Source organism: Ranitomeya variabilis, chromosome 6 (assembly GCF_051348905.1).
Source record: "Ranitomeya variabilis isolate aRanVar5 chromosome 6, aRanVar5.hap1, whole genome shotgun sequence".
Taxonomy (NCBI): domain Eukaryota; kingdom Metazoa; phylum Chordata; class Amphibia; order Anura; family Dendrobatidae; genus Ranitomeya; species Ranitomeya variabilis.
In genome coordinates, this window is record NC_135237.1 from 59,397,133 (window position 1) to 59,685,490 (window position 288,358).

Sequence of the window (288,358 nt, forward strand, 5' to 3'; positions counted from 1 at the left end):
TGGTATTCTGAAGATATGTCAGTACTATACCCCATAATAATAATCTACTCACACGTCTGAATGTTTTGTGCTGGTCTCTAGAGAGCAATCTGGAGATGGCTCATAATCTTCATTGCTCATCATCCTGGTATTGGTTGCATACAGCTAAAATACACAGAGTCAAATTAAATATATATATATATATATATATATATATATATATATATATATATATATATATATATATATATAGTATTTTAATACTATTTTTAGTTATAGGCTTGTGGATTTACTGATCATTTACTTACCTTAGAAAGTCTTTGAGAAGATGATACATATTTTAGGCTTTCTGGCCAATCATTAACTTCACTTGTGTCACCCTCATCAGAATCCGTATGTCTGGGTCTGCTAATGCCAGCTACAAAGTACAAGTATTATCAGAGATTATAAATATAATGACAGACAGTCACCATATTATTACTAATAATGATGGAAACATATTGTCACATAAAATGAAAGACAAGACAAACGGCAGCTTTAACCAGATGATGTCTCATTCCACTTACTGTGAAAGTAGCAGGTGTCCTCCTCTGACTTAAGTTTTGGCCTAAACCGTGGCTTCAGATTTTGAAGGTTCTCAAAATCTAACTTACTCAGGAATGGATGACTCTTGATTTCATTTGCTCCTCCTGGAAATGGAAGACAAGAAAAAAGTGATCCAGACAATGTTATGAAGACTGTACTTTTTATGTTATTCTAAACTGAAGACATAGCAGAGCCAAAATATACTGTAAAGTCATGGCATAAAGAATGGGGAATGGACAAGAAGGTAAAGCAGAGACCTAAGTGCTGATCCTCATGGAAATTACCTATTTGTCAGGTCACAGAGGAGTTATAAGTCATCAATAATATTACTATATACATTACCTGTCCCGAGTCTATGTGTTGAATTTTTTCTGAGGAGCTGAGTTATGATGTTTTTAGCATCGGGATGAAGACCAAACTTTGGAAATTTCAAAGTGATGTCATCTGTTATGAAAAAAGTAAATATTACAGAAAAGAAAGTCTCTACATTTACTATCATTTAAAAAAAATATCAAAAAACAACAAGTAATTAAACCAAAGCATGAACCTAACAACTGAACCAAATTACTATGGCATCACACAGCATTCAGATTATTTTACTTACCCGTGATGATACTGTTGAAAATTTCATTTTTGCATCTTCCATTAAATGGCACATGGCCGGTAAGAAATTTATATAAGATGATCCCTATTGACCACCAGTCAATAGGCCTTCCGTAGCCCTTCTGTATGATGACTTCTGGGGCTACATAATGCAAGGTGCCAGCCACCTGGAAACCAACAGAACAATGAGAAGATGATCAAAGAAAACAGCTGTGACAAATAATGCCAGTGGAAAAGTTTTCTATGTGAGAAAATATCAGAGAAGCAGAAATAGATCAGATCTGTAAAGAATAAGTTTTTTATGTAAAGCTAACCTCATTATCAAGGAACTCTCTGGTTATGTCGATAGTTGGAGCCTTGTAAATGTCTGATGTTGGTCTCATGAGTCCGAGTTTTGAAAACCCAAAATCGGTGACTTTGATATGTCCAGTTGATGATATCATGAGGCTGTGAAAGAAAATATATTGTCAACCCTAAGTAATAACCTATAGACTGTATACCAAACTATAACTCTTTCCCTTTATTATACTGCTGCATTCACTTACTTTTCAGGCTTCAGGTCTCGGTGAACCACACCATAGCTGTGCAGATATTCCACAGCAAGAACTGTTTCTGCAATGTACATGCGGGCCATGGCGAGGGGTAAACGGCCATAAAACTTTATGAGCCTACCACAGTCTCCTCCTAGATCAGAAAGCAAATATGACATGTGAAGGTTTGCTACAATGTAAATTGCACATGATGAGTGTGAATGAGAAATAAGACATTGGGGCAGGGAGTCAATCATAGAGATACACTGTGTGATGTAGAGCATATACTGTATACTGCAGAGTAGTCCTATACAAAAAGAGAGCTCAGATCTGCCCCTGCTGGTAACCTCTTACATTGCACTGTCAATCTCTGACAGTGACATTTACAGCAGGTGACCTGGAGGCGAGGTGCTCTATGCTCTCATCACCCCCATTTCATGTCAGTGGCTTGCTATGGCTGCTGAGTGTCTGCGGAAGACTACTATCCTTGCCATTATGGTACTTCTGTGGTCAGTGTGTAGCTTGGCTTCATAGGGGACTAAGCTGTTCACCATATTCTACAATACCCATATTGCAGTGCATAGTAAATAAGATTATATAATCGCAAGTTCAGGTCCCTTATGGAGACTAAAAAATAAAATAATAATAAAAATATTTGGGGAAAGAAAATTAAATAAAAAAATCACTTTTTCTCCATTCAAAATAAATAATAAAAAAAACAAATAAACTCAGATGGAATTGCAGTGATTTTGTTGCCCCAACATCAGAAAAAAGTGCAATAAGAAGTAATGAAAACTATCATCTGTCAGAAAGATGTAATCCTCCTAAACTGCTCTTATGAGCATCTAGATTAATTAAATATAAATACACTGCTCAAAAAAATAAAGGAAACACTAACATCCCACATCCTAGATATCACTGAATGAAATATTCCAGTTGTAAATCTTTTTTCATTACATAGTGGAATGTGTTGAGAACAATAAAACCTAAAAATGATCAACGTAAATCACAACTAATATCCCACGGAGGTCTGGAGTTGGAATGATGCTCAAAATCAAAGTGGAAAATGAACTTACAGGCTGATCCAATTTCAGTGGAAATGCCTCAAGACAAGGAAATGATGTTCAGTAGTGTGTGTGGCCTCCACGTGCCTGTATGAACTCCCTACAATGCCTGGACATGCTCCTAATGAGGCGGCGGATGGTCTCTGAGGGTTCTCCTCTCAGACCTGGACTAAAGCATCCACCAACTCCTGGACAGTCTGTGGTGCCACGTGACGTTGGTGGATGTGTGAGACATGATGTCCCAGATGTGTTCAATCGGATTCAGGTATGGGAAATGGGCGGCCAGTCCATAGCTTCAATGCCTTCATCTTGCAGGTACTGCTGACACACTCCAGCCACATGAGGTCTGGCATTGTCCTGCATTAGGAAGAACCCAGGGCCAACCACACCAGCATATAGTCTCACAAGGGGTCTGAGGATGTCATCTCGGTACCTAATGGCAGTCAGGCTACCTCTGGCGAGCACATGGAGGGCTGTGCGGCCCACCAGAGAAATACCACCCCACACCATCACTGACCCACTGCCAAACCGGTCATGCTGAAGGATGTTGCAGGCAGCAGATCGCTCTCCACGGCGTCTCCTGTTATGATCCTGGTGGTAGGATCTCAGACTGACCTGACAAATATACCTTGAATATATAGGACAAGTTCTGGGGATGTGGAAGCTATACTGACCGCAATCCTGATCCTATCCAAACACACTAAAGGCAGCTGTGGAACGTTACCTGAAAACCTAGACGTCTCGTCACAGCCTGAGAAACTGACTACCCCTAGAGAGAAAGCAAAGACCTCACTTGCCTCAGAGAAATATCCCAAAGTTTTAGATAGCCCCCCACAAATAATAACGGTGAGTTAAGGGGAAAACACAAACGTAGAGATGAAACAGGTTTAGCAAATGAGGCCCGCTAATACTAGATAGGCAGAAAATAGATAGGTGTCTGTGCGTTCAGTACAAAAACTATCAAAAGTAAACCACGCAGAGAATACAAGAACCCCCACACCGACTCACGATGTGAGGGGCGCACTCTGCACCCCAGAACTAACCAGCAAGCAAAAAATCACATAAAAGCAAGCTGGGCTGAACTCATAATATAATGAGAAATGTTTTCAAGGAAATAATGAGAAACTGAACAAGCAAACTTAGCTTCTCATAGCAGGAGACTGGTCACAAGGAATATTCAGGAGAGCACAGGATCAGGACTGAATACACCGACAGCAGGCGACAAGTAAAGGTCCAGGTGAGTTAAATAGGCCCAGCCTAGCAGGAGATGAAACAGCTGAGCCCAGCCAAGACCAGCCATATCGCTAAAGGCCACCAGAGGGAGCCCAAGAACAAACTCACACAGTACCACTCATGACCACAGGAGGGAGCCCGAGAACGGAATTCACAACAGTCTCCAGACTCTGTCACGTCTGTCTCATGTGCTTAGTGTGAACCTGCTTTCATCTGTGAAAAGCACAGGGCGTCAATGGTGAATTTGCCAATCCTGGTGTTCTGTGGCAAATGTCAAGCGTCCTGCACGGTGTTGGGCTGTGAGCACCACCCCCATCTGTGGACGCCGGGCACTAAGACCATCCTCATGGAGTCAGTTTCTAACTGTTTGTGCAGACACATGCACATTTGTGGCCTGCTGGAGGTCATTTTGCAGGGCTCTGGCAGTGCTCCTCCTGTTCCTCCTTGCACAAAGGCAAAGGTAGCAGTCCTGCTGCTGGGTTGTTGCCCTCCTATGGCCCCCTCCATGTCTCCTGGTGTACCGGCCTGTCTCCTGGTAGTGCCTCCAGCCTCTGAACACTACGCTGACAGACACAGCAAACTTTCTTGCCACAGCTTGCATTGATATGCCTTCCTGGATGAGCTGCACTACCTGAGCCACTTGTGTGGGTTGTAGAGTCCGTCTCATGCTACCACTAGTGTGAAAGCACAACCAACATTCAAAAGTGACCAAAACATCAGCCAGATAGCATTGGTACTGAGATGTGGTCTGTGGTCCCCACCTGCAGAACCGGTCCTTTATTGAGTGTGTCTTGATAATTGTCAATAATTTCCATCTGTTGTCTATTCCATTTGCACAACAGCATGTGAAATTGATTGTCAAACAGTGTTGGTTCCTAAGTGGACAGTTTGATTTCACAGAAGTTTGATTTACTTGGAGTTACTGTATATTCTGTTGTTTAAATGTTCCCTTTATTTTTTTGAGCAGTGTACGTTGGTACCTTTATATATTTAAGCAGATATAGGCTGGATATAGATACAATAGATAGGTCTTACCTGCTTCAAAGTCCATGACCATACACAGATGTTGTTTTGTTGGGAAGGAACAAAACGTGGAGACAACAAAGGGACAATCAGAGAATATTGCGATATCCCTTTCCAGATAGGCCCTTTTAAGAAAGAATGGATGTTCCAGGTCACTCCTGGCTTGTTTCTTTATGGCGAATACCTTGTTTGTGTCTTTATGACGCACTAAGTGGACGGCCCTGTAGAGGAGAAAAATCCATAGTTTATACAGAATTCTTACTAACAGTCTGTCTATATGTCAAAAGATCTTCTGTACTAATAGTTAATAGTGATGAGCGAACATACTCGTTACTCGAGATTTTCGAGCATGCTCAGGTGTTCTCCGAGTATTTTGGCATGCTCAGAGATTTACTTTGTGTCACCGCAGCTGCATGATTTGCAGCTGCTAGACAGCCTGAATACATATGGGGAATGCCTGTTTGTTAGGAAATCCCCACTTGTATTCAGACTAGCAGCCGCAAATCATGCAGCTGCGGTGACACAAACTAAATCTCTGAGCACACCAAAATATTCAGAGAACACCCGAGCATGCTCGGAAATCTCGAGTAACGAGCATACTCACTCATCACTAATAGTTAATACTAGATGTATGGCCGTCACTAGAAATCAATGTCTGCAAATACACAAAATAACTCTACATAACTGATCACTCATGGGAGGTTTTCATTCATATCACATCATAACTAAGCTGAATCGTGACAAATACCGTATATACTCGAGTATAAGCCAAGCCGAGTATAAGCCGAAGCACCTACTTTTGCCACGGAAAACTGGGTAAGTTTATTGTCTCGAGTGTAAGCCGGGTAAGCATTGTCCCCTCATCCCTGTCCTGCTATGCATGGCTCCCTGTCCTGTCCTGGTATGTGGCTCCCCAATCCTGTGCTGGTATATGTGACGCCCCCTGTCCTGGTATGTAGCTCCCCTCGTCCTGTCCTCGTATGTGGCTTCCCTTGTCCTGTCCTGCTATGCGTGGCTCCCCCTATTATGGGGCTCCCCTCGTCCTATCTTGGTATGCGGCTTCCCTTGTCCTGTCCTGGTATGTGGCTCCCCCTGTCCTGTCCTGGTATGTGGCTCCCCCTGTCCTGTCCTGGTATGTGTGGCTCCCCCTGTTGTATGCATGGCTCCCCCGGTTCCGCATGGCTCAGTTCCCCTTGTCTCCCATGGCTCGGCTCCCCTGTCCCATGGTTGTATGCATGGCTCATATCCCCCCGTCCTACTCACCCTCCTTGCGCCTGCATCTCCATTGTCCTGGCACCGGCAACTCTCCTCTCTTGTGCTGAGCGGTCACGTGGTACTGCTCATTAAGGTAATGAATATGCGCTCCGCCTATGTGAGTGGAGGCGTGTACATATTCATTACCTTAATGAGTGGTTCCACACGACCGCTCAGCACAGGAGAGGAGAGCCACCGGGACAACGGAGATGCAGGGACAGAGAGGCAGCGACGGAGGGTGAGAATGATGTCTTCTGTTAACCGGCGGCTGCAGCTTCGGCTGTCACTGTGCCACAGCCGCCAGCTCCTGCTGCTACGCCGCTCCCCCTCCACCGCCAGTGTTCGGTACAATTGACTCGTGTATAAGCCGAGAGGGGCGTTTTCAGCACAAAAAAATGAGCTGAAAATCTCAGCTTATACATAAGTATACATGGTAGATGTGGACTAGTGACTAGATGTACTACCCTCATCCACAAAGCACTCCATGGCTCAGCACCACCCTACATCTCCTCTCTGGTCTCAGTCTACCAACCTACCCGTGCCCTCCGCTCTGCTAATGACCTCAGGTTAGCATCCTCAATAATCAGAACCTCCCACTCCCGTCTCCAAGACTTTACACGTGCGGCGCCGATTCTTTGGAATGCACTACCTAGGTTAATACAATTAATCCCCAATCCCCACAGTTTTAAGCGTGCCCTAAAAACTCATTTGTTCAGATTGGCCTACCGCCTCAACGCATTAACCTAATTATCCCTGTGTGGCCTATTAATAAAAAAACAACAACTGTCATGTTCTCAATGGCAAGAGAACATAGCATCAGCATATATAGGAACTAGCTCTTGGAAGATGGGAACTGAGCTGACCATGAACTAAACCTAACGCACAACTAGCAGTGGCCGGGTAGCATGCCTACGTTGATTCTAGATGCCCAGCACCAGCCGGAGGACTAAATAATGCTAGCAGAGGAAAATATTAGTCCTAGCTCACCTCTAGAGAAATACCCCGAAAGGAGACAGAGGCCCCCCACATGTATTGGCGGTGAATTAAGATGAAATAACAAACGTAGTATGAAAATAGGTTTAGCAAATTTGAGGTCCACTTACTACATAGCAGAAGACAGAAAGGACACTTTCATGGTCAGCTGAAAACCCTATCAAAACACCATCCAGGAATTACTTTAAAACTCTGGCATTAACTCATAACACCAGAGTGGCAATTCCTGTTCACAAGAGCTTTCCAGACACAGTAACGAAACTACAGCTGTGAACTGGAACAAAAATGCAAAAACAAACATGGACAAGAGTCCAACTTATCTAGTAGTTGTCTAGGAGCAGGAACAAGCACAGAGAGGCTTCTGATAACATTGTTGACCGGCAAGAAACTAACAGAGCAGCAAGGTTATATAGCGACTCCCACATCTTGATGGGAACAGGTGAACAGAGAAGATGAAAACACCAGTTCAATTCCACCAGTAGCCACCGGGGGAGCCCAGAATCCAAATTCACAACAGTACCCCCCCCTCAAGGAGGGGGCACCGAACCCTCACCAGAACCACCAGGGCGATCAGGATGGGCCCTATGAAAGGCACGAACCAGGTCAGAGGCATGAACATCAGATGCATTCACCCAAGAATTATCCTCCTGGCCGTATCCCTTCCACTTGACCAGATACTGGAGTCTCCGTCTGGAAACACGAGAGTCTAAGATTTTCTCCACAACGTACTCCAACTCACCCTCAACCAACACCGGAGCAGGAGGCTCAACGGAAGGCACAACCGGTACCTCATACCTGCGCAATAATGACCGATGAAAAACGTTATGAATAGAGAAGGATGCAGGGAGGTCCAAACGGAAGGAAACAGGGTTAAGAATCTCCAATATCTTATACGGGCCGATGAACCGAGGCTTAAACTTAGGAGAAGAGACCCTCATAGGGACAAAACGAGAAGACAACCACACCAAATCCCCAACACAAAGCCGAGGACCAACACGACGGTGGCGGTTGGCAAAAAGCTGAGTCTTCTCCTGGGACAACCTCAAATTGTCCACCACCTGCCCCCAGATCTGATGCAATCTCTCCACCACAGCATCCACTCCAGGACAATCCGAAGATTCCACCTGACCAGAGGAAAATCGAGGATGAAACCCCGAATTACAGAAAAACGGGGACACCAAAGTGGCAGAGCTGGCCCGATTATTGAGAGCGAACTCTGCCAATGGCAAAAAAGCAACCCAATCATCCTGGTCAGCAGACACAAAACACCTCAGATATGTCTCCAGGGTCTGATTAGTCCGCTCGGTCTGGCCATTCGTCTGAGGATGGAAAGCGGACGAAAAAGATAAATCTATGCCCATCCTAGCACAGAATGCCCGCCAAAATCTAGACACGAATTGGGTCCCTCTGTCAGAAATGATATTCTCAGGAATACCATGCAAACGAACAACATTTTGAAAAAACAGAGGAACCAACTCGGAAGAAGAAGGCAACTTGGGCAGAGGAACCAAATGGACCATCTTAGAGAAACGGTCACACACCACCCAGATGACAGACATCTTCTGAGAAACAGGCAGATCTGAAATAAAATCCATCGAGATGTGCGTCCAAGGCCTCTTAGGAATGGGCAAGGGCAACAATAATCCACTAGCCCGAGAGCAACAAGGCTTGGCCCGAGCACAAACGTCACAAGACTGCACAAAGCCTCGCACATCTCGTGACAGGGAAGGCCACCAGAAGGACCTTGCCACCAAATCCCTGGTACCAAAAATGCCAGGATGACCTGCCAACGCAGAAGAATGAACCTCAGAGATGACTCTACTGGTCCAATCATCAGGAACAAACAGTTTATCAGGTGGGCAACGATCCGGTCTATCCGCCTGAAACTCCTGCAAGGCCCGCCGCAGGTCTGGAGAAACGGCTGACAATACCACTCCATCCTTAAGGATACCTGTGGGCTCAGAGTTACCAGGCGAGTCAGGCTCAAAACTCCTAGAAAGGGCATCCGCCTTAACATTCTTAGAACCCGGTAGGTATGACACCACAAAATTAAACCGAGAGAAAAATAATGACCAGCGCGCCTGTCTAGGATTCAGGCGCCTGGCGGTCTCAAGATAAATCAAGTTTTTGTGGTCAGTCAATACCACCACCTGATGTCTGGCCCCCTCAAGCCAATGGCGCCACTCCTCAAAAGCCCACTTCATGGCCAAAAGCTCCCGATTCCCAACATCATAATTCCGCTCAGCGGGCAAAAATTTACGGGAAAAGAAGGCACAAGGCCTCATCACGGAGCAGTCAGAACTTTTCTGCGACAACACTGCCCCAGCTCCGATCTCAGAAGCGTCGACCTCAACCTGAAAAGGTAGAGCAACATCAGGCTGACGCAACACAGGGGCAGAGGAAAAACGGCGCTTAAGCTCCCGAAAGGCCTCCACAGCATCAGGGGACCAATCAGCAACATCAGCACCCTTCTTAGTCAAATCGGTCAATGGCTTAGCAATATCCGAAAAACCAGCAATAAATCGACGATAAAAGTTAGCAAAGCCCAAAAATTTCTGAAGACTCTTAAGAGAAGAGGGCTGCGTCCAATCACAAATAGCTTGAACCTTGACAGGATCCATTTCAATGGAAGAGGGAGAAAAAATATATCCCAAAAAGGAAATCCTCTGTACCCCAAAAACACACTTAGAACCCTTCACACACAAAGAATTAGACCGCAAAACCTGGAAAACCCTCCTGACTTGCTGGACATGAGAGTCCCAGTCATCCGAAAAAATCAGAATATCATCCAGATACACAATCATAAATTTATCCAAATAATCGCGAAAAATATCATGCATAAAGGACTGGAAAACTGACGGAGCATTTGAAAGACCAAAAGGCATCACTAAATACTCAAAGTGGCCCTCGGGCGTATTAAATGCGGTTTTCCACTCATCCCCCTGCCTGATTCGCACCAAATTATACGCCCCACGAAGGTCAATCTTAGAGAACCACTTGGCCCCCTTTATGCGAGCAAACAAATCAGTCAGCAACGGCAATGGGTATTGATATTTTACAGTGATTTTATTCAAAAGCCGATAATCGATACATGGTCTCAAAGAGCCGTCTTTTTTTGACACAAAGAAAAAACCGGCTCCTAAGGGAGATGACGATGGACGAATATGTCCCTTTTCCAAGGACTCCTTTATATATTCTCGCATAGCAGCATGTTCAGGCACAGACAGATTAAATAAACGACCCTTTGGGTATTTACTACCCGGGATTAAATCTATGGCACAATCGCACTCTCGGTGCGGAGGTAATGAACCAAGCTTGGATTCTTCAAAGACGTCACGATAGTCAGACAGGAACTCAGGAATTTCAGAGGGAATAGATGATGAAATGGAAACCACAGGTACATCCCCATGAGCCCCCTTACATCCCCAGCTCAACACAGACATAGCTCTCCAGTCGAGGACTGGGTTGTGAGATTGCAGCCAAGGCAATCCTAGCACCAAATCATCATGTAGATTATACAGCACCAGAAAGCGAATAATCTCCTGGTGATCCGGATTAATACGCATAGTTACTTGTGTCCAGTATTGTGGTTTATTATTAGCCAATGGGGTGGAGTCAATCCCCTTCAGAGGAATAAGAGTCTCCAAAGGCTCTAAATCATACCCACAGCGTTTGGCAAAGGACCAATCCATAAGACTCAAAGCGGCGCCAGAGTCGACATAGGCGTCCGTGGTAATAGATGACAAAGAGCAAATCAAGGTCACAGATAGAATAAACTTAGACGGTAAGGTGCAAATGGAAACAGATTTATCAAGCTTTTTAGTGCGCTTAGAGCATGCTGATATAACATGAGTAGAATCACCACAATAGAAACACAACCCATTTTTCCGTCTAAAATTCTGCCGCTCGCTTCGGGACAGAATTCTATCACACTGCATACTCTCTGGCGACTTCTCAGTGGACACCGCCAGATGGTGCACTGGTTTGCGCTCCCGCAAACGCCTATCGATCTGAATAGCCATTGTCATGGACTCATTCAGACCCGCAGGCACAGGGAACCCCACCATAACATCCTTAATGGCATCAGAGAGACCCTCTCTGAAAGTCGCCGCCAGGGCGCACTCATTCCACTGAGTAAGCACAGACCATTTACGGAATCTTTGACAGTAAATTTCCGCTTCATCTTGCCCCTGAGATAGGGACATCAAAGTTTTTTCTGCCTGAAGCTCCAAATGAGGTTCGTCATAAAGCAACCCCAAGGCCAGAAAAAACGCATCCACATTGAGCAACGCAGGATCCCCTGGTGTCAATGAAAAAGCCCAGTCTTGAGGGTCGCCCCGGAGCAAGGAAATCACAATCCTGACCTGCTGTGCAGGGTCTCCGGCAGAGCGAAATTTCAGGGACAAAAATAATTTGCAATTATTTCGAAAATTCTGAAACCCAGATCTATTCCCCGAGAAAAATTCCGGCAAAGGAATTCTCGGCTCAGATACAGGTGCATTACAAACAAAGTCTTGCAAATTTTGTACCTTCGTGGCGAGATTATTCAAACCTGCAGTTACACTCTGAAGATCCATTACAAACAGGTGGACACAGAGCCATTCAAGGGTTAAGAGGAGGTAAGAAGCAGCTAGACAGCAATTAAGGGCTAGGCAGCAAAACTCTGAGGGGAAAAAAAAAAAAAAATTCCCTTAAACACTTCTTTTTCTCCTGCTTCAGCCCAAACAATTAACACTTTGTGGGCCGGTCAAACTGTCATGTTCTCAATGGCAAGAGAACATAGCATCAGCATATATAGGAACTAGCTCTTGGAAGATGGGAACTGAGCTGACCATGAACTAAACCTAACGCACAACTAGCAGTGGCCGGGTAGCATGCCTACGTTGATTCTAGATGCCCAGCACCAGCCGGAGGACTAAATAATGCTAGCAGAGGAAAATATTAGTCCTAGCTCACCTCTAGAGAAATACCCCGAAAGGAGACAGAGGCCCCCCACATGTATTGGCGGTGAATTAAGATGAAATAACAAACGTAGTATGAAAATAGGTTTAGCAAATTTGAGGTCCACTTACTACATAGCAGAAGACAGAAAGGACACTTTCATGGTCAGCTGAAAACCCTATCAAAACACCATCCAGGAATTACTTTAAAACTCTGGCATTAACTCATAACACCAGAGTGGCAATTCCTGTTCACAAGAGCTTTCCAGACACAGTAACGAAACTACAGCTGTGAACTGGAACAAAAATGCAAAAACAAACATGGACAAGAGTCCAACTTATCTAGTAGTTGTCTAGGAGCAGGAACAAGCACAGAGAGGCTTCTGATAACATTGTTGACCGGCAAGAAACTAACAGAGCAGCAAGGTTATATAGCGACTCCCACATCTTGATGGGAACAGGTGAACAGAGAAGATGAAAACACCAGTTCAATTCCACCAGTAGCCACCGGGGGAGCCCAGAATCCAAATTCACAACAAACAACATATTCACGTTCCTCCATCATGTTCTCATACACTTTATGCAGTTAATAGCCTCTGTGTCTGTACTGCTACATACTTAGGCAGTTAACTGGTTCATGCAGCTTTACATGAACACCCGAGCCTTACACTATGGCTGGTCCAAATAACTAAAGCAATTGTTACCATCCACCTCTCGTGTCTCCCCTTTTCCTCATAGATTGTAAGCTTGCGAGCAGGGCCCTCATTCCTACTGGTATCTGTTTTGAACTGTGATTTCTGTTATGCTGTAATGTCTATTGTCTGTATAAGTCCCCTCTATAAGTTGTAAAGCGCTGCGGAATATGTTGGCGCTATATAAATAAAATTATTATTATTATTATTATTATTATTAGATGTAGATTAGATCTAGTGCAAAGTGGTATCAATAACAGCAGCAGCTCGCCACACAAAAAAACAAGTCCTTACAAAGCTCTATCAGATGAAAAAATAATGTTACAGATCTTGGAAAACAGTAACATTTAGACGTGTACTCATATACAGGGATTTCCCTAAGGCAGAACATATAGACAGAGGCATCATCATATGGAGTTTGGGAAAAATGTAGATTATACTTAAAGCTCACCCATAAGATCCACTGCTGATCTCTTTGATCTGGGTATAGTCGCTCTTACTTGGTTTTCTCATAGGGGTCATTGATCTGATCACGGCCTAGAAGAATAAGAAATGACAATAAGACATAAAAGTTGCAGGAAAATAAAAGCTGCAGATGCAGGAACTTCTCTACATTATGTCCCCGCTGATTACACTGCAGCAGATGTAGAGGACATGATACAAGCAGGACGCTCCTCAGACACTATTATATTATAGGGATATCCTCCATACACATATATCATGGTACTGGAGGGGATGGTAGGGGACATCACACAGAGGAGACAGGAATAATAATAATACAGTAGGTCCAATCTACATTAAGAATAGAGTTAACCCGCTGTCTTATGGGGTGTAACATGTGATGTGTAATTCATACCCCGCGGTCTGATGATATACAGATGTTTTCTCTGATACTTACACTGGCAGATTCGGGGATCTCTGGTATCTCAGGTATTCCACCGTCAGCAGTTGCCGGCTCAGTTGTCTCTAATATATTGATAAAATAATGAGACATCATGTATTAGATGATATCAATACTTAATATATAACACATTGATATAAGGAAGGAAAGACAAGTAAATGGTATAATACTAATTATATGGATATTCTGCACATACTGTATATAATTATGGCACATTCATAGATAGATATACTCTACCATAAACTCTACCATAAATGTGTGATTGTTCGGGATTTGACAAGGACTTCAATGGGGACCCTGTGAGGTTCTTTGTGCATTTGGGGGCTGAGAAGATCCCAGAAGATAGAACCAGAGGGGTTTTCAGAATTGCATGAGCCCTCTCCATTATAGTCTATAGGAGGTCCAGGAGCCGTCTCCGGCCTCATACAGAGGGTGAAGAGTAAATTGATATATTCTCTGGTGTCTCCATAATATTAATATGTGTGTAGGAATAGGAGATGATCAGCTTACCTTCAATCAGATCACTTTTTAGCCCTGGCTCACTGGTATTGGGGTCAGCGATATTTCGGTGTTGCCCCTCTTTGGAGTCACCGTCCAGTGTTTCCTGATGGATATAATACGTACAATTAATATAACTTTCACAAATACTAAATTACAGTACACAAAAGAAAGGACTAAACCTGGATTTACATAATTGCAGAATTGCGTGGACTATATACAGCCGCTCCGTCCAGTAAATCCACATTAATGTATAAGGGAGTTGTATGTACAACAGTTCTCCAATAACATCTATCACCAGAACTGCAGCATTTACAAGAAGGAAGATAAAGCGAGACAGATGTGATATGAAAGGTCCGCACCACTGAGTACAGCACAGACAGAGGATGGAGCAGAGACCGGCGGCCATAAAATATCCTGTACCTGCCTGGAGCGGACAGGGAGGCTTCTAAAATGAGAAATGTGACATTCTGCTATATGACTAGTAATCTGGGGAAGATCAGACAAGAAAGACATGAGATATAAAAGATGACGGATTCTTACCAGATGCTTCAGTGAGCGGGCTATATACTCTAGTACATCCAGGAACTTTTGGGCCAGTTGTTTAAAAAAGGCCAGATCTCCACTCTGGGATCTTTCTTCAGCCTATGAAAATGGAAATAAAAAAAAAAAGAAAATCATGAGAGAAAGTAGAGAATATAGGACGCTATTTATGTCACCATTTTACTCCTGCAATCTACAGCTGCAATTAATACATATATGGATATTTCGTATAAGCGATAAATTATATTGCTCTTGGCCAAAATACACATTTCATGTAAATAAACTTGTATTTTATGAATATTATTCATTATTATTTTATATGCTTTGCCCAGTTTGTCTGTTACTTACCTGTTGTACTAATGTCCTGATGTTCATCTGTAAATGCTCAAGATATTCTGAGCTTATACGACCTCGTTGGTATTTGGTCCGGCAGTCGCTCACTAGCTTCATAACCAGCCGGTAAGTGAAGCTGAGGACGCCATCGGGTAGTGGTAGCACAATGTCGAGGGCATAGGTGGTAAGAATCCCCTGGAATAGTGCCAACACTTCACGTTTATCTGAAGAAATTCCAGACATTTCTAACAAATCCAAGCGCAGTCAGTATATCACCAGCTTCGCAGCCAATCACTGACAACACTGACACCTGGGCAGTAAGCACTTGGGTAAGTAGTGGTGGTGCATTGTGATGTCATAATGGAATCTTGTGGTGGAATATTAACATGTCATCAGTGATGTCATCATAGAATCTGGTGATGCAATCTTAAAGGGGCATCTCACCATAAAAGGAGGTTGCCTAGCAATAATTAACGTGGCAACACCATAGGCTGAGCATCAGTTTCGAACTCAAGTATGGAGGGAAGATCCATGGGTTTGATCAGTGAGGCCGGCTTTTACATCTGTCTTTTCCCCTATAAAATATGTTAAACAGAGTTTGGGCGCTAAATATTCTTCACTTGTGTAAACATTTACCATATATACTGGAATATAAGCCGACCCGAGTATAAGCCGAGACCCCTAATTTTGGCACAAAAAAACTGGGAAAACTTAATGACTCGAGTATAAGCCTAGGGTGGGAAATGCAGCAGCTACTGGTAAATTTCAAAAATAAAAATAGATACCAATAAAAGTAAAGTTAATTGAGACATCAGTAGGTTAAGTGTTTTTGAATATCCATATTGAATCAGGAGCCCCATATAATGCTCCATACAGTTCATGATGGGCCCCATAAGATGCTCCATACAAAATACGCCCCATATAATGCTGCACAAAGGTTAATAATGGCCCCATAAGATGCTCCATAGATTATGCCCCATACAATGCTGCATAAAGGTTGATTATGCCCCATAAGTGCTCCATAGATTATGCCCCATAAGATGCTCCATAGATTATGCCCCATAAGTGCTCCATAGATTATGCCCCATTTGCTGCGATTAAAATAAAAAAAATCACATACTCACCTCTTGTAGCTCAGGCCCCCAGCACTTGTGATATTCACCTTCCTCGTTCCACCTCTGCGTGCCGCTCTGTCTTCCGGCTCTGACTGTTCAGGCAGAGGGCGCACACTAAACACGTCATCGCGCCCTCTGACCTGAAAAGGCAGAGGACGTTTTAGACGGAGTGGTGCCCAGTGGTGGAACGGGGTCAGGTGAATATCGGAATGCTCACCCTCCCCCGTTATAATCACCTGCTCCCGGCGCGGTCCCTGGCAGCGTCTCACTGTCAGATGGTCTCTGGGAGCCGGCAGCTTCTTCCTGTGTTCAGCGGTCACGTACCGCTCATTAAAGTAATGAATATGCGTCCATATTCATTACTTGAATGAGAGGGACCACGTGACCGCTGAACACAGGAAGAACTGCCCGGAGACCATCGGACATGCAGGGACCGCGCTGCCGCTCCTCTCCCCCGCCAACCCCCCTGCCGACAGTGACTCGAGTATAAGTCGAGAAGGGCACTTTCAGACTAAAAAAAATGGGATGAATAGCTCAGCTTATACTCGAGTATATACGGTACTTTTTCTGGATATTGTGACTTGGGATGGACTGGGACTAAAATCGTTTCAAGCCCATGCTGTCGCCTCCCCCTTCCCTAGATTGAGGTCTCTAATACTAATTTTATCCTACCTGAAGGAAATCAATAATTTATTATAATCTATATTTCCAATAATACTGCTACATAAGATGGCTTACATGTTAAATACTTGTTTCACCAGCTGTATGTTGTAATAAAACTTTTGGTTTGGCGTTCCAGTGATTTCTATGTATGCTCCTGCTCAGGGGCATTACTATCAGAAGGCAGACTGCAAAATCAGTACCATTACAGGGAGAGAACAGGAGACATATTATTATAAGCAATCACAGGGGTAAGAAGGTCCTGGGTCCATATTATTATTATAAAGGGTGAAGGAGAATTATTATAAGGAGGCATGGGGGGCATTATTTCGATATGCTGCTGTACTCAGATATAAGGAAGCATACGGGGGCATTAGTACTCCAGGTCTGTACAGCGCGAACATTATTACTGTTTAGGGGCATGGAGGAGGCACTGTTATTGTGGGGGACACAAAAAAAGGCTAGGATTACCATACACGACACAGAGGGGCAATATTACTGTCTAGATTACTTATTATTGCACTACATGGCCTCCAAAATTTGGAAAAGAACTGAGTCAGAAACTGTATTTTCCTGCATACCACATAAATGCACAATGTGTTTGATGAATAAGTTACTTAAAGGGAATCTGTCAGTGGAATCAACCCTCCTTGGTCATCTATATGGGCATCTGGGTCATAAAAAGTTGAATAAAATTATATCTGTGATCCGATGTGTTATTCCAGAGTAATCTACATTTTTCATATATGTAAATGAGCTGTTAAGATCTATGGGCTGGACATATTTTCGCATACAAACCTGAATTAACACTTTGGTTGATATACTCGGATGACTGTGTGCCATCAGTGAGCCATCAGTGTGTCAACGGTGAGCCATCCATGTGCCATCGGTGTGCCATATGTGTGCCATCCATGTGCCATATGTGTGCCATCCGTGTGCCATCAGTGTGCCATATGTGGGTTATCAGTATGCCATATGTGTGCCATCAGTGTGCCATCAGAGTGCTACCCATTTTTTTCCAGGATGGTAAAAGAAAAATCAGTTCCAAAGCTTCTCCTATACTTTGCAATGTTAAACACATACAGCACACAGATGAGGCATCTATGTCATCCCTGTGCTGTACATATTTTACACAGACCCATATAGTTGTATTGTCATTTGTGCCGCTGGCAGAAAATGGACATAATAATAATAACCTTTATTTTTATATAGTGCTAACATTTTCCGCAGCGCTTTACAGGATGCACACATTATCATCGTTGTCCCCGATGGGGCTCACAATCTAAATTCCCTATCAATATGTCTTTGGAATGTGGGAGGAAACCAGAGAACCCAGAGGAAACCCATGCAAACTCCTTGTAGATGTTGTTCTTCGTGGGATTTGAACCGAGGGCTCCAGCGCTGCAAGGCTGCTGTGCTAACCACTGAGCCACCATGCTGCTATGTCTCTGTGTGGTTTGCATAGACGCACGGTCCATACAAACATGGACATTTGTGCAGCACCCTCGATTATAATGGGTACATGTGGCATCTGTGAAAAAAAAGTATTCCACACGTACTGCAAACACAGACATGTGAAGGGGGCCTGAGGGAGTATGGCATATTTAGCACTAATGAGAGGGCACACAACACTGACTGTATGATTGGGAAAACTGTGGATGGCATCGGGGAGCAGATTGGGACTGGCACCGTATAGGTCGTTGAGTCAGTTGTGTCACTGCTCTTTATTATATTGGTGCTTGGCTGCTTCCGTGTCACCCATAGACTAACGGAGAGTGATTGTATATGTGGGTCACTCATTGCAGCAAACTGATAAATGATAAAGCAGAACAATGGACATAACGTGCTGCCACAGAATGGAGTAAACGGCCATAATTGTGCTAAGTTCATGATTTAGAAAATGTATAAAAAAATCCATTGGGAATAGCAGCCTCTGTGAAAAGTCTGAGAAAACATAAAAAAGTAAATAATCGTCTCCAGGATTCTGTACTACATAACAGTATAACAAATGTAATAAAGGTAAGTGCAATACTGAACATTTAGTACAGGTAGAAGGCAGACAGAGAGAATTACAGTGCAGGTAATACAGGTAGAGCTCAGTACAGTACATATAGTACAGGTAGAAAACAGCACATTACATTTAGTATAGATATAGGACAGTACAGTACATATAGTGCAGGTAGAGAGCAGTGCGGCACACATAGTACAGATCGCATACAGTACAGCACATGCAGTACATGTAAACAGCAGCATGTGCACTATATATGGAGAACTGCACAATACATGTAGTGACGTACATATAGAACAGATACAGAGCAATACAGTGCATGAAGTACCAGTAAAGAGCATAAAAATTAAAAGCTAAAGCCACAAAAAGAGGAATTAAAAATCCTCCAAAAATTCAAGAATTAACAGCAAAAAATGGCAGCATTTTTTACCTGTCCAGGTCTCAGAAGAATGCAGCAAAACTAAACCGTAAAGATGGAGGCAACACAGGTGCAAAAAACTGATGACTGATGAGACAACCACTCACAGCCTACCAATTCATGGAGGGGTGATTGCTTTATATTAAATTGCCCAAAGTAGCTTGTATAGGGCACTGGTCACACACACGTAATGCACAGTGTCTGCCTTACAGCCTATTAGTGACTCCCATACTATTACATTAGAAGAGCTGCCCAGCCTTAGTGAACCCCATGAGGACAGACACCCTAGCTTACAAGGCCAACAATGATGGGCCCAGCTGCACCCTGAAAAATAAAGTGCAAAACGTGTGTTGCCATCATCCTTACCATATGGGTTTGATGCATCTTGATAGTACATTAGTTCTGAGACCTGGGCAGGTAAATGCTGCTGCCCTTATTTGCTGTGTCAGTTCAGTAAAGAGCATGCAATAAAAGGCAGGTATAAAACTGCACAGTACATATAGTACAGTTAGAGAGCAATACAGCAAATGGTGGACATACAGTATAAAAGAGAGTACAGCAAATGGTGGACATGTAAAGGGCAGAACAGTACATATAGTACAGTTAGAGAGCAATACAGCAAATGTGGACATGTAGAGGGCAGTACAGTACATCTAGTACAGTTAGAGAGCAATACAGCAAATGTAGTCCTTGTAGAGGGCAGTACAGTACATATAGTACAGGTAGAGAGCAATACAGCAAATGGTGACATGTAGAGGGCAGTACAGTACATGTAGTACAGTTAGAGAGCAATACAGCAAATGGTGGACATGTAGAGGGCAGTACAGAACATATAGTACAGATAGAGAGCAATACAGCAAATGGTGGACATGTAAAAGACAGTACAGTACATATAGTACAGTTAGAGAGCAATACAGCAAATGGTGGCCTTGTAGAGGGCAGTACAGAACATATAGTACAGATAGAGAGCAATACAGCAAATGGTGGCCTTGTAGAGGGCAGTACAGTACATATAGTACAGTTAGAGAGCAATACAGCAAATGGTGGACATGTAGAGGGCAGTACAGAACATATAGTACAGATAGAGAGCAATACAGCAAATGGTGGCCTTGTAGAGGGCAGTACAGTACATATAGTACAGTTAGAGAGCAATACAGCAAATGGTGGACATGTAGAGGGCAGTACAGTACATATAGTACAGGTAGAGAGCAATACAGCAAATGGTGACATGTAGAGGGCAGTACAGTACATGTAGTACAGTTAGAGAGCAATACAGCAAATGGTGGACATGTAGAGGGCAGTACAGAACATATAGTACAGATAGAGAGCAATACAGCAAATGGTGGCCTTGTAGAGGGCAGTACAGTACATATAGTACAGTTAGAGAGCAATACAGCAAATGGTGGACATGTAGAGGGCAGTACAGTACATATAGTACAGGTAGAGAGCAATACAGCAAATGGTGGACATGTAGAGGGCAGTACAGAACATATAGTACAGTTAGAGAGCAATACAGCAAATGGTGGACATACAGTATAAAAGAGAGTACAGCAAATGGTGGACATGTAGAGGGCAGAACAGTACAAATAGTACAGGTAGAGAGCAATACAGCAAATGGTGGACATGTAGAGGGCAGTACAGTACATGTAGTATAGGTAGAAATAGGCACATTAAAGGGGTTGTCCTCTCAAAACAGGTAAGTCTGCAGTCATTCTGTGTGACTGCAGACTTATTATGAATCCCCCGGCGCACACTGTGCAGCGGTTTAGCCTCGCTCTCCATACACTTGTACTGCACTTATTGCAACTCGATTCCAGTCATCGGTCCGGGTCAGGGGCTGTGCAAAGTGAACGTTCTGTAATCACTCCGCCTGCTCTTTGATAGAGTTAAGTGAATTTGATCGGGTCAGGGCTTATTCGGCAAGCTATAGCACTTACCGAATGAGCTGCAGGGGGAACCCGGATACCTGGATCGCTCCTGATAATCAGCTGTCCGGCTCCGCAGCCGCATGTTTCGCTGCTGTGTGACAATCCCAGTGTGGTGCCCCAGGGTCCTGATCGTCACAGTAGCATTGCTTTCCTCACAGCAGGACAGCTGAACTGCAAGTTACATGTCCGCCTTAATACCCAGGAGGCACGGTGACACCTATAGAGCCTGGGGCGTGCTAGAGTCCCTGTAAAAAGGCTCAAGTCACCAGTCATATGGGTTATGTCCTATCCTATATGGGGGACAGAGAGAAGAACTGTGAGGACCTTTTGTGAAGCCATAGGCAGTAAGGGACTACAACACCACAGCGCTAAGGAAAGGCTTTTAACTCCACCTGGTAAAGGCGACTCTGGATTCGCTTCCAAACCGGCCGGACCCTGCCTGTCTTGTGATCTGGTACCCTGGACTGTGGCTGCATGAAGTCTTCAGTAAACCAGGTAAAGAGACTGCAAACCTGTGTCCTCCCTCGTTCTTTACTGCGCCATTCACCATCTTCCATCTACACACCGGAAGCCCTGGGGATACACTTCACTTGTGGGAAGTTATACCATCTAGCTGCCATAACATCACCCCAGAGGACCCCTTAAAGCAGCGTCGGTCCCCACTGACCGAATACCACAGGTGGTGTCACGAACATAAACTCTATTCACCAAATTCCTTTAAAGACTTTCCCCTTTTACATGGGTGCCCAGGGCCACAGACCGGGTTGCCACCGTGACATCCCCCTGTGAACACCGGACCCGGTACCGGGTACCCCATGGCCCTGGCAGGCGACTCATCTTGGCGTCATGAACAGGATGGACTGACCCAGCAAATCAGGTCATGTGTGCCTTAGAGACTGTGCCTAACTGTGATTTATTCAGAATCTGCATCGTGAAGTACCGCCAAAATTGCCGGCATTACTGCCACCACGAGAAGCGCTGGAAAAGACAAGTGCGCCATCGTGGGCAGTGTAAAGCTGCAGTAGCTTCGTACGCAGTGAAGAATCAGTGACCCACAAATTCAAACACAAAATTCTCTTTTATTGTGTTACTTCACACAGTCAATATAGTAAACGGCTTCTTCATACAGTCCATTAATAATGCATGGCTATATGACGCAGTCAATACACAGGCCGAACTTCCCTCTGTCCAGTTTCCCTGGGTGACCGCACGCCGGTAACAAGTCTCTGTACTCACTCAGCACACTGCACTCTTTATCCTCTGGAGTGCAGCCGGGTACACATAAATGCATATAACTTCAGTGATCAGTTTACCCCAGTTCAATGCAATACATTTCACATGGCTTTAGATTTGCGGTCCCTAAACAGGCCAGACTCCCCTTGTCCAGTTTCCCTAGGCGACCGCACGCCATCTCAGTGTCTATACGTCTCCATACACACAGCCTCATATGTTGCAGACACTACTCACGCCAGCCCTCCTCTGACTAGTTCTCGTGGGTGTCCTGCATCGCTGTATCACAGTCTCTTCAGACTCTTTACTCACACAGTCGTACACAGTTCAGGATATCCTCCGGATAGCAGCCGGGCACCATATCCACCTGTTTGCAATCATTGCACATGCTAGTCCTCTTTCGGGCACAGGACATCCACCTCCGGGCACAGAACATCCACCTCCAGGCACAGGACTGTCCACATCCGACTCCTACGGGCACAGGACATCCACCTCCAGGCACAGGACTGTCCACATCTGAGACCAGTACCATGGACGACTTGCATCTCTGTGTACGCTGCAGGTGCCAGGCTATTCAGCTGACCTGGGTGCTGGCTCTGCTGGCCTCAATGCATTCTGCAGACCAGCACACACCAGACTGACACTGACGTGCACCTCGCACACTTGGCCTCACCTGGCCAGACACCTGACACGGCCTGCATGGCCTGACACACCCATACCCCTTACTGCAGGGCTTTTGAACACACACAAACCTGTGGCCTTCAGCCACCTGGAAAACCTGGGCAGGAAATCCGTGACTCTCATGCACACCTATGGACCTCATCCGTCTGCATGCACCTTCTGGGGAGAACAAACAGCGCCCCCTAGCTGTATCAGAGGCCACAGCCTCACAGTGGGGACTAGTGGCATGGTGCAAAATTAATGGCCGCCCACTCCAAGTACTACTGTACCATGCGAACATGTCCATCAGCAACAGAGATCTGCCTCCTAATCCTAAATGGCGTAAGAAAGAGGAAGAAGAAGTTCCATCCCCCGAAGGAAAGAGCAGGAAAGAGACCCGGACGCAATGCGGAGGATGCCATGGCCAGCAGCCTGGAACCAGAGCGTGGGGTGGAAGCGGAGGACTCCCCCAGCCACGTGGAAGAAAGCCATGGCGAGCCAGGACCTGCCGTACCTGATCTCCTGCAGACCGGAGTGGAGGATTTAATCGACCAGCTCCTGCGGATGCAGCTGGACACCGGGAGCTGCAAGAAACTGATCCCGTCCAACAGCCCCAACACCAACGGAGGAGACAGGCACCGGAGACCGGCAGGTAGAAACTACAACCCTGCCCCAGTAGCCGAGGGATTTTTAGTGGGCCCAGTCGCTGCACCGCCCCGCCATGGATCCACGCGACTCCAGATTCTGGGTTAATGGGACCAGGCTACTGGGATGGAAAACTTTATAAAGACCCCGATCCAACCCACCAGCTTGTCTGGTTAGATCTACGCAGAACAAAGTGTACCGCTGGGTGAATCCTGGGATCGACCTTATGGGGTTCCCCGGGGCGGAGAAGCAGGAAGGGGAGACCTTCGAGGTTCTGAGCTGGGAGGAATAGAAGCAGCAACTCGCCTGCAAATGGGAGGCTAAGGAGGAGGAGTACCAGCCCCGGTGCAAAGCCTTTAATCAGAGGGAGTTATGTGCCAAGGCCAAGGCCCGCAAGGAACGCCAGACAAACCAGGCCCTGCTGAAGCAGGGCACAGTCGCAGCCTTCAGATTGAAGAAGGGCTGGGGATTCATAGAGGAGCCAGAGTTATATGCAGAGATCCTAGTGAACAGGAGGGACGTGGAGTCCCACCTCTGCAAGGACACCTGGATAGGGATCTTTACCCCGGTGACCATGTGACTTACACCAGGCATCTTGGTGAAAAAGGGTGGTACGCCTTGAATGTGCACAAACACAGAGACACTTTTCCAATGCTAGATAAAACAAAGGCACCAGCAGCGCCACTTAGCGTCAAAATAGCTACCACCACCACCACTCCCACTGTAACCCCAGCTTGCACCACCACCAAGACGACAGTGTGCACCATCACCACTACTGAGACAGCAGTAGCCACCATGCCAACCATTACGTGCACTCAGACCACGCAGACTCCCATTGCAGGACATGACCTGACAGTGCATGAGTACAAAACCCATGACGTCTAATTGTTGCCAGGAGTAATTTTGGCTTAAGACCTTCCCAGGCCAGGAAGTATCCAGCGTCAAGTATTGCCTTGGAGACAACCAAAGAAAAATTTGGAGGAAAACCTGACTGTAAATAGTTAAAGTTCAAAATTTTGTTTTACCTGGCCAAGGTTTTGCACTAAAAAGTTCCTTTGCACTAAAGAGTTTATTTGCACAAAAGTTTAACTGTTTCCAGAACTGTGAATCATGAACTGAGCATGGTCAAAAACTTTCCACTGTATATAGTTGGCACCTATTCAGGTGCTTCCTACTGGTTTTACAAAGAAGCTTTTAAGAGACTGTTTCTAATATTGCTGTGAAAGTTGCTTTGTTTTACAGAGACCTGAAGAAAAACCCGTTTGGTGCAGCAGGATTCCGGGTCTGGATACACGCCTTGTAGCCCGCCTAAGCCTACGTTGGGAGTTTATGATGGGTCCCTCGCATCGTTGCAGCTGTTATAAAGTATTAATTGACTTGAGTATTAAATTGCACCTTTAAATGCATTACCTCAGTACTGAAAGACGTTAGATTTGATTTTGCACTTTTGACCAGTTAAACGTGTTGCACTGTTAAAGTAATATCTGAAGTTAGTTAGAACTGTACTTTATATGCCAGATAGTTAATATATTAGTGAGTTAATATAATGAATAAAAATGAAAACTGAATCCAGATGGTGTTATGTGCAGAAAGTATTGAAGATGTCTAATGTTGCACTTTTGAATTAAACGGACCTGATGCAGCATACCTGTAGGGGTGGTCGCCGTTTGTAGGGAAAGTTCTGCACTTTGAAGACAATAAAAATAACGTTTGTTTTGCACTTTGAAGCCTTAAAGTAGCATACCCATAAGGGTAGTTGCCATTGATAGAATAAGTTCTACTTTTAAAAGTATGCGTACTATGTAAATATGTTCCAGTAACGTTCAAGCATCCATACCTCCCATAATGGGAAGCTCCAGTTTACATTATCTTGTTTTACATGTTTACAGCATTCCAAAAATGTATATGTCTTTTTGCTAATTTGCATTGTTGTTCTTCTTTTCCCAGTCCAGGAGTACTGGATTTAACTGGGGGGGGGGGGAGTGTGGCGCCCAGGGTCCTGGTCCTTACAGTAGCATTGCTTTCCTCACGGGGAGAATGATGTTACGTTTGGAAGCGATGAAGGATAACTCTCATCAGGTAATCACAATGCACACAACATGTTCACAATCCATGCCACAAGGGGGAGCTTTTGATCCTATTTACTAGGTGACTCCCCTGCAGAGGCATATATATTGTGGTTTTGGAGGGAAAGTGAAGGAGAAAGTGCCAGGAACCAGACTGGAGCAGTCTGAGGCAGGAAGAAGGTCTGAAGGGGCCGTGTGGTCTGAAGTATCACAGCTCCTGGAGAGAGACATACAGAAAGCCAAACATTGTTCAGTGAGCGTGCAGGAGAGCGAAGCACAGGACAGTAACATCAGGGGAGACCAGCTAAGAGCAGGCTGCCTCCCTCTGAGGCAGATAACTGGTAGCCGGACCACTGAGGTTGTAAGGACTCTACGACTTACATCAGAGACCGGCAGGACAGCTGAACTGCAAGTTACATGTCCGCCTTAATACCCAGGAGTCACGGTGACACATATAGAGCCCGGGGCGTGCTAGAGTCTCTGTAAAAAGGCTCAAGTTGCCAGTCATACGGGTTATGTCCTATCCTATATGGGGGACAGAGAGAAGAACTGTGAGGACCTTATGTGAAGCCATAGGCTGTAAGGGACTACAACACCACCACGCTAGAGGAAGGCTTTTAACTCCACCTGGTAAAGGGGACTCTGGATTCGCTTCCAACCTGGCCGGACCCTGCCTGCCTTGTGATCTGGTGCCCTGGACTGTGGCTGCATGAAGTCTTCAGTAAACCAGGTAAAGAGACTGCAAACCTGTGTCCTCGTTCTTTACTGCGCCATTCACCATCTTCCATCTACACACCGGGAGCCCTGGGGATACACTTCACCTGTGGGAAGTTATACCATCTAGCTGCCATAACATCACCCCAGAGGACCCCTTAAAGCAACGTCGGTCCACACTGACCGAATACCACAGGTGGCGTCACGAACATAAACTGTATTCACCAAATCCCTTTAAAGACTTTCCCCTTTTACATGGGCACCCAGGGCCATGGACCGGGTCGCCACCGTGACATCCCCCTGTGAACACCGGACCCGGTACCAGGTACCCCACGGCCCTGGCGGACGACTCACCAGCACATGCATGGAGGGCCTGTTTGTTGGGCTCTCCTTGCACGCATTGTGACAGTGACACGGCCGCAAAACATGCGGCTGCGGAGCCGGACAGCTGATTATCAGGAGCGATCCAATTATCCGGGTTTCCCCTGCAGCTCAATCGGTAAGATCAATAGCTTGCCGAATAAGCCCTGACCCGATCAAATTCTCTCAACTCTACTCTTTGACTGACATCCTTCCCTTTAGTGTGTGTGCTGAGTTGGCTGTCAGTCAATGAAGTGGTTATACGCTCACTGGCTTTTTAGCGCTGACTGTTCACGACCTGAAGACTGGAAGTGAGCAGCTGAAGGGAAAATAAAACGTAATTTTCTCCCGTTACTTAAGGCTATTTTAAAGGGAACCTGTCACCCCCCCCCCCAGGCGTTTGTAACTAAAAGAGCCACCTTGTGCAACACTAATTTGGGGACCACTATGCTTTAAATGGTGTTCAAGGGTGAGTATGACAAGCCTTCTATGCTAGGGTCTGATCAGAAGGGTGCAAATATATTTTCAGATAGTGTGTAGTAACTGATGGACCACTGAATTTTTCAGACTTTGTAATACCATCTTTTATAGACAGAAACATCAATTGCAGAAAGTTATGTTTACACAAAGCCGACGAGCTGCCGACATTTCTGGGACTGTCCCTTTTATCTGAATCCACGTGAAATCCAAATAGGCTTGTTTGCTCCTCTCCATTAATAAGCTTGAAGATGGAGGAGCACAGGTGATTGGGAAAGGAGGGGAAGATAATTAAACCCAATTCATAAGCCAGATTAGAACCAGCAGGTGCGCGGGAAATACATTATTAGTCAATGTAATAACGGCGTGTAAATAGAACTCAGTGTGGAGCGTCTTTTATTCTCTGTTGCTGAACAGCTCATAGTAATGTAAATAGCGAAAAGAAAGCTGAAATGTCTGAGAGGTGAATGACAAGAGCACTTATTCTGCATTCAGTAGCAATTTGCTCCTTTAGCTTTCCTTAGCGAGTGAAATAAGCCTCATGAATCAAAATTGTTATCTTGCATAGCTGTACTCAGCTAGATTCAATGTTTTATTTTCCAGCACAGTTTAAAGGGATCGGTCATATTGGACAACCCCTTTTCCATGCCCCTAATGCGTCTAGGAAAATAAGATGCATACTTACTATACTTTAACATAAAAACCCCTTCAAAAGACAAGGAGGCGCTCCCTCTGTCTGCAGAAAGACAGATTCAATCTTCAAAGGGGAAAAGGTTTCTTTATCGTGAAAAATATTTATCTGTGGAATAGTCTGCGTCAGGAGCTAGTCACTGCAGGAATTGTCCGTCAATGTGTTTTGTTTTAAAAAAAGGCTTATATACTTTTAAGAAGAAATTAACATAATTGTGCAAATAATTAAAGTTGTTTTCTGATTGTTTTATCCGGTTGATCAACAATAGGGATCAGGGAGGAAAGATTAGCTCTTTTTGTACAGACTGAATCATGCATTGTGGTTGTGCAGGTGCTCTTTCCTTTGTCCTTCCCCATCCTTCGGTTGGACTTGATAGACTTGTGTCTTTTTCAACTCTATTAACCATATAACTACAGTATGTAACTTCCTAAATTGGTGCCAGTCCTCACTCCAAAATCTGTATCCCCTGAAGATCTTGTGATATTATGTAATATGAGCGTTGCAAGACATCAGCAGCTGCTAATAGGCTGCAACACTTATGTGACAAAAACAATGTCACAAAATTTGGCAAGATACAAAGCTCATGGAGAGGAGCCAATTCAAGATGTAAGCATGCTTTTTATACATACAGAGGGTGAAATAAATATTGAACACGCCACCAATTTTTAAAGTAAATATATTTCTAAAGGTGCTATTGACATGAAATTCTCACCAGATGTCGGTAACAACCCATCCAATTGATACCGAAAAAAAAGTGAGACCATAGATGTCCATAAATTAAGTTATGTGTAATAATGAGAAATGACACAGGGAAACAGTATTGAGGACACTTATTGAAATTTATTTAATACTTCCTACAAAAGCCTTTGTTAGTGATGACAGCTTCAAGGCATCTAATGTATGGAGAAACTAGTCGCATGCATTGCTCAGGTGTGATTTTGGCCCATTCTTCCACAAAACACTGTTCAAATCCTGAAGGTCCCATGTGTCATGATCCAGGCCAGATTTTAGTCTGTCTCTCCTTTCCCGGTCTGGTCTTGTCAGGGGTTAATTCCCCCTGCCTCATTCCTGTGTCCAGTCTGCTATACCTCTGTGCTGCAACCTGTGTGCAGTGCCAGTTATACTGCTTACCTTCGGGGTATTTAGCTGGCTCTGGTGAGTTCTTGTTCTGTCTTGCTGCATTCGTCTGACCCAACCCATGTTTGCTGACCTTTGGACCGTGTTCAGACTACCTGATTGTTATTGACCCTTTGTATCTGATATTCCATTGCTCACCTGTGGACCATGTTCAGACTACCCATTTTGTGATTGCTCCTCTGCTTATCCGCTGTTTCTCTGCCATTCTGACCCTAGCATGTGACCTGACTTGTGACTTTGGATTTCCCCTTGGTACTGGGCTACTCTCTGGTATCGACTTGGCTCTCTGACTATTCCGCTACCACCTAGTGGTTGCTTCGCTGTATTACTACTGGTTTGCCTCATTGCAGGATTCAGCTGATTCTCCACTCTGTTGCCATCTAGTGGAGTTTGTGTTACCCTGCAGTAACCCTCAGTAGTGCAGCGTGACACCATGGGCTCCTTCTATGAACTCTGAGCTTTAGTTCCTTCTATTAATTTTCTATTGAACTCAGGTCAGGTGATTGGCTGGGCCACTGTAGCAACTTTATTTTCTTTCTCTGAAACCAATTGAGAGTTTCCTTGGCTGTGTGTTTGGGACCATTGTCTTGCTGAAATGTCCACCCTTGTTTCATCTTCATCATCCTGGTACCTCCCAATCCAGCAAGATTGTCCAGGAATTAGGGAGCAGTCCCGCTGCCCTGAGAGGGTGGAGTTGTGTCTGCATCCTCAGGACACATATATAGCTAAATATACTGACTGAGTGATGGAGCAGGGAGCCGACAGATCTTTCCTCCACTATTTAGTCTTTGTAAAGCCCCCTGCCAGGACCTTTGGATCAGATGACATTCTCGAATCACATGACTAGACAGAGGCGTAGAACAGAAGCAGTGGACTAGAGAAGGATGTAGCAGGGTTGTGTGTATGTAGATGTAGCTGAGCAGTGTGTGTATGTATGTTGCTGATCTGTGAGTGTAGATGTAGCTGAGTGGTATTTGTGTGTAGATGTAGCTGAGCTGTGTGTAGCTGAGCAGTGTGTATATGTAGATGTTTCTGAGCTGTGTGTGTAGATGTAGCTGAGTAGTATTTGTGTGTAGATGTAGCTGAGCTGTGTGTAGCTGAGCAGTGTGTATATGTAGATGTTTCTGAGCTGTGTGTGTAGATGTAGTTGAGCTGTGTAACTGTAACTAAGCTGAGTTTTAAGATGTAGCTGTGCTGTGTGTTAATGTATCAGACCAGTGTGGGGGTACATAATACTTTGTAGGCTGGGTTTGTGGGGGCATGAGACTGTGTGGTGTGGAGTCCAATGTAGGGCCATTACACTGTGTGTGAGAGGCACCATGAGGGGGGGGGCATGAAATGGACTGTGTTGGAACACTAATGGGCTTCACTATTTCTGTGTGGTCTGTGTCACTGTGCTAGAGGCACTGGCGTTTTGGTCCATATTTCTTATCACTCAAAGTTGGGGAGTATGAGAACTTATAAATTAGTAAGTGACACAAAATCATGCCCCCAATACATCTTTTAAACTACAGATAAAATGGATAACTCCTTTAAATAGAAAAAAGGGGACGTAATAATATAATCTCTGAGTGAGGCAGCAGTTTTATATTATGCAGTGACTGATTACATATGATTTTCTGCTCTAGCGGCAATTAATTGAAGTAGCAGGAGACCAAGGGAGAAATAACAGGGTTAACATTCCTACTCAAATGAGGCCAGTTTTGAAATCTGCCATCTGTTATTATGAGATGAAACGGCGTCATTTTTGCTGGTGGGTCGGCTCGGCACTGCAATGTTATTGCTGCACTGTTCAAATATGACCATTATGGCAATGGAACGACACTTCAGAAGCGCACATCACAGCAGCTGATTCAGCTTTTAGAGCTCAGCTAAATTATATGGGAACAGCAGCAGCCATTGTTAAAAAAAGGGACGTTTGGAAACCAGTTTGTGACCTTTCTTTAGGTCTTTCTAAATAAAGGTATAAAATAACCATTCCTTCTGTGTTATCCTGTGTTTTTACTACACACTGCCACATATATTGTATGTTCTTGCCAAATACATTTGTAATCTGTTATACGAAACATTAAAGCCTAAGGGCTTGAAAGATACCTCAAAATTTGGTATTTGCAAAATGCACTATCTGTCAGGAATTTTTTTCCAATTTTGCAGCTGTTTTTACCCATTACAATAATGCATAATCGGCATCATAAATAATCTTCTACTGCAGATTTCATGCCAATCCTGTAGTAGAGCACAACTGTTATATATGGATATCGAGTAATTTCCAATGTAAATCTTCAAATTTAGAACCGATTGCAGGTGGACACATTCACGTTTCTGAGAATCATGGTCTAAGCATGGACCACAATGTCCGCACCATCTGTGGGTTTCCTGCCCTGAAGTCAACAGCCTCATAAAACATGTGAAACCAGCCTTACATGCCATTGGAGGCATATGGAGGAGGTACAGTAGGGGACTTATACACTTCTATGGGTCTCCATCAATATTCCATTCCTGCCTTTCTGACCAGTCTCCTGTGCTGCTCGTTCCACCGTCTGCTTTCAAAATATGCTTTTATCTAAAATGCCGAGTCACTACATGGGAGAAACCTTACAGCCGGTGTCAGATGATCCAAGAAGCTGTTTGATTGGTCCTTGGATTCGAGTTCCGCTCTTGTCGTCAGTGTGTTTTATAATGACTTGGAAGAAACATTGGTGATGAGAAGCTTCCACAATTTATTAGCTATACAGAATAAATGAGTCATAAATAAAATTAAAAAAAACAAAAAAAACAAGAGGTAAATACTTTGCTTTATTGTTTTTGTATCAATTTGAGTGTGTATTTTTTTGCCATTTATATTTATAATTATTTTCACAATTAGTTGGTTGCCATTAGCAGTCTGCCCTACCCAACTCTAAAAGAACAAGTTGTCCGATACCACGTTTCCTGCTCAATTTGTGAGGGGATTTACTCAGATTGCAATGGCTCACAGTTCCTGATCTGAGGAATTATACTGCTCATCCACTGTAAATGACCTAATGAGTAAGTAATACAGTGCGTTACTAAAACCCCTCCGGGTCCCAATGCGAATGGATACTACATTGTAGGACTCAGAACTTTCTGCTCCATTTGAGTCCTTTCTTCCTGGATTTTTGGTGAATGTCCATAAGGAAGCAGCTAAAATAGAGCAGAAAGTGCTAAGTATGAAGCCGCATTCAGATGACCGTGAACCATGGTACAAATACAGACCATGATTTTCAGACTTACTGGTGTGAACTGAGCAGCTCCATAGGCTAAAGAACGTATAGGTTACCTCTCATCTGGGTCACCTCTTGTGTTTGAAGGAGCAGAGTGAGAGAATCACTGACCCTAGTGTGCTTCATAATTCTAAAGCCTCATTCTTATGTTCAGTTAGTTTTATTTTTCATGGATAGAACACATACCCATTATAATCTATGGGTATGTTCCCACATTACCGGTCAAAGTGTTGGACACTAAAAGACTCATGGAAACTATATGCATGCATATATTATCATCTAATTGCAAAAGTGCTAATTATAAATAGCATGGCATAGGACTTAGTACATAATGGGATAAATCGCTGCTATCATATCAAGAACAAAGAAAATTTAAAAACGATCCAACATCTCAGGTATTATTATAACATGCTAAATTTTATTTAACCAGATCAGATACAAGTAGAGAAGAGAATGAATAAAAATAAGTTCGCGTGCAGAAAATTGGGCGCACAAACAGAAATCACACATTAATGCACACATGCAGAAAATTGGGCGCACAAGCAGAAATCACACATTAATGCACGCATGCAGAAAATTGGGGACAGAAACAGAGATCACACATTAATGTTATCGATAATAATGCAGACACAATCTATATGATAATAGAAACACTGCCATTGTATAGTTCGGCCGAAACGTACGATGGGGTGGGCGCGCAGACATCCAGGGATTTGCATGTCTCATCTGACTATATTGATCAAGGTAAATGTGCAATTTCTTATTGTATCACCCATATTTGGGTGCTTTTCTTTACAATATATAGAATCTACCTAGGCATTATGGGCTGTTGCAATAACTATACAATGGCAGTGTTTCTATTATCACACAGGAAAGATATATATCTTGGTACAGTGTTAGCCAGTAGATAAAAAAATATTTAGAATTGAAAGTCCTCAGTGGTTGATACCTTTTAGTGGCTAACTGAAAAGATGGTAACAAATTGCAAGCTTTCGAGACTAAACAGGTCTCTTCATCAGGCAAAGTCTTTGCCTGATGAAGAGACCTGTGTAGTCTCGAAAGCTTGCAATTTGTTACCATCTTTTCAGTTAGCCATTAAAACGTATCAACCACTGAGGACTCTCAATTCCAAATATTTTTCTATTATCACATAAATTGTGTCTCCATTAATATAGATTACAATAATGTGCGATCTCTGTTTGTGCGCCCAATTTCCTGCATGCGTGCATGTTTTGTTCCTTCTCTCCTTGTATCTGATCTGGTAATAAAATTTTGCATATTATAGTAATACCTGGGATGTTGGATTGTTTTTTCTTTTTCTTTGTTCTTTAAGTGTTGGACACACCTGTTCATGCAATGGTTTCCTTGTTTTTATTGGAAGTACACATTGTAGATTCAAACTGACCACAGCAAATGCACAAAAGAGAAACCAAGAGTAGAGAAACACATGTGAAAAAAAGCAGAATATGTTAAAGGGGTTATCTGGGACTTTGATTATTTTTCACTACTGTGTTAAAAAATTACAGGCAGGTAGCTGTTAATTACCTGCACATATCTGCCTGGTGCCAATGCCTACTGTTTCAGAGCAGTCATGGACAGCCCCTGCCAGTGATTCTGTGGCATCAATTGACCTCACATCAACACAGCTCTTCTGCCCTGTTGACGGTCATGTTGATTGACAGCCGGTTCCCTGCAGTTAGGCGGTCATTTAACATGACATCGGCAGTAAAGCCATGTTGATAGCAGGGCGGAAAAGAAGAAGCTTATCTTTTGGCGTGATGTCACCAGAAGCCGCAGAATCACCAGTAAGAGCAGTCCATTATCAACTATCTGCCTGTAAGTTCTTAGACCCATAGGTAAAAATAATCAAAGTCACAGAAAACCCCTTTAGGCTAAGTGCACACATTGCAATTCCGCAACTCCTGCCGTGGGTATATTGCATGCGGAATTGGCATGCGTATTCCCGCTAAACACTAGAGTTTTTAGCTTGCAGAATGCTAGCGTTTTCCAAGCGATCTGTAGCATCGCTTGGAAAACTGATTGACAGGTTAGTCACACTTGTCAAACATAGTGTTTCAGAAGTGTGACCAACTTTTTACTATTGATGCTGCCTATGCAGCATCAATAGTAAAAAGATAGAATGTTAAAAATAATTAAAAAATTAAAACATTATGATATTCTCACCTTCCAGCGTCCCTCGCAGTCTTCCCGCTCCTCGCGATGCTCCGGTCACAATAATGCATTGCGGCAATGACCCCAGATGACGTAGCATCTCGCGAGACCCACGTCATCACAGGTCATTGCCGCGAGGCATTATTGGGAATGGAAGCATCGCGAGAAGCGGGAAGACTGCCGGGGACGCCGTAAGGTGAGTATATCACGATTTTTTATTTAAATTTTTTTTTTTTACCAATTATATGGTTCCCAGGGCCTGGAGGAGAGTCTCCTCTCCTCCACCCTGGGTACCAACCGCACATGATCCGCTTACTTCCCGCATGGTGGGCATAGCCACATGTGGAAACTAAGCGGATCAATGTATTCCTATGTGTGCGGAATTCCCGCGATTCCGCACAAAGAATGAACATGCTGCTTTTGTTTCCGGAATGCGATTCCGCCGCAGAAAAAAAACGCAACATGTGCACAAAAATTGCAGAATGCATTCTAATAATAGGATGCTTAATGTATGCATTTTTTTTTACGGTTTTATTGCGTTTTTATAGCGAAAAATCCTGAACGTGTGCACACAGCCTTAAACTTTACATTCCTCAAAGTACCCCTTTTCTACTCTGATGAGAGATTTACACCCCCTTAGCATTTTCTCATGCAGTTTCACCAGGTCATCACCTGGAATGGCTATCCAACAGTCCAGAAAGGGTTGCCAAAGGTGCTGAGCGCTTGTTGGTTGCTTTGCCTTGACATGAAAGTGTCAGTTTTTGATCCAATTTGCAAATCAAATTCGCTTATTCAAGTCAAAGGGTCGGTGAAAAAAACAAACTCCACATGACTGCTGCCTGTGTGTCATCCGAGTACTGTCTGATTTTTTACATTTTAAAGAAAAATGGATTCAATGGTGATAACAAAAGTGGAAAAAAATTGGATAAATCGGATCATAAAAACATTGGTGAAAATTGACCATTTCAACTTGTATGCAGGACAAAAAGGAATGCCTGAATGAGTCCTAAGAAATACGGTACAAACATTTTACTAACTGAAAAATCAACCCACAACTTCAGTTTAAAGGTTTGCTTGCTTTTTCCATGATGGACATTTATGATCTTCTTCAGGATGATCCTATACAGGGCAGGGATGGAGGAGGTGTCTCTACTATAATCTCCTGCTGACCGCTACAAAGCGGGTCTCATTCTAGTATTCTCAGTCACATCTCCAACTAAAATGAAATGGGACAAATGACAATAGGTGAAACTATGAGCAACAGATTACAAGATTAAAGACATTTATGTGATAACAGCTCATAAGTATTTTGCTCTGGGCTAAAGTGAAGAGACAGGAAGTCTTTGGTACAGAACATGAAGTCCTAGCGGCATGTCGAGACGCCTGACAAATATGATGTTACAACATACTGAGGGCCATGAATAACGTACATTTTTAGGAGCCATTAACTCTCTGCTATTGATAAAATGCTGCTCCAATGCCTTTTTCTTCCCCTTGGGCTTTCTAATTGCAAAGTCGGCAATTCCTTCAGTTTTGCAAACAGATCAGTTAAAAAAAAAAATTGTCTGAAAAATATAGAGAAAATAGGCAGAACTGTCAGGACAAAGCTGAAGTATTTCAAGTTATGTCAATGGTCATAACTCCAAATATAAACATCTACTGCCACCTAGTGAGAGACCGCAAAATACGTTTAATCAGCTGATAGAAAACTGCCATGGAAGTTAGAATATTTATCCGGAATTCTACGTTTTATGCCAGAAATATCTCAGTCTATAATACCGCCATGGATAGAACATCAGATTTTGCTAACATCCTAAGCAGCAGAGATAATGTGACCAATATTACTAGTAATAATAATTATCCAGAAGTATATAACACCACCATAGTCATTAATTTCAGAGCGGACATGCACAAATAATAGCAGACATTACAGAGCAACACATTACTTAATAATTCAAAGAAGAGGAGTGAAGGCCTTGCTCGCAAGAGCTTGCAATCTGTGAGGAAATAGGGAGGATACAAAAGGTAAAAAGTGCTTGTATTGTAAGGTCTAGCCATCATTATAATAAATAAGGTTATATATACAAAGCTTTATAATCCAATCTCAGCAAGTGTCTGTATATGTCCAGGCATTAAGTGTTACCGAGTGCATGGAGTGTGGGTGAAACTATTTAAAGAAGGAACCAAGCTGGAAAAAAATGTAAAAGGGGGTAACAAACAAGACTAAAATTAGTAATGTAAAAGGTCTGCCTATGAATATGGTTTTTTAGGTCACACTCAGAACTGTTACATTGGGAAATAACTTGATTGACTGGGGTAGTTCATTCCAGTGAACTGGTGCAGCACAAGAAATGTCTTGCAGACGCGAATGCAAAGTTTTCAAACACAGGATGTTAGTTTTAGGTCATTAGTGGAAAGAAGACATGAATAAGGCAGTAGACAACGATGAGGAAGGAGATGTAAGGTGATGCTGCTGAGTGTTATGTGGGTAAAAGTAATAAGGTTATGTTGTATTTTGTACAGCAGGCATCTCAAACATGTGGCTTGGGAGCCCCATGAGGCTCCTTGGCCCAAAATGTGTGGCTCGCAGCTGTCAACCAACCCAGTGCATTAGCATCTGGACTAGCATCTAACTATGGACTTTTCTGAATTGCCCAAAACAGAAGCGAAGCTATAGATGTGCATATACTTACATGGGGCAAGGAGGAGAGAAATAAATATAATGAGTTGGAGATATGATACTGTTAGAGGGTTGATTGAAGTCGATGCAATAGTGTGGTGAGAGTGCTTGATATGAGAATACTAAACATAGTGTAAAGTTGGAACCCTTGGACGTAATTTTTCTGCCTATATGGGCACATGGTCTCAGTGTGCTTTCTGTGGAGAAGCTTTCTCTGTCATTATTCCAATAATGGTGGACTCAGAGTGTCACTATTGTAGGGGGAGGAGGGGTTTGGACTGGATATGTCTCATGACCATTTCTCAGAGATGAATGCGGCTTTAAAAGTAAGAAAAGCTGGGGACTGCTCCTGTAGAGGAAGGACAAACAGTGCAGTGACTGGCACAGAGCAGAGGTATCAGTGTAGCTGCTGGATAGAAATATGAGCCTGGCTACAATTTCAGAATAGAGAAGGAATAGTTTGTAGAGAAGGGATAGTTTAGTGAGGATAAGACCTATTAATAGTAAGTTACAATAAGTTTTTGCTATTTCCACTATAAGTAAACGTCGGATTCTGGAGATACAATATTTTTGTGGCGCAGGTGACACAAGCATACAAGTGATTGTCTATAGAGAGTGAATGACAGGTCTGAGTCAATTATAACTTGCAGTCATCAGGCCAGTTGTCTACAAGTTAAGGTAGTATTACACACTAAATTTACATAGGTTAGAAGAGGGAGGAAACACAAGGGGCACAATTCATAATTGCCTTTGCACCTATTTTGTTGCCTAGTTTTACTATTGTAAAGAGGTTATCCACTAACTAGACAACCATTTTTAAATGGAGTTTCCCTTATAAAATAAAAAGAAAAGATACTCACCTTCCACATGGCACTATTCTAATAATTTTGGCATTGGGTCTGCTGTGTGGTGGTTGTGGCGGCTACTAAAGCAGTGGTGATATCTCAATAACCCACTCGAAACAGGACATCATCAGGGGATGCCAGTGACCAGGGGCGTTGCTAGGGTCCTAACACATCAGGGGCCATCTCCTCATCCAATCCTCCTCCTACTACTTAAAAGATTATATATACATATAGAATTATTGCACACCAATGATAATTCTAAAACCCACTATACCCAGACCAATATTTTCAAAATTACTACTATACAAGAACAAAATAATACTGCTACACAATATCCACTATCATTACCACTACACAGTGAATACATAATTTTATAATTTAACAATTATCTTAATATAACAAAACACAATGTACAAGAACCACTAAGACCACATTACAGCTTCCACTACATAATAACTGAAATATATCCAGTTGTTATGCAAAAACAAATCTAGGTTTTACAGCACTCAGGGCAAAAACTTGGTTTGGTGCCCCCTCCTATTCATAGCTTAAGCGGTTTGAGTAGTTGCCATGTGGCCGCTCATATGTGATTTGGATTGTTACATGTGTAGAGGTTCAGAACCAATAACCATACAGGCATACAGCATCAGAACTGTCATCAGTACAATATACACCACCAGAACCAACCACCTATAGTACAGACATATATCACCAGTAACAACAGTACAAGAAGACATCACCAGACCCATCAGCAGTACAGAAATACATCACCAGAACCACCAACAGTACAGAAATACATTACCAGAAATATCGTAAGTACATTAGTACATCACCAAAACCACCAATAGTACAGAAATGCATCACCAAAATAATAATAATCTTTATTTTTATATAGCGCTAACATATTCCGCAGTGTGTTAGGGGACGAGTTCCTGCCTCTGCACAGGGGGAATCTCGAGCCATCTCTGCTGCAGTCTCCCATTGTTTTCCTGCCACAGTGGAGCCTGCTCAACGGAGGCATCGGTCCCAGCGTCTTGCTCAGTCTGACTCTGTGCAGAGGGTTACTGCTGCCTTTCCAGCTTCTGCCATTGTGGCCAGTACTGGGCAGAGGCGAGCAGACGTTTTTGGGACTAAGTCCCACTTTTCCCCTTCTGAGCATGCCCAGGGCAAGATCTCCCATTGGAGATCGAGGGTCACATGCTCAGATACTGCAGCAGATCCCATTGGTCATCTAGGAAGGTCCTGAAGGTGCTCAAACATCTGTGGCAGCCTCCCATTGGTCCTTCTGGGAAGGTCCTGTACTTGCTGCAGCTATAAAAGGTGCGCATGACCGCACGGCCATGAGCTAGTATCAATTCATGTGATGAGTTTTGTGCTAATGTTGTCACTCTTGTGTGTATTCAGGGACCCGGCTGAAATAAGCCACTAGAATACTGGCTCCTCCGGTGAGGAGATTGTATGTATGTCTCTTTGACTGCGTAACCACAAGCTGCTATCTGCTCGGCAGTTACTGTGTACACCTGTGAGCTAAACAGGACAGTGCATTTTTTATAGCGACTCTGTGAAGTAACAGAGTTTGCTTCTACCGCCATATTGTGCCGTCATTTACCAGCAGCAGGTGTTGTGAATTCTGCTCTTGGGCTCCCTCCGGTGGTTATAAGTGCTATAACTGGAGAAATAAGAGTTATACTAGGTATAAATAAAGTAGAAAAAGTTCAAATTTATTGGAAATTCACATAACATAGACTAGACATTTTACATAAAATAAAGTGGTACATGTGCAGAAACAAAACACTGGGGTAACCATAGCCCTCCAACAGCCCTAGTCCCTTGAAGCCTATCAATCCATATATAAAGTGCATGTGCATAGTACTAAGGCACAGGGGGATAAGTGTACTGCCAGGTGAAGACCCTATCTAACACCGCAATGGGGAAATAATCGCTACATAAGAATTTGGCAGACACTTACCGCTGACAGAGGTTGGAGGGTCCTAGGACGGGTGTGAAGAAAAGAGCCCCCGACGTGCGTTTCGTGTCCCTAATCGATCGCTTTATCAAGGGAGTGGTTATTAGTGGTAGCGCTGCTGTCTTTGGATCGCAGCATCCATCAGGTGTGTCCATTTATTGCAATTCTGACTGGGCTATTTAGTCTTGCTTCACCCTTTAGTCAGTGCCAGTTGTCCATTGTTCCTGGAGGATTCACATCCCTGTCTGGTCTCTCCTGCTTTGCTGTTCATTTCAACAAAGATAAGTTCTGGCTTTGTTTTTTGCAGTCCACATGTTGTGGGCCTTATAGTTCAGTGCATTTCATGTTTTGTCTTGTCCAGCTTGGTCTGTATAAGGATTTGTTCAGCCAAGCTGGTATCTCTGGAGATGCAGATATACCCTCCATATCTTTAGTTAGATGTGGAGATTTTGTATTTTCTGTGGTGGATATTTTCTAGTGTTTTAATACTGACCGCATAGTACTCTGTCCTATCCTTTCTATTTAGCTAGAGCAGCCTCCTTTGCTAAATCCTGATTTCAGTCTGCGTATGTTTTTTCCCTCTCCTCTCACAGTCAATATTTGTGGGGGGCTGTCTATCCTTTGGGGATTTTCTCTGAGGCAAGATAGTTTTTCTGTTTCTATCTCTAGGGGTATTTAGTCTTCCGGCTGTGTTGAGGTGTCTAGGGAGTGTTAGGTACATCCCACGGCTACTTCAAATTGTGGTGTTAAGTTCAGGGTCTGCGGTCAGTACAGGTACCACCTTCTCCAGAGTACGTCTCATGCTGCTCCTAGGCCACCAGATCATAACAGTACAACTGGCCAACAAAGAGTTAAACGCATCTCAGAAGGGAAGGAAAGTGCTGGGCCATTTTTTTTTCTGTAGTCTGTTGTGTCTTTCCTTCCCTCTTTTCCTCTGGGTGGCTCAAGAGTTTGGCGCTGGCATGGATGTTCAGGGATTGGCTTCTCGTGTGAATCAACTTGCTGCTAGAGTTCAGGGTATTTCCGATTATATCGTTCAGACTCCGGTTTTAGAGCCTAGAATTCCAACTCCTGATTTGTTTTTTGGGGACAGGTCCAAATTTTTGAGCTTTAAAAATAACTGTAAACTGTTTTTTGCTCTGAAACCCCGTTCCTCTGGTGATCCCATTCAGCAGGTTAAAATTGTCATCTCTCGTGGTGATCCCCAGGATTGGGCATTTTCCCTGGAATCTGGGAATAAGGCTTTGCTTAATGTAGACACCTTTTTTCAGGTGCTAGGGTTATTGTATGATGAACCTAATTCAGTGGATCATGCTGAGAAGACCTTGTTGGCCCTGTGTCAGGGTTAAGAAGTGGCAGAATCGTATTGCCAGAAATTTAGAAAATGGTCTGTGCTGACTAAATGGAATGAGGATGCCTTGGCGGCAATTTTCAGAAAGGGTCTTTCTGATTCCGTTAAACATGTTATGGTGGGGTTCCCCACACCTGCTGGTCTGAGTGATTCTATGTCTCTGGCTATTCAGATTGATCGGCGCTTGCGCGAGCGCAGCGTTGTGCACACTATGGCGTTGTCCTCCGAGCGGAGTCCTGAGCCTATGCAGTGTGATAGGATTTTGACTAGAGCTGAACGACAAGGATTCAGACGTCAGAATGGGTTGTGTTTTTACTGCGGCGATTCTGCTCATGTTATTTCTGATTGCCCTAAGCGTACAAAGAGAATCGCTAGTTCCGTTACCATCAGTACTGTACAACCTAAATTTCTGTTATCTGTGACCCTGATCTGCTCATTATCGTCATTTTCTGTCATGGAATTTGTGGATTCAGGTGCCGCTTTGAACTTAATGGACTTAGAATTTGCCAGACGTTGTGGTTTCCCCTTGCAACCTTTGCAGAACCCTATTCCTTTGAGGGGCATTGATGCTACGCCGTTGGCTAAAAATAAGCCTCAGTTTTGGACACAGGTGACCATGTGCATGGCGCCAGCCCATCAGGAAGATTGTCATTTTCTGGTGTTGCATAATTTGCATTATGTTATTGTGCTGGGTTTCCCATGGTTACAGGTACATAATCCGGTGTTAGATTGGAAATCTATGTCTGTGACTAGTTGGGGTTGTCAGGGGGTTCATGGTGACGTTCCTTTGATGTCAATTTCCTCTTCCCCCTCTTCTGAAATTCCTGAGTTTTTGTCAGATTTCCAGGATGTATTCGATGAGCCAAAATCCAGTTCCCTTCCACCGCATAGGGACTGTGATTGTGCTATTGACCTGATTCCAGGCTCTAAGTTCCCTAAGGGCCGACTTTTCAATCTGTCTGTGCCAGAACATGCCGCCATGCGGAGTTATGTTAAGGAGTCTTTGGAGAAGGGGCATATTCGGCCATCTTCTTCACCATTGGGAGCAGGGTTTTTTTTTGTTGCCAAGAAGGATGGCTCCTTGAGACCCTGTATTGATTATCGCCTCTTGAAAAAGATCACGGTCAAATTCCAATACCCTTTGCCTTTGCTTTCTGATTTGTTTGTTAGGATTAAGGGGGTTAGTTGGTTTACTAAGATTGACCTTTGAGGGGCATATAATCTTGTTCGTATTAAGCAGGGTGACGAATGGAAAACTGCGTTTAATACGCTCGAAGGCCATTTTGAATACCTTGTGATGCCATTCGGGCTCTCTAATGCTCCATCTGTGTTTCAGTCCTTCATGCATGATATCTTTCAGAATTATCTTGATAAATTCATGATTGTATATTTGGATGATATTTAGATTTTTTCCGATGATTGGGAGTCTCATGTGAAACAGGTCAGGATGGTATTTCAGATCCTTCGTGATAATGCTTTATTTGTTAAGGGGTCTAAGTGCCTCTTTGGAGTGCAGAAGGTTTCTTTTTTGGGCTTCATTTTTTCTCCTTCATCTAGAGAAATGGATCCGGTTAAGGTTCAGGCCATTCATGATTGGATTCAGCCCACATCCGTGAAGAGCCTTCAGAAATGTTTGGGCTTTGCTAATTTTTATCGCCGTTTCATTGCTAACTTCTCCAGTGTGGTTAAACCCCTGACCGATTTGACGAAGAAAGGCGCTGATGTGACGAATTGGTCCTCTGCGGCTGTTTCTGCCTTTCAGGAGCTTAAACGCCGATTTACTTCTGCACCTGTGTTGCGTCAGCCGGATGTTTCTCTTCCATTTCAGGTTGAGGTTGACGCTTCTGAGATTGGGGCAGGGGCCGTTTTGTCTCAGAGGAATTCTGATGGTTCCTTGATGAAACCGTGTACCTTCTTTTTTCGAAAGTTTTCGCCTGCGGAACGCAATTATGATGTCGGCAATCGAGAGTTGTTGGCTATGAAGTGGGCATTTGAGGAGTGGCAACATTGGCTTGAGGGGGCCAAGCACCGTATTGTGGTCTTGACCGATCATAAGAATCTGATTTACCTCGAGTCTGCCAAACGGCTGAATCCTAGACAGGCTCGATGGTCCCTGTTTTTCTCCCGTTTTGATTTTGTGGTCTCGTATCTTCCGGGTTCTAAGAATGTTAAGGCTGATGCCCTCTCTAGGAGCTTTTTGCCTGATTCTCCTGGGGTCCTTGAGCCGGTCAGCATTCTGAAGGAAGGGGTGATTCTTTCTGCCATCTCCCCTGATTTGCGACGGGTTCTTCAGGAATTTCAGGCTGATAAACCTGACCGCTGTCCAGAGGGGAAACTGTTTGTTCCTGATAGATGGACTAGTAAAGTGATTTCTGAGGTTCATTGTTCTGTGTTGGCTGGCCATCCTGGGATTTTTGGTACCAGAGATTTGGATGGTAGGTCCTTTTGGTGGCCTTCTTTGTCACGGGAAGTGCGTTCTTTTGTGCAGTCCTGTGGGACTTGTGCGCGGGCCAAGCCTTGCTGTTCCCGCGCTAGTGGGTTGCTTTTGCCTTTGTCGGTCCCTGAGAGGCCTTGGACGCATATTTCTATGGATTTTATTTCAGATCTCCCGGTTTCTCAGAGGATGTCGGTTATCTGGGTGGTTTGTGACCGGTTTTCTAAGATGGTTCATTTGGTACCTTTGCCAAAATTGCCTTTCTCTTCTCATTTGGTTCCATTGTTTTTTCAGCATGTGGTTTGTTTGCATGGCATTCTGGAGAATATTGTGTCCGATAGAGGTTCCCAGTTTGTTTCTAGGTTTTGGCGGGCCCTTTGTGCTAGGCTGGGCATTGATTTGTCTTTTTCTTCCGCATTTCATCCTCAGACAAATGGCCAAACCGAGCGAACTAATCAGACTTTGGAAACTTATTTGAGATGCTTTGTGTCTGCTGATCAGGATGATTGGGTGGCTTTCTTGCCATTGGCCGAGTTTGCCCTTATTAATCGGGCTAGTTCTGCCACCTTGGTTTCGCCCTTCTTTTGTAATTCTGGTTTTCATCCTCGTTTTTCTTCAGGGCAGGTTGAGCCTTCTGATTGTCCTGGGGTGGATTCTGTGGTTGACAGGTTGCAGCAAATTTGGGCTCATGTGGTGGACAATTTGGTGTTGTCTCAGGAGGAGGCTCAGCGTTTTGCTAACCGTCGTCGGTGTGTTGGTTCCCGGCTTCGGGTTGGGGATTTGGTCTGGTTGTCTTCCCGTCATGTTCCTATGAAGGTTTCTTCCCCTATGTTCAAGCCTCGGTTTATTGGTTCTTATAGGATTTCTGAGATTATCAATCCAGTGTCTTTTCGTTTGGCCCTTCCAGCCTCTTTTTCCATCCATAATGTTTTTCATAGATCTTTGTTGCGGAAATATGTGGTGCCCGTTGTTCCCTCTGTTGATACTCCTGCCCCGGTGTTGATTGATGGGGAGTTGGAGTATGTGGTTGAGAAGATTTTGGATTCTCATTTTTCGAGGCGGAAGCTTCAGTATCTTGTCAAATGGAAGGGTATCGGCCAGGAGGATAATTCTTGGGTTGTTGCCTCCGATGTTCATGCTGACGATTTGGTTCGTGCCTTTCATTTGGCTCGTCCTGATCGGCCTGGGGGTTCTGGTGAGGGTTCGGTGACCCCTCCTCAAGGAGGGGTACTGTTGTGAATTCTACTCTTGGGCTCCCTCCGGTGGTTATAAGTGGTAGCGCTGCTGTCATTGGATCGCAGCATCCATCAGGTGTGTCCACTTATTGCAATTCTGACTGGGCTATTTAGTCTTGCTTGACCCTTTAGTCAGTGCCAGTTGTCCATTGTTCCTGGAGGAATCACATCCCTGTCTGATCTCTCCTGCTTTGCTGTTCATTTCAACAAAGATAAGTTCTGGCTTTGTTTTTTGCAGTCCACATTTTGTGGGCCTTATAGTTCAGTGCATTTCATGTTTTGTCTTGTCCAGCTTGGTCTGTATAAGGATTTGTTCAGCCAAGCTGGTATCTCTGGAGATGCAGATATACCCTCCATATCTTTAGTTAGATGTGGAGATTTTGTATTTTCTGTGGTGGATATTTTCTAGTGTTTTAATACTGACAGCATAGTACTCTGTCCTATCCTTTCTATTTAGCTAGAGCGGCCTCCTTTGCTAAATCCTGATTTCAGTCTGCGTATGTTTTTTCCCTCTCCTCTCACAGTCAATATTTGTGGGGGGCTCTCTATCCTTTGGGGATTTTCTCTGAGGCGATAGAAACGGAAAAACTATCTCTAGGGGTATTTAGTCCTCCGGCTGTGTCGAGGTGTCTAGGGAGTGTTAGGTACATCCCACGGCTACTTCAAGTTGCGGTGTTAAGTTCAGGGTCTGCGGTCAGTACAGGTACCACCTTCTCCAGAGTATGTCTCATGCTGCTCCTAGGCCACCAGATCATAACAAGCAGGTTCTTTCCTGCACGGTGGACCCCGGGCTGCGAACGCACCAAATATCTCTCTATTTACTCGGTGCGTTCCGCCAGCCCTAACAGTATACTAGCGCCAGGGTCTGGCTAGTAAATGGCGGATGATCAGCTTCTACAGCGGTACATCCACCAGGAGGGTAGGTTGGTGGCTCTTGAACGCACAACCTCAGCTGTGGATGTTACCTCAGTCGCTGTCCAAACTGCAAGTGTAGCTGCAGCCAGTTTGTCCTCTGCCACCCCTGCTCCGACTTTGTCCCGACTCCCGCTTCCGGAAAAGTTTGCTGGTGACAGTAAGGTATGTCGAGGATTCGTGAGTCAGTGCTCCATACATCTTGAGCTCCTGGCTGCGCGTTTCCCTACGGAACGGGCAAAAGTGGGATTTATTTTATCCCTTTTGTTGGGCAGGGCGTTAGAGTGAGCAACGCCGCTGTGGGAGCGTGATGATCGTGTGGTGCAGAGTGCTCCTCTCTTCCTGGACGCTCTGAAACAGATCTTTTTAAGACCTCGTGTTACCCATGATACCGCACTCCAATTGTTGGCAATAACACAGGGTTCGTCCATGGTCAGCCAGTTCGCCATCCAATTCTAGACTCTGGTCTCAGAGCTGGAGTGGCTGGATAAAGTCCTAATTCCGGTGTTCTGGAAGGGACTGGCAGACCATGTGAAGGACGCCTTGGCAACCAGGGAGATTCCCGCCACACTGGAGGAGCTCATTTCTATATCTACCCGCATCGACCCCCGTTTTAACGAGCGGAGGTTAGAGCGGACCCAGTATAGGCAGAGGATTCTGTTGGCTCCTACCTTCACCAGTCCTCTAGAATCTCCTGTTCAGGCGTCTGATACCCATGAGGCCATGGAGGTTTCTGGAGCGGGACCTGTTATGATCCTAGTGGTAGAGGATCGCAGAAGTTCCAGCTAAGTCCGCAAACACAAAAACCAGCTCATAGGGAGGTGGTAACTTGGCTGACCGTATACCTGATCCTAGCACAACAACTAGAAGTAGCCGGGGAACGTACCTACGTTGATTCTAGACGTCTCGCACCAGCCGGAGAACTAACTAACCCTTTCAGAGAAAATAAGACCTCATTTGCCTCAAGAGAAAGGACCCCAAAGTTATAATACAAGCCCCCAACAAATAATAACGGTGAGGTAAGAAGAAAAGACAAACGTAAGTATGAACTAGATTTAGCAAAGAGAGGCCCACTAATTAATAGCAGAAAATAGGAAGAGGACTTATGTGGTCAGCAAAAACCCTACAAAAATATCCACGCTGAATATCCAAGAACCCCCGCACCGACTAACGGTGTGGGGGGAGAATATCAGCCCCCTAGAGCTTCCAGCAAAAATCAGGAATCACATTATGAACAGGCTGGAACAAAATAGAAGCAATGCGAATAAGCAAAAATAAGAAAGCAGGACTTAGCTTATCTTGCACAAAACAGGAGACCAGGAGTCTGGAGCAAACAGACATAGACTGACTACATCGAGTCCAGGCACTAGACTGAGTTTCCAGGAAGTCTAAATAGGAACACCCAAGGCCTAACGAACCAGGTGGGTACCAACCTGGAGAAAGATGATCCAAGTGTAATACCGCTAGTGACCACAAGAGGGAGCCAAGAAATATAGTTCACAACAGTACCCCCCCTTTAAGGAGGGGTCACCGAACCCTCACCAAGACCACAAGGGCGATCAGGATGAGCAGCGTGAAAGGCACGAACCAAATCGGCCGCATGAACATCAGAGGCGACCACCCAGGAATTATCCTCCTGACCATAGCCCTTCCATTTGACCAAATACTGAAGCCTCCGTCTAGAGAGACGAGAATCCAAGATCTTCTCCACCACGTACTCCAACTCGCCCTCAACCAACACCGGAGCCGGAGGGTCAACAGCAGGAACCACAGGCACAACGTACCGCCGCAACAAAGACCTATGGAACACACTGTGAATGGCAAATGACACCGGAAGATCCAAACGAAAAGACACCGGATTAAGGACTTCCAAAAATATATAAGGACCAATAAAGCGAGGCTTAAACTTAGGAGAGGAAACCTTCAGAGGGACATACCGAGAAGACAACCAAACCAAATCCCCAACACGAAGTCGGGGACCCACACCGCGGCGGCGGTTGGCAAAACGCTGAGCCTTCTCCTGTGACAACTTCAAGTTGTCCACCACATGATTCCAAATCCGCTGCAACCTATCCACCACGGAATCCACCCCAGGACAGTCAGAAGGTTCAACATGACCCGAGGAAAAACGAGGATGAAAACCAGAGTTGCAGAAAAATGGCGAAACCAAAGTAGCGGAACTAGCCCGATTATTGAGGGCAAACTCAGCCAATGGCAAGAAGGTCACCCAATCATCCTGATCCGCAGAAACAAAACATCTCAAATAAGCCTCCAACGTCTGATTAGTTCGCTCCGTTTGGCCATTAGTCTGAGGATGGAAGGCAGATGAAAACGACAAATCAATGCCCATCTTAGCACAAAAAGATCGCCAGAATCTGGACACAAACTGGGATCCTCTGTCAGACACGATATTCTCAGGAATGCCATGCAAACGAACCACATTCCGAAAGAACAAAGGAAACAGATCAGAAGAGGAAGGCAACTTAGGCAAGGGCACCAGATGGACCATCTTGGAAAAGCGATCACACACCACCCAGATGACAGACATACCTTGAGACACCGGAAGATCTGAAATGAAATCCATGGAAATGTGTGTCCAGGGCCTCTTCGGGATGGGCAAGGGCAAAAGCAACCTGCTGGCACGAGAACAGCAAGGCTTAGCCCGAGCACAAATCCCACAGGACTGCACAAAAGAACGCACATCCCGTGACAAGGAAGGCCACCAAAAGGACCTAGCTACCAAATCTCTGGTACCAAAAATCCCAGGATGCCCTGCCAACACTGAGGAGTGAACCTCGGAGATAACTCTGCTGGTCCATTTATCAGGAACAAACAGTCTATCAGGTGGGCAAGGATCAGGTCTACCAGCCTGAAATCTCTGCAACACACGTCGCAAATCAGGAGAAATGGCCGACAAGATCACTCCCTCTTTAAGAATACCAGCCGGCTCTGAGACTCCCGGAGAGTCAGGCACAAAACTCCTAGAAAGAGCATCAGCCTTAACATTCTTCGTACCAGGCAGGTACGAGACCACAAAGTCAAAACGGGAGAAAAATAACGACCAACGAGCCTGTCTAGGATTCAGGCGCTTAGCAGACTCGAGATACATCAAATTTTTGTGATCCGTCAAGACCACCACACGATGCTTAGCTCCCTCGAGCCAATGACGCCACTCCTCAAATGCCCACTTCATGGCCAACAACTCCCGATTACCAACAACATAGTTCCGCTCCGCAGGCGAAAATTTCCTAGAAAAAAAAGCACAAGGTCTCATCACAGAGCAACCAGAGCCTTTCTGCGACAAAACAGCCCCTGCACCGATCTCAGAAGCGTCCACTTCAACCTGAAAGGGAAGTGAGACATCAGGCTGGCACAAAACAGGCGCCGAAGTAAACCGGCGCTTCAGCTCCCGGAAAGCCTCCACGGCTGCCGGAGCCCAATTTGCCACATCAGAACCTTTCTTGGTCATATCCGTCAAAGGTTTAACAACGCTAGAGAAATTAGCAATAAAACGACGGTAGAAGTTAGCAAAACCCAAGAACTTCTGAAGACTCTTAACAGACGTGGGTTGAGTCCAATCATGAATAGCTCGGACCTTGACTGGGTCCATCTCTACTGTAGAAGGGGAGAAAATGAAACCCAGAAAGGAAACCTTCTGCACTCCAAAGAAACACTTTGAGCCCTTCACAAACAAAGCATTATCACGCAAAACCTGAAACACCATCCTGACCTGCTTTACATGAGAATCCCAATCATCAGAAAAAAACAGAATATCATCCAGATAAACAATCATAAATTTATCCAGATACCTCTGGAAGATGTCATGCATAAAGGACTGAAACACTGAAGGAGCATTCGAGAGCCCAAAAGGCATCACCAAGTACTCAAAATGACCTTCGGGCGTATTAAACGCAGTTTTCCATTCATCTCCCTGCTTAATGCGCACAAGGTTGTACGCACCACGAAGATCTATCTTGGTGAACCACTTGGCACCCTTAATCCGAGCAAACAAGTCCGACAATAGTGGCAAAGGGTACTGAAATTTGACCGTGATTTTATTCAGAAGCCGATAGTCTATACAAGGTCTCAAAGACCCGTCTTTCTTGGCTACAAAAAAGAATCCCGCACCAAGAGGGGAAGAGGATGGACGAATATGTCCCTTCTCCAAAGACTCCTTTATATAAGAACGCATTGCGGCATGCTCAGGTACAGATAGATTAAATAATCGTCCCTTAGGAAACTTACTACCAGGAATCAAATCTATAGCGCAGTCACAGTCCCTATGAGGAGGAAGGGTACTGGACCTGGACTCACTGAATACATCCTGATAGTCCAACAAATACTCCGGAACTTCAGAAGGAGTAGAAGAAGCAATAGACACCGACGGGGAATCGCAATGAATTCCCTGACAACCCCAATTTGACACAGACATTGCCTTCCAATCCAAAACTGGATTATGGGTCTGCAACCATGGCAGACCCAAAACGACCAAATCATGCATTTTATGCAAAACAAGAAAACGAATCACCTCCCGATGTTCAGGAGTCATGCACATGGTCACTTGTGTCCAATACTGCGGTTTATTCTCCGCCACGCAAGAAAGAGATAACAATTTTAACTTGCTGAGCTGAGTCTCCAGACGAACGCGGTCAGCAAAAACCCTACAAAAATATCCACGCTGAATATCCAAGAACCCCCGCACCGACAAACGGTGTGGGGGGAGAATATCAGCCCCCTAGAGCTTCCAGCAAAAATCAGGAATCACATTATGAACAGGCTGGAACAAAATAGAAGCAATGCGAATAAGCAAAAATAAGAAAGCAGGACTTAGCTTATCTTGCACAAAACAGGAGACCAGGAGTCAGGAGCAAACAGACATAGACTGACTACATCGATTCCAGGCACTAGACTGAGTTTCCAGGAAGTCTAAATAGGAACACCCAAGGCCCAACGAACCAGGTGGGTACCAACCTGGAGAAAGATGATCCAAGTGTAATACCGCTAGTGACCACAAGAGGGAGCCAAGAAATATAGTTCACAACAGGGACCTAAGTCTCGGACCACTTGAGTTCCCGTGGTTTGTAAAAATTGCCAACAACTTGGACATTATGCCAATAAATATCCACGGCGGTCAGGAAAACGATCGTGTCTAGTGACCATTGGAGGAGGTTCACTAGACACAGGGTCATTTTCCTCCAAGTTGTACTTTAAAGGGACAATCACGTTAGGCTCATCCACTCTGACAGTCGAGCTTTATGTGGACTCTGGAGCAGAGGGGAATTTCATGTCCTCTGCTTTTGCTCTGCGCCATGCAATACCTCTGGTGATGCTCGCCAAACCGGTGACTGTTAGAGTAGTGAATGGGTCGACACTTCCCTCACAAATCACACACCAGACTGTCCCTTTCACTTTATCTATGTCCCCTTCCCACCAGGAGATAACTACCCTTCTTGTTCTTCCCGAGGGAATGGACGAGATTCTGCTGGGAACACCCTGGCTCCATTTCCACTCCCCACATATTGAGTGGACCTCTGGGAGGATATTGGGTTGGAGTGATTCATGTAAGGGCAGATGTGTGAGGGAGTGCATTCAGGTTTCCACTACTGAGATACCCGCAGATCTCTCTTTCCTTCCCAAGTGCTATTGGTCCTATGCAGACGTCTTTTCCAAAAAGGCTGCGGAGACCCTTCGGCCTCACCGCCCCTATGACTATCCTATTGACCTCTTGCCTGGTGCTGAGCCTCCCTGGGGTCGAGTCTATCCGTTATCTCTCCCGGAGATGGAGGCAATGTCACAGTACATCCAGGAAAATCCGGCAAGAGGATTCATTAGGAAGTCAGTGTCACCTGCAGGGGTTGGGTTCTTCTTTGTGCAGAAGAAGAACGGGAAACTACATCCATGCATAGATTACAGGGGTCTTAACGCCATCACCGTTAAGAATAAGTATCCAAGAATAAGTATCCTTTGCCCCTGATATCTGAGCTCTTTGATAGGTTTCGGGGAGCAAGGGTATTTACAAAATTAGATCTGCGGGGTGCTTACAACCTGATTCGCATCCATGAGGGGGATGAATGGAAGATGGCTTTTAACACCAGGGATGGGCACTATGAATATCTGGTGATGCCCTTCAGGCTCTGTAATGCCCCAGCCATTTTCCAAGACTTTGTGAACGACATCTTCCGGGATATGCTCTCCACCTCGGTCGTAGTCTATCTGGATGATATTCTCATCTTCTCTCCAGATATTGACTCCCACCGGAGAGATGTTGGCAGAGTCTTCGACCTCTTACAGGCAAATTCCCTCTATGCAAAGTTGGAGAAGTGTATGTTTGAGCAGGAGTCTTTACCTTTCCTGGGCTATATCATCTCCGCCTAGGGATTGGCTATGGATCCTGCCAAACTGCAGGCTTTGATGGACTGGCAAGAACCCCATTCTCTTAAAGCGGTGTAGCGCTTTATGGGGTTCATAAATTACTATCGTCAGTTCATTCCCCACTTCTCAACTTTGGTAGCTCCCTTGGTAGCCCTCACCAAGAAGGGAGCAAATCCCAAACTGTGGTCTGAAGAGGTCTCCAAGGCTTTTTCTTCTATTAAGTCTCATTTTGCTAGCGCTCCCATCCTACATCGTCCAGATGTTGATAAGCTGCTTATAATGGAGGTGGATGCCTCATCTGTTGGTGCTGGAGCAGTCCTCTTCCAAAAGGATGCTCAAGGTCGGAAGCATCCTTGCTTCTTCTCCAAGACCTTCACACCAGCGGAGAGGAATTATTCCATCGGGGACAGGGAGTTGCTAGCAATGAATTTAGCCTTCTCAGAGTGGAGACTTCTTTTGGAGGGGGCTCGCTTTCCCTTCCAAGTCTTCACGGACCACAAAAATTTGGTTTATTTACAAACAGCCCAGCGGCTAAATTCTCGTCAGGCCAGATGGTCCTTGTTCTTCTCTCGGTTCCACTTCACCCTCCATTATCTCGCTGGGGAGAAGAACATTCGTGCTGACGCCCTCTCTCGCTCTGTTGTGTCTTCTGAGGAGGAGGAAGGGGAGCCTCAGCTTATTGTCCCTTCAGAGAGCCTGAGAACCGTAGGTCCGGTTTCGCTAGAGTCAGAGCCTCTGGGCAAGACCTTTGTACCTATTAATTTGTGACCGGAGGTTCTCTCTTGGGCTCATTCGTCCAAGGTGGTTGGACATTTTGGGATAGAGAGGACATCTGAGCTGCTGGCGAGGACGTACTGGTGGCCGCATATGGTCCGTGACGTCGGAGATTATATTCGGGCGTGTGTCTCCTGTGCCAAAAATAAGTCTCCTTGACAACGGCCAGCTGGGTTACTTTATCCCTTGCCGGTGGCAGACAGGCCCTGGGAGATGGTCGGGATGAACTTTGTGGTGGGCTTGCCCAAGTCTCGTGGCTGTACCATCATTTGGGTTATCACCGATCATTATTCTAAAATGGTGCACTTGGTGCCGCTTCTGTTGTGAACTGTGTTTCTGGGCTCCCTCTGGTGGTCACTAACGGTATTGTGTTAGGCATGTCTTGTTGCAGGCCTGAGCTCCAGCTGTGTCGTTAAGCAGCGGGTGTTCCCTATTTAAGTCTCCTCTGGACTCAGTCTCTTGCCTGGCATCGTTGTATCCAGACCTATATGGTCTCCTCCGGATTCCTTTCAGTCTGCCTCATGCAAGAAAAGCTAAGTCTGTTTTGTACAATTTGGATCTTTTGTATTATTCAGTGTTTTTGTCCAGCTTGCTTTACATTTGATTTTCTGACTCGCTGGAAGCTCTAGGGGGCTGATATTCTCCCTCCACACCGTCAGTCGGTGTGGGGGTTCTTGAATGTTCAGCGTGGATGTTTTTGTAGGGTTTTCTGCTAACCGCATAGTCCACTATCTATTTTCTGCTACTTAGACTATTGGGCCTCACTTTGCTGAATCTAGTTCATCTCTACGTTTGTGCCTTCCTCTTGCCTCACCGTTATTATTTGTTGGGGGCTTTCTATATCTTTGGGGTTCAATTTCTCTAGAGGCAAGTGAGGTCTTATTTTTTCTCTCTAGGGGTAGTCAGTTCTCCGGCTGGCTCGAGACGTCTAGAACCAACGTAGGCACGTTCACCGGCTACTTTTAGTTGTTTGTGTCAGGATCAGGTATGCGGTTAGCCCAGTTTCCACCTCCCTAGAGCAGTATTTATATTTTTGCTATCTTGCCGGAATATCAGAGATCCTCTGCCATTGGGATCATAACACGCTTCCATGGCTACCTTCTGCACGGGCCTTGGCAGCGTTGTTTATAAAACACATCTTCCACCTACACGGTATGCCGGACAAAATTGTCAGTGACCGGGATTCTCAGTTTGCGTCTCGGTTCTGGAGAGAGCTTTGTCGTCTTCTCAGCATTGAGTTGAAGAAGATGCAGTTTTTACAGCCATCATCAGACTGCAGACCATACAGGAACACTGTACTGATGAATTAAGCATAACCCAGCACTCAACTTTGCGGTGAAATACTGAAAGAATTTATTGATCCCAATGTGTAATAAAGACGTTTCAGCCCCAACACGGGGCCTTCATCAGTAACTGAAAAAATGCCTACAGACATATACAATGTAACAAATCTTCATGAATGGAGTAAAAAAATCAAACAAAAGCATAAGGAAAAAAAACAAAAGTATATACAAGAGAATACCGCAGATTATATTCATAGTGGCTAAATGACAGATATGGGCAAATAAACTGTGGGGAGAGCTGTCACTTATCGAGGCATAATACAATATATTTGAATACCACCATTACTATTTCTATCCCTCACAGGCTTACATAGCCGTCTTCTTTACCACACATCCCTCTGTACGGTATGTTTCTATTAAGAACTAATAATATTGTAATATACATTACTTATTTTGTATTTATTTTTTGGTACTTTTTTCCTTCCCTTTCTATTCTTTTCATTATTATGTTTTTTTTCCACACTGTGTTGGTTTAAATTATTTTTCATATGTGCTGTATAATTGCACCTGTGTATTTAACACTGATGTTTAGTCATTTTCAAGTAAGCTTGATAAAGAACAACGGTGTCAGAAACGCGTCGCTTGCTATTGATCCTGTCCATTATATTTGTTTAAATTTTTTTTTTTACAGAATAAAGATTATTTGGAAAATTTTACTAGTAGCTGGAACATTTTCTCTTTTCTCACAGTCTTAATCAGGGGCTTGCTGTAGTACGATGCACCAAATGTAAACAGGCATCTTGTCAGTGGTGCGCCCCTCGCCAAACGTTCATCCAGTCAACGTCTGGAGTAGCATTTCTGGTGTAAGAAAAGCCAGGATTTCCACTGAATGTGAGAAGCCGGCATAGCCAAGCTCCGTTCTCCCCGGCATTTCCTCGGCTCTGTATCTTGCCATTAAAAGGCCAAAGTCGCAAAAGTTGTGCAAAACTCTGCTTTCCGCAACTTTTCAAAACTTTTAAGCCAGTTTCCTGGAGAACAAGCATTGATCAATTAGCCCCAAAGGTTTTATGTTTTATCCACGAGTCTACACATAAAATACACAATGTACACAGGGTTTCTATGATGGATTCACATGTCACAGGTATAAAAATTTCATTTGAGACAGTCACAGAAATCCACCCAGAATTACAGTGGAGAAGAGTCTGTGACATTTCAGGTGCGATTGATGGGACACATCCCCCTCATCACTGCACATCCCCCTCATCACTGCACATCCCCCTCATCACTACACATCCCCCCATCAGTACACATCCCCCCCATCACTGCACATCCCCCTCATCACTACACATCTCCCTCATCACTGCACATCCCCCTCATCACTGCACATCCCCCTCATCACTACACATCCCCCTTATCACTACACATCCCCCATCAGTACATATCCCCTCATCACTGCACATCACCCATCACTGCACATCCCCCCCATCACTACACATCCCCCTCATTACTACACATCCCCCTCATCACTGACATCCCCCTCATCACTACACATCCCCCTCATCACTGCACATCTCCCTCATCACTGCACATCCCCCATCACTAAACATCCCCCTCATCACTGCACATCCCCCATCACTAAACATCCCCCTCATGTCTCCTCCCTCACAGACTCCTCCCCATGTCTCCCCGTCACAGGCTCCTCCCCATGTCTCTTCCCTCACAGGCTCCTCCCCATGTCTCCTCCCTCACAGGCTCCTCCCCATGTCTCCTCCCTCACAGGCTCCTCCCCATGTCTCCCCCTCACAGATTCCTCCCCATGTCTCCTTCCTCACAGACTCCTCCCCATGTCTCCTCCCTCACAGGCTCCTCTCCATGTCTCCCTCCTCACAGACTCCTCCCCATGTCTCACCCTCACAGACTCCTCCCCATGTCTCTTCCCTCACAGGCTCCTCCCCATGTCTCCTCCCTCACAGGCTCCTCCCCATGTCTCCTCCCTCACAGGCTCCTCCCCATGTCTCCACCTCACAGACTCCTCCCCATGTCTCCTCCCTCACAGACTCCTCCCCATGTCTCCCCCTCACAAACTCCTCCCCATGTCTCCCCCTCACAGGCTCCTCTCCATGTCTCCCTCCTCACAGACTCCTCCCCATGTCTCCCCCTCACAGACGCCTCCCCATGTCTCCTCCCTCACAGGCTCCTCCCTATGTCTCCCTCCTCACAGACTCCTCCCCATGTCTTTTTCCTCACAGACTCCTCCCCATGTCTACCACCTCACAGGCTCCTCCCCTTGTCTACCGCCTCACAGACTCCTCCCCATGTCTCCTCCCTCACAGACTCCTCCCCATGTCTCCCCCCTCACAGGCTCCTCCCCATGTCTCCTCCCTCACAGGCTCCTCCCCATGTCTACCGCCTCACAGACTCCTCCCCATGTCTCCTCCCTCACAGGCTCCTCCCCATGTCTCTTCCCTCACAGGCTCCTCCCCATGTCTCCTCCCTCACAGGCTCCTCCCCATGTCTCCCCCCTCACAGACTCCTCCCCATGTCTCCTCCCTCACAGGCTCCTCCCCATGTCTCCTCCTCACAGACTCCTCCCCATGTCTCTTCCCTCACAGGCTCCTCCCCATGTCTCTTCCCTCACAGGCTCCTCCCCATGTCTCTTCCCTCACAGGCTCCTCCCCATGTCTCTTCCCTCACAGACTCCTCCCCATGTCTCCTCCTCACAGACTCCTCCCCATGTCTCCTCCTCACAGACTCCTCCCCATGTCTCTTCCCTCACAGGCTCCTCCCCATGTCTCTTCCCTCACAGGCTCCTCCCCATGTCTCCTCCCTCACAGGCTCCTCCCCATTGTTCCCTCCCCCAAGCCCCCCCCCCCTCAGGCTTTTTGTCAGATTTCCCCATCCCCCAGTCTCCGGCTCTCGCACCGTGTGGTTCTCTCGGCTCCGCCCCCCGCACTTCGTTCTCTGCCGGAACCTCTTGCTGTCTCTCAGTACATGATCTATTCTGTATCAGCTATAAGCCCCGCCTCTTCCTGCCGGTGTCATGTGACCTGCTGTAACCCGCTCCGACCTCTCCAGCTATAGTGAGCTGCCGGCCGGGTACGGAGAAGACATGAGGCAGTGCAGAGCCGGGCGGCTGCTGAGCCGGTACGTGTGTGCTACGCCGTGTGTACGGGGTTATATGTGTGTGCGGCGCTGTGTGTACAGTGTGTGTCTGTCTGTCTTTTCGGCGTGACTGTTACTGCTGTCATGTCTGGGGAGTGCAGTCTTTGTGAGGTGACCCGTGTTTGACCGGCAGTGTGACCGTAAGTGCAGTCACGTCCTTCTGCCTGTCAGTGGCTTGAGTTGCTGGGACTTATGGTTCACTAGTGTCAGCTCTGCGCAGGGTTTGTGCTGTCCTCTGTAGCCCTTCAGACCTGAGAGGTGTTTTCAATGTTTGTTTTTAATCTTTTAATTTTCCCTGCACAATTTTTCAAAAAAATAATGACACCGGTGTGTACAAAGCCTAAAGATAACAGGAAACACATTTTCTGTTGATTGGTGACGATTGATGACTCTGATGTCGTCCTTGTGATCACATTTTTCAGCTGCCATCTAATTGGCACATAACCTGTACAGCGGGTGTAGGTCTGTCCCCTCCGGGGAGGCCGGGGAGTGGGGGTCCTGTCACCGAGAAATAACCACTGCTCCAAAGTGGCTTTAGGAGGAGCCTTTTCTTCCTTGTACAATTACTGAGGCGACCGGACGGCTTCTCTCACCGTGGCTGCTTGGGATTGTTCACATGTTGTTTTGCTTGTGAATAATCCCAATGGCCGCTTTTGACCCCGTGCTCCCAGTCTGGTGTGGCCGCGGCTCTCCTGTCTCAATCGTGGATATAAAGCGTGGGACCAAGTCCTTACACCTGGTGGGATTCGCTGGTGGACAGCGTTTTTTCTCCTACGCCTCATTGGGGGACACAGGACCATGGGGTGTATGCTGCTGCCACTAGGAGGACACTAAGTAGACAGAAAGATTAACTCCTCCTCTGCAGTATACACCCCTTCACTGGATACAATTTCAACCAGTTCTTGCTTAGTGTCTTAGGAGGCACTTGGGTCTTTTTTCCCAGACCCCAATTTTATTTAAATTTTAAATTTTTTATTTAACGGAGTGAAGGGGGCGACGGGTCCTTTTTTTCATAAGGTCCGCTCTCCCCCGAATCAACAACAGGCGAGCACGGCGAGTATACCTCCCCGTTCCTCTCCTGCGACGTATGGCGCACAAAAGGGTTGCGCCAGGGCAACGGTTCCTCTCGGTTCCGATTTCCCCCAACCCCCTCCAGGACCCTGCATTACAGCAATGTAATTCTGGAGAAGAATGCAGTCCGGAGGGGATGTTGTGCCGCAGCCCCCATCTGCTGCAGCAGCGTGATACATTCAGGGGCCTCTCCATCCCCATCCAGGGTGCATGGATCGAGTTCACTTCCTCACAGAAGCAACAGACCTGTGAGAACCGGGACATGGCGGCTGTAAGTACTTTCAGGGGACTCCCCCCTGCTCCCCCTTAGCGGCAGCGATGCGGTCCGGGTCCCCAGGGAGAGGCACCGCCGACCGGGGGTCGGTGGTGCTCGGCGGCGCTCCGTCGCGGCCGCCGCCGCTCATCGTCGGCAGGGCCCAGAAATTTAGTCCCCGGCTTCTTCAGCCGGAGTAGGCCGCGGTGGAAGAATCTCCTCCCCTGGCCGTAGCTCCGCCCCCCTACATCAGCGCTTCTCGTCTGGGACGAGAGGCGCCCTCCAAATCTCGGGGGCCATATTTCTTCTCTCCCTGCACGGAGCCCACGCTATCTACAGACGCTCTGAGGAGAAGAGAACGCCTTATCTCTCTGGGGACACAGATAGGACCGTGGGTAAGCTGCTTCAAAAAAGCTTAACCCTTTCTCTGCATAACTGCCCGCTCTGTCCCTAAGGCACTATGTCTCAATCCAAGGAGACAAAAAAGGGTAACAAGAAGCACACAGTATTTTTTACTGTATGTGCCACTTGCAATGCGGCCCTGCCCCGAGCCCACACTAGCCCTTTGTGTGCAGATTGCGTTTCGCCCTCTGTGCAGCCGCCCCCTGCCGACGCCGGTACCGTCGCCGATGCCGCAGCCGTCGACCCGGTAGAGCCTAGTCCCCCTGAGTGGGCAACCTCTCTGTCACGATCTGTGGCTTCCCTAGCCAGGGCAATTGACTCCCTCCGGGGCCCCCCTCCAGGTCGGACCACGGAGGATTCAGACGACGATATGGATTCGTCTACCAGCAGGGGGCGTACCCGGTCACTTTCCACCCGGGGCTCTAGAAAACGTGTTCACGTTTCATCCCCTGACCATCAGCTAGCGGGCCCTTCAGTACCCGCAAGCTCTGCTTCCCGGTCCCCTTCTCCTAAATCGGATGGCTCTGAATATGAGTCCGACATTTCCTACGTTCAGGACCCCCCCTCCTCCCAGGAGTCTCTCGACTCTCTCATTGAGGCGCTAAACCAGACCCTGAAGGTGACCGAGGACTCCGCATCGGAACCCGAACACGCGGTGTCTTTCAAAAAAACTAAACGGGTTAAAAATGTTTTTGTCACTCACCCCCACTTCAAGGAGGTTGTACAAAAACATAGGGATCGCCCAGATAAACGCTTCATAGGACAAAAATTCATAGAGGCCAAATACCCTTTTTCTCGGGAATTAGTCAAAGACTGGCTACAGTCTCCTTCGGTGGACCCGGCTGTGTCACACCTCGCGTCCAAGACCATCCTGTCTCTTTCGGACGGTTCCTCCGTTAAGAATCCCTCCGATCGTCAGATTGATTATCTGGCTCGTTCCGCCTTCGAGGCCACAGGAGCGTCTCTCTTCCCATCCTTCGCCGCCTCCTGGGTGGCTAAGGCTATGGTCTCTTGGACTGAGACTCTTTCCTCTAATATCCAAGCCAGTGATTTACCTCCAGAAGCCAGCATTCTGGTTAACCAGATAGTGCAGGCTGGAGACTTCATAGTCAACGCCTCTATGGACGCAGCTAATTGCGCTGCACAGGCAGCCGCCAATGCAATCTCCATCAGGAAAGCCCTGTGGCTCAGGGATTGGCGTGCAGATTCGGCTTCTAAACGTTCTCTAACTGCCCTGCCTTACCAGGCTGGTCGGTTATTTGGAGAAAAATTGGACCAAATGATCTCGGATGCTACCGGAGGGAAAAGTAAATTTCTCCCCCAGCAAAAGCCTACCCGGCCCTTTCGATACCAGCAGCAACCTCCATTTCGGCCTTTTCGGCCCAATACCAACTGGTCTTCCTCATCTTCTACCCCCGCATCAGGACGAGGTTCACGCGGTGGCCGAGGCACCCAGGTCTCTTACAGACCTAATCGTAACTGGAGACCCAGGCCTAAACCTCCCGGATCTAAGGGATCCGCATCCCAGGGATCCTCCGCCCAATGACTCCTTGCATCATCCGGTGGACTCCGACAAAGTAGGCGGACGTCTACTCTTGTTCCATCAAACCTGGCTTTCAGTCGTTTCCGACGAGTGGGTCAGAGAACTGGTGTCCACCGGATACAAAATAGAATTTCCCCCCCCCCCCCACACGCTTCTTCCAATCTTGCCCTCAAAGGTCAAAGGCCACAGCGTTTCTCCAGGCAATACGGGCACTACAAAGGGACGGAGTCATCATTCCGGTCCCCCTAGAACAAAGATTCAAGGGTTTCTATTCGAATCTGTTCGTGGTCCCAAAGAAGGACGGATCTCTTCGTCCGATCCTAGACCTGAAGCTACTAAACAGATTCATAAAAATCAGACACTTCAGGATGGAATCCCTCCGTTCTGTGGTCGTGTCTATGGAAAAGGGAGAATTCCTGGCATCCATAGACATCAAGGATGCCTACCTGCACATACCGATTTTCCCTCCGCATCAGCAGTTCCTTCGCTTCGCCTTTTGCGGGGAACACTTCCAATTTGTGGCCTTGCCCTTCGGTCTCGCCACCGCTCCCAGAGTTTTCACGAGGGTCATGGCGGCTGCCATGGCCATTCTTCATTCCAGGGGAGTGGTGGTAATTCCGTACTTGGACGACCTACTGATAAAGGGTCCTTCCTACCCAGCGTGCGAAGAGTCCGTCGTTCTCACGGTGGATACTCTTTCTCGTCTGGGATGGAAGATAAACTTCAAAAAATCTTCTCCAATTCCGGCTCAACAGATTTCCTTCCTGGGGATGATACTGGACACTTCCCGCGGTCTGGTCATACTCCCTCAAGACAAGGTTTTGGCCTTGCAGCAGGGAGCCCAGCGTCTTTCTCGTCCAGTATCCCACTCCATTCGCGCCAGCATGCGAGTTCTCGGGCAGATGGTAGCGGCCATGGAAGCGGTCCCTTTTGCGCAGTTTCACCTCCGTTCCCTGCAGCATGCACTATTGTCGGCTTGGGACGGCAATCCGTCCTCCCTCGACCGCCGATTCATCCTGTCCCCTCGGGTCAGGAAGACCCTCAAATGGTGGACGCTGAAGTCCTCCCTAACTCAGGGAAGGTCCTTTCTCCCAGTACGGTGGCTGGTGGTGACCACCGATGCCAGTCTCATGGGCTGGGGAGCGGTCTTCAACCATCACACAGCCCAGGGGCGGTGGTCCGCTCAAGAGTCTCGCCTTGCCATCAATATCCTCGAGATTCGAGCTATCAGGCTAGCATTGTACCAGTTTCACCGACTTCTGGCAGGTCATCCAGTCAGAATCCAGTCCGACAACGCCACGGCCGTGGCATATATCAACCGTCAGGGCGGAACCCGCAGCAGAACGGCCATGCTCGAGGTGTCTCACATCCTCCATTGGGCGGAGTCGAACCATTCGCCCATTTCGGCGATCCACATTCCAGGTGTGGAAAATTGGGCGGCGGACTTCCTCAGCCGCCAGGGCATCGCCTCCGGAGAGTGGTCCCTCCACCCGGAGGTCTTCCAGCAGATTTGCCATCGCTGGGGGACCCTGGATGTGGATCTCATGGCTTCCAGGATGAACAACAAGGTTCCTCAGTTCCTTGCTCGGTCCCTCGACCCACGGGCCCTCGGAGTAGACGCTCTGGTCCTGCCTTGGCGCCAATTCCGCCTCCCGTACATTTTTCCTCCTCTTCCCCTACTACCGAGGGTCATCAAAAAGATCAGGGCAGAGGGGGTACCAGTGATTCTCGTCGCGCCAGACTGGCCGCGTCGGGCATGGTACGCCGAAATGGTTCAGCTGGTAACCGACGTCCCCTGGCGTCTCCCGGATCGCGCGGATCTTCTTTCACAGGGCCCAATTTACCACCAGAACTCAAGGGCCCTGTCTTTGACGGCTTGGCTGTTGAGTCCTGGATTCTAGGCCAAGCGGGTTTCTCTCCCAGGGTGTCCTCCACCATGATCAGAGCTAGGAAACCTGTTTCCATGCGTAGTTACCACCGTACCTGGCGAATTTTTTTCTCATGGTGCGAGGCACAGGGACGGTCTCCTCTAGTATTTTCTATTCCTTCCATACTGGAGTTTCTTCAGTCCGGACTAGAGTCGGGACTTGCCCTTAGCTCCCTAAAGGGTCAGGTTTCGGCATTGTCAGTTCTTTTCCAGCGGAAGATTGCCAATAGGTTGCCGGTGAAAACTTTTTTCCAGGGAGTCTCCCGTGTGGCCCCTCCCTACAAGTCACCCTTGGATCCGTGGGATCTCAACTTAGTTCTCGGAGCTCTTCAGGAGGCTCCCTTCGAACCGCTGCAGGACGTTTCCTTAACCTTCCTTTCTTGGAAGGTAGTCTTCCTGGTAGCCGTCACGTCCATCAGACGGGTCTCGGAGTTGGCTGCGCTCTCCTGCCGCCCTCCCTTTCTAATTTTTCATCCGGACAAGGCGGTATTGAGGACCTCTCCCACCTTTTTGCCCAAGGTCGTCTCCTCTTTCCACCTCAATGAGGAGATTGTCCTACCTTCGTTCTGCCCGACACCTGTCCATCGCATCGAAAAGGCTCTACACACTCTTGATGTGGTGAGGGCTCTTCGTCGGTACGTCTCGAGGACAGCTTCTTTTCGCACGTCAGACGTCCTGTTCGTACTTCCAGAGGGGCCCAGGAGGGGTTCTCCTGCTTCAAAAGCCACTCTGGCAAAATGGATTCGGTCAGCCATTCAAGAATCCTATCGTGTCAAAGGTGTGCCTATCCCAGCTGGGATCAAGGCTCATTCCACTCGGTCGGTGGGCGCCTCGTGGGCCATTCGGCATCAGGCGTCGGCACAGCAGGTCTGCAAGGCTGCGACGTGGTCCAGTTTGCACACTTTTACCAAGCATTACCACATTCATTCTATCTCTTCTGCAGACGCCGCCCTTGGCAGGCGCATTCTGCGAGCGGCAGTTCCTTAAGCCGTAAGCCAGTGGTACATGGGGTATTAGCATATTGCTCCCCACCCAGGGACTGCTTTTGTACGTCCCATGGTCCTGTGTCCCCCAATGAGGCGTAGGAGAAAAGGAGATTTTTGTTTACTTACCGTAAAATCTTTTTCTCCGAGCCACTCATTGGGGGACACAGCACCCACCCTGTTAGCCTGTTTTGGCTTGTTGTTACTTCTTTGGTTTTGACATAGTTGTCTTTGTTCAGGCTCCTACTGCTTTACTACCGAACTGGTTGAAATTGTATCCAGTGAAGGGGTGTATACTGCAGAGGAGGAGTTAATCTTTCTGTCTACTTAGTGTCCTCCTAGTGGCAGCAAGCATACACCCCATGGTCCTGTGTCCCCCAATGAGTGGCTCGGAGAAAAAGATTTTACGGTAAGTAAACAAAAATCTGCTTTTTTTATACACTGCTCAAAAAAATAAAGGGAACACAAAAATCCCACATCCTAAATATCTCTGAATGAAATATTCCACTTGCAAATTTTTATTCATTACAGTGCAATGTGTTGAGAACAATAAAACATAACAGTGATCAATGTAAATCACAACTAATATCCCATGGAGGTCTGGAGTTGGAATGATGCTCAAAATCAAAGTGGAAAATCAAATTGCAGGCTGATCCAACTTCAGTGGAAATGCCTCAAGACAAGGAAATGATGCTCAGTAGTGTGTGTGTCCTCCACGTGCCTGTATGACCTCCCTACTGTACAAAACCTGGGCATGCTCCTGATGAGGTGGCGAATGGTCTCCTGAGGGATCTCCTCCCAGACCTGGGCTAAAGCATCTGCCAACTCCTGGACAGTCTGTTGTTAACGTGACGATGGTGCAAGACATGATGTCCCAGATGTGCTCAGTCGGATTCAGGTCTGGGGAATGGGTGAGCCAGTCTATAGCTTCAATGCCTTCATCTTGCAGGAACTGCTGACACACTCCAGCCACATGAGGTCTGGCATTGTCCTACATTAGGAGGAACCCAGGGCCAACAGCACCAGCATATGGTCTCACTAGAGGTCTGAGGATCTCATCTCGGTACCTAATGGCAGTCAGGCTACCTCTGGCGAGCACATGGAGGGCTGTGTGACCCTCCAAAGAAATGCCACCCCACACCATTACTGACCCACTGCCAAACCAGTCATGCTGAAGGATATTACAGGCAGCAGATCGCTCTCCACGGCGTCTCCAGACTCTGTCACATGTGCTCAGTGTGAACCTGCGTTCATCTGCAAAGAGCACAGGGCGCCAGTGGCAAATTTGCCAATCCTGGTCTTCTGTGGCAAATGCCAAGCGTCCTGCATGGTGTTGGGCTGTGAGCACAACCCCCATCTGTGGACATTGGGCACTCAGACCATCCTCATGGAGTCGGTTTCTAACCGTTTGTGCAGACACATGCACATTTGTGGCCCGCTGGAGGTCATTTTGCAGGGCTCTGGCAGTGCTCCTCCTGTTCCTCCTTGCACAAAGGCTGAGGTAGTGGTCCTGCTGATGGGTTGTTGCCCTCCTATGGCCCCCTCTGCCTATCCTGGTGTACTGGCCTGTCTCCTGGTAGCACCTCCAGGTCTGGACACTATGGTGACGGACACAGCAAACCACCTTGTCACAGCTCGCATTGATGAGCCATCCTGGATGAGCTGCACTACCTGAGCCACTTGTGTGGATTGTAGAGTCCGTCTCATGCTACCACGAGTGTGAAAGCACAACCAACATTCAAAAGTGACCAAAACATCATCCAGAAAGCATTGGTACTGAGATGTGGTCTGTGGTCCCCACCTGCAGAACCGCTCCTTTTATTGAGGGGGTCTTGATAATTGCCAATAATGTCCATCTGTTGTCTATTCCATTTGCACAACAGCATGCAAAATTGATTGTCAATCAGTGTTGCTTCCTAAGTGGACACTTTGATTTCACAGAAGTTTGATTTACTTGGAGTTATATTCTCTTGTTTGTATTCCCTTTTTTTTTTTTTGAGCAGTGTATTATTAAAGGGGTATCCTAGGATTGCAATAGGCCATGAGTTGTGTTTTTATACTGCAAACATCGGTTAGAGGGGCTATTTGGTGCCATCCAGCTGGAGGGTCAACTCTCTAGTTTCCTGCTCTTCTTCAGGTCCCTTCCAGTCTTCGTGAATTAAATAACTGCCCTCCAAAGCAATGATTGTACTGTAGAGACAGCGAGGCTGAGGCCAGTGACTAGCGGCTGCAGTCATGTGAATGTACAACACATCACATGGCTGTATACCTGTTGATAGGAGATATATATATGTTTACGTTTCAAAACCGGCGCCTGCGCTGTGTACTACTGTGCTGCGCAGACGCAGTAAGCTCTGGCCGTCTGACGTCCCAGCCAGGCTTGCACACTGCGCCTGCGCAGGGATTGCGGCCAGCCACCTTTGGAATCTAAGCCCCGCACTGTGTTATGCATTATGCACCGTGCGGGGCTGGGATTCCAAAGGTGGGTGGCCGCACTGCCCGCACAGGCGCAGTCTGCAAGCCTGGCTGGGACATCAGACGGCCAGAGCTTACTGCGTCTGCGCAGCACAGTTGTACACAGCGCAGGCGCCGGTTTTGAAACGTAAACAGCGCTGAGGGGGCGGCGCCGAAAGCGCAGGAAGATTGGAGTGATGGCAGAGGAGCTGGTCAAGCTGGGGAGTGAGGACCCGCCTCCCTGGCTAGAGACAGGAATTGTGGCTAAGTATAAAAACTCTTTATTTGGGGTATATTTGAACCTAAAACTAAAAGAGCCACCTTGTTAGAATGCAGCATTACTGCTGCACAAGGTGGCTCTTTTAGTTTATAACGGCTGGAGGGGGTGACAGTGGCCCTTTAAGTTAACAAATGTTGAGGGTTGTTTTTTAGGGGGACATTCATGGTGGGAGAGTGTCTTCCTCCCCATATCTCCACATACAGAGCCGGCACCACTGGGTGCTGACAGGACCTTGGTGAGGTCACGGTCTTGTGATCAATCACGTGGTTGAGGAGTCACAAGGTCTGGGCTTAAATGGCTTAGAACTTTCAGTGTTCAGTGTGTGCACCTGCAGAAGGAGCTGCAGGAAAGTGCTGCATGGACTTGTGAACCTCAACGCTGCTAACAGTAGGACTGTTTGTTCTACCACTATTTTGGTTTTGTTTTCCTGTTTTGCCCAGAGGGCTGTATTTTCTTTACTGCACCTTGTGTTTTATGCTGCCTACAATAAACCAAAGGAAGTTCTTAAAGCCGCAGTGTACCCGTGTCAACCTCCGTGTGCAGCCGAGAGAGCCCCTCTACCACAAGATTTAGCAACTATTCTTCCCATACATACATACTCGGTGGGGAAAATGAAAAAATAAAGGATTGGAGATATTGAAATTCAACATGTCAGAACGATTTTGCCAGTTGTGAAATGTGTGAGACCTAGTGATGTGTATCTCACGGCTGTACCGTCAATGACATCTCCGAGCTAAAAGCGCCAAGACCTGGCCACATGATGCCTTGCTCTGTGTACCAGTCATAAATAGACATAGGCAAATCGTGTTTTCAGAGCAGAAGAGGACTTGAAGTCTAGTGCCACATATTGGAAGTAGCAACCCGAGAAATCAGAATGCATCCTTTAACATCCTTTAACAAGGTTTCCCACATGACTTAGGATAAAAACCTGAGGTGTAATGTTTCATTTCTCCTTATGGAAACAGACATGCCTGACAATTTGCATATTTAATTTCTCAGAGGAGCATTGCATGGCATATAAGTCTCCTTACCCTGGCATGCACTCTGTCCATAAGGCGAAACGTTGCTCTCTTAGACTCCAATCATAGAGAGACACAAACAGCAGATACTAATATATTTTTTTTTCGTTTTCTCTTATCTTTTTCCTTAGTGCACTTTTCAAGAATCCATGGAGATGGCAAACAACCTCAGCGAGCGAACGAGCGTTACAGTATAAGCCAGGCGACCGTATCCATGGATTCACAGTGAAGGAGGTATGGCGTCGTCATGCTGTAAAAAATGTTTGACGGAAAGACAGAGACCCCCTGATGGGGAATAGCTAATGTATCCCAATGCATTCTGCTTAAATAATGTAATCAGAAAGGACTGGTATTATACATAGTGTAAATCTATGGAAAGCTCCTGTGTATTTAATACAATATGTATATTTTTTTATTTGACTACAGGTCACTCCTGTCCCTGACATGTTTTTAACTGCAGTAACGCTGAACCATGAGGGCACCGGGGCCAAATATTTGCATCTTGCAAGAGAAGACACCAATAACTTATTCAGGTAATGCTGCGTCCCACTGTTGATACTTCATGTGCATAAAGCACATTTATGTCCATATTATGTTGAGTGCAATGTTCCCCAAGCAGAAGATCAGCTCTTTTGCCTGCTGAGCAGTGCACTGCAGAGCGGCTTTTTTTTAGTAGGCAGTGGGGGGAGGACTGCCACCGATCTTGTGCACTTATGTACTACCTATCATTTAAAAAAAAGAAAAATGATGGCTATTCTTTAAAGAGAATTGTCACTCAGCACATGACGTGGTGTGTGACTAAAATGGGTTAATTTATCTCTTCTCGCTCAATCTTGCATTCAACCTCTGTTGTAGCTTCAAATTGAGGATAAATCGCACCCCAACACAGTCCACACACCCCGGATACACAACACATTGCCACCACTTGTTAATCACGTGGTGACACTTCCCCGAAATATTTACTGCTGTCCTACAGTGACAAGGCCACATATTCTTTGAGAGGCTATGGATTCCTTAGAGCTGGGATGGGCAGTTAATTTTCCTGAAGGTCCACATGAGACCATGACTGTTGTGGAGGGACGAACCATAATGCTGCTCAATATTAAAATTAATTATTATTCCATATTAATGTTGTATCACTTTCTTGTATTGAGTATGCTGAATTATAGTGAGCCCAGACACAGCCTCCCCGATGTTCAGTATGAGCCCACACATGGCCTCCCCGATATTCAGTATGAGCCCACACATGGCCTCCCCGATATTCAGTATGAGCCCACACACATGGCCTCCCCGATATACAGTATGAGCCCACAAACATGGCCTCCCCGATGTTCAGTATGAGCCCACACATGGCCTCCCCGATATTCAGTATGAGCCCACACATGGCCTCCCCGATATTCAGTATGAGCCCACACATGGCCTCCCCGATATTCAGTATGAGCCCACAAACATGGCCTCCCCGATATACAGTATGAGCCCACACATGGCCTCAGTCCCAGTGAAGTCAATGGGATTTAAAGAAACCTCGTGCCCACTGTGCTTTCTTTTTTATGTAGCATAAACTTGCATGCAATGCAGCTATAAAATATATATATATATATATATATATATATATATATATATATATATATATATATATATATATATATATATATATATATATATATACATACATACAGTGGGGCAAAAAAGTATTTAGTCAGTCAGCAATAGTGCAAGTTCCACCACTTAAAAAGATGAGAGGCGTCTGTAATTTACATCATAGGTAGACCCCAACTATGGGAGACAAACTGAGAAAAAAAAATCCAGAAAATCACATTGTCTGTTTTTTTATCATTTTATTTGCATATTATGGTGGAAAATAAGTATTTGGTCAGAAACAAACAATCAAGATTTCTGGCTCTCACAGACCTGTAACTTCTTCTTTAAGAGTCTCTTCTTTCCTCCACTCATTACCTGTAGTAATGGCACCTGTTTAAACTTGTTATCAGTATAAAAAGACACCTGTGCAGACCCTCAAACAGTCTGACTCCAAACTCCACTATGGTGAAGACCAAAGAGCTGTCAAAGGACACCAGAAACAAAATTGTAGCCTTGCACCAGGCTGGGAAGACTGAATCTGCAATAGCCAACCAGCTTGGAGTGAAGAAATCAACAGTGGGAGCAATAATTAGAAAATGGAAGACATTCAAGACCACTGATAATCTCCCTCGATCTGGGGCTCCACGCAAAATCCCACCCCGTGGGGTCAGAATGATCACAAGAACGGTGAGCAAAAATCCCAGAACCACGCGGGGGGACCTAGTGAATGAACTGCAGAGAGCTGGGACCAATGTAACAAGGCCTACCATAAGTAACACACTACGCCACCATGGACTCAGATCCTGCATTGCCAGACGTGTCCCACTGCTTAAGCCAGTACATGTCCGGGCCCGCCTGAAGTTTGCTAGAGAGCATTTGGATGATCCAGAGGAGTTTTGGGAGAATGTCCTATGGTCTGATGAAACCAAACTGGAACTGTTTGGTAGAAACACAACTTGTCGTGTTTGGAGGAAAAAGAATACTGAGTTGCATCCATCAAACACCATACCTACTGTAAAGCATGGTGGTGGAAACATCATGCTTTGGGGCTGTTTCTCTGCAAAGGGGCCTGGACGACTGATCCGGGTACATGAAAGAATGAATGGGGCCATGTATCGTGAGATTTTGAGTGCAAACCTCCTTCCATCAGCAAGGGCATTGAAGATGAAACGTGGCTGGGTCTTTCAACATGACAATGATCCAAAGCACACCGCCAGGGCAACGAAGGAGTGGCTTCGTAAGAAGCATTTGAAGGTCCTGGAGTGTCCTAGCCAGTCTCCAGATCTCAACCCTATAGAAAACCTTTGGAGGGAGTTGAAAGTCCGTGTTGCCAAGCGAAAAGCCAAAAACATCACTGCTCTAGAGGAGATCTGCATGGAGGAATGGGCCAACATACCAACAACAGTGTGTGGCAACCTTGTGAAGACTTACAGAAAACGTTTGACCTCTGTCATTGCCAACAAAGGATATATTACAAAGTATTGAGATGAAATTTTGTTTCTGACCAAATACTTATTTTCCACCATAATATGCAAATAAAATGATAAAAAAACAGACAATGTGATTTTCTGAATATTTTTTTCTCAGTTTGTCTCCCATAGTTGAGGTCTACCTATGATGTAAATTACAGACGCCTCTCATCTTTTTAAGTGGTGGAACTTGCACTATTGCTGACTGACTAAATACTTTTTTGCCCCACTGTGTGTGTGTGTATATATATATATATATATATATATATATATATATATATATATATATATATATATATATATATATATATATATATATATATATAGTGAAAAAATTGGAACAGCATCAAATTACTACCTTACAAGGCATGCAGAGCTCTTCTAACCAGCAATCCAATGGTCAAAAAGTAATAAACTCAAAAAAAGGAAATGCAGCACAAAATAATTGAGAAAAAGTGGCAACGTTTCGGATGTGTTATCCTTTGTCAAGCACAAAGGATAACACATCCGAAACGTTGCCACGCCGTTCAGGCATTAAAGTCCACTTTTTTTCAATTACTTTGTGCTGCATTTCCTTCTTTTGAGTGTGTGTGTGTGTATATATATATATATATATATATATATATATATATATATATATATATATATATATATATATATATATATATATATATATATATAATCTCATTTATTTTGATTTATTATTTATCTTGATTTTTTTATTCTATTAAACCAGAGAGGTATGTGACACAATATAGTTAGTAAATAACATTACCCCTATGTCTACTTTACGTTAGCACAATTTTGGAAACAAATGTTTTAAGTTATAAGGGTTAAAAGTTGACCAGCGATTTCTAATTTTTTCAACAAAATTTACAAAACCATTTTTTTAGGGACCACCTTACATTTGAATTCAGTTTGAGGGGTCTATATGGCTGAAAATACCCAAAAGTGACACCATTCTAAAAACTGCATCCCTTAAGGTGCTAAAAACCACATTCAAGAAGTCCCATAGACATGAATGGGCGAGTGTCATATAATTTCTTTCTCGCTTCATTGGGGGACACAGGTAACCATGGGTGTATGCTGCTGTCACTAGGAGGCTGACACTATGCAAATAAAGAAGTAGCTCTTCCCCGGCAGTATACACCCTCCGACAGGCACCAGGCAACTCAGTTTTTGCTTGTGAATGCTGACTTTCTTTTATTTATTTTTTTTTCCTTTGACTGACCCAGTCTTAGGAAAAAAATTGGATGTGTGCACAGACCCTTAGGATAACATGGGGTCGAGCCCTATCTAGTCAAAATGAAGATGGCTTTCCTTCAAGTTATAGGGTCTCTGTATGATCCCTTATCTTGCCTCATGCCTCTAGTACCTCTGTAGTGTAATGCTGCCACTTGTGTCAGGAGGGGGCTGTCACAGACTGATAAAACACTAGTCACACGTTTTTAGGTCAAACACAAGTGAAATCTCCATTATTTGATTTCGGGAGATGTCGCACAATGAGTATGAAAGAGCATTTGTCAAACTATGATGTGGACATTTGGGAGCCAGAGAGGAATTATTTAGGACGTTTTCCATCCACTTCCATCAGTGTCTCTCTATTTCTTAGTGTACAGTTCCGGACGACTCCTATGGACAGCACCGGCGTCCCACATATCCTGGAACATACAGTTTTATGCGGCTCCCAGAAGTTTCCCTGTAGAGACCCTTTCTTCAAGATGTTAAATCGATCCTTGTCAACATTTATGAATGCGTTCACAGGTAAGATCATTTCACCTTCTCACAATGATTAAACCCTCTACCCGTACCGCGTTCAATGTGTGAAATTTTCTTTTATTTTTAGTGTCTTCTCTTTTCCATTTTGCACTGAACAGCTCCATTGCAGACATACTTGCATGTATTCCTGTATTACTATTGGAGCACAATATGTGAAATCTCTTCTTGTAATTGAAAGATTCATATTTGTTTTGGTCCTTTTGCTTATTTGCGCCCTTTTAAAGTAAAAAGTTTCACAATACTTTCAATAAGCTTTAAAATGTCATACATTGGTCGTCCAACTAGGGGAAAAAAATTTAGATTTTGTACTCTACGATACTGGATTACAATTATGCTAAAATGTACTGACATTTTAAAAAGCCACAAATGATGATATGGCCTTAAAGGAAACGGTCAGTAGGTTGCTATGTAATCTGAGAGCAGCATGATATAGGGTTTGAGAATCTAATTCCAGCGATGTATCACTTACTGGACTGTGTGTTGTTGTTTCATTATATTTTAATAGTATTTTATTAGCAGGAGATTATCACTACAGGATTAGTCGTCTTGTGCCATATAGTCATTCTGCTCTGTGTAACCCTATCCGAACAACTGATTGGCTGTTTTCTGTGTACACTATGCATAGGCAGAAAGCTGCCAATTAGTGGTCGTGCAGAGCGTTCAGAGAACTTCTAGATCTGCAGCAGAGAAACCTGATATCAAAACTACAACAAGTAGCCCAGGACAGGTTGCTGGAATCGGACCTCTGCCCCTACATCACGCTGCTCTCAATCAAAAAAAACCTGCTGACTGATTCCCTTTAAACATCTAGGTTATTGAAATGCTTATCCATAGTGGTGACCAGAAAAAAATACAAAACATTGGGAAGTTAATGTAAAAAAGGTGCATATTAAACAATAATGCACAAATAAATGTCACCATTATAGCTATTTTTTAGAAATAAAAATCTATGATGAATCAGACCCTGTGAATAAAAAAGTTTACAACTTTTCATTTATTTATAATTACTCTGTCGCCTCATTGGGGGACACAGGACCATGGGTGTTATGCTGCTGTCCACTAGGAGGCGACACTATGCATAATCTGAAAAAGATTAACTGTGGCTCCTCCTGTGCAGTATACACCCCTGGACGGCATCAGCCTTCTCCAGTTTTTGCTTAGTGTCGCAAAGGAGGCACACCTAAAGATTTTTACTCCGTTTTCCGATGGGATTACAGATGAAGAAAAGAGGGTCTCCTGTGAGACTCCCGGCATGGCTCCTTCCTCGGCCCCCTATTACGGGGTGCCCAGTTGAAGTTGAGATGGCTATTCCCCATGTTGCTCCTTCCCCAGCCCCTCGGGTGCTGGTTCGAAGTCGAGACCCCCCCTCCTTCCCCAATTCCTTTTGGTTTCTGGGTTGAGGTCGAGGCGAGGATAAAGGCCCCCCGAAGGTGACAAGCACCCTCCCTATCCCCCTCTGGGGGTATTAGGTTGAGACACCTCAGGTAGGGCCTGTACAGGCAGCATCCTACAGCTCCCAGCAATGGGCCAGCACACTGCGCCTGCATCCAGGGACCCCAGCCCAGCTGCGGGCTTCTGTTGGGGCCGGGGGGAGTGCAGGCAGGCATGGCACATACAGACACAGGGCTCCCTGCGTCCCTGTCTCTGCGGCAGCACCAGCTCTATACTGCCTCAGGGGGACCCCTCACAGGGCTCCCCTCTCGCTTACAGCCCCACCGCTATCCTGCCTTTAAATCCGGAGGGGTCCGGTTCAGATACGACCCCCTCCCAGACTTTCGCGCCGGCCTGGAGCCCTTCTGGGCCTCAGGCATCTACTTTAGGCCCCGGCTTCGGCCTAGCTGAAGCCACAGCCTCCTCTCCACCCCCCGGCCCGCCCCCGGATGACAAATATGACACTCTACCGTGTCATACAGGGGGCGGATCGAGACAGACAGGGCGCGTTTTTACACAGCCTTGCCGCCTTTTTACAGCTCTCCGCCCCCTTCTCCTCCTCTCTTCTCTGTCTCTGCAGCCATTTTCGGCTGCAGATTAACCCTGCATCTCCCGGTCTGCTGGACCAGGACCAGGCAGCCAGTCTCCGGGGGGCACAGGACTGTGGATCTTCGGCGCTGGACCTAGGGGCACACTGGTGGGGTAAGATCACAGCTGGGTTCTTTTTACTCAGCTGTGAATCCATATTACCTATAAGGCTCCCCTGTAGGTTCTCTACCCCTGTAAGGTCCATCTGCTGGCAGCACCTCTGCACTTTGTGCACTATGCAGGGCTCAAGGTCCAAGAGAACCAGGCAGAACTGCTATTATGCATTCTGCACAGCCTGCGGGACCGGTCTCCCCAGTAGTAGCACGTACCCGCATTGTCAGAACTGTATACAAACTAATGTGTCACAGCCTCAAGAAGCCCCTGCCAATGCCTCAGTGTCTAATGCCACGCCGGAGTGGGCCACTCAGATATCGCAATCTATGACGCAGTCTATAGATAACCTAACTTCCACATTGCTTCAGGCTCTGCAGGGTCATGCCCCGGCTATGACCGTTACCCAGCAAAGGGAGAGCTTGACTCAGGAACAAGATGACCCTGGCACATCCACGTCTAGGTCAGGACGCAAGCGGATCCATAGATCAAGTCCATCTGCGTCATCCCATAGCACACGGTCATCCCCCTCTAGGGAGAGACACCGTAGCTCCAGGTCATCTAGACCGTCCCATTCCAGGGACAGACAATGCAGATCTCCGCAATCCCCAACCAGAGAAGGCCTCCTCCCCAGCCCACCCAGCAGGGGACGCCTCAGTGATACACAGGATTCGGAAGGCATCTGCGACTCTGACTCGGACAGAGAAACGGAGGGGTCCCTGATCCCAATCCCTCCTAGCAATACAGCGCTAGTTGAGGACATAATATTGTCCATCCATCGGGTGCTGGACATTTCTGATCCGCCACCAGAGGCCCCAGAACATAAGATTTCCTTTGAAGGACCTCTGAAGCCGCCTAAGGTTTTCTCTAACCACCCAGAGTTTAAGGCAATCCTTAAAAAACAGCTCTCACAGCCTGAGAAAAAATTCGCTAATCGCAAATATCTGGAGGCGAGGTACCCCTTCCCACAGAAGGACACCAAGGAATGGACAGATCCACCTGAAGTGGGTCCCCCAGTCTCCAGGCTAGCAGCACAGACCCTCCTTTCACTGCCAGATAGCTCAACCCTCAGGGACGCAGCAGACCGGCAGGTAGAACGCATGGCTCGTTCAATTTTCGAGGCAGCAGGGGCATCCCTGGCTCCCGCGTTCGCCTCAGTTTGGGCTGCCAAGGCCATCCTGGCCTGGGCAAAGAATTTACAAGCCTTCCAAGCATCCGCTCCTGAACTGTCAGACCAAGCGGTTCAAATTGCAGTTGTAGCAGATTACATGCTCCATGCAGCTCTGGATTCAGCAAAGGGAGTCGCGGGGATAGCATCAAACGCCATCACGATTCGGCGTATCCTCTGGCTGCGGGAATGGAAAGCGGACGCAGCCTCAAAGAAGTCCCTCATGCACCTCCCCTACCTCAGTGGGAGACTTTTCGGTGAACAGTTGGATACTATGATATCCAACGCCACAGGGGGTAAGAGTACTTCTCTTCCCCAACTGAAACCTAAACGCACTTACGAGAAGCGTAACCAAACTCGATTCCGATCCTTTCGGAATTCCTCCGGCTGGTCCGTCTCACGTCCAGTGCAAAATCGTAACCGTTCCCCACGCAGGGACAACTCGCGATCGACGCAAAGGTCGGACAAGACCTGGCAGTCAAAAGCAGGCCAGTCTAAGCCCAGAGGAGGAAAATCTCAGACTTTCTCTTCCTCATGACTCACGGACTCCGGAAGACACCACACCAGTAGGCGGCCGACTTTTGCTCTTTCATCAAGTCTGGCTGCCTATTACAGAAGACAGGTGGATCATGGAACTAGTGTCTTCCGGATACAAAATAGACTTCACCTCCAACCCACCGGACCGGTTCTTCCTCTCTGTCCCCCCAAAACCGCCAGCCAAGGCTCGAGCCTACCACCAAGCGGTCTCCTCGCTTTATCAATCAGGAGTCATAGTACTCCAATCTGTTCGTAGTTCCCAAGAAAGGAGGCAGCGTACGGCCCATACTAGACCTAAAACAGCTCAACAAATATGTACGGGGTCCGTCACTTCCGCATGGAGTCCCTTCGGTCCATCATTGCGTCCATGGAGAAGGGAGAATATCTCGCCTCCATAGACATACAAGACGCATACCTGCATATACCCATTGCACCTGCCCATCAGAGGTTTCTCAGGTTCGCAATAGGCCAGGACCACTACCAATTCGTGGCTCTCCCCTTTGGACTCGCCACGGCTCCCAGAGTGTTCACCAAGGTCATGGCAGCAACCATGGACGTCCTGCATTCCAAAGGCATAGTAGTCGTTCCATACCTGGACGATCTACTCATCAAGGCTCCCACCTTCAAGGACTGCGAGCTCAGCGTCTCAATCACAACCGATACTCTCAGTCGCATGGGCTGGTTAATCAACCTACAAAAGTCATCACCAACCCCGAGTCAGTCCCTGACCTTCCTGGGAATGTTATTCAACACATCCAGGGGTCTAGTGCTTCTTCCCAAGGACAAGGCACTGGCCCTCCGACTAGCAGTTCGCACCCTCCTCCGCAAACCCCCTCGATCTCTCCGTTTTGCCATGAGTCCTCGGCAAGATGGCAGCAGCAATAGAAGCCGTCCCATTTGCCCAGTTTCACCTCAGACCTCTCCAACTAGCCATTCTCAAGTCCTGGGACAGGAATCCCTTCTCTCTCGATAGGGAGTTCCAGCTAACGTCGTCAACCAGGAGGTCCCCGCACTGGTGGCTCAAGCCAACCTCGCTAGCAAAGGGGAAATCCTTTCTCTCAGGTCAATGGAAGGTTCTGACCACCGACGCGAGTCTGACGGGTTGGGGTGCAGTGCACCTACACCACAGGGCACAGGGCAAGTGGTCCCCAGCGGAAGCGACCATGCCCATCAACATCCTGGAAATTCGTGCCATCCTTCTGGCATTGAGGGCCTTCCATCACTTACTGGCAGCCTCTCACATCAGGATACAGTCAGACAATGCCACGGCTGTGGCATATGTGAATCAAGGGGGGACCCGCAGTAACCAGGCGATGCGGGAAGTGTCACATATCCTCCGCTGGGCGGAGGATACGGGGTCGGTTCTTTCGGCGGTCCACATTCCGGGTGTGGACAACTGGGAAGCAGACTTCCTCAGCCGACAAGGAATAGACTCGGGAGAGTGGTCTCTCCATCCCGAAATTTTTCAACAGATCTGTCTCCGCTGGGGGACCCCGGATGTGGACCTAATGGCATCCCATTTCAATGCCAAGGTCTCCAGCTTCATTGCCAGAACACACGATCCGCGGTCGCTCGGAGCAGACGCTCTGGTTCAGGACTGGACCCAGTTCCAGCTTCTGTATATTTTTCCACCTCTCCCCCTGATATCCAGAGTGGTGAGGAAGATCAAACAAGAGGGAGTTCCAACCATCCTCATTGCACCGGACTGGCCCAGACGCACATGGTATGCCGACATCGTACAACTCACAGCAGACGCCCCCTGGCGTCTCCCCGACCGCCACGATCTTCTATCACAGGGGCCGTTCTACCACCAGAACTCGGGGGCTCTCAATTTGACGGCGTGGCCCTTGAGACCTGGGTTCTAACCCAGGCAGGGCTCTCGACAAATGTCATTGGAACCATGATCAGAGCACGGAAACCAGCCTCTGCCAAGATTTATTACCGTACCTGGAAAGCTTTCTTTACCTGGTGCGAATCTCGTGGCCAGATCCCACTCCCTTATTCCCTACCCAAAGTACTTGGTTTTCTCCAATCGGGTCTGGAGGCCAGGTTGTCATTGGGCTCGCTTAAGAGCCAGGTGTCAGCCCTCTCAGTGCTATTCCAAAAGCGCATTGCTACCAAGCCGCAAGTAAGGACTTTCCTTCAGGGGGTTTCCCGATTGGTTCCCCCCTACAGACGACCACTAGAAACGTGGGACCTCAACCTGGTCCTGACAGCATTGCAGGAACCACCCTTCGAACCCCTTAAGGAGGTCCCGCTCCGCCTTCTTTCCCAGAAGGTGGTTTTCCTGGTGGCAATCACCTCGCTACGCAGGGTGTCTGAACTGACAGCACTCTCCTGCAGACGGCCTTTCCTGGCATTTCACCAGGACAAGGTAGTTCTTCGTACGGTCCCATCCTTCCTTCCGAAGGTTGTGTCCGACTTCCACCTCAATGAGGAAATTTCACTACCATCCCTTTGTCCGGTTCCGGTTCATAGAGTGGAGAAGGCTCTGCATACGCTTGACCTTGTCAGGGCTTTGCGTATATACGTGTCTAGGACTGCGTCCTTCCGGAGGTCTGATTCCCTTTTCCTCCTTCCGGAAGGCGGCCACAAGGGTATGCCAGCTTCCAAAGCTACTCTTGCCAGGTGGATCAGATCCACCATACAAGAGGCGTACCGCCTTAAGAATTCTCCTCTTCCAGCCGGTATTACGGCACACTCTACACGGGCGGTAGGGGCCTCCTGGGCCATTCGGCACCAGGCTTCGGCACAACAAGTGTGTAAGGCGGCCACTTGGACTAGCTTACACACGTTTACTAAACACTACAGGGTTCATACCCAGTCCTCAGCGGACGCGAGCCTGGGTAGATGTGTCCTGCAGGCGGCGGTGCCCTAAGTGTACGGGCCTGTCTGCACAATATTCGTCCATTGCTTCCCACCCAGGGACTGCTTTAGGACGTCCCATGGTCCTGTGTCCCCCAATGAGGCGACAGAGTAAAGGAGATTTTTGTGTACTCACCGTAAAATCTCTTTCTCTTAGCCTCTAATTGGGGGACACAGCTCCCACCCTGTTGCCCTTTCCGGGCTGTTGTAACTGTTGAGTTCTCATATTGTTTCTTGAGCTCGTACATAGTTGCCTTCTTACAGGCATAATTATGTTATTCATGTTACATTCCTCCTGCTGCTTTTGCACAAAACTGGAGAAAGCTGATGCCGTCCAGGGGTGTATACTGCACAGGAGGAGCCACAGTTAATCTTTTTCAGATTATGCATAGTGTCGCCTCCTAGTGGACAGCAGCATAACACCCATGGTCCTGTGTCCCCCAATTAGAGGCTAAGAGAAAGATTTTACGGTGAGTACACAAAAATCTCCTTTTTTATATTTGGGGTTTAAGCTTTAAATAGAAGCAGAAAATGCCTTCTTACACTATATAGATGTCTCACATTTATTCACGTAAGGGAATGTTAAAGAAATAGTTTTGTGAAAATAGTCTTCACTTTGATGCAATCTTTACTCTTAGGCTAGTTTCACGCTAGCGTTTGCATGAGCTGCGGAGGGCTGGGACTACCTCCGTGAAGCCCCGCCCTAGGCCGCACCTCCGCCTCTAGCTCCGCCTACTTCTGCATGCGACCTGCGTGCCTATCTTTAACATTAGGTACGCAGGTCGTGCGACAGTATGCGGTTGCTTCCGCATGCGTCGTTTTGACGATGCGGGAAAAAAAATAAATTGCTACAAGCTGCGTCCTACGCTCGTCGCCGCATCGTCAAAATGAGGCATGCGAAAGCATCCGCATACAGCGGCACGACCTGCGTACCTAATGTTAAAGATAGGCACGCAGGCCGCATGCTGAAGTAGGCGGAGCTAGAGGTGGAGGTGTGGCCGGGGGCGGGGCTTCACGGAGGAAGTCCGCAGCTTATACAAACGCTAATGTGAAACCGGCCTTAGGCTGCATTCACACATCCCTGTGCCATGTCCAAGAGCAGTCTGTTGTTTGTGTGTTTTTTTGGTTTTTTTTGTTTGTTGTTTTTTTTCGGGTAGCCCTCATACGCATGAAGTAGAATGGATGCATTCATGCATCCGTTAAAATCTTGGATCTGAGAGTGAGATCCTTGAGTCTTATTAAGATTTTGAGAATCCGCAATTAATGTCTATGGGGTCCGTGTGATACGGGTGCCGTTCACAAAGCTTCTGAATTGTTGCCGTTTTGCATTTGGGTCTCACAGATTTGTTGAATAAAAACCTGACCGGTCAGGGGTCCTCTTATGGGCTTGAAGCAATCACAGCTCTTCAGTAGAAAAAAGTAGAATATAAAAAAAAGAGTAATTAAAAATGCAAGAAAAAGGTAGAGGGAGAATGAAGGAAAAGTCAGCTCACCAAAATGCCTTGCACCTTGTCTGCAAACATCATCTGCACGGAGCCGTCCCAGTCTAACACATGGTTAATGAAGAAGGAAGGAAAGAAGGGTACTCGAGCGATGAGGAAAGTTCAATCCACCAGTAAGATAAAAAGTACCGTAACTTCTAATTAAGCCATTAAAAACTTGTTTGCAACCAGTATGGGACTCGGTTTAGATGGTACACGTAAGGAAACCAATGTGTTTCAGCCATATGCCTAAATCATGGTATAAGTTACTTTTTATCTAACTGGTGGAGTGAACTTTCCTCATCGCTGCAGCACCCCTCCTTTCCTTCCTGCTGAGAATACAAATGGATCCATTTCTTTCGGCTGGTAGAACTCACGCGAAATTGTGAACAAAGCTTTAGGGCTCATTCACATGTCCTGGATCCATTTCTTTCGGCTGGTAGAACTCACGCGAAATTGTGAACAAAGCTTTAGGGCTCATTCACATGTCCAATATTTTTTTTTTTTTTTTTTCTCCCAAGTACAAAAATATGGACCAATTATTCTGATCATCTTCTGAATAATCATGGACAAGTGAATGGCGCCGTAGACATTAAATAGTCATGGGCACTCGATGTGCCTCCTCTCGAGCCTCTGTATTGCGTCATATCATCATTATATAGCGTATCATAATTTTTTTTTTTTTTTAAACTCTGTGATTTTGTTTAAATCCGCCACCAGAAAAACCATTGCGTCTCCACTAAGATGCACTAAGAGGTAACCGTGAGCGACCCATAGGAGGCTGAGGCGTAGGTCTGTGTAACACCGGTCAGTAATGCAGCCTCATGCATCAGGCGGTATCGGTAGAAATGGTGCCACAAGCCCCCAGTAACGGGCGGACTGGTGTAGACAGTAAATGGTGAAATGCAATGTCACAATACCCTGATTGCCGTCAGTAATCACTTATCATTTTTCTATTTGCAGCATATGATTACACGATGTACCCCTTTTCAACTCAAAATGCCAAGGACTTCCAGAATCTGCTGTCTGTGTATCTAGATGCTGTGTTTTTTCCTTGCCTGCGAGAGCTGGACTTCTGGTAACACCCATATATAAAAGGACATGTGTAATATTTAATAATAGTTAAAGGGGTTGTTCTACTTTGATTAAATTCTAGATTTAAAAAAAAAAAAAAAAAAATCTCTTCTCTCCTTCCCCGAATCCACCAGCGAGCCTCCGCTGCTATTTAGTCTCTTGCTTTTTCTGCGGCGCTGACAATACTGTAACAATGCGGCAACCAATCAATGAGTTTAGAGCGGTTCTATCGGGGCGTTCCTGCATAGCCTAAAAGCCTCATTTACTGGCCCCACATCCAGCGCCTGACATAGGGAGCAGCAGCAGAGTCTCGCTGGTGGAATGGTGAGTAGAGCCCAGTTTTTTTTTTGTTTGTTTGTTTTTTTGTTTTATAGCAGTCTCCACCCAAGGGAGAAATCTAATTGAAAGGAAACTGCCCCATTTAAAGGGCCACTGTCACCCCCTCCAGCCGTTATAAACTAAAAGAACCACCTTGTGCAGCAGTAATGCTGCAGTCTAACAAGGTGGCTCTTTTAGTTTTTGCTTCTGTTATTCCCTCAATAAAGCGTTTTATAATTTTCCCTAAATACCTATCTTTGTACCTGGAGGCAGGTCCGAAGCCTCCTCTGTGAATCACTCATCTCTTCTTGGGCGATGGTCGCCACCCCCTGCGCGCTGTTCTTCTTAAATCCGGTGCTTGCGCTGTGCGTGCCTTCCTGGGGCAGGCGCAGTGTTCATTGGCCGTCATAGCAACTGATGCCGGGTGCCTGACTGCGCCTGTGCGGGCAGTGCGGCCACCCTGTTGCTGAATCCCCGCCCCGCACTGTGTTATGCATTATGCACAGTGCGGGGCTGGCATTCCTGGGCATGCGCACTGCGCTGTTCAGACGCTCCCCCGGTCCCACTTCCAGCGTTGCCCGAATATACAGGTTTCCTTGCCGACGTTTGGAACAGCCACAAAGAGGAAGGCGGGGGACCGGGGGAGCGTCTGAACAGCGCAGTGCGCATGCCCAGGAATGCCAGCCCCGCACTGTGCATAATGCATAACAGTGCGGGGCGGGGATTCAGCAACAGGGTGGGCGCACTGCCCGCACAGGCGCAGTCAGGCACCCGGCATCAGTTGCTATGACGGCCAGTGAACACTGCGCCTGCCCCAGGCAGGCACGCACAGCGCAGGCACCGGATTTAAGAAGAACAGCGCGCAGGGGGCGGCGACCATCGCCCCAGAAGAGAAGAGTGACTGCAGTTGGGCGCTTCACAGAGGAGGCTTCAGACCTGCCTCCAGGTACAAAGACAGGTATTTAGGGAAAATTATAAAACGCTTTATTGAGGGAATAACAGAAGCAAAAACTAAAAAAGCCACCTTGTTAGACTGCAGCATTACTGCTGCACAAGGTGGCTCTTTTAGTTTATAACGGGTGGAGGGGGTGACAGTGGCCCTTTAAATTAGAATAGTTATAACTTATTTTGTTTTGTCATTTTATACAGGCAAGAAGGATGGCGGTTAGAGCACAAAAATCCCACTGACCCGTCTTCTCCTCTGACCTTCAAGGGCATTGTATTTAATGAGATGAAGGGCGCATTTGTAAGTTGTTGTTTTTTCCTTTCCCTTTTTTTTTTTTCTTATTAACCCTCAGTCATGTAACAGCTTTATCTATCGGTCAACGTGTACTTTTTTTTTTGCATTTATACCAGACACAAAATAGGTAGACAAATTAGCAAAAATGTCATGGACAGAAAGTAATAATTTGATTACATTTAAGTTTTAAAATGATTCTCAGCATAAAGGCTATGTGCACACGTTGAGTCAAATTTCTGCATCTCTTTTGCAGCTGCGTTTATTTTTTCCTATAAAGATGCACAGAGAATTGACATTGCTGCAGATTTTTATCTGCAAGTCAGAAATACTTAACATCTGCATGACACTTGAGGTTTCTCATTCACTTTGCTGGCATCAGGATTGCTTCAAGTTTATCTACAAAATCTGCAGTGTGTGTACACAGCCTTAAGGTACCTTCACACTAAACGATTTACCAACGATCACGACCAGCGATACGACCTGGCCGTGATTGTTGGTAAGTCGTTGTGTGGTCGCTGGGGAGCTGTCACACAGACCGCTCTCCAGCGACCAACGATGCCGAAGTCCCAGGGTAACCAGGGTAAACATCGGGTTACTAAGCGAAGGGCCGCGCTTAGTAACCCGATGTTTACCCTGGTTACCATTGTAAAAGTAAAAAAACAAACAGTACATACTCACATTACGGTGTCCGTCAGGTCCCTCGCCGTCTGCTTCCCGCACTGACTGTGCCAGTGCCGGCCGTAAAGTGAAAGCAGAGCACAGTGGTGACGTCACACAGCACGGCACTGATGTGTTCTCATTTTTTTTCTGTAACTGTCTGGTACTTGTGCTTTGACATCAGTCTTTATAAAGGCCCCTTTACACATTTGATGGCTGTATGAGAAAAATAGTTTCTTGCTTAGCCATGAAATTGGGGGAGGAAGGTTGAACTTGATGGGCCTAGGTCTTTTTTCAGCCTATGTAAGGAGCACACAGCTCACCTCAAGCTCTCTTCTACTCTGTTAAATCTGCTGCCAGACTTCCTGGCAGCGTCTTATCTCGTAATTGAAGTTTCTGTTGAAATTCATCTGTTCTGATCCATCTCTTCCCGGACATACATATTAGATGTTCTACCGATATCTGTGGACTCGGACATTTTTTTTTTTTAACATCTAGGAGCAATCCAATTCTGCAGTGCTTCAAAACACAAAGGGGCTATCCACTTTACAGACCTCGTTGTTTGTATGCCTTGTTTTAGAATTTTGAGCTTTGTTCGGCAGTCTCATCTCTTAGCCAGAGTGAAGAATGAATACAAAAGTGGTTCTTCTCCAGAGACACTGTCAACTTTACACAACCCATTCATCATTACTTTGAATATGCCCTGTAATACTTTATTCCACCTGTTGGGGTGCTGCAGGAAAATGTAACACTTTGTGACTAGTGTTGAGTAGTGTTGAGCGATACCGTCCGATACTTGAAAGTATCGGTATCGGAAAGTATCGGCCGATACCGGCAAAGTATCGGATCCAATCCGATACCGATACCCGATACCAATACAAGTCAATGGGACTCAAGTATCGGACGGTATCCCTGATGGTTCCCAGGGTCTGAAGGAGAGGAAACTCTCCTTCAGGCCCTGGGATCCATATTAATGTGTAAAAGAAAGAATTAAAATAAAAAATATTGCTATACTCACCTCTCCGACGCAGCCTGGACCTCAGCGAGGGAACCGGCAGCGTTGTTTGTTTAAAATTCGCGCGTTTACTTCCTTACTTGAAGTCCCGGCTTGTGATTGGTCGTGTGCCGCCCATGTGGCCGCGACACGACCAATCACAGCAAGCCGTGACGTAATTTTAGGTCCTTCAGGATTTTAAAATTACGTTCTGGCTTGTGATTGGTCGCGTCGCGGTCACATGGGTGACGCGACCAATCACAAGCCGTGACGTCACGGGAGGCTGGACACGCGCGCAAGTAAGGAAGTAAACGCGCAAATTTTAAGCAAACAACGCTGCCGGTTCCCTCGCTGAGGTCCAGGCTGCGTCGGAGAGGTGAGTATAGCAATATTTTTTATTTTAATTCTCTCTTTTACACATTATTACATTAATGTTGTTTCGAACCCGATACCACAAAAGTATCGGATCTCGGTATCGGAATTCCGATACCCGCAAGTATCGGCCGATACCCGATACTTGCGGTATCGGAATGCTCAACACTAGTGTTGAGCATTCCGATACTGCAAATATTGGGTATCGGACGATATTTGCTGTATCGGAATTCCGATACCGAGTTCCGATATTTTTGCGATATCGGAAATCGGAATTGGAAGTGTGCGGTGCGTATGGTTCCCAGGGTCTGGAGGAGAGGAGACTCTCCTTCAAGCCCTGGGATCCATATTCATGTAAAAAATAAATAATAAAAATAAAAAATATTGATATACTCACCCCTCCAGCGGCCCCTGGCTCTTAGCGGTGACTCCGTTCCTAAGAATGCAGGGAGTGAAGGACCTTCGATGACGTCGCGGCTTGTGATTGGTCGCGTGAGCGGTCACGCGACCAATCACAAGCCGCGATGTCATCGAAGGTCCTTCACTCTGCATTCTTAGGAACGGAGGCAGACGCTTGGGCCGGTGAGAGCCGGGGCCGTCAGAGGGGTGAGTATATCCATATTTTTTATTTTTATTCTTTATTTTATACATGAATATGGATCCCAGGGCCTGAAGGAGAGTTTCCTCTCCTTCAGACCCTGTGAACCATTCCGATATTTTGTGTCCCATTGATATGCATTGGTATCGGGTATCGGTATCGGCGATATCCGATATTTCTCCTTCGCCTCATTGGGGGACACAGACCATGGGGTGTATGCTGCTGCCACCAGGAGGCTGACACTAAGTATTACAAAGAAAGTTAGCTCCTCCCCTGCAGTATACACCCCTCTGCTGGCTCCCAGCTAACCAGTTCTTGCTTAGTGTCCGTAGGAGGCACACGGACTGGTCTGCTATTCAGACCCAAAGAATCTTTTTACTTTTACCTTTTACCGGACGAAGGGGGCGACGGATTCTTTCATGTTCCGATCTCCCCCGAACCAACAACAGGCGAGCACGGGAGTTTCACCTCTCCGTATCCTCTCCTGCGACGTGGGAAGCCACTGCCTGAGCTGATTCTAGGGGCGACGGGCCCTTTCATGGGACCGATCTCCCCCCTCCCTTATCAGACGAGCACTGGAGTGTCACCTCCAGTATCCTCTTCTGCAGCCAGGCCTATTGCCGGACATTCAGCCCTGCCCACCAGGTTTTACCCTCGGCTGTACAGAGGCACAATCCAGTGTGGCGTCCGAGCAGCCCCCACTGCACCACCACTATAGAGCGGATGGTACAAGGAGGCGGACGGTTCCTCTCCTCCTCCCTAACAAACGGATGATGGATTGAGGTTTATCCCTGCACCGTCCACGCTGCACAGAACAGCGCTGAAACCCACATCCGCGGCGGCTCCATGCCGGGACGCGCAACGATGGTGAGTGGATCCATCTTCAGAGGGATATCCATAAAGGCGCAGGCAGCCTTAGCCACTTTCCTGTGGCCCACCTCTCTGAGGTAACGCTCTGGCCGGCTACAAAAATTTAGCCCCTGGCTTCGGCCGATGTGTAGGCCGCATCCCGGAAGTCTCCTGAAACGCCCCGCTGGTGTCGCCCGCCTGCTACAGAAATTTAGGCCCCGGCTTGGGCCTATTCAGCATCGTGTCCGTCGCTCCGCCCCCCGAGTTGGCGCTTCTCGCTCTCTGCGAGATTTTATCTACTCTGCAGCTCACAGTGGCCATCTTGGTCCTCCCGGCCGGCTCACACTGAGGCAACGATTTTTAGCATTAAGGGGGCACAGCCACTCTACATCAAGGCATTAAACGCGCATGTATTCTCCCTTCTTAAAGGCACATGTAGTATTGTCTGGTTTTAAAGGCGCATGTCCAGTATTGTCTGTTCTTAAAGGCGCAGGTCCAGTATTGTCTGGTCTTAAAGGCGCATGACCAGTATTCTCTGTTCTTAAAGGCGCATGTCCAGTATTGTCTGGTCTTAACCCCTTCCCGACATGTGACGTAATAGTACGTCACATGTCGGGACCCCCGCTTTGATGTGCGCTCCGGCGGTGAGCGCACATCAAAGTCGCGACATGTCAGCTGTTTTTTACAGCTGACATGTGCGCGCAATAGCGGCGGGTGAAATCGCGATCACCCGCCGCTATTAACTAGTTAAATGCCGCTGTCAAACTCAGACAGCGGCATTTAACTACCGCATCCGGCCGTGCGGCCGGATATGAGCGCATCGCCGACCCCTGTCACATGATCGGGGGTCGGCGATGCTCCTCCATTGTAACCATAGAGGTCCTGGAGACCTCTATGGTTACTGATCGCCGGTGGCTGTGAGCGCCCCCCTGTGGTCGGCGCTCACAGCACACCTGCATTTTAGCTACATAACAGCGATCTGATGATCGCTGTTATGTAGCAGAGCCGATCGGGCTGTGCCTGCTTCTAGCCTCCCATGGAGGCTATAGAAGCATGGTAAAAGTTAAAAAAAAAAGTAAAAAAAAATGTGAAAAAAATAAAAAAAATATAAAAGTTTAAATCACCCCCCTTTCGCCCCAATCAAAATAAATCAATAAAAAAAAAGCCCAACCTACACATATTTGGTATCGCCGTGTTCAGAATCGCCCGATCTATCAATAAAAAAAAAGCATTAACCTGATCGCTAAACGGCGTAATGAAAAAAAAAATCGAAACGCCAGATTTACGTTTTTTTTGTCGCCACGACATTGCATTAAAATGCAATAACGGGCGATCAAAAGAACGTATCTGCACCGAAATGCTATCATTAAAAATGCCAGCTCGGCACGCAAAAAATAAGCCCTCACCCGACCCCAGATCACGAAAAATGGAGACGCTACGGGTATCGGAAAATGGCGCAATTTTATTTATTTATTTTTTTGCAAAGTTTGGAATTTTTTTTCACCACTTAGGTAAAAAAGAACCTAGTCATGTTAGGTGTCTATGAACTCGTACTGACCTGGAGAATCATAATGGCAGGTCAGTTTTAGCATTTAGTGAACCTAGCAAAATAGGCAAGCAAAAAACAAGTGTGGGATTGCACTTTTTTTGCAATTTCACTGCACTTGGAATTTTTTTCCCGTTTTCTAGTACACGACATGGTAAAACCAATGATGTCGTTCAAAAGTACAACTCGTCCCGCAAAAAATAAGCCCTCACATGGCCAAATTGACAGAAAAATAAAAAAGTTATGGCTCTGGGAAGGAGGGGAGCGAAAAACGAAAACGGAAAAACGGAAAAAGCTCCGGGGGTGAAGGGGTTAAAGGCGCATGTCCTGTTTTGGCTGGTCTTAAAGGCGCATGTCCAGTATTCTCTGTTCTTAAAGGCGCATGTCCAGTATTGGCTGGTCGTAAAGGCGCAGGTCCAATATTGTCTGTTCTTAAGGGCGCATGTCCAGTATTGTCTGGTCTTAAAGGAGCATGTCCAGTATTGTCTGGTCTTAAAGGCGCATGTCTAGTATTGTCTGGTCTTAAAGGCACGTGACCAGTTTTCCCTGGTCTTAAAGGCGCATGGCCAGCATACCCTGGTCTTACGCACATGGCCAGTATGCCCTGGTCTTAAAGGCGCATGACCAGTATTCCTGGTCTTAAAGGCACGTGACCAGTATTCCCTGGTCTTAAAGGCGCATGACCAGTATTCCTGGTCTTAACAACACGTAACCAGTATTCCCTGGTCTTAAAGACGCATGACCAGTACTTCTTGGTCTTAAGGGCACATGTCCAGTATTACCTGGTCTTAAAGGCATATGACCAGTATGTCCTGGTCTTAAAGGCACGTGACCAGTATGCCCTGGTCTTAAAGGCACATGACCAGTAGGCCCTGGTCTTACGCACTTGGCCAGTATGCCCTGGTCTTAAAGGCACATGACCAGTACGACCTGGTTTTTAAAGGCACATGACCAGTATGCCCTGGTCTTAAGGGCACAAGACCAGTATGACCTGGTTTTAAAGACACATGACCAGTATGCCCTGGTCTTAAAGGAACATGACCAGTATGCCCTGGTCTTAAAGGCACGTGTTCAATATGCCCTGGAATTAAAGACACATAACCAGTATGCCCTGGTCTTCAAAGCATATGACAAGTATGTCCTGGTTCTTAAAGGCACATGACCAGCATGCCCTCCTCCTAAAAGCACAAGACCAGTATACCCTGGTCTTAAAGACGCACGACCAGTATTCCCTAGTCTTAAAGGCGCATGACCAGTATTTACTGGTCTTAAGGGCACATCATCAATCCGAAGCTGGTCACTCTAACTGAGCTCTGGAGCCTTCGCCACTCAACCCCTAACCGCAACCCATGGTTTTCTCGGACCAAGAGATTGAATCCCTCCGTGAACCCTCTGTGGCTCGGAGTGCTCGCAGGACCGAGATACATGGTCCCTCTCCTACATGGGAGCGTCCGCTAGCAGGGGCCGCAAGTGTTCTAGAAAAACGTACAGGCGTCTGCAAAACGGAAGTTTTCATTTCCTAATCTCTCCCCCATGATTTGTTGAGAACAACGCTGAATATGGATCGCATATTGCCTTGGATTGCAAGAGCTTCAGAAAAGGAGGGACTCTCCTATTTATACCATCAACAAATCGACGAGCAATTCACTGGACAGAAGCCGCTAAGTAGGTTGCCATACCTGGTCTGATTTTTATGGGCGACGGGTCCTTTTAAGGGCACCGATTCCCCCCACATCTTCAACAGACGAACACATGCAGTGTCGCCTCCATGTATCCTCTTCTGCATCCAGGCCTAATGCCAAACAACCTGCCCTGTCCACCCGGGGACCTCAACTCTGGGGATGTACAGAGGCACACATCTTTGGCGTCCGAGCACCCCCCTTTGTATCAATTTAGGGGATGATGCAAGAAAGCGGACGATTCCTCTCCACGTCCCTGTTAACAGAATGGTGGATCGAAAGTTCCTAATTTTCTACTCTGCACGAAGATGGCAAGAGGCCTGCTGGTTGCAGCCCCGCATTCTGCCACTTGGCAGTCTAACCGGGTGGAATTTCTTGTGGTATACCTACCAGTATCCCTGCCCGATGTATCATCAATTTAAAAAAAAAAAAAAACAAAAACCACAGACGGTCGGATAGCAAATCTGGTTCGTTCCGTCTTGTGGCTTCGGGTTCAGCGCTCTACCCTTCTTTAGCGCCACATGATGTTGCTTGACCAATAGTCTCCTGGTCAGAGACCTTATCTACTTCAATTCAAATCAAATCTTCTGAGCGGGAGACTAACAAGGGATCTTATTTTTACTACAGACCCATCCAGCAGTAGAAGCATTGTCCTGGACAGTCTAGATCTAAGAGATCTTGGTTTCACGAAGGTGAAAATGAAAAGTATGATCATTCCTGGACCTCAAACTTCTAACAACCTTTGACAAGGCCCTCCTTTTTCAGATGCAGTTCCTCCGCTCAGCCATTACTTCAACAAAAAAAAAAAAAAAAAAAGTGGAGTTTTCTGCCATCCATCGACATTCGGTTTTCTTACCCTCACATGCCTACTTTTTTCCCCTCTACAATTATCTCTTCTCCTTTCCATTCGCGAACAGCATTTTCAAGTCACGACCTTGCCCTTCAGCCTGGCTACCGCACCACAGTGGTCGCAACGCTCATACCAGTTGTCATGTGCTTCTTGCACCCTAGAAACATGGTCGTCCTGCCCTACTCGGTCGACTTTCTAGCCGCTCTACAAGGACTACGCTAAGTCGTCTATATCACTTGCAATACCCTCTCACTTGGGCTAGCAGCTAAACTTAGACAAGTTTTTTCCTCATTCCCAGCCCAGCAGATCCTCTTTGACGATGATCCTGCACAAGAAGGATGGTAATTCTCTCTCTCGAGTCAAGGTCGTGGCCCTTCAACACGGAGCTTGTGCACTTGATCACTCATTCCCTCGGTTCATTCAATTAGCTAGGAGGGTTCTGAGCAATAAGACGAAAACGGAAGTAGTTTTCTTTTGCTCCGCTCATTTTCAGCAAGTCAATCAGGCTTTCAAAAGGTAGTCTCTAAGCTCCTTCCTCATCCAGAGCCTTCTTCTGGTCCAATGGTTATTAGGGATACCAATGCCCGTCTTCTTCTCCCGATCATTTCTCTGGGGATGCGAACAGTACGGCTAATCCTACAGCAGGTCCACTGCCCTTAGGCGGGTCAACCATCCGTCTTCAATTTGGATAATGCCACGGCTGTGCCATACGTCAATCATCTCGCAGGTACCCACAGTCAAGCGCCATGGCCGAGGTACCTCGCACTCTCTGATGGGCCGAGATCTATCATTCGGTGATCTCAACAGTACATGTCCCTGGAGTAGAACACTGGGTGGCTGACATATTCAGCTGTCAGGGTTTTCTCCTCAAGTGAGTGGGAACTTCACTCGGAAGTCTTCCTTCACATCTGCCTTTCCTGGAGTACTCCAGATGTAGGTCGGATGGCGTCCAAGCTGAACGCCTATGTACTCCAGTTCATGGTTTGGCTTCAAGATCCAAGTCCATCGCAGTGCATGCTCCGTTTCTTCCACGGTACCAATTTCCATAACTCCTCTTCCACTACGTCTTGAGATCTTTTTGGAAGCAGAAAAGGCCCCCAGTGATCCCGGGAGACCCGCACTGACCATGTCAGGTTTTCTCGCTTGCGGTACTAGTATTTCTCCGTCTTATTTCGTCAAAACTGGAAATATGGACCTTCTCGCAGGGAGCCTTCACCTGTAGTTCTTCCCTACCGCGTACCGTTAGATCTGGGGGACCTTAATGGTCCTGGGGATCTTACAGTAGACTCCTTTTTCGATCCAGAAAGACTTTACTATCAGGGAACGTCACTCCCCTTTTTTCTCTGCGTTCTTGTCATCCTGATGAGTCTTCAGAGCTTGCCACTCTGTTCCTTTCAGTCTTTTTTCCTTATTACCATCAATGCATCGTTGCCCTCAAGCCATCCCCTTCCCTCGTTGCCAAGGTGGTTTTGTATTCCCACTGTTGCAGGGGCATCGTCCTCTCATCTCTTTCGGCTCCAGTCCACACAACGGAATGGGTTCTCCATAATCTGGAAGAAGTGAGTGCTCCAAGTGGGTACGTATCGAGGACGGCGTCCTTCCGAAGATGGACACTTTGCTTGGGCTTCTCGATGGTAAGTAGGCTTCCCGACGGTCACAGGAAGGGTTTAGCCGTGTTCATCGGCCACGTTAGCCTGGTGGATTCTTTTCACCATCCAGGAGTCCTTCCGCGCTAGATGTCAGCCTATCTCCCTGTCTCAGGGCTCTAGGCACCAGGCGTCGGCAAGCACGACCGCAAGCTTGCGAATTCCTCAATTCCTCCAGTCCGCATGCATTCTTGAAGCACTATAATTCACACACTTCCACAGATGTGAGTCTGGGCAGGCGGACTTTGCAGGCCGCCTTGGCGCACTTGTAAGTAGCGGTTACACGGCCTGATCTGATGTTGTCCCCACCCAGGGACTGCTTTGGGACGTCCCATGGTCTGTGTCCCCCAATGAGGCGAAGGAGAAATAGGGATTTTTGTGTACTCACCGTAAAATCCTTTTCTCCGAGCCATTCATTGGGGGACACAGCTCCCTCCCTATTATTAGTTGTATTTGTTTTTATCATTTGATATGTTATACTCTCATATATAATGTGACATGCTATACGCTTATATGTTGTTATTGATCTCCTACTGCTTTTGCACCGAACTGGTTAGCTGGGAGCCAGCAGAGGGGTGTATACTGCAGGGGAGGAGCTAACTTTCTTTGTAATACTTAGTGTCAGCCTCCTGGTGGCAGCAGCATACACCCCATGGTCTGTGTCCCCCAATGAATGGCTCGGAGAAAAGGATTTTACGGTGAGTACACAAAAATCCCTATTTTTTGGATATCGGCCGATCCAATCCGATACCGATACCTTTGTATATCGGAAGGTATCGCTCAACACTATTTGTGACCAGAAATTCCCAGAGATTTTTAGTTTGTCAGCAGGAGTTCGCCTTGTGGTGATCTTGTCAAAATGCGGTTTTGAAAGCATTTTGTTAATCCATTAACAAAAACTATAACGCTTCTTTTTTTTTTTTTTATAGCATTCTTATTTTTTTCATACCTGTTAATACTTGTGCACAGTAATGTCAGTCTGTGTTTGTGTATATTAAAGATCTTGTTGTCTTCCTTAGACAGATAATGAGCGCGTATTTGCACAGCAGCTTCAGAATAAGCTTCTGCCGGACCACACATATGCTGTCGTATCTGGAGGAGAACCCTTGGACATCCCAGATCTCACCTGGGCCCAGCTGAAGCAGTTCCATGCCACTCACTATCACCCAAGCAATGCCAGGTACAATAGAGGCTCCAACAACTTAGTTCCTGTGTCAGTGTTTAACCAAAATTGGGGTTTTGCATCTTTTTTGGAAAAAACTGCTGTAAGAGGTTTATGGAATTGGAATTGTTACCAGGTTTTTCCCACTTTAATCTGAGAGCAGCATAATGTGGAGACAGAGACCCTGATGCCAGCAACGTGTCACTTAGCTGCTTAGTGTAGGGATTTTATCACTAGAGGACTAGTAAACCTTCCGCCAGAAGACAAGCATATTCATGAGCTCCACCACTGATTGACAGCTTTCTGTGTGCACTGTGTATAGGCAGAAAACTACTAATCATTGGTGTGGGCGAATACAAAGCTCAAAATTCAGAGCAGTGCTAGATCTGCAGCAAATATAACTGTGATTTTATCAAAATGACAGCAAGCAGCCCGATAAGTGATACATAGCTGGAATCAGGGTCTCTGGCTCTACAAAATGCTGCTCTCAAATGGGGTTGCAATAACTTGCTGACAATTACCTATAACCTTTACTTTATGATTTTATTATAGATATTTATACTTACAGGTTTATTTTTTGTCCCAAGATTTAATGCAGAATAATTGGAAGGAAATATTCTGTACTAGTTATGACTGTAGACGTGGAGGATTTTATTATAAATAATTAATGATTAAAGGAACCTGTCACCCCAAAAATAGGTGAGCTAGCCCAACGGTATCAGGGGCTTATCTACAGCATTCTGTAATGCTGTAGATAAGCCCCCGATGTAACCTGAAAGAGGAGAAAAAGAGGTTAGGTTATACTCACCCAGGGGTGGTCCCGGTCCAGTTCTGGTCCAATGGGTATCGTGGTCCGGTCCGCGGCTTCCTATCTTCATCAGATGACGTCCTCTTCTTGTCTTCACGCTCTGGCGCAGGCGTACATTGTCTGTCCTGTTGAGGGCAGAGCAAAGTACTGCAGTGCGCAGGCCCCAGGAAAGGTCAGAGAGGCCCGGCGCCTGCGCACTGCAGTACCTTGCTCTGCCCTCAACAGGGCAGACAAAGTACGCCTTCGCCGGAGCCGCAGCGTGAAGACAATGGTATGAAGATGGGAGGCCCCGGACCGCGACGCCCATCGTACCGGGACCGCAGCGGGACCACCCCTGGGTGAGCATAATCTAATCTCTTTCTTACCTTTCGGGATACATCGGGGGCTTATCTACAGCATTACAGAATGCTGTAGATAAGCCCCTGATGCTGGTGGGCTTAGCTCACCTTCGATTTTGGGGGTGACAGGTTCCCTTTAAATGTAATATTGGCAGTATCTTAGGCATATTATTTATGTTACTCACTTATATAGCGCCATTAATTCCTCAGCACTTTACAGTCATTATCATTGCTGTCCCCATTGGGGCTCACAATCTAGATTCCCTATCAGTATGTTTTTGGAGTGTGGGAGGAAACCGGAGAACCCAGAGGAAACACGCTAACACTGGGAGAACATACAAACTCCTTGCAGATCTTGACCTTGGTGGGATTTGAACCCAGGACCCCAGCGCTGTAAAATAAGTGCTGTCCTGTAATACTGATTTTAATTTGCTTTTTCTCTCTAGGTTTTTTACTTATGGTAATCTTCCATTGGAGCAACACTTAAAACAGATTCATGAAGATGCATTGAGCAAGTTTGAGCACATTGATCCTCACACTGAGGTTCCGCTACAGCAAAGATGGAGTATTGCAGTAAGTTTTTTGTTTTGTTTTGTTTTTTGTTTTTTTTTCTTTTGTCTCTTTAGAAATTCATCGTTTTGTTGCAACTATAATTCTCCTTAAAGGGGATGTCCCTGACTGCAATATAGGATAGGTAATAAATGTGTTTGGGGGTCGGTTAACTGTTAGGTGGTCCCGCGACCAGTGGATGTAAATAGTGGCTGTATTTGGGCACAATGCTTCATTCCCTTCAATAGGAGCTTGCTTTACAGAACCTGAGAGCGGCGGTACAGTGTGTGGAGCTGTCCCCCCTCTATTCATTGTTTACTATAACCTGCGCTGGCAACAGCTGGTCAGTAACAAATTTTGTCTCTCGTGTCCCCAACAATCTGATACTGATGTCCTATCTTAGGGGCTCCAGGACAACCCCTTTAATGTATATTTAGATTGAAAGCGTGTCCTGATTCCCTTCCATACAGTTAACATCTGTGAGGTTGGAGGGTGAATATATCTTTATTTCTTTGCATGTATCTGCGTTATTTGCCATGTTATTTTTGGCGTTCTTTTCATGCTCTTGAGTCTCGACTTCAATATATTTCTGTAATTCAAGTAACCGCCTTTTTCGGTCCAAGCTATCCAAGAGTAAAATCAGTGAGAAATTAAAAGAATTTTAGTAACGTGCATATGTCCGAAAATAATTAAACCCATTCTCCCACCCTGCACCCTAGCGGCATGACAGTGACGAGGAGGCGTTTGGATGGAGCTGTGGCCGATCTTATGTTGTTGTTGTTGCTTATATGTTTAATCTCTACTAAGCTAAGTTCACATTTGCGTATATGTGCGCAGCATATCATCTGCATGCGAAAAACACATGTTTACGCAGCGTTTTTATCCGCATCAGCTTACGCATGACTGCAAAAAAATAACGCTGTGTGTGCATGCGTTTTTTTTTGCCTGCGTTTGCGTTGTTTATGTGCATGCGTTCGATATTTCCAGGAGGGCGTGTCTCAATGGGCGAGTCAAAACCGTTCGTGGACATGCGCAGTCCGAAGTACGCAAGCGCATCGAACGCATGCGTACACATGTCCTTGTGTACGCATGTGTTCCCACAGACAGTAATGTTTTTTTTTTTTCCGCATGCGCATATTTGACGGATTTTTGACGCCTCCAAAACTGCAACATGTTGCATTCACCATGACCAGCCGCATACCGTGAAAAGACGCATGCAAACACATGTCCATGCGTACACCATGTTAAAAAAATGTGTGTGTGTGTATGTATGTATATACATATATATATATATATATATATATATATATATATATATATATATATATATATATATATATATATATATATATATATATATATATATATATATATATATCATATGCGGATCTATGTGGATCAAATACTGCGCACAAGGATGCAAATGAGAAACCTGCCTTAGGGGGTTGAATATATCCAAGGGCAGCTGTTTTTGTTCGTTTGTTTTTTTTCTTCAGCAGTTTGACAAAAAAAGCGTCCAGTTGAAAAAAATAAATAAAAAGAAACTTTGTGATTTGCAGAGAGAATATCATACCTCTTGTGGTGTGGACACGTTTGCACCTGACCCGGCTAAACAGACGATGGTCAGCGTGAGCTTCCTTTTATCAGAGTGAGTAATGCTTTTCTCCAAATGTTATTATTGTATTTGAATGGTGTTTAATTATCCAAGAATTTATTATCTAGTGCTCACCCCCTGCAACCTCGGGCACCGTCTGTGCAATCTATTAGGCACCATTAGAATTTCTTACATTACACTATCTAATATATAATTGCCTAGAATACTACTTCCTGCAATTTGTGCCAACTTCCGTGGCTTTGTCCGGAGCTAATGTCCGGAGATAATGTCCGGAGCTAATGTCCGGAGATAAGTGACGTCACCAGTGTCCTACACCCAGGCAGAGCACAGGGGCCCCAGGCAGCATATGGGGCCCCAGGCAGAGCACAGGGGCCCCAGGCAGCATATGGGGCCCCAGGCAGAGCACAGCGATATTTTGGACCACTGTGCGGTGTTTCAGACCCCCTGTGTGATGTCTGGGGCCCTGTTCTTAAGTATATTAAAGATTAAAGTAACGTATATTAAAGTATATTATAGATCAAATTTGACACGTTTATGAGCACCATTGAGTGATATACTCAAGAATGACATAATTTTTCAACATTTTATGGTTTCAAACTGTAAACAGAGTTTTTTTTACTTCAACCAGAAAACCTTAACGGTTCATAAAAAACTTGACTGTTCAGGATATGATAAAAGTCATAGTATTCTGAATCTTTAACTTATAAAGATACCTTTACATGGGGTGATTATTGGTTCCAGAGAGGCTTTCGGCCGATAATCGTACACATGGCTGGTGACAGGACAATACAATATAAACGTTCAAAGGTAAACACTGATAACATTAAAATCTAATATATAATTGCCTAGAATACTACTTCCGGCAATTTGTGCCAACTTCCGTGGCTTTGTCCGGAGATAATGTCCGGAGATAAGTGACGTCACCAGCGTCCTACACCCGCTCAGGGTGGACAAAGATATATGCCTTCGTGGTGCGCGGCACTTTTCTGATTGGTTGCCGCCTGCCGCGAGCGACCAATCAGAAATGTGCCGTACTGTCAAGAATTGTCAAGAGCTGGTGAGTGCAGCCATTTTTTGTTCTTTCTTACTATTATTTATTAATTGTATTATTCTTACATTTGAATAAATAAAGTATATATGGATTCTAGACTCCCGATTAGTGTTGAGCGATACCGTCCGATACTTGAAAGTATCGGTATCGGAAAGTATCGGCCGATACCGGCAAAGTATCGGATCCAATCCGATACCGATACCAATACAAGTCAATGGGACTCATGTATCGGACGGTATTCCTGATGGTTCCCAGGGTCTGAAGGAGAGGAAACTCTCCTTCAGGCCCTGGGAACCATATTAATGTGTAAAAGAAAGAATTAAAATAAAAAATATTGCTATACTCACCTCTCCGACGCAGCCTGAACCTCAGCGAGGGAACCGGCAGCGTTGTTTGCTTAAAATTCGCGCTTTTCTTTCCTTACGTGAAGTCCCGGCTTTGTGATTGGTTGCGTCGCAGTCACATGGGCGACGCAACCAATCACAGCAAGCCGTGACGTAATTTCAGGTCCTTCAGGATTTTAAAATTACGTCCCGGCTTTGTGATTGGTTGCGTCGCAGTCACATGGGCGACGCAACCAATCACAAGCCGGGACGTCACGGGAGGCTGGACAAGCGCGCATTTTAAAAAGCGCGCTTGTCCAGCCTCCTGGCTTGTGATTGGTTGCGTCGCGGTCAACCAATCACAAGCCGGGATGTCACGGGAGGCTGGACAAGCGCGCATTTTAAAATGCGCGCGTGTCCAGCCTCCCGTGACGTCACGGCTTGTGATTGGTTGCGTCGCCCATGTGACTGCGACGCAACCAATCACAAAGCCGGGACGTAATTTTAAAATCCTGAAGGACCTGAAATTACGTCACGGCTTGCTGTGATTGGTTGCGTCGCCCATGTGACTGCGACGCAACCAATCACAACGCCGGAACGTAATTTTAAAATCCTGAAGGACCTGAAATTACGTCACTGCTTGCTGTGATTGGTTGCGTCCCGGCCACATGGGCGGCACGCGACCAATCACAAGCCGGGACTTCACGTAATGGAAAGAAAAGCGCGAATTTTAAACAAAGAACGCTGCCGCTTCCCTCGGTAAGGTGCAGGCTGCGTCGGAGAGGTGAGTATAGCAATATTTTTTATTTTAATTCTCTCTTTTACACATTTTTACATTAATGTTGTTTCGATACCGATACCCGATACCACAAAAGTATCGGATCTCGGTATCGGAATTCCGATACCCGCAAGTATCGGCCGATACCCGATACTTGCGGTATCGGAATGCTCAACACTACTCCCGATTCTTTAGAATCGGGCTGCCATCTAGTATTATATAACTGTCTTACATACGTGCACTTCCCCTATAGCAGTGTGTAAGTGATCGCTATTACAATCTTACATCTTCACCGGAAAGCTGGAATAGATATTGTAGCAAAGACTGTTACAATGTGTTCTGTCTCTAGTATTGCAGACTCATCTGAAGCATTCACATTGAGCCTTTTATCCGCTTTGTTGTCTGATGGACCAAATTCTCCTTTCTACAAAGCCTTAATAGAAGCCAATCTTGGGACAGATTTTTCTCCTGATAGCGGGTAAGGCAACTCTTTTCTCATAACTTTTTACTTTGCATAATTGTAATAAAAAAAATAAAAAAATTTCTAGCAATGAAGCTGTGAGAGGGTATGGTTTATGCATGGCGATCTGTAGTTTTTATTGGTTTCATTTAGGGTTTAGGCTATTTGCTACGATTCTATTGCAACATTAGGGAAAAAGTAATACAGATATAGCATGTGTTTGTGTGTATTTTTTATATATATATTTTTTGTCTTTCAATATTAGGTTTAACAATTGCACCCGGGATACGTTCTTCAGCATTGGATTACAGGGCATAAATACTGATGATATCCAGTCAGTGAAAGAAATCATAAGTAAAACTATTCATGAGGTGGCTGAGTAAGTATGACATTAAAAAGGGAATTGTTAAAGGGAATCTGTCACCCCCGGGACATATGACCTATTAATATGGGCATACAGGTAATAGAATGTTACACTAGTCCTACTTGTATGCCTTATATTAAAGGGAACCTGACACCTGAATTTGGCGGGCCCTTTTTTCGGTTCGATGGGCAGTGTTTTTGGGTGTTTTATTCACCCCTTCCTTTCCCGCTGGCTGCAATATCGTCTTGCAGTTGATTCGCTTTCCTTTGTAGAACACGCCTGCGCAAGGCAATCTTGCCTTGCGTACGCGCAGCATGCTTTGCCCAACTGCGGGCAAAGCCGAAAAGCATTACTGCGCATGCACCGGCGCATGTCCCTGAAGTATTTCACTGTGTTTCGGGACATAGTGCGCCGGCGCATGCACACTAATGCTTTTCGGCTTTGCCCGCAGTTGGGCAAAGCATACTGTGCATGCGCAAGGCAAGATTGCCTTGCGCAGGCGTGTTCTACGAAGGAAAGCGAATCAACTTCAAGACGATATTGCGTGCGGCCAGCGGGAAAGGAAGGGGTGAATAAAACACCCGAAAACACCGCTCATCGGACCGAAAAAAGGGCCCGCCAAATTCAGGTGACAGGTTCCCTTTAATGTTCTTGTTGGGGAGTAATCTTATATTCTTTCCTTTCTGGTAATGATTTCTTCCAGGCTCTGAGGCGTGCGGTGCCAGGAATAAATCCCTGCCTCTTCTCCTCATTACAATACTACCCTTCTCCCATGCATTTCAGTTATGGCCTCAGAATCCCGCGCCTGCGCCCTCCCTCATCCTCTCTTTTATGGGCACTGTATTCAGGGATTTTCTGCGCAGGCGATTTCCGCTCCAGTGACCTCTGGTGTGCGTGCCGATAATGCTCTCCCCACTTCCTGAGGGGACACCATAAGGAGTACGCTGAGACTCTGCAGTGTGAGGGGACATCACATGGGGTACGCTTACTTTGCAGTGTGAGGGGACATCACATGGGGTATGCTGAGACTGCAGTGTGAGGGGATATCACATGGGGTATGCTGAGACTCTATAGTGTGGGGGGACACCACATGGGGTACGCTGACTCTGCGTTGTGGGGGGGATCAGCAGTTCTGACACTGGTTTCTCACTGTCTTCCATTAGATAAAAGGAAGGCTTTTGTGGTGATACTCTGCCCCCTCTGGTATTTTCCACTGCACAATATTAGAATAAAATTAGAGCCAAATTAAGATCCGTCATCAGTCACTGAGATCTGAGAATGCTGACCATTCAAACACCAGGAACAATGGGTTTTATGATGAGATTTTTCTTTTACTGCAGGAAGGGGTTTGAGCCAGAGAGAATTGAAGCAATTCTCCACAAGGTGGAGATCCAGATGAAGCATCAGTCTACTAGCTTTGGCCTTGCACTAGCCTCAGTAGGTTTGACTATTTATTACCTAATCTGTGCGACATGAAGCCTATCCTCATTATTGACAACAAATTCAAATGTTTCACAGTCCTGTATGTTGATCTGTTCACTTCTAGTACATCGCATCCTGTTGGAATCACGATGGAGATCCTGTTGACTTGTTACAAATTGGAGAGAAAGTAAAGAAATTCAGACAGTGTCTTAAAGAAAATCCCACGTTCCTTCAAGAAAAGGTCAAGCATTATTTTCAGGTAATACTGAGTTCTCAATAAAAAATCCTAGTTTTTCGTTGGCAATTTTTACACAGTGGGAGCTTGGTGTTAGGGGGCTGTTCACCCACCTCCTGATTTATTATAAACTACACCAGAATCTGGCATCAATGATGAAACAAATCTTAGGAGGCGTAGATCTGCGCTGATGAGCAAAAGTGCTGCTAATTTATTAAGAGGCTTGTGTCAAATGATACTTTTTATTTTTTTTTTACCTTTTTACTCCAGCATTTTCTGGATTAAGGGTATGTGCACACGTTGGAGATTTGCCTGCAGATTTTTCTGCACTGAATCTGCATCCCCTGGCAGAAAATGCTGATGCATTTTTGATGCGGTTTTTATGCATTTTTTTATGTGTTTTTGAAAGCAAAATAAAGATGTATTATTGAACAAAAAAAAAAAAAAAAATGTGATTTCTTGTCCAACCTCCTCTTTTACATTTGTCCAACCCACACTCCATTACACACACATAGATAGATATGGGAAAGATAGATGATAGATAATAGATAGATATAAATATAGATAGAAAATAGATAGAAGGAATGAGATAGATAGATCTATAGGTAGATAGATCGATAGATAATATCTATCTATAGATCTATCTGTCATCTATCTATTCTATCATCTATCTCTCATTCCTTCTATCATATCTATCATCTATCTCATTTCTTCGATATAGATAAATAGAAGGAATGGGCTAGATAGATAGATGACAGATCTATAGATAGATAGATAGATCTATACATGGATCGATAGATGACAGATTCTATGTATCTATTCTATCAACTATCTATCTATCATTCCTTCTATCTAATTCCTTCTATAGATAGATATAGGTAAATAGAACAGATAAATAGAAGGAATGGGCTAGATAGATGACAGATAGATAATATCTATAGATATTATCTATCTATAGATCTGTCATCTGTCTATAGATCTGTCATCTGTCTATCTCCTTCCTTCTATCTATGTCTATCGAAGGAATGAGAAAGATGATAAATATAATAGATAGAAGGAATGAGAGATAGATGGAATGAGAGATAGATGGATGATAGATCTATACATAGATCGATAGATATCTATCTATCTATAGCTCTGTCATCTATCTATAGCTCTGTCATCTATCTATAGCTCTGTCATCTATCTATAGCTCTGTCATCTATCTATCTAGCCCATTCCTTCTATTTATCTATATCGAAGGAATGAGATAGATAGATGATAGAATAGATAGATGACAGATCTATAGGTAGATATAGATAGATATCGATCGATGTATAGATCTATCTACCTATAGATCTGTCATTATCTGTCTATCTCATTCCTTCTATCTATCTATTCTGCGCGTTTTTTTCCGCAGTTTGTGCACAGCAGATTGGGTTTTCCATAGGTTTGCATGGTACTGTAAACCGCATAGAAAACGGCTAAAATCCGCAAAGTGTGAACATGGCCTAAGACTGTCATAGTTTACCCCAGTTTGCAAATAAAAATTGCTTATCACTCCCTTTATATTACAGGATAATTTGCACACCATGACATTGTCTATGAGTCCTGACGAAAATTATTATGAGAAGAAAGATCAATTAGAAAATGAAAAACTGAACCAGAAGGTTTTGGCTTTGAATGAAGAAGAGAGAAAACAAGTCTATGAGAAAGGTGACTATATCATTTTTGACACATCAATTACACAACTGATTTTTCAGCAAATTCAAAAGTATTTGATAAATGGGTAACCCCTTAACAACCAGTACAGTACACTCACAGCACTGGTCGGCAGAGGATCATAGTACATGGGCAGCGCTGGTTGGCAGAGGATCAAAATGCATATACAGTTCGGGTCTGCAGGGTATCACCGTGTGTGTGTGTGTGCGCAGCGCTGTTCTGCAGGGGATTGTGGTGCGCGTGCAGCGTAGGCCGGCAGCGGATTGTGGTGCGTGTGCAGTGTTGGCCGGCAGGGGATTGCGATGCGCGTTCAGCGTTGGCCGGCAGCGGATTGCGGTGTGCGTTCAGTGCTGGCCGGCAGGGGATTGTGGTGCTCGTGCAGCGTTTGCCGGCAGGTGATTGCGGTGCGCATGCAGCGCTGTCCGGCAAAGGATTTCAGTGCGCGTGCAGCAAGGGTTGAATGGAGAGTAGTGATGAGCGAATATACTCGGTACTCGAGATTTCCCAATCATGCTCAGGGGTCCTCCAAGTATTTGTAAGTACTCGGAGATTTAGTTTTCAGCGCTGCATCTGAATGATTTACATCTGTTAGCCAGCGTAAGTACATGTGGGAGTTGCCTGGTTGCTAGAGAATCCCCACATGTACTTATGCTGGCTAAGGCTACTTTCACACTAGCGTTTTTTGCAATCCGTCGCAATGCGTCGTTTGGCCGAAAAAACGCATCCCGCAAAAGTGCTTGCAGGATGCGTTTTTTCCCCATAGACTAACATTAAGCGACGTATTTCAACGGATTGACAAACGTCGCAACCTTCGTGCGACGGTTGCGCCGTGTTGTGGCGGACCGTCGGCACAAAAAAAAGCTACATGTAACGTTTTTTGCCGCCGACAGTCCGCTTTTTCCGACCGCGCATGCGCACCCGGAACTCCGCCCCCACCTCCCCGCACCTCACAATGGGGCAGCGGATGCGCTGGAAAAATGCATCCGCTGCCCCCGTTGTGCGGCGCAGAGAACGCTAGCGTCGGTAACCTAGCCAGACGCTAGTGTGAAAGTAGCCTAACAGATGTAAATCATTCAGCTGCAGCGCTGAAAACTAAGTCTCCGAGTACTTATAAATACTTGGAGGACCCCTGAGTGTGCTCGGGAAATCTCGAGTACCGAGTATATTCGCTCATCACTAATGGAGAGCGCTCAGAAATGGCGCTTGCTCTGTTCCCAGCAAATAATGGTTGTTATTCAGCCACCATCTAAGGCTACTTTCACACTTGCGTCGGTACGCGGCCGTCACAAAGCGTCGGCGCGACGTACCGACGGACGTTGTTAAAATTCGGCACAACGTGGGCAGCGGATGCAGTTTTTCAACGATCCGCTGCCCATTCTGAAGTCCCGGGGAAGAACTAGATCTCCACCCGGGCATGCGCACTCCAAAGTGCAGGATGCGACGTACGAAAAAAACGTTCCCTTGAACGTTTTTTTCGTGATGAGTCAGCCAAAACACGACGCATCCAGTGCACGACAGACGCGACGTATGGCCATACGTTGCGATCCGTCGGTAATACAAGTCTATGGGGAAGAAAAAGCATCCTGCTGGCACATTTGCAGGATGCGTTTTTTTCCCAAAACGACACATTGCGACGGAGGCCAAACGACGCCAGTGTGAAAGTAGCCTAACAACCGCAAATGGAGCGGCGTAGTTCCCGCATCTATTATCTTGTTAAATTCCACTTCGATTCTCTGACAGGAGCATTTACAGTGAGCGTCCTGGTGGGTGCGCTGTTCAGACTGCACTTTCCTACTCGGAGGGACATTGCAAATAAACAAACCATGCTTTGCAAAATTTTTACAGTGGGGCTTTATAGCAAAAGGATGTCTAGACCTAGAGCCCCTCTGTTTCTGACAATTGGAGAGCACCTATCCTGTAATTGTTAGAGGGCACTAATAATATGAAGAAAAGTCCATATATTACACCATTGGGGTCAGTGTAAGACTACAGGGGGAGAGATAACCGTAGAAGGCTGCGAACGTCCCTGCTGCCGTACTGCTCTATATTTTTTTTCCCCAAAATATTCATTTATCTCAATAAAAATACTTGTCTTATTTCAGGTTTACAGCTACTAGAGCTGCAGAGTAAACCCCAGGACGCTTCTTGTCTCCCCGCACTCAAAGTATCTGACATCGAGCCAACAATCCCACATACAGATCTGGAATTGGCCTATGCAGGTGAGCCCAGTGCAATGAAGGCTTCAGTGAATTATAAGGGAGTATATGCTTCTGTCTTATAGGTATATGAAATGCTTTCATCTCTTAAAACTAAATAGAATCCTAGAATGTTAGAGTTGGAAGGGATCTCCAGTGTCATTGGTGTCCAACCCACTGCTCAATGCCGGATTCGCTAAACCATCTCGGACAGATGTCTGTCCAGCCTCTGAGGACTTCCATTGAAGGAGAACTCGCCACATCTCATGGCAGCCTGTTCCACTCATTGATCACCCTCACTGGCAAAAGTTTTTTCTAATATCTAATCTGTACAGCTCTGGGAAAAATTGAGACCAGTGCACAGTTTTATAAAAATCAGCTTCTCTACATGTCTGACAGCCATTCCATTCCAGTGTCAGTTGAATTCCAACCAGAGTACACCTCATTGTACTTAGGGTATGTTTCCACGGTCAGGAAACGCTGCTTTTTTGACGCTGCGCAGAGCTGCAGCGTCAAAAAAGCAGCGTCCAGATGTTCCAGCATAGTGGAGGGGATTTTATGAAATCCCGTCTCCACTATGCGTGGAAACCCGCACGCGGCGGCCCTGCGACTCCGGACATGCTGCGCGTCTTTTCAGATCGCAGCATGCCCGTACACCTTGCGGGGACGCAGCGTCCCCGCAAGGCATATCACAGGGCGCTATGGGAGAGAGCGATCATCCCGGATGTGAAGAGTTAACACATCCGGCATGATCGCGTCCCATTAAGGGGGCGGGGCTTAGCGCCGAGCGGCGCCCCTCCGTACCGTGGAGCCATACCCTTAATGTGCTTCTGATTAGGTGATCGCCTGAACCAAATCTTATTTAACAAAGGAAAGTATAAAAAACACTGCTGTGGTGTTCAGTATAGGACAAGCTGGATGGCAAAACAAGTGCTAGTAATATCCTAAAAGTAGTAGGAATGAAAAAACTTTGAACCATGCCAAAGTAGTTGAAAAGAAAAGTCTTGAGTGAGGAAAAGAAGCACTCAATTCTGGCTTTACTAGCAGAGGGATACAGTGAGTGTCATGTTGCCTCCATCCTTAAAATTTCTAAGACGGCAGTCCATTACAACAAGGTCAAGCAGCAGACATTGGGGACAACAAAGCTACAGACTGGCAGAGGGCGAAAAGACTCTCCACTGACTGGGATGACCGTCATCTTATTCGAATGTCACACAGCAACCGCAGGATGACATCAATTGACCTACAAAAGGAATGGCAAATGGCAGCTGGGGTGAAGTGCACGGCAAGAACAGTTCGTAACAGGCTCCTAGAGGCAGGACTCAAGTCATATAAAGCTAGAAAAAAGCCTGTCATCAATGAGAAGTAAAGGAGAGCCAGGCTGAAGTTTGCCAGAGACCATAAGGATTGGACCATAGAGGACTGGAGTAAGGTAATCTGTGATGAGTCTAATTTTCAGCTTTGCCCAACACCTGGTCATCTAATGGTTAGACGGAGACCTGGAGAGGCGTACAAGCCACAGTGTCTTGCAACCACTGTGAAATTTGGTGGAGGATCAGTGATGAATTAAGCCACATACAAGTTTATCCTGGAAAAACACATGATTCCTTCTGCTCAGGCAATGTGTACCAACTCTGAGGACTGGTTTTTCCAGCAGGACAATGCGCCATGCCACAACGCTAGGTCAATCAATGTGTGGATGAAGGACCACCACATCAAATCCCTGTCATGGCCAGCTCAATCTCCAGACCTGAGCCCCATTGAAAACCTCTGGAATGTAATAAACAGGATGGATAGTCACAAGCCATCAAACAAAGAACTGCTTACATTTTTGTACCAGGAGTGACATAAGGTCACCCAAAAGCCGCGTGAAAGACTGGTGGAAAGCATGCCAAGACGCATGAAAGCTGTGATTAAAAATCATGGTAATTCCACAAAATATTGACTTCTCTATCTCTTCTTTGAGGGGACACGGGAAACCATGGGTGTATGCTGCTGCCACTAGGAGGTTGACACTATGCAAAAAAGCTAGCACCTCCTCAGCAGTAAATACCCACCAACTGGCAGGAAGCTCATCAGTTTTAGCTTAGTGTCAGTAGGAGGTGGATATGGGCTGCCCTCAGCCCCATTCTACCTTTAGGCTTTTGTTGTTTTTATTAAAGGGAATCTGTCTCCCCAAAATTTGCCTATAAGCTGCAGCCACCGCCATCAGGGGCTTATCTATAGCATTCTGTAATGCTGTAGATAAGCCCCTGATGTATCCTGAAAGATAAGAAAAACAAGTTAGATTATACTCACTCAGGGGCGGTCGCAGTCTGATCCGATGGGCGTCGCGGTCCGTTCCGGGGCCTCCCATCTTCTTACGATGACGTCCTCTTCTTCCTGCCGCGGCTCCTGCGCAGGTGTACTTTATCTGTCCTGTTGAGGGCAGCATAAAGTACTCCAGTGCGCAGGCAGCGGGAAAGGTCAGAGAGTCCCGGCGCCTGCGCACTGCAGTACTTTGCTCTGCTCTCAACAGGACAGATAAAGTACGCCTGCGCAGGAGCCGCGGCAGGAAGCAAAGAAGAGGACGTCATCGTAAGAAGATGGGAGGCCCCGGAACGGACCGCGACGCCCATCGGATCAGACCGGGACCGCCCCTGAGTGAGTATAATCTAACCTCTTTTTCTTATCTTTCAGGATACATCCGGGGGCTTATCTACAGCATTATAGAATGCTTAAATCTATAAATACGTTTTGCACAACAGAACTAGAGTAGTAAAAAAATAACTTTATTTATAATAACATTTAAAACCCTAAAAAAATGTTACAATGGTGACTGGTACCAAATGAACAGGACACCACAGACCAGAGGACAGTTATATCCAAATATTCAGAAACATACCGCCTATCGCAAATATACCATGTGGATAATTAATACCCAGTGCCATAAACAGACATAATAATCTTAGGAACCGCCACACATGGGTCAATAAAGAGATGGCTCAGTAAAGGTACAAATACGGTAATATACTAATGATTACCTCTGGTCTGTGGTGTCCTATTTATTTGGTACCAGTCACCATTGTAACATTTTTTAGGGTTTTAAATGTTATTATAAATAAAGTTTATATTTTTTTACTACTCTAGTTCTGTTGTGCAAAACGTATTTATAGGTTTATTTATTCTTTGCATGGGACGATTTATATTTTTCTACGGATAGGTACAGGAGTTTGGAACTAATTACCCTGTGTATTGTTTGTCTAATTGGTATTAGCATTCCAGAATGCTGTAGATAAGCCCCTGATTCCGGTGGCCTTAGCTTATAGGCGAATTTTGGGGTGACAGTTTCCCTTTAATGATCTCTTTTTCAGATTCAGCTTGTGATCTGGGCGACGGAGTGTAATTTGTCACTCCGCTCTCCCCCCTAGAGACCAGGAGCAAAGTGTGGGAATGCATCACTACTGTACCCTCTCGTGTCTACCAGGCAGAACCCCCTGCCTCTTAACACATCAAGAGAGTATTTGGGGCATCCGCACGGAGGAAGATACGGACTGGTCCTTGCCACTACACCCTAGCCCGCTCGCCCTCCAGAGCCAGACGTGTGCAGGGTGGGAAGACGGTGTTGGTACCTTATAGCCGCCCGATGCACAGCCCCGGGACCAGGTACCCTCCAGCCACCCATTGCTCCAGGATGTCTGATGACCGTCTTCCTTATCGTTCTGCGAAGATGGATTCCTGGGTGTTCAGGACAGGTATCTCTCCCCATAAGTCTTGGGGAAATAGGAGGGGGGGGTCCCCTTAAACACATTAGTGATATCATGTTGTTTGGTTTTTTTTTTTACATAAAATCGTGATGCAGTTATAGCGCAACTGCGGCCCCTCGCCACCCTGCTCTCCCGACGGACTGTTTTCTAAATGTAGTCCCTGGCTGGTTCGGGGCCTGCTCTTAGTCTGCCATTTGCGCAGGCTGTCTCTCGCTCCTCGCCCACCATCCTCATTACCCACAGCGTGACTCGATCCGTGGAAACGCAGGAACTCTGGGGTGGAAATCGAACGTGCCCTTTTTTCTCCTTCGCCTCATTGGGGGACACAGACCATGGGTGTTATTCTGCTGCCACCAGGAGGCTGACACTAAGGCTACTTTCACATTTGCGGTTAAGTCCACAGCGTATTGTCCGCAAACGCATGCACAACGCATGCAAACGTCTGATAACGCAGCGTTTTTTATCCGCATCAGCTTACACATGATGGTAAAAAAAACCCGCAGCGTTTGCATGCGTTTTTACATGTTTGCGCTTTTTATGCACATGCGTTTGATATTTCCAGGAGGGTGTGTCTTTAATAATCAGTTCCTGGACATGCGCAGTCCGAAGTACGCAAGCGCATCAAACGCATGCGTACGCAAAGACGTGTACGCATGCGTTCCCATAGACTGTAATGCTTTTTTTTGCCGCATTCCTAGCGCTAACAATCGCATACGTTTCTAGGCGGCAAATTGACGCCTCTAAAATTAAAGCCGCAGACGACGTAACGACGCATGCGTCGTCAAACGCGGCATAACGCAACCAATCGCAGACACATGTGTCCCTAATGTTAAAGATAGGAAAACACAACGCATGCGGAAAATTGCGGCACAAACGCTGCGGACACAACCGCAAATGTGAAACCGGCCTAAGTGATACGTGCCATATGTTTTTCCCTGAGTGTCAAAAGGACACATCCACCTGCTGTACTGCAGTGTTTGGGCCAGACGCTCTGTCTAGACGCTGTGCCTAGATGTTACAAATTCTTTCCCTCCAGCAGAGCTCCCTCCTCCCCTTCCCAGTCATCTAGAGATTGGGTCTCAGCAAAAGCACCTGTTTCTCTAATGTTATATTAAAGAAAAAAAAATTCCTGACTCCAGGACACACTTTTCTTTTAGACATGGTGGCCCTTTGTCTATGTACAATATCTTATAGTCCTTCCCAATGTAGCTCCTGCAGAGTCTGTACATTTCTTCCTGGTCCCCCTTTTGGTCAGGTATCCAGATCTTGACCGCAGCAATGGAATGTTTTGTTTTGTTTTCCCCCTTTGCCCACCAGCTTTTCCATCCGTGGGGAATTAGACTTTAGGTGCTATAGCAGGAGTCCCCAACCTGTAGCTCGGGAGCCACATGTGGCTCACGGTCCCATGAATTGTGGCTCGCAGCTGTCAGCCAGCTTGGTGCATTAGCTCCAGATCTAGCAAACAGGTATGAAGAAGACATCTCAAAATGGTGAATTTTTGAGTAGCCTTGCACAGAAGAGCACATCTGGATGCACATATACTGGTCTTAGGGGTTTAGAGATGTTTTGGGTATGGAGGATGATATTACCTGTTAGAGGAGGTCTTGAAGCTGGATGCGACAGTGTGTTGGGATTCCTTGATGAGAGAATACTGAATTGGGGCATTGTGGTAACCCCTGGATCTCAGTGCACTGCTGTGGAGTGATTTCTGTGGAAAAGCTTCGGTTATCATTATACCCGTAATGGGGGCTTTGGTTGACACTACGTTGAGGGAGACAGGAGCAGGATGTTGCTCGGACCCCCTCTCAGAGCTGAATGTGGCTCACGACTCTCTCTCCGTGCTGAATGTGGCTCTCTAGGTCAAAAAGGTTGGGGACCGCTGCACTAGATAGTGGTCAGAAAATGTGGACTGCAAGTGTGAGCGGCCATGAGGTACGTGATAAAAGGTACATCAGACTCACTGGGTAGGGGACCAGACTCTAATGCTGCCATCCCTATAGCACAGCGGTCCCCAACCTTTTTGACCTAGAGAGCCACATTCAACACGGAGAGAGTGTCGTGAGCCACATTCAGCTCTGAGAGGGGGTCCGAGCAACATCCTGCTCCTGTCTCCCTCAACGTAGTGTCAACCAAAGCCCCCATTACGGGTATAATGATAACCGAAGCTTTTCCACAGAAATCACTCCAAAGCAGTGCACTGAGATCCAGGGGTTACCACAATGCCCCAATTCAGTATTCTCCCATCAAGGAATCCCAACACACTGTCGCATCCAGCTTCAAGACCTCCTCTAACAGGTAATATCATCCTCCATACCTAAACCATCTCTAAACCCCGAAGACCAGTATATGTGCATCCAGATCTGCTCTTCTGTGCAGGGCTACTCAAAAATTCACCATTTTGAGATGTCTTCTTCATACCTGTTTGCTAGATCTGGAGCTAATGCACCAAGCTGGCTGACAGCTGCGAGCCACAATTCATGGGACCGCGAGCCACATGTGGCTCCCGAGCTACAGGTTGGGGACTCCTGATCTAGTGTATCAGATGCACCATCTATCATGTGCCTCCTGGTCGATTGCAGCAGCGGTACTGATATCCTGTCCACCATTTTTTCACCATCTACCATGTACCTAATGGTCGAATGCTGCAGTGGTCCATGTCTCATGCCCCCTATCCAGTGTTGCATCGGTGGTCCAAGTTTTCTGCCCACTACCCAGTGAGTCGGATATACCATTTACATGCATCTCATGGTCCGTGACAGCAGCGGTCCATGTTTCCTACCCACCATCCAGTAACTCAGATACACCACCTATCACGTACCTCATGGTCATTTGCAGCAGGGGTCCACATTTCCTGCCCACTATCCAGTGAGTCGTTTGCACCATCTACCATGTACCACATGGTCCATATGACCGTTTGCAGCAGTGGTCCAAATGCTCAGCCTGCTATCCAGGGAGTATGACTTACTATCTATCACGTAACCCAACCTGGATTATGGTTACGGCCCAGGGGTCTTGTCCGCAAACAAGTCATGACCTCCATCTATAGTTAACCACAGTGCTGTCCGCAATGCAGTTCAGCTGCGCTACCCACTAGCCAGTAGTTGGACCCAACATGACTAATAGCAGCAGCGTTTCTAGTGCTCTGTCCACTATCCAGTGAGTCAGGTCCTACTTTTACAATGATCCTTATGGCTGATCGTTGTGCAGTCCGAGGGGTCTAGCGAGATCTGTTCTTTGTCCGTTTCCGTACGTACTTCTTCTTTCTTACAGAGATTAAATAGCACTTTGTCCTCAAACCGCAGCCAAGAGAACATCATGTAAACAAGTCGCCTTCTCCGACAAAGATTTTACCCTTTCTCAGTATTTATAGTTGTAATCTTGTGTTTTTTCCCTCTCTGTGATTAAATTACAGCGGGGTCAGCTCTGTCTCACCCGGACAGCCCATGTCCACTATGCGAGTCACAGGGTCGGCATTTATGCCCAACTGGTCTCGTTGGTGAATCTGTCTCTGCCTTTTCTGTTTCCTGTTTGAGGCATTCGATAGTGCTCCACCTTCGAATGGTAATATCTCGCTGACTATACTGCCTTTTTTTATTGGTATTTTCTTACATCAAGGTAAGCGGATACACATGTAAGGATTCTTACCCACTTCCTTACCAAGATGGTCTGAATCGATGAAGAGCTACCAAGATACCTCATGTAATCAGTACTAATTTCCTTAAGCATGACCAATCGTCCTCAATCAATTTAGAGTCCACATTAGCATTGTCCTTTTTTGCCATTCACGTGTTTTTTCCGGCTCTCTGCTCCACACTGTCGTTCCTCGGCACCTGGATTCGGACTTCAGATCTTGCCGGGGACTCCTCTCCAAGGAGTTTAGAGCTCTTTTCTCATGATTGCACTCTGGTCGCCTCTCTCATCTTGGCTGGGTTATCAACATCCCAAAATAGTCTCTGGTCCCGGTGTAACATATTGATTTTTCTGGGAATGCTGTTTGACACGGCCCGATCAAGAGTTTTTTTTTTTTTCTACTCAGGAAAGACCCTCAATCCCATGACTTGAGACTTTCTCCCTCAGAGGCACATTTGCATGTTCGCTCCGCTTCTGCATGAACGTTCTAGGTAGGATGGTTGTATCAGTAGAAGCAGTTTCATTTGCCTACTTTCATATGCATCCTTTTCAATTTTCTTTTTCTGCCATCAAGATGGGACTGGTTGATACAGGGAGTGAATCGACTAATCACACCCCTCTCTGGATAAATAAGTCTCTAGACTGTGTAGCATATGGTCCAGACCACGTGCACCTCCAAACACTAGTGTCAAGGGTGCACGGATATATATATAAACGGTTCAGTGCAACAGAGAGTAAATATGAAAACCAAAAAAAGAAAAGCACTACAAGAACCCATAAAATACAAGACCCCCGGAAGAAGGCATCGCGCCGAAACGCGCGTTGGGGCTCGTGGCAGTGTGGTTTCCCTCAGGTATTATAATGATTATTTATTACCCTTGTTGGCTTTGGAGTGTATGTTTGGGCTATATAGATTTTTTGCACTTATGCTTCTTAATTCTTGATATACCCATGCACTTTCATTGACTATTTTGATCTTTTATGTGCAGTACTCCAGCGCACTTTATGTACTGAATAAATTCCTATTGTATAGCTTGCCCGTTGGGACCCACATTGCCACGTTTTCTGGTGTTCATTGTCTCAATCTTGCTTTTCCCTTCTATGTTTTTGATTTTATGGTTATTTAATAAAGATTCTTGTATTTTATGGGTTCTTGTAGTGCTTTTCTTTTTTGGGTTTTCAAGTCTCTAGACTGGTGGACTTAATCTCTATTCAATTGCGGAAGATCTTTCCCACACCATGTCGGAAGATCGCTACTACAGAAACCAGTTTTCTCAATTGGGCAGCAGATATTCAGAACTTTACAGTCCAGGACCGATGGATCACCCAGGAATCGTCTCTTCCCATCAACATTCTGTATTTTGGGTTCCTCCCTGTTGCTCTACTTTTCTTGCAAGACCCTATTCTCTACAATTAGTTTTGGGTCTAAACTGACAATGTCACAGCGGTGACAGAGATGAACCTTCAAGGAAGAACCCAGAGTCAAACAATATTGTCAGAAGTGCCGCGTATTCGGTTATGACTTTAGCACTGCACATCCCAAGAGTGGAGATCTGGGCCGCCGATTTTCTCAGCCTAGAGGGTCCCTTCGCCGGCGATCAGTCCCTGAATCATTCAGTCTCCCATGATATGTGGTTCCTTTGAGGGTTTCCCGACATCAACCTGATAGAGTCCAATCTAAGTCACAACATTCTTCATGTGATCTCCAGATCACACATCACACAATCACACCAGCAATCGGCACTGGCGCTTTGGTAATTCCTTGGTCTGTTACCTCCCTTAACACTGATCTCCTAGGGTGGTCCAGAGGATCAAGAGTGAAGGCGTGCCCAACATTCTCATCGCCCCAGAAGACTCAGGTATGCAGAAGTAATCAACTTTTTCATGGGCACTCCGTAAAAACTCCAGGACTTTCCAGATCTTCTCTCAGGGTTCTCTATTCCACCAGAATTCTCCATCACTCTATTTAACGGCATGACTAAGACAATGTTTCTGAAATCGTCCGATTTCTCCAATCAGGTTATCCAGACCATGTTCAGAGCTGTGAAGCCTTCCTTTTCCCGCATTTCCCACCGTTGGTGGAAAATCTTTCTCCTCTGATGTGTAACTAATCAGACCCTCACCACGGGTCTTTCATCTGTTTTTCCATTTTGTCCTTCTTACATTTGGGTCTGAGATCTGGCCTGTCCTTCAGTTTTCCCAAGAGACAGGTGTCTGCTTTTTCCATTCCTTTTCGAAAGATTATATGTCTTGCTTGCAGATCAAGTACTTTCTGCAGGGAGTTGGTCACTCTGTTCCCCCTGTACCGGCCTCCGGAAATACCTTGGGATCTCAATTTACTACTCGATGTTCTTCAAGAATCAACATTCAAACCTCTACGAGACGTCTTTCACTCCTTTCCTGGAATGTTGCCTTCCCAGACGCCGTTTTTTCTATCTGATGAGTTTCCAAGCTCGCAGATCTCTTGTTCTTCCTTATCTGGGGTGTCGCCAGGATAAGGTAGTGTTATGTCCGATACCATCATTTCTGACTAAAGTGATTTTTTTTTTTTTTGCATTTCTCCCCAATGAGGACACTGTTTTGATTTTGTTTTTTTTTCTTTATTTTGTCCATTTTTGTTCCCTTTCTTCATCAAGAGTGGTCTCTAAACAAACTGGACCTGGTAGAGTCCTCTGGATCTACCTTCTCAGGACAGCACCCATCAGATTTGAAGATTCACTGTTCTTAATCTCAGAATATACTTGTAAAGGGCTGTTTCCAAGTCTATCGAGGTCTGCTGGGTTCGCTCTGCCATTCTGAAGCCTACCAACTAATGGACAGATCGCATCCATTTAAGATCACCGCGCACTCCTCTCGCTCAGTGGAGGCCTCCTGTCACCCACCACCTTCCTGTCATACCTTTGCCAAGTGCTTACAGGGTTCACATGTAGGCTTAGTCCTATGCGAATCTCTGTAGAAAGGTCCTGCAAGCAGCAGTGACCCAAGCTCTGATTTGGCGGTGCTACCTTTACGCACCCTTGGGACTTCTTTTGGACGTCTCATGGGTTTCCTGTGTCCCCCAATGAAGTGATAGAGAAACGGAAGATTTTGGGTACCTACCGTAAAATCTTTCTCGGAGCCTTCAATGGGGGACACAGCACCCGCCCTTGTTTATTGTTCGTTGTGGTTATGTTATGATAGTTGTATACCTGTTGCTTCTCCTACTGCTTTCTCACTAACTGATGAGCTTCCTGCCAGTTGGTGGGTATATACTGCTGTGGAGGGGCTATCGTTTTGTGAATAGTGTCAGCCTCCTAGTGGCAGCAGCATACACCCATGGTTTTCTGTGTCCCCCAATGAAGGCACCGAGAAAGAGATTTTACGGTAGGTACCCAAAATCTTCATTTCTGAACTCTTCCTGAGTTAAAACATTAGTATTGTTGTTTCTAAATGATTATGAACTTGTTTTGTTTTATTTTTTGTTTTTTGCATTATTGGAGGTCGGCAAGCAATGCATTTTTTTTTTCGACCATTTCTCATTTTCAGAAAAATACAAAATTTATTGCTTGGAACTTCGGAAACATGTTAGTTTATAGAATAAAAGAACAATTTTACATTTTACTCAAAAATATTCCTATTAAGAGAAAAATCAGACAAACTGAACATTTTGCAGTGGTCTCTTAATTTTTGCCAGAGCTGTATCTTCTTCCTTTCAGTTTCATTCCATTGCTTCTCCTGTTTCCATTTCCATGTGCAAACGAAAACAATGATGATCCCTCTACACTGTGACATCCCTTCAGATATTTGTAGACAGCTATTAAGTCTCCTCTTAGCCTTCTCTTTTGCAAGCTACACATTCCCAAATCCTCTAACCGTTCCTCGTAGGACATAGTTTGCAGACCGCTCACCATCCTGGTAGCTCTTCTCTAAACTTGCTCCAGTTTTTCGATGTTTTTTTTTTTTTTTTTTTAATGTGAACTGAGCACAGTATTCCAGATGAGGTCTGACCATCCTCAAATAATCTGTATTGTGACATGTTGTATTTCAGGTGAGGTTCCTGTCCAGTATTGTGCTCAGCCGACAAATGGCTTGGTATATTTCCGAGCAATCTCCAGCCTAAATCCTCTTCCCGAGGAGCTGAAGCCGTATGTGCCCCTGTTCTGCTCTGTAATAACCAAGTAAGTGTGGTGGGGTGTAACACCCTGATGGTTGTGTGTACTGCCAGAGGGCAGGAACCACTGCTGCACTATGAGGTCGCACCAAGAGTCCGCATTAGGTGGGGAAATCACAAGGTCACACTTACCCACTAGTCCTCTGCTGCTCTTGTTCTGCACCTCTTGATTCTTCGCTTTACTATTTCTGCTCCTATTTGGCACAGACGAAATGACTGCTAAGTGAATTGCTGGCCGCAGTGTTGGCTCAGTGGCCATTTACGGTTTGTTGAGAAAGAGACCAGTTGGGAACCAGTAGGCCTCAGAAGAGAATATTGTGGGATTCGTGAGGCTCAGTGTCACGTTTTTTGTTTTTTTTTCATATATGTGTGTATACATTATGCTGTTTTATATCCGAGGTGAATCTAGGTTTATCTGCACCAGGGACAAGAATTCAGTTTGGCGCCCCCTCCAATACACAACCTGAGGGGTTTGAGCAAATGTCCTGTGACCACTTATGCATTTTTGTTTTTGTTTTTTTGGCCCATTTACAGTCACGTGCCAACTACCGCCTCTGTCCTATATGTATTACATGTAATAAAGCTAGGCTAAAGAGCAGCCAAGGATCAGGCTATGTGCCCACGTCGCGGGTAAAACGCATGCGGAACTCGCATGCATTTCCCGCAAAACTCAAGCGTTTTTACTTTACAAGCGATTTGAAGCATCGCTTGGAAACGTGATTGACAGGTTGGTCACATTTATTAAGCATAGTGTTTGACAAGTGTGACCAACGTTTTACTATTGATGCTGCCTATGCAGCTTCAATAGTAAAAGATAGAATGTTAAAAATAATAAAAAAAATATGGTTATTCTCATCTTCCGACGACCCCCCTATCTCCTCAGCGGCGCTCCCGGTACGTTCCGTTCCCAGGGATTCTTTTCGCGAAGGACCTTTGTGACGTCACGGTGGCATGACCGTGACGTTATCTCAGGTGATTCACGCAATGCATCCCTGGGAACGGACGCCGACGCTTGCACCGCTGAGAGCCAGGAGGACTCCGGGAGCCATCAAAAGGTAAGTGTATCCCTATTTTTTATTTTAATTCTTATTTTTGCATGAATATGGATCCCAGGACCTGAAGGAGAGTCTCCTCTCCACCAGATCCTGGGTACCATCCGCACATGAAGCGCTCACTTTACGCATGGTAGGTTTAGTCACATGCATAAAGTGAGCGTTTCAATGCAATCCTATGATGGCGGAATTGCCGCGATTCCGCAGAAATAATGAACATTCTGCGGATTTTACCGCCATGCGATTCCGCAGCGGGAAAATCCGCATCATGAGCACAGCAACTGCGGAATCCCATAGGATTGCATGGGAATGCTTTTTATGCATTTCTGTTGTGGTGAAAAACGCAGCAGAAACGCATAAAAAATGCAACGTGGGCGCACAGCCTCAAGGAGGAAAATAAATCACAAGTTGTGCCAGGTTACATTACCTCCAGGTTCATAGTTAGACACTGATACATGACCAGTGCAGCTCTGCTACATCTGCTTTACATAAATCACTTCTGATATGGATTTTTGTTAGTTTTATTGTGGCAGTACTTACCTTGGTCATGTGGCTTATTTTTACTAACTTTCTTACTGATGTGCTTTGCCGTGTGATGACTGACGCAGTTGTGTTCTGTAGGATGGGCTGCGGCGTTTATAACTACCGAGAGCAAGCGCAACAGATGGAGCTGACGACAGGAGGGATGTCTGTCTGTCCGCACATTGTAACGGATGACTCTAACATGGACACTTATGAACAGGTGACCTCAGCGACTTTACAATAACGTTTTCGTGGTACTCCTGTCTCTCATCCGTTTTCCTTTATTCCCATTTGTTGGGCAGGACAAGACTGGCTGCTTTCATGTGATTGATGTGTTATATGTTTATTCCACCAGGGGGTGCTGTTTTCATCTCTCTGCTTGGACAGGAATCTGCCCGACATGATGCACCTGTGGAGTGAAATATTTAACAGGTATATTAATCCTCTTTTTAGCTTGTTTTTGGGTTGTTTTTTTGTAGCAATTTCTCTGGTATATTCTAAATTTAATTTTAAGAACATTATTTAATATCGTAGCGCAGAGACACCAGCTGTAATGTCGTTTTTCCATATATAATATGCCATTGCAGACCATTCTTGATTACTTTGTACTTGGACCATCTGAACTTTGCTAATGCAAAGTTTATTTTTCCCCTCAGTCCCCGTTTTGATGATGAGGAGCGGCTCCGAGTATTGGTGAGGATGAGCGCACAGGAGATGTCCAACGGCATCCCAGATTCTGGCCATACTTACGCTGCTATACGAGCAAGCCGTACATTGACCCCGGCCGGAGAACTCCAGGAGCTCTTCAATGGCATGGATCAGGTAATGAAATCCAAGAACGACTCATTAAATGCCGACCTTTATACTATTTCTGGGGTAAAGGCTTCATGCATTCAGCAGCACCTTTCTTGACTTCTGACTTCCTTTTTATTGGCGCATTATCATTTTCAATGTGTTTGCAATAGGTCAGAATGATGAAAAGGATTGCCGAAACGTCTGATTTGAGCCCGTTACTACGGAAGATGTCACGTATACGGAAATTCTTACTACTAAGCGACAGCATTAGGTAAAGCTCTACGTTGCATTAATTGTTTGGTTTTTTTAAATCTTTATGTTGGGATGTTCATTGTTAACCAGATTTTTTCAGTGCTAGGGTACACAACCTTGGGCACAGCAGCTGTACTCTCAGCGTTTCATGAGTGTAACGTGACTACTGGGAGTTGTAGTTTTACTACTTCTGGAGTGCTGCAGGTTGTCGACCCGTGCAACAATCAAGCTCCGGCCCTCGTAGAATACAGGATTTAGCTGCCGAGTGGTCCATCACATCAGTGGACCTACTATGCCCAGAGCTCTGACTGCAGCTCCAATCTTAGGGTCAATCCCCCCAGTGTTCAGTGTCATGTATGGCCAACTCACCGCTCCTGCAGTGTTATAGTTCACTAGGGGCACAAACCCGGCACAAGTAAATATAGGAAAAAAAATATAATCCATATTAGCCCTTCTAGTGATTTTGTAAAATCCTCTGCTTGTTATATATCCAATTAAAGAGAACCTGTCCCCAGGTTTGGCTGATATGAGATACGGCCGCCACCTTTCAGGCCTGATATACCGCGTTCTATAATGGTGTATATACGCACCCAACCCAACCTGCGAGACAAGAAAAAGAGCTTTTGTTCTACCCGCCTACAGGGCAGTGGGTGTCACTGGTCTTGGTCCAGGTCCTCTTCTATCGTTGCCGTCTGTCTTGCTTCGTGTGGATGACGCGCCCCTACATCATTCACACAGGGTCTCCTCTTTGACCTTTCGCATGTGCGCTGCAGTACTTTGCTCTGTCCTCGTCAGGACAGAGAAGTAAAGTACGCCTGTGCAGGAGCGCGATGCCGGGGGACCCTGTGTGGATTACATAGGGACCTGTCATCCCCAGGAAGCAAGGAGAACGGCATCGAAAGAAGAGACCAAGACCAGCGACACCCATCAGAGTGCACCGCCCCGCATGTGAGTATAATTAACCCCATACTGACATCAGACGGAATAGTACAACCGAGGTCAGAAGCCCCGTTTTGAGGTGGGCTCCGGCGGTGAGCCCACCTCAAAGCTGCGAAAGGTCAGCTGTTTTCAACAGCTGATATGTGACCGCAATAGGCGCGGGCCGAATTGCAATCCTCCAGCTCCTATTAACTAGTTAAATGCCGCTGTCGAATTCTGACAGCGGCATTTAACAAGCGCTTACGGTCATTTGGCCGGAAATGAGCGCACCGCTGACCCCCGTCACGTGATGGGGGGTCAGCAGTGCGTCGTCATGACAACCAGAGGTCTCCTGAAGACCTTTATGGTTGTTGTTGCCAGATTGCTATGAGCACCACCCTGTGGTAGCCGCTCATAGCAAAGCTGTAATTCAGCTACATAGAGGCGATCTGAGCATTGCCCCTATGTAGCAGAGCCGATCAGGTACGCCAGCTTCTAGCCTCCCATTGAGGCTATTGAAGCTTGGCAAAAGTTAGAAAAAAAATGTTTTTAAAAATCTTAAATATATATATATAAAAGTTCAACTCACCCCCTCCTTTCTCCCCATTCAAAGTAAAACAAAGAAAAAAAATCAAACCTACACATATTTGGTATCTCCGCTTTCAGAATCGCCCGTTCTATGAATAAAAAAAAAAAGGATTAACCTGATCACTAAATGGCGTAGCGAGAAAAAAATTACAACGCTAGAATTATGGGGTTTTTTTGTCGCCGCGGCATTGCATTAAAATGCAATAACGGGCGATCAAAAGAACGTATCTGCACCAAAATGGTATCATTAAAAACGTCAGCTCAGCGCGCAAAAAATAAGCCCTCACCCAACCTGAGATCACGAAAAATGGAGATGCTTTGGGTATCGGAAATAGCGCAATTTTTTTTTCTTATAGCAAAGTTTGTAGTAATTTTTTTTTTTTTTTAATCACTTAGATAAAATATAACCTAGACATGTTTGGTGTCTATGAACTTGTACTGACCTGGAGAATCACAATCGCAGGTCAATTTTAGCATTTAGTGAACCTAGCAAAAAAGCCAAACAAAAAACAAGCATGGGATTGCACTTTTTTTTTTTTTTTGCAATTACACTGCACTTGGAATTTTTTTCCCCGTTTTCTAGTACACGACATGGTAAAACCAATGGTTTTGTTCAAAAGTACCACTTGTTCGGCAAAAAATAAGCCCTCACATATCCATATTGATGGAAAAATAAACAAATTATGGCTCTGGGAAGGAGGGGAGCGAAAAACGAAAATGCAAAACCGAAAAAAGCATCGGGGATTAAGGGGGTAAAGGTACCTTTTTTTTTTGTGGAACATGTGTGATTTGTCTACAGTACATGTTTAATAAAGTTCGTTTTAGTCACCAAAAATACAGCAAAACCTGTTTACTGCAATTTTTCAGCATTTTTTCAGTTTCATTGCTTTCTATGGGTGAAAAAAGAAACGGTCCTAACACTGAAAGTGACATGCTGCAGATTGGAAAAAATTGTTAAAGTTCTCAAATTTGATCAGGAAGAAAACAAGCGTGTGCATGAGACTTCTAAAGTCTCATTGCTTTTGCTGGTACTGTATAATTTAGCTTTTTATTTGCATTAAAAAAAATCTTCAAAAAACGCCACATGTGAACATTGCCTTAAAGCCCCCATAGACATTGACTAATGTCAGCGGTGTTGGCAGATGTTGACAGGAGCTGCTGGCAGTCTAATCCGTGTGGGCATCTCCTGATTCTCTCCGGACAGCTGATGTTGGGGGAGAGAAGGATTAGGGGCTTCAGATTTCCAGTGGCCGCTTCCTTTGTTCTCTGGGGTATTCAGGTACCGTTACACTAAGCGACTTACCAACGATCACGACCAGCGATCGTGATCGTTGGTAAGTCGTTGTGTGGTCGCTGGGGAGCTGTCACACAGACAGCTCTCTCCAGCGACCAACGATCAGGGGAAAGACTTCGGCATCGTTGAAACTGTCTTCAACGATGCCGAAGTCCCCTGCAGCACCCGGGTAACCAGGGTAAACATCGGGTTACTAAGTGCAGGGCCGCGCTTAGTAACCCGATATTTACCCTGGTTACCATTGTAAAAGTAAAAAAAAAACACTACATACTCACCTTCTGATGTCTGTCACGTCCCCCGGCGTCCACGCGCTGCTGCAGAGAGCTTTCCCTGCACTGAATGTGTCAGCGGCGCCGGCAGTAACAGCGGTGACGTCACCGCTGTGCTCTGCTTTACGGCCGGCCGGCGCTCACAGTCAGTGCAGGGTAAGCTCCCTGCAGCAGCGCGTGGACGTCGGGGGACGTGACAGACATCAGAAGGTGAGTATGTACTGTTTTTTTTTTTTTTTTTACTTTTACAATGGTAACCAGGGTAAATATCGGGTTACTAAGCGTGGCCCTGCGCTTAGTAACCCGATGTTTACCCTGGTTACAAGTGAACACATTGCTGGATCAGTGTCACACACGCCGATCCAGCGATGACAGCGGGTGAGCAGCGACGAAATAAAGGTCTGGACTTCTAGCTCCGACCAGCGATATCAGCAGGATCCAGATCGCTGCTGCGTGTCAAACACAACGAGATCACTATCCAGGACGCTGCAACGTCACGGATCGTTGTCGTTCTCGTTGAGTGTGACGGTACCTTAAGCCACAAGCAGAGCAGTCTAGCAGCAGCTGTCTCCTAGTGTTTGTGTATGAGGGACTTAGGAGACATAGGTGTTGGCTGAATGATCTGATGTATACGGGGCCTTTTAAAGGTACATTTAGGCCATGTTCACACAATGCGTTTTTTACCGCGGAACCGCAGCGATTTTGCCGCTGCGGGTCCGCAGCTGTTTTCCATGCAGGGTACAGTACAATGTAACCCTATGGAAAACAGGAAACGCTGTGCACATGATCCTGAAATTCACTAAAAAAGCCGCGCTGAATAGCTGCGGTAAAAAAGAAGGACCATGTCACTTCTTTGTGCGGAACTGCAGCGGTTCTGCACCCATAGACCTCCATTGTGAGGTCAAGCCCGCAAAAATATATCTGCGGGTTTTATTGCGGTTATGGGTGGAGAAACCGCTGCAGCAGGAAGTGCGGGGAAGCGGGCGGAAGTGCGTGGGCGGAAGTGTGTGGGCGGAGTGTGTTCCGAAGAGACATGGAGGCATACCGTCGCATGGGGATCGATGTCGGCCGTTTGATTGATTTGGTATGTGTGTGTGTGTGTGTGTATGTGTGTGTGTGTCCCCATGCGACGCTAGTGCCACCACTGTGCTAAGTCGCCGTATGGGACTACTACTCCCATCCGGTATTAGGATGGGAGAGTTGTCCCTGTGTCCGGCGACTTAGCACAGTTGTAAAGTTACACAAAACACACACAATACACATACATGACATACAGTACATACAACACATAACACAGAGTATATACTCACCAACAGCACACTTGTAGGCGAAGCCCTCGATCCCCTAGAAAAAATCCCAAAATAAAAAATCAAATTCATACTCCCTGTCCGCAGAATCCATAAAACGAGTGTCCCACGCCGATCCCCAGCTCTCCGGCGATACACTGCCAGGAGCGAAGCTCCTAGCAGTGTATCGCGTACTGTTCCGGAGTTCAATGGCGCCGGCGTCTCGGTTAACGGCAGTACAGCTGCGTTGAACTTTCCCACGCAGCACTGCCGTTAAGCGAGAGTGCCGGGGTCAATGACCGCCGGTAAACTCGCTTGCGCATGCGCAGTGACACACCGACAGGAACTATGGCTCCTGTCAGTGTGTTGCTGCAGCCGTGGAGAGCAGACATATCTCTGGATGTGTCTGTTCTCCATGGAAGATCTTCGTGGGACCCTCGATGGATTTCTGCGGACAGGGCCAGGGAGTATGAATTTGTTTTTTTATTTTGCGTCTTTTTCAGGTCGAGGGTCTTCAGGACGGATTGAGCGTACAATAAAATATGGTCAAAAAGTGGGTGTCTTTATTTCATTAAAATTTTTTCTAGTGTTTGTGTTTTTTTTTTTTAACCCTTTCATTGGATTAATAATGGATAGGCGTCTTATTGACGCCTCTCCATTATTAACCGGGCTTAATGCCACCTTACAATAGCAAGGTGGCATTAACCCCTCATTACCCCATATCCCACCGCTACAGGGAGTGGGAAGAGAGGGGCTAAGTGCCGGAATTGGCACATAATTTTGATGCGCCTATTCTGGGGCGGCTGCGGGCTTATATTTGTAGCCAGGGGGGGGCAAATATCCATGGCCCCTTTCCTAGGCTATGAATATAAGCCCACGGCTGTCTGCGTAGCCTTTCTGGCCTAAAAATATAGGGGGACCCCAACACTTTTTTTTGGGGGGGGGGGCTCTCCCTTTATTTCTGAGCCAGAAAGGCTACGCAGACAGCTGTGGGCTTCATATTCATGGCCTGGAAACAGCCATGGGTATTTTAACCCCTTCCCAGGCCACAAATATTGGCCCGCAGCAGTCTGCCTAGCCTTTCTGGCCTAAAAATATAGGGGGACCCTATGTCATTTTTTTTTTTTTTTGGGGGGGGGGGGTCCCCCTATATTTTTTTTGATCATTTTAATAGCATTAATAATGGATAGGCGTCTTATTGACGCCTCTCCATTATTAACCGGGATTAATGCCACCTTACAATAGCAAAAATACGTGCAACTGAAATATGTGGCACTGAAATACGTGATACGTGGCACTTAAATACGTGGCACTGAAATACGTGGCACTGAAATACGTGATACGTGGCACTGAAATACGTGGCACTTAAATACGGGATACGTGGCACTTAAATACGGGATACGTGGCACTTAAATATGTGGCACTTAAATACGTGGCACTTAAATACGTGGCACTTAAATACGTGGTACTTAAATACGTGGCACTGGAATACGTGATACGTGGCACTTAAATACGTGGCACTTAAATACGTGGCACTTAAATACGTGGCACTTAAATACGTGGCACTTAAATACGTGGCACTGAAATACGTGGCACTGAAATACGTGGCACTGAAATACGTGATACGTGGCACTGAAATTCGTGGCACTGAAATTCGTGATACGTGGCACTTAAATACGTGATACATGGCACTGAAATACGTGGCACTGAAATACGTGATACGTGGCACTAAGTCTACGTTCACATTTGCAGTCTGCGCCGCAGCGTCGGGCACCGCAGCGTCGCCGCATGCGTCATGCGCCCCTATATTTAACATGGGGGCGCATGGACATGCGTTGCACTTGCGTTTTGCGACGCATGCGTCACTGCGGCGCACGCGTCCGGGCGCAGAGGACGCAGCAAGTTGCATTTTTGCTGCGTCCAAAATCAACTAAAAAAAGGACGCATGCGTCGCAAAACGCAGCGTTGTGCATGCGTTTTGCTGCGTTTTTGTGTGTTGCGTCGCCGACGCTGCGGCGCGCAACGCAAATGTGAACTTAGCCTTAAATACGTGGCACTTAAATAGCTGGATAGAGCTGGATCCGCAGGCTGTGATCTGTCCTACGCTCAGCACTCTGCGGAGCGCTGTCATTCAAAACACGTCCACTCATTTTGGTGTTTAGTCCCAAAATGGAGGATGGAAGAAGAAAAGGGTTGGACAAGGAAATGACATCATTTCTTTTTTTTTTTTTTTTCCCCACTGCAGTTAAAGCTTTATTTGTGTCAAACACAGACAATCTGCAGAGAAAACTGCATAAAAAAACGCACTAAAAACCGCATCAAAAAACGCACCAAAAACCGCACCTGCGTTTTCTGCCAAGAGTTGCGGTTTTTAGTGCAGAAAAACAGCAGGGAAATCAGGAACGTGTGAACATGGCCTTATACACAAATATTCTGCTGCAGTCCCTGACAAATTTGCATCAATATCTGCTGCAAAATCTGCGTGAGCTCTATCTGGATTTGCCATGGATCCTGGTGACTGATTTGCTGTATATAGCCCACTATGCAGTGTAAGGGTGTGTTGGAGGTCAAAATCCTCAGCATAAACTCACCGTTGCATAAAGGTCTACCTTAAAGGAAAGGTGCCGCATTTTATTTTTTGTATTAAAAATAATTGTTTATATAAACAATTATTTTTCATACAAACTTCCTTTTTTTAACTTTAACATTTTTTTTATTATTAATTTTTTTTTAAGCCACTGGGCGCCGCCATTTTGCTTTGCAGGAGTGTAAGTGAAGCTGCACGTCACTTACTCTGCATTTACGGCAGCCCAGGGCATAGAGATCTGCGGTCGGGAGCCGACTCTATAGCTTGCATTATAAGCTGCTTTCTGCTGTGTCTGGCCACGCCCCCTGAGCCGTCCTGCACAGCAGAGGCAGGAGATCAGCGCCATCTTCCTGGAGCTCACACTGCAGCTGTGAGCTCCAGCTCCCAGGATAATCGCAGGAGCCCTGCAGCTATAGGAGGAGGAGGAGAAGACCAAGGAGGGGAGGGAGAAGAAAGGACTCAGCAGGGAGCCGTAAGTATCAGTGGGGAGGGGGAGAGGGAATCTATTTCTATCCCTTGTGGTGCTGACTCTGAGCAGTGTATCTCCTCCCATGTGTGTTACTGTCTGCTGAGCTGTGTATCTAATCCTCTCCTGTGTGATACTGACTGAGCTGTGTATCTAATCCTCTCCTGTGTGATACTGACTGAGCTGTGTATCTAATCCTCTCCTGTGTGATACTGACTGAGCTGTGTATCTAATCCTCTCCTGTGATACTGACTGAGCTGTGTATCTAATCCTCTCCTGTGTGATGCCGTCTGCTGAGCCATGTATCTAATCCTATCCTATGTGATACTGTGCTGAGCCTTGTATCTAATCCTATCCTGTATGATACTGTCTGAGCTGTGTATCTAATCCTCTCCTGTGTGATAGTCTGCTGAGCCATGTATCTAATCCTATCCTGTGTGATACTGACTGCTGAGCCATGTGTCTAATCCTTTCCTGTGTGATACTGTGCTGAGCTGTGTATCTAATCCTCTCCTGTGTGATACTGTCTGCTGAGCCATGCATCTAATCCTATCCTGTGTGATACTGTGCTGAGCCTTGTATCTAATCCTACCCTGTGTGATACTGTGCTGAGCCGTGTATCTAATCCTCTACTGTGGGATACTGTGTGCTGAGCCATGTATCTAATCCTATCCTGTGTGATACTGACTGAGCTGTGTATCTAATCCTCTCCTGTGTGATGCCGTCTGCTGAGCCATGTATCTAATCCTATCCTATGTGATACTGTGCTGAGCCTTGTATCTAATCCTATCCTGTATGATACTGACTGAGCTGTGTATCTAATCCTCTCCTATGCAGTCCTCTCCCCCGTTGTGTGATCTATATGGCGGCGTTCTGTGAGAAGTATATGGCGGTACTATGTGATGTATATGGTGGTATTATGTGTGATCTATATGGCGATATGTGAGAACACTGGTGGTATTATGTGAGATCTATATGACGGTATTGTGTGAAGTATATTGTGGTATTGTGTGCTCTGTATTATGTGAGCTCTATATGGCGGTATTATGTGAGCTCTATATGGCGGTATTATGTGTGCTCTATATGGCGGTATTATGTGTGCTCTATATGGCGGTATTATGTGAGATCTATATGGCGGTATGCTCTATATGGCGGTATTACGTGTGCTCTATATGGCGGTATTATGTGTGCTCTATATGGCGGTATTATGTGAGAACACTCTGGCGTCGTTATTTGCGATGGTATTATGTGAGAACTATAGGACAGTATTATGTGTGCTCTATACGGCGGTATTATGAGTGATCTATATGGCGGTATTATGTGAGAACACTATGGAAGTATTATCTGCAGAAAGGGGACCAAATCTAGGGTGGTTCCGGTTGAGCAGCTGCACGCGGGTCTGGGGTAATAGAGGGGGCAGCATGACCTCCAGTTAGGTGCCGTCAGGGGAGGGCTGGTAAGGCAGCTGAAGAGAGGGGTCTCATGTTTATCGTTACTATAAGGCTACATTTCCTTCCCAGCATCACCCCGGACTGCGCCTGTCGCCTCGCTTTCACACATCGCCAGGACAGGATGGAGAAGACAGGATCTGAGGAGGGGAATGGGGTCTGCATGCAAAGCCTGGATCAGAACAGGCCATCAATCAGCAGAAATGTTTCCTGGATTTCTGAGGAGATGGTCCATCCATGTGTATAAAAGACAGCGCTCTATGTACAATCCCTGGCTGCTCTGCGCACCAAACAGGGTGCCCCCCATAGACCAGCACACTGCTCTCCTGAAATACTCTGTGCTGCTGTCACCCTGCTCCCTCCACCACATATCTCCCAGAATCCTTGCTGCCTGCCATCTTCGGTGACTGTCTACTTGTCAGTATAACTTTGCAGTCACCAACAAAATGGCTGCTCACTGTGTTCCTGAATCCTCTCATCCCCTAGCAAACACCAGAAGGGGAGGAGAGGAGACATCACACATGTCAGCAGACTCGGCCCATAATTACTGCAGTGCAGTAATGTGAACTAGTTGTACACTAGGTTTTTGTCAAATTTCATTAGCTGCTCCCCCTAGTGTTTAAAAGTGGAAATGCCAAACCTTTTAAAATTATTTTTCATATTTTACTAAATTAAAAACAAATGATAATATTTTTTAAGAAAATGTAAACATTAATTCTTTACATTTTTTCAATCGCTGGAAACAAATTTTTTTTGATGGCACCTTCCCTTTAACTGTAGGGTTTTGGGTTTTTTTTCTCAGTAGCATGTGGATATTTATTAACTCATTTTTGCTGCAACTGTAATTCGCTGCACACTTTTCAGTCAATCATCTGAACAAATATGTCTGACTATATGCTAAACTCCAAACTACACACTGTGAAAACTAAGCAGCACCTTGGGGGGTTGAAGGGAGATGTAAATATATATGATGTTCGCTTATAAATTGTGTGTGTGTATGTATATATATATATATATATATAATATATATATAATTTATTTTTATTATTATATATATATTTTTTTTGTTTAAATCCACTATATGGTTTTCAGAGATACGGGCCTTTTTATTTAGTGCTAATTTACATGGTCTTTACCCAGGGGGCGTGGCTCACAGGATAATTATGCAGAGGTGCTGAATGACACGCCCCTGCAGTATCCCGTCAGCCACGCCCACTTCAGGCCACAAAATAAAAAGGCCCATATCTCTGGAGCTGTAAGGAACATTAAAAAGTGGGAAAAGAATGAGGGCAAAAGCTGGCCACTTTCTCCTGGTGACAGGTTCCCTTTAAATGCTCCATTTAGCAGTGTTCTTCGTGCTGACGGATAAATCTGTCTTATTTTACTGCCCGGTCTGCATGATTATCTGTAAATGGCTTATTTTGTGTCAGAAATGTCCACACTAATTTTTTTTAAACCTGCATGTTAGGCCGTGCGTCTTTTCTGCAGGCCAGGGGCAAGGTGCACAAAGTGTCTGCAACATGTAATATGGTGACAGTCATTAAAGAGAGGTTATTGGTACCAATTACTGGAGGCGTTGGTGCATTTGTTTTGATGCTTTCTTTCGTGTACACAAAGGACATTTAGAGGAACAAACCTGGTGGAGCCTGGTGCGGACAGGAGGTGTCTGAGAGCTGTCAGGAGGGATATGATGGATAATAACAAAAGAAAAGAAAGCCACTATAATATATGCACACCACCAAATATAGAGTGAATCAAACAAGCTTTATTGATAACATATAAAAACAATTAAAAACATGTAAACAAAACTCCCTCCGTATGCATACTCCCAACACTACTCAGTAATACACACAACTTCCATATGATAGTGGAGGACATGTATCAAATATAACATTTGGTCAATAGTGTGTACATAATTTGGTAGTTACTGGCAAGTCCGTCACATTATGCTCAGAACCATACCTGTCAATAACAGAGTAATGTCAAACCGCCACAAGAAACCCCCAGGCTGTAATACTCCCCCCAAAATATGAGCATATAGAGCACAAGACAATCTGGCAAATAGTAGCCCCAGATGGAAAGGAAGGACAGAATCTCACCCACCAAGCACACCTGTCACCTGTGCGGAGAGTGAGGAGGGATCATGCTGCGGTCACCAAAAAAATACTGATCAAGGTAAAAAAGCTGATCAAGGTAGAAAGCTGACACCCATCCTAAAAATAACCAGGACTGAGCAAACAGGGAGTGTGGAATAACGGAGGGAGAGCCCAACGCGTGTCGCTGTTAAACACAGCTTCGTCAGGGGAAGTCAGACTTATATGGAAGTTGTGTGTAATACTGAGTAGCGTTGGGAGTATGCATACGGAGGGAGTTTTGTTTACATGTTTTTAATTGTTTTTATATGTTATCAATAAAGCTTGTTTGATTCACTCTATATTTGGTGGTGTGCATATATTATAGTGGCTTTCTTTTCTTCTGTTATTATTGCTCGTCTATCAGCCACTTTATGCACCCCCAATATTTATTTATTTATGGATATTATAGTGCGCCAGCTATTTCTATATGATAGAGGGATATGATGGGTGACGAAATGATCTTATTCCCAGGAAGTCAGAGACACACGTGGCAATTGGAGCGTTAGGTTGTTTGTGCTATATTATTGCTTCAGTTATCGCCATTTTCTAGTTGATCGGTGGAGGTCCACCCGTTGGGACCCCCACTGATCCTTAGAATGGACTGGAATGGTGGCCAGGCAAGTAGATCCCCGTGCCCGAATCCACTCTATGGGACAGCAGAGATGGTTGATATAGTGCCACGAGTCCGTGAGAACAGGGTTGTGCAGTACCCCGTCTGATCGGTTGGGATCCCTGCGGTCTGACCCCTATAGTAGAAGCTCATACAGTTGAATTTAAGTCTTTTAGGAATGTCTGTATCGGTGCGACCACATTGTTCTCCTTTCCTACTAGGTGCTCAGTGAATGCCACCCCTCAGCAGATGTCTGCCGCAGCAAAGGAGGTTGAACACTTTTTGGCTGGGATCAATCGGAATAAAAAGGAGCGCAAAGCAATCAGACCTCATATTGTTGAGGTAAAGCACCACATCCAATACGAAAGTCCCCTTACCTCTATTTTTACTGGATTTTTTTTTTTACTTCTTGTGTATAGTTACAAATAATGAGTACAGACTCCACCACCACCGGGTGAATAAAAAACCCCAACATTTAAGTTCTGGCCCTCCTTTCTTTGGGTCGTGCTAGTGGCCATTAACTCGTACAGAAACTGTAAGTGATAGATCAGGACTATAGGACCATGTAAATGCATAATCATTGACAACACAGCCTAAATGTATGGAGCATGCGGGCACGGCTGATGACACTTCCCACTATCTGATCACTCTCTACCTTTTGGTAAAGATTCAAAAGCTAAGAAATTGTAGTGCTGACTTTGGATTAGTAAAATATATTGGCATTTTATTGATCACAAAATTCATTTTATACAAAAATCATACACAGTAAAAAAGAGGTGAATATGGAGAAGATACAATATTACCCTGGGAATAGGAACAATTGGGCAAAAAATCAATGGTAATGCCCAGGCCAGAGTTTATCACAAATTATGAGGGGAAAGAAATTAAGATATAATACTTCTATAAATCTAGTAGCCTAACTCGCCAATCATAGAAGTCTCATATGTTTGAGCAAGCCAGCAAAGCAATGTACCAGCAAAGTGCATATACACATGGCCAAACTCCCCAACACATGAATCCTAAGAGTCCCATACGTTCATTCACTGGCCAAAACAACAATATATCAGCAAAGTGCCTGTGCAAGTAAATCACAGCTGAAAAAGCTTACTCATGATAAGGTGCAAGTGCAAAAAAAACCACTTTGGAATCAGTGTCTGTTAGCACATGAGAGAGGAAAAAAAAAAAGAAAAGGGGAATCGGTCCAGGAATGAAGCTGTGCTTGCATATAAGAGATAGTGAAGACAGCAGCACCCTTGGTGCACACACATGTCACATCCAGCCTATATTACTGAGAGAACACCCCACAAGAGGAAAGTCTTGAAACTAGGGGCAGGTTACTAATGCCATATCAATAAACGTTGCAGACTAAACCTTGGTGTAACTTTTTATCGGATGGTAACAAAGTAATTTTTTCCATGACAAGTGTTCATAGCCCCCTGTATAGCTGCTATTTAAAGGGAACCTGTCACCTGACTCATGGTGCTCATGGTTTGCAGCCAAGTATATTTTTCTCTGAAACATTGCTGTGTTTCAGAGGGTATAGGTTGCTGATCACGAGACCATAAACAGAGATGAGTCCAGCACCGCTGTGGCCATCTGTTTTTCCCAGTGCCCACTGCAGGTGATTGACGGGCACTTCCCACAGCGAGATACCCATCAATTGCCTAGAGCGGTGCTAGGAAAAGCCAGCCAGCGGCAGCATCGGACTTGTCCCTTTTCAGACTATGGTCCCCGATCTTTAACCTATATTTTATGGCACTATCATATTCCACAGCGCTTTACATTCCCTATCAGGATGTCTTTGAAGTGTGGGAAGAAACCAGCGAACCCGCAGGAAACCCACACAAACATGGGGAGAACACACAAACTTGGTCTTTGTCTTTGGTGGGATTTGTACCCTCCCCAGCACTGCAAAGCGGAAATTCTAACCACTGAGCCACTGTGCTGCCCAATTATGCTAATGCCATAATGCAGCAATGTGATTGTTTGGGATGTTTGTTTTTAATACACGTGACAATTATTAAATACACCACATTTGATTGTATCACAGAAATCTTTAAATCCTTCATCGCCTGGACAAGATGGTTCCCACAAAAGCTCCAGAAAGTTAATTCACGTAAGTTGCCAATTTATTATACTACATCCCCTCTTACAGATTGGATTTTATACATAAGATCCAGGTTTATTACTGTGTGTTAGGCAGAACTGATGCTGCTTTTTACAACCTGTTTTGATGTTGTCCGCTGCCTTTACATTGGTCGGATAGGTCCTCAGTGTAAGAGTAGTGGACAACCTCTTTAATGGGTGCCATGTCACTATTTTATACGATTTTGGAATAAAGGCTAGCTTTTTTATCAGCTGGACTCATCCTACTTTTTTTCTTTTTCAATCTTTTTATTGAACATTTGAAACATTTGTAGAAGGGGAAGGAGGGAAAGGAAAGGGTAAAAGGATAAAAGGGAAAAGAAGGGAACATGAAGGACTTGCAAGTCCTTGTGAACAATCAGTGTTGTATACATAAAAACAGAACTTTATTAAGTTTGAGAGCACAATTCTATCCATCTGGACCATTTTCTAGAGTATTTTTCAAATTTATTATCAATCGGGGCCAATTTATGTTCATAAGAATTGAGTGTAGATTTTATCCACAATATCCTGAAATAAAGGGGGATCTGGTCCCTTCCAGTGATAAACAATAGAATTTTTGGTAATAAGCAGGATATGAGTAATAATCGCCACCAAGGATGGTGAGATTGATTGGGTGTCCAAAGACAATAAAGCCAGTTGTGGAGATAATGTGACATCCGTGGAGTGAATTTTATTGATTAAGTTCGATATATGCGTCCATAGGGGTCTAATATAAGGGCAATGCCACAAAATATGAACTAAACTGCCACGATGACCACATCCCCTCCAACAATCTGGTGGATAAGACTTAATAATAATTTTTGCCAGTCTGGCAGGGGTATAGTACCAACGAGTCAGAATCCTACTTTTTTTTGAGCCTCTTTAAGTGTTGGCGTAGGCTGGCAGTTTATCAAGTTTTTCTACCATGTTTTATGGTAAACGACCTCAAGTCTGAACTGGAGTTTGCAGCCTGTGCCAATACAGTGTGTTCTCTGTGGATGAATGTCACATACTGAATATAGTGAGACTGTCGCATTTTGGAAAGGAGCAGTGCGCTCGTGATCGACAGTCTGGACCGGAGGCATTGGTTTGCACTGCTGGACAGAACTGTGCGCTCTGCGATGCTGCGAGCTGAAGCCATTTTACCTCTACAACGTGGCACTGGAGCGCTTACAAGTTCTTTAGAAAAGGGCTTGTATGTGCTCCTCTCCTTACTTAGGATTCCTTTGACTTTTGAAAGCTTGCAGTGGCGGCCGGCAGCCTTGGCATTGAGCAGGAATCTATAAAATTGTATAAATTGCTCCTTTATTGAGAACAGAGAGGATTTTTAATAAGTATATTGTAAAGTTGCTGCTTTTTATATGAAGGTTGTAATTTTATGAATGATTTACAGCGTTGAGACAAGCTCTTTAGTCTTTCAGGTTTGTGGATACTGTTACGTTGATTGTATTATGGGACATTTCACAGTGGAACATGAGATGAGAACAAATTTGCTATTAGAATGATCTACAGACCTACTAAGTGCTAATGCATTTTTGTATGTTAAAACCAAAAGTCATACATTATAACATAAGGCGCTTGTTTTGTTTTTACAGGACCCAACTTTCAAACCCTGTCAGATGAAGACCCTCTTTTCCCTGCCATTTCCAGTAAATTATATTGGTGAATGTATAAGGACCGTGCCTTACACGCATGATGACTATGCCAGGTAACATTAATACAAGGCGGACACCTTGTAAGAATATACCGGCTCTAAATTGTATATGTGCTTTTATAGATTTGTGATGTCTTGTCACGAGAAGTCTATGCTAAGAGTTTGTGTGGCCACCCTGTGGTTTCAATGTGAATTACAGCCTGTCATGGGTTTTGCTAGTATGTTGCAAAATTGTAAAGTTTTCAGTTCCTGAGAAAATTAAAATCCTTAACCAAATTAAAGAGAAAAAATTATATATGGCTGTTCTGAACATTGTTTAAATTTTTAGCCTTCGTTTACTTGCACGAGTAATGACAGCAAAGTTCCTCCATGGGGAGATCCGGGAAAAAGGAGGCGCCTACGGAGGAGGGGCCAGGCTGAGTTTTGATGGAGTTTTCACATTTTACTCTTATCGGTAAGAATAACAAATGACTTCATGAAGACTATTGTCGTAAATTGGAGGAGACTCTCATGTTTGCTCATTTTACAGAGATCCCAATTCACTGTCCACACTGTCCACATTTGAGAAGGCCGTAGACTGGGCCAAGTCTGGGAACTTTACTGAGCAAGACCTTGAGGAAGCCAAGTTGTCAGTATTCTCAGCTGTGGACTCTCCTGTTGCTCCGTCTGATAAAGGTACATGTAGGACTTTATGCCGACAGCAAAAGCTGGTTTTGTTTTGCCTTTTTTTCCCCCCATTTTTTTAAGCATTTCGCAAAGGTTAAAAAAAAAAAATCTTTGGGAACTTGAGTTCATTTTTTACTTAGTTTCCCTTGAACGAACTTTTCTCGTTATATCCCGCAGTTTAATCTTGTAATTAGTCACCCACGCGATCAGGCCATCACGGCGACAAAAGGAAATGGCGGCTTATGTAAGCGCTGTATTTTACCATTTCTGCCTTTTTGTTCTTTCCTTGCACAGTTTCTGGCTTCTCCTGTGGCTGGTGCCTTTCTCCGTTTCCAAACTTCCTATGCAGCCATTATGTTAAAGGGAACCTGTCACCCCGTTTTTGCGATATGAGATAAAAATACCGTTCAATAGGGCCTGAGCTGTGCATTACAAGAGTGTCTTTATTATCCCCTGATTCCTCACCATTGCAGAGAAAATACCGTAGTAATCTCGTTGTTTTCTGCTGTCAGTCACCCCGATCCAGTCCGATGGGCTGTGCCTAATCGCGGTCTCTCCCCCCACTCCTCGGCGTGTCAGACGCAACTCGATCTGTGAATAGCACAGACCGCGCTCATTTGCATATCGAGACTTCTGGGGCACAGAGTTTACAGTGAAAAACCTGCGCATGCGCAATGATGTGTTGTATGCTTTGCCCACAGTTGGGCAAAGCATACTGCGCAGGCGCGAGATGACACTTTAAAGTGCAGGCGCTAAATACAACGCCGAGACGAAAATTCATAGTGAAAGCCGGAGGTGGGGAGAATCGTCGATTAAGCCCCGCCCATCGGACCGGGGTGATTGACAGCAGGAAACGGCGAGATTACTACAGTATTTTTGCTGCAAAGGTGGGAAATCGGGGGATAATGAAAGCACTCTTGTAAAGCAGAGCTCAGGCCCTATTTATCGCAAAAACGGGGTGACGGGTTCCCTTTAAGGCACTGTAAAAAGACTGCGTTTAAAGGGAACCTGCCAAGTTGTACCTGCACTCCGATCTGGGGACGGCCTGGTACAGAGAAGGAGAATGCATAAGAGTCCAGTGGGCGGTCCTAATCAGTGATTGACAGCTATCTCTGCATGCACAGTGATGCAAAGAAAAGTCATTTGCTGAATAAGACCACCCACCGGAGTCATACAAGCACCAGGGATAAATAAAATCCAAGTTTTAGAGAAACTTTCTCCAAAAAGGTGCATCAATCTGATCAGCTCCTCCTGCTCTAGAACACCCTCCCTACAGATGATACTGTTTAGAAAATGACAGGTCACATTTAAAGGGAGTCTGTTGGCACAAAGTGACTGTTCAAACCAAGCACAGGCACTTGGTGCATCAAACAGTACGCACGCCAAACACGTCAGTGCACCTTCCTACTTGTTTTCTTTGACCGCTCTGACTTTATAGAGGCCATAGAAAGGCAATCAAGGAAAAGGTGGGTAGGGATCAATGGGAAAACAAGAATTTTGCAAAGTTTTACGGAACTGTTTGTCCACACCATGTGTGCAACAAACGTCTGTGCTTGATTTGGATAGTTAAAGGGATGCCTGAACAGTCATTCTCTACTGACAAACTACAGGCACTCGGTGCACCCTTGATGTGGCCAAAAAGTTCAGTGCACCTACAGAACTACTTGTTTTCCATCTGTCTCTGCCCTTCTCTCTGGATCTGTGAAGTCAGAGCAGTCAATCAAAGAGGTGGGTGAAGATATAGGGAAAGTGGGAAGGAAGGTGCACTGAACGATTGTCCATGCTAAGGATGCACCGAGCACTGTCATTGGTTTGAACAGTCATCCAGTGCTGACCGTCCCTTTAACCCCTTCACCCCGTAGCGTTTTTCGTTTTCTGCTCCACTTCTTCCCAGAGCCATAACATTTTTTAATTTTTCCGTCAATATGGCCATGTGAGGGCTTATTTTTTGTGGGACGAGTTGTGTTTTTGAAAGATACCATTGGTTTTAGCATGTCGTCATGTCATGTAACAGAAAACAGGAAAAAAATTCCAAGTGCAATGAAATTGCAAAAAAAGTGCAATCCCACACTTTTTTTTTTTTTTTTGGCTTTTTTGCTAGTTTCACTAAATGCTAAAACTGACCTGATATTATGATTCTCCAGGTCATTACAAGTTCATAGACGCCAAACAAAATTGCACAATTTTCCGATACCCGTAGCGTCTCCATTTTTCGTGATCTGGGGTTGAGTGAGGGCGTATTTTTTGCACGCGGAGCTGACGTTTTTAATGATACCATTTGGTTCAGATACGTTCGTTTGATCGCTCGTTATTGCAGTTTAATGCAATGTCGCGGCGACCAAAAAATCGTAATTTTGGTGTTTTGATTTTTTTTCTTGCTACGCCGTTTAGCGATCAGGTTAATCCTTTTTTTTATTGATCGGGCGATTCTGAACTCTGCGATACCAAATATTTGTAGATTTGTTTTTTTTTTTTCTTTTGATTGGGGCGAAGGAGGGGTGACTTGAACTATATATATATATATATATATATATATATATATATATATATATATATATATATATATATATATATATATATATAATTTTTTTTTTTGTATATATTTTTAAACATATATTTTTTTAATTTTGGCATGCTTCAATAGCCTCCATGGGAGGCTAGAAGCATCCACTACTCGATCACCTCTGCTACATAGAGGCGATGCTCAGATCACCTGTATGCAGCAGAATTACTGGCTTGCTATGAGTGCCGACCACAGGGTGGCGCTCACAGCAATCTGCCATCAACAACCGTAGAGGTCTCGAGGAGACATCTGGTTGTGATGGCAACGCACCGATGACCCCCTAAACTCGTGACGGGGGTCAAAGGTGCGCGTACTTCTGGCCGTGCGTCCGGCAGCGCTTGTTAAATGCCGCTGTCAGCGTTTGACAGCGGCATTTAACTAGTTAATGGGTGTGGGCGAATCACGATTCCACTCGCGCCCATTGCGGGCACATGTCAGCTGTTGAAAAAGGCTGACATGTAGTGGCTTTCAGCTCACCGCCAGAGCCCACCTCAAAGCGGGGGTTCTGCCAGCTGACGTACTATTCCATCAGCTGGCAGAAAGGGGTTAACATTACCTTTTGTAATCGCACTGATAACTTTCCTATCACTTCTATGGGTAGGTGCACACGGTCGGTACTCGGCAGCGCTTTGGATAAAGCACATGTCCGCTGTGTCCAAAGTGCTGCCGGCTTTTGAACACAGTTGAATCTACATGTGATCACTGAACTGTGCGGAATCACCGCGTCCGATACATTGTACAGGTGAAATTCATCTTGCAGAGGCTCGCATCTCCCCAAGCTAAATTGACATGCTGCGGTCTGGAAAGACGCGCTGCATGTCCATCTCCACGGGTGAGCCGGAAGTACACAGCATCCAAACCGCAGCGTTGGCTGACCGTGTGCACCTGAACTGTCACATTTATTCCAGCAAAGCCCCAGCCATACAAGTTTTGATGTTTTTCCTATATGGTCAGTTATAACATGCCATATCGCATAGCTTCTTCTGTTCTGTAATGCTTTCCTCTGATGCTTGGATTCCCTGGCATTTAGGAATCACCTGTAACGTCTGTAATATTCTTTAGGTATGAATCTCTTCCTGCACGGCATCACGGATGAGATGAAACAGAAGCACAGAGAGCAGTTGTTTGCCGTCAGTCATTCCGATCTCATTAATGTCGCCAGCAGGTAAGTGTGGCCATTACTAAGCATACAGTCAGGGTAAGGGTTCACAGTAGGTTCAGCCTCTTGTCTCTGTATTTCCGCGTAACCCATTCAAAATCTTTGACTTGCATTTACGTGTCCCTGCCTTGGATGCGGGCTCGCAGGCTGAGCCCACATCTTTCCCCGCACATGATGGCTGAATTAATCAGCCATCATGCGCCTTTAATGCTACGTTCACATTTGCGTTGTGCAGCGCAGCGTCGGGCGCAGCTGCGGCGACGCATGCGTCATGCGCCCCTATATTTAACATGGGGGCGCATGGACATGCGTTGTATTGCGTTTTTAGACGCTTGCGTCTTTTTTGACGCAAGCGTCAGGGCGCAGAGGACGCAGCAAGTTGCATTTTTTTGGCATCCAAAAACACAACGCATGCGTTGCAAAACGCGTTATGCATGCGCTTTGCATGCGTTGTGTATGCGTTGTGCATTGCGCCGCCGACACTGCACAACGCAAATGTGAACGTAGCATAACAGAGGCGGGTGGAGCGGTGCTCTGACCGAGGCAAAAAACAGTTCACGTGCCCCATACACTTCAGCTAGCCGTCGGGCCAAACGATCTTGCCCTACTCTCCCAGACACCGAAGCGCTCCTGTGTTCCGACAGAGCCGCAATGCTGGAGGTTTATCTGGGTTAAACGAAAGAATCGGCAGTCTAAACACGCTGGATCCTTAACTCCTCCATCAGTCACCCGTAGGGGGCGCCCCCATACACATCAGCCTGTCTGCCGAAACAGTTGTATCGGTGTTCAGCTGATGTTAGGACATGACATGGTCTGATCATTTCACAGCTCCTGGGCAGGGGGGAAGCAAAAAAGAGAGTATACAGACAGGGCAGCACGGGATCACAGCTCATTGTTTCGGTGAAGTAAATCAGCTGTGATCCTCTACAGTAATGTCTGTACACTTTTTTTGCTTCCTCCCCTGCCCAGGAGCTGTTATGATCAGACCTTGTCCCTGTACGGTCAGACACAGCCATTACACAGTACACAGCAGGGACACATTTACAAGATTATCTCAGCACAGGAACATATTTTTTTAAACGCATCGAGTTGTGGAAATTATTATTGAAATTCCACAAAATTTACATTTTTGATATTTTAAAGTAAAAAATATATATTCTAAAAAAAAACATTAATATATGATCAACCCCATGTTTGTGTCTTTTTGTCCCTCACAGATATTTAGCTATTGGTCAGTGCACACATGGAGCAGCTATTCTGGGCCCTGAAAATGCAAGTATTGCAAAAGACCCAACCTGGATTATTCGATGAAATTTATTCTTCATAAAGAGGAAGAGTTGTTAGAACGAAGTACAAAGCTGACCAGTCCTTGTAAATGACATCTACTTATATTTATATATATATATATATTTGTCTATCATGTCATTCTAAAATTATTTTTTAAACTATTAACATTTCTTGTAATGTTGAATTATAGGACTAAAGAATTCAGAAGTATTTTGCCTTATGTCTTTAATTTAAAACCTTGTTCCCCATCCTCGCTCTTCAGAAGCGCACTGCTCCTGGCCTTCTTTCTTGTGAGGGCGAGGCAGGTGGCGCTGTGCTCCGGATTGACAGGCTACACCAGCAATGTTGGCCCAAATTGTGTCCTTTCTAATGCTGCAAGCAGAGGCGGCTTTCCTTGTGCCACTCCGCTCCTCTCAGATGCAGAAAGTCCGGTCGTACCTAGCAATTTAGTCTGCTTCATATTTGCGCTGATAATCTCTAATGGAAAGAGCTTGTAAGCACTGCACTCTTTTTCTAGGATAATGGCCGCCTCTGAAAAGACAGCAGAGTGGCCGGTAACCTAGACAATGAGCAGAAAACTATAGAATTAAAATGAGATTTTTAACAACGAGCAAGTTGCCTGTGTTTACAAGGATTTTGCAAGTTTTAACCATTTATGGTAAGACAACATCTACAATCAATCTGGTGATTCTATGACTGATTATGCTATACCCAAATTAAAGGGGTGGTCCCTAACTAACATTTATTTTATTCCTAAATGTCTATTTAATGTAATAATCTAATTGCTTTCCTAAATATATTTATTTATTTTGTGTATCCCAGCATGCACTGGGGGGTTCTCAAACGAGTCGTCATTGGGGCAGAGGCTGCTGTTTGTTTTGGACCAGCCCCTTTTTAAAGCCCCAATTCATTTTGTTTTTATCCCTTTTTTCCCCCGAATACGACTAATTCATTATTCGGTTTGCACCTTTTTTGAGTCTCTTATGTGCTTACCTGTCTTCTTTTTTTTTTTTGGCAGAGTTTTATCAATTCCTGATATTTCCAGCTAATTTATCAATTGAGATGTTTTAAATAGTCACAATTTGTCACAACTCTACTCCAGCATTCCCCTGATGAGGTTTTATGTATGTCTTCTCAATAATGGTTGTTGACGAGAGAAAAATGACCGTTTTTAGACTTTGTGCCAAATTCATGAACCACGTGTGCCATTTTGATGAAGTCAGTGAATACCACAAGAAGAATGACATAAAAAAATAAATAAAAAAAAAGCTTACATCAGACAATGTATCATAATCTGATATAGAAAAATGTAACCTGTAGGATATCAATCACGCCCAGGGAGATGTGGCCCACTTGACTGTTCAGGAGTGTGGCTCCACCCCTATGACCTCTTACCGTTGTTTCAATACAGCCATGAAAGTTGTTGTTCTCTCTTGTGCCTTTTATCTGGTAGAATAAAAGATAACCACTGAACTTATCACCATACTGGACAAAAGATTAGTGGAGGTATGGTGGCCTACATCCTGACAGCTTCCTTTTTAGAGGAACTTAAGCAGTTTATCACCTATCGTGGAGGTAAGTAATAACTTATCACTGGGGCTCAATAAGTTATACAAGCGTAGATGAGGGGAATTGGTAGTTCTCCTAAAAGGGTTATTGGTTAAAATTGGAAACAGCTTGTAAAAACAAGAAACTTTGCAATTTACTGGTTGTTAAAAATGGTCTCTGTCCTCATAAACAGAGAGAAAAATATAGTGGACAATCCCGTCAGTGTTCAACCTTGCAACTCGCACACCTCTGCTCCACACTGATGAGGGGCAAACGCCACGAAACAGACTGGCCATAGAATGGTTTATGGATACAAATAAACTACTTACCTGACCCCATACACTGACACTATGTAACTGGTTATACCCCAGAGATGACTTCTTCCTACAGAATCTCCAACCACATAATGTTTTGCAAAGTTACTTTATTACATCACATCAATGTATCCTGCAACTTGTCACTGAAGGGAAAGAAATACAGACAGCACATGTAAATGTGGCTCCATTACATCTCCTACACAGAGTGTAATAAACGAGAGTATTGCACACAACACACAGGGAACAATGCCGCCCATTCACCTCTGTGACGATGGATAAGGGAAGAAAAATAAACTCTGGACAGTGAACGATGTGATGTAAAATCTTCTACACTTTCCATCTGTAATATTTATTACTACTTTACTTTTTTGGAGATAACCTGGACACTGCGTGGACATAAAGTGCTGGGACAATATAATTTAAATTACAAAAGATAAAATGGATAATCATTCTATAATAAAGCGGTAAAGCACACAATGGAAATGGAGACAGGCTATGATACGAGGCATGATGATGGGGCCGTAGCCTTTAGATCACTCCTGCATCCGATCCTTTTGGTCTGGGCACGTGAACGTGTTCTAGCTGGCCAGCATCTGAAATGTCATAGCTGGTCTTGTACTTGGCCAGAATTTTCATCAGTGGTCTCAGCTTCAGCCACCATTGCTCCTTTGGAATCCGATGTCTGGAATTAGAAAGCAAAGAAACATTGTTTCAGTATATGTGAAACAGTACAACTTAAAGGGGTATTCCACTACTCCGGCAACCCCTTCACAAATACATTTCCCAATGTTAAAACCACCTTAATCTGCCTCTCGTACCAGCGCCATTCCAGCTACGCTGGAGCGTGGTCTCCTAAGGATTGTGTAACCTTGTCATACCTCATGAATCCTGCAGTGAACCTGCGGCCGCTATGGGGCTGATGTGCTCTCACTTCCTTTGAACAAAACATAGACATCTGTGGAGGTGTGGGCACTGCAGCACATTAGTGACCGCTGTCTGGCTGCAGGGCTCACGTGGCATAACAATGTCATGCAAGCCTTGGGAGACCAGGCACTGACATCGCTGGTATGGAAGGCGAGTATTGGGTATCTTTAACCCCTTACTGACCTCGGTCGGGATAGTACGTCCGAGGTCAGATCCCCCTCTTTGATGCAGGGCTCCGCAGTGAGCCCGCATCAAAGCCGGGACATGTCAGCTGTTTTGAACAGCTGACATATGCCTTCAATAGCGGCGGGTGAAATTGCGATTCACCCGCCGCTATTAACTAGTTAAATGCCGCTGTCAAACGCAGACAGCGGCATTTAACTACCGCATCCGGCCGGCCGGATATGAGCGCATCGCCGACCCTGTCACATGATCGGAGGTCGACGATGCTTCTCCATTGTAACCATAGAGGTCCTTGAGACCTCTATGGTTACTGATCGCCGGCAGCTGTGAGCACTACATAGCAGCGAACAGCAGATCGCTGCTATGTAGCAGAGCCGATCGTGCTGTGCCTGCTTCTAGCCTCCCATGGAGGCTATAGAAGCATGGCAAAAGTAAAAAAAAAAAAAAAAAAAAGTAAAAAAAATGTGAAAAAAATAAAAAAAAAATATAAAAGTTTAAATCACCCCCCTTTCGCCCCAATCAAAATAAATCAATAAAAAAAAATCAAACCTACACATATTTGGTATCGCCACGTTCAGAATCGCCTGATCTATCAATAAAAAAAAGCTTTAACCTGATCACTAAATGGCGTAACGAGAAAAAAAATCAAAACCCCAGAATTGTATTTTTGGTCGCCGCGACATTGCATTAAAATGCAATAACGGGCGATAAAAAGAACGTATCTGCACCAAATTGGAATCATTAAAAACGCCAGCTCGGCACGCAAAAGACAAGCCCTCAACTGACCCCAGATCATGAAAAATGGAGATGCTACGAGTATCGGAAAATGGTGCTATTTTTGTTTTTTTTGTTTTTTTAGCAAAGTTTGGAATTTTTTTTCACCACTCAGGCTACTTTCACACTAGCGTTAACTGCAATACGTCGCAAATGCGTCGTTTTTGCGAAACGCCGCATCCAGCAAAAGTTTTTGCTGGATACGTTGTTTCGTCATAGAGTAACATTAGCGACGCATTTGCGACGCATTTGCGACGCATTTCCAAACGGTGAATGCGTTTGGCGGCGTTTGGGCGTATGGTAGCGGTCCGTCGGGAAAAAAAAACGCTACATGTAACGTTTTTTGCTCCCGACGGTCCGCTTTTTCCGACCGCGCATGCGCAGTCGGAACTCCGCCCCCACCTCCCCGCACTTCCCCGCACATCACAATGGGGCAGCGGATGCGTGGGAAATATGCATCCGCTGCCCCCGTTGTGCGGCGGAGAACACACTAGCGTCGGGAACGTCGGCCCGACGCGCAGCGACGGGTTGTTCCCGACGCTAGTGTGAAAGTAGCCTTAGGTAAAAAATAACCTAGTCATGTTAGGTGTCTATGAACTCTTACTGACCTGGAGAATCATAGTGGCAGGTCAGTTTTAGCATTTAGTGAACCTAGCAAAAAAGCCAAACAAAAAACAAGCGTGGGATTGCACTTTTTTTTGCAATTTCACTGCACTTGTAATTTTTTTCCTGTTTTCTAGTACACGACATGGTAAAACCAATGATGTCGTTCAAAAGTACAACTCGTCCCGCAAAAAATAAGCCCTCACATGGCCAAATTGACGGAAAAATAAAAAAGTTATGGCTCTGGGAAGGAGGGGAGCGAAAAACGAACACGGAAAAATGGAAAATCCCAAGGTCATGAAGGGGTTAACATTGGAGAACGTAATATCTAAGTGGTCATCTGATGAGATCTATTTAATAGTGTATGTAAGTTGTATTGTGAAATCTAAAGTACAGGGTGTCCATTTATATGGATACACCTAAATAAAATGGGAATGGTTGGTGATATCAACTTCCTGTTAGTGGCACATTGGTATATAATCGGGAAACTTTTCAAGATGGATGGTGACCATGGCGGCCATTTTGAAGTTGTCCATTTTGGATCCAACTTTATTTTTTCCAATGGGAAGAGGGTCATGTGACACCACAGAAGAAATGCTAGCACAGGCCCGCCCTGTATTATTCCCATCCTGATGGCATGTGGTGACGATAAGCTATCCCTTTATGATCTGTGATAGTCTGACTGTAAAAACCCTCAACTGCAATGATTTGGCTCTGCTGCCCTTCTAAGAAATGATGCAGTGGTGCTCCCTGGAAATGCAGCCCACACATGTCCACATTATACCCTTTCATTGCTGGTGATGGTTCTCCACAACAGGCACTTAGAAATGTCAATCCTAAAAGCCTGTTGTTGTTCAGATGAGGCCTAGCGATGACGATATGGTTTCTGATTTACATTAGCACTTACTTGAAATCCGTTTCGTCTCTGAGTTGCATAACTGGCTGAAAGAGAAGAGCTCGTCTGCGCATCCCTAATAGACATACACTGTCTTCTGTGTTTGCAAATATCCTGCCTGGAGGTTGGAGAATAACTGGTTAGTACATCATCACTTTAGGCTGAGAAGTTATCAGTTAAAGAGGACCTATCACTTACTCAAAAAAATTTGACTTAAATACCTTGTAAAAAATTTTGAGCTCCCCTGATCTGATTCTGCCTCTCTTTTCTGTTATGCTCCACTTTGCTCTATTGCAGACAGATTCACATTTATTGCTTTTAGAGGACAATATGTGAAATCTCCACTTGTAGTACAACTGGACATTTCTTCAGAGTTTTTTCTGTTGGTCGTGCACTTTCACCCCTCCCAGATGCTGGCAATCACAGCGTGGGAGCTGATCTACGACACTGTTGAGCTGAGAGTGGGAGCGAGTGGTGTAGGCACGCGCCCAGTTGCTCTTTACAACCAGAGAATTCACATACTGCGCTCCAGAAGCAGCAAATGTGAATATCATGAATCATTTATATACACCTTCCCACCTGCTTGATTTCTCACTACCTCCGCCTTTCTCTGGCTGTATGAAGCCAAAGCTGTCCATCACTGAAGAGAGTGGAGATTGGGGGAAATTTAGCGTTTCTGTAAATCGCCGCATGCGGACACATCCGCATACAACGCATGTCCTAATGTTAATGATAGGTACGCAGGGAAACGCTGGACGCAGCCGGCGGAGCTTCACGGAGGAAGCACGCTGCCATCCGCAGCGCACAGGAACACAAGTCTGAAACCAGCCTAAAAAATGCAGCCACATTTCCGATATGTTATTAGTCTATAGAGGCCAAGTTACATGCAAACTGTAAACCCAACATCGTCAGATTTTTTTTTTTGCCACAATCACGGGTTGCAATCCAACCTCGCTGAGACTGGCTTGATGTAATCTTGCAGTCTTTGTCGCCCTCTGTTGTGTACGGGTTAGTTCTATGTTCTGGATCTTAGACATGGTTAGTGGAGGGCAAAAGAGAAGGTACAATAGTGCGCCCCTACAGGCAGGGAGGTGAAACATCTGTAATATTTACACCAAGTAGTAATGAGACATTACCTTCATCTAGGGATCCCAAGTTGCCATGAAAGAAAATATAAAAGCAAAAAAAAAAAGTCTTTTAGCTACGATTGTCACTATGATCTAAAAGGCAGCTGAAAGCCGTGCACACCAAGCAAACTCAACACACTGCGACGGAAAGCAAAACATGGCAGCCAAGGCTGTGTAAGAATACATGACAAATCTCATATACAGGGCAATATAACCACAGTTCAGGACAGTGATGTGCATCTATCTATACCGGGGAACTAAAGAAATCTACACGGGATGTACTCGCGCACACCCATATGGGTCATTATGCCGACTGCATGGGATCACTACACCCACAACATGACTGTGTCTGATGATATAGGCATTTATGTCCCAATAAGATAATAAGCTTGGGGCCACAAGGCGACTTTTCCTACTGGTCTGTACTACTGCTACATGGCAGTGTAATGCAGGTGAATAGGGCCACATTGCAAACCCAAGGGTACTGCACACACAAGTAAAAAAAAAAAAAAAAAAACTGACTAGATCAAACTTTGTGACTTGCTTGCCTGCGGCAGCCTAAGGGTCGCAATGTGACTGCATCACGCTGCAATGTAGCAATGATCTTTGGCCATGACACAAATTGAAAAGCCAGAGTAGCCATGTAGCCCCAGGTACAGACAAGTCAAGTGGCCAAAACATCTCTGCAACTTGCTGCCACAAGACCATTTTGTATCTGTAAAGTAATGTATCCATATTGCAGATTAGGCCTCTTTCACACTTCTGTCGTTCGGGGTACGGCCTAATGCAGTGAAGTGATGTATCGACGGATGTTGTGAAAGTAGTGAAAAACGTGTGTAATGCATCCAGTGTTATGACGGATGCGTTGAATGAGTTGCAGCCTGAATTTTAAGGTATAAAATGAGTGAGAGAGAGAATTTTCCTGACTTGGAAAATGGTTCCGGGCATGCTCAGAATGAAAAAACGGGATAAGTTGCTGGATTCTTGTGTTTGACGGTCAGCGACGGATTCTGCGTCCATAAGCTTCCATTATAGCCAACAACGGACAGCGCAGGACCCGTCGCTGAGCGATTTTCCGACGTGCAGGAAAAACATTCCTCTGAACGTTTTCTCCGCACGACGGACTGCTATTTTCCGATGGATCCAGTGCACGACGGACATAATGTGTGCCCATACGTCGCGAATACAAGTCAATGGGAAAAAACAGGATCCTGCATACAAGTTTGCAGGATCCTGTTTTTTCAAAACTTGACGGATTTCGACAGGAGGAAAAAGACGGAAGTGTGAAAGAGGCCTTATGTGCCTTGGAGGAATTTCCATGGCAAGCGAGTCACGCGAGACCAGTGATCAAAAGAGCAGATAATGGGTGACTGCTAAGCACAATCCCCTCTAGTCTTGTGTGCCGCAGCGTCTATACAGGAGCTCCTGCCTGATCCTCCTCTCCTTTGTGTTATCCCCTTCCCACCTTTATGCATAGACATATTCAGTGTTAGTCATCGGTTACCCTTTCTGTAGGTTTCCTTCAGTTTCCTGGAGATCCACTGAACAGCTTTTGCTGAGATTTTTGTGCCAAAATTTCTATCAAATGGTGAAGGCGCGCCACCCTGTAAGAAGATACGTTCAAGATGGTAAATTGTTAGATCTGTACCGGTCTATGGTCACTGTTCAATAACGTGTGACTCCTAACTCATTCTAAGGGGGAAAGTATGGTCCTCTCTATATTTATACACATACATCTATGATTCACGTCAAACTACTCTTCCATAGACCAAAGAAGATGGGAGTGGGGTGATAGTGCTGCTCCAACACAGGAATAGTCATCCCTTCTAGGTTATATTACATGACTGAGTGAAACTCACTATTTCTCATTCATATTGTTTATCAAATCAAATAGATCACCTTATTGCTTTGAAGCCTGATATAAATACCTTCTTCCAATGAGGTAGGTTTAAAGAGGAGGTGACTGCAGACTCCTGAATCCTTACAGCGCGTACACCACATGCTGTCAGGATTATCCAGTGTCGCTGGTGAGAGTGGGCGATCATGTTACTGCAAGTATGCAATTTGGTCATGTGCCAACTAGACCTTGGCCTCGCTCATTTCACTGGCATTGATTGAGGCTACGCATGTCTGGATGGAATGTGACTGGATGTATGCCAATCACATGCTTATGGTCATATCACCGCCTGCTCTCAGCCTCAACACTGGAAAATCCTAACAGGAGGTAGAACACACTGTCAGGATTCGGAAGTCTGCAGTCACATAGGGTGACTGCAGACTTTTATCACAAGACCAAACAAACCCTTTAAAAGAAATCAGTCATTAGGTTTTTGCTATGTAATCTGTGAGTAGCATAATGTAGGAGCTGAGACCCTGACTTCAGTGATGTGTCACTTACTAGGCTGTGTGCTGTTGTTTCAATAATAGTGTTTTATCAGTAGGAGATTATCACTACAGGACTCTGTTTCGTCTGCTCCTATAACGCCTCCACCACTCATTAGGAGCCTTCAGTCAATATACAGTACAGTGTAGCAGGAAAAAGTAGAAAATCCACATTCAAAAATGTGTATGTATGTGTATCTATCTATCTATCTATCTATCTATCTATCTATCTATCTATCTATATATATCTCCTTTATTAGTGAATAATAGTAATTAAGTAAAAAAAAATACTTAATGCCTAAATCATAGCCTGGCTACAGGATCCATTGAGAAGGTATAGCAAAGATCAAGAGCATTTTGTTTTCCACTTTATTACTAGTATTATTTAGTAATAAAGAAAATATATTTAAAAAAAAAAGTTCCTTAAGCTGGAGTTTCTACCTTTTCCTGCAACTGATTGTCTCCAGGCATAGAAGTCCTCCGTGCTCTTAACTATATGATATATATCACTATGAAGTTGAGCAGGATCTTTTTTTCATTGGCAGCTTATACACTCACCGGCCACTTTATTAGGTACACCATGCTAGTAACGGGTTGGACCCCCTTTTGCCTTCAGAACTGCCTCAATTCTTCGTGGCATAGATTCAACAAGGTGCTGGAAGCATTCCTCAGAGATTTTGGTCCATATTGACATGATGGCATCACACAGTTGCCGCAGATTTGTCGGCTGCACATCCCAAAGATGCTCCATACAAGGCAGGATGGATCCATGCTTTCATGTTGTTTACGCCAAATTCTGACCCTACCATCCGAATGTCGCAGCAGAAATCGAGACTCATCAGACCAAGCAACGTTTTTCCAATCTTCTACTGTCCAATTTCGATGAGCTTGTACAAATTGTAGCCTCAGTTTCCTGTTCTTAGCTGAAAGGAGTGGTACCCGGTGTGGTCTTCTGCTGCTGTAGCCCATCTGCCTCAAAGTTCGACGCACTGTGCGTTCAGAGATGCTCTTAGGCCTACCTTGGTTGTAACAGGTGGCGATTTGAGTCACTGTTGCCTTTCTATCAGCTCGAACCAGTCTGCCCATTCTACTCTGACCTCTGGCATCAACAAGGCATTTCCGCCCACAGAACTGCCGCTCACTGGATTTTTTTTCTTTTTCGGACCATTCTCTGTAAACCCTAGAGATGGTTGTGCGTGAAAATCCCAGTAGATCAGCAGTTTCTGAAATACTCAGACCAGCCCTTCTGGCACCAACAACCATGCCACGTTCAAAGGCACTCAAATCACCTTTCTTCCCCATACTGATGCTCGGTTTGAACTGCAGGAGATTGTCTTGACCATGTCTACATGCCTAAATGCACTGAGTTGCCGCCATGTGATTGGCTGATTAGAAATTAAGTGTTAACAAGAAGTTGGACAGGTGTACCTAATAAAGTGGCCAGTGAGTGTAGTGTACACTGTATATTACAATCAGTGGGGTTATACAGATCTCTGCATTCAGGGCACCGCTACATATTCAGCAGAGAAAACGGATTTAATCACAACTGCTGTACTCAGTAAACTCAGTGATACATCACTGGAATCAGGTTCTCTGTCCCTACATCATGCTCGCCTCAGATGAGTTGGCAAAAACCTGGTGACAGATTCTCTTTGGCTGTTTTCATCAGTAATGTGTATTCGAAGATGTCCTTGATGCAGCACTTGCAGCAAAGACATGTGCAGAGTGGCAGCGCTGGAATGTGGGATCCTTCAGGCGAGTAGTGTATTTTGTTTTTTGTCGCACTCTTCTTGCCCTGAACCAGCTAATTTTTTTATATATTTTTTATATATTAGAAACCCCCATTGAACCCTTTCTATGTATTGAACACTCAGCATGCACCTGTCCATACATTACCTGTTGCATGTGGCCTAGAACATTTTTTCTGCAGTCAAACACTCCTTTTCCTTCCTCGGAGTAAAGCTGATAAATAAAATCTGTTGTGTAATTGTCATTGCAGTTTTCATTCCTTGATAGATAAATAAAATAGAAGGTTTTAGATATAAAAATTGTGCATGAGAGGAATACAAGCTGTGCGTATTTTTTATATGTACTTTCCTCCCTATCTACAGTCTGCCTTTTTGGCCCTCCCTGAGGACTAGATGCTATACTCACTCTCTACTCTCTGGACCTCAGTGTTCTGCTATCTCTTAGGCCTCTTTCACACGTCCTGATATTTCCGTACTGGAAAAAACAGTAACGGAGATACCTTAGTCTGCGTATACATGTGCGTAATACTTGTGGCATATGTGTGGCAACCATGTGCCACATCAGTACCACATGTACCGGAGCCCGGGAAGCACGGTACTGTTTGCGTTGTTCCATGGCGCTGGGTGCTGAAGGCCGCTCTCATCAGTGTTCCCTGCTGGCGCAGCGATCAGCAAAAAAAAAATGGCGTCTGTTCCCCTATATTTTTGATAGCTGTCATTTTTGCTTGGCTGGTTATGTGCTGCAACCCTCCGCTGTCAGCTTCAGCAAGGTTGGCTATCAAGAATAGAGGGGTCCCCTCCTTTTTTTTTTAATTTAAATAATGTAAAAAAAAAAAAAAAAAAAAAACTGTGTTAGGACCCCCCATTTCTGACAACCAGCGCTGCTGAAGCGGACAGCTGGGGGCTGGTACTCTCAGGCTGGTAAAACGCCATGGATATTAACCCCCCCATACCTAAAAATAGCAGCCCACAAATGCTCAGAAAAGGCACATCTATTAAATGCGCCAATAGCGGTGGCATTTTGGGTAATATTTGTGGGGTTGATGGCACCTTTGTAATGTCTGGTGACATCAAGCCCACGGATTAGTGATGGAGAGTCATCTACAGTGCCTTGCGAAAGTATTCAGCCCCCTGGAAATTTTCAACCTTTTCCCACATATCACGCTTCAAACATAAAGATACCAAATGTAAATTTTTGGTGAAGAATCAACAACAAGTGGATTCTTCACCAAAAATTTACATTTGGTATCTTTACGTTTGAAGCATGATATGTGGGAAAAGGTTGAAAAGTTCCAGGGGGCCGAATACTTTCGCAAGGCACTGTATAAGACACCTATCCATTCCTAATCCTATAGTTGTATGAAAAATAAAACCACAGCCAGAATAAAGTCCTTTATTGGAAATAAAAACAAAACACACTTTTCCATTGTTATTTTTAAATAATAAACACAGCTATACTCACGTAACGGCTATTCTACTGAAGCCCTCGTCTCCTGTAATAAAACAAAAATAAAAAACCATATCTCTCACCTTCTGTCTACGGTCACACTAGCAGTATTTGGTCAGTATTTTACCTCCGTATTTCTAAGCCAAAACCAGGAGTGGAACAATCAGAGGAAGAGTATAATAGAAACATATTTCTGCATTTATCACCCTCTCCTTGTTTTGGCTTACAAATACTGATGTAAAATACTGACCAAATACTGAGCGTGTGAATGTAGCCTTAGACTCATATTGGGCTGTCCTAATACGATGGGCGTCGCGGTCCGGTCCGGGGCATCCCATCTTCTTACGATGATGTCCTCTTCTTGTAGTCATGCTCCGGCGCAGGCGTACTTTATCTGTCCTGTTGAGGGCAGAGCAAAGTACTGCAGTACGCAGGCACCGGGAAAGGTCAGAGAGGCCCAGCACCTGCACACTGCAGTACTTTGCTCTGCCCTCAACAGGACAGATAAAGTACGCCGGAGCCGCAGCGTGAAGACAAGAAGAGGACGTCATCTGATGAAGATGGGAGGCACCGGACCGCGACACCCATCGGATTGGACCGCCCACCCAGGTGAGTATAATGTAACCTCTTTTTTTTCTCATCTTTTAGGATACATCGGGGGCTTATCTACTGCATTACAGAATGCTGTAGATAAGACCCTGATGCTGGTGGGCTTAGCTCACCTTCGATTTTGGGGGTGACAGGTTCCCTTTAATGAGGATTTTCAGGTTTTCATCAGACGTCTGTTATTTTGAACACTGCAGGCTATAATACTCTTTCTGTCAAGTTGACTGCATTCACTTAAAGTCTATAATGCCAATTTGAACCAAGTCTAAAGGCCCCGTCTCCCATAGCGAGATCGCTGCTGAGTCACAAGTTTTGTGACGCAACAGCGACCTCAGTAGCGATCTCGCTATGTTTGACACGTACCAGCGATCAGGCCCCTGCTGCGAGATCGCTGGTCGTGTCGGAATGGCCTGGACCTTTTTTTGGTCGTTGAGGCCCCGCTGACATCGCTGAATCGGTGTGTGTGACACCGATCCAGCGATGTCTTCACTGGTAACCAGGGTAAACATCGGGTTACTAAGCGCAGGGCCGTGCTTAGTAACCCGATGTTTACCCTGGTTACCAGCGTAAATGTAAAAAAAAACAAACAGTACATACTCACCATCTGATGTCCGTCAGGTCCCTTGCCGTCTGCTTCCTGCTCTGACTGAGTGCCGCCGTACAGTGAGAGCAGAGCGCAGCGGTGACGTCACCGCTGTGCTGTGCTCTCACTGTACGGCGGCACTCAGTCAGAGCAGGAAGCAGACGGCAAGGGACCTGACGGACATCAGATGGTGAGTATGTACTGTTTGTTTTTTTTGGTAACCAGGGTAAACATCGGGTTACTAAGCGCGGCCCTGCGCTTAGTAACCCGATGTTTACCCGGGTGCTGCAGGGGGACTTCGGCATCGTTGAAGACAGTTTCAACGATGCCGAAGTCGTTCCCCTGATCGTTGGTCGCTGGAGAGTGGTCTGTGTGACAGCTCCCCAGCGACCACACAGCGACAAAACAGCGACGCTGCAGCGATCAGCATCGTTGTCTGTATCGCTGCAGCGTCGCTGTGTGTGACGAGGCCTTAAGAAACACAGAAAAATACCCTCCAAAGGTAACACAAGGGTGTAGGTCACAGAGTGTCCTGTCATTGGTGGCTCAGTGGTTTGCACTTTTGCCTTGTATCTGAGGCCCTGGGTACAAATTTGACCAAAGGCAAGTGCTTCTGCGTGGAATTTGTATGTGCTGCCCACGTCGTCTTGTACAGCGCTGTGGAATATATTGGTGCTATATAGGTATATAAAATAATACTGTCATGTCTGTACCTCAGGACAAGGCCTCTCTGGATACTGGTCTTCATCTTCTCTGTTAAATGCTCCACGTTTGCCTATAGGAAATGAGATAATAATCATTATTATTTATAATTTTAACATATACATAAAATGGAAATAAATATGATTTTGGTTATTTCAAGTTGGTCTCACTTTCCATCTGTTGCTAATGTCACTAGTTCTGAATATAACAACGCTCATTTTCCATGAGCACAGACATATAGGGATGAAGAGTAGCAGTTGTGGTTTTCAAGGCCTTTCTGCCACAGATTTTGCATTGAGTGCCAGGAAATTCATGTTCCTCCTCTGCAAACTTGGCCCTTTTATGTTAATCTGAGGATCATTGACCCTGGTTTATTAGAGAGCATGTTCCAATGCCTCGGTTTAGATGTGCAGGGGGCATTTCATGTGTTTGAAAACATCTTAGAAGTATGAGAAGCATTTACAGATCTGCCCGGCTGTATTTATTAGTCCCATAGGACTCAGTGGAGAGAGAACCATCTACGCAGCCAACTCTCCACTCACTGCTGGATGGACACCAGCCAGAATGCAGCATTGGTGGACTTCCCATTTCTAGAGGAAAGTGGTGGTGGGGGGGCCTTCAGAAAATACAGAAATATACGGAATACCACTTCTCAAGCACCTTCCAAACCAGACCTAGAGCAATCCAAACTTGCACCCACTTTAGTGCGAACGCCCTGGACGCCTGCAGTCACTATTACATTAGGTGCCTCCTATATATCTTACTGTCACCAAATAGCTCCTGAGCTCCCCCTAGTGGTGGCTACAAGCGCTTATCATGTAACTCTGTGGGGCCCATATGTGAAAGTCTTTGTCAGAAAAGGTGTCATCAACCGCTTTGAACTGTTGCAACATTTTCACAAAGCAGAGTTGCTCAAAAATGTCGCCATTTTTTGCCATTTTCAAGTTATGTTTATGCAACCACACCAATATACAGCTCTGGCAAAAATTAAGACCACTGCAAAATGTTCAGTTTGTCTGATTTTTCTCTTTGTAGGTATATTTGTGAGTAAAATGTAAATTGTTCTTTTACTCTAAAAACTTCTGACAGCATGTCTCCAAATTTCCAAGCAATAAATTTTGGATTTATTTTCTGAACATGAGAAATGGTCAAAATAACAAAAAAAAAATGCACTGTTTTCAGACCTCAAATGGTGCAAAAAAAAAAACAAGTTCATAATCATTTAGAAACAACAATACTAATGTTTTAACTCAGTAAGAGTTAAGGAATCAATATTTTGTGGAATAACCATGATTTTTAATCACAGCTTTCATGCGTCTTGGCATGCTTTCCACCAGTCTTTCACTCTGCTTCTGGCACAATAATGTAAGCAGTTCTTCTTTGTGTGATGGCTTGTGATTATCCATCATCCTCTTGATTACATTCCAGAGGTTTTCAATGGGGTTCAGGTCTGGAGATTGGGCTGCCCATGACAGGGATTTGATGTGGTGGTTAATTTTTGCCAGAGCCGTATGTGGAGGTAAGAAAGAGTCAAAGCAGACATGGAGCGGCTACACAGACTTCTCAAATTCATGGAAAGTGGCTGCATTTCTTACTCCAGAAATGTTACTCCCATCTCCAACTGGAGTAACGTTTTTGGTGAGGAGCAAACTACTGATAAGATGCCCTGAATTCCTTAAAGGGATTGTTCACCTTTTGTGGACATTTTTTTTTTTCTTACCTTAATGCATGCAAATGGGGCTGAAACACATTTTTGCAATTGGGTTTCGTTAAAAATGTTGCAGCGTTTCTCTCCTATTGCCGCTGTATTACACTGTCTATTGCTGGCTGCAGAGTGAGTTTACGGGGTTGGCTACATTATCTTTATTTTATCAGATGGGTTGAGGACATGATTCTGTCATTCTGGAATGCTGTAGATAAGCCCCCGATGTATCCTGAAAGATGAGAAAAAGGTTAGATTATACTCACCTACGCGGGCGGTCCGGTCTGATGGGCGTCGCGGTCCGGGGCCTCCTATCTTCTTACGATGACGTCCTCTTCTTGTCTTCACGCTCCGGCGCAGGCGTACTTTGTCTGCCCTGTTGAGGCAATACGCAGGCGCTGGGAAAGGTCAGAGAGGCCCGGCACCTGCGCACTGCAGTAATTTGCTCTGCCCTCAACAGGACAGACAAAGTACGCCTGCGCCGGAGCGGCACCGTGAAGACAAGAAGAGGACATGATCGTAAGAAGATGGGAGGCCCCGGACCATTGATTCGGACTGCCCGCCCAGGTGAGTATAATCTAACCTCTTTTTCTCCTCTTTCAGGATACATCGGGGGCTTATCTACATCATTACAGAATGCTGCAGATAAGCCCCTAATGCCGGTGGGCTTAGCTCACCTTCGATTTTGGGGGTGACAGGTTCCCTTTAAGTGGTTTCTTGAGCATCTTTTTCCTGCATGCCCCACCACATTAAAACTGGTGTACAAAATGCCTGTCTTAATAAATCGAGGCCTAGGGAATGTCGAGCTCTGCATGAGAAAAAAATGGCGCTCTGTGCCTCATAAGGATATATTATGAAATGAATGAGCCCGGCCTGTTGAACCAACACGATACTACTGCCTTCACCTACAATTTTAATTGTAATTACCTGAAGTTCACGAATGTCAAATTGCTCCTCAAAGATGTAGGCTGCATCCGCACCGGCAGCGAGACCCCCCATGTTGGCCAGGTAGCCGCAGTATCCTCCCATTGTTTCAATGATGAAGACGCGCCTTTTGGTTCCGCTGGCGGATTGTTTGATGCGATCACAGGTCTAATCAAATTGCATGGAGCAAAAGTACATCATAATTTCACATGTAAAACCCAATAACGTGAGATTTGCTCGAATCTCTGAGATATTATTATATTTTCATTTTTGGCAATTAATTAGGTCTCATTCATCACATCAGCACCTATTTAGGGCTTCACATTCTGATATGCGATTTCTTAAAAAAAATCTAAACTATCTACAGATCCCATTCATTTCTATGGGAATAAAACATGCCAAAACAAGCTTGCTTCAGCGTTCGCTTCCATCAAGTTCTCATTCCTTACACGGGCACTTATAGCATAAGCAACTTCCAACAGAATATGGCAATTATTTTTTTTTCCAAAGCTCTTTATCTCACACCATTCATCTCGGGATATCTTTAGCCAAAAATCCATTTCAAGGAGTATTCCAGTAATAAGAAGTTATCACCCGCTCACTGAACTGGGTCATCCCCTGCAGTGCCACAGAGAGCATGTGTACTGCTGCCCATTCACACCAGAGCAGAAGTTCTTGTTCTGGCGATCAAGTGATAAAGTCTCAGACATCCGCAGATCGATCCTGTGCATAAGTGATAACTTCTTATCGGTTAACCCCTTTAAGGAAGGACACATCTGTAGTATTTTGCATATACTAATGATCTGGTTCTGGATACCCAGAGATCATGTGGTGAGTAGTAAGCACTGCAAATACAGCATGAACCTGCGTGAAATCCAATGGAAACATCACTCGAGTATCTGATGAAACGACATGCAATTTCATCTAAGTACAGAACCATGAATGGAGTCTAAATGCTTCAGTGACACATAGTGAACATCTGCGATATAATGCGGAGCAGGAAGACACAAATGGTCTGAGTCATTGTTATACCATCCTGCACTTATCGCTTTCCTGCAATACTCTCGTTTCGCACTCTTTCATCATCTTATCTTACACGAGTACACAGTGGCTTGCAGACCAGAAATGATAGCACTTATACGGCTGTCTTCTTCATATTGTGAATTCTGAAGTTGTACAGGATGGAAGGCCACGCTGTAATGGATGATAATTAGCAAGTTACAGTGATGTCACTGATGATAATTAGCAAGCGACAGTGATGTCACTGCTGAAAATTAATAAGTCAAAGTGATGTCACTGCTCATAATTTTCAAGTCACAGTGACATCACTAGTGATAATAATTAGCAAGCAACAATGATGTCACTGCCGATAATTAGCAATACAGTGATGTCACTGCCGATAGTTAGCAAGTGCCAGTGATGTCACTGCTGATAAATCACAGTGATGACACTGCGGATAAATAGTGAGTCAAAAGGATGTCACTGCTCATAATTTACATATCACAGTGAAATCACTGCTGATAATTAGCAAGTCACTATGATTTAAGTGCTAGTAATTATTATAATATCACTGTTAATTAGCAAATACACATGATGCCATTGCTAAGTCACAGTGATGTCACTGCTGATAATTAGCAAGTCACAATGATTTATTTGTGATGCTCCAGAGCAGCGATGCTTGCAGTATTTCCATATAATTGTAAATGTAATAATAATATACTGGAAAGAAAATGTATTATATGGCTGTTTAATAAGGGACCAATACCAACTTTTGAGACTTTGGTTGTGATTATTTGCACCAATTATCAAAAGTGGCTCAAGGCTAAAGAGTTAATCAGCCAAGTGCCATCACATCACTACTGTACTATGATGTACTGTTACACTATTCAATTGCGACCCCAATGATTGCTAAAACAAGAGTCATGGTGCTGTGCGGACCCCCATGGCATCTTCTGCATTTTTCCATGTACAGTGAGTGCCACAACCAGTGTGCAACTCAGCCCCACTCACTTGACCCTTGGTTTTTCGCTGCACAGTGCCGTTTTTCTATAGGTCCTTTGCAGAGAATATAGAGACCTTTTCGTTTGGCAATTTTTCATGTCACAATTTGTATTAAAAAAAAAAAATTGAAATCTTGCCACTAGGGCTATTTTAGACTTACTCATCCTGTTCTTAATGAAGACCCTTCAGAAGCCTCATTATCATCACAGTCTTGATTACACTACACAGTAGCTCAGGATCCAACATTCACAATAGTCACAGCTTACCCTGCTCTCCCTCACTTCACAATGACCACTGCAGATGCTTATTAGATGCTTCACTACAAAAGATAGGGTGTCAGTCTATTGTTGCTATAGGAATTGAGTCTAGCTTAACCAAAAGTGGCCAGTGTGACAAGTACAAGATTTTTATTTTTTTATACTAATTGTGAAATAAAACATGAAAAAAGTTATCAAAAAGTTTTAAAAAAAAAATACCTTTGACACAAAAACTTAATTTGAAGAGTAGCTATAATATCTCCAAACTATATTACTCTAGAGACACAGGTTACAATGCTGCTGACATACTGAAAATGCAGCTAATGGGAGAAAATGAACTTTATTCCTCCTCATAGCCGCCAGCTTTCAGTTAAAGAAGCGTGCATGGAACAGTTACAGTCACTGCTCACAGCATTATGAGCACAGGCTATAAGCGTGCCCCAGTAGTTTGACAGCTCAATCTGCAAAGATGTGCCACAGAACGAGCTGTCAATCAAAGTGCTGCTCACTGTTTACTAAGCAGCGATTGTAGCCAATCTGGGCACACCTCTATGACTGAAAGCACTGAAGGCCGGCAGTTCCAAACAGAAATAAAGTTAATTTTCTCCCGGTAGCCACACTTTCAGTAGAGTGCCCGGATGGTATTGTATGGGGATGATTAACATGCTGATTAACTCAATAACTGCATGTTAATAGAGTTTTGGGACATAACAGGTTCCTTTTAAACAGTAGGTCATTTTTCTGGCAAGAGTATTCCATAAACATCAGTCGAGTTGATCTGTCAAACTGACGAGACAGTCGCTGTGTGCTGCAATCTCCTCCCCTGCTGACTGGTTAATTTGTGACCAAGCTTGGTACTGAGCAGCAGCCAATCACACAAGCAATTACAACATTTCTCCAATATTTAGGGAATACGAAAAAAAAAAAAATATTAGAGTGACTGTTTTACACAATGCTATAAAAACATCTCACTTAGTGAACCTGCAGAAAAATATAATTTTTCAGAAACAGAAATTAGTTCAGCAAGACACCATCTTAAAGCGATCGACACTCTGAAAAAGCAAGATATCTTACCTCCATAATGGCATTGAGTGCAGTGTCAGCGCCAAGACTTAAGTCAGTGCCAGGGACATTGTTGCTAATGGTGGCAGGCACTATGCACATAGGGATGCAAAACTCTCCATAAGTGCCCCGAGCCTCCGCTAACTGCTGCATACTCTCAAAAGCCTGCGGTGGCAGATATGTGTTTAGTGGGTGGTTAATGTACGTCGTGCGTTAGTGGCTCCTTCTGTGTGGTGGGAGGTTTGGCTTGGTTCCCCTTTTCGCTATCATCAGGACTGTAGATGATGCTTTAGAACTTGACTCTATTATTGTTAATGATTTGATAAAGTTTGGTATTACGGCAGTGTCCAAATGATGGAAAAAGTAAGAAAATAAATAAATACAGAAAAAATAAGTGCACTGGGGTTGCATTGGCGCAATTAAGTTCCGAAATAAATTTGGAAGACTCCCCCATGCAGAGCAGAAAAAAAAAAGTTAAAGCCTGAGAAGATCAATGTTTTAAACATAGAGATCAGCAGAAGTGGAGAAGCGATGTTAGTTTTTAGACAGTAGGGATATTAAAATTGATTAATTATGGGCAGCAACAGAGGGCAAGAGTAAAGGGTTAACATGGTCTGTTTCTAAAGACTGAAGAGAAGGTCTATGCATCATCCACAACTCATACCGCTGGAATGATTGCATCTTGGCACGGTGACACTTGGCACTTCGCTTTCTCTCTACTGTGTGTCCATTATTATTATGCAATGCCGGCACGATATGAGCACACAATATTGCCCAATATAATGTCAGTTTTTGATAGAATTCTGGCTCAAAGCTTTATGAACTGTAGCCAAATTATTGAGACTTTTGCCATATTCATGCCAGTCCGGCTCAGCAGGGAGGATGCGTGGCCAATAAATTATGGCAGTAATGTACGGTATTACAGTTGCTGATTGTTGGAGGGTCCCAACAGTCGCAGCCCCAGTTATCCCCTATCCTATTGATGGGGTATAACTTATTAAAGTGGTAATAACCCTAACTGATGGGGTCCAAACTGTTGGCCCCCTAATGTTCCTGATAGAATGAAAAGACTGCACCGATGACTGGAGTATATTTTTTAAACTGACTCGGGGTAGATGAGAAACGCAACAAATTCATTAATAGGCGCACTCCTCTTGATGGATTTGGCACATCTAACTCCAGTGTAACCTTCAAAGTGCAAAACGCTAGCTTTGGTGAATCAGGGGAGGCTTTTAAGTGCCCACTCTTGTACCCAATTACTCAAAGATGCTTGTGTTATATGCTACTCTCTTCTGCGGGTTTGATGATCTAGTTAGATTAACGGGATTTTTCTCATCTTAGCGAGTGATGGCATTTTGCTAGCAACCTGTCAACATATCTTTACACATAGAATTGGAGGTATTGCTGTATAGTCACGTGTCTGCCTATAAAGTTATACCTTTCTCGCAGAGATTCCATGTGCCAGTCATGAAAAACCTATTGTAGACGCCATGTGCAAATCAGGCTTGTAAGTGCACTGGAGTTGTGTCAGTACAATTTGGCGGCTTCTTTTGAGTGCACTCCGATGTCCCCAATGCGCTTTTAGTCTGTTTATATATGGATTCTATACATCAGATCTTTCTAAACACATATACTTACTGAGGGACAATCTCCTGTACAGCCATAGCACGACCTCCAAGTGTAAAAACGTGCAGACACCTCTTTGATGATCGCCGGAGGTCCACACTCTCCACTGTTTCCGAGAAGGAAGAGGCTGCATGGCTGTGTCCCCTTCGCACTTTTTACCTGTGGTTGGGATCCCGGGGAATGTGGCATCCCAAAGGCAACCGCAACCCAAAATCATTAAGTGAGGTATATACCAACTTAGTGATCCCACAAACAGATGTAATGTGTTGGGGAACAGAGGAGAAATGAAGCCCAGTACCAAGGAGAATATATTGCCGGTGGAGAGGATGCAAACCGACATGCAGGACCCGGTCCACTGGACATGTCAGTAATCTGCTGGCCAGGAGCCTTGATGGCATCCATGACTCTGGTTTTGATTAGCTGGGCTGGCGCTACGTCATTAACGTGGCGTGACGCGGATGTGACGTCGCATCAGATCGGCAAATCAAAAGAGCCGCTGCGGATGTCGTCAGACACTTTCAGGGTTCAGATCCATCGACCATTGATTAACGACGTGGATCGGGCCTTGCATATCGATTTGCACCAGCCCTAATTGCAGCTTATGTGTTGTCCTATTAAGTTGAGAATGTTTTATTAGGGAACTTGTAAATGTTTTTTCTTTTTTGATAAATGGCTCCGTTATTGTCCAGCGCCTGTCACATTAACCGTTTCTCCCCTCTTTACTTTTCTAATCATCTCATTTTAACTCTTTACTCATCCTCGAAGTGAAAGATCGATTGTTTTAATTTTATCTTGATCGTTTTAATATTTCTCATTAAAAATAATAAAAAAAAATTTTTTAATAAAAATTAGTGATTTTATTTATGTAGTAAGAATTTTAGTAGCATGAAAAGCGCATTATGGAGCATTTTTTTCATTATTTGTATCGTCCATAAGCCATATATTTATGCATAAATGCCGTTCGCATCCATATATAAATATGTTAGGGGTAAAGTAGCGAAAGTAAGAGCACAGGCGGCGTTAGAAAGTGTTTGTATGGGCTGGTATGGATTGTCACTGCGTTTGTGACTGCACATCAAAAACTCAGGGCTAAGAGCATCTTATCTGACATCACGATGGCTCCAAAGATGCTTCTTCATGGATAGAACTGCATTGTCAGACAATGTATGCAGGTGGATTTTTTTATGTGTGTATACCGCAGGGTCGGAAGAGAGTCAGCTTAGATCTGCAGTCACTAGAGGAGCACGAGTACCAGACATTGCCCTGTGCGCTAACGCTAGGAAATATTACACCAGGGCCACATTTATCAAACTAAATGTAAAACTGTCTTTGTTGCTCATAGCAACCAATCAAATTGCAGCTTTTGTTTTGTATTCTGCTTTTGAAAAATGAAAGCTGCTCTGTGATTGGTTGCTGTGGGCAACAAAGGTTGTGGGCCTCAGTTATCAAAAGATTTGAAAAGAAAAACGGTCTTTGTTGTCCGTAGCAACCAATCACAGAGCAGTTTTCGTTTTTCAAACGCAGAATACAAAATTAAAGCTGCGCTGTGATTGGCTGCTATGGACAACAAAGACAGGTTTTCTTTTCGATTCTTTGATAACAGAGGCCCACCATCTTAGCTGCCCATAACAACTAATCGCGGTGCAGCTTTCATTTTTAAATTGCTCTTGTAAAATGAAAACGACACTGTGATTGGTTACTACGGGGCAAGAAAAACTATTTTTCATCTAGTTATTTCGTTTTACTAAACCTACCCCTTAATGCTTCTGTATTTTTGCAGCCTTTAAGGGAATCTGTCAGGAGCCTTATGGCCACAAACTAATTATATTGCTGAGTGAGCTTCTAAAAGACAAGTTCATATTTCTTAATGGCTGCAAATAGATATTGTATCGCTGAGCAAATCAATCTTTGTGTAAATGAGGCTGCGATTGCACAGAGGGTGGCCGATCCCTGGATTATTCCCCGCTTTATGTGGCTGACGGACCTCGGATCAGTGCTGCAAGTCTACGGCAGACATTAATCCAACCCGTAAGATGATTGTAAGCGAGGAGTAATGTGGGGGATTGATGCGCTAGCAGGGAATTGGCCCGCCCTCGCTGCACCTTTAGCCTCATTTGCATAACATTTCATAGTTGATCGTCTCAGCGATGGAATATCCATTTGTGGCCAGAAAGGTGTCTGTGAACTGGTCTTTCCCTATCCTACCCAGCCATGTGATTAGTTTGTGGCCCGAAGGCTCCTGACAGATTCTATGAAAGGTTGAAAGAATAAAGCACTGTGGGGCGGATGTATTAAAACGAAGCCAGGAAGCTACAGTCATGGCCAAAAGTATTGACACCCCTGCAATTCTGTCAGATAATACTCAGTTTCTTCCTGAAAATGATTGCAAACACAAATTCTTTGTTATTATTATCTTCATTTAATTTGTCTTAAATGAAAAAACACAAAAGAGAATGAAGCAAAAAGCAAAACATTGATCATTTCACACAAAACTCCAAAAATGGGCCAGACAAAAGTATTGGCACCCTCAGCCTAATACTTGGTTGCACAACCTTTAGCCAAAATAACTGCGACCAACCGCTTCCGGTAACCATCAATGAGTTTCTTACAATGCTCTGCTGGAATTTTAGACCATTCTTCTTTGGCAAACTGCTCCAGGTCCTGATATTTGAAGGGTGCCTTCTCCAAACTGCCATTTTTAGATCTCTCCACAGGTGTTCTATGGGATTCAGGTCTGGACTCATTGCTGGCCACCTTAGAAGTCTCCAGTGCTTTCTCTCAAACCATTTTCTAGTGCTTTTTGAAGTGTGTTTTTGGTTATTGTCCTGCTGGAAGACTCATGACCTCTGAGGGAGACCCAGCTTTCTCACACTGGGCCCTACATTATGCTGCAAAATTTGTTGGTAGTCTTCAGACTTCATAATGCCATGCACACGGTCAAGCAGTCCAGTGCCAGAGGCAGCAAAGCAACCCCAAAACATCAGGGAACCTCCGCCATGTTTGACTGTAGGGACCGTGTTCTTTTCTTTGAATGCCTCTTTTTTTCTCCTGTAAACTGTATGTTGATGCCTTTGCCCAAAAAGCTCTACTTTTGTCTCATCTGACCAGAGAACATTCTTCCAAAAAGTTTTTAGTCTTTTTCAGGTAAGTTTTGGCAAACTCCAGCCTGGCCTTTTTATGTCTTGGGGTAAGAAGTGGGGTCTTCCTGGGTCTCCTACCATACAGTCCCTTTTCATTAAGATGCCGACGGATAGTACGGGTTGACACTGTTGTACCCTCGGACTGCAGGGCAGCTTGAACTTGTTTGGATGTTAGTCGAGGTTCTTTATCCAACATCTGCACAATCTTGCGTTGAAATCTCTTGTCAATTTTTCTTTTCCGTCCACATCTAGGGAGGTTAGCCACAGTGCCATGGGCTTTAAACTTCTTCATGACACTGCGCACGGTAGACACAGGAACATTCAGGTCTTTGGAGATGGACTTGTAGCCTTGAGATTGCTCATGCTTCCTCACAATTTGGTTTCTCAAGTCCTCAGACAGTTCTTTGGTCTTCTTTCTTTTCTCAATGTGGTACACACAAGGACACAGGACAGAGGTTGAGTCAACTTTAATCCATGTCAACTGGCTGCAAGTGTGATTTAGCTATTGCCAACACCTGTTAGGTGCCACAGGTAAGTTACAGGTGCTGTTAATTACACAAATTAGAGAAGCATCACATGATTTTTCGAACAGTGCCAATACGTTTGTCCACCCCTTTTTTATGTTTAGTGTGGAATTATATCCTATTTGGCTTTAGGACAATTATTTCTGTAATTTTTCATTTAAGACAAATTAAATGAAGATAATAATAACAAAGAATTTGTGTTTGCAATCATTTTCAGGAAAAAACTGAGAATTATCTGACAGAGTTGCAGGGGTGTGAATACTTTTGGCCATGACTGTATGTGGGAACCTGTCTCTAGTCTACAGCTCCTGACAGGTTCCCTTTAAAGGCTTTTTGTAAATATATGCTGGAAAAAAAACAGCAATTCAGGTCCAGGACCAAAAAGAGGTCTCAATAACAGGCTGGACTAGGACTATAGGGATTTGTGCAGAGGATCGGACCCCGATGCTCATCACTCATGGTAACCTTGTCGGCACAGCTGCCTTACTGACGTAGCTGGGAACCGGTAATGGAGGATCCTGGAGAGGTCGCAGCTGGAACGTCTGCACTGATCCTGTGATTATGAGCAGCTCACTCACTACAGTCACAGCATTATATCCATTTCCTTTGTAAGGCAAAAGGTTTTACAGGATAACGTTATCAGAATGCCGTTATCAGAATGCCATCAGGCAGCATTCACTGACTCTACTGATCGCAAGCTGCAGCAACTAGACACTACGTAGGAGCCGGCCGTCTAGATGTCTACTAAGCCGACGCTACAAGCCACGTGCAGCCATGATGTGACAATGAGCAGCGAGGAACAGAGTGGGTTAAATAAAGTGTAAGCGGCAGCATGCAGCATGCAATACTTACCTGCATGTGTCGGAACCTGTGGATTTATTTATCAGAGTTTGCAAAGAACAACATTTCCAAATTGAGATATTATTTTCGGAAATCAGCCATAAAGATTTTTGAAAACGGGCCGATCACTTATACACAATGGAGGCCGCCATATTATAGGAGGAGTTCTTGGAGTCTTCACTGCACAGCCTCATTCAGACGACGTACATGGGTCCGAGTACGGACTGCAATACACGCACTGGCCCCGAGTCTCCTGACCCAGACTTCACAGCATTATATATATCTATGAGGCTGTCAGGTTCGGGTTTAGGAGACCCGCAGGAAGACCGTACGTCGTGGTCCGCACTGGGACCATGTTTCAAAGATATCTGAATTAAGCTTAATAGTCCCATGTCCAAGATCCTATTCCAATATGGAGTAGGTGTAACAATAATAATATTAGCAAATACCTATAATTAGAAATGTAGTATAGTTCTCCTGATTCACTGTGTCGTTTACCCCATGTGCAGGGGCATTGCAGTAGCTTAGGTAACCATGGTTATGACCACCAATATATATATTAAGATTTAGTTGTTAATGGTTGTAACCACGGATACCTACGCTACTGCGATGCCCTCCACGAGGGGTAAGCGACATAGCGAATCAGAAGAACTATGCTACATTTCTAAATGGAGATATTTGCAAATATTATTATTATTACAAGAGAATAAACAGAAACAGGAGCAGCACAGCTCAACTTGACATAAAAGCACAGCAATATGGAATGTGTCAGAAGATACCAAAATATATGGCAAGAGACTGGAGGTGCTAGCGTGGAAACAAGCAATCCATCGTAGAAACAATAGTAGTAGAACGCCAAAGCACTCACCAGTCTCGCAGTTTAGAAATGCTTTATTGCTTCATACATAAATCATCTTCACGGCACACAGGGAGGACGGATAAAGTGCAGGAGTGCTACGGACAAGACTTGTCCGTAGCACTCCTGCACTTTATCCGTCCTCCCTGTGTGCCGTGAAGATGATTTATGTATGAAGCAATAAAGCATTTCTAAACTGCGAGACTGGTGAGTGCTTTGGCGTTCTACTACTATTGTTTCTATTATTATTATTACACCTACTATATGTTGGGATAGGATCTTGGAGATTGGAATACCCCTTTAAAGAGTAACCGTCGTTTGATATTTCTCATTAGAGAAATCCACTTCTTTCTCCTTCTGAACTGATCATTCATTGTTATGGCTTCTGCAGATGGATCGCACTTGCACCAACGTTATTCTAAGGGGCCGTGGAAATGTTGGATCTTTTCCTCAGACCAAGTCTGTCCAAGTAGAAAAATCACACGTGCGATCTGCATCCGATATTCGAATGTCACTTGGCCATGCAAATCAATGGGTCCGTCCAAAAAGTCAGACTGCACTTGGACAACATCTGATTTTCACGGACTGAATGGAGAAGATGGAGAATTTTTTTTTTCCATCTTCTCCTCATTCGAGAAAATTGGATCACGCTTTGATCACACTCTGATCCTAGTGTTATTAGCATAACTGTCCCAATTCTCTCAGATGAGAGAAAATACGGTGGTGTGACCTCAGCCTTAAAACTCTCAAAACTCGGTTACAATGTGTCTTCAGTCAATACAGACTTTCCCATTACTGAGACAGGAGATGACAGTTGGTGCTCATAATGTTCTATGGAGAGCTGTAATGGACATTTCAGGAGAACTTGCAGCAGAATGTCTGTGTCGGCCTCCAGCTCTTCGCTTCTCCATAGAATTTTAAAAGCACCAACTATCATCTCTTATCTCAGTAATGGGAAAATATGTAATCTCTGAAGACAGATTTTACCCCTGAATTGAGAGTGAATGATCAGTCCAGGAGGAGAAAGAAGCAGACTTGTTTGATAAGATCTGTTAGAAAGTTTCTTATTTTCATGTGTGCTACCAATTTATGTAATAAAAAATAAATTAAATGCCAGTGACGCCTTAAATCAGCTTGCTTCATTCAGTAGTTTAGCTTCACTTCTGAAGCACAGCAGCTCTCCTGCCCAATAAGCTGATCTTTGCAAATGAAGTCTATGGTATAGCAGGCAGAAGATTCTGTGATCATTTCTCTAAATGTGGAATTCTAGTGGTTGTAAGATATATTGGGGGTTTTTAATTACGATTTCCTTCCCCTAGCTTGCGTTAGTGTATGTAGATTTATCAGTATCATGACTATTCTCATGTAAATGTATAAGAAGATTTATAATATATAGAATAGGTTACAAGGGTTCAATCACCACCCTAATGCCCTACTAACTAAACTAAAGTCTACTCCATCTGTAGGAACACGGCCGATCAGTGGTGCGTAGATGTGGATTCTTTGCTCTGATAAATAAAGCCACGAGCATCGGATCATAGTGGTGTGTGGATTAGGTAAGTGCACTCAAATGAGCGTCATCAAACTTACATCGGTTATAGTGTTCAGAGCAGTATCTGCGCCAATGCTGAAATCTGAACCCGGCACATTGTTGGAGACAGTGGCAGGAACCATAACCATTGGGATACAGAATTCATCATATTTCCCTCGGGCAACAGTCAGTTCCATCAGTCCCAGGTAGGCCTGGGAGGCACAAGCACAGTGTAGGGAGGAAAAAAGAAGACACAGTCGTTGTAGGTGGTGGGGTGAAAAACTTTTAACGGACCATGGGAAGAAGCCATTGCTACCACAGCACACAGATACACTTGGGAAGGAACCACTACACACAGGAAAATCAAACATTAAAGACAAAACATAAGACTTACCACTAAACAGAAATGGATACAATACAACATGTTTGTTAACATAGTAAATGACAAAGCCGAACAGTAAAAGGCTCTGCTCACAGCACGTTTCTGGCCTACAAATGGAGACCAATGTAACCTCAAGGACACAAGCTTGTTAGGAGCTTTCCTGGACTACAAGCTTTGTGTACATCAAAGATGTGATGTGACCTTAGTCTTTGGCTGCTAAAAAGTAAATCATTTAATATAAATGCTCAAATTTGCACTCGTAGGCTAAGTTATAATTAAAATGCAGGTTCACCTTCAAAGGACTTACACTAATACAGACCTGGGCAAAGTGCGGCCCTCGGGCCACGTCTGGACATCTGGCTGTTCCTGTCCAGTCCATGCACCAAGACAACTGAAATTGTAATTTATGCAGCAGAAGACACAGGCTCATATAACATTCAGAGAAATAGCCCAACTGCAGACAGCACCTCCTATAGAAAATCTGCCTACAGAGAGCGCCTCCTATAGACAGCACGTCCTATAGACAGCCTACCTAGATAGCTCCTCCTGTAGACAGCCTACCTACAGACAGCTCCTCCTATAAACAGTCCACCTGCAGATGCCTCCTCCTACAGACAGCCTACCTGCAGATAGCTCCTATAGACAGCCTACGTACAGACAGCTCCTCCTACAGACAGCCTATCTAGATAGATCCTCCTATAGACAGTCCACCTGCAGATAGCTCCTATAGACAGCCTATCTAGATAGATCCTCCTATAGACAGTCCACCTGCAGATAGCTCCTCCTATAGACAGCCTACCTACAGACAGCTCCTTCTATAGACAGTCCACCTGCAGATAGCTCCTCCTATAGACAGTCTACCTGCAGATACCTCCTCCTATAGACAGCCTACCTAGATAGCTCCTCCTATAGACAGCCTACATGCAGATAGCTCCTCCTATAGACAGTCCACCTGCAGATAGCTCCTCCTATAGACAGCCTACCTAGATAGCTCCTCCTATAGACAGCCTACATGCAGATAGCTCCTGCTATAGACAGTCCACCTGCAGATAGCTCCTCCTATAGACAGCCTACCTACACATAGCTCCTCCTATAGACAGCCTACCTACACATAGCTCCTCCTATAGACAGCCTACCTACACATAGCTCCTCCTATAGACAGCCTACCTACACATAGCTCCTCCTATAGACAGCCTACCTACACATAGCTCCTCCTATAGACAGCCTACCTACACATACCTCCTACTATAGACAGCCTACCTACACATAGCTCCTCCTATAGACAGCCTACCTACACATACCTCCTACTATAGACAGCCTACCTACACATAGCTCCTACTATAGACAGCCTACCTACACATAGCTCCTCCTATAGACAGCCTACCTACACATAGCTCCTCCTATAGACAGCCTACCTACACATACCTCCTCCTATAGACAGCCTACCCACACATACCTCCTACTATAGACAGCCCACCTACACATACCTCCTCCTATAGACAGTCCACCTACAGATCGCTCCTTATCTCTCTTATAGACAACTTCTCTCCCTCGATATCTCTCCATCTACAGTAGTATTCTGCTCAGAGTAGGATCCAGGAAATATAGTTTCCAGTAATATCTTGGGGAACTTTAAAAATAAAATTCAGACATTTATAAGTTAATTATTTATGTAATTCTCATGTATATATTAGTGTAGATCCTTTTTCAGGTAGCCAGTTGAATAGTAGACTTATTAATAGGAATGTGTTTAAAATAGTAATGGAGCAGGAAATGCAAACTATGAGGAAGAGAGAAAGAAATGAATAATTCACAAGTGGATAGACATGTACCTCGAACCCCCCGATAACAAGCAGAGCATTGATGCTATGAGCACGTATCTGGTCAGCAATTTGATCAAAATATTTTGCAGGTAAAGTTCTGAAATGTGAAAAGAAATGTTGAATTACTGCATTGCTGCACTATCTGCAAAGCTTCCCAACCATGCTTCTAAAGCAAATATCATCTTATAATTATATCTCATATAAAACATATGAAAAAGAAAATTTTATATGGTGAAAATTACCTTTTGGTGCCCAGGAGAGATCCCCCTTGGCCGGTCCAGCCGCCAACATCTCCCCACTTTATTTCTTTAATCTTAAAAATAAATAAACAAGTGAAGTTAAATTAAATTGCAAAACCCCGCCACAAAACCAACTGTCAATTGGACAAGGAAACGTCATCAGAACGGCCTGGGGCGAGAATTTTATCATGATTTATCATTCTCTCACACACTTACCTGTCCTTTGGCAAATCCTTCAAAGCCATCATTAACAGCGAACATCTTGTGACCTTCGGTGATCCCCACCCTCACGGCTGATCTGACGGCTCCATTCATTCCAGCCGCAGGAGCTCCGACGTTTAAGACGGCCACATTGAAGTTACTCTAGTAAGAAAAATGGAAAAGGATACATAACCTATGGCCGACTGAACGCAAAAACCAAAATAACACCGGACAGTCCCAGCATCGCGTAGACATGTGATCTCTCTAAAATCCTATATTACATCTCGTAAGGTGCTTCTATTACTCATAATATTGTTCAAAAACTGCGACTCTACTAACGCAGGAAGTAAAACGGGTTACTAACTAGGAATTGTCACATAATGTTATACAGCTGTGCTCAAAAGTTTACATACCCAGCAGAATTTTTGCTTTCTTGGCCTTTTTTCAGAGAATATGAATGATAACACCAAAACTTTTTCTCCACTCATGGTTAGTGGTTGGGTAAAGCCATTTATTGTCAAACTACTGCGTTTTCTCTTTTTAAAGCTTAATGACCACCCAAAACATCCAAATGACCCTGATCAAAAGTTCACATACCCTGGTGATTATATCAGTAAAACAGCGCCATTATGGCCATACCTTTACTTTACCAGGTTAAATGGTGATGACGGGTGCTCTTTAACGGTCTTTGACCTTTGCCATCTGCTGGCACTGTCCACACTTTTGTTTTTCTTGAAAATGTAGTATAGTGATATAGAAAAGTAATTTACCTTTGGAAGTTCAGATATATTCTTCTTATGGGAGAGGAGCTTGTATGTGTTCAAGTTATTCTCGAAACTCCTAAAAATATTAATAGGTACAGTTAGATACACATTTTTATTTTACATGGATGTAAAGAACAAAAGACAAAAAAGGTAAAAACTATGAAATAATAGTGTCTGTAAACCACCAGCACCATTGCATTTATGCAAAAACTAAGGGGTAACGTTTCTCTTTGCGGAGAGTGACATGTCAAGCCTGATGTGCCAAGGTGAGGAGACATTTAAGTCATGCAATGCTCATCTGGGAAATATGCAAATTGTCTCTTCATAGAGGAAGAGGACTAGAACTTTAGTGCCACCTATAGGAAGTAGGTATCATAAAAGTCAATATTGACCCACACAGTGTCGGAAAATTGAGATTTTGTTTTTGGCTTTTATCCTAAGTCATGTGACAAGGCTCGTTAGAGGGTCGATATTGACTTTTAGAATTAGTGGCACTAGAGTTCTAGATGTCCTCCTCTCTTAAGAGACAATTTGCAAGGCTTAAAAGTCTCTTCAACTTGGCATGTCAGACTTGACATATCACTCTCCACAAGGAGAAACATTATCCCTTGGATCCCGGTCAGACACCTGACACCCAGCCAAACCAGATTTCACACATTGCACTGATGTGGGGCAGCACCCCGGAACACAGTGTCCTTAAATTGAGATTTTGGCTTTTATCCTAAAGTCATGTGACAAGGCTCCTCAGAGCGTCAATATTGAATTTTAGGATTGCTACTTCCTATGCACTAGAGTTCTACTCCTCTTCGTCTCTCAAGAGACAATTTGCATAAAGTCAGCCGCCTGTGTTTTGGGAAAGGTTTACCATAAGAACATCCAAACAGCCACTGATGTCTATGGACAGACTTCATTTTTGACTAGACAGCAGTTTCCCCCATTAGGAACATGTTGAGGTGAACCTAAATATTACCATATCTTTAACCAACAGCTACGACACAATGCAGTGGCGATGGGACACCATTATCCTATCACATAGCGAGACTTAATCTAAGGAAGAGGTGGGCCAACAATGCAGAAAGTTCACACTGTGAACCCAGTCCTGTCCAGTCCAGACTGGGTACCAATGGCTGCAACTCAGACAATAACAAAATTACTTCAAGATATGTAGGCATAGAAATGAATGCCCCGAAAAAGAGTATATCACAGCCAAACAATAACTTTATTCCATATAAAAGTACTATATAAACAAGTAAATACCACATATGTTAGAAGCAAGAAACTGCTATAAATTGTGGGGACATACTGAATAAATACAGCTACTAGTTTGACGAAACATGCGTTGGGGCGGCGGGGAGACACTACTTCTACCTCTACCACCTATACATTTAAGTGCCACATTACACTCTCATTGTTTTGTACTTGGACAGCCTTTTCATTTAGCAAGGAAGTGTTTTTTCCCATATAGATAGTTAGGCATTCAGTGTCCTCTCTATGTGTATAATTTGGCCAGCACTAGACATGTAGGTCTATTTATTCAATATGTCTCAGCATTTTATAGCAACATATGTGGTATAGTATTTTTATATATAATAAAGTTATTATTTGGCTATAATATACTCTATACTATTTTTAGTGGCTTTTATTTTTATGCCTCGATCTTGAAGTTATTTTTAATATTCACTTTATGCCTGGCATTGAGCAATCTATAGCAGACATAAAGTGATATGAACAAAAGAAAAAAAACAACTAAAAGAAGTTTAAGGCATGTCCAAAAGGTGACTTAAGTTTCCTTGACATAAAGCGAATCTGCGAGCAGAATTTCATCCTCTTGCCTAAACTATTTATATGTGCAAGTACCTCTTTCAAAGACAAATCCAACAATATCTTTGCACGGTCAGTCCGTTCCTCCTTTACTGAGAAATCAGGGTGTGAACCGATATGCAAAATGAAGAGCTATGATAGATCTGAAGCCTCTGTCACTCCAGCTCTATTCCCTGCCCAGCACCGCCTCCTCCTGCTTGACCCATAGCCTCTGTGCTGTGTGACTGCAAGCTAAGGAGCTGTCAGTCAATCAGGAGGCACAAAGAGCTGGAGTGACAGAGGCTTCAGATCTACCATAGCTCTTTAGCCTTATTTGTATATCAGTGAAACTCTGATTTCTCAGTAACTGAGGAACAGACTAGTCATGCAACGGTATTGCTGGACTTGTCTTTGAAAAAGCCTCATGTGCCAGTGAAATGTCGTGACGTAGCTGCATGATGCACGGTGTGGCACTGCGGGGAGCCTAGTAATCACAGGCGCCCAGGATGCCTGCCAAGGAAGTTCGTGCTGCTACTACAGAGTCCCAGCATCATCTCCAGACCAGGGTCCTGCAAATCTTTTTGCTCAGATCCAATAATCAGCATTAACTGTTTCAACAAGTTGCGCTACAATCGTGCTTCTCTGGTATCAGGTTTGAATAACTGGTCTTTGCTCCCTACACACATCGATGAGCTCCGAGTGCCAATGGCACTGGTCAACATGTTGTCCTTTCGTGGAGCACTCTTGGTAGGTACTAACCACAACATACCCAGTAGACCCCTCAGGTTATGACGTTTTGGAGATGTGGTGACTCCATGTCTAACCATCAATATTTCACCTTTGTCAAAGTCGCTCAGATCTTTACATTTGCCCATTTTATCTCATTCCAAAATATTACATTCAGGAATTATTTACTTGCAGCCGGACATGTCCTTCCCCTGACAGGAACCATGGTCCTGAGATAATCAATGGTGCTCACTTCACCTATCGGTGGTTTTATGTCATAGCTGGTCGGTGTACGTGCAGATTTTGTAACAGTTTATAATCAACACGATTTCCATTATCTTTAGTAAGGATGATTTATCTATCATTTGAAAAGTCACAATTGGAAGGGAAGACAATGATTGGGGGTCGCCGGCCCTAGACCCTCTATTAATAAACCTGAACTGTTCACCTAACGTCTTAGGAAATCCAATCATTTCTATTTCTCTTTCATTAAAGAAATGAAATAAAACTGTGGTATAACATGTACCTTCCGCGCAGCCTAACAGCGTCTTCAAATTTCCTTTCATCCATCGCCTTCTGGACTTCTTGAGTCTTAAGACAAAAAATACTGATGTGTATATTGGCACAGGATTACTTCGGAGTCAACCCATAGCCTTAGTGCCCCCTCTCATAAGGACTGCCGCACGATCCGTTCCTATGCCTGGCATTAGATATTCCCCTTGCATTACATAACTTTAACAATGTAAGTTTTTGGCACTTTGATGTCTCTATCACACTAGATCAGGAATCCGCAACCTGCGGCACTCCGGAAGTTGTGAAACTACAACTCTCATCATGCCACAGAATGACGCAGGTTACTGACTCTGGATAATGAAACTCCATTATATTCTGTATACACCAATGTGTCCCATCGTGGATTGCTAAGTGGTTGCATCAGGAATTAGAATTGCACCACGGTCCAAAAAACGTCACTTCTGCAGTGGAAATAGAGAGCGCTGGCCAGTCCGCACAGGAGCATTTACATGGCAGGGGACGTCTGCCAAGTCCTGAAACCTCACACTGATTGTTCCCCATAGCTGTAGCTAATACCAGCTTTAGTATGGCTCAAGCACTCACCATCTGCACACACTCCATGAGGGGTAGGCGCACGGCTTGGTTTCCACATAGAGATACCACGCAGGCAGGCGTCTCCGGAGTGGCTTCCAGCAAGGCCAAGACACACTCCACTCCCATCCTGCTGGCCTGTGCACAGGAGAATACACAGATATCTGATGGGATCATCCGGCAGGGTGACATAACACAATACGCTGAGAATAGCATGAAACAAGACAAGGGAAAACTCCCCGGATATTCTCATCTTTCAGATAAAATCAGTCTCTAAAGTTGTTCCATTATGAGGCATCCATGTTAGTAAATAGTATAAGTAAGAATGCGACAGAAGCTTCTTCCTAGGACTCTATGGGTGTCGTTCCTCTGTTATTCCTCTTGGAAATGTATGAATAAATTGGCTTATCAATAGGATGTATCCCTACAGTCTGCACTCGATGGAGCGTGTGAACCCAGTTATGAATGTATCCATTCCCAGGAGGAATTCATTCTTATTGGGAGTACAGAAAACCAGACAAAAGCTGCAGTCAGCCATGTCTGGCCGTTCCATAGAAAATGAGAGGAGTGTAGGTCTGCATGATTAGCCACCGCTTCATTAACCGTTTCAGGATAAGTGGGGGTCCTAGTGGTCTCACCTGCCCTATGGATAGGGGGAGAACTTCCAAACTTGATACAACCCCTTTAACGCTTCCAGTTTTTTGCCACTTATCCACCTGTCATGCAGATCTGTTTGGTGACTTACCCAAGCAACAAGCACAAAGAATACACTAATAAGTGGATCCGACAGACCTGATGAAGCTGGTTTATTTACTTTGAAAATCCCATGTCTGAGTAATATTAAGATACACATTTTATATGACCAGTTAGATAGTGAGAGAGCACATGAGTCCTAGTGGATTTAGTCTGAACCCTGCCCAGTCTGACTGACACCCGCAGTCTGTATTGAGCAGAGGGAGATCTTCGCAGCAGCAAGTAGGAGGGACACTGAGAAATTGTGGCCAGAGATTGGGTGAAACTTTCATATAGGATACTATTGCTAGGTTTTTCCAAAGCAAATACACCAGTTTCTTCAGGTCTGTCAAATCTATTTAATAATGTATGAAGTCTGAATTGTGAAATCTGGTGACAGATGTAGGATTAAGATAAGTAAAAAACTCGGCACTCAAAATGTATCGTGTTGTAAAAAAGGGTTCCAATTTATTTTGCGTACAGTGATCAATTAAATGTTTTCGGTCTGGGTATAGACCTTCATCAGAAACTGTATGCTGCTTGTTTAGGGAACCACGTGTCCTAGCACAGGGAAATCTACCAGTGCCGTGGGTCTGATAAACAGACCGGGTAAATGTAGCGCTTATCACAGGCGATGCAGCTCGCCATATTCCCTGCGCCAGGACACATGATTTATTCCTCAAGTGGAAAACAGAATACACAACGGATTATCCTATTTACCCTAACCGCTACACCGGACTACATTTACCCGGTCTGTTTATCAGACCCACGGCACTGGTAATTTCCCCTGTGCTAGGACACGTGGTTCCCTAAACAAGCAGCATACAGTTTCTGATGAAGGTCCATACCCAGACCGAAAACGTTTAATTGATCACTGTTCGCAAAATAAATTGGAACCCTTTTTTTCAACACGATACATTTTGAGTGCTGAGTTTTTTACTTATATTGATTTTGGGATGGATACCCTACTTGAGCACCTATTCCAATGACTTTGAGTGCCGTATATAATCCGTTATAGATGTAGGATTAAGATTACACATAAAGGTGTACTGTGATAATAATAATAATCTTTATTTTTATATAGTGCTAACATATTCCGCTGCGCTTTACAGGTTGCACACATTATCATCGCTGTCCCCATTGGGGCTCACAGTCTAGATTCCTATCAGTATGTCTTTGGAGTGTCGGAGGAAACCGAAGAACCCGGCGGAAACCCGCACAAACACAGGGAGAACATACACACTCCTTGCAGATGTTGTCCATGGTAGGATTTAAACCCAGGACCCCAGCGATGCAAGGCTGCAGTGCTAACCACTGAGCCACCGTGCTGCCCCAAATCTGCTTTGATGGGCAGATTTAACCTCAGAAATGAGCGATGATAGACTAGATACTAGTCATTTAAAGGTCCGACTGGTGGTATGTTTACATGACCCAAAGATCGGAAACAAGTATTGTTATGAACATTTATTTGCCAAATGTCAGCCCATGTAAAATGTACCACAATCAGCCAAAACACAAGCAAAACGCACTTCTAGAACTGTGTGTATAGATAGATAGATAGATAGATAGATAGATAGATAGATAGATAGATAGCTAGATAGATAAATAGATAGATAGATAGATAGATAGATAGATAGATAGATAGATAGATAGATAGATAGATAGATAGATAGAGATATGCAAGCAGTTTGTATGTTCTCCCCATGTTTGCGTGGGTTTCCTCCGGGTTCTCCGGTTTCCTCCCACAATCCAAAGACATACTGATAGGGAATCTAGATTGTGAGCGACATCGGGGACAGTGATGATGATGTCTGTAAAGCGCTGTGGAATTAACGGTGCTATATAAGTGAGTAAAATAAATATATTCCATATGTATAAATATGAGTATATATTCCTAATATGGGCTAATAAAGTTCGATTCCATTCTTGAATTCTTTTGAGATCTGCTGGTTTTTAGGAATATACATAAATTAGAGCTGAGTGATCCGTATTCTGAGGCTGCTGGCTGGAACCGCTCAGATCTCCTCCTGCCGACATCCCCAGCTCCTGCTTTTATTCGTTGGCCTGACGTGATGTAGTGTGTGCTGGACCTCCAATCCAGAAGAGGCAATGGAGATTCTGGCGGTTTACAGGGCTTCTGTCTGACAGCCGCGGATTAATAATATAGCGCTGGCTGGACCAGGGTCTTGAGAATCGTTTCATTCATCTCTCATATATATACAGAAATGTTGATGTAAATCGAGCAGAGAAAAAGATAATAAAATTTAGAGAAAACCCACTAGAATTCTGTCAAAGGCCGAAGGGGTTCCACCTCTCTGCACATGGCCCAGGATAGTCACTCTTGTATCAAACCCAAGGCGTTTCACCACGAGCTGAAAAACAGTGAGATCATTTAGAATCACATCACGTCAGATACATCCAGTATAGTATACATATAGCTATGTACAGTATCGTACATTCAGCACAGTGGCAAACCGCACTAATTCTAATGAAGGATGGGGGATTATACTTAATTTTCCTCGGTTGTGGCCGCCAGATGGTGCAACATGATAAGCCTGTCCTACCTTACTAATGTGAGTATGTTTAATGTATTTTCCTCGACAGAAACATTGTGTAGTTTCCTGGATGAAAACCTTTACTGTCTTTCTAGAAAACATGACTAATCCGGAGAGAGCGTCAGATCACGGACGGAGAGAAATGATATCCAGCTGCATGGCATCATTCTAATAGGATTATGTATCACGTGTCGTCTGCAGGGTCAAAGCTGGTATTATCTAAAGGAACAATGGTCACGACCCCAGCCCCTTACCGAGTTAGACAACATAGTATGTAGAGATCATATGAAGAATTGGATGATTCTGGACCAATGTTCTAGTGAAGGTAGGATACATCCATAGCCACGGTTTAGAGGAAAGCTGGCCAAGCACATTAGATTATTATCCACCAAATCCACTGATTTTCACAGATCTAGCCCACAGGATATCGGGTTGGGGGGGAATTGTAAACGTTAAGCTTCAATTACACTGAAAGAAAGGCGTGAGCGACTAAACTTAAAAACGCTCATTTCCCAATTATCATATAGTATAAATAGGCTACACCTGAAGAAGGAGCTAAACGCTCAATCATTGTGTGAAATTATCTTTTCTGCAGCAAAGCTCGATCTGCCGAGAACCATGGCAGTGTATGCATTCAGGGCACATCATTTACATTTGCTATTTAACGACCACCCAGTGCAAAAAGTTTACTAATCAGCGATCCTTTAGTGCCGCCACTTGGTCTGATCCCTACTCCCTATGGAGACTACATTCACACTCAGCTAAGCCACGTGTACAGTACATGTGAATCAGTGTCAGTACAAAATGCTGTTTATCCAACACCTAGCTAATTTGCATGGCAAGCCCAAGGCTCTGTTCACAGCCAAGGTCACAAATCCATTTAGATTTGGCAGGAATATAACCATTCAAAGGGACAGAACACAAATACCCCACCTGTCTCAACTGACAGAAGACCAGTATAGTTAGAAGGCATACCTCCATAAGCCGAGGAGAAGTGATGACAGGGGAAGAAATAAATCTTCTCCTCGGCTGACTAAGCACAAAAGGATTTTTTATCCCCAGCATAACTCCGTAAGCTGAGGAGAAAATATAAATCTTCTCTTCGGCTAAGGATTTTTTATTTCTTTTTCCCGTCACACACTTTTCCGAAAGCACCGGTATGTATGCTTGCAATACAGCTCCTCTGTCAGTAGAGACACAGGTCTCAGGAGCTGTGCATCTTCATGCTACAATGCATCCTGACACGTGACTAAACCTAGAACGTTTGAATTACGTGAAAGGGGCCATTTTATTACATTTTTGAGAACCCGTTTAATCACTTTAGTAGTCCAACAATGGATTAGAAATACCATATGAACATTATAAAGGATGATAATATTTCTTTGTGGAGATCTATTTGCAAGAATGAGGATCAGATGACATGCATATAAAGGGGAAAGGACAGACATCAATCCGCAAGATGATCACTAGGAGACAGGATGCTCTGCCTACTAGTGCACAGACAGGGGCAGTCCCCAGTTTGTCTTACCATATCTGACAAGTCAGGACACATTAATACTTACGTCTTTAATAATTTCTGAAGTGATTGGTTTGTTGTGACAGTCGATGGCTCCTTCTGAGACAATAATGATATTCAGTCTTTTCCTTCTTGCACGGTTCTAAGGTAAATAAAATTTAGTGGTATTACCAAGATATAGGTAAAATTTGAGTCTGAGTTTTACACGGTATTAGAATTTGCATCACTCCTCCGACATGTATGTGCTGCCTATATGTTTTACTGTATTTTTTTTTTCAATTAAAAATTGTATTTCTACAAATCTATTTATGTCAGTGTAAACTTCCAAAATCATCTAAAATAAAAAATTTAACGATTAGTTTTCATTAAAAATATATTAAAAAGTGTTCGATGTCCACAGTTCCTATTCAGGCCAATATGCCAATATGGTTACTATGAAAATCTAACCTGTGCAGTCACCTGTTACCTCAATCTCTACTGAAAGGAGGGAACACTTTAGTAGGACAGATATGTCTCCACCATACTGTGATCCCCACCTCATGCCTTGTGTGAACAGCGCTAATACTTTACACTGCGCCCTCCAGCTCTAGTTTTCAGTGCCTCCTGATCTACTCCACCATGCCCTGGCCTACTCCCACATGTGCGCTTCCTCGTGACTTCTTAAAGGGCCCGTCGGCATTAAGATCCCTATCCAATAGGTAAAGTTTTCCTACGGATCTTCCTCCCACTTTGCAGCACCTGAACAATAAGCTTTATCTAGTCCAGAATTTGGCTAAGTAATTCATTCCTGTTACAGTAACACTGTCTGGCTAGTCTTCAGACCTCGTCCTCCTGCTCCGTGCCGACCTTCTGGCCATCTACTGAATTCTGCATGCTCTCAATGGTGCAAAATGAGATGTTCTCCAAAACCAAAGGAAAGTAGTTAAAACTTAGCGTTTAATCATATAAGATAAAAATAAACTGGGAGAATGTGCACATATTAATAAAGAAAACCATAATGCTTAAGAGTTTCGCATAGAAAAAAATCATAATTAGAATGATTAAGGGTTTTTCTACCGGAAACGCATCAGCATTATAGATTTTTTTTTTTAAACGTGCACAATCTTTCATTTTTTTAAATCTTATATGATTAAAGGATAATTTTTAACTACTTTCATTTGGTTTTGGAGAACATCCCCTCTTGGACCACTAGGAGCTAAATGATCTGGAAGCCAGAGCAGTGCACACTCCGTTCACCACACCAGACCACAGACTGTCTACCTGGAAAGGCTCCTGAGATACTTATCTCCAACATATAAGTGGTGAGCTGAACTTACACTTTTTCTATTTCTTGAATTCTGCATGTCCTCACCACACATTGCCTAACGTAGATAGTGAATTTTGCCTGCTCTGACCTATGCCTTAGCTTGCTGTTTTAGTACCATATATTGGACTCATCTTTTCATTGATACATCAGTCATTGGTAGTAGAGGCTGCTCTACAGAAGGTGCCCTTGCATCAAAGACCATATCTCCAGAAGACTCTGCTCCCTGGGTTTCCCACAGCCCGTGATCAACCTAGAAAGACCACCCCATCCCAGGTAGGCCTCGTGACAATTTGTCCTCTGTCTGTACAGGAACTGTATAAATTAGATATCTTTCATCAAAAATATTTTCAAAGTTGCTTAATGTTGTACTTTTTGGCAATAAAATGGTTGCAATGGGGTACACAACCTCTAAAGTGGACCTGTCACTTGCCAAAAATATGTAATTTTTCTTACCTGGTGTAAATGCCGTTGTTTTTCTGAATCTGCCATTGTTTTTCTTTTGTTTTGCACCTTTCCATTCCTGAGATATGTCCCCCTCATCTCAGCATTTAAATGATGTCTTTTTAGCCAAGTGGGTGTGGTCATAAGCTCCTTTCTATTGGAGTCTTCTTAAAGACCACGCACATTTGGTTTAAGATACTAGATTTGGAGACAGAGGAGAAATAGGAGTCGTATGTCATAAATGGTGAGATGCAGGAACAAAATAAAGAAGATATAAAATTCTGGAAAGCAGCAGCATTTACACCAGCTAAAAATATTTGATATTTATGGGAAGTAACAGGTTCTGTTTAAGATTAAACCCAATTTAAAAGGATATCAAAATGAATTATGAGATAATATGTAAATCTCTGATTTTCTGTGCAGTGATTCAAGTGACAAGAAGCAGCAATTCCTGCACAATGTCTGACATAACATAGGCGCTGCTGACGCCCCTGGGAAAACTTAATTTCTCTTTCACTGCTCATGTCAACTATCTAAATAACACCCACTTGTAAATGCTCTAGAAATATGGTTGTCTGGATTCATTTGTAATATTACCTCGGAGAGTTTACCACACATAATGTCCTCCCAGCCTTCCTCAGGAGGGCATTCAGGTATAAATACCCAATCAGCTCCACAAGCCAGGGCACTGACCAGTGCCAGATACCTGCACATAACAATATAGAAAAGAGGAGTCAATTCCAGAAAATGCCTTATTATGCTATTAAACCTACAATAAATCTCCAAAATACAATATAATATATCCCGTAATAAAATGACAAACAAGAAATTCAAACCAATTGCATGAAAACCAGTAGATACTGGATCTTGCCCCCCCAAAAATGAAAAAATAGGGGAACACAAATAAAGCAATGTAAATAAACAATAAATGTATAAAAATGATTACATAATCATAAACGTGTGCAAAAACTAAAGATAAATAATCAATGAGAAATGCCAAACTAAAAATACAAGCAGTTTCGCCAGCACTGGGTTTTGTCAGGAGGTGTCATACTTCTATCACCAACACTGGGCTTCTACAAAAGGTTCCACACTAGTGATGAGTGAGTGTACTCGTTGCTCGGGTTTTCCGGAGCACACTCGGCTGGTCTCCGAGTATTTGTGACTGCTGGAGATTTAGTTTTCATCGCCGCAGCTGAATGATTTACAGCTACTAGCTAGATTGATGTGGGGATTCCCTAGCAACCAGGCAACCCCCACATGTACTCAGGCTGGGTAGTAGCTGTAAATCATTCAGCTGCAGTGATGAAAACTTAATCTCCGAAATACTCGGAGACCACCCGAACATGCTCGGGAAAACCCGAGCAACGAGTATACTCGCTCATCACTATTCCACACTCCTGACGAAGCCCAGTGTTAGTGAAACGCACATCGAGGTGCCAGTGCACCCTTTACCCATCTCTTTTCTCCTTGGTTTACGCTACTGGCACCGCATTTTTCAAGTATATATTATGCTTAAGCTTATTGCCCCCAATTTTGTTTTATTATCAGTTGATCTTTAGAGGTCCTTGATTTTGGGATCCTCCTTGGTTTCTTTAGTTTCTTCAGCATATATTGTGACATGTGCAATTATATTGATATCAGTTTCTATTACCCTTTCTATTATTGTCAGTGCCAGATTACTATTTAATACAAAAAGGAAGAAAAAAGGGGGTGTATATTGAGGTCTCTGCATCAGAGAGGCTTTTGGTCTTTTTTTTGTGGACCACTAGATAACCAGGTTTCTTCTCTGGTGCTTGTCTTATTAGTTTGGCCTATCTCATAGTATTGATTACTGTATTTATATTTAGTTATTGCATACTTTAGTGATCATATAATTGCTTAATAAATTCAATATTCATTTTTCATTGCTCTGCGTTCCCCACTTTTTTCGTTCCCTTTTGGGCAAGATCCTGTATCAACTGTTTTGTGTGCCACTGAATTTTTCGGTGTAATGTGTTATTCTGATGATTGTAAGAATGTTAATGTGACATACCCACAATGTCTTCCCATCACTTCCAAAACAAAGGTTCGTTGATGGCTAAAAAAAAAAATATATATATATAAAAACATCAAAAGTGTGAAACAACAGCTTGTATTAAAGCATCACAGACAACTATTGTCAAATAATTCTCCTACTATCCTATCGACACCTATGAGAGGATGACGGAGATGTTTAGGATCAAACATCTCTATATAGGGCTTACACCTCTTTCTCCCTCACTGTGTACTACAAAGAGATTCTGAAAATACGTCCCCTACTGTCAGGTTCAGTGTTTTATTTTTCCATTTCATTTCCTACACCTATTTCCCATTGTAAATACAAATTTTAATAAAAATGCTGTACGGAATGTTCGCAACGTTTCCATGGTGCAATCTCATGCTTTGGGCCTGTAACATCAAGCAGTTTTATCTCAACACAAAACAAATACAGTAGATGTATTTTTTTTCTAGTAGACCTCCTTTAATTTATCCAGAACACATCAGTAATAGCACATATACATAATCTGAGTGACTCGTGTTGATTTCTGCCCTGTCTGTTACACGTCGGAAAGTTTTGCCAAAATGTATGGAATGTGTAGGGACGGCTTAAAGAGGTTGCCCGGGTAGACTGTAGACTTTGCTTCTTAGACCAGACAACACTTTTTAAGACCCTTTGAACATGGTCATGCAACAAAACTCACACTAAGAGTAGGGCGACACGACACTTTTTTCCATATCCAGGAAAAAACGGTCCGATTACTCTGATCAGACTTTGATCAGACTTTGATCAGAGTGGCATCAGTTTTTCTTGGACGTGGAGAGAAAAAAAAAGTTTCTCCACCTTCTCGATTCTTCCAGTCCTTGAGAATCGGACATGTGCACAGCCCCATAGAATATCATAGGTAGAAGAATCTGTATAAACCACGGATAGCGCTCGTCCGACAAAATCGGTCATGTGCACAAGCCCTAATCAGACTGTTTTATGCGATTCCTCTGGTGTGACTTCTTCCCTGAATCTGTGGAGCCTTCAACTTAGAAGTACTAATGCGGCCTAGAGAGCGGCTTCTTATTTATGGGCTTGTGCCCTTTACAGTAAACTAGAACCATCTCCTCATTTGTCCTTTCCGATTAGCTAATGTACAGCAGCTTTTCTCAGTGCAGCGACAGCCCGAGGCTATTTCCATTTCAACAGATATTGACTTCTGTACAGTATTTCTCCATAACACTGCAAACACAATTTTACATTATTGTTTACATCACAGACAAAGACATGACCAGATACTGCACCACTTAGGCGCCAATTTCTTAGTGCACTCATTTCAACTCCGCCACTTCATATTTAATAAATATGGCACCTTAAAAATACATTTGGTTCAAATTATGCCAATGCAGCTTTTTAAAGAGAACCTATCACCAGGTCAAAAGTGGCCAAGCTTTGCTCTTATTTTATTCCCTCTGCGCCCGAGTATTTATTTTTTTGTTTTTTTGCAAATCCGCCATACGGTCCCAGAGATGTGAGCTTTTTTACTTGCGCTTTTCTACTAGGGGTGTGACACATGGGACTCTATGGGGGGCGTGGCACATGGGACTCTATGGGGGCGTGGCTCTAGGCTGCTGTGCATAATTACCCTTTAAGCCACGCCCTTTTAATAGAGATCAGAAAAGTTAGGGCTAAATAAAAAGGCCTATATATCTGGGACCGTATGGCGGATTTACAAAAAATAAAATACGGAATACTCAGGGGAGCAACGGGAACAAAATAATATCGAAACTTGGCTACTTTTGACCTAGTGATAAGTCCTCATTTAAACGTCATAATATACTTTCAAATGTTAAATAAGAGCGTAGGACCAATGTGACAAATGTCATAAGTCACTGCAAAATTTTGCCCAAATTCAGGTTTGTCATGAATGTTAAGTAGTACACTTCAAAATGTAAGAAAAGAGCAGGAGACAAAATTGATAAATGTCACATATTAATGTAGAATTTTTAGCAAATGTGACTTTTCATGTAGGTTAAAAATTGCTGCAACATAATTTTTTTGCGCCATGCCTTTTTTAAATCAACTATGACCTGTCAATAATATACAACGTTTTTACGGCTTTAATGTAGATATGCGGTCATTAATATATCGTACTTTATGTCAAAAGGTTAATCATGCCCCCTTATAGCTTAGGACCTAAAATTGTAATAAATGGAGTAAAAAAAAAATTATAACTCTGGCTTAAGCATTTACAACTATGAAATGTCTCAATTATACAATTATTCTGAACTTTGTAAAGCAATTGGAGCTTAGGACACCCTATATTTTGCCAATAAAGTCTACATCTACACACACATCATTTAATTTCCCTAGCATATTCCATAGTGCAGGCATGCACTACACACCACAAACATGTGAATTAAGCCTTAAAGGGTCCGTCCACCTTTTTTTTTTTTTTTTAAATATCCAACATGCTGTAAAATAATAAAGTATACTCAGGTTTCCAATCCTCAGTCACTTTTAACCCTACCCAGGTCCCCTGCTACATCCTGTTTTGGCTGCACAAACATGTGACCACTGCAGCCAATCACTGGTTGCACAGGTGATGCTGCCCACTAAATAGCACCAGGCACAGAATGGGGTATCCATTATAATTGATGACCAGAGCCAATTATACCATTAGGGTACGTGCACTCAACATATTTTCAGGCGGATTCTTCCCTAAAAAAATGCCAAAAAGAATATGAATAAAATAAATAAAGTACGACTAAAAGAACACATGCACTACAATGTCAGAACGACTTGCTGTACATTGGTTCTGTCTTGTTTCACTCCTTTAATAAACTCTTCAGGCTTCGAAAGCTGTGAAACCACTAAAAGAAGTGACCGGTCCACTCTGGCGGCTTAGACTTGGACTCTTATATGGAATTTTAAAAAACGTCGTTTGTGAAGCCGCCTCAAAGGGAGTCCAAAGTGACCTCAGAAAAAACGTGGGTACTCCAGCATCTAAAAGACACCATGTGCTCATTCCCTTGAAGTAAAATCTTCCCTCAAGTGGAGAAACCTTCGCTGTCATTAGGGTTTGCATCAATTATTCACCACTGCAGCAAACAGCGGGTGCCAGATAGGGATTAGTGAAGCTCCAGGACATGGATGTCACAGGGCGCTAATATTTAACAACTCGTCAAACATGTATACTATCTCTGCCAGCTGGGAGCCATTCAAGTATTTAGGTGGAAGCATATGAGTCATTGGCGGAGCTCGAAGAATTCCACATCCTGACAATAACAGAGAGCACTTCCGCTTCATACCTGTCAGAAATTCTTACTTCTTAGGAATATAGTAGAGGCTTCTAAGGATAAGTGAATAACAATAGATTTTGGCTTCAACAACTGTTAAAAGCTGAAAAAGAGAAATCTGCAACAAATCTGTCCTGTGTGAACGTACACTTAGACAAAGGTGATCACAACTGCCACTGTGGGAGTAATGCATCGCAAGTAGTCATGAATAATTTAGTTGGATACCAATGAAGGATTTAAATTTGATGGAAAAATGATCCTTACTCATTCATCAAAACATCATTATATCAATGGTTACGACGTGCTTTGATCTCTACATTTTTATTTTGAAAGCTGGTGACTATAATCGACTACTGAAACTTTGTATTTTTACATATAAAACTGTGGTCCCGATTCATCAATTAAGATTTAAAGTCTCTTTTCTTTTTTTGTCTTGTGGTATTCGTTGATGGGCTAACGTTTTGGTCTATCAGACCTTATTAACGGCCAATAGGAATAGACAGCCATGTGCACGCTGACGGTGTACGTATCTTCATACATTTTTCAAAATGGCGCATGTTGTTCATAAGATGAACGGAAAATAGAAAAAAATGCTCGTAATTTTTGTCTTTAATTGTTTTTTGTGCCTTTTCAGAACCAAAAGTGGCAAATGCATTGAGAAGTTGACAAATTGAAAACTTCTCCAGAAACATCCCTTTAGGCCGGGGTCACACTTGCGAGTGTGATGCGAGAAACTCACGCGAGTCTCTCTCATCAATACCCGGCACTTGCCGCCCGCACTCGGGACCAGAGTGTGCGGCTGCATGTATTTCTACACATCACACTCGCAAGTGTGACCCCGGCCTTAGGCAGGGACTGGAGATGTGCCAAAAAAGTGATATCTGGTATAAGTCGCACTTCATGAATTTGTCTTAAACATCTAAATAAGCAAAGCTGTTGAGGAAAAATAAAAATACCTAAAAAAAAAAGTAGCGCAAAATGTATAAAGAATAAGGCCAGCACAGGCCAAACTCCGGATCTAGAGCAACTATGATTGGAGAGGTCACTTGCCACTGACGATAGTGACTATGCCTGATGTTAGGTCGCAACATGACCACATTCGCTAACATTAGTTTAGAAGTAGCAGTGCAACATTGTGCTTTTATGTTGCGTGACTACAAGACGCTTTGGGATTTAATAACCAGGACCCCTATTAACCTGATAACAGCTGTGAATAGTCCCTATTCCAGGAAGGCAAGTAGCCAAACTACTTGTCATGGTTAGGACATGGTTAATGTCCTGTTCTCTCGGGGTTAATTTTGCTCAGCTCCCTTGCTGCTGTGTGCAGCTCTCCCCGCAGCAGTATTATCCAGGGAGCCGTGACATATTATAATATTCTGCAGCAGGTGAGATGTATATTATAATATTCTGTAGCAGGTGAGGTGAGCAAAGTGCCAGGAACTAACCAGGTAACAACCAGGACCTGAACCATGTGACAGAGTAGGAGGTGGTCGGGGGCTGAGCCAGACGCCGGGGTGCGGAGGAGAGATAAACACAGGAGAGTAGTCAAACAAGCTAAGATCGGAGCCAGGAGATCACGAGGTACCAAAGGGGTGAGACAGGGGATTGTCAGAAGTGAAGCCAGAGGTCAGAAATCCAAAAGAATGAACAAACAGAGTAAGGCATGGAGAGCAAGGAAAACAATTGCAAATTGGGCACACACTCCAGGGGTCAGGCACACAGACTAGAACGAAAGCATAGCTGACAAGGAATCCTAGCTTGGAGTGAGTATAAATACCCCTCCCAGATCCAAAGGGAGGCCAGCAAAATTAACCCTGAGAGAACAGGACATTAACCATGTCCTAACCATGACACTACACCTAAAAAGGCCAAGTTTAATTTATTCTGTATATACATATAAAGCATGAATAGAATGGTTCGGATTTTTATTTACACCATCTAAAATGAGTGCTATAACAGCACTAATGCGTCACGCCATGCCAGCGACCTGGGCCACGTCGGGGCAGCATCTTACCTCTGAGCTGTGGTCATGATTGCATCCACAACCTCAATAATCCTATGCAAGGCAGAGTCCGTCCCGATTGTCATGTCAGTTCCACAAAAGTCATTGTCTATGGAGCCCACCATTCCTACTATATTTAAGTGGGAATATTTCTGTGCGGCTGCTGCTTCAATTTTGCCTAAGCAAAAAGAAAAAATAGCGGTTACTTTTAAAATTAAACGAAAGACACTTCACAAAATAGAATGGGCCACAAGTGTGTAAATTGTCAAAATTTCAGTGTTTGCATTTGGAAAAATAGGAGCTTCCAAAAATCTATCACCAGGGAGTAACTAAAGTATGACTTGAAAACGTAAAGAGGTCATCCCACGGACAACATTTATAACCTATCCACATGCATGACTGGTGGGGGACTGACTGCTGGGACACCCGCACATCAGGAACTGAGAGACCCCAAAAACCCATTCACAAGTCCAGGAATAGTCAGTACAGGAATTTCTAACCTGCAGTATGCTTGGTGTTTGGTTCATATCAACTGGATATCCGCAGATGAGGTGGACTCTGCAAATAAGGCCTCATTATTTTTCACATACGAGCGCTATCAGTGTTCACGGATATAACTCGTACCTAGTATAGTCTTTGTGGCTGGTCATGTCTGATTTGTTGGCGTGGATTGAGCAGTCCGCAAAAAATTGCAGAGACATGTCTAATATTGATCTGAGTGTAGCATCAAAATCGGCAATGCCATGCTTTTCACGGACTGATAGATAAGAGAGGGATGAGAAACTTTTTTTTTTTGTTCTCATCCAAGAAAAAACAATGAAAACTTGGACCAAACTTGGATGAAATGCAGATGAGGCTCAGATGAAAATTTGATGAAACTCTGAACAAAATAACTTATGAAACTAGCACCATTTTTCTCGTACGTGAAAACACAAACATCTGAATGAGCCCTAACACATACAGGCTTCATTGTGAATCCAGCTGTGAAATTTTCAGCCAGATTTGGAGTGGAAACTTTCGGTCGGTGGAGGTATTACTGCACGAGCATTCTGTCTTGGGTATTTTTATACTATTAGGTAATTTTGTGTGTTGTTTCAGTGTTTTTCATTTGTTGTGTCACCAGTGTAGTGTTTCTTATTGTACTTACAAATAATGACCCGAAATACAGATGTCACCTGGACTGAAGTCTATGAGGAGATCACAGATCAGGTGTGATCGGCATAAAGGCACAATAATATTCATGTGAAGAGAAAACTCTGCAATGAAGTCTGAAACCTCACAGCAAATGGAAGGGTGAAATTGTAGAAGAAAATCTATGTGGAATGTCTCAGTGCCCAAACCAGTCCTGGGCTGCCCCCTGTAATTAACTAAGTGAGATACATTTAACCCTTTCCTACCCACTCCAGCCTGGCCATGAGAAGTAAAGGCTCATATATGTTCACTAAACAAATACGCTCTTGAGTCTGGTCCAGTTTTTTGCCAGTTTTCTACATTAAGCCTATAATATAATACATATTTGTCAACTTCTAGAGATGCCCTTCCGGGTGTGCTTGATGCGCTGCTGAAAATCTTTTCCCTATGCCCACTCCCATCTTTTCCCTATGCCTCTTCCACATCTCTTGCTCAACCCATGAAAGTACATTTGGATGCTTGTGTCTCATGGTGGACCATCCTGGTGTCATGCACAGGAAACCTTCCAGAAACAATGATTGGGAGACGTCAGCAGCCCCATGAGATTTGCCAACTCCTCCAGAAGTTCTGGAGCTTCCTAGATGTTCCAGAAGTGTTGGCACAATGTGTGACATGTTGCCATTCAAAGGCAGAGGACATGCTGCGGCCACTTCACCAAACTGCAGTCGCACAGGCTTTAGGAGCCCCTGTAACTTCTGATCAGTTTGTTTGATTGCAATATATTCCATAATTAGGATTAGGTACATAATAAAGATACAGAAAATGAGTGAGATGGAGATATTTACCATTTTGCACCAATTCTTCCAGATAGCCACTCCATTCCTCACGGAAAAGGTTAGCCCCCGTCAGGCTTCCATCTCCCCCAATAACACAAAGATTTGTGATCCCACGCTGAATCAGATTGTAAGCCGCCTGCAACCGGCCGTCACGGGAACGAAATGATTTACAACGAGCACTGCCGATGACTGTGCCACCCTGCAATGGAGACAATACCGAAGGGCTTAACAAGACTACAGGGTATAAAGAAAAACCATAGCAGAAACTTTAAGTCCAGAGGTGTGATATGGCCTCAACATTTCTGTCTTCATTGATGAAGACCACTCATCAACCACTCCTGTCTATGGCTATATCAGGTATTCTACCTCAGTCCCATTCACTTGTAATATCACCCACAACCCATTGACACAAATGGAGGTGTTTCTGGGAGAAAAGCAAACCTCTTTTTCTTAGCCTGCACAACCCATTAAAAAGTATGTATACTTATTTGCATTTATTTATTTAAAGCGGTTTTGCAATGATCCTTCTTCAGAGTCGCACTGCTCCTTTGCTTACGGCTTTCCGTGGGCCATGCGCTCCTGCTTGATTGGCTTTTTGGACCAGTGGCGTTATTGCCCTACCAGTCTGACTTGTATGCTCTTTGGTGCTGCTATAAGAGGCAGCTGTGCCTCAGCAGTATTGGAGGAACACCAGGGTGCTTAATCTCACTGGGATCGGGAGATATCAGTGAGCTCCACTAAGTCAAGCAAGATCCAGAACTGTGCTTACAAGCTCTATTGAAAAGGGCTTGTAAGTACTGTACACGTTCGGCCACCACCACTATGGCAGGTAATGAAGGCAAAGATATAAATAGTTCTACTAAAAATCACCACATTCCTGAGAACGGACAGGATTGTTAATAACAATTAATTTTTAATTTAATCTAAAAAAGAATATGTAAAACACCCTTTAATCTTGTAATGGGTGCTGACATGTCCTGCTAATTGGGGGGATTTGGGACCTGAGATCCTCACCGATTTCTCAAAACACTTGTATGATGTGCACTGCTCAGGAAGTCAGGAACTCTGAGTGAAAAGAAAGTCTAAAATCCCATATGGCACTAGTAATAGTGAATTATGCATGGATCAATATACAAGAAATCCATCATATTGGCACATACCACTTGTAAGATGCTGGATACACTTTCCCATGACACTTCCACAATATTGTCTCCTCCATCAACCATTCCTTGATAACCCTTCAAATAGAGATGAGAATACATAATTAGTATAAGTAGCGTTTCTTTCAATAATTAACTGATCTATATGGTAAAAAAATACAAATATAGAATAACATTGGAAAATAATATAGAGTAAAATTCTATTAATGGAGCAAAAAATGGACCTGATAAGTGGCTTATTTTACCCACTATGTCAGATAATTAGACAGTCATAGAAAAGTATATAGAATAATAGAGAAAATTCAAGAAGACAGCCAAAAATAAAGTGCAAAAAATAAAGCACTATTGGCTACTATAACTTTGTTGGTTTAAGGGATTCCAGTAGCTGAAGAGTTCATCGCAAAATAAAAAATATATACAGTATATTTATCTCCAAGACCCTTCATTCTCCTTTTAAGGAGGTCCTAAATGGTCATATCTAAACCTCAGCTTCTGCTCTTTGCACAACTTCTGGATTATCAGATGCTAGAATGTTGATGTATTTTTTGCTTGTAAATTTTGAATCTAAACTTTGCCTAAGGAACTTTAAATACTGGGGTTGAGCAAAAAGATTTGCAGGAATGTGGTCCAGCGGCCACATCAATAGCCCGCGGCTGCCGGACCAGAGACCTATGAATCTCCTCCTGCCTGCCGGCATCCACGGCGCCTCTTCTGGTTAGTAGGCCTGCAATGTCATCATTGCTTTGTGACTCCAAACTGTGTCTACTAATCAGAATAGGAGCCAGGGATATCGACAGGTAAGAGGAGGTTCACAAAGTTCTGGTCCAGCAAACATGGAAACTAGACTAGGTTCCCGTAAATCTTTTTGCTGTATTCTTTTAAGAACCTGATAAATTTTATCCACTTTGATCACAGTTTGCCTGCCCGGACCATCAGCAGTCAGTTATATCGGTGGGAAAACCTGGCAACAAGTTTTCATTTTCTCTGCAGCGCCACTACAGGAGAAATTGAGCATTATATAGTGTCTTTTAAAATCAATAAAGTTATGTAAAATACTTGGATATGATGGAGCCATTCTCTTCCCTGGCAAAAAGATGAGGAACCCGAATCCGAGACCCCAACGTGGTAATTTACATTTCCTAATGGTGCATTTGAAGTTGGGTTTAATCAGACAAGTCCTTTAGACAGGACCTAGATAGAAGTCTTTTTTAACTTGGTGCTCTGGATCTGAAGTTATTTTTTTCTGTTTCTGCCAATCTGTTCCTGAGATATGGACACCTCATCACCGCATATAAATCCAGTCTTTCTAGCCAACTGGGCATGGTCTTCAAAAAAGGCTCCCGTAGAGAAGAGTTGAGGACCACACTTACTTGACCAACAAGATTAGATGTACATACATCGGAGAGGGGACCATACCATATTTCAGAAATGGAGACGCACAGGTACAAAATGTGGTGTATGTAAATTTGATAGGGATATAGCACCACATGCGGCACTACTCCTTGTGTCAAATTTGAAGGAATTTGTTATGGAAGTTTGACATAAATGTGTGCAAAGCCCAAGATTTATCCAATTAATAACCACTATTACACCGGATCATACAATGATCAGATAAAACAATCTATCAAAGCTTAAATGGAAGCAAATGGCCTAGTGCTTAAATCTGTTTTTTTCTGATAAATATACATACAGTATGTCTTGAATATTTTCGGCAATTATGTTTTTTCCATATCACAATCTGTATTAGAAACAAAAGATTGAAATCTTTACATTTTTTCACTGGTCATAGCTTATTTTAGCTTTTTTTAAGACTATAACTCTGTTGTTTCAAGAACGTCCATTAGCCACAATGGCTAGATCCTTATCCTATCTTTTGAATTGAAGTGTCAAATCAGCGTGTGAAGAGTTCATAGTGAAGGGAAAGGGCGCAGGGTCAGTTGTGACATCGCTTATTGTCATTGGTGGATGCTGTGTTATCAGCTGTGTATAGAGGTGTTACTTGTGATTGTAACCCTGCCTCTGATTATAAGGAGCCAGCTGTAAACTCTTCCTCCTGAATGGACAGGACGTATAAAGTCTAAAATAGCCCCGATTGCCAGTGTAAAAATGGCAAGATTAGTAATTTAGTTTTTTTTTTTTTTATGAAGATTGTGAGATGAAAAAAAATATTGCCAATTTAAATACATATAAATGTATCACAAAAACCAAACCATAGGTCTAATGATACATTCCCTTTAACAAGGGCGCACAATTTCTAACTTTTTTTTTCTTAACGTCAGCATGTTACATAAACTTTCTTGGCTCCGCTGTTGTGAATTCTGCTCTTGGACTCCCTCCGGTGGTTATAAGTGGTAGCGCTGCTGTCTTTGGATCGCAGCATTTATCAGGTGTGTCCACTTATTGCAATTCTGACTGGGCTATTTAGTCTTGCTTGACCCTTTAGTTAGTGCCAGTTGTCCATTGTTTCCTGGAGGATTCACTTCCCTGCCTGGTCTCTCTTGCTTGCTGTTCATTTCAACAAAGATAAGTTCTGGCTTTGTTTTTTGCAGTCCACATGCTGTGGGCCTGATCGTTTAAGTTATTTTCTATGTTTTGTCTTGTCCAGCTTGGTCTGTATAAGGATTTGTTCATCCAAGCTGGTATCTCTGGAGATGCAGATATACCCTCCAAGTCTTTAGTTAGATGTGGAGATTTTGTATTTTCTGTGGTGGATATTTTCTAGTGTTTTAATACTGACCGCATAGTACTCTGTCCTATCCTTTCTATTTAGCTAGAAGTGGCCTCCTTTGCTAAATTCTGATTTCAGTCTGCGTATGTTATTTCCCTCTCCTCTCACAGTCAATATTTGTGGGGGGCTGTCTATCCTTTGGGGATTTTCTCTGAGGCAAGATAGTTTTCCCTTTTCTATCTCTAGGGGTAATTAGTCCTCCGGCTGTGTCGAGATGTCTAGGGAGCGCTAGGTACATTCCACGGCTACTTCTAGTTGCGGTGTTAAGTTCAGGGTCTGCGGTCAGTACAGGTACCACCTTCTCCAGAGTACGTCTCATGCTGCTCCTAGACCACCAGATCATAACACTCCGCCACATTGTTTTTTAGGAGCAATAATTGTGACTTGACATTGTTAACCACTTGACCAGGCTCCTAAGTCATCACATTAACACCCACTACTGTGCTCTGCTTGTAAGGCTATTGCCATGTCCAGAGTCTGGCTCTAGGGGGCGCTCCTCTAATTCCTTTCTGATTGATCTCTATCTCCTATGGGCACATTATTGGTATATTATTATTATTATTATTATCACATGTACATCGCTGTTTAGATCTCCACTGGCCCTGAAAATTACTGACCCTATTGACCGTATACTGTCCTCTGCTCGCTGGATCAGTTTTTCACGGTATTTTTTTTTGCATACAGTGATGACGTTGTATAATGCTGAGTATCTGAAATCTGCAGATGTGTGAACACAATACAATCTGCTTAGAAACAAGATCCTGGCTACAGTAACTAAGATACCTCGTTCTGCATAGTCTCATTTTTCGGTAAGTCAGCATTTTACAGCTATTTATACCATCTTGGTGTAATACGGATTGTTTTCTTTTTTATCGCATTACTATTCGGTATACACGCTACAGGCGGTATAACAGAAAATCACTTTTCATTAATTTCTGGTAACATAACGGAGAAGACACTGCGGTGGTCTCTGCCTCGTGGATTTCACAATCTAATTCCCACATCTCAAACATAGATACAGTCCATTGTCATAGATCCTAGTAACCTAATTAGTGTGGTCCTAGAAATGTGGTGAGAAACCTGAAGAACCTCCACATAGATGTTTCCAGGATATGACAAAGTCAACCTTCAGGTGCCGCAAAACCAAACGAGGAAAACAACACTGGGCGGCTCATTTCACGAGATCTCCGTCCATCTGCCAGGTCAGTAGTCTCAGGCCTCTGGAAGGGAAGATAGTATTCTCTTACCTTCTGGAATATCTGGCTCGGCTTTTGATTCTCCAGGCCTGGCATAACGTTATCATTGCGGTATGATACACAGATGACGTTGGGCCAGTCCGGTTAATCTAAAGCCGCCCCAGGGATTCCGGAAGGTAAGATATTCGCAATGGATCCAAGTTCCGTGAATTGGTCTGCCCAGCTCTAGTGAAAATATTAGTCTTTAAGAGACCTGTCACATTGAACATGTTGTCTGGTCTGTGGGCAACATGGTATAGACAAGAAGATGAGCAGAATGATATATACCGGTAGGTTTTTAGTAAAAGATTCAGTATAACTTGTATTTTATTCATTGAAATTTTTGGTGCTTGTATAAATAGGTTTCCAGTGGGCGGTCCTACTAGTTACTGACAGCTATGTTTGCATGCACAGTTATACAGAAAAAAAGGGTCATTTACAGAATAGGACTGCCCACTGGACTCATACAAACAGCAGGGATTTCAATGAATAAAATGTAAGATTTACTAAAACTTTTTCCACTAAAATGTATATTAATCTGATCAGCTCCTTCTGCTCTATACAGATGTCATTCTCAACATTACAGATCTGCCGTTAAAGAGGAACTTTCACCACTCCTGACATTTCAGGAAAACAACAAAGTGGTAGCATCTTTTAAGAAACGTGCACTGTGTTGTTACTTTAGGAAATATATACCGTAAATAAAATGATTTTTTTAAACCATCCTATCAGATTGTGCATTGCCAACCATAGAGACAAAGTGAATAGTAACAAGGGATTGTCAAGTCATTCGCACATTTGCAGGATGAACCACAGAGGAACAGAACATTGCAAAGATCAAAAACAAATTGCTACAGAATTGTTAGTTTATGGTAAATGTAAGAATTCTTTTAAAAAAGCATCTTAGGAGAGCGGTCAGGAATACCAAGGAAAAATGTTCACGTAATCCTAAAGGCTCCCATACTCGTTAAATAAAAGTCATCCAAACCCACTAATTTCAGTGGGATTGGCCAATCATCTGATATGTATGGGGATGTCTCCCCCAGACAAATGATGTTGGCGAAGGGAAGGATTTGGCCTCTGTGAGGCAGTGAGGGGGATCATATGCGAGGATCGATATGTATCCCCCAGGATGCGCATAGAAGCGCATTAAACCCGCTGGAGAGCATTGCAGTCACAGATATAGCTATGGCTGCAGCGCAAAATAACAGTAAGTGTGGACCTGGTCAAGTTATTTGACCAAGGCAATGTTTAGGAAAACCCGTTTAAGACTTTTATTTTTGGAGCGGACTACAGGATGGTAGTGGGGCAGTTTGCTCCCTTCACACCGGGTCTTACAAGTGGCCCATGGCCACGGATAACATTTACAAACCCTGCAGCAAAGGGTTGGGTGTGTCAGAGTTTTGTTTGCAAACTGCAGAGCAGGTGGCTCTGCAACATTCGGTTTAGGTGTGCAGTAACACAGAGCTAAGAGCAGCGAACGCCTGGCACCCCTCAGCGTGACACAGTGGTGCAGACACCCTCAGTAACCGGACTCAGATACGGACTGTTGAGACGCCCTGGCAGCGATTCAGAGGATACCGTGTGCTGTTCATTTTGGGAGTTTCTCTGAACATTAAAAAATCATTTGCTTTGAACTTTCCTGGGTCCCTGCCTGTCTGTCACACTACACCTCCTGCGGGATTTCATTGTTCGGTGAGGAGATAAGCCACTACCAGATTATTCTGTCAGGGCCTCTTTCATAGAGAGCACAGAAGAATTCGGCTGGGCAAATCTGGAGAGATACCTGAAGGCCGAATGATCGTTCGGCCAACAACTATCCAACGTGTATGGCCAGCACAAGAAATATACCTACAAGAAGCCATACCTATTATTCAACATTTTACAGAAATGAGTGGAATGTTAAAATGGACACAAATAACCATATCCAATTTTATTCTAAAGTAATATAGAAATGATAAAAAAGAAACCTCAATTACTGCGGGCTCAGGACAGTCACAAACACTAACACAGGATACGAGGTTATGCTGTACTTAACAACTGATCATTAAGTCTAAATGTACAGAAAACAGTCAAATTGTCATTGGTATCATTGGATGTCATTAATAATGATAAAATATAAAATAAATAATGCTACATGCTGAACTAACTGCCGGATATGATCTAGAATAGGGATGAAAATCAGGAGTCTGGCTTTACATACATCATTTATGACATATATTGTGAATCCTCGTCCTTCGTAGGATTAAAGCTCTCGTGGGCAGGGCCCTCTCCTCTTCTGTAACAGCCTCTCGGTCAATAAAGACCATGTTTCATCTAATAAAAAACAGAATCTTTTTATTTTCTAATCTCGCTTACTTCTCTAGTCTTTCTTCTCGCCTGAGCTCTTGCTAACAGTGTACGTAGACAAGCTTCACAGCAGCTAAAGGGACCAAACACAACAACATGTTTAAGGTAACTCGTGTGCGGGGGGTCACGTGTGCAATATCTGTCTAAGTGCAATATTTAACATGGCATGAAGCTAATATCACATAGGTAATATACACACTAATCGGCATGTGTAACATCTGTCAAGTGTGAACATTTCCCATGATATTGCGGTTTCATCTTTGGTATATACTAATTGTTCTTGTGCCTGTTGTAAATGTTAAAAATTTTATTTTATGTCCAGCATGGATATTTGTTTGTCTTACATAGTAATGCCTGCTCTGGTCTCTTGCTAATTGCTTGATTATTTAACCAGGTCAAAGAGATTTAGAGTTGAGCAAATTTTCCGGGTTCCCTCTTATTCGGCAAGTTATAGAGCTTTCCGAATAAGCTGCAGAGGGAACCTGGCTTCCTGGATTGCTCCTGCTGATCATCTGCTCGGCTCCGCAGCTGCATGTGCCAGAATCCGTCCCTTCCTCAGCCCACAATCTACTAAAACTATTGTGCATGCCCTCATCATCTCCCCCCTCGATTACTTCAACACCCTCCTCTGTGGCCTCCCCGCTAACTCTTGCACCACTCCAGTCTGTCTTCAACTCTGCGGCCCGGCTAATTCACCTCTCTCCTCATTACTCCCCTGTTTCTCTCCTCTGCAAATCCCTCCACTGGCTCCCAATTCCCCAACGAATCCAGTTCAAACTACTAACACTGATCTACAAAGCCATCCACAACCTGTACCCTCCCTTTATCTCTGAACTAATCTTCAAATATCTTCCCTCACGTAATCCTCGATTCTCCCAAGACCTCCTACTCTCCTCCACACTTATTCGTTCCTCACACAACCGCCTCCAAGATTTCTCCCGAATATCCCCTATCTTCTGGAATTCCACGACTCAACACATCCGATTATCCACCACCTTCGGATCTTTCAGGCGGAACCTGAAAACCCATCTCTTCAGCAATGCCCACAGCCTGCAATAACCATTCTGCTGCCTCACCTCCACCCGGGCTGCCGCCTCACCTCCACCCGTGCTGCAGCCTCACCTCCACCCGGGCTGCCGCCTCACCTCCACCCAGGCTGCCGCGTCACCACCACCCGAGCTGCCGCGTCACCACCACCAGAGCTGCCGCCTAGCCACCACCAGAGCTGATGCCTCATCACCACCAGAGCTGCCGCCTCACTACCACCAGAGCTGCCGCCTCACCACCATCAGATAATTCACAGCTTTTACCATCAATTTGTCATGAGGGATCACTAACACTTGGCTCACAGTATCCCCTTTTCTTTAGTTAAAACTTAACACTTTATTAAACATTAATAAAAAAGGACTACAATCAGCTTATTAATAAATTGCATCATACCCGCACCAAAAGATAATGAAAACACCAAGGGGGAGTGCCTACCCCTACACTGGCCTGACTGTACCTACCTACAGCGGAGGTTGGCACCCTAAAACCTGCACACTGGTGCCCCCACTCCTCGACGGCTCTCCCTGCTCACCCTATAGGGCCCTATAGTGACAGGGAGTGAAGTGGAGGATGAAAAGTAGGTGAGAAAGAGGAGAGATGTATGTATGTATATTCTTTCTGACTAGTAGTTTGTCTTTCCTTAAACCGTTGAAAGAGCAACTGTTTTTGACCAGCTGACTAGACTGAATAGCGTAATATTCTTGTAGAGATGTTATATTGTGGATAGTCTACCTAGTACTATTGATGTTCAGCTATAAATTCAGTAAGTCTTAATGCATGCAGACCACATAGAATTAGATAAATAAAGGCTTAAAACAATTTGTTGCATATAATTATAGCTTCTAAGAACCCTCCATACAAGTAACAATGGTGAAAGAAATAGGCTTTTCAGAGAGAAATTACACAATAGCTCCTCTATATATATCAGAAATGTGTGAGGCCTATACTGGTAAACCAGCAGAGTATTCATATGTGTGTACAGTTAGATATGTCAATGAAACATTATTGATATTTTATATTTTATATCTCATTCCAACACCACAACTCTGCTGATAGTCGGATATACACTACTATGACCACAAAACAGCATATAAGTATATCAGTCGGCCAGAAAAATCACCAAAAAAAGAAAAAAATACAACACTATAACCCTAAAAACACCAAGATGTACCATGAGCCGCACATCGGCTCCCAAAAACATATAGCCATTCAGGATGGTTCCTAGGTCAAATAGCCACTCGACGTGTTTCCCCTCTTCCGAGGTTCATCAGGAGAAAGATAAACCCAGGATTACTTATCTAGTCTCCCCATGAGTGAGCGATAGATGAAATGGATAGGATACGATGGCAGGGACAGTCCCCCGTTCAGGGATTGAACTACCACCAGAGCTGCCGCCTCACCACCACCAGAGCTGCCGCCTCCCCACCACCAGAGCTGCTGCCTCACCACCACCAGAGCTACCGCACCCCTGACCTTCTGTCTCTTCCCCATTATCCTGTAGAATGTAAGTCCGCAAGGACAGGGTCCTCTCCCCTCTGTACCAGTCTGTCATTGTAAATTTGTTTACTGTAAACGATGTCTAAAACTCTGTACGTAACCCCTTTCTCATGTACAGCACCATGGAATTAATGGTGCTATATAAATAAATAATAATAATAATGTGTCGCAGCTGTGTCACAGTCACAGCACACGCATCGAGAGCCCAACACACAGGCTCAATGAGGTGCTACCTTTTATTGCAATCTTGTCTGTGATGATAATAATCTAAGAAATGATCATTACAGAACAGGAAACATCAGCCTAATTTTTGGCTTAGTGATAAGATTAGTGATAATCGTAAGATTTCAGAATTATTTTTTGAAAGTGAAAAATGTATTGTAAAAACTTGATTCAACCAGTAGGTTATTTTCTGATGAAACATTCTCTTTTTGTTTAAACTTATTGTTGTCTCTTGTTATGTGTACTTCCTTCATATGTACAGCAGCCTGGAATACATACATGGTCCATTAAAATTATTAATGATAAAAAAGCAGCTGCAGGGGCAAATGCTCCTCATCAGTGTAGATGAATGAAAAGAACAAAGATGTCTGGTCTGGCTACAGCTCTAATTTCATAATTATGAATAATAATGATAAATTCAGAAAAGGGGTTGTCTGGAGAAAACAAGTTATCCCTTATCCGCAGGACAGGACAGGGCTCCCGGAAGAAGCCGAGTGCAGATCTCGGCAGCTCCATAAGTAATAACTCCATTCTAACTGGAATAAAAGTCAGCAGATCATTGTGGGTCCTAGTGGTCAGATCACCACTGATCAACCATAGGATAGGTCATACATTATGCACACCAGGCATCCTCTTTAATGCCTAGCCTTAAGGGTATGTTTCCTCTGTCCAGATCCCTGCACTTTGGACACAGTAGATACCCCGCTCCGACCAAAGCGCCGCCCCCTGTTGTACGCGCGGTGATTCCGCATGTGTTCATTGAACTCATGCGGAATCACCGCATCGTATTCATAGACTGTTATTTATCTTCCGGAGACAGAGCGTCTCCGCATGATAAATAGACATGCTGCAGTCTGGAAAGACGAGCCGCATGTCCGGTTACGCAGGGCCGCCGGATGCAGCCCTGCACACATAGTGGAGACGGGATTTCATAAAATCCCCTCCACTATTCTGTACATCTGGACGCTGCGGCTGTACACAACGTCCAATCTGCAGCAAATCCTGAAGGTTTCCTGAAAGTGGAAACATACAGTACCCTAACACAACACAGGTAAAGAATAAACATAATTTAGAAGTGGACTGGAAACGTAAAATGATCATAATGCCCCACTAAAGGGAAGATTAGTGATCAGTACACTAGAAATTATAAATGGACCTACTACTTGGGATAAATATGGGTACATGTTTAACTGGCTGTAGATATCAGTTACGTATTTACGTAGTTTCTATAGCTGACCTTGAGGATGGAAACTTTATATTAGTGAAAAGGTTGTGCCCTGATATCACTGAACTCGAGGAATTACCGATCTGTTGACATGGGAAAGAAAAATAGCTTACAGCTTATATGTCAGTGATCTGCCGCTGTCAGCCATTCAGAAGAGCGGTCACGTAAAACACATGGAGAAGAGCTGTCACGTAATACACATCCCTACAGCATACTTGCCTATTTTAAGGACCCCCTTCTGAGAAATGCAGCATGGTTCACTTGCTACCAGTTAAGTCAATGAGAGCAAAATATACATATACAGCATGCTCCCAGTAGTGGTGAGGGCCAGGAAACCTGTATGGGAGAATTGCCTGATCAAATCAGGAGTAGAAAGAAATCTCTACTACTTCACAAAAGTCCCCGACGCCCCATCAAACCTTGAAGGTATACCCTATATCTTATACAAAAAAGTCTTGATGTTTCTGAAAGTGTGACTTGCCCTAGTTCTAAGCACCTTGTGCCATACAGTACTCAACATTGAACCATACTGTGCTCCATATTTCGGTTTGTTGTTGGCATTATCATTGGCTTAGAGGTTCACTTCAGTGCTTCTACGGAGGATCTGTTCTGACATATGGGTTTTGATGGATTATGAAGTGGACTCCATACATTTAGCTCCATAGATAGAACCATATTTGAAGCCTCATCCAGATAGAAGTGGTGCATAGCTAACATTATCTCCTACACAAAATTACCAATTTTCAACAATGTCTCCTAGCATTTCAACATTAGAGGGGAAAAATGATATGGGTGTACAGAAAGTAATGACTGACTGATTTACCATTTATTATTCTGTCCCTCGGGCTAGTCCAGGAAGTGTTCACAAACCTTAAAACCTTTATGTTCTCCTGTTACCTTTCAGTCCTACTGGTGCATTTTACTCTATTTCTCAGAACCAGTTTCACTGGTTTTCATCTTCCTGAGCATTTCCTTGGTAACTTTCCAGAATTTGAACACAACCGTGGTTGTTCCATAAGGGGAATTATTTGCCTGGCAACGTTATTAAGGATAATGGCTGTTGTCCCCACTTGCCAAGGAGACATGGAATCATGCAGCTTATTTATGACCCAGAAATTCATTGCCGGCTATAATGCTCATAAAAAACGCTTGGAAATGTTCAGCTTGCAAATGTTTGTGGTCTTTTATGACTTGCACTGAATCAACAGCTTTGCTATTTAGTATGATTAAAATGACTCTGTTTCTATACAGTGAGGACATTGGGGCACATGCATTAATGTTATCCTGTTTGTACTGTTGAATTATAGGACAAGGGATTCTTTGCTTTATACTGGTATATGATCATGGAGCACAGAAATTACAAATTTGCCACTTTAAAACATAAAAATTAGAATTAATTTCAAATTTACCGTAAGTAATCTCAGAGTTTGCACAATTTTGGGCGAAAGATGAGTGAAGAACTTTAAAGGGAATCTATTGGCAGGATCTACCCTCCTAAGCCATCTATATGGGCATATAGGTCATAGAAAGCTGAATAAAATGGTACCTTGATATTTGTGATCCAATGTCTTATTCCAGGTTTAGAATCAGATGAGAACAAAGGGACACAAGTACCCCCATTCTGTGAAAAGAGGGGTGGCATGGGCCAAAAGTAAGCATAAGGGAAACCATCATTAGCATCAACCCCCTAAACCAATTGGATACAGATCATAGAAAGTTGAATAAAATGGCATCTTGATATCTGTGATCCGATGTCTTATTCCAGAGAAATCCACATTTTTCTTTATATCTAATGAGTCTGCCTCCAGAGCTTATTTAAATGGCATGAGACATATAATGACTGACAGTATGCTCTCCTGATCTACATTCCTCATACTGACAATGCCCCTTTCATTTATATTAAGCTCTATAGGTAGATTCTCAGGATGATCTATGTCCGGCCCATAGATCTTAACAGCTCATTTACATATTAGAAAAAACATGGCTTTCTCTGGAATAGGAGATCGGATTGCAGATATCAAGGTATCATTTTATTCAACTTTCTATGATCTGCATCCAATTATAGATGGCTTAGGACAGTTGATGCTAATGATTCCCTCTAATAGGCACAAATTTTGTGAAATCTTTGCTGTGCTTTCTTTTGAGTCTCCCACCCCCTTGTTCTGCTCTGGTTCCTGATTGCAGCGTGGAGGAGGAGTTTAGTCGATCTGCTGGTCGTGCATGTGCCCTGCCGCTCTATTTAATGGTACAGGCGATATGAAGATAGCTGACCATCGGCTCTTCCTCATAGACATGCATGACTAACTACTTTAACTCCTCCGGACCACAGTCTTGCAGCCTGGGGAGAACAGGGGACATGTGTCCAATGATGGGGACCCACATAAGTCTCACAATTATCACCTATTCAGTTGGCAGGTGATAATTTATGTAGGCCAGTATACCCCTTTAAATTTGTTCAAATTAATTTTAATCTCATATAACTATTAAATATTACTTTCGGTGAAATGACAAAAAAAGGACATTTTAACATGAAAGGTCACTTATACAGATATTAAAAGTTGATGCAGTCGGCTGTTTCTCATAGAGAGTCCTACATATGCACATCCTGACCAGTCTTTACTTTCCTCCAATTCAGGGCCACCGCCGCTCGTCCTTTACTGTACAACAGGCACCAAAAGAGCCTCGTTCTTCCAAAAGGTGTGGAAATATGATAAATGTCTATAATTGGATTACCAGTTTGTTTTTTGCTTTTTATTTAACTGCAGTTTAACTACGATCAGCTTGTTTCTTATGAGATAAGGGAAGCAAGTGATACCGGCTGAACTCTACACTACGGCAGACGTAGATCGGAGTAAAGGATCACATGTACTATGGCTCCATACATAAAATGTATTTGGAAACACGTCGGATCCTCTCCTGTCCAAGTCTTTCCTAATATACTGTATGTGTTTATGTGTTATATTAAATAAAGATTAATCTGTAAGATTCGCATGTTTTCATACCTTTATATTCTCAGTAACGTCAATGTAAATACTTTATATAACACAGACTATTTTAATCCCCTTAGAAGAAGCAGACATCCGTGTTATTGCTTTGTAGAGGTGCAGGGCTAAGCTCATTATTAGCCAGGCCTGCGTTCATTTACAGAGGTGGTAAGGTTTCGTCAGACTTCCTTGGTATGCAGGCCCCCAGGCCCCGCTGTGTTTAAGCATGTAGTCTCTCTAAAACGTGTACTAGAGTCACAAGCAGGAATCCACGTTTACGCAACCTCCTTTATAATGGACTATTTAGGTCAATTATATCCAGCATATTTTGGCATCTGAAGAGAGACCATTTAGTAGGGATGTGACCTCAATGGTCATAGTTGGATGTTTTGAATAGGGCACCCCTAGGGGAGCATCTGGCCCTATTGTCCCTGAATATACTGTACTCTTGATTATATAAACATGTTTTTTTCTACCAAATGAATCCAGAAGAAATGAATTTGAGGCACAATACATCAGATGCAATACTATGGAGCTATTCTCCCCTACAAGCAACGGTTTCTGCGGTTCTATGGTAGTGCCACCGTTTTGCACTTCTACTGAACCTGACCACAGGAGAGACTGTAGTCTGAATCCACTAGAAAACCGCATAATTCTATAAAACAACAACAAACACACCCAGGAATTATACAGAACAGTAGGTAAAATAGGTAAAGAAGGCATATAATAAAGTGTTGCAATATTACATTTTATAGCTACTTGTCTAAGGGTGAAGATGTCTTCTAAGTCATATTCAATCATAATGAGGATTGTCTGAGGTTCCTTTAAAAGTCCTTCTGAACAGCTTTGTCTCTACTGTCCCATGATGATGTCCTGTATCAGATGGGGTGATGGAAAAATGGCCACAGCTTTACTAGCCACTGCCAGACTGTCTTTGTGCCCACCACCTGCAACTTAAGTGGCTACCACCACACTTCTGTCCCCGCTGCCTGCATCTTCAGGGGCTGCCACCACAGTCCCTGCTTCTGACAGCGCCATATCTTTCCCTGAATGAAATGTCATCAAAAGGTGCTAATAGCATCAAGGTGGGTGACACCAGCACCGATCCACAGCTTCTATCACCACTCCCTGATGACAAATCGTCTGAGGGTGGTGATAAAAGGTGTGGGGTGCACTGCTGTCATTTACCCTGCTTCTATCACTGCCCACTGATAATGTCTCAATTCAGGGAAAGATAGGGCGGTGTCAGAAGCAGGGACTGTGGAGGTGGCCATTAAAGATGAGAGCGGCGGGGACACAAGTGTGATGGCTGCCACTGAAGGTGTAAGCAGCGGGCACAGATGAAGTGCGACAGCAGCTACTGAAGGTACAGTCAATTTTCTATCACCCCCTGAAACGGAATGTCATCAGAGGACAGTGGTGACAGAAGCTGTGGTAAGTGACCGCATCATCACCCCTGACAACTTCCTGTATCAGTGTGGGGTGGTAGAAACTGTGGTAAGTGACCACAGCACCGCCCCTGATGACGTCCTGTTTCGGTGGAGCGAGGGGTGGTAGAAACTGTGGTAAGTGACCGCGGCACCGCCCCTGATGACGTCCTGTTTCGGTGGAGCGAGGGGTGGTAGAAACTGTGGTAAGTGACCGCAGCACCGCCCCTGATGACGTCCTGTTTCGGTGGAGCGAGGGGTGGTAGAAACTGTGGTAAGTGACCGCGGCACCGCCCCTGATGACGTCCTGTTTCGGTGGAGCAAGGGGTGGTAGAAACTGTGGTAAGTGACCGCGGCACCGTCCCTGATGACGTCCTGTTTCGGTGGGGCGAGGGGTGGTAGAAACTGTGGTAAGTGACCGCAGCACCGCCCCTGATGACGTCCTGTTTCGGTGGGGCGAGGGGTGTTAGAAACTGTGGTAAGTGACCGCAGCACCGCCCCTGATGACGTCCTGTTTCGGTGGGGCGAGGGGTGGTAGAAACTGTGGTAAGTGACCGCAGCACCGCCCCTGATGACGTCCTGTTTCGGTGGGGTGGGGGGTGGTAAAAACTGTGGTAAGTGACTGCATCATCACCCCTGACAACTTCCTGTATCAGTGGGGGGTGGTAGAAACTGTGGTAAGTGACTGCAGCACCGCCCCTGATGACGTCCTGTTTCGGTGGGGTGGGGGGTGGTAGAAGCTGTGGTAAATGAACACAGCACTGCCCCTGATGACATCCTGTTTCGGTGGGGTGGGGGGTGGTAGAAGCTGTGGTAAGTGATGTCAGCGCCACCCTCTAATGATGTCCTGTTTCGGGGGGTGGGGTGAGGGGTGGTAGAAGCTGTGGTAAATGATAACAGCGCTGCCCCCTGATGACATACTGTTTCGGGGGCTCTGAGAGGTCACAGAACGCTCCTGTCGGTGATTCTGCAGGTTCAGGTGATGTCATGTTGAGAGAACAGCTGATTCTCTTCTGCTCAGCCTAACTGTGGGAAGTTGGCTGTCAATCAGCATGACGCCAGCATTTATGCCTCATCGACAGAGCAGTTCCTCTTCTTCTGGACTGCTCTGTTGATAGGGCGAGACTATCGATGTTACGCTGACTGACACAGGCTATCTGCTGCCTAACTGCGGGAAGTTGGCTGTCAATCAGCATGACGCCGGCAGTTAGGCCCCATTGACAGAGCAGACTGGAAGAAGAGCTGCTCTGTTGTAGAGCAGCAGAATTGCTGTCAGGAGAAGTCAGTGACCACTCTGAGCCAGTGCCAGGCAGAACAGTTAACATCTACCTGCCTTTCAATTCTTAGGCCAATAGTAAAGAAATAAAATAGTCCCGGATAACCTTTTTAAGTGGTTAAATTAAAGAACATTCAGCATGTCACTACTACAAAGATACAGGCAGCATCATCAAGGTTAGGGCTACATGTTTGGTGCAACAATGATAATGCAGTGACACAATGCAACACTGAATGTTATGACTCCCTATGGTGTCGCTTTGCCACCTGCGACTACATGTTTTGGGTTTTTTGTCGCATGACATGAGACTTGCCTGCAACTCATCTGTTCTATTTACAGCAAAACCAGAACAATAAAATACGGTAGTTGCGCGATAGCGAGTTGCCGACAAGCTGCACACATTTTTTATCACGCAACTTTTCAGAGAATTGTTAAATATTTGGAATTGAGAGTCCTCAGTGGTTGATACCTTTTAATGGCTAACTGAAAAGATGGTAACAAATTGTAAGCTTTCGCGTGACATATGTTGCCGTGTAGCTCCGGCCTTATTAACTCTTATTTCATTACTTATGTGTTCATGCTGACGCAATAATGTCCAAGCACAGATTTCTAATTTTGCCTGCCCTATTTTATTCTGGCATGGCCGTCCGAATGTTAATCTGCTTTGACATTTTCAGTTAAAACAGCTGATTGTGAGATCCTACTGTTCTCTCCCTGCATAGCCCAATTACACCAAAACAATTCCTTCTATGACATTTTAATCCAGAAAATCAGAAAAATAATCTCATTTTTTGCAATCTAACAATTTAGAAACAGGTTTATAAAATAATAATCCTATTATCTATATTCTTTATACAGTGATGCCATATTACGCCTCTATTGCAGTCACTTCTTCCTACAAGGCCGGTTTCACATGTCCGACATTCATGGACCAACTATGTCCCACTATGTCTGGATTGACCTCAGGTTTTCAGATCTAAATTCACCAGCCTTATACTGTACTAGATGGTATCCGGATTCTAACGCATCGGGTATTCTAGAATACGTATGTAGTTTATTTATGAAGATTTCAGAATAATGCAATGAATACACAGGATTCGGCCGGGCGCGACCAATTAGCGAAGCGTGGTTCAAATCCCGAGCCAATTCGCAGCCGGACTGTGTCTGTCGCTGATTGTTCACGGCCGGCCGGGCGCGACCAATCAGTGAAGCCAGGGCCAGTTCCAGGTTTTTGAGGGCCCCGGGCGAAAGAGTCTCACAGCCCACGTAGCATATAACACAGCCCACGTAGTATATAGCACAGTCATGTAGTATATAGCACAGCCACATAGTATATAGCACAGCTACATAGTATATAACACAGCCACCTAGTATATAGCACAGCCACGTAGTATATTGCACAGCCACGTAGTATATAGCACAGCCACGTAGTATATAGCCCAGCCCACGCAGTATATAGCACAGCCCACGCAGTATATAACACAGCTACGTAGTATATAGCCCAGCCCATGCAGTATATAACACAGCTCACGTAGTATATAGCACAGCCCACGTAGTATATAGCACAGCCCATGCAGTATATAACACAGCTCACGTAGTATATAGCACAGCCGCGTAGTATATTGCACAGCCACGTAGTATATAGCACAGCCCACGTAGTATATAGCACAGCGACGTAGTATATAACACAGTCCACGCAGTATATAACACAGCCCACGCAGTATATAGCACAGCCACGTAGTATATTGCACAGCCACGTAGTATATAGCACAGCCCATGTAGTATATAGCACAGCGATGTAGTATATAACACAGCTCACATAGTATATAACACAGCCCACGAAGTACATAACACAGCCCACGTAGTATATAACACAGCCCACGTAGTATATAGCAATGTGGGCACCATATCCCTGTTAAAAAAAGAATTAAAATAAAAAATAGTTGTATACTCACCTTCTGGCGGCCCCCGGATCCATCCCAGGCCTTTAGCGATGCTCCTCGCGACGCTCCGTTCTCAGTAATGCCTTGCAGCAATAATCCATGATGATGTAGCGGTCTCCCAAGACCGCTATGTCATCACGGGTCATTGCCGCAATGCATTCTTGGGTCCGGAGCGTCGCGAGGAGCGGGAAATGCTGCCGCGAACACCGGAAATTGAGAATATAATGATTTTTTTTTGTTATTATTTTCAACATTATATGTTTTTACTATTGATGCTGCATAGGCAGCATCAATGGTAAAAAGTTGATCACACTTACAGGGTTAATGGCAGCGTTAGCGGACTGCATTACACCGTGTTATGCCGCGGACTGCTAAAATGCTATGTGGACGCTGACTGGAGGGGAGTAGGGAGGGGCCAATTAGCGTCTGGACTGTGCCTGTCGCTGATTGGTCGCGCCCAGCCGGCCGCGACCAATCAGCGACGCGGGATTTCCGTAACAGACAAACAGAAGGAAGTGGACCTTAGACAATTATATATATAGATATGTTTATGAGGCTGTTCAATTTGGATCAGACCAGCGGTCCGTCCGGATATCGGTCGGATATCGGGGTCTGTACTTGGACTGTCTATGTTGAACGTGAGAAATCAACCTAAGGCCTCATTCACACGTCCATGTTTAAGCACATATGTGAAAAAATTGTACCGTTGTTATCAGTGTTTTGGATTCGTGTGTCCGTTTTTACCATCAGTGTGTCATCAGTATTTTTCACGGATAAAGAAATAAATTACAAAAGTTCTCTGCAATGTTAAAGCCGGACAGCACACGGACCAAAAATATGTTGTGTGAACGAGCCCTACAAGCGACAGAACTCTTAGGCTATGTTCACACGTTGCGTTTTTGCTGCTGTTTTTTTTATGCAAATTTTAAGCTGCGTTACACAGTACCAGCAAAAGCTATGAAATTTCAGAAATCTCATTCACACATTAGTTTTATTTCCTGTCTGAATTTGAAAACTGCGGCACGTCACTTCTTTCAGCGTTTTTTCACCCATAGAAAGCAATGAGTAAGTGCAAAAATGCAGCAAAAAACGCATTTATCAGATCTTGCTGCGTTTTTGGTGCAAAAACCTTAGGAAGTTTCATCATGGTTTTTTTTTTTTTTTTTTATGCACTACATTTTATCAGCATGCACAAGTGACAAATGTACCTGATAAAAACACAGCAAAAATACAGCAATTACACAGCAAAAGCTAAGCAAAACCTGCTCTTTGTAAGCAGCTTCTTTACTGCCAAGAGAGCAAGTTTTCCCTGCAAAAAAAGGGCACCAAAAACGAAAAGTGTGAACATAGCCTTATGGATCTTACAATATGACATGGAAATCACAGGCAACTTGTATTTGTTGCAGATGGATCAACAGAACGCTGCTCTGGGCAGAACGCATTGTACTATATATTCTGTACACAGCACTTACAAACCATCTTTCGTCACTATTTGGTACTCTTTCTGTCTCTACATCACTGTAGAACAATTATGATCAATGGCTACAGATTAAAGTTGTTGTTCACTATCAGGACCACCCGTTCTCATCCTGAATGCCCCCGTTAAAATAAAAACACCTATACTCACCCACCTGTGTCAGCGCCATTCCAGCATTACCCGGGGCTCGTAAGGTTGTGATGTCATGTGAGTCCTGCGCCCAATCAGCGCTGGCGTCACTGCCCCGCCTAGTAGTGGACAATCCCTTTAAACTAAATTGAGACTTAAAGGGGTTGTCCCAACTTGGTAAGTTAATTTTATTTATTTTCCTTACTTATATAGCGCCATCATATTAGACAGTGCTTTACAGACATCAACATCTATCCTAACGTAAAGTGACATCTTGCTGGTGCCCTGATCCCTAGAATGGGGCTCTAATGTGCCACATATAATGGAGAGATGGTTGTGCATCCGCACCACTCTACAATTTATTGTCGACAGGAAAGCCGAATGGACCATTAGTCTATTCAAACGGGTCACATCAGACTCCATGTTTTGGGAATCCGTGAGGCTCTGAGCATTGGGTCCCCCAATACGTCTCCAGGTGTTACCTATCCTTTAAATAAGTAATAAACTGCTACGTTGGAACACCTCCTATAAGGTCGGAATACTAGTAGACAGAAGTAGTTTGATACCCGGACAACCGCTGAAAGAATGACCATCTGGTGAAAGTAGGTTTCACAGGCGGCAAATACATACAAATCCATACTGGCTATAAAAAGTCATTGATATGGGATGCGTAAAGGTCAATGACACCGGGAAAAAGGCAAACCATCACCTAAAAATGTTCTTAGTACAATTTCTCCAATGGTAGAGAGTTCATGGAGTGCGGACTGAGAGAAGAAAATTTTAAACTGTAGATTTCACTCCAGACGAATATTGTGCATCACCAGTTCGCTAAAATAATCACTCATTGTTAAATTTCACCCGGTAAACAATTGTTTTTACTGAAATTGTCTGTTTTGCCAAACTTTATATTAAATAAATTAATTAAAGGTTATCAAACTTGGAGTTATTTAGTTTGGAAAAACAAAGGCTTTGGGGCAATAATATTACAATGCACAAATATATAAGGGGACAGTGCAGGGATCTGTATAGTGATCTTTTTTATACTTAGGCCTGTGACAGGGACAAGGGGCATCCTCTACATCTAGAGAAAAAAGGGTTTAATCGTAATCACAGAGGCAGATTCTTTACTGTAAGAGCAGTGAGAATACAGAACTCTCTGCCACGTGATGTTGTAATGGCTGATTCACGAATAAAATTCTAGAAGGGCCTGGATGCCTTTCTTGAAAAAAATATAATATTACAGGTTATTGGCCACACAAAGAACCAGTCTCATTTCCGTAGGTAGGTTCGGAAAGGAATTTTTCACCTAATATGGAGATATTAGTGTCTGCCCAATGGGATTTTTGCCATCCTCTAGATTAATATGTTAGGCTATAGGTTGAACTTGATGGACTTACATCTACCTTTAATATTAAAAACAATGAAAACTTTGAATGTAAACCATGTCCGTCTCATTGGACACTCAACTGTTGCATTGTTCCCCCCATGCTTTTCACTGCAGATTCGCTTTCACAAACTGGCGGCTCTGAGAATACTGATTCCAGCATAACTTCAGCAAGGAACATTCCCAAAGACCATTTTACTTTCTTAACTGAAAACACAATATCCCCATAATTCAGCTTGCTCCCATTTCCTCCTCATTTCACTTCCCAATCCGTTATCTCCCGATATCGCTTCTTCAGTATATTAATATCCTGGTTGTTTGCTGTGTGCTTCGTTGAATCACAGGCCTCAGGAAGCATATAACACAGCTTTCACTGTGACCCATTTATTTCTTAGCACACGATGCTCTGCTCTCTTTATCTCAAATTACTTTCTAATTACATTAAATTGTGCTAAATACCTTAATTGTTATTTAATTTACTTTCCTCGTCCACTCAACATTACTGGATCTGCAAAATGTGTACACTGTGTGCCAAGTGAAATGGGTGATGACAGACAAATTGGCATCTTTTAACATGTTCCAAAATATCACTGATGTGGAGTATAAATTAAAGGACCTCTAACCCTAAAATACAGCACTATAGGAGGAGCTGCTTATACCAAGAATGGTTGGTTAAAAAGGATCTACCGTCTCCTATAACACTTCATTATGTAAAAGTAGACCAAAATATAAAATAATTTTCCCAATATACATATATAGTTATAAAATAAAAAAAAATTGTGTCCAATTTAGTGATGATAACTCTGACTCTTAAAGAAGAAGGGTCAGCAGAAGTCAGGGCTCTGTGCTGTCTCACTATTTGGCCTCATCGTGAGACTTCCTGCATCTCAGCTGTGAGATACCACTGTGAGACTGTGAGTGTGCAGCACGCATACATGGGAGAGCTGGCATTATCATCATACTAGATGTAGTTAGCTAAGAGGAGATGTAAGATGGATTCCTGTGTGTTATGGATCAGCAGAAGAATTCTTAAGACAGCAACTGCAATCCTGTCATGGCTTATGGATGTACACAGTATGTAGTGAGATGGCCAGACTAGCCAACCATAGTCAGTGGTCTTCTTGTGCAGATTAACCCTTTACAAGCATCTTTCCCCTTTATCTGGGCTGCATTATATACAGGAATATCTTATTACATGCATGATAAATAACAAGATTCACTTTGAGAAAAAGTTTAGACTCCAGGTTGGAAATGAGTTACATTTTTGCCTGATTTGTATTTCGCTGCTATACTTTTGACAAATTGATAAGAAAAATAGATGAATCAATTCTCTTATTGTATAACATGGACCAGCGAGTTGACAAAATGCCGAAACAAGCCAAATCAAGCCAAATCTGAGTACAAACAGAAAGATACACGGCACTCCATGTGTATGCGTTAGGGACAAGGGTAGGATGCCACTCCTCAATCCACAAATCAGAAAATATCACGGCACTCCAATTTTTGCATTCAAAGGCTGAAGTTTCTTTAAGGAGAATGCAATCCCAATATATTCATGTGATGTGTCAGCCATGAAAACCTTCATCAGACAACACAGAAAAAACAAAATGATCACATATTAATATAAAAGAAAAATACACATAGAATCCCTAAGGACAATAAATAATCCAAATCCAAGATAAAAATATCCAACGAAAAAAATAACATGAAAAACAACGTGATAAAACAATATGAAAAAATATGATTTTCTCCATATTGTTTTTCTACAATGTTTTTTCTGATCACTTGTTTTTCATATATTTTCATATTAAATTTGTACCATTTATTGTCATAGGGGGTTCTATATGTATTTTTTATTTTATACGAATAGGTGGTCATAAAATTTAATTTGTTGTCAGTTTTTATTTTTTGCTTATAACTGATAGGTACTCTTTAATCTGATGTGTGTGGGCACCATTTCAATGGTCAGTCAACCCATTGAAAAACACTGGGGTCAACCTTTCCGTAACCGGATGTGGTATGTATAGAACAAAAACAATCAGTAGGAAAAACACATAAATTGTCCCTTTTATCCAAAAATATTTAGAATTGAGAGTCCTCAGTGGTTGATACCTTTTAATGGCTAACTGAAAAGATGGTAACAAATTGCAAGCTTTCGAGGCTACTCCAGTAGTCGAAAGCTGGCAATTTCTTACCATCTTTTCTGTTAGCTATTAAAAGGTATCAACCACCGAGGACTCTCAATTCTAAATATGTTTCTATCCACTGGCTAACACGGTACCAAGATATATATCTTCCCTTTTATCCAGACATTTGTCAGAAGGGTAGAGTGGGGGCTCCCATACACATATGTCTTTGTTCATATTGGTATAGTAGCTTACATTTTTACTGGAAGCCACAGCACTTTGTCAAATTTGTCATATAATGAACAGAGATGCACAAAAAGATTCAACTAACATGGGCAGCATTGTTGTTGTGCAGCGCTGGGGTCCTGGGTTCAAATCCCGACAAAATCTGCAAGCAGTTTGTATGTTGTCCCTGTGTTTGCGTTGGTTTGCTCCTGGTTCTCAGGTTACCTCCCACACTCCAATGACATCCTGATAGTGAATTTAGATTGTGAGTCCCTGTGGGGACAGCGATGATGATGTCTGTAAAGCGCTGCAGAATATGATGGCGCTATATGAATGTGTAAAATAAAAATAAACTATGATGGACTACGTTATAAGCTTAGGGTGTATAGCAGATGCCTCTAACATTCACCATTAGAAAAGCAAAATAATTTGGACTACCCTGGTCCAGCTTTCCAGTTCACTTCTCTGGCCACAAAATTATTATTATTTAACCACCTTCGACTCGATTTTGAGCCATGGCAACTTGATGGATGAACGATCTGTAGAAAGATTGATCTTCCTCTCCTACTGTATTCTCACCCATCCCTTGTAGATTGTGAGCCTTCGCGGGCAGGGTCCTCTCTCCTCCTGTACCAGTTATGACTTGTATTGTTTAAGATTATTGTACTTGTTTTTATTATGTATACCCCTCCTTACATGTAAAGCGCCATGGAATAAATGGCGCTATAACAATAAATAATAATAATAATAATAATCTTGTGCAAGCCTAGATAGGTCCACCGAGGTCTTCTCCACCGCTATCTTGATAGTATCAAGCCATTGGGTTGCTTGTCTTCCTCTTCGTCATGTTCCTTCTTTTCTTTGACCATGATGTCCTTCTCCAGTGATTGCTCTCTTCGCATGATGAATCCAAGGTGGGCAAGTCGTAGCTTGGTGATCCTTGCTTCGAGTGACATGTTTGGCTTGATTTGATCCTAGATTGATTTGTTTCTTTTGACATCTCTGCTTGAGTTATAATGGTGAGATCAATGAGGCAGAAGGTGTGGTGCAATATGGGCAAAGAAAGGGAGCTGGTTTAGTGGTGGCAAATCATCTCCCTATTTACAGTCATATTATAAATGTGACTTTTTCATGTAAACTCTTAAATACAGCTATAGGTAGCACAAATCACATACAGTATGTATCCGCATTTAGTGTGGACTCATTGTTTTCTTGGAATATCTTTCATATCACCTTCAGCAATTCCGTGACCTTTCCAGTATGCACAATTATCCAGTGTTCCATAAAACACCACTATACCTCCTGGTTAGCTGCCCATGCCTTGTCCAACTCGATCATTGTACAGAGAATTATTATGGCCTGTCCTTCAACTTTCAAGTTATTGAAGTTGGTGTTGAAGAACTGAGAACCAATCAGTTCATAAGAAAGTTCTCAAACGAAGGGTATGCTTATTTTTTGGGAGGCAGTAACATGTTCGTTCTTGTGGTTGAAAATAAGACCGAGAGAATGGGGGACTGAGCTGCAGGCAAAGAGTGGTTAAAAATGATGAAATGCTTGCCTGAACACCAAGAACCCTTCATTCACCCGATTGGTGGGATGTTTTGGATTTAGACCTTCACTAAAGGTACCTTCACACGAAGCGACACTGCAGCGATAGCGACAACGATGCCGATCGCTGCAGCGTCGCTGTTTGATCGCTGGGGAGCTGTCACACAGACCGCTCTCCAGCGACCAACGATGCCGAGGTCCCCGGGTAACCAGGGTAAACATCGGGTTGCTAAGCGCAGGGCCGCGCTTAGTAACCCGATGTTTACCCTGGTTACCAGCGTAAAAGTAAAAAAAACAAACACTACATGCTCACCTGCGCGTCCCCCAGCGTCTGCTTCCTGACACTGACTGAGCTCCGGCCCTAACAGCACAGCGGTGACGTCACCGCTGTGCTTTCACTTTCACTTTAGGGACGGAGCTCAGTCAGTGTCAGGAAGTAGACGCTGGAGGACGAGCAGGTGAGTATGTACTGTTTGTTTTTTTTACTTTTACGCTGGTAACCAGGGTAAACATCGGGTTACTAAGCGCGGCCCTGCGCTTGGTAACCTGATGTTTACCCTGGTTACCAGTGTAAAACATCGCTGGTATCGTTGCTTTTGCTTTCAAACACAACGATACACAGCGATCGGATGACCAAATAAAGTTCTGGACTTTATTCAGCGACCAGCGACATCACAGCAGGATCCTGATCGCTGCTGCGTGTCAAACGAAACGATATCGCTAGCCAGGACGCTGCAACGTCACGGATCGCTAGCGATGTCGTTTCGTGTGAAGGTACCTTAAATCAATATTGAAGGCCTGTCAATACTGATTGAGAATAAACCATCAATATCAAAGTGTTATGCACCCAGAGTGAAGTTAAAATCCAAAAGGCCTTACTGCTACTGCCAACAGTATTTTTTAATATATATTAAATAAAGTTTTTGGATTTTAACTTGAGTCTTGGTTCTGGGTACATAACCCTTGGATTTAATCCAGCATTCAAGGTCCATCGAGTTATCAGTGAACCTTCCAGAACATTCTCAGCTGTTAGAACAGGAGGCCGATTTGTTACCGGTGACCAGTCTGCTTCACATTTTTTTTACTTTACAATAATCAATATTAAAGTACTTAAAACATGTCCTATTATTATAGAACAGGCAATCGTCAGGCAGTCATATCTACATTTTTGCTAGAGACATGAATCTATAAGGCTAAGTGCACACGTTGCAGAATTAACACGGAAATTTTAGAGGCAATTCTGCAACTCCTGCCGCGGGTATATCGCATGCGGAATTGGCATGCGTTTTCCCGCTAAACACTAGCGTTTTGCAAGCGTAATTAGCTTGCAGAATGCTAGCGTTTTCCAAGCATCGCTTGGAAAACTGATTGACAGGTTGGTCACACTTGTCAAACATAGTGTTTGACAAGTGTGACCAACTTTTTACTATTGATGCTGCCTATGCAGCATCAATAGTAAAAAGATCTAATGTTAAAAATGATAATGAAAAAAAAAAAAAAGGTTATTCTCACCTTCCGGCGTGCCAATCTCCTCAGCGGTGCACGCAACGGCTTCCGTTCCCATGGATGCTTTGTGCGAAGGACCTGGGATGATGTCACGGTCACGTGACCGCGACGTCATCTCAGGTCCTTCGCACAAAGCATCCCTGGGAACGGAAGGCGACGCGTGCACCGCTGAGAGGGGGGAGGACTCAGGGGGCCATCGGAAGGTGAGTATATCACTATTTTTTAACAATTATATGGTGCCCAGTCCGTGGAGGAGAGTCTCCTCTCCTCCACCCTGGGTACCATCCGCACATGATCCGCTTACTTCCCGCATGGTGGGAAGTAAGCGGATCAATGCATTCCTATGTGTGCGGAATCCCCGCGATTCCGCAAATTAATGAACATGCTGGGTTTTTTTCTGGAATGCTTTTCCGCTCCGGAAAAAAACGCAGCATGTGCATACAAAATGCGGATTGCATTCTATTAATAGGATGCTTAATGTGAGCGTTTTTCTCACGGTTTTATAGCGAAGAAACGCGAAAAATCAGGAACGTGTGCACACAGCCTGAATGTTCCACCTACATCATCATGTGAACCTTCTCATTGTAATCATCATTAAAAGAGTAGCCTGGAATTGAATGAATCATAAGATCTCCAATCTCCTGGCCTCTGTGCTTCTTGGAAATTAACGTGTGCTGCAATACTAAACACTCGCTGGACTTTGCACATATTAATCCATTTTTTATGATCTCAATAAAAATCGCTATATATAAAAAAAAAAAGTGATTATACCTACCTCATAGACAAAATAAACTTTGGCTTCAACATAGATCCCCATACGAACCACAGCGCGGACTGCTGCATTCATACCTGAAAGAAAAAGTGAGATGTTACTGCAAACAACCAATAATAGTAGGAGAAGTATAAAAAATATGGGCGTTAAATTCTAAAATGGCTTAATGGCGTATTCGGCATGCACACAGATCGGTGTACGAGCTCCACAGTACGTTTGTGGGTCTACACTGCTTTAATGGACCCATAGATCTACTATTGAGCCCATACTGAAAACGCAGCGCTGGACTATAATGCAGGTTGTAAAGGTAACACACACTTTAGTCATCAGAACCCATCAATTTCAGACTATCTGATGTGTTGGGGGCCTGCTAACTCACGGGTGATATTGGGGAGAGATGGATCTGGCAAGTGGAAATTTAATGCCCAATCCTTTTGTTTTCAGCGAAGGTGTCTGGCTTTCCTTTCTCTCCCAAATGGTGTATGACGGTGTCAGGAGAAAACGTTTCTGCCAAAAGAATGTTGATAGCTATCTCATGTATATGGTCATCATCTTTTCAAATGGGCAAAGTTACAACAAACAAGCAACTTTGCAATTTACCTTTTATCAAAAATCTTTCTCAAGAACAGAGGAATTTTAAATTTTATAGTTTACTGCTTATTGCCTAGGTTACCGACCACTTCTACAGTCGATAAGAAATAGTGTACACTTGCAACCTGGATGTGGACAGTTTCAGTGGGTTCCTCCGACGCTGCAGAGGCAAAGCTGCAGCTAGTTCAAATCAGTATTTTGGTTCTGTTGACTGGCAATCTTCCGCACCTTTCTCGGCAACCTAGAAGCCGGGAGGCAGATGAGCAGTGAACTCCTGAAGAAAAATTAGGCAGCCCCTTTAAAGGAGTTTTCCCCTTTCAGAAAACTTTGTTCTATAACCTACATAGGTCTCTACTGTTTGTCTGTAGCGCTGAAGTCATGTTACAGTTACAGACAATCATTGACCTCAGAGACTCTTCCCATGGAGAGCCGCCAAGCTTACTGATCACTGACGGAGGGCTGGCATTGGACCCAGCGAGGGAAAGTAATACTTTTTTTTATGACTTTCACAATTTATTGAAGAAAGTTTCTACAAGGGTCAACCCTTTATGTCATAGTTGGTAAAAGATAAAGAACTGCAGTACTATTTCTTTACTTGTCACCAAAGGAACCTAATAGAAACTGATTTATTGGATAATCTAGATTTTCAGACACTCTTTGAAAGGTATTTAGGAGTTTATGAGGAAGAAATCCCAACACAAAACATCTACACAAAACTTTTCTCTTGCTTCATTGGTTCTTGTGCTGTGAAATTCCACATGACATTGCAGGAAGTTCTAGCACTAAACCCTGGTTTATTAAATTTTATGGATTACAGGCTGCTAGATTAAAAGGTTTTACGGCATTAAAATAGTATTAAAGGTGAATATATGTCTTATGATGCTGACTTCTTTGCCTCCTCCTGAATTTCTGAGGAAGAAGTTGGTCAGGTTATTACGTTAATGAGTTACTGTAAGTAAAAGGTGCATTTACACTGCACGATTATCGTAAATGAGGGATCCTAGAAACGCTTGTTTCATGATAGCCATGAAGTCTAATCATGCTGCTAATTATCCAATGAATGCGCAAAATACTCATTCATCAGGTGAAATAATCTATTGGTTTGTCCAACATTGTTCTCGGCAGTGAACTGTGCTATTTCCATCGATTGCTGCCAAATATATGAGCTGCCTATCCACACTGAAGGATCTAGTAGCCGGCTTTCAGTCATGTAGGCGTGCATAAAGCAATTACAGTCACCGCGCACAGAACGGAGATACATGGTTGTAAGCACCCCGACACTGACTGACATCCGGCTCTGCAATGAATGACTGAAAACCGGCGGCTCCCAGAAGAAATGTTTTCTCCCAGGTGCGGCACCTTCATAATGCTATTAACCCTGCTTCTTCTGCAGGTTAATTTAATTAGCAAATCTCCCCAGTTTCCTTTTAAAGGGTTTCTCCTGCGGCCCTCGCTTAAGCATAATGAGGAGTGCGTAAAGGATGCTGTGTCAATAAGTGCCTGCATGCCACCTGCTAGCTGTGCACGCGCCCAGACACCCACTGACATAAAGTCATGAGAAAGTGAGGGTCGCTGGTAAAACCCTTCAGGCCATGTTCTTACGTAGCATAATCACAGTTTTTTTCACTGAGTTTTTTGTGCAGAAAATCTGCAGCATTTAATAGTTCAATCAACCACTGTGCATTAATTGACACTGTTGAACTGTGCATTTTTGGTGCGTTTTACACCTACAGGCTTCAATGGAGTCTGAAAAAAATATATGGAAAAAGGAAAAAAAGGTGGAAGTGAATACAAAAAATACAATAATCAGAGTAGACTGTTCTTACGTATTTTGGAGCAGATACTTGCTGTTAAAATGCAGTGAAAAAAGCAGCCTTTTCACACATGGAAATACGGCCTTAAGGATACGTGACAACGATCAGGAATTGCGGTGGGTGTGACAGTGTCAAAACCAGCTGTGACAGCAAAGTAGATGGGATTTCTAGAAATCCCATGTCCATTATGCGTGTATGTGCGCCTCGGATCACCCGCGGACACTGACATGCGGTGCTTTTTTCAGGACTGCAGCACGTCAATTTCTCTTGCGGAAACGCTAGGCTCCACAACAGAAATTTCATTAATAGAAATATATTCAATGCGGTAAATCTGCGTGGTTCAGTGAGCAAATGCGGATTCACCTGTGTTCAATAGAACGCAGTGAAAATACGCTACATCCACAACACTGCTACTTCCGGTTCGTGGGCACATAGCCTAAAACTTTATATACACAGCAAGGCCACATGCACACGTTCAGTATTTGGTGAGCTTTTTACCTCAGTATTTGTAAGCCAAACCCAGGTGTGGGGAAAAAATACAGAAGTGGCGACGTGTTTCTATTACACTTTTCCTCTGATTCTTCCACTCCTGATTTTGGCTTACAGGTACTGATAAAATAAGAATCCGATAAAATGTATAACTATTGGATTGGTCGGAGGAACAGCTTGGGCCCAAAGATTTCTATTTTCATCATATTGTAAATCCACACAGCATGGACCATAAAAGAGTCGTGTGCATGAGGCCCAATTCTGAGGACAGTATTCAGAGAAATGTATATAATTATATACTGTATATATTGTGGACCTCGATTTCAGCTGTCCATTCATTTTGATCGATAGGGGTCTTTCTATTGCTATCCATCCATGACAATCCAGAATTTTGCAAAATCTGGCACCTGTCTCTTCGCGTAGATTCCAGTACATTAAAAAACTGGAAAGTCAAGACGCTGGTGTTATAAATATACTATGAATGTACACTATGCTCGGCTTCATAGCTGTATAATAGGCTTATGGGATTTACAGGGGCCTTATGTTTTCTTCAGTCACCAAAGAAGAAAGGGACCCTCCCATATTCGTTCTATATAATCGTCCCTATAATTATAACGCACGCGTCTTTTTACAAGATCAATTATTCTTTAATCCTAGTCTGGAATCATTGTTTTAAGGAAATAGGAAATGTGGATTAAAGTCATGATCTGGGTGTTCTCCAAAAAGCTCTAAGAAACCAATAGGGTCCAAAAAGGGACATGAGGAGGTTGCAGGTAAACGAGGTAATCTGGCACCTGTTACCGGCAAAAAACAGGTAAACTGGAAGAGATGCATTTTAGAATTCATGTTATGGGTAAAACATCCAAACCCCTGATGTTCTACACAAAAACTACTCCAGAATAAAAACGTAATACAATGTAAGGCCGGGATCACACATGCGAGAAATACGTCCGAGTCTCACATGGTAATACCCGGCATTGTCGCCGTCTCTCTGGAGTGGAGCGTGCGGCTGCATGTATTGCTATGCGGCCGCACTCTCCGCTCCTGAGTGACGGCGGCAGTGCCGGGTATTACCATGCGAGACTCGGACGTATTTCTCGCTTGTGTGATCCTGGCCTAAGAATTAAAAAGATCTATTAGCAGATAATGTATGTTTTTTGTGCTTTCTCCCTAAAGCACTGTGTACAAGGAGATTGTTCTGCAATAAAAAAAAAATAAAAATTGGCAGAAAAAAAAACAGTACATAAAATATACTCATTTTTTGCATGTGTTTTTTTTAATTGTGTTTTTTTCCCATTTATTTGAATGGATAAAAAACGCTGCAAAAATTGGCATGCTGCAGATTTAAAAAAACTCTTTGATTTTATAAATCTGCAAGGAAAAAATAAGCAGAGTGTGCATGAGACTTCAGAAATCTCAATTATTTTGCTGGTGCTGTAAAACGCTGCATTTTTTTCAATGGCAAAAACGTACAGAAATAAAAATGTGAAAATGCAGCATGTGAAAAAACCCAAATGTGAGCCTGATCAGTCAAATTTACATCATCATGGAAATCTATGATGATGTTGACATTAATTAATGTGATCAGATCGGTGATGGACCGGGATTTACAGCCATAATATGGGAACAAAAACACGTGTTAGGCCGGCGTCACACTCAGCGTATGTAAATACGGTCTGTTTTTTACGGCCGTAATACGCAGAAAAGTCCCCAAAATAGTGATCCGTATGTCATCCGTAGGCAGGGTGTGTCAGCGTATTTTGCGCATGGCATCCTCCGTATGTAATCCGTATGGCATCCGTACTGCGATATTTTCTGGCAGGCTTGCAAAACCGACATCTAATGGATTTATGTGCTCAAATGTTCGTTAAAACATATATACAGTATATATATATATATATATATATATATATATATATATATATATATATATATATATGTCATTAAGACACATATATATATATATATTCTGTATTTATATTTAATTCAGCGCGAGATACGTGAAAAGCCGGTAATTCAATTGCCGGCTTTTCATTTCTCCTTCCCGACATGATATGAGACATGGTTTACATACAGTAAACCATCTCATATCCCCTTTTTTTTTTGCATATTCCACACTACTAATGTTAGTAGTGTGTATGTGCAAAATGTGGGTGCTGTTGCTTGTAAAATAAAGGGTTAAATCGTGGAATAAATTGGCGTGGGCTCCCGCGCAATTTTCTCCGCCAGAGTGGTAAAGCCAGTGACTGAGGGCAGATATTAATAGCCTAGAGAGGGTCCATGGTTATTAGGCCCCCCCCTGGCTACAAACATCTGCCCCCAGCCACCCCAGAAAAGGCACATCTGGAAGATGCGCCTATTCTGGCACTTGGCCACTCTCTTCCCACTCCCGTGTAGCCGTGGGATATGGGGTAATGAAGGGTTAATGTCACCTTGCTATTGTAAGGTGACATTAAGCCAGATTAATAATGGAGAGGCGTCAATTATGACACCTATCCATTATTAATCCAATTGTATGAAATGGTTAAAAAAAACACACACACACAATATTGCAAAGTATTTTAATGAAATAAACACACAGGTTGTTTTAGTATTTTATTGCTCTCTCAATCCACCTGAAGACCATCGTTCTGTAACAAATTCAAAAAAATAAACCAACAATATACATACCTTCTGTAGATCTGTAACGTCCCACGATGTAAATCCATCTGAAGGGGTTAAATCATTTTACAGCCAGGAGCTGTGCTAATGCACTCGCTCGTGCCTGTAATCCCCGGGTACTGAAAGGAAAGCTGGGTGACCTGTAGTTACCTTGAGTTGCGGTGATGCGCCCTCTGCTGGATGTCCTCATATGAACTCGAGCGTGGGTACTTTTCCAAGGCTCCAGTTCATGATCACTCCTTCACTCGATAGCTATTAGCTAATATGCTTGAGTGATTGGTACTCGAATCGAGCAGGTTGGACATTCAGATGGGCTTGACTCGAGTACTGAGTATAATCGAAGTCAATGGAAATCTCAAGCACTTTTCCGTAAGACCCTAACAGGAGGGATGGGAAGGCAGGAAAAATCTCTCTCCTCCAGCACCCACAATACTTGTTTGAGTAACAAGCATTCCCGAGCACCCCGATGCTTGACCAACTATTGACCAGTGCCAAGCACGCTCGCTCATCACTAATGGCTATATAATGAATATGGCCAGCCTAAGGCTATGTTCACATTATTAGTGGTGGTAGCTGCTGTCACATTTGATAACTGGAATAGTGTAACATACTGAACTTTTCTTCCCATCAAAACAACAGGCATCATGAGGGAACCTAACAAACCTTCTACAAGTCAATAGTGTCCGTCAAACATTGTTGGTACCCATCATGTGACAGATTTGGAGCTTCATCAACGCTGTTGTTTGTAGGACAAAGAAAAACAAGAAAAGCACAATGCAGTGTGAAAACAACATGGGTGAATCTCTATGTATGTGTGAAATTTAGTGGTGGGACCAATATATATGGTGTGCATACACATACCCACACACACACCTTTGCCAGTACATGACCCGTACCAGTAATTGTTTATTTAGACAATGGAGCAATCAATGATGGCGTCATGGAGAATGTACCTTAATTGGACACTGGCCAAGCCTATATTGACTACAGAGAAATACCGTGGGGACTTCATCTTCCTTCTGAAGAGTCTGAAGGACGAAGCAATATTACTTATTCTAAATTTGGAGCATAAAAGGTCTATTTTAAGCCAAGGGCCTGCTGTTTTATACTTCCCTACAGGCTCCACTGACAGAAGCCGCCCCACCTCCACAATACAATCTCTCTTCTAAATATTCTGTCCATTCATCCTAATGACCTTGCATGTCTGCAGAGGGTCACAGCTGATGCTCCAGAACTTTTTTAGTGCACCCTGGTGTCCTTCTACCACAGATCAATTCACCTTCATAGTCCTTAAATCCTTCGCGATGCATGTTGTCTTCAGTTTCATTTCTTTTTCATAGGTCAATAACGTAATTATTTAAAAAATGTTATCCTCCTAATCCGTCCTAATCGTTGTCCCAAATTCCAATAAACCCAAAATCTACATATTAATTAAGAACCTTTTGTGTCTGGAAAATATTTACAGTTCGAACAAGGCAATCGTGCCGCATTATTTTATTCTTAACCAAAAATTAGATTACCGTAGTTCCAAAACAAAGGAGAAGGATAAAATGAATACGAACCTGAACAACGCCAAAACTATGCAACGTGTACTCAAGTCTAAGACTGAGGTTACACATGGGTGAAAGCTATCTCCTTTGACTCATCCATAACCATCGTTGCTCAATTTGGCTGTGTTTCGATGGAGATAGAATAATAAGTTGGTACCAGATCTTGGGGCTATTTTCCAATGGAGGATTTGCTCCAGAATACTCCTCAACAACTGATTCAAGACCTTATGGGATACCTCATTTTTATGGGGAATCCACTTAGCTGATCATATGAGGTTGGAAGGTTTGGTGGAGTTTGATCTAATGTGTATGGTCAGCTGTAGGCTCTATCACATTGGAATCATGGCTCCGTTTGTAAGGCTTTGGATGCTCCTCACAGGCAGAATAAGGTGACCTTCTGCTATTTTCTGCTCATTAAACAATTTTGGGACCATTCAAAGTCTACAGACTTTTTTTGGATTCATTAACAACCACATAAAACCAGATCCTGTAAAAAGGGGAATCCAAAAATGTGAACAGAGCTTTACAATCCTATGTATGTATGTTGCAAGTAAATGCTACACACTGATTCCCATGGACGACTGTTGCATTGACGATCAGTTGAATACAGTATACAGACGCTGTAAGGCGGGGGACCTGGGTGAGTGGCTGACACACGCAGTGCGCATGCCCAGGAATCCCAGCCCCGCACTGTGCATAATGCATAACACACTGCGGGGCTGGGATTCCCAAGGTGGGTGGCCGCAATGCCCGCACAGGCGCAGTCTGCAAGCCTGGCTGGGACATCACACGGCCAGAGCTTACACACAGCGCAGGCGCCGGTTTTGAAGAGAAAAAAGCGTGGAGGGGGTGGCGAAGAAAGCCCCTGAAGATTTGAGTGACGGCAGAGTAGCGGTTGAAGCTGGGGAGTGAGGACCCATCTCCCTGGCTAAAGACAGGTATTTTGGCTAAGTTTCAAAGCGCTTTATTTTGGGAATACTTGAACCAAAAACTAAAAGAGCCACCTTGTTAGAATGCAGCATTACTGCTGCACAAGGTGGCTCTTTTGTTTATAACGGCTGGAGGGGGGTGACAGTGGCCCTTTAAGGATCGAGTCATAAGGTCAGCGGTAGGACTTGCAGCTCTAATACAGGCACATAGATATTTCCATTATTACACTTGTATGACACCTTGTGTGCGTTCCATTGGCGTTTCCGATCTTGTGTGCCATCACTTCACCAGAAAACTGAAAATGACAGAAAGCAGGGTCTATCACATGACATCAACAGTCACAGGTGCCATCATTGTGTCTGTCATTATACCGCAAACACAGTGCTGCATGTAGAGCTATTTTATCTGACAAATATGCAACTGCAACTGAGCCCCCAACATAGGTGTGAACAGAGCCTTACGCCATTAAATAGGCAACTAGCAATTTAAATTCTTAAAGGAAACCTGTCAGTTAATTCATGCTGCCCTAACCTCAGGTGGAATGAATCAGAGCCTGGATGCACAATTGCAGCCTGGTATACCGTACTTATCTCTGAAATGCTCTGGGGTTTCACAGAAAATACAATTTGAAGAGCATGACTGGACATTCAGAATCCCTTTAATTGTCCACATTTCATTGTCTCAAGGACAAAGGTCAATGATCAATCAATAACCTACAGTAAAGTAATGAGGATTAAATATTCATATTGCACAGATATCCTCACTTATATTTTATTCATAATATCTGTATGCTAGGCTCCCTCCGTATAAGGCCACAAGTGAATAACATCCGGCCCCTCGCTCCCAGTGTACAACATATTGCCCCTCACCCCCAGTGAATAACATCCGTCCAGTCTCCCTAGTGTAAAACATCCGACCACTTGTCCCCTGTGTATAATATCCAGCCCCTCGCCCCCAGTGTAAAATATACGGCCTCTCGCCCCCAGTGTATAATATACGGCCTCTCGCCCCCAGTGAATAACATCCGCCCAATCTCCCTACTGTAAAACATCCGGCCCCTTGTCCCCAGTGTATAATATCCGGTCCCTCGCCCCCAGTGTACAACATATTGCCCCTCACCCCCAGTGAATAACATCCGCCCAGTCTCCCTACTGTAAAACATCCGGTCCCTCGCCCCCAGTGTATAATATCCAGTCCCTCGCCCCCAGTGTACAACATATTGCCCCTCACCACCAGTGAATAACATCCGTCCAGTCTCACTAGTGTAAAACATCCGGCCCCTTGTCCCCGGTGTATAATATCCAGTCCCTCGCCCCCAGTGTATAATATATGGTCTCTCGCCCCCAGTGTACAACATATTGCCCCTCGCCCCAGTGTGTAATATCCATCCCTTCGCCCGCCAGTGTATAACATCCAGCCCCTCGCAGTACCATCTGCCGTAACTTACATATGTGTAAGAATGGGTCAATCTAAAGAGCTCACTGATACCAGAGTGGGTAGTAGCGGGATATCAATGATGTAGTAAGTCAGATCATGGCATTTATTCCCTCCTAAAGGGAGGCGCAGAGGGCAGAAGAGTCACCAACGCTCTGCAGACTCTATAACTGAAGAGTCCAAACCTCCTCTGGCATTAATATCAACACAAAACTGTGATCTGGCAAATTTACTGGATGAGTTTAAGCTGCATGCAGCCTTACATCACCAAGCACAATGCTGAGCGATGAATGGAGTGATGTAAAGCCATTGGATCATGTTCAATTTGGATCCGAGTGTCGGATCAACTCGACAGTGCAAGTTTATGCATTAACTGCATGTCAGGCTGATGTTAGATATGCACCATGACCACCTGTACGGTATATGCCCATTATTCAATACCCAACACACAAATGAGAACTTCAATCCTAGCAGACATATTGTATTTTTCCTAAGATAGGCATGGCGTTACCTCTGCTCCTTTACATTTACATTGTATGGATGCAGAGGTAACGATGATCTATAAAGCATTTGTATGCACATCATATGCATCAGTCAATCAATGGGACAAATGCGCGATAAATCTTCTAAATTGCAAATCCTATTTACTGTATTTTCATAGATGAATATATATGACATATATATATATATAGGACATACTGTATATGAATGTCCTAAGGCTAAGTAATGAAGAAGAAGCCATAATGTGCTTAAAGACATACTTGACTCTGCTACATCTGCAAAGACAGATTGATTTATTTTTTATTTATTTTACGCATTTATATAGCGCCATTAATTTCACAGCACTTTTACAAACATAACATATACTGCCAGGAATACATGATGTTTTATTAATACGATAATATTATTTCATGATTAGGTGGTACTGCAAAGTGGCGAGACCTTGAAATGCATTTGGAGGTGATGATGATGAGAGGGATGCTCCCCACAAGAGCGTCCTCCCAGATTGTGTGACTCAGAGGAAGCTCTCCAAGGACTCCCACTGCTGCACGTACACACATCAAGGGCCAGCGGCAGGGAGGAGAACGACAGCAGGAGGAGGGTATCACCGGCACACTGAACCCCATCATCATCATCAAAAAAGTCATAGCAACCGATCAGGGATTCTGATGATTGCAACTATGTGACGATGATATGCAGATAGAGCAGAGCTCAGTTTGACATTTGGCACAATGTATGATGGTATTCATCATTATCATATCTCTAATAATTCCATATATAGTATTGCATATACCACACTACATACAATCTATTGTTCTCTGTTATCAGCCATTTCAGAGCAGAAAGTGGATTCTTCACACAATCATACAGCAATGGTTCCGATACATTTACCTACATCCATTAGGCGACGTTCACACGTTCAGTATTCGGTCAGTATCTTTCATCAGTATTTATAAGCCAAAATCAGGAGTGGGTCAATCAGAGGAAAAATAAAATAGAAACATGTCACCGCTTCTGGATTTTTTACCCACTCCTGATTTTGGCTTACAAATACTGAGGTAAAATACTGACCAGATACTGACTGCGTGCATGCGGCTTTAGATGGAAGAATTATTGGGAGACGCGCCTTTGGGCTCGCTCTCACTTGAGATTAAATTGGATGGATGCAATCCCATTTCTAAATCCCATTGCACTCGTACCAGTTTAATCCTACGCTTCTCTTCAGAATGGTGTTTTTTATTTCCTGCTCCAATCGGATCGCTATAGGACAGGAAAAAATGCATGCATCCTGAGATTGCGTGCACTCATAGAAGTCTATGGGTGTGTGTGTGAACCATCGCACTGCACTCGGATATCATGCCGTGCGATTCCCGCCATCACCGGCAGCAAAGGAGATGGAGAAATGAATTTCACCGTCTCCTCCACAACTGTGCTGCGATTCCCTCATGCGAGAGGACCGGAGCCCAGCGCACTGACACTCGGCTCCCACCAGAGGTGGAGCAGACAATCATTAGCATATCGCATCAGCATCGGATGTGGCTCCAGCCTTAAAGGATTTGTCCACTACTAGGACCATCCCTTCTTGAACTAAATATTCGGCCCTGATAAAATAATAAAACCTGTACTCACCTCCAGTGCCGGCGGCATTCCAGCGGTGTCGGCACTCGCTCTCCCCGGGACTCCCGTGTGGTTGTTGTGACTCATGAGCCCGGCGCCCATTCAGCACTGGCGTCACTGTCTCCACCTTCGTACGGATTGAACATGAAGAGGCTGCAGCTAACCCAGAGACAGTGACGCCGGCGTTGAATGGGGCAGGGGTCACATGTCACAACAACTGCACGAGAGCCCCGGAGAGCGAGTGCTGACACTGCTGGAATGGTGCCGGCACGGGAGGTGAGTACAGGTTTTATTATTTTATCAGGGCCAAATATTTAGTTCAAGAAGGGGTTGTCCTAGTAGTGGACAACCCCTTTAACCATTGAATTCAGGTTTTCACTCACTCCCATTGTTCCCGGCCTTAGGCACATCCGTCGGTACGGGGCCGTCGCAAACTGTCGGCCCGACGTACCGACGGACGTTGTGCTAAATGCAGCACAACGTGGGCAGCGGATGAAGTTTTACAACGCATCTGCTGCCCATTGTGAGTTCCGGGGAGGAGGGGGCGGAGTTCCGGGGGTCGGTCGAAAATGGCGGACCCGACGAACAAAAAAAGTTACATTGAACGTTTTTTTGTGCGTCGTGGCCGCCAAAACGCGACGCATCCGTTGCACGACGGATGCGACGTGTGGCCATACGTCGCAATGCGTTGCTAATGCAAGTCTATGGAGAAAAAACGCATCCTGCAGGCAACTTTGCAGGATGCGTTTTTTCTCCAAAACGACAATTGCGATGTATCCCTAAAGACGGAAGTGTGAAAGTAGCCTTAATAATGTTCCTTAAATATTCCACAATTAACGAGTTGTATTATTGAAAAGTGTTTAGGAATCACAGCAACTTGTATATTGGAAAACCACATAAAGTTACCGAGCGAGGTCGCCACGTGCCGAGGGGCATCGTGACCAACGCTCTGCTGGCTCCATAACTGCAGAGTTCAAACCTCCTCTGACATCAACATCAAGAACTGTGTGCCGGGAGCTTCATGGCAAGCCTTACATCACCAAGCACAATGCCAAGCATCACATAGAGTGGTGCTTGTAGAAACCCTACGCATTAGAGTGGATGCTGTTACAGCTGGAAAGGAGGGACCAGCTCCAGATTAGCGCCTGAGGATCCAGAATGCTCCTGCCGGCGTAATGTGTAGGCATCCCAGTACTTTTCTCCATCTAGCCTACGTGTGAATACTCTCGGCAGCTCTTTTATAAGGGGAAGACTTTAGGGTTATTGTAAGGGTATGTGCCACGTTCAGTATTACATCCGGATTAGCTGCGGATTGAACGCTGAGTACAACCGCAGCGTTCAACCCGCAGTGTCCAGATGTTACAGCATAGTGGAGGGGGTTTTATGAAATCCCGTCTCCACTATGCGTGCGAACACGCATCCAGCGGCCCTGCGTTTACGGACATGCGGCACGTCTTTTTAGAACGCAGCATTTCTGTTTACCTTGAGTCGCCGCGCTGTCGCCGCAAGGAAAATCACAGGGCCTTATGTAGAGGGTGCGGAGATTCCAGATGTGTGCAATGAACACATCCGGAATCATTCCACGTACAGAAGGGGGCGGAGCTTTTGGCGGAGCAGGTTTTCCGCTCCGTCCAAAGCACCATAAATAAGGACAGTGGACACGCACCCTAAGACTCTGGATCAATGCTAAAATCATTTTATGGGAGTCATAACTAGAGGTTTTTGCACGTTGCTAATTGTGTTGATAACCAGTCTGTAAATGCCAGAAACAAACGGTTATGCTGGCACGTGTAGTTCCACAAAAGCAGGAGAAAACACATGTTGCTTAATAAGTAATAGTAATGCTGGAGAGCATAGGAACTAGGCCAAGTGTGTGGGAGGTGGAGAATGGGAGGATGTGAAGATACAGTGTAGTCATGACATGAAAAGCCCGCAATGCAGCAGCACCCAGCCACAAGCAGGGACCCGCCTCCTGCCATAGGTGCCTGCTCTGCCATTGCTGCCTCCAGTCTCCATGCTTCTGCACTTTCTGCAGAGCCACCCACTGACTGTCAGCTGGGTGCATGCAACAATTTGGGAATGAAGTGGAATGGGAGGGATCCTAGCGTCACCACTCACATACTCATCAGGAGCACTGCTATCTGCCCAAGGTGGCCTACAGCCAAACAGCTACCACTGAATCCCTCTAAGGACTTTGTATGAGCCGGAATGAGGCTGTTTAGGCTGCTGGCATGGGCACAGCTGGCCGGGCATCATCTCTGACATGCCTATCAGTAAAGATTTGCCACCAATGTCACCCAAGCTCCGACTAGCCCAGAGGGGAACAGAACAGGCGAATCCCCCAGTGGGACCCTGTGTAAGAGTGAACCCCCCATAGATATGATTCTCTATGTCGAGCAAAGTAGAAAATCATCAGGTAAATGTAATATCTGCATGTAGCGGGTCCCTGCAGTCAGGGTTACTGATGGGCCCCTGAGTTACGCCGGTGTCACACCAAGGAGCAGCATGCAGGTGCGAGCAGGGCCTGTGTGCACCCCCAGTGGTCGGGGTCCCTCCGCTTCTGCTAATTACTGATGATTTGTATATATTATACGCAGATTCCTCTAGAATTGTTTTTGAAAATATCATAATAGTATTATATAATGTACAGAACAGCTGACAAACCGGGGACCACAGACTGATGAGTCCTGACCTTGACAATCTATACAGCCATTTCCATCAGTATCGTAGGTGCAGCAGTGAGAACCAGCACACACTCACCTCTGCTACATCACAGGAGAAGACTGCAGCGGATTATATGGGGATTATACGAGGCCTATGTGTGGCCACTGACTGTAGCCTCCCTGACACTGACCCCAGGGCCCTGCACTGTGTACAGACAGCTGATGAGTGTATATATGGGTATATATGTGTGTATATGGATATATGGGTATATATGTGCATATATGCGTACATATGTGTATATATGAGTATACATATATATATATGTGTATATATGGGTAGATATATGGGTATATGGGCATATATGGGTATATGTGTGTATCTATGGGTATATGTGTGTATATATGTGGGTATATATGGGTATATATGTGTATATGTATATATATGGGTATATATGTGTATATGTATATATACGTGTATATATGGGGTATATATAGGTATATATTGGTATATATAATAACATTAATAATCTTTATTTTTATATAGCGCTAACATATTCCGCAGTGCTTTACAGACATTACCATATATGTGTATATATATATGGGTACATATGTGTATATATATATGGGTACATATGTGAATGTATGGGTATATATGGGCACACGGCATGCTGCCACCTTACCTTGGGCATCTCCTCCACTGGTCAGGACCCCAATTGCTTTACCAGCTCCAGACAGGTTCTCAAAAAACTTCTGTGGCTGTGCCATGGCTGCAGCTGCCTTCCCTGTATCCTCTCAGTAATAAATACACATATATCTCTGCAATAACCTCTGTATATAGAATAGATCTATAGAACAAGCTCTCTGCTGACTCTGCTATAAATATAAATATTCATTACACTAAATATAATAGGAAAATAAAAGAGTGCATGGAATAAATAAGGTGGCGGCGGTGATGCGGGGATGTGCGGGGAGAGCGCGGCCGCCGCTCGGCTCCTTCCTTCTCCTCCTCTCCCGGGTAGTGACACTCCTGCAGCGCAGCAACAGCGCTGAGTGACGGGCACAGAGGACACGCCTATCTATTTGCATAGACACGCCTCTCACCTTCGGAGGAACTGAAAGCAGCGCGCTACGTGCGACGAGAAGTGGGCGGGGACTGGAGCTGATGCAGATACCGGGAAGTCACTGGTGGGCGGGGCTTGCATCCCTCGAGGCTCCTTTTCCCAGTCAGCTGGGCTGAGGAGAGGACGTGCTCCTGGGGCGCTGTGACACTGACAGCAGGGGGCTGTTATCACAGCTGAGCGGGGTCTGCAGAGGGGATAGGGAAGGGTTTAGCTGCATGTATGCCTGTAATTACAGTATAGAATAAGTAAGTGCCCCCCTCCTACACACAGGATTATAAGAGAGCAGCCCAAAAGGCTCAAAGCTCGCCCACTGTGCCAGCCTTAGTGCCAGCATGGTCCCTATGCGTGCCAGCCATTTGCCAGCTCTAGTCACCTGCCTTGGAGCCCACCATAAATACCAGTAATGGCGCCCCTTATAAGTGTTAAGATGCGGTTACGCAGGAGAAAACCACCAATCAGCTCCTTGTTTGCTTTTCAGCAGTCGGTTGATGGCACGGGCAGGCCGCACTACAGTAATAGCGTTTTTTCACTTCCGTCACATCCTGTTGACACTGGCGGATTATTGGGAGACGCATATTACGGTGTGAATGTACCCGTAATGTATGCCGCTACACATACATAAGTACCACAGCGCCCTCCATGACCTGTTATCTTCCAATGCTCCTCCTCCTGGACCCTCCGCTGCCTTCGACACAGTCCACCACTCGCTCGTGCTACAATCTCTCCCGTCTCTTGGCATCGCTTGCCCTAGATCTCCCCATACCTCACTGACCGCAGTCTCCCATTCCCACCTCCACATCTCACCCTCTCTCTGCTGGTGTCCATCAGGGCTCTGTACTCGTCTTCATCTATACCTATGGTCTGGGACAACTCATAAAGTCCCATGGCTCCCAGTACCACCTATACCCTGATGACACTCAGATCTACATCTCTGCCCCAGACGTCACCTCTCTGCTGTCCAGGATCCCAGAGTATCTATCAGCCATATCCAGCGTCGAACTGGAGCACCTTGGGCCCACCAGAGAAAATCATTCTTGGGGCCCACTATGTAGCTACATAGAAATAGATACAAGACCACCAATTCTGCAGTAAAAAGCGCTAATATCAGGGTATAATATAAGGTAGTTCACGTCTTAATTATGTAGCAAGGGTTGGGGTAGCCTCCTCACAGAATATAATGTAGCCCCCTCATAAAATATAATGCGGTCCCCTCTCATAGAATATAATGCAGCACCCCACAAAATATAATGCAACCCCCTCAGGTATGACGCAGTCCCCACCATAGAATATAATGTAGCACCCCCATAGGGTATAATGCAGCCCCGCTCATATAGTATAATGCAACCCACCACAGAATATAATGTAGTCCCCTGAGAGAATGCAGTCCCACCACAGAATATAATGCAGCCCCCCCTTAGAGTATACTGTAGCCCCCTCATATAGTATGATGTAGCCCCCCATAATATAATGTCCCCTGAGAGAATAATGCAGCCCCACCACAGAATATAATGCAGCCCCCCCATAGAGTATACTGTAAACCCTCATATAGTATGATGTAGCCCCCCATAATATAATGTAGTACCCTGAGTATAATGCAGTCCCCCCACAGAATATAATGTAGCCCCCCAGGGCCGTATTTAGAGTTTCTGGTGCCCTAGGCACTTTTAGTGCTGCCTCCCCCTTTGGTGAGTATGACACTATCGGCAGTGACTTTGGCAAGAATCGCTGATGTGAAAGTAGCCTTTTGCAGCAGATCCGGCAGTTTTTCTGCATGTGCCCCGTAACGGATCACTTACAGCAACACTGCGTTCGGCCTCATTCATTCCCTATGGGATTCGCGGCACTTGCCGTGATCTGACAAATGTGTTACCATACCTCCCAACTTTTGAAGAAGGGAAGGAGGTACAAAGTTTGCGGCGCGGCAAATTTTAGGCCACGCCTCTGACCACACCCATTTCACAACTAGTCACACCCATATCCACGTCCCAACCACAGCCATTTAGCACTGCTGATCACACTGTTTTATATACAATAATTATAAACAAAAAAAATGGCCACACATGATACTCAATACTGTATAACGGCCACCACATATGATGCTCCATACTGTATAATGGCCACACACAGTTCTCCATACTGTATAATGGCCACACATGATGCTCAATACTGTATAATGGCCACACATGATGCTCCATAGTGTATAATGGCCACACATGATGCTCCATAATGTATAATGGCCACACAGTGCTCCATACTGTATAATGGCCACACAGTGCTCCATACTGTATAATGGCCACACATAGTGCTCCATACTGTATAATGGCCACACACAATTCTCCATACTGTATAATGGCCACACATGATGCTCAATACTGTATAATGGCCACACATGATGCTCCATAGTGTATAATGGCCACACATGATGCTCCATAATGTATAATGGCCACACAGTGCTCCATACTGTATAATGGCCACACAGTGCTCCATACTGTATAATGGCCACACATAGTGCTCCATACTGTATAACGGCCACACACAGTTCTCCATACTGTATAATGATCCCACGTGATGCTCAATACTGTATAATGGCCACAAATGATGCTCCATACTGTATAACGGCCACACATGATGTTCCATACTGTATAATGGCCACAAATGATGCTCCATACTGTATAACGGCCACACATGATGCTCCATACTGTATACTGTCCATTGGCCACACATGATGCTCCATACTGTATAACGGCCACACATGATGCTCAATACTGTATAATGGCCACACACAGTTCTCCATACTGTATAATTATCCCACATGATGCTCGATACTGTATAATGACCCCCACCCCTCCTGTATGCATGGCTCATCTCCCTCCCATCCTATATGCATGGCTCATATCCCCCCTGTATGCATGGCTCATATTCCCCCCCTGTATGCATGGCTCATATTCTCCCCCCCTGTATGCATGGCTCATATTCCCCCCCCCCGTATGCATGGCTCATATTCCCCCCTGTGTGCATTGCTCATATTCCCCCCTGTATGCATGGCTCATATTCCCCCCCTGTATGCATGGCTCATATTCCCCCTCCTGTATGCATGGCTCATATTCCCCCCCTGTATGCATGGCTCATATCCCCCCCCCTGTATGCATGGCTCATATTCCCCCCCCTGTATGCATGGCTCATATTCCCCCCTATATGCATGGCTCATATCCCCCCCTGTATGCATGGCTTATCTCTCCACCCCCCACTCCCGCTCCTGCTCCCATCTTGCATGGCGCGCCGGCTTATGTCCTCCTTCATCACCCCGTCCCTCATACTCACTTGTCCCACGCCGTGCGGCCGCGCCGACATCCCCCTGGCTCTGTCCCGACTCCCGGCGCATCATCTTCCTGCGTGAGCGGTCATGTGATACCGCTCATTAAGGTCATGAATATGGGCATATTCATGACCTTAATGAGCGGTACCACGTGACCGCTCATTCAGGACGAGCTGCAGACGCCGAGACCATCGCTGGAGCAGGGTGAGTATCGTCTTCAAGGAGGGTGGGTGGAGGCGGGCAGCGGGGGGGGAACCCTGGAGCAGTGGGGGCCCTAGGCAGCTGCTGGCTAGTATGCCAGCAGGTGTCAGTGCCTGGGCCCACCGGAGAATCCTCCGGTTCTCCGGTGGGCCAGTCCGAGCCTGGCCATATCCTCCTCCTCCTGCTTCCTAAAACTGTGGACAAAACTCAGCTCATTTTCCCTCCATCCCAATAAACCCCAACAGATCTACCCATCACAGTTGGGGTTCTTTCACACGCAGTGTATAACTCGGACGAGTGCTACCCGATGTTTCATCACATAGCACTCACTCCAATGTTATACAGTACTGTGGAGAAGTGCCGACTAGCATTTATTAAAAAATTGCTGCATACTGTGATTGGCAGCGTATATTTGACAGCACTCATACACGTCTATCGGACCCGAGTGCAGTGAGATTACTGTGAACCCGAGCAATGGAAGAGATGTAGAAATAAACAACAAGTAAACAAAAATAAAAAAACCCTCATAACTTCCACAACACCCTGGAATTAATGGTGTTTACACATTTATTATAACTGGTTAGTTTTTTACATCAGTATTTGTAAGCCAAAACCAGGAGAGGAACAAACAGAGGAAAAGTATAATAGAAACATGTGCACCACTTCTGTATTTATCACCCACTCCTGATTTTGGTTTGCAAATACTGATGTAAAATACTGACCAAATACTGCTAGTGTGACCGTAGCCTAATACGGAACGAAGACTCTCCTGTCTCAGTATACCAAAAACTAGCTAACTCACTAAAATAAATAATGTATCAGAAAATGGTGAGCGTTACTTAAAACCTAACGTTTAATGAAATAATTTTGATAAAAGCCATTGGTTATTCACACAAGATAAAATTTACCCGTAAGTTACAGGTGAAAACAGATCCAAGGGGTGAGGTTTCTCCTTGTGGAAAGTGACATGCCATGCCTGTGTGAGGAGACTTAAATGCCATGCATGCTCCTCTGGGAAATTAAATATATAAATTGTCTCTTCAGAGAGGAAGAGGACAGGAACTCCAGTGCCCCCTATAGGAAGTAGCAATACTAGAAAAATGCGAATTCACAATGGTGGGTGTGTAGGCAGGACAGACAAAGTCACAAATAATGCGGAGACATATAACAGCTGACTATAGGTGGTCTGCAAAAACAGCAGAATCCACCTAAAATAGTTATTGTAAACACATCCAACCATTAGTGGCTATAAATAAGTAAGTTAAACAAAAAGAAACAGCCATGTAAGGACTGACTAGTGTTTTATAGTGAGGCATCTCATTGGCAATTTAAAAAAAATGTGTGTTCCCATGAGCCATGCTTTATGTCACATATAGTAGGAAACAAATTCTCATGTTCTCAAGACCCTCCAGGGATATTTACATGAATGTGCGTGACAGACTTTAGGCTGATTTGCTGCTTTACACAACGTAAAGGCTTACTAATGTTGTCCCCAGCATGAAAAAATTGAAGTTTTTCACAGTAAGTGTATGTGCACACGACACCAAAAAAGTGACAAAAAGAATAAATATATGTAAAGCAATGTAAAGCGACTTGCTGTCTATGTGTTTAGTCTTTTTTTAAGCTTCTTCTAACCACTTCAGTCTTCCAAAGCAGCAAAGCGATAAAAGAAGTGGCCTGCACATTTTTCTGGTGGCAACTCACTATTAATACATACAGTTTAAAAAAAAAGCCTTTAAAAAAAAAAGCCTTAAAAGATGTCATAAAGGATGCCAATGGAGATGCTTCAGTAAAAACTGTGCATGCCATAGATTTTCCAGGTTGATTAAATTAGTCTACTAAAGTTTTATTCTCATTTCTATCTTTCATGACCAAGACTAGAATAACTGCTTCTAACGCGAAGGTCAAACAACTGTTTTTCTCTCATCCAAGAAAATCGGTTCCATTTATGCTAATCACACTCTGATCAGAGGTGGTCAGAGTGTGATCCGAAAAAAGAAAATTTCTCCACCTTCTCTATTTTGTCAGTCTGTGAAAATCAAACCACACTCAGATGTCATCTGAGTGCAGTCCAATGTTCTCCACTGACCCATAGACTTAAATCCCTGAGTGCAATCAGAGTATCGAAGACAAATCGCGCATGCTGCAATTTTTTCCTAATGCCCATTGAATAACATGGGGATGTGGAGATCAGACTGAACCGGGGAATCCATTTTGTCTTCTTCCTGAGAAATCTGGTATACAACAAGAAATATTTCTGCAAACTTGACATTTTCTTTGTTTTGTTAGTAATCACGCGCACATTCCTCCTTGATATTGTAGCTTTTTATCTACATGCCAAATAATTGTAACTTTTTCACTAGAATAAGATTTGCTTTGTAAGTGATTGTGAAATATGAGCGCTTGTGCGCATGTCTGTAAAATGTCTAAACTTTTTATCTATATAAAGAAGGGGGAGCGCCCAGTGAGGAGAGGCGCGGGCTCCAGGGCTATCCCTGTCTATGAACACACAACCTTTGTGCTGCGTGTTATTTATTTGGATCCCATCCAGGAAGCCAGGGACGGAGAAGGACTCAACATTTCTTGGCCGCCCGAACAGGGACCCGAGGCGAGAGTATCTGCTCGAGATTCACCTGCAGATACGGACAACGGAGATCTGGGATAATGGACGGCAAATGAACTGAAAAACCTGGCCAGGTAAGAGACATTATTAGTTCTCTTTTATCTGCCCTGTATTATCCGGAAGATCTCTACGAGCCGTGTCACGCTGGGTTAGTCTAGTAGTGAGTAGATACCTATAAAACTCGGGTTACCATATTGTATAGATTTATGAGTCTTGTCCCTGGCAGTGTGTGAACAGTGTGAAGGTTGTGGCATGTTGTGAAAGAAGAGCAAAAGTGCGTAGAAAAATAAGCCGAAATAGTTGGGGTATAAGCCTTATACACGAAAGTCAGCCTAACTGGGTCATGTGGTTGCGTCCTTTCGGGGAGACCTCCGCCCATGCTTGACTCTCTCTAAGTGCTTGAAACCCTTTATTTCTGGATAAGGTTTGATAGAATGAGCCCAGGACGCGGACCCATGAGCCTGGGACAAGTATGATATCTGAGACTGAGAGTTTTGTGATCTGTATGGTGTTGCTAGGTCTGTTTGCATGTGCAATAGCACTCAAGTACGTTTTACACGTTAGAAAAAACGGAGCAGACAAGCCCTTCAATATTTTAGCTCCTTAGGAGAGAAGGCAACGAGACGCCACCAACAGAGGAAGTGGTTGTCCAAACGTCACCTAGGGTAGACATAGCTAATATTGAAAAGAAAAATGGGAAATAAACAGACAAAAACCGTCTTAGGACAAGTGGAAGCAGCAGATATCATACAAGAAAGGTGTGGGAATTCAGTTAGGAAACAAATCAGAAGGGTAAGAAAAATTGGGAATTTCAGAAGCACTTATGTTCAGCACAGAATGGGAAAGAGTAAATAAAGAAAGAGGAGGAATAGTTAAAGATAATGGGTGGGAAGATATTGTGCACTGCATGATAAAAGTCTCAAAAACAGCAAGAGAAGAAAATTGGAGATATGATCCAGACACTTTCAAATGGTCTATAGGAAGGAAAGGATGTATTCCACCTTCTTACCTAGATCCAAATGCCCAATCATTTGTACCATCTGGAGGAGTAGAGGGAGGAAAACAATTTCCAGCCTTGTATCCCAATCTTGGTGGGGTAGGAGGATGGGTATGTTCACACTGTGGACAACAAAATCCAGATTGGAGGAATGATTGCCTAGCCTGTGGTGCGCCTAGACATGGCACTGTACTTGCTCCTGTTAGGGTAATACCAAGACCTTTTAGGGAAACAAATGCTGACGGGGTAATGGGAACTAGGTATCATCAAACTCGGCAATATTTCCCTTGGTCCCCTGCTGAAGGTATGTCTCTCTTGCATAACGCGCCAGACCCCACTCAGTTTCCAGTCAGATTTGCACAATATATACAGCAAATTATGCAGACTCACGCAGGAGTCTGGGCGGATGGAGAGGAATTATGTAGAATGAAAATGACTCCTGGTCTCTTCCAGGAATTACTGGCATATCTACAGGGACATAGGCCACAGGCAGGACAAGCAGGACAGGTAGGACAAGTAGGACAAGCAGGAGAAGGTGCCCTACAAACGGTAGAATCAGGCAATCAGTTTGTAGACCACTTAATAATTTTCATGAGACAGAAACAGAGGCAGAGAGGAACAACGGGAGTGGTGGCTCAGAAACCTGGTCAATCAGTAGATGAGTATTATCTAGGGGTAGAAAATAGCTTTAGAGATGAAGGAATAGATCTGACCACTCCAGGAATGATGAGGTTAATTACAAAAACCTTCATAGATGGATTGTCTCCAAAAGTAAAGGAGAAACTTAAGGCCGCAACTCCTGATTGGAGAACCTTGGAAGACCCACACTTAGCTAGGCAAAAAGCCGTAGGGATAGAGTTGGATTTAAGAGAAAATCATAAGCCTGTCAGAATAGCGCAAGCAAACACAACAGGAGGGAGAGCAAGACACAATTTTCCTTGTCATTACTGCAAAAAGCCAGGTCATTTCCAAAAAGAGTGCAGGAAAAAGTTGGCAGATATAAAGTCAGGAAAATTTGTTCCCAGAAATAACCCTCCCCAAATGGACAACCAGCAGAAATCTACCATCGTAGATGGTCCCATACCAGATTCAGATTGACTCGATGTGTTACAAACTTCCCTACCAGCTAGAAGACCTATGATACAGGTGAATGTAGGGGGGAGAGAGATTCCATTTTTGATAGATACAGGTGCAACTTCCTCAATTTTGAATCAAGATTTTCTTCCGAATCCGGAAGATATTTCACAACAAACAACTTTTGCTGAGGGTTATGATGGGGTAATTCGAACACTGCCATATACTGTGCCCCTAGAGGTCTCATTAGGACCTAAATGTTTTGCATCCAGATTTTTGTATGCCAGAGGTGCCCCAACATGTTTGTTAGGAACTGATGTCCTAAAGAAATTAGAAGCTAACATCAATTTTAGGGAAGATGGCACAGTTATGCTGACTATCCCTGATGATGCAGAAACATTAGAACAATATGTCAGAATTCAGGCTTTTGAGGATTATACTGAAGAAAAAGAGTACACCACAGATCTAGACCTCTCAATGGTCCCAGAAACACTGTGGGCACAGGGAGATACTGATGTAGGACTATTGCATATAGCTCCTGTAAAACTATCTGTGCAACCAGGAACTGTTCTCCCACAGCTCAGACAATACCCTGTGAGTGCCCAGCAGGAACTAGCAATTACAAAACAGATAGAGGATTATAGAGAGAAAGGAGTTTTGGTAGAGATACAATCACCTGCTAACACTCCTCTGTATCCAGTCAAGAAGAGAACTCTTGATAAGAGTTCTATGCCCAAATATCGTATGGTACATGATCTAAGAGAAATAAACAAAGTTCTAGATCCAATCACCCCAGTTGTACCCAATCCTCATACGTTACTATCACAGATACCAGCCAGTTCTCATGTATTTACTGTAATAGATCTTTCAAATGCATTTTTCTCGGTTCCTTTACACCAAGACAGTTGGCATTTGTTTGCATTTACATTTAAGGGCAAACAGTTGGCGTGGACACGCCTTCCACAGGGAATGATACACTCCCCTACTCTTTATTCAAATGCTCTACAAACAGTCCTTCAGAGGTTTGAACCTGAACCACAGGTAGTAATTTTACAGTATGTGGATGACATACTACTTTGCTGCCCAGACCTAGAAACTGCAGAAAGGTCCACTGTGAGTTTACTATGTTTTCTAGAAAAAGAAGGGTGTAAAGTGAATAGACAAAAGTTACAAGCTTGTCAGACCAAAGTGGTCTTTCTAGGTCATTGCATTTCTCAAGGTAAAAAGCATCTTACACCTCAAAGAACTGAAGCAATAAGACAGATGACTGAGCCTAGAAATCATAAACAGCTACGAGCATTTTTAGGAATAGTGTCTCATTGTAGACAATGGATTATACATGCCAGTCAACTAATGCAACCACTGTATGACTGTGTAAAAAGTGAACCTTATTTGTTGACAAAAGAAGGTCAGATTTCGTTCCAACAATTAAAAGATGCCCTTGTTTCAGCTCCAGCGTTAGGGCTACCAGACTACACTAAACCATTTCAGCTTATGGCTGCAGAAGTTGATTCCCATGCTACAGGAGTTCTTACCCAGAAGCATGCAGGGAAACAAAGACCAATTGCATATCTTTCAGCAAGGTTAGATCCCGTAGCTAGAGCAGCGCCAACCTGTGTACGTGTAGTTGTTGCTGTCTCACTATTGTTGGACAAAGCATCAGAAATTGTCCTAGAGCATCCACTCACAGTTCAAACTACACATGATGTTTATGGGATATTAAACCAGGTCCAACCAAAACACATTTCCATGGCCAGACATTTGCGGCTGCAGTGTTCTTTGCTGCTCCCCTCTACTATCACATTTGCAAGGCTTCAGACTCTTAATTTAGCAACACTGCTACCTCTCGAGTCTGAAGGGGGGAATAAGGACACAGATCCACACGCAAATTTTTTCCCTACAGACACACATGATTGTACAGAGCTCATTTTACAAGAAACGGTAGGCTTACCCAATGTATCCGAAACACCACTTCAAAATCCAGATTTAGAGCTGTTTATAGATGGTAGTAGATTTGCAGATGACACAGGTAACTTTCATACAGGGTATGCAGTTGTGTCAGAATCTGAAACTCTCAAAGCAGAACCACTTCCACCGAAACAGTCTGCACAAGAAGCAGAACTAACAGCATTGATTGAAGCGCTAAAAATAGCTGAGAATCAGACAGCTAATATATACACTGATTCTAGGTATGCACATGGTATTGTGTTTGATTTTGGAGTAATCTGGAGAGCTAGAGGTTACATGACAGCGTCAGGACAACCTGTAAAACATGCTTCTCTGATCAAACAGATCTTAGAGGCTGCACAAGAAACAAAAGAAGTAGCAGTAATCAAGGTAGCTGCACATGTGAGACTCGACACTAGGGAATCTAGGGGAAATGATAAGGCTGACAAAGCAGCCAAAGCAGCAGCAGTTAAACCCTTACAACAGGTTCATACTGTAAACCCCACAGAAAATACTGAAGATAGACTGAGACAAGCACAGGAAGATGCAGGAGAAGAGGAGAGGGACAGGTGGAAAAAGGAAGGGGCAGAAGAACAAGCGGGAATTTGGAAGAAAGATGGACTAATATGTCTACCTAGAGCCTGGTACCCGATTGTAGTTGGTGGACTACACCACCCTACTCATGTGTCTGCAAATGCAATGACACTGCTGGCAAAGCAAGTCTGGTTGGCTCCAGGTTTTGGCAACTATGCAAGAGACTATTGTGCTGCATGCGCTATATGCCTGGCACATAATCCCGGACAGACAACAAAGACCCCTATGAAACACCACGTCCGACCCCTCTACCCGTTTCAGCGGTTACAGATAGACTTTATCCAGCTGCCAAAAAGTAATGGGTATGAGTATGTGTTGGTGTGTGTGGACATGTTCTCAGGGTGGCCAGAGGCCTATCCAGTTCGGAAGGCTTCAGCTTAAAACACTGCTGTAAAGCTAGTTGCCGAACTGGTGCCCCGTTACGGTCTCCCTGAAGTGATCGAGTCAGATAGGGGTACTCATTTCACTGGAGAAATATTTCAAAATGTACTGAAAATGTTGGGTGTTGAAAGTCAGTTACACACTCCGTATCATCCTCAAAGTTCTGGTAAGGTGGAACGCATGAATGGAACTTTAAAATTAAAAATACAGAAAGCCATGGCTGAAACAGGAAAGCCTTGGACAGAATGCCTTCCACTGGCCCTGTACTCAATACGCAATACCCCAAGGGGTAAGACTAAACTGTCTCCATATGAAATTTTGTTTGGCAGGACTGCCAATTTAGGATGTTATTTTCCACAGCAACTTGTATTAAATATTGAGTCATTGACTTCTTATGTGCAAAATCTTCAGAAACAATTAACTAAGGTGCATGCACAAGTTTTTGCTTCCCTTCCAGATCCTGACAACACTGAAGGAAGTCACAAGTTGGAACCAGGTGATCAAGTCTATGTAAAAAGACACACCAGAAAGGCTCTTGAACCAAGATTTGACGGACCCTTTCAAGTCCTGTTGACAACACCTACATCAGTCAAGCTTGAAGGAAAGGCATCATGGATACATGCAAGCCATTGCAAAAGAGCAGTATAAAACTCATGATATTGATGTTAATAGTATTAACCACGACGAAGGCATGGGAAAGACTAAATTCTCTAACCCCTTTGAACAATAGATTCGTACAACATCATAGAAAATTAGTGCATGATTTGTTAAATAATATGCAACCTTTAGCAGATTGTTGGATCTGTACCCATTCACCAGTATCAGCCACAAGTATACCTTTTCTAGCAGTCCCCGTGTCAGCAGAAGAAATATTCGCTTGGCCTAATTGTTCAGACAAACTGGCCAACAACCAAACTGGTAATACTAGGCTGTGGAATACTACAATCGCCATACCAATTGTGGGATGGGTAGAATTTCCTTGGTGGCAGGGTAATCTCTCAGGGAGTAATACACATCTACAATATTTAGCATTCAGGGGAGGAAAATGGGTACCTAGAAATAAGACTAGATTAACTGATTTAGGACAGGTCCCCACAGAAAATCTACAGCTCAGTTTCAGTACAACCGTCCCTTCCTCTGATGCCTTCAAACCTGTAGTATTGGAAAGATACATACATAATAGAAAATGGGAACATTCTGAGTTGTTCCCCCAAGGTGATGCAAACAGTTGTACAAGTAAGCCAGGAAACCTGATTTGTAATGAATCCGATGAGTATGTCAAAGGAATGCCTGTATGTGGGAATCCCGCAGCCGGGTACTGTAGCCCTTTGGGACAAAAACCCTCTTGGTGTATGCTTCAGAATGTATCTAGTTTTGTGGATTTGGCTCATAGATTGGTATTACAGCACTCAGCTTTATGGGATCTGCCTGAAGGTACATTTTGGATATGCGGAGAAGGAGCATATAAATGGCTTCCCGTAGGTATAAAGGGTACTTGTACATTAGGACGCCTAACCCCGGCTACTTTCATAATTTCAAATAAACAAGTGAATATGCAAGCCGTGCCCAAGCACACACTGTATAAAAGAGCTGCAGACAACTCACCACGTCCTTCGGGAAGGCCACATATAGTACAGATGGGAATTTCTAACAAAATTGCTAGTACCATTTTTATTTATCCTATGTTAACACAAATGTGGGATAAATTAGTTAGAGCCACGGATTATCTAGATGATCAGATCTGGGATATATTGGATATACTAAACACTAGTATAGCTGTACAGAACCAGCTTATAATAGTCATCAACCAACATACTCTGGTATTGGATTACTTAACTGCCTCACAAGGGGGTATGTGTCAAATCATTGGACCCACCTGTTGTCATTATATAGACCCGAATAGTATTATGAGTATGACATTTAAATTAAAGGATGTACAACGGCTCAGAGATCAGTATGACAAAGACAATGACCAGAATAAGGATAGCTGGTGGTCTGATACCTTCTCATTTCTTAACCCAGCCAACTGGTTCAGAGGGATCGGTGGGTGGGTTGCTGGGATTATGCAGAGCATAATACATATAGTTATAATTATTGTAATTATATATGTATTATTCAAGATTGTGCTCAAGGGTATCTCAGTATGCACAGATAAATTTTGTGTAATAGATGCAAGAGTAAAAATTTTTTTTTTTTCTTTATTCTTATGTTATCCTCTAGTGATTCTAATTAATATTACCGTACTAATTTTTGTTTTTATATTTTAGTATACTGCTAAAGAAGAAAATAATTTGCGATAGAAGAATTAATACTAGATTTGATTCTCTTATTAATAATATAAGTGTGTGCATGTGTAATACCAAAAATAAAGGCTTTGTCTTTGGCCCTGTGGTAATAAAAAAAGAATATGTCAAAGGGGGGAATTGTGGAGATCAGACTGAACCGGGGAATCCATTTTGTCTTCTTCCTGAGAAATCTGGTATACAACAAGAAATATTTCTGCAAACTTGACATTTTCTTTGTTTTGTTAGTAATCACGCGCACATTCCTCCTTGATATTGTAGCTTTTTATCTACATGCCAAATAATTGTAACTTTTTCACTAGAATAAGATTTGCTTTGTAAGTGATTGTGAAATATGAGCGCTTGTGCGCATGTCTGTAAAATGTCTAAACTTTTTATCTATATAAAGAAGGGGGAGCGCCCAGTGAGGAGAGGCGCGGGCTCCAGGGCTATCCCTGTCTATGAACACACAACCTTTGTGCTGCGTGTTATTTATTTGGATCCCATCCAGGAAGCCAGGGACGGAGAAGGACTCAACAGGGACGAGTGTTATTTGTCAAAATTATGGATAACACTTGTCCGAGTTATACAGTCATCTGCACAAGCACTTTGTCTCAGCCACCAGTGGAGGTGTTTTCCTATCGGCTGAGCACAGCTGCGTGATGCTGTTTCTGCTGCTCTGAACTGCAGCCCCCTTTGATATGTTGTTCATATGTTGTTCAGTAGCTTCTATTCATGTGCATGGTGGCTCAGTGGTTAGCATGGTATAACAGAAGAAAAAAAAAAAAAATGTGGCAAAACCAGCTCACCTACTAGGCATTTGTTGTGGGGAAGCCCGGATGACGTGCAGTCTTCACGTGAGGCAATAGAACAAATAGTGGAGAAAATCCAGCTTCCAAAAATATCAAAATTTATTGAAGGTAAAATCCAACGTCCAAAAACATGGTTTACAGGAGAAGAAATAGCAGCAAGCTACATGTTTCGAACAATAAGTTCTTTTTCAAAGCTTTGAAAAAGAACTTATTGTTCGAAACATGTAGCTTGCTGCTATTTCTTCTCCTGTAAACCATGTTTTTGGACGTTGGATTTTACCTTCAATAAATTTTGATATTTTTGGAAGCTGGATTTTCTCCACTATTTGTTAGCATGGTATCCTTGCAGTGCTGGTGGTTCTGGGTTCAAATTTCACTAAGGACAACATGTGAAAAAAATGTTCTCTGAGTACTCTGCTTTCCTATCACACTCCAAAGACATGCCGATAGGGAATTTAGTTTGTGAGCCCCAATGGGGACAGTGAGGATGATGTATATAAGCAAGTAGAACAATTATTTATTCATTTCAAGCTGGTTTATTAAAAAGTTTTACCCATTTTTGCCTTTCAGTCTGAAATGGTAGTCTCATGTTTTAGCTCCCACCAACAGAGTCGCAGTTCTGAAAACAGTGTTGCACAGCTGCGCTCACTTGTTTTTGTAGCCCCATCTCTGGTTTGCGAGACTTAGAAACAGTAAATCCTATCTTGCTCGTGTAAGACAGAGATGAAAATAAATCTTTAGATTTCAATCAATCAGAAATACAGTTACAAAACTGGATGGTAAGAGTTAAAACCACATGGCGTGACAAGTGGTGGACTAGGTTGGCAAAGGCCCACCAGTAACTTTGATTGACTCTTGGGGTCCATTGTTCAGTTAGCTAGCTTGTTGTCACGAGTGTGTTATAGGCTGCAGACCGTCACTCTGCATCTGACTACAGAAGGTCTCAGCAGTTTGCTTTGCAGGCTTGGAGCTATAGCAGTCGGCTATCTTCCTCTTTGGTGTTTCGAGGACATCTGTGATTCTCTCTGAGTCTACTCAAGCTAAGTGTTTCCCTTGTTTGTGTATCTCATCTGTCTTTAGTTGTAGTGGGGATTGACTAGTGCACATCCTGTCTTTCCCTATGCAGGGCTTACTGCTAGGGTCAGGCAGGGTTTAAGTATCCTACTAGGCGATAGGTGCAGAACCTATATAGGGACGTTAGGGCAGACACGGTGACGTTAGATCTGCCCAGGGGTCTCCACTCCTCCCTTCTCTAGTGTAGGGTTCCCTTCCCCTTACCCCTTTGTGTTGCACTCAGTCTTTCCTACACTGAACGTGACACTTGTTTAATGAATGATTGGATGATGCTTATTTCTGCAAATTGTGAATCAAGTGTGATAGTCTGAGCAGGTTGCGAGGTGCAGTGATGGACATTTGGCAGAGCAAGGGACAGCAAGCTTACTTAACAGGGGATACTCCACGCAGGGAAGCAAAGAGTTAACGGGAGGACAAAAACAGTTGTAATTGCAAAGGATGTGCAGAGTTAAGAGACAGTGAATCAGGTAACAGCAGTTCTTGTGAATCACTTAACGTGGCGGCAGCAGTCGGTCTCCGGTACCTTCCGCTGAGCCCCTAGTCCATATGTTGCAGTGGCTGACAAGGTGCAGGCCACAGCACTGTACAAGCCCAACGTGGCTCAGCACATATAAACTGGCAAACTCTGGGCGCAAGTGTCAGTCCCGTACCCGGTCCTTCTAATGTGGTGTGAGGGACGGCCAGGGCAATAGTCGTGGCCACCAGCATCTGCAACAGTGTGCTCACATCACATAAACACGCTGCCCATCACACAGCATGCCTGCAGCATCTTTTTCAGTTCCATCAGGAACCTCAGCACATTTCAGGAGGTCCTCTGGATCCACTTTGGAATTCACTGTCCATTCCAACTTTAACAAAAACTTCTTTACTAGGGCTTTTGCACAGCATCTGCCATATGATGAGCGACCTGCCCGTACTGCTTAGCCTTCTTTTGCTAGCAACTGCAGACCCACTTAACTGCAATGCCAGCACTGCTGCTGTATCTCCCTCTTGTGGCAATCCAGGTCCCGAATATCTGCTGGGTTCTGTGCCTTGTTAACGTTGCGTAGCACGGTGTTGCCCTGGGCTAGCCAACCCTGCTGAGCTAATGGGTGCCCTAGCCCGGGCCCCGACTGACTGCTATCAGGATGTATCCTACAACTTATCCCACCGTGCTCCTCCTATATTAACCATTTCTAAACTATGTACTACAGTTCCCCCATCTAGTGGCCCATCTGAGACAATGCTCCTCTTTTACATTTTGTGCCCCATCTAGTGATCGACCCGGGGTAATACACTTTCCCTAAATATAACATACATATTATACACAATAGCAGTAACATTAAATGTACACATCATAGCAGCATGCCAAATATACTTAAAGGGGTTGGGGAAAAGATGCTACATATATTACATCCCCTTACCCCTCCCCCAGCCACCTTTCTTAAAACTTGGTAATCCCTGACCAATGTAACATATTATTTTTTTAAAATTATTTAAACATTAAATACTCCATGCAGGGAGGAAAAAGAGGTAGAGTAATTTTGGACTCAACATGAGCCAAGTCTGTCCATTATGAATAATGTCCTTGTCACCAAGGGTACAGTTCCTTTTAAAGGAGGGCATTCCACTCCCTCTTTCTTTGAACTTGGCACTCCCAGGGGCCACAGTGCAGGTGTAGCCCCTGGTCGCAATCCCAAGATGATATCCTGCTTCTCCAGTAGAAAGAGCACAACAGGTGCAACAAAACAAAAATAGTCCATAGGCTCCAAATATAAAACACCCGGCTCACAGTCCTCCAGGCCAAAACAAACATACAAAAAAACAAAGGAAATGTCCTTATGACCAGTTTTGGTCATGTAACATCAGGGTTTCTCCTTTACCCTGAAGGATGCGGAACAGACCTTCCATAAGTTCTTTAGGTGCAACGGCACAACAAGATATACTGACAGCAAAACTTTATCTTCAGCGGCACGCATCCCGTGCCTCTCCAGTGGTGGCGGAATCCCATACCCAGTTTCGGGACAGGGGTGACCCTGCAGCTGCAGAGGTCACAGGCTGCCATGATGAAGCAGCTGCGGTGGGGGCTTGTGAGGAAGAAGCTGCATGGGGGACCGACCGGACCGGGCTCGAGCCCACGTATTGCTCCATCTCCTCCGAGGTGGGGTGCACAAGGTGACAGCCACCGCAATATAGCCCTGAGGGCAATTTTCCTTGTAAAAGGAGACCCAATCCCCTTCTTTCAGGGGTCTCCCAAATTTAACTGAGGCAGCATTGACGTAGACCATTTCGTTAGTTCCGACTTCATGTATAAACCTGAAGCCACAGCCCAACTTGGTGCGGTGATCAGCCATAGCGCCACCTCTTGGGCGACGCAACTCAGCCCATACCTCCTTTTCTGTCTGCTTCTTCTCAACAACGTCGGCTATCCAAGCCAACTGGTCCGGAGACGGGAATGGGCCTTCAGTGGTGCGAGCAAAGTGGGAGACCTCCAGGGACGTTTCTGCTTCCGCTCCCCCGGCTCTTGATTCCCGCTGCCAAGGTTCCAGCTCCCGGCGACATGAAGACTCCGGTTTCACAGGGGAAGATGACGGTCTCGACGAAGGCTTCGGCGTTGGATCCTGGGGTCTCCACTGAGGTGGTTCCTGCTCTACTGAGACTTGTCGCTTAGCATCTTCTGGACGTTGGCTTGTCTCCAGCAGCTGCCGGGATCCCCTGTCTTCAGATAAGAGCATTATTTCCAGCGCCTCACCGCTTCGTCGTCCAGGTCAGGCCCGTTTCTCCTCCTGCAGCCATCTCCATTCTATGCGGCCCACTTCTCCGCAGTGCAACGTGCAGGAACGATGCATTTCCGCCGGTGCCGGGTCACGTAATGACACCGCGCAGCTGCACCCATGATTTTTCTTTCCAGGGTGGGGTCGCTTCTGGCCCCTCCACCCACTTCTTGTCAATCTATTTCAGGAAACGGTGCACCAATTGCGCTCGCCATGCCCTCTTGGGGCGGTACCATGGACGTCGTCTGGTGGGTTTTCGCGCCATTACAGCGCTATCACACCCACCATGGATGAAGTCACAGTTGTTTTCTATTATTTTGGCGCCATTTACCTCCATTTTCATGGCCACCATTTTGGTCACAATGAAAGGTGTCAGGCATCGTCATCTTTAAAGGGACAGTCTCTCCTTGCCTCACAGTTTCTTTTCCTTGCAGAGTGTCAGCCGACTCAGCATAGATACCAGTCCCTTGTCCCACATTCTCAGTCTCATCATCTTTTGTCACAATCAGGTGATTTGTAATTTCCAGGGCATCCGTTCCTCCTTGGTCACAATCTTCAGACATATCCATACCATCATCCACATCAGCATGGGTCACTTGCGACATGGCACACTTTTCTTTCTCCGCGGTTTCCCCGCATAACACGGCATCGGCATCCTGCTGACTATGCCAATTGTGAGGGACGGCCAGGGCAGTAGTCGTGGCCACCAGCATCTGCAACAGTGTGCCCTGACCTCACATCACATAAACACCCTGCCCATCACACAGCATACCTGCAGCGTCTTCTTCAGTTCCATCAGGGACCTCAGCACGTTTCAGGAGATCCTCTGGATCCACTTTGGAATAAACAGAGTCACAGTCCATTCCAACTTTAACAAGAACTTCTTTACTATGGCTTGTGCACAGCATGAGTATATTCTTCACAGTATTATCATCATCATCAGGGTATACAGAAATTAACTCCTCTTCTGTCCCTTTCCTTCTCTTTTTATCACTAAGCTCGCTTTCCGGACGGACCGTACCTTTCGATCCCTCAGCGTCCTCTCTGTCCAGATTTCTTGCCTTGTGTGGGGTTCCTTCAACAGCTGCTTCGCCTTAGCTCCAATGGAATCAGCCCACGCAATCATCTGCTAATGGGCGCCCTCGCCCTGACTGACTGCTATCAGGAAGTATCCTACAACTTATCCCACCGTGCCCCTCCTATATTAACCATTTCTAAACTATGTATTACAGTTCCCCCATCTAGTGGCCCATCTGAGACAATGCTCCCATTTTACATTGTGACCCATCTAGTGACTGACCCGGGGTAATACACTTTCGCTAAATATAACATACATATTATACACAATAGCAGTAACGTTAAATGTACATATCACAGCAGCATGGCAAATATACTTAAAGGGGTTGGGGAAAAGGTGCTACATATATTACAACCCCTTACAGTGGCACGTGCGCTGTTCTCACGGGCCCAAAGCGTTTGGCACCTTGTTCTCTGTAGTCACTGGCGCACTGCACCTCTCTGTCTGTCTCTAATCCCCGCTGTCGGCAGAGAACTCACGGGTACTGGCCTGCACACCAACGGTGCTCCCAGGATGGAACAATCCTCTCTCTGGACTACTGCAGAACGCCCTGCTTCCCTCAGCACAGTGGTCCCTCTGCAGACAGCAGAGGACCCTCTCAATGCAGCCTGTCAGATTGCTGGTACTCTGTTTGGGGTTCGGTGTATGCTGCTCACCTGACTGCGCTCTGCCCCAAGTTGGCGCTAAAGACCTCCCTGCTGTTCGCGCTTTTCCTCTCATAGAACCCCGACTCCCCAGGTCAAGAGGTGGGTCCTGCTTCTCACTTCTTCCCCAGTCAACAAGGGATGCAGCCTTAACAGTTCTGGACCTGGCACACACCCGTGGTCTGGTCGTTCCCCTTACACTCCCCCTCTCCTTTAACTCGCCATTCCACGGCGAGAGCTCTTCGTGCTCCTTTAAGTTCTTTGGAGGTGGGACAGATTCCCACAATTTTCACATCCATTTCTGTCTCTCTTGCACTACATTCTGCCAAAAGAAATTGTCCTGTGCATACTGCAGGGGCGAATCACCAGCACGGTCACATGGAGTACCTTGAAGCTCCTCTTGAATTTGCTCATTAGGAGTACTCTGAATTTTAGGTTGAGTGGTAGAGTTAGGTTGGGTCGCAGAGGACGGAAGTACGTCCGAGTTCGATGGAGAAGCTATCTCTGGAGTTTCAGGCCTATGTTCTTCCCTTGGGCTAGCAGGCAGTGAACTATCTATATCTGGGAATGAGGCAAGTGGTTCTTCATCATCACCATTGGGAACTGTGGGAGTGAGCATTTCAGGGGCACTTAACACTGTCTCCCCTCCTCTGGGATCTTGTGGCAGGCAAGGTCGCAATATACTTCGGTGGACTACTCGGGTAGGCATCCCTTCTTCCCCTTCGGGTTGAATCTCACAGACGGGACCATTGGATCCAATTTGGCGTTCCACCTGATTCGCCTCCATGCAACGGAGCAGCGCAGACTTCTTACGGTAGACAGTCGACATCTTCTCCCTCTCTTCTTGGCAACCGACGCCATGGCTCTGACTTGCTATGGGTGAGGTTCCCCTCTTCTCACCATACCATTTCTTCTAGGGGCAGCGTTCTCTCCAGTGGGCATGACCTTCGGAAGGATGAGCGAATATTTGCCGTTGGCTGTCTCTTGTAGGGCAACTTCTGGACAGGTGTCCCATTTCTTCACATGTCCAACATTCACTTTTGCACCTGTCTGGTGGGCGCTTCGGTCGGGATCACTATCCTCCATGAGAGGCATACCTCCTCTGTAATAGCCCTTCACCCCAGGATATGGAATTAGATTCTGAGGCTGCTGCTGAAGTTTTTCTTATGCTCCGCATCTCTGCTCAAACTTCTTTCATTTCTTGCCATAAGTTACCCTGGGGTATGGGGTTGGACTCCAAGGTAGCAGCAAGGGCTTCCTTCAGGCTCTCAATTTCTGCCCTCATTTTCCACATTCCCTGCTGTAATTCGCAGGACCACTCCGGCTTTTCCTCGTTCAGGGTAGGTACTTCGTGGCACTGGACCATCCCTGCCAAGGCTGCAGTTCTGAAAAAGTAATGCGCGGATTAGCTTCCAGGCACTTATGCAAGGCTTGCTTAAGCAGAGCATCTCTAAAGCCTGCCACCAACTGATCTCTCAGAGAAAAACGAATAACGGTGATCACAATAAAAAAAGTCGATTTAAAATTCATTTCTCTCTCCTCTGTTATGATTTAACATATCAGAGAAGAGAGAAATGGGGTCCCCCGAGACCCCCCGATACGCCACCATTTCCTCTGCCTTCTTGCTCCATCCCCCTGCCCTCCGCATTATCTTCTTGGGAAAAAAAATGGTGGACGCATGTGCAGTGCGCCCGCTGAGATTTGCTGGCCGGTAGCTGGCAATAATAGGGAATTTTTCCTATTGGTTCCTTTTAATCACTGTGATAGACCCTATCACAGTAATCAAAATTAAAAAAAAAAATGTAAATCAAATCCCCCTGTCACCCTCATAGATAAAAATTATAAAATAAAACATTTTTATTTTTTCCATTCTTTGCAGTTAGGGTTGGGGTTATGGTTAGGGTTGGAGTTGTGTTAGGGTTAGAGTTGTGGTTAGGGTTGTGTTTAGGGATATTTTAGGGTTGTATTAGGGTTGGAGTTAGAATTGGGGTTTTCTCAAAAGTTAAAAAAATGATGATGATGTGACAGCTAGTGTTGAGGTCAAGTGCTCGCTATTCAAGTTTGCATAGGATACACATACCGTATATACTCAAGTATATGCTGAGATTTTCAGCCCACTTTTTTGGGCTGAAAGTGACCCTCTCGGCTTATACTCGAGTCAGTGCCGGCAGGCGGGTCGGCGGGTGAGGGGGAGCGGTGCGGTGACATACTTACCTGCTCCTGGCGCTGTCCCTGCATGTCCCATGGTCTCCGGGCAGCTCTTCCTGTGTTCAGCGGCTTCCGTTCCCACTCCGCATCCGCAACCTCGCCTGGCCAAACCTCCACGCTATAGTGGAGATCCCAAGTTATGTCGTGGATTTTTGAATCAGTGCCAACTACACTTTGAGCTTTTGCCGCAACTATACCCCACTGATCGGGCTAAGGAGGCTTTTGTTGTGTCACACCTGGAAGGGGAGGCTTTGTCCTGGGTGAACCCACTTTGGGAACGGGATGATCCTTTAGTTTCCCAACTAGCTAATTTTTTGGAAACGTTCCGTAAGGTGTTCGATGAGCCCGGACGCTTGGCCTCTACCACTGAGTCCCTTTTTAATCTTCATCAAGGCTCTCTTTCTGTCGGTCAGTACGCCATTCAATTTCGTACTTTATCATCTGAGCTAGGATGGAACAACGAGGCCTTGGTAGGAGCTTTACGGCGAGGCCTCTCTTCTCGGATTAAGGACGAGCTGGCGGGTCGTGACACTCCAACGTCATTGGAGGATCTTATATCCCTAGCTACTCGCATCGATCTTCGTTTCCAGGAACAGCTTCGTGAAACAGCTAGAGAAAGAAGATTGTCTCATCTATCTTTGGCTTCATCCAGTTCTTCCTCTTTGAGATTGGCCCCTTTGCCTCCGGCTTCCGCTCCTGAACCCATGCAGGTGGATCGTCTTCGTCCAGCAGAACTACGTCGCAAAGAGAGAATCGCTCAAGGTCTCTGCTTCTACTGCGGCAATGCGTCTCATCTCCTGCGTTCTTGTCCAGTGAGGCCGGGAAATGCTTCCGCCTAGGTCAGGTAAGAGAGGCCTCCCTAGTTATTTGTGAATCCTCTCTACCTTTAACTCTTTTTGTTTTAGTTTGTCTTGGTGCCAGTCATTTTTCTGAGGAGGCTTATGTTGATTCTGGTGCTGCAGGGAACTTTATTCAGCTTGAGGCAGTCAAGAGACTCCAGATTCCTGTCAAATCCTTGGAGACTCCCCAGCAGTTAGCTTCGGTCAATGGTAGGCCCTTGCGGGAGACCGTTACCCTTGTCACAGAAGAGGTGGAGTTATAGATCGGAGCTCTGCATCGGGAGAAGATTGCCTTCTATGTGTTGCCGACTTTGTCTCATACATTCCTGTTGGGTCTTCCGTGGTTAAGAACTCATGAGCCTGTCCTGGACTGGCGAACTGGTGATGTCCTACGCTGGGGTCATGCCTGTCAGACCAAGTGCCTTCTTTCCGTGCAACCTGTAAAGACTCTTCAATCTAATCTGGCACCTGCAGGTTTGCCTTCGCCCTACTGGTCCTTCTCGGACGTCTTTGACAAAAAGGAGGCGGAGAACTTGCCTTCACACCGCCCGTTTGATTGCCCGATCGACCTTGTACCCGGCACAATACCACCCAGGGGGCGAATTTATCCACTGAATCCTCTTGAGTCTCAAGCTATGACTGAGTATATCCAGGAGAATTTAGCCAGGGGTCTTATCTGGAAGTCGTCTTCTCCCGCAGGTGCGGGATTCTTTTTTGTCAAGAAGAAGGATGGCTCTCTTCGTCCCTGCATCGATTATCGAGGCCTCAATAAAATCATAATTAAGAATAAGTACCCACTTCCTCTTATTCCGGAACTTTTCGATCGACTACGAGGAGCACGCATTTTTACAAAACTAGATCTCCGTGGGGCCTATAATTTAGTCCGTATTCGTTCTAGTGATGAGTGGAAGACTGCTTTTATCACCAGAGATGGGCACTACGAGTATTTAGTCGTGCCCTTTGGATTATGCAATGCTCCTGCAGTGTTCCAGGAATTCGTGAATGAAATTTTTCGAGATCTTCTGTACACCTGCGTGGTGGTTTACTTGGATGATATCCTTATTTTCTCTCCGGATCTGGTTTCCCACAGAAAACATGTTCGTCTTGTGCTACTGCGCCTGAGACAGAATCACCTTTATGCCAAGCTTGAAAAGTGCGCCTTTGAGCAGCCGTCTCTTCCCTTCTTGGGTTACATCATCTCTGACTCTGGTCTTTGTATGGATCCGGAGAAGCTGTCTGCCGTGCTCAACTGGCCGCGTCCAAATGGTGTCAAAGCTATCCAGCGATTCCTTGGCAAATTACTATCGACAGTTCATCCCTCACTTCTCCTCCTTGTCCGGACCTATCACCGCTCTGATACGTAAGGGGTCTAATCCTCATATCTGGTCATCTGAAGCCTTAGATGCTTTCTCTTCTCTGAAACAAGCCTTCGCTTCTGCTCCAGTACTACATCGTCCGGAGGTGAATAAACCTTTAGTTCTGGAGGTTGATGCTTCTGCCGTAGGTGCGGGAGCTGTACTTTCTCAAAGGTCATCTTCAGGGAGGCTGGTTCCCTGCGGTTTCTTCTCCAAGACATTCTCTTCCGCTGAATGGAACTACTCCATTGGCGACAGAGAGCTCTTAGCCATCAAGTTGGCATTTGAGGAGTGGAGATACCTTTTGGAGGGAGCTCTTCATCCATTTAAAGTCTTCACGGATCACAAGAACCTGGCATATATCCGTTCTGCTCAGAGACTTAATCCTCGGCAAGCTAGATGGTCTTTGTTTTTTGCCCGTTTTAATTTTGAGTTACATTTTTGTCCGGGTAACAAAAATCTCAAGGCTGTCGCTTTGTCCAGGTCTTTCTTATCCTCTGACTCTGTGGAGGAGCCCTCGCATATCTTGGATCCATCTAAGGTCATCATGGTGGCACCTGTTAGTTTGTCTTCTCAACCTCCTGGTAAAACTTTTGTTCCTGTGTGCAACAGAAGACAAGTTCTTCGTTGGGGACATTCTTCCAAGTTGGCAGGTCATGTCGGCTTCAAGAAGACTCTCTCGTTTGTGTCTCGCTTTTATTGGTGGCCGACTCTTCTTCAGGATATTCGAAGCTTCGTCTCCTCCTGTCCGTCTTGTGCCAAGAACAAGATTCCTAGGCATTTGCCCTCTGGTTTGCTTCATCCACTTCCAATTCCATCTGCTCCCTGGCAGCACATTGCAATGGACTTTACCACCGATCTGCCTCGATCTTCCGGTTGCACTGTCATTCTGGTTGTTGTAGATAGGTTCTCCAAGATGGCTCACTTTATATCTCTTACGGGTTTACCTTCTGCACCTGAGTTGGCGAAAGTTTTTATCCATCATATTTTTCGCATTCATGGTCTTCCTAAACATATTGTTTCAGATAGAGGAGTGCAGTTTACCCCCCGCTTTTGGAAGTCTCTCTCCAAATTCATGGACATCACGCTTGATTTTTCATCTGCCTACCACCCACAATCCAATGGTCAAGTAGAACGTACCAATCAAACGTTGGTGACTTATCTTCGTCACTTCTCTAACTCTCATCAGAACGATTGGGTAGATTTGCTTCCGTGGGCTGAATTTACTTATAACAATCATACCAGCGAATCTACTTCCAAGTCTCCTTTTTTTATTGTCTACGGGCAACATCCCGGTGTACCACTTCCGGTTCCTCCTGTTACTGGTGTCCCAGCGGCCGATCTTTTGTCCGGGGAGTTCTCTAGGATTTGGCAGGAGACCAGGACCGCTCTTGAACTGGCCTGCGCCAGAATGAAAAGACATGCGGACAAGAGGCGCTTGGACTCTCCTTTGTTTCAGCCCGGTGATAAGGTGTGGCTATCTTCCAAGTTTGTCCGCTTAAAAGTGCCTTCACACAAACTGGGTCCCCGCTACATTGGGCCTTTCGAGGTCTTGTCCCGTATCAATAATGTCTCTTATAAGTTGAAACTTCCCGCTTCGCTCTGCATCCCCAATTCTTTTCATGTTTCCCTCCTGAAGCCTGTGGTTTTCAATCAGTTCCATTCCAATCTCAATCGTTCTCCTCACCCTAATTTTTGTAATGATGTCTTTGAGGTTAAGGACATTCTTGCTATGAAAAGAATTAAAGGGAGGACCTTTTTCCTAGTTGATTGGAAGGGTTTTGGTCCTGAGGAAAGATCTTGGGAGCCTCGGGAGAACATCCAGGCTCCTCGAATCTTGGCAAAATTTATTTCGGATCTTAGGAAGGAGGGGCATAAGGGGGGGTACTGTTATGTTACCGCCGGCTTCACCTTACCTCTCTGCGGCATCCCGGCGCGTTCCTCCTCACTCCCGGTCTTCTGCTCTTCCTGCGTGCTCGGCTCCTGCTCCTTCTTGGGCACACGCGCGCTCTGCTTTCCACGGCATACGCGCACACATCGCCCTGTGATCCTGGCCTGCCTTCTGCGCCGCTCTGTGACCCTGACCCGGAAGGTATGTCTTCGCTCCCCTTATCAGGCCGCCTCTTCCTCTCGGCAGTGCCTGATGGTCATTTGTGTTCTGCAAGTGAATCTGGCTCCACGTCTCCTCTGCATTCCTTCCTGTCTCCTTGCTCGCCGCTCACTTCCAGTTGCTGTATTCCATAGCTAACTCTGGTCTTCTCCGTTGCTTCCCCTTAGGTTCCTTTCTCCGGTTTCCTCCATCTTGTCCGTTTTCCAGTGTCCTTGTCTGCCTGCCTTTCTCCGTTCCCCCCTCCTTGTCCGTGTTCAGTCTCCAGCCTGTCTACCCTAGTCCTCCGTCTGGTTCCTGTTCCCGTGTTTTACCTTTCCGTATTTTCACGCCTTCCCTGTCTCAGTCTCCTCATTATTCCTTACCGATTCCTATCAGTTGCCTCTTGTCGGTTCCCCCGTACCAGCTTCCATGGCGATAGTCTCCCTCGGGCCTGCCCCTAACGCTCCCTGTATAGGGGGTGGTTCACTTGGTCAGCTCGCCCGTGGGAGGTTCGTTGTCTCGGTCCAGTGGGTCCACTCTTTATTCTCCACGGTTAACCCTCACAGTGAGTATGTGATTTTTTTTTATTTTAATCGCAGCAACAGCAAATGGGGCAAATGTGTGGAGCATCGTATGGGGCATAATGTGTGGAGCATCTTAGGGGGCATAATGTGTGGAGCATCTCATGGGGCCATAATGTGTGGAGCATCGTATGGGGCCACAATGTGTGGAGCATCTCATGGGGCCACAATGTATGGAGCATCTAATGGGGCCTCAATGTATGGAGCATCTTATGGGGCCATAATGTGTGGAGCATCTTATGGGGCCATAATGTATGGAGCATTTTATGGGGCATAATGTGTGGAGTATCTCATGGGGTATAATGTGTCGAGCATCTTATGGGGCCATAATGTGTGGAGCATCTCATAGGGCCATAATGTATAGAGCATCTTATGGGGCATAATGTGTGAAGTATCTCATGGGGTATAATGTGTGGAGCATCTTATTGGGCCAAAATATGTGGAGCATCTTATGGGGTCATTATTAACCTTTGTGCAGCATTATATGGGGCATATTTTAATATGGAGCATTATATGCAGCGTATTTTGTATGGAGCATCTTATGGGGCCCATCATGAACTGGATGGAGCATTATATGGGGCTCCTGATTCAATATGGATATTCAAAAACACTTAACCTACTGATGTCTCAATTAATTTTACTTTTATTGGTATTTATTTTTATTTTTGACATTTACCGGTAGCTGCTGCATTTTCCACCCTAGGCTTATACTCGAGTCATTAAGTTTTCCCAGTTTTTTGTGGCAAAATTAGGGGGGTCGGCTTATACTCGGGTCGGCTTATACTCAAGTATATACGGTTATTTTTTTGGGTGTCTAACAGCCGCAGAACATGCGGGGCAGAGACTCAACCATGTCACTCGAGCACCCATAATACTTGGTGCATACCCGAGCACCGATGCCACCTGGAGTAGCGATCAACTGCACTCAACACTAAAGACTACATATTCAATATTTTTTTGTGAAAAAAAGTTAAATGTTCATTTTTTTTCCTTCCACACTACTTCAGTTCTCTTTAAGCAACAGAACAGTTAATAAACTTCTTGAATGTGGCTTTGAACACCTTGAGGGGTGTTAGAATGGTGTCACTTTGGGGTATTTTCTGCCATATAGACCCCTCAAAGTCACTTAAAATGTGATGTGGTCCCTAAAAAATGATTTTGTAAATTTTGTTGGAAAAATGAGAAATCGCTGGTCAACTTTTAACCCCTCTAACTTCCTAACAATAAAAATTATATTTCCAAAATTGTGCTAAAGTAAAGTAGACATGCGGGGGGAAATGTTATTTATTAGCTATTTTGTGTTACATAGCTCTCTGATTTAAGGATACAAAGCATAAAGTAACTTTGGTTTATCACATCTTTGGGAAGCTGGGTTCAAATTCCTTAGCCACTCCAAGGCCTAATTACTGCCATACCTGTCCTTGATCAAGAAATCACTTAAATAGGAACTGACTGACAAAGTGAAGTAGACCAAAATATTATCCAATCACAGTCTCCTTGAAGCCTGGCCACAGGCAAGGTTTCAAGGGAGCTCCGTAATGGCAAGCACAGGGGTCTTCAGCTGACATGTGACATGTCGCTTCGTTGATGATGTTTATTCGGGAAATCAGTTCCAAACCCGATGCTGTCAAGTCAAAATGCTGTAAAACCAACACATAGAAAAAAAGCTTCAAATCATCTTCAAAACCAGTTACAAATGGCTTCTGGAAAAAGAAAACGATTTCAAACGCAAAAAAAGCAGCGCTTCCTGCTGTAGATTGGCATTGAAAAGCTCCTCAAAAAACTCTGTTTTAACATGCCCTAAAGAATCCAAAAACACAAATGTAACTCCCCCCCACCCCAGATGATATATGCTGCCTGATCCAAGGACAGCCCGTATCAGACTGAATGTTTTTCTCTAAAATGCCGCAGCCAGTGTCTGATACATGCTGTTTATGGCTCAGGCAGTATGTATCAGCTGTAAGGTTCCCTTTAAGAATATATTTTGAGCCTCATTCCATTTCTCATAGTCCACCATTGCAATTCACTGACCTTTAAAAGTAGAAAACTGCTGTTGTCTTGTTGTCACATTAGAAGTTCAAGAGGCCCTCGGTTCAGGAAAAAAACAAGTCATTCCTAAAGATCATACATACCACCGTCACGCTATTTATAGCTAAACAACATATCTGACCCCCAGAGGTCCATAGACATTCAAGTACTTCTGAGTCACAAAGATAAAGGCAATTCATGTACTTGAATCACATTATGCTATTTATTTTTTATTAATGTGTGTTTTGCACTTTGTACACAAATATAGAAAAAAATGTTGATTAAAAATCATCAACAGCCTCTACGTGTCAATTCCACAAATTAATTCCATTAAATGGAACCTGTCATGATATTCATGCTGCCCGAACAACAAGGAGATGAATCAAAATCTGGCTGCATTATGACAACCATCTATTTTTTTACTCTGAAGTATTGCAGCATTTTAGTGAAAACGTACTTTGAAAACCCGACCATGGATGATATACACTCACCGGCCACTTTATTAGGTACACCATGCTAGTAACGGGTTGGACCCCCTTTTGCCTTCAGAACTGCCTCAATTCTTCGTGGCATAGATTCAACAAGGTGCTGGAAGCATTCCTCAGAGATTTTGGTCCATATTGACATGATGGCATCACACAGTTGCCGCAGATTTGTCGGCTGCACATCCCAAAGATGCTCCATACAAGGCAGGATGGATCCATGCTTTCATGTTGTTTACGCCAAATTCTGACCCTACCATCCGAATGTCGCAGCAGAAATCGAGACTCATCAGACCAAGCAACGTTTTTCCAATCTTCTACTGTCCAATTTCGATGAGCTTGTACAAATTGTAGCCTCAGTTTCCTGTTCTTAGCTGAAAGGAGTGGTACCCGGTGTGGTCTTCTGCTGCTGTAGCCCATCTGCCTCAAAGTTCGACGCACTGTGCGTTCAGAGATGCTCTTAGGCCTACCTTGGTTGTAACGGGTGGCGATTTGAGTCACTGTTGCCTTTCTATCAGTTCGAACCAGTCTGCCCATTCTCCTCTGACCTCTGGCATCAACAAGGCATTTCCGCCCACAGAACTGCCGCTCACTGGATTTTTTTTCTTTTTCGGACCATTCTCTGTAAACCCTAGAGATGGTTGTGCGTGAAAATCCCAGTAGATCAGCAGTTTCTGAAATACTCAGACCAGCCCTTCTGGCACCAACAACCATGCCACGTTCAAAGGCACTCAAATCACCTTTCTTCCCCATACTGATGCTCGGTTTGAACTGCAGGAGATTGTCTTGACCATGTCTACATGCCTAAATGCACTGAGTTGCCGCCATGTGATTGGCTGATTAGAAATTAAGTGTTAACAAGAAGTTGGACAGGTGTACCTAATAAAGTGGCCGGTGAGTGTATATCAAATGACTATTTCGATGCAGGTGCCCGACAGTTTCTTTCTGCACCAACCCCATTATATAAGGAGCGATTTTGTGAGTGGGCTTTAGGGCAGCATAAATTTCATTACAGGTTCCATTTCAAATTTCAGACTTGGCTTCCATCATGGAGGGTCCCACTCTACTGTATTTTTTGGGTTATAAGACGCACTTTTATGATCCCCAAAATTAAGGGGAAATGCGGGTGCGTCGTATAATCCGAACACTGTTCTTACTGAGGGGTCAATGTTGCGGGCCCAAAGCTGGGGGTGTTGCGGTGGTGGTGCGGCAGTCCACGTGACCGTTCACACCACAGGACAAGCTGCCGGCACTGAGAGGAAGCATCGCGGGAGCTGGGTGAGTATTTTAATGCAAGCGGGCGGGTGCACAGGGGGTGGGAGGCGGGAGGTGACCATGAACTTTATTTTAAACACAAAAAAACCCAAAAAACCTTGATTTTTCATTCCTTCTCTCCAGCGAACGCTGCTGGGGAGAAGGAATGAATGCCGGCTTCAGCACCACACGCTGGGGACAGCGCTTAACTCTAGCGCTGTCTCCTGCACAGTCCGTGTGGTCCTCAGTCGGCACACGGGCGGCACACGGCTGCCGCACATGTGCCACACTGATGTGCCACGTGAGCACACGGACACAGATAACTCCGGTACCGATTTTTCCGGTACCGGAATTATCTGGACGTGTGAGACTGGCCTAATGTTGCAAATACGTTACTCATAAGTCTGAGATCCTTTAATGAAAGGTGAGCAAACATCCCCCATCATCCTTCAGATATACTGTATCAATGGGTATATTCTGAAGGATGATGGGGCTGTAGCCATATTTAGTGTAAATATACACTGTAATGTAGTGTCCAAAGTGTTTATTGCAAATGTGACTACCACCTCCGTCATCTTTTAGAATACATCCGTGTATACAGTAAGTGGGTGTATTCCTGAGGATGAGGGGGGTGGTAGCCACAATATACTGTACTTCAGGCACTGTACTGTAATTCGCAGATCCCCCATAACAGAGCGTCATCCACAGATAATATTTTAGTATTTTATTAAAGGTTTTTGCACACTATTTGGCTCAAAATATTTTTTTTTTCTTATTTTCCTCTTTAAAATCTAGGTGCGTCTTAGAAAGCGAAAAATACGGTAATCATATATAAAAGAGCGCTTACAGCTTGTGCTACGTATAATATATATTGACCAATGTTTGCAATAACACGGTTGCAAGAGAAAAGACCCGTCCAAGCCCCTCAAGGTTACAGCTCAATGTTACAGATAATTCTGTCTTCCTTATGATAGAGAGCAGGAAACAGAGGAAATGCATGACATTATTTACATCTGACAACTTGCAAACTACCAGCAAGTGTTCCTAAGGACACTGTCCCTATAGACGCTGTAAATAGCACAGTTTCTAGCACTATAAACTATTAGGGGCTGGGTAAAAAATGATATGACTGTCAGAGAATACTTACCATTGGCCATCGCCACATTGGTTATTACTTTATTATTTACTATCTTACACTATTTTTAATTTATATAACATTTGCTTACATGAAGAAGTTTAACATGGGTCACATATTTTTTGAGAAAACAATTATTTTCATATTTGCCCTTCAAACAGACCTCTATGGTAGAGTATAAGATGTGGTCGCCCAGCTATCGTTCTAGAACTGAGTATTTGGACAGTTTTACCTTCATTCATACGTGAATCCACTTTGGTATGAGAACCAAGCTTAAAGCTTAATTTTTATTTCATAAATCAATGCTACACATGAAAATAAGAGCCTTTGTAATGTATCTTATCAGAGAAATCTTTTTTTTAACTTTCTCATTCTGTTACCTGTAATTTTACGTCTTCGAGTCCGAAGACAACGCATGTATCCCACCCAATAATTACCTTGAGTCTATTATATTTATACATGGAAGGATTGTAGGTTGTGCTTTATATATCATGTATTCTGACATTATTGCTTAATTGTATTCTAGGTGGGCTGTCCTAGGACAAATATAAGGGGCAAAATATCCCATTTAGAGTTGCTTTTGGACTAGAGGAAAGAAAAATTACTTGTCACATATTTTCTTTTCCTGCAGTGGCATATTTGTAGCCTACATAATGCTATGTATACTTGTATAAGTAACTGCTCTATTGGTTCTGATGGGGATATTATTTTATGGATACCATTATGTGGCCTGAATACTTTTTTGATTAATGATGATGCGCTGCTGTTCTGCAGCACGTACACATGACACTGATGCAGCAGGGAGATCCAGATGGAACAATGGAAGATGTTATTACAGAACGACAAAAAGAGGATCAAATGGGAATCATGGGATCTGATAAAGCAGAGCTGAGATTACAGGTGTAACAGAGTTGTAATCTGCAAGGAAGTAAAGGAGACCCCGCGATAGAGAACCAGTGGACCAGAGTTAAGTTGCACATCGAATATAGCGAAACCCGTGTCGGGGTGTCAGCACCACCTTAAGGTATAGTACCCACGGACTACCAATGACTTTTTTACCCACATGATTTATACTGTTAGGAATTGCTCCAGAATTAGTCTCTTCATCTAGGGCACGCATATCACGCACCTTAACGCCTTTCTGGGGCATATGCACACATGCACTTTTTTACAATCTGGACAGGAAGTAATTATCCATCTTATCTATTTTGGGTTTGAGGCATAGTTTGATTCTTATTGAAGCAGTTCTGCTCATTGAAATTTTTGACATAAGATGCCCTCCCTTGCATATCAGCAATCATTTCTATACGTCTTTCATTGTGGTCATGTTACTATATTGTGGTATTATATATTTTTGGGGGATGGTTGCTCTCATTGCACTTTTGTCCTCTTTAATTGGATTTTAAATATAATCTTCTATTTTTAATTATATTATCAATAAAATTTGCATATGTTTATGGCACGTAGCTTCCTTGTTGCTTTGTATGATGTGTTAAATAAAAAAAAAACCTATACAGATTTGGTGTCTATGAACTTGTAATGACCTGGAGAATCATAACAGCAGGTCAGTTTTAGCATTTAGTGAACATGTTAAAAAAAAAAAAAACACAATTGTAGAATTGCACTTTTTGCAATTTCACCGCACTTTGATTTTTTTTCCCATTTTCCAGTACACTATTTGGTAAAACCAATCATATCATTCAAAACTCCAACTTGTCCCACAAAACACAAGCTCTCACATGGCCATATTGACGGTAAAAATAAAAAAAGTTATGGGAAGAAGGGGACCAAAAACAGAGTCGCAAAAACGGAAATACTCCTGGTCCTTCAGGGGATAACTGGGTAGAAAAGCAAAATGAGCAATTGTAAGTACACAGTGCTATATGATATGATGACGGCAATATATTAAGAGGATAAAAACTTTGATGGGAGGAGGAGGAATGATTCCTTAACCCGCTTAACACTTATTTGAGATCAAGAAAATATTTTACTTTCGTACATCCAAAAAACTGAAAACATGTCAAGGCACATACAGTATTGTATCAGAGTTCAAAGAGAAACCTGAGTTTTTGGGGGTTCTGTGGGGTATTTTATTGATCTGCATACTGAGAACCTTGAAGGATTCACTTTCTTTTGTTTTACATTTGTGAGATAGGGCTCATTGAATGTGTTGGGGGACACTCACTTGGCAGCGGGATTAAGGCACACAGGAACGATTTTTCCACTTAAACAGTCTATTCGGTTTATTTACACAGCATAAACCGCATTAAGTATAGTCCATTTCATTACATCATTGGAACCTGTTATGACCACCGGTCTGTTCCAAGAGCAGATACACTTGTCTGCCTTTACTACAACCCCTTTGTCCGAGGTTACCTTACAGGAGCTCAGCTCCACATGCTGACTTCTTGTCAGTCCTGGCATCCAGGGGAACTGCCTTACTGGGATCACTGACCCATACTCTGACTTGCTCGACAAGCTCCAACCCATCAGTTCCAGACCCTCAGAAGGACGGTAACTTTCCCCAACTTACACTGCTGTCATGGACTCTGCAGGCACATGTCCTCCTACATGTGCTATCCAGGAAACCTGTCCTCTTCCAGGACCTTCCAACACAGAGACCATGTGACCAAACAACAGTCTCATTATCCCATGAGGCACACCCATTGATGGGAGGTAGGTGGTTAGCCAGACCCGCCCAGCTCTCCGGCTAACCCGCAAGCCCAGCCCCTTATAAACTAAACAAGGCTTGTGGAACTACATGTCCCAGAGCAATTTTTCTGTTCACATAGCCGTATGAGGGCTTGTTTCTTTATGGAACGAATTGTACTTTTGAATGACACCATTCATTCTTAGCCTTAAATAGAAAAACTTCTTTAGCAGACACAAATCTAACCATTCACACTTTGTAATTCCATTACCTAAAAGAAACTAACAATGGCTGCAGCGAAGGACAACCAATGACGTACCAGGTTGTGGGGTTTTTATAGTAGTCAAGTGTATAGTGAAATGAAGAAATAGATCTTGGTTTATGGTTTCAGTTACAACTGACTAATTCAGAAGTCTCTATAGTCATTGGCTGCGCAGAAGAAAGGATTTAGAGATGTGTGACGAGCTCCTTGTAGTCACATAACAGGTCGTGTTTCCATCAGAACATGCTGGATATTGTTCTTTGAGACATGGAGGAAGGGTAGCTCAGCTAATTAAGAGAACAGAAATTCTACATCTTGATCGTTTAAAAAGCCCAACGACTTCAATATTGGACATTCATACAACAGAAGATCAGTCATTGTGCACTTAGTTCTTCATTTCTTCATGTATGTAACCACAGGAACAAATTGTACAGCTAGCATGACCGGTAAATCTGCAGGAATGAGCAATTGGAGACTATGAGCGGGACAGTTCCAGGCGCACGTGTTTCTTTTGATGCTGCTGACTTGAAAATCATTGAGTTAGTCAGATTTTCATGGATTTCCCACATTTCTTGGAGCCTAGTATCACGCTATGTTTATCTGGTGCATATTGTCAGTACTAAATAAGCAACACGGTGGCTCAGTGGTTAGCACTGCGACGCTGGGGTACTGGGTTCAAATCCCACCAAGGACAACATCTGCAAGGAGTTTGTATGTTCTCCCATGTTTGCATGGGTTTCCTCCAGGTTCTCCGGTTTTCTCCCACACTCCAAAGACATTGTTCTGTCTCCGCCATCTAATTTGTTGCCTCCAATTATTTGTTTGCATAATCGCAGTTTCTCAGTATACAGTATTGATATATTCATGCCTTTATTCATCTGTAGTGCTTTGGCTCCCTCTAGCGGTCAGAGATATGTTGACTGTTCTATTTTTCTGCTATGTATTTTTTATGTCTGATCCTCCTTTGCAATGCATTATGGTAGCTCAGCCCACATTTCCCTCCAGTTTTCATTCACTTCCTCTAGTTTGCCTTCCAGGGAAGACGCTTACACTTCATTCCCCTTGCGATTGCATTGCCGGTATGTCTTTATGTTTTTTCTCTAGATATTTCTGCTCTATATTAGCCTAGCTTAACCAGTTGCACTCCTAGTTCAGTTACTAGCCTTCTAAATGTAATGCATAATGTTTATCATGTGTAGTATGTATCGTTCTATACCATGTACTGATTCCATGTATATCATTGTTCACAGTTTCACCGCATCAATATACCACTACGTTTAATAAAGCACAGACTCAACCACAGTCTCCTTATTGGACCCCGGTATAGCGGTTTAGCTGACTGGATAGCTACAATGAGCCTGCCTCATTTAGTGAGGACAGAACAGTGAAACGGCAGCCATCCAACTAGTGGGATTCAAGTCACCGGCTACTCAGAGACTAAATACAGCTACAGCAATCTCTGCACAGCCAAGCACTTTCCCAAGACACCATGTCTCACAAATCGCATAGAACAAGATCTGTTACTTCCGTTTCCTCAAAGACAACATCCATCACCAGCGCGGTTGCCATTGCCCGCGCAAATGCTGAAGCCGCCAAAATACGAGCGAGCTTTGCTGACCAAGAGATGCAACTTAAATTAGAAAAAGCACGCCTAGATGATGAAGAGAGAAGGTCACGCTTAGAGAGAGCACGCATAGATCATGAGAGAGCCGATCAAGAGAGAAGGATGCAGTTAGAAAAGGCACGTGTGGATGCCGCCTTAGAAAGCCTAGCAGCAAAAAGGGAAGCTGCCGCAGCCCTCGCTGAAGCGGAATCGCTAGAAGCCGCGCAAAGCCCCAAGCTGCATAGCCAAAGCAGTACGTCAAGTCTGGAGTTTCCACTACAAGACACACCACAACGCACATCTCAGTATGTTAATGAACTTCCTGATCCAAACTATAACCCTGAACCAGCACCAGAACGAGAATACGACGTCTCCAGCGAAGTGAGCGAGAGTCACCACGAGGCTCAGCTCCAGGACAGAAACAAACTCGAAAACGTGAGACAAAACGACTCTGCTAATGACTACCTTGCCCCTCACCAGGTAACCAACGTGGATCACCCTGCTGACACACCGTACGTCAGACCGAAGCAATACGACACCGGCTGGCGCCACCCTGAGGACACTAACAGGTATGAACGCACCTCACATCACTATCAGGGCGATCCATCACCAGTGTACTCCACCGACAACCGGTTCACAACAGAATTTGCCAAGTTCTTCACACGACGTGAACTGGTTGCCAAGGGACTCATGAAATTCACTGACCAAGCTGAAGGTTACAGAGCTTGGAAAGCTTCCTTCCAAAATGTCATTAGAGACTTGGGGCTACAACACAGGGAAGAGATAGACCTGTTAGTCAAATACCTGGGAGGAGAGTCAGTCAAACACGCAGTAAGGATCAGAGACATTAATATAAACCGCCCTGAGACCGGCCTCAAAGAGATCTGGAAGAGGCTGGATGAGTGTTACGGCTCAGCAGAAGTAATAGAAAGAGCCTTGTTCAAAAGAATCGATGACTTTCCTAAAATTTCTAACAAAGGTCTCCAGAAACTTAGAGAGCTAAGCGACCTACTAAAGGAAGTCCAAGTTGCCAAATACGAGGACGACCTACAGGGACTTGCATTTCTCGACACAGCCAGAGGTGTTAACCCTATAGTCCAGAAGTTGCCCTACAATCTACAGGAGAGGTGGCTCACACATGGTTCCACGTACAAATACAAACACAGTGTTCCATTTCCCCCCTTCTCCGTTTTTGTAGACTTTATACACCAACAAGCGAGAATTAGAAACGATCCCAGCTTTGACTTTGCAATGCCATATGCCACACCGTCACCACCTGCAAATCCACGCAGAACATCTGTGGCAGTACACAAGACTTATGTTTCTTCTCCAGGTTCTAATTACAGGTCTGCTGGCTGCTCCCAATCAGAGACAAAGGTGCAGGACCCTGACAAGCAGTGCCCACTTCATCAGAAGCCTCATCCTCTCCTGAAATGCAGAGCCTTCAGAGGAAAATCTATGCCAGACCGCAGAAGCTTCCTGAAAGAGAACGGTATCTGCTACAAGTGCTGCTCGTCCACAACTCATCTCGCCAAGGACTGCAAGGTCAGTGTACAATGCACAGAATGTGGCACCACAGACCATAACACTGCTCTACACCCAGGCCCAGCTCCATGGAGTGCACAAAACACGCCAGCTGACAGTGAGCATGGTGGGGAGGAAAGGAACACTGATACAGCTACGCCAGAGATCACTTCACAATGTACCGAGGTCTGCAAAGGGACAATAGACAGTAGGTCCTGTTCAAAAATATGCCTTGTCAGAGTATACCCAAAAGGCCATAGAGACCAGGCTGTAAGACTGTATGCTATCTTGGATGATCAAAGTAATCGATCCTTGGCTAGATCAACTTTCTTTGACCTATTCAACATCAAAGGGCCAAGCACTCCCTACTCATTAAAGACATGTGCAGGTACTGTGACAACAGCAGGCAGGAAAGCTACAGACTACCAAATCGAGTCATTAGACGGACAATTCTGCCTACCACTACCTACGATCATCGAATGTAACCAGATCCCAGACAACAGATCTGAAATCCCTACGCCAGATGTAGCAATCCATCACGCTCACTTAAAGCAAATAGCACACCTTATACCAGAACTCGACCATCAGGCCCAGATAATTCTGCTGTTGGGGAGAGATATCCTGCAGGTTCATAAAGTGAGACGTCATATCAATGGACTCCACAATGCTCCCTATGCCCAAAAGCTAGACCTAGGATGGGTCATAATTGGCAACGTATGCTTGGGACACATGCACGCCCCATCTTCTGTGACAAGCATGCTGACAAATACATTGGAGAAAGGACGACCATCTCTGTTTCAACCTTGTAACAATGAGTTCCATGTCAGGGAACTGCCACACAGCATCCAACTGCCCAATCATTTAATAGACTTTACTCACGACAGCAGTATAGTGTCGGGAAGCTATGAGGATCAGTTAAGGTGCACAGTCTTCCAGAGAACTAAACAGGACAACCAAGTGGCAATGTCGGTAGAGGACAAGTTGTTCTTAGAGGTAATGGACAAGGGACTCGTTAAAGATGAGACCAACAGCTGGGTCGCACCTCTTCCCTTCAAAACCCACAGACCACGTCTACCGAACAACAAAAATCAGGCATTACAACGTTTCTCCTCTCTCAAACGTAATCTGCAAAAGAAACCAGAGATGAAAGATCACTTTTTCTCCTTCATGTCAAAGATTTTTGAAAACTGTCACGCAGAACTAGCTCCCACTCTCAAAGACTCTGAAGAATGCTGGTTCCTACCCATGTTCAGAGTATACCACCCTAAGAAACCAGGCCAGATTAGAGTCGTGTTCGATTCCAGTGCCAAATTTAATGATGTCTCCCTAAATGACGTTCTACTAACAGGACCAGACCTCAATAACAAACTGCTGGGAGTACTTATGCGCTTCCGTAAGGATTCCATTGCCTTCATCGCTGACATCCAGCAAATGTTCCATTGTTTCCTTGTGAGAGAGAGAGACAGGAACTTCCTAAGATTCTTCTGGTACAGAGACAATGATCCTACTAAAGAAGTCACAGAGTACCGCATGAGAGTGCACATCTTCGGCAACAGTCCTTCCCCTGCCGTTGCCATTTACGGACTCAAAAGGTCAGCTCAGGAAGGAGAAGCAGAATACGGAGAAGATGTCAGAAGATTCATAGAAAAGGACTTTTATGTCGACGACTGTCTCAAAGCAATGCCTTCAATTGAGACTGCCATCAGTCTTCTCAGGAGAGCCCAGGACATGCTTGCCTGCTCGAACCTTAGGCTTCATAAAATAGCCTCAAACAGCCAAAAACTCATGGAAGCGTTCCCTTCTCAGGACCTATGTAATGGTCTCAGAGACCTGGACCTGGGGTCAGACCCCGCACCAATGCAACGCAGCCTTGGGCTTCTCTGGAATCTACAGTCAGACACTTTCACCTTTCAGGTCAACCAGGAAGAAAGGCCTTTCACACGTAGAGGCGTCCTGTCTACCATCAACAGTCTGTACGATCCCTTGGGTTTCGCAGCTCCTGTTACTATACAAGGCAAGGCCCTACTAAGAGACTTAACTAGGGAAACATCTGACTGGGATGCACCTCTGCCACCTGATAAGAGGATCCAGTGGGAAGAGTGGAAGAACTCGTTAGCGGCACTCTCCAACCTGAATGTGCCAAGACCATACGCCCCTGTGCCATCTACTGAAATACAAAGCCAAAGACTGTACGTATTTGCAGATGCTTCTGTCAAAGCGATTGCCGCTGTTGCCTACCTGAGAACTGTAGATTCCAAATGTCAGTGCCACATTGGTTTCATTATGGGAAAGGCCAAACTCGCACCACAACCAGAGCACACTATACCCAGGTTAGAGCTTTGTGCCGCAGTCCTAGCCATTGAGTTAGCAGAGTTCATCACATCCGAAATGGATATCGACCTGACACAGGCCAAGTTCTACTCGGACAGCAAAGTAGTCCTGGGATATATCCACAACGAAACCAGGCGATTCTACGTTTATGTCAATAACAGAGTGCTACGAATCAGGAGATCAGTTCATCCAAAGCAGTGGCATTACATACCCACAGACCAGAATCCTGCAGATCATGCAACTAGAGCAGTTGACGCAAGTCGACTAGGAAGCACAACGTGGCTGTCAGGACCAAAATTATTGCACATTGAGGAATGTTTTCCAGACACCTTTGAACTAGTAGGAGAGGACTCAGATGTTGAAATCCGCCCTCAGGTGTCTACACTTCATACAATGACCTCTGTCATCCAGCTTGGATCTTGCAGGTTCGACAGATTCTCAAGTTGGAAGTCACTTACTCGAGCTATTACCTGCCTGACTCATATAGCTCGCTCATTCAAGACCACCAGAACTTGTGGCACAGAAAAATGTAAAGGTTGGCATCTTTGTAAAAATACCTATGTTACCTCCGACTTAGAGTTCTATTGAAATCACATCATCCTCACTGTTCAAAGAGAATCCTACTTTGCAGAAATCCAATGTCTTATCAACAAAGCTCCAATACCAGTGAGCAGCGTATTGAGAAAACTCGACCCATTCATCGACAACAGTGGCCTACTGAGAGTAGGAGGCCGACTCAAAGAAGCTGAGATGGGGTTTGTGGAGAAATTCCCTCTTATACTTCCCGGAAAATGTCATGTTGCCTACCTAATCGTACAACATTACCACAATCTGGTCAAGCACCAAGGAAGACTATTTACTGAAGGAGCCATCAGGTCTGCCGGTGTGTGGATCGTTGGTGCAAAGAGACTCATCAGTAGTGTCATCTACAAATGTATTACCTGCCGTAAGCTTCGTGGTTCGACTCAAACTCAAAAGATGGCTGACCTACCAGCAGATAGACTCAGCCCAGACCCTCCCTTTACCAGCGTTGGTCTCGATGTGTTCGGGCCTTGGTCAGTTGTTACACGTCGTACTAGAGGCGGCCAAGCCAATAGTAAACGTTGGGCAGTCATGTTCACTTGCATGTCAATCAGAGCCGTCCACATAGAGGTCATTGAGTCCCTCGACACGTCAAGCTTCATCAATGCCTTAAGACGCTTTATTGCCATCCGTGGTCCTATCAAGCACATACGCTCAGACAGAGGTACCAACTTCGTCGGTGCAGCAAAGGAATTGGGAATACCTTCAAATCTAGACTATAAGACTCTTGAGAGGTTCCTCAGTGACCAAAGTTGCACATGGTCATTCAACCCACCTCATTCTTCACATATGGGAGGATCTTGGGAGCGAATGATTGGTCTAGTACGGAGAATTCTTGACTCCACTCTTCTTCAAGAAGGGGCAGCGAGGCTCACCCATGAAAGCCTCATCACCTTCATGGCAGAAGCTGCAGCTATAATTAACGCAAGACCCCTGGTTCCAGTTCCTAACGACCCTGAGGAGCCCTTGTTATTGACTCCAGCTACTCTACTTACCCAGAAAACGGGACTGTCCAGTGCCCCTCCAGGAGGATTCGACGCTAAGGACCTATACAAGCGCCAATGGAGACAGGTACAAAGTCTTGCAAATACTTTCTGGGACAGGTGGCGCAAACAATATTTGTCTACTCTGCAGCCACGTACGAAGTGGCAATCTACTAAACCTAATCTGAACGTAGGTGACCTTGTTCTTGTGAAGGACTGTCAAATTCACCGGAACCAGTGGCCACTTGGTCTAGTTACCGCAACGTTCCCCAGCAAGGATGGCAATGTCCGCAAAGTTGAACTAAGGATGACCAAAGGGAATGAACCTAAGACATTTTCCAGACCGGTATCTGAACTGGTCCTATTGTTGCCTTCGGAAGAAAGGAGTAGTGACATCCGTTGATGTCAGACGGGGAGTGTTCTGTCTCCGCCATCTAATTTGTTGCCTCCAATTATTTGTTTGCATAATCGCAGTTTCTCAGTATACAGTATTGATATATTCATGCCTTTATTCATCTGTAGTGCTTTGACTCCCTCTAGCGGTCAGAGTTATGTTGACTGTTCTATTTTTCTGCTATGTATTTTTTATGTCTGATCCTCCTTTGCAATGCATTATGGTAGCTCAGCCCACATTTCCCTCCAGTTTTCATTCACTTCCTCTAGTTTGCCTTCCAGGGAAGACGCTTACACTTCATTCCCCTTGCGATTGCATTGCCGGTATGTCTTTATGTTTTTTTCTCTAGATATTTCTGCTCTATATTAGCCTAGCTTAACCAGTTGCACTCCTAGTTCAGTTACTAGCCTTCTAAATGTAATGCATAATGTTTATCATGTGTAGTATGTATCGTTCTATACCATGTACTGATTCCATGTATATCATTGTTCACAGTTTCACCGCATCAATATACCACTACGTTTAATAAAGCACAGACTCAACCACAGTCTCCTTATTGGACCCCGGTATAGCGGTTTAGCTGACTGGATAGCTACAATGAGCCTGCCTCATTTAGTGAGGACAGAACAGACATACTGATAGGGAATCTAGATATATCTTATATAGTGCTGGGGAATTAATAGCGCTATCTAAGTGAGTAAAATAAATACATAAAAAATAAACATTGATGTTGAACTCACCCTTTACCTGAATTGTGTCATCGTGTATTCTACAAACTAGAATTAAAGGTAAGCATTACAATGAGAGCGAAAGAGTAGATTACTTTTTCATGAGCCACTGAACAGCAGTAATATTATAACCAGCTGCCGAAAAATTGTAGGTCTCCATTGTGCCACCAAAAAAGCTCTCACCCATGGAGGCATGGACTCCACAACTCCTCGGATGATGTCCTCTGGTATCTGGGACCAAGATGTTAGCAGCAGATACCTTAAGTCTTGTAAGTTGCTATGCGCATCTTCCATGGCTCAGACTTTTTTTTCCCATCCCTTCTCACAATTGCTTGATCCTATTGAGATATCGAGTTGTCAGTTCAACTTTTTTTTTCTGAATCGCTTACCAAATAATCACAAACAATCAATATTTTTTATGGACACATTGGAAAACCAAAATAAATCATTATGATTACAACTGATACCTGTCTATCAGCCCATAATTCTGATAGGAAGACATCACCTGCAATCACTGTAAACTGTAAAATGATGATAATTTCAGTCTAAATAATATGTATATGTCTATTCAGCTTAAAAAAAATCCCTTAAAAATCACCTTAATTTTTTTTTAAAAGCACCCTATTTTATTGACTGTCCTGGAATTTCTTCATGGCTGGAAATCTTGTTGAGATATGGGGAAGACGGAGGCCAAGTCATCCCCTTGAACTTTTTGTCATGTTCCGCAAAGCAGTTCTGACCAAGTTTTGCAGTATAGCAGGGAGCATTATGCTACAGAAAGAGACCATTGCCATTAGGAAACAGCCTGTTATGAGGGGATGCACTTGGACTGCTGCAATGTGTAGTTGTACAATATGTGTTAAAGTCATATCCACATTAATGACAGTATCTAAGGTTACGTAGAAAATACATTGCCCGGAGAATGAGGCTCCCTACTTTGCGGCAGCTGTCTGCATCGTAAGGTACGTTTCTACTTTCGAACTTACCAATAATTTGTTTCTTTTGTGCCAGGTGAATGACAAACACACATATGGCTGTCCATGTTGATAGAAAAGGAAGCATGATTCGTCATACCAGGCAATGGACAGTGGACACCATGGACAAGAACCAGTCTAAGGCTATGGAGCCCCATAAGTAGCAGGTAGCAAAGCATTGTGTGTTCTGACTTGTCTCTATTATAGACAACACCTAATCACATCCACATGATCAAACCATGAAGTGAATATCATAGAAACACCAAATTATCAACTTCACACAGGGCTAATAATAAACTCAATTTTAATAAATCACAAAAAACACATACAGAAAATGACAATGAGGGTATACTACTAAAACACAGGAACAAGGGGGGCTAGCCAAGCAGAAACTTCCAACATGATAGTATCATAAGCCAGACAATAATGTAATCGTATAGCTAATCATTGTGCCAGTGATCACATGTTAGTAAAAAAGTAACATAATACAAAAAATACATATGCAAGGTATAACGGTATAGTTACCAAAGGAAGCGCTGCTGGATGCCCACCAACTCCCGACGCGCGTTTCGCACCGAAATGCTGTCTCTATTATAGCTAGCATTAACTTTTTCAGCAATTTGTAATAGACCCGCTTGTTTGTGGGATTGGTCCAGACAAGATAACAATTGTTCCCCATTGTTGATCCTTGGGCATGTAACACAATCGCTGGATTTACTAGTTTTGTTCTCTTGGACCATTTTGGTAGGTACTAACCACTCGGCTATGAGGGCAACCAACTTCTCTGACCAGTGGCGCAACAGAACTTGAAACTTGCATCCCCCAATGCAAAATCTCCAACTATCGCATGTCCTTAATAGTATCAGTCTTCTCATATGGGCCAAAGAAACCTTTTGGCCCCCTAGGCTCTATGGCCCAGGTGGAACTGCTAAATATACACCCACTATAGATATTGCTGCACGACCAGCTCTTCCCTCATAAGCTCAGTTATGCAATACATGAATTGTGCAATCTCCAGTATGTAAGATGTATGACTTGTAAGTTGAGACGTAGTCAATGTAGCCCCCTGTTACCCAGGTCATAATGACTTTATTTATCATGTACCAATAACATGTTTTTCAGAATCATAAAAACATTGCACATGAGATAAGAAGTATGAAATCCTTGACTATGTGACTATAAGGCTGGATAAGCAAAAACAAAAAGTAGAACAAAATGTAGAACATAAGGAGAAAAATTTTAACCCTTCTATATCACTATCACCTATCCATAGGAAAGGTGAAAACTTGCTGATTGGTGTGTGGCCCACCACTGGGACTCACACTGATCTGGGGAATTTGTATCCACTAAAGGAAACTTTTATGCTTGTTACAAAATGGAACAACCGGAGGGACATCCAACCATCACTCCATTCATTCACTAAGGAGTATCATAGAAGATGAATGGAGCGCAGGTCTCACAAGTTCCCTGTTACTCCATCCTAGCGGGAACAACCACTGATCCGTGAGCTCTCGCCTGTCCTGTGGATAGCTGATAATTTGTTCTCACCACACAACCCTTCAACATCTCTGTATTGATAAACATTTTATATGGGGTTATTCCCAAAATAGATATTTAATTACGGTACACAAAGAGAACAAGGGAGTTCAATGGCTGAAAACAGTAAATTTTATACAAGTGTATACAAAATAGATACATATTGATATACAAAAGTGAATAGAATGAGGCAAATAGCACACTGGTGGCCAGATAGCAAAATTGTAAGGTGAGATGGGTATATACTATATATATATATCACATGCATTATGCTTAGTAATATTGAAAAACAAGATCAGACTCTCACTAATAAAATTAATATGTCCAATATTAAAAGAAAAGTACCCTATATACTAAATAAAGACCATTGTGCTTTCCAAAAAAGCCAATTCAATCTTGCCCATCATAGAGAGCAGCGACTAGACAGGAAAACAAACCTCAATGTGTGTTTCGCGTATTTGTGATGTTGCTTCCTCAGGGGGGTGGTGAGAAAGTGTAAAATTGAAGCATTTTCAAATAGTCACAGAAATTTAGCTTCTCCAAAATGACTTGATAACAACTAACCAGCCAGTGGGTCACTTGCCTCACCAACCCCCATCAGAACTAAAATCTTCGTTCAGTAGTATGGAGCTAGTATCTCATGAATGACATTTAGTTAATGCAATGTACTGATGGACCACCATTCCTTAGGGATGTGGAGCAATTATCTGACACATCCATCTTGATGCTCTAGCTCTATCATCAGTAGTTTTTTTTGCATGGTTGGACCATAGTCAGTCTTCAGGTCGCAGGTCTGTGCAGTATTATCAGTGAACTATACATAATTCAATGGAAGGATGACTGTGATGTCTGTCTGGCAATCAACACTGCGCTCTAGTGACTCAGAGACAGCAGTGAAGTCACGCTTCTCCATATACTGGTTACTTCTAAGTGTCATTTCAGCTACAAATCACATTGCTAAATAAGGTGCGGTATGTAGGAGGAGGTCTCTGCGCCTCACTATCTGGTTGTGCTTAAATCTTTTTTAACTCTCATCTAACAATATATTCTGTAATAGTTTCCTGGTAGGTGTATAATCTACGCCGCTCTTAATGTATGAATGGATGACGTATGTCTTAGCCATCTCAAGTTAGTATCACACTTTATAGTTATGTTGCATTTTGTATTACTTTTTTTTATAAATGCCATAAATATTTTTATTCTCTATCCTTCACTGCAAAGCTCTCATAAGAATGAATTTAGCTATTTGATTATATTATATATATTTCAGCACAACAGATACCTGGATTTATATTTGACTATATGCAATTAGTAGAATGGAGAAATAAAATGATGTAAAATAAATGCAGTGTGTGCTTAAAGTGTAACATTTGCTTTTCTGTAGCTCCATCTTGTGGCTAGTTTGTGAATTACAAATAAAAAAATGTAAATGGAATCAATTCCTGTATAAATAATAATAATAATAATAATAATAATAATATTTTTCCTATCTGTCAAAGCATTCTTACACTAAGTTATTTTTTTATTTTACTTGACAATTTGTTAATGCAATATTACTGTGAGAAACAGTATTAGGCCCATTGCTATTTATTCTCTCTTTCAATGATGTTCTGGAGAAGATTGAAATTAAAGTGAGTTTTTTCTGATGATACAAAACTGTGTAGGATAATAAAAACTGTTTTAGACTTCATAATATTACAGAGTAATCTAGATAAAATGTCATGATAGGCAAACACTTGGCAGATGAAGTCTAATGTTGATAAATGTAGAGTAATGCTCCTAACCCGGAGTAATCTTATTGCTGCGTACACATTATATGGGAATATTCTAATAAATACACAACAGGAGAAGGACTCAGGTATTTTGGTTACAATTTAGCTGAGCAGTAAAGTTCAATGTCAACCAGCAGCTGCAAAAACTGACAAGATTTTAGGGTGTATAAAAAGTGAGATAAAATCCTGTGATCCCAACGTATTATTAGCAAGTGCATATATAGAAATCATGTGGCATGAATCCTAATTCCTCCCCTCCAAAAAAAATAATATTCAGCGGGGTGACAGAAGAACATATCTCACAGCTTTGCAGCCCATACAATTTAATTTTGCTCCTACTGAAGCCCCTTAGTTTTCCCATGCCTTACGATATCTCTGTCATGGCTCCATAAAGTATGATGCCAACAAAAGTGCCCCCCAAACACAGTATGATGCCCCCAGAGTGAATTCCCAGACAGGACCCTCCACATGCCCAGTATGATGACCTTACAGTACACGCCCTGCAAAGTATGATACCGCTACAGTGACCTCAACACAGTATGATTCCCCAATAGAGACCCCAACACAGTATGATGTCACCCACTGCCCCCACACACAGTATGATAGCTCCAACACAGCCTTCCATACAATATGACAACCCCCACATAGCCCTCCACACATTATGATGGCCAGACAGTATAATGGCCCTCAACACAGTAGAATGCCCCCCACACACCTTCACACAGTATGATGGGCACCTGTCATGTCGGACGCTGTTCACACTAGGGCGTCCGACAGACAGCGGTAATTCCACATACGTCCACTACACGCTCAGTGGCGCCGGCTAGACTTTATCCAGCTTGCTCAGGGTTAATCTAGCTGGTAATTTGGTTGGAGGCTGGGTCACGCCCACAGCCTTTAAATAGTCGTGCTGGACTTTGGGCGTCGCCGATTATAGCTTGTGCGTTGTGCCTAGCGATTCCGGTCTGGAGTGGTGGTCTTGTTGTAGGAATATCGTATGTGGTGGTGTATTATCCTTTGTCATATTCCTCCTTCCTATATTTGTATTTGTTTTGCCCTGTGCACATTATAGTGTATTCCTGTGTGTCTGCGGCGTGGTGCATTTTTCAGTTTTCCCTGTGCTTTCTGTGGGGATTGGTGTGTGGTCTCTTCACTGGGTGGCGGGTGGTGGTTTCAGCTTAGGGCTGAAACAGGAGACAGGGTCAGGCCTGGCGGCCCAGACATGCACACCTTTAGTGTAAAAAAAAGGAAAGTTTTTTTATGTCATGGATCCCATGACTTCCATAACCCGCCAGTTGGAGGCGCTGTCCTTACAGGTCACTGAATTGAAGGGTGCGGTTCAGCAACAGGGTCTTGTAGTATCTAATGTGCAAGTGGAAACTGCAGGTAGAGTTGCAGAGCCAAAAATCCCTTTACCTGAGAGGTTTGCTGGGGAACGCAGTCAATTTGTTGTTTTCCGTGAAGCCTGCAAATTATATTTTCGTATGCGCCCGCTTTCTTCAGGTAATGAGGCTCAGCATGTGGGCTTGGTTTTGTCATTACTGAACGGAGATCCCCAAGCATGGGCGTTTTCATTACCTTCTGATTCAGCTGCATTTAACTCAGTGGAGAGTTCTTTTTCTGCTCTTGGACTCATATATGATGATCCTGACAGATTGGTTCTAGCAGAATCTAAAATACGCGCTCTCCGCCAGGGGGAGCGAATGGCGGAGGATTACTGTTCTGAATTTCGGCGCTGGGCAGTGGACACACAATGGAATGACCCGGCGCTGCGGAGTCAGTTTGTATATGGGGTTTCGAGAAGGGTTAAACAAGCCCTCCTGATGTATGAGACTCCTGCTTCTCTAGAGTCTGCCATGAGTCTTGTTGTCCGCATTGATCGCCGTTTGCGTCAGGGGGCGCTAGAGATGCCACCTATGGGGGAGGTCGTAGGTGCACGTGAGGTTGCTGCAGGTGAGCCCACGGAGCCCATGCAAATCGCAGGGGTGTCACGTCAGCAAGCCCCCTCGCTCAGGAAGCAGGGAGCCTGTTTTTGCTGTGGTGAAAGGGGGCATTATGTAAATGCTTGTCCTCTGTTTTCTAAGAAAAGCACAACGGCGGAAAACTTCTAAGCTCAGAGTGTGTGGAGGAGGCCAATCTGAGCTTATGCATATGCAGCACCCCAGAGACCTGGTCGTTGCAGTAACATCGCTCTGCCACTAAGGGGAGTGATGGTACGTCTGATGGCACCAAAGGAGTTCACCTGACCAGGTATCACAGGCACCAATGCACTTCACCGTCTGGCCTCCAGGGGGAGCTAAGGTTACTATGCATTAGGCCACTCCTCACAATCTGGTAAAACTGGGGGTTGGATAGAAAGTGAGAGAGAAACTGACTGGGATTTGCCCAGGCAACACCTAGTGAGAGAAGGGGTTGCTTGAGAGGATTCAGGGGGGTCCCTGTCAGGGGTGGGATCCTGACAGAGGCCTAGCGAACAGACAGAACGTTACGGAACCGCGCCTGCACTGATTTGCGGCGGTGTCTTAAGAAAGGACAAGAAGCGAGGTTTATTGTGAAGCAGTGAGAAACGAGATTGCAGCAAAAAGGAGAAAATACCAGTAGGAGTCATGCCCCGAGATCGGCAACATCCTACTGAGGCGCGTCTCCGGTGGCCGGAATGCCGAGGAAGTATTGGGCTCCAAGCATTACTTCAAACAGCGGCAGGACTGTTAATTATAGGTTGGCTGTCTGACCTAAATCAACTAAGCAGACATAGGGGGAAACTGTGGGAGAGGGGCGTCACTAGGGTCCCTGAAGAACTCCAGGCCTACCCGTCATACGGGTGCGTCCTAGCCATATCATCTGGGAGACGGAGAAGAACATCAGAAAAGATACGAGTTGTGGGAAAGAACATCAGAATAAGACACAACAGTTGTGAGGACTATCCCATGGTGCTCAGCAGGGAAGTACTACAACACACAGGTGCTAGTAGGGAGGCACTGATTTCCACCTGTGAAGGGAACTCTGGAGGTGCCTTCGGACCGGCCGGTCTCAGCCAGCTCTGTTAGCAGTGCTCTGGATTGCGGATCCTGAAGCCTACAGTAAAGAGGTAAAGAGACTGCAACCCTGTGTCCTCTTTATTTCCTCGCACCACGCACCACTACCCTTTAATTGGACACCCCTTAGCAGGGTCACGGACCGGGTCAGGCCACCGTGACAACCCCAAGACCGAGACTGAGAGGCCCGGTACCGAGTGCCCCGCGGACCTGCATCTGGGGGCGCTCCAACTTGGCGTCACGAACAGGATCTACTTAAGCCTGAAGATCAGGTCATGTGTGCCTTGGAACTGTGATTGACTTGTGCCTAAACCGTGATTTATTGCAATGACTGTGCATTGCTGTTACCACCAAGAATTCCTGCCAAAATCGCCGCCATTACAGCGCTAAGAAGAGCGCAGGAGAAGAAGAAGGGTGTGAAGTGGGCGTGAAAGAGCTGGAGAGCGCGCAAGACAATGGCCACCCAGTCTAAATATTACCGTACCGTGAGGACGTGTCCGTCAGCAGCCAAGATCCGCCTCCTGATTCTCAATGGAGGGCGGAGACAGATAAAACGAAACCGCCCACGAAGGAGAGAGCGGGAAAAAGGCCGGAAGACGATCCACATGGAGGACGCCATGGCTGATCGCTTGGATCCAGAGTATGGGGTTGAGATGGAGAACTCCCCCAGGTCCCCGGAAGAGCGTAGCGGCCTCACCTCCACCGCCGATACGGGCATCCTACAGTTCGAGGTGGAGGACTTGATCGAGCAGCTCCTCCAACTGCGGGTGGAGGCTAAATCCTCGTGCCAGGAGGCACCGGCGGGGGGAGGCCCCGACCTCGGCCCCGCGCTACTACTGGAGATCCCGCCGACGTCCCCACCGATGCCGCCGGCAGCGGACCCAACCGCGATGGAGAAAGACGCCGTGGCCGGTGAGTCCGCCGACCCTATTCCACTGGTAGAGGACCTGTTGGTAGGCCCTGTGGTGGCCCCCCTCTCCCTGGGACCTATACCCGACAGCGCCTTGCACCCTGGGATCAGGCTACGGGGTGGAGCACTTACTGAAGGCCCGATCTTGCCGGCCCTGACCTCGCCAACCACCATGCCGGGCGAGGTGTACGCGGAGTGCACGGTGTACCGCTGGGTGAACCCGGGATCCAACTTCATGGGGTTCCCCGGGGTGAAGACACGTGAAGGAGAGATGGTGCAGGCCCTCAGCTGGGGAGAGTACCAGGCCCAGCTAGACCGACAGTGGGAGGAGAAAACGAAGGCGTACCAGGCCGGGCTAGAGGCCCATCACCAGAAAGACCTAGCGGTGAAGGACCGGGCCTGCAAGGACCCCACCGCTCACCAGGCCCCACGCAGGCAGGGCATTGTCATCTCTTTTAGACTCCGTGGGGGCTGGGGCTTTATTAAGGAGCCGGGCCTGTACGCCGAAGTGTTTGTCAACCGGAGGGATGTCGAGTCCCATCTGAGGGAGGGTCATCCGGACCGGGACCTCTACCCAGGGGACGAAGTCACCTACACCCGGCACTTTGGAGAGACGGGGTGGTTCGCTCTGAACGTCCACAAGAGGCGAGACCCCATGACGCCCCCAACCAAGGTGCCAGTAAAGCTGTCCCCTGTGGTGGAGATGCCCTCCTGTGACCGATCCACCGTTACTACAAAGACCACGGTGGCTACCCCAACTTGCACCGTGGTAAAGACCACAACCTGCACTGTTGCTACCACTACCACAGTGGTGGCCGGAAGCTTGGCCGCGGTGGTGACTGGTGCTCAAGCTGGTGCAGGAACTAAAACGGTGGGCACCCAGACCCCTGTTTGGGGCAAGGAGGCCACCTCCTGATCAGTCAGAATGAAACCTTAAAGTTCTACAAACTGTAAATAGTTCTTTTAATTGTTTGTCCCTTTGTTGCTGCTGAAACCCGACCAGGGTTACTTTTAAAGGGATCACTTAGTTGACCCGGGATCCCTATTGTTTTACTTCTTTTTGTTTGCTCCTTCTGCACCCCCTATTTTGAAAAGACTACCGAATCATGGACGGTGAATGGTTCACAAACTGCACTGTAAATAGTTTGCACCCTATTAAGGGTGCCCCCTACTGGTTTTACAAGAAAAGGGACTCTTTTCGAAGAAACTGTTTCTGGAAACAGCACAGGAGTTCCTGCTGTAGACAGACTTGCAACTTGAGAAGTTGCACTACCTTAAAGAGACTTGGTTCCCTCTTAAAGGGGAAGTTCACTAGTTGCAACTAATGTGTAATGTTGCCTTAAAAGAAAGTGAACAGTAATAATGTTGTATGTGGCAAGTAATGTGTAGTCAGTTAGTTAGTTAGTTATCGCAAATGTTTAATAATGTTATTAAAAGACTGAGGACAGGAAAGAACTGAAAGCTGAATTTCAGGGAAAAACAAACCTGTAGAGGTTAGGGAGTCCTCCTGAAAACCATAAAGAGATGGTTAACCAATCTTGTACTGTGAATTGGAAGCGAGGCAGTAGGCCTGGGCAGATAGACAGGTGGTCCTGCATTAGACGAATCAGAGAGTCAATAGGAAAGTGTTGCACTTAGGAAAGAGAAGTGACAAAAGTTAATTTATATTATAGAGTTTTATAGTAAGCCTTTAGTGGATCCAGCTTATACGTCCTTAAAGGCAAAGTTAAATTATTGTTCAGAATTTGCACTTAGTAGAATACCTGGCTGGGTAATAGAAGTTATTTATAGTGTGTTATTTAAAATATTTAACCATGTTCCTGTTTTGTAACGTTTAAGAGTCCTCACCTCCCA

The 288,358-nt window shown here is 44.5% G+C and overlaps 3 protein-coding genes across 5 annotated transcripts in view; 1 reads left to right on the forward strand and 2 right to left on the reverse strand.

The window, feature by feature from the left end:
• LOC143783432 (microtubule-associated serine/threonine-protein kinase 3-like) overlaps positions 1–14,396 on the reverse strand; it is a 21,187-nt gene extending 6,791 nt beyond the window's left edge. Inside the window, exons 1-11 of the mRNA XM_077271841.1 lie at positions 14,308–14,396; positions 13,795–13,862; positions 13,348–13,433; positions 5,030–5,238; positions 1,713–1,851; positions 1,482–1,614; positions 1,169–1,334; positions 907–1,008; positions 546–668; positions 288–397; positions 53–144 (exon numbers count right to left, since the gene is read on the reverse strand). Coding sequence (XP_077127956.1) covers positions 53–144; positions 288–397; positions 546–668; positions 907–1,008; positions 1,169–1,334; positions 1,482–1,614; positions 1,713–1,851; positions 5,030–5,238; positions 13,348–13,418 — 1,145 coding nt within the window. The 5' untranslated portion in view covers positions 13,419–13,433; positions 13,795–13,862; positions 14,308–14,396. The remainder of the gene's footprint in view (positions 1–52; positions 145–287; positions 398–545; positions 669–906; positions 1,009–1,168; positions 1,335–1,481; positions 1,615–1,712; positions 1,852–5,029; positions 5,239–13,347; positions 13,434–13,794; positions 13,863–14,307) is intronic.
• A 43,137-nt stretch (positions 14,397–57,533) lies between these two features.
• On the forward strand, positions 57,534–140,888 carry PITRM1 (pitrilysin metallopeptidase 1). The gene is made up of 27 exons (XM_077268536.1): positions 57,534–57,690; positions 67,772–67,874; positions 68,067–68,173; positions 72,303–72,454; positions 81,614–81,728; positions 83,192–83,288; positions 93,493–93,653; positions 95,228–95,354; positions 96,890–96,978; positions 99,447–99,575; positions 99,823–99,936; positions 101,262–101,358; positions 101,468–101,602; positions 103,135–103,273; positions 105,382–105,498; positions 116,878–117,007; positions 118,674–118,794; positions 118,930–119,006; positions 119,231–119,396; positions 119,540–119,640; positions 131,444–131,564; positions 133,273–133,338; positions 134,945–135,057; positions 135,332–135,457; positions 135,533–135,678; positions 139,295–139,397; positions 140,609–140,888. Exons 1-27 carry the CDS (start codon positions 57,656–57,658, stop codon positions 140,700–140,702), a joined length of 3,081 nt encoding a protein of 1,026 aa, XP_077124651.1. The 5' UTR covers positions 57,534–57,655; the 3' UTR covers positions 140,703–140,888.
• A 1,745-nt stretch (positions 140,889–142,633) lies between these two features.
• On the reverse strand, positions 142,634–235,375 carry PFKP (phosphofructokinase, platelet). 3 transcript variants are annotated; one of them, XM_077268539.1, is made up of 23 exons: positions 235,033–235,375; positions 220,106–220,179; positions 193,003–193,080; positions 191,852–192,041; positions 189,888–190,053; positions 184,605–184,649; positions 183,167–183,275; positions 180,869–180,964; positions 179,031–179,123; positions 176,032–176,157; positions 175,442–175,506; positions 172,396–172,465; positions 171,641–171,787; positions 171,428–171,498; positions 171,195–171,282; positions 169,040–169,192; positions 160,476–160,628; positions 157,147–157,311; positions 154,529–154,590; positions 151,328–151,439; positions 148,554–148,653; positions 145,935–146,040; positions 142,855–143,225 (listed from the first exon to the last, which is right to left on the reverse strand). In XM_077268539.1, exons 1-23 carry the CDS (start codon positions 235,115–235,117, stop codon positions 143,072–143,074), a joined length of 2,508 nt encoding a protein of 835 aa, XP_077124654.1. In that variant the 5' UTR covers positions 235,118–235,375; the 3' UTR covers positions 142,855–143,071. The 3 variants fall into 3 exon arrangements, with proteins under 3 accessions (XP_077124653.1, XP_077124652.1, XP_077124654.1); XM_077268538.1 differs by lacking the exon at positions 169,040–169,192 and having other exon boundaries at positions 142,634–143,225; XM_077268537.1 differs by lacking the exon at positions 160,476–160,628 and having other exon boundaries at positions 142,634–143,225.
• Between the last annotated feature and the right edge of the window lie 52,983 nt (positions 235,376–288,358).

Coding starts and splice junctions, on each gene's coding strand:
- PFKP (XM_077268539.1), bottom strand. CDS start 235,117: ATGGCACAGCCACAGAAGTTTTTTGAGAACCTGTCTGGAGCTGGTAAA. Junction 193,081..220,105: donor AAGTTTATTTTGTCTATGAG/GTAGGTATAATC, acceptor CTCTATTTGAAG/GGTTATCAAGGAATGGTTGA. Junction 151,440..154,528: donor CAGAGAGGCCTTGTCCTGAG/GTACAGACATGA, acceptor TTATCTATCAAG/GAATGAAAACTGCAATGACA.
- PITRM1 (XM_077268536.1), top strand. CDS start 57,656: ATGAGGCAGTGCAGAGCCGGGCGGCTGCTGAGCCG. Junction 117,008..118,673: donor TTCTGCTCTGTAATAACCAA/GTAAGTGTGGTG, acceptor TGTGTTCTGTAG/GATGGGCTGCGGCGTTTATA. Junction 135,679..139,294: donor TGTTGCTCCGTCTGATAAAG/GTACATGTAGGA, acceptor AATATTCTTTAG/GTATGAATCTCTTCCTGCAC.